Source organism: Lissotriton vulgaris, chromosome 2_1 (genome assembly GCF_964263255.1).
Source record: "Lissotriton vulgaris chromosome 2_1, aLisVul1.2, whole genome shotgun sequence".
Lineage (NCBI taxonomy): Eukaryota > Metazoa > Chordata > Amphibia > Caudata > Salamandridae > Lissotriton > Lissotriton vulgaris.
The window spans coordinates 322367493-322655850 of NC_141687.1; the positions used below are offsets into that span (position 1 = coordinate 322367493).

The 288358-nt window shown below is 44.6% G+C and overlaps 1 protein-coding gene across 2 annotated transcripts; it reads right to left on the reverse strand.

The window, feature by feature from the left end:
- Nucleotides 1-10917: 10917 nt before the first annotated feature.
- Nucleotides 10918-200742, reverse strand: LOC147730265 (transient receptor potential cation channel subfamily V member 1-like). 2 transcript variants are annotated; one of them, XM_086955034.1, is made up of 16 exons: nt 199729-200742; nt 128124-128429; nt 104125-104267; nt 82645-82797; nt 55039-55179; nt 52653-52951; nt 48274-48462; nt 41493-41651; nt 40109-40204; nt 37755-37825; nt 31111-31276; nt 29010-29076; nt 27559-27869; nt 26117-26244; nt 21632-21750; nt 10918-14703 (listed from the first exon to the last, which is right to left on the reverse strand). In XM_086955034.1, exons 2-16 carry the CDS (start codon nt 128360-128362, stop codon nt 14543-14545), a joined length of 2442 nt encoding a protein of 813 aa, XP_086811160.1. In that variant the 5' UTR covers nt 128363-128429; nt 199729-200742; the 3' UTR covers nt 10918-14542. The 2 variants fall into 2 exon arrangements, with proteins under 2 accessions (XP_086811160.1, XP_086811162.1); XM_086955036.1 differs by lacking the exon at nt 199729-200742 and adding an exon at nt 197795-197848.
- Nucleotides 200743-288358: the final 87616 nt, after the last annotated feature.

Sequence of the window (288358 nt, forward strand, 5' to 3'; positions counted from 1 at the left end):
ATAGTTTACGTTGTGAGCATAATGCTCCTACATCTTGATGTAAAAATTGCATTCTTAAATGTCAATACAGAAAATTTAAAAAAAAGGAAAAAGCACACCCGCTTGCACACTCCCACAATGGATCACTGACAGAATATCAACAGCAAAAATGAGGAGCTACCGAAATATTGACACAAAAATATCGTCTAAAATATCGAAGTCCTATCTATCTTCATTATGGTAAGTACAAAAATATTGGGGGAATAAAGATTGTTGTTAAAAAATATCGTTTTTTTTAAATGTTTGAAAAATAGTGTAAAATAATGCAAATAATACATATAATAAAAAAATAGAATTGTCAGAAAATGTTTAAAACTATGAACAATAAATATATTATAAAAATTCATTAAACATACATATAATATATATACATTATATAACTAATAAATAATTATTTTAATAAATCATAAAATGCTAGAAACATATTAAAAATTATAAATACACACACAAAAATATATATATATATATATATACATATATACGCACACATATATACATACACTGGTAACATAAAATTAAATATAACATATATATATAATAAATTAAAATATAAAAATATTTTTATGTTTTTACAAATACATTTGACACTACATTAACTGCAACAGTAGTGACAATGTTGGATAGCAAAGGGGATAAAATTACAATTCCCACTCCAGGGAGTGAAACTGTAGGAAAATTGTTGGATAGCGTAGTGCAACGGTAGGGAAAATGTGGGATAGGGGAGGGGAATAATTTACTATTCCCACTCCAGTGAGTGCAACAGCCAGGAAAGTTTTGGATAGCGTAGGGCTAAAAAATACTATTCCCACTCCTGGGAGTGCAACAGTAATGAAAGTGTTGGATAGCAGAGGGGAAAAATGTACTATTCCCAAATCAGTGAGTGCAACAGTAAGGCAAGTGTTGGATAGCGTAGGGGTAAAAATGACTATCCCCACTCCAGGGAGTGCAACAGTAGGGAAAATGTTGGATAGTGGATGGGAATAATTTACTATTCCTACTCCAGAGAGTGCAACAGTCGGGAAAGTGTTAGATAGCGTAGGGGTAAAATTTACTATGCCCACTCCAGAGAGTGCAACAGTAGGGGAAGTGTTGGACAGCGGAGGGGAATAATTTACTGTTCCCACTCCAGCGAGTGCAACAGTAGGGAAAGTGTTGGATAGTGGAGGGGAATAATTTACTGTTCCCACTCCAGGGACTACAACAGTAGGGAAAATGTTGGATAGCGTAGGGGTAAAATTTACTGTTCCCAGTCTAGAGAGTGCAACCGTCGGGAAAGTGTTGGATATCAGAGGGGAATAATCTACTATTCACACTCCACTGAGTGCATCAGTAGGCAAAGTATTGGATAGCGGAGGGGAATCATTTACTATTCCCACTCCATCAAAATATTATACATTAATTAACAAACAAATAATTATTTAAAAATAATTTACCTCCCGCCATATTCCCCTTTAAATGGCACCACCAATGTTGTAAATCATAACCCAATTAACATAAACAATTAACAATTAAAGTATTAATTAATAATTACCAAGCTATTTAAAAACTATCAATAATAAAGTAATTCATACAAATAACACTAAAAAATAACTGAAAACAATTTTTCTATAAATATATATTTTTTTAAATATTAAAATCAAGTTACTTCCCACCCTATTCCCCTATCAAACCACAACCTGCTCTAAAATAAATAACATAAATAACATAATTAATAATTCATTATTAACTATGAATAACCAATTAATAAATAATTAGGAATACATTATTTACCAAAATTAACAATATAAAATGTTAAATACATAAATATTGAATAATTAGACATATAAATGTATTAATTATTATTAAAATACTTTCCACCCTACTCCACTATAAACCCACAACCCACTCCTAAAAAAATGAAACAATTCATATATACACCAATTATTAATAATTAACTACCAATTAATACCTAATTATAAATCATTTACCATAATTAATATTATGAAATATTAAATACTTAAATATTAATTACCAAAAAATAGTATTGAATTAATTATAATGAAATTACTTCCCACCCTATTCCCCTACAAACCCACAAGCTTCTCCTAAAAAAATAACACAATTAAGATATTTAACAAATATTAATTAATAACTAACAACCAATTAATAACTAATTATTAATACATTAATTATTACAATTAATAATATTAAATATTAAATACCGACATATTAATGAATAAACATTATTCATTAATTATATTAAAATTACTTCCCACGCTATTCCCCTATAAACCCACAACCCGCTCCTAAAAAAAACATACACAATTAAAATATTTACCAAATAATAATTAACAATTCACAATCAAGTAATAACGAATTAATAATGCATTAATTAACATAATGAATATTATAAAACAATAAATACCTAAATATTATTTAATTATAATTATTTGTTAAATAATTATAATTAAATTCTTCCCACCGTATTCCCCTATAAACCGCAATGGAACAAACACACAAAGGAGTCGATTCCGATTCGGGAAACTAATCCGTGCGACGATTCGAATTTGTAGGCCTTTCCGTACGAATCATACAAATCCGTACGAATCGCGTAGTACGATTCATAGGAACAAAATACGTCCAAATCTTTGCAAACCGTACGAAAAGCAAGGGAAAATCTGTACAATACGGACCATCACGGTGAACCGTACGAATCGTAAACATGCTGTATGACCAGACAAGTACGATCCGGACCGCAGAACGAGAACGCGATTCGTACGGAAAACGTCGTATGAGCAATTCGTACGGAGATCCACACAATCACATATGCACCGTACACCTGCAATCATGGGGGTACGCACCGTACCCCTAAGCACCGTACCCCTATGCACCGTACCCCTATGCACCGTACCCCTACGCCGCAGGACCGGCTGTGCTGCTTGAGGAACCGCCGCACACGCAGCACCGGGAGGTCAGAACCACACTCCCCAGGGTGCATTGGGGCTGCGCACCTGCCTGACGTCACATCCAAGCGCCCGGAGGCGCTTAAAAGACCAGGGCGCCTCCCGCAGCGCTGGACGCGCGCGGTCGTGCCCGGGTGCTGCCTGGGGAAGCCCAGGCCAAGGGCTGGCCTTCCGCGCCCGTTGAAGCCAGGAGAATGCTGAGCTGGACCAGCCCTCTTTAAATTGACATTTTGGGTCCCTCTTTAAAAGTGGTTAGTGACTTTATGTTCTGGTGGCGTTTTTTCACTGAACTTGTGTTTTATTACTGTTCATAAATTGTTAGTTACCTCAGGCCATGAGCAAAGGCAGGGGGGTTCAATCCACCGCAGGATGTGGAGTTACGGTGGATGAGGCTGGTTTTGCATGGTCACGCCGATGGGGCACCAGGCGGGTTGCCTGCCATCGAGCCAGGCAGGGCTGTAGGATGTCCCATATTAGACACCAAGATTGCTAGGCGAAAACACCTGTGACTGATGGGATTCGCCCCGCTACTATCCAGACCACATATCCGCTTGCTACACCTTAATTATTGCCAACCCACCTGGTGCCCCATCTGCGTGACCACGCAAGACCAGCCTTATCCACCGTAACTCCACATCCTGCGGTGGATTGATTGATAATCCCAGACACAGGAACACCGCTCCCCGAACGTCTTCCCAGTCCCCGTTTCTTCTACTCTAAGACACTTGTCTTCTACTCTAATACACTTGCCCCATAGCCATCATTAGCCTTGCACATTCAGGCAATTCATTGTTAGTCCTGATGATGATCGCTTATTGTTTGTAGGATCGAAACGCCGTCGACAGGTAATGTAGTGACACAACCATTCCCATTTTGTTACTTTAATTGTGTATACTACATGAGGTCAGCTAGACAAACTTTAAACTGGTACGAGCGCCTCCCTTTCTTCCCAATTGCCTGCAAATGCCTACCCTATGTTTTGTTTCTTATGTGTTATGTGAACTGGATACAGGACTGTATCCCACTGTATAATTGTTCACTATATTTTATGTATGCTTCTACATTGACTAAATTAGTGTCCGGCTGGAAACATGCTTCCTTATAGAACAGACGTTGTCTATAATTCAATTTTGTCTTTAAGCATTGTAATATATTAAGGACCATTGTTGCTTGTTTAAACTATTACCCCAGCTCCTTGATTACCTTAAGGGTTCCCTTGTTCTTTCAAAACTGGATACTAGTATTCAGGCACGGTCCTAGCAAGTGTCCTGTGATTTGGAAAATCAAATTGTATCTAAACTTGAGGAGAAGTTAATGGAGTTTTTGAGACCTATTTCCTTAAAACTTTCTGATATAGACTCCAGGTTGGATAGAATCGAAAATCAACTATTCCCTCCTGCCCGTAATTCATTGTCTGGTGATCCTAGTGATTCCATTGCCCAGCCTGGGATTTTGGGGGTAAGATCTAATAAGACTCCTACGGTGGCAGAGGTGGGGGCTATTGCAACTATAAATGCCCCAGTGGTGAATACAGGTGGCAAGCATGCCACACTCTCTGTGGATAGACCTAGGGATGATCCCAGGAACAATTTAAATGATGTCCACAGGAGTGATATAAATGAGGTCCCAGGGTGGGGTGACTGTGCACATCAGCACAAAATACACAGGTTAAATTTGGGAAGATACTTATTTAAAGTATTCAAAATGACACGTAGGATTAAGCATGGACGAATTTTGCGAATCTGGCGTTCGCAAATTTGCGTATTTGCGAACTCGCAATCCGCAAAATCCACAAATTCTCGCGAATTTGTGGATTTTTTTGTTTTTATAGTGTTCGCAAGGGTTTCTGCCAGTTCGCGAGGATTTTGTACCAGTTCGCAATTGCGTACTTACTTGTCGGCACGCAACGGTCGCGACTATGTTGTTTCTACGTCTGGTTCATCATCACAGGTTCACAGCACCCTCTGTTTCAACACTGCCACCCTCTGTTTCACCCATGCCACCCTCTGGTACATCAATACCACCCTCTGGTTCATCATCATCACTGTAGATTATGGGGGGAAAAAGCAAGCACACCTGCCCTGCTTCAACTGACATGAATTAATTTGGGGTTGATTTAGTAATGTGCCACTGTTTTAAAATTCCAGTCTGGCACCTGCTTCCTTATCTGTAATTTGCTTTCTGTTGCAGTGCAATTTTCTTTTCCAGGACCTTTGTGGCCTACTTGTAGCTATTCTATGATCCGGCTGTGAGGGTCAGAGCAGGGTCATACAATTGTTGCAACTAGCAACTGAACTCCGGAGGGGCCCCAGTCAGGAAGCACTACAGGGAATGGTTACTAATGATGAATTTGAACTTTTGCACCTGCTGAGTGCTTTCAGTTTAGCAAAACTCGTTTTTCTGCAGAAAAGCAAATGTAATGTCCCAAACAAACTTACTTGTGAAAGTTGATTTCTAATCCAAAAGTGATCCAAAGAAAGTCAAAAGGCCTCAAATCCAAAAAAGGGCAGGCAAATGTCAACCTGAGGAGTTATTCTGATAAAAATCATCATTTTCAGAAGGTCTATGCTGCTTGCTAGTGGATTTCTTGTGCAGAATTGCAAATTTTGTAATTTCGCGAGTGCGAGATTGTTGCTGCCCGCCGCACCTACATGTTCGCAATTGCGAACTTACGCCGCACGCCGCAAAATTGTATCACCAAGAAAAAAAAATCCGCTGCGTGCGAATTTGCGGATTTTTGGTAAATTCGCGAGCGTTCGCGGATCGCGAATTTACAGAAAATCCGCAAAATCCGCGAGTGGAAAGGATTTTCCGCCCATGCTTACGTAGGATCCCCTGGGTTGGGAATTCTGTCAAAACCAGTAGAGGGGACTGTGTGATCTTGAGTTTTGCCTCACCGCAGATTGTGAAATTGATTTTGGAGAGGGCTGGATCTAGGCTTTGCTCAGAGGATGGTATTGGGGTTTTACCCTTAGGGTTTTTTTATCGAGACTCCACTGTAATGATGAATGAAAGGGTAGAACGCCTGCAATTTCCACAGGCCCGAGGTCCTCGCGACTTCTTTGTATCTACTCATAACAGATTCGAAGCACGTTCGAATTTGGAAGAGATCGACTGACTAGTGTCCCCAGGAACACCAAATAATGCTGCTCTGTTGAATGGGGTGAAGGAACCACTAGCAGCAGGTATCTCCTCTATTGAGATGGTGGGTCTTAATGAAACCATTGAGGGTACTAAAATCTTAAGCTGGAATATCGCAGGCCTAAGAAACAAATTATATGATGCCCTATGGAGAAATTCTTTATGTGGGGCAGATATCATAGGGTTACAAGAAACATGGGACACTGAGATTTTGCTATGCTTTGACGGTTATACATCCCACTTCTCCCCAGCTATTCCCTCCAGTATGGGGAGGGCGAAGGGCGGGTTAGTGACTCTGATTTCCGCATCTATTTTAGGCACTCACATTAAATTGGATACAGGTTTACCATACTGTTTGGCAGTACAAATTGCTTCCACTTATGTGGGCACTATGGCACTATTTTGATTAATAATTTCTATAACTCATTTGATAGAGTTACTGCCACAGAACACCTTGTCAGCCTGAATTGTTTCCTTGTTACATATATAGAAGATAACATATACCTTTACTCGGTTATTGTTTTAGGAGATTTTAATGTGCACGGCTGCCCTGAGAACTGTCAGGTTATGGATAGTCTAGGCCCACCAGACCAGGGGGACATCCACGTTGAGCTTTCTCCGCAAGGAGAAGGTTTGGAAACTTTGATGGCTGAAAATGGATTAAAATATCCCTGTAAATCGGAAGGGGCTGCATCTACTTTTAAAGGGAATGGGAGACCATCAACTATTGATTATATTTTCAGTTTCCGGTGGGGTGCCAAGGTATGCGATTATACTGCATTTTGGTCCACATTCAGCTACCATAATCCAGTGGCTTTGACCATGGTGGATGTGGTAAAGAAACATGCCACACGTAACAGGAAAACAGATAAATTAGACATCCGGCGCACAGATCAGGCTCGCAGAATCAGGTGGTGCCGAGTAGTTTGCGAGGATTTTAAAACCAACCTATTAATTAAGGTTGGAGATGAAATGTCCACTTGCTTGAATGAACATGCAGGGGGTAGGGAGATCTTAGAAGCTTATACCAAAATCTGTACACAGGTTGCTAGTGATCTTAAACGGCCGGGTAGGGCACAAGATATAGCCAGGGAGGGATGGTTTGATCATAACTGTTCATTAGCTCACCGGAAATTGCTGGTGGCTTTGAAGCAAAATCGGGCGGAAAAATTGATCATATCAGCCCTAAGGAAAGCCTATAAAGTGGCCCAGGAGAACAGAAGACGAGAAATCAGAGGAGATGAATGTGATGAGCTAACATCTATTGATGTTCTTAAAAATAGCTCTAAATTTTTGGCAGTAATAAATAAACCTATTTTCCAAGATTCTTGCAACAGTCAATTAGACTGTGGTATCCAGGAACAAGTTTGGTGTGCCCATTTTAAATCTGTATATGAAGGAGCAGACCCCGGTGGGGTGGCTAAATCCTTTTCCATGCATGACTCTTACACTCTATCAATTACTGAGTCAGAGGTGGCAGAGGCCATCCGCCAGATGACATGTAACAAGGCTCCCGGACCAGACGGCGTCCCAGCCGATCTTTTTAAATTAGATGTCAAGACATGGTCAAAAGTTCTGTGTAATGTTTTTAATAAGACGTGCAAATCAGGTTTGCCAGATTCTTGGTCTGAATCGGTAATAGTACCTATTTTTAAAAAGGGCAATAGAGGGGATCCTAGTTGCTACCGACCCATTTCCCTCATCGATTCTGCTGTAAAGGTGCTAGCTCGGGTGGTATTAAGCAAGCTCACAGCGTGGTTGGAAGAAACTAACACCCTTTCGGGCCTGCAATATGGTTTTAGGAAAGGTTGGGGCACAATAGATCAAAGTCTCAACCTACAATTATTAATTGTTAAGTACACAATCGCAAAAGAGGTTCCCTATACTTAGCTTTTATGGACCTTTCCTCGGCCTTTGACCGTGTGAATAGGTCCAAATTATGGGTAATGCTCCTTCACTTGGGCGTGGATAACAATATTGTGTACTTCCTTGCTGACCTGCACAGGGATTTATCTGCTACAGTGAGATACGATCGAAGGGGCAACTGCACAGGGAAGATATCCATTATTAATGGTGTGAGGCATAGGTGCATTTTGGCCCCCTCTGCTCTTTACCCTGTACATTAATGATTTTGGTTCAGTTTTGTCCGAGGTCTGTAAAGACATACCCAGGGTAGGCAAACGATTAATTCCGGCATTGTTATATGCGGATGATGCCGCCCTTTTAGCGTGCACAGCGGTAGGGTTGCAAAGCCTTTTAACTTCGTTTTCTATTTTTATGAAATCTATTTATCTTAGCATCAACTTTTCTTAATCACACATTATGATGGTTGGCGCCAAAGTGAAAGGGGTAAAAACCTTGCATTGTGATGGAAACGTGCTGTCTGGGGTATCCACCTTTCCATACCTAGGCGTTATTTTTGATGATAAGGGCACATGGTCTCTCCAATTAATAGCTAAACGAAATGTACTGGTTAGATCCATTTTAGCTGTTTTGGGCTTCGCCCGCAAATTGGGAGTTAAACCATTTCAAGCACTACTAAAGATATATGATGCTAAATGTGTTTCTCTAGCAATGTACGGGGCAGACCTTTGGGGTTTTAAGAATGTGAAGGCCATTCAAGTGGTGGAGGATAAGTTCCTGAAAACTATTTTATCTGTTCCTCAATCCACATCCGGTTTCATAGTTCACCATGAGTGTTGAGTTGGCTTCTTGGAAGATCGCATAGCCATCACCCCACTTATAAAATGGATCTCTATCTGGTTAAACCCCGAGCTAGTATTAAATCAGGAAATCCTCAGAGATTGTCTAGCACTTGATTTTGGCTACCGTATCCCCTGGCTGAGTTACGTCCATAAGTTATCTGTTAAATTGTGTCGACCAGAACTGTTTAACTCGCCTGATAAGTTGGTGAGAGGGGATATCAGGTGGGTCAAGGACACCTACAATTTAACGACCTGCTTAGCCAGAGAAGATAGAGAGTTGGGCAAACGGACGGTAAGGGCTCATCAATTGATAAAAACATCATGGGCTACAGAACCTTACCTGAACATTGTAAATAATTCCAACCACCGCTTTTTATTAACTAGATTCAGGTTGAATCAATTCCATCTCCTCCTCGCTGGGTCATCGGGGTGGAAAAGAGAGGAAGATCTGCAGATTTGCTCTTGTGATGGTTTCTCCACTAAAGACACAATGCACTTTATCTTCTTTTGTGAGCATTTTCTTCCAATTCGCAAGCGTTTTATTATCCCTCTTTTAAAAGACAAAGGTTTTATCCAAGTCAAGTCAGCCCTTCATTACTTTCAGCTACTTTCTAATGTATGGGAGATTTTTAATATTGCTAATTTCCTTAATGTGGCTGTAAGATTAAAGAAGAAAATTAAATGGGACTAGTCAAAGTGTTAAATTTGATTAAATGAATTGTGGCTGAGGATACTCTTTTTAAATCTTTATCTGGTTTTATATAATGTTTTTGTAAATGAATTGAATAGGTACTGTGTATATATATTTAGTTTTGCTCTTCTGTATTGTATTTTTATTGTCTTTTGATAATAATTTAGGTTTTGACTTAAAATGCTTAGTATACTTTTATGGTTTTGTTTTAAACCGAATAAAGTACTTTTGACTGACTGACATAGAACACATACATTTTAAATACACACTAAAATACATAACACTAAATAAATCAACATTTATAACAACAACATTTTTGCAAATTATATTACTTACTTTGATATTTTTGAACACGATATTACTTACCTTCAACTCGAATTTCTTGTCAACGATATTCTGACGGTCGATATTTTTGTATCCCGATATTTTGGACTCGATATTAAGGTCAGTCGATATTTAAAACTCAATATTTTGACTTTTCACCACCCACAACGACTCACACACCCATACAGCCAATCACACTCTCACTCACAGACCCTCAAACCGGTACCACAACCACTCACAACGCCACTCACAAGCCCATTCACACACCCACTTGAACACCCACAGAACCACTCAAACACTTACTCAAACTCCTTCACAGCCACTCACACACCCACTTTATAGCTAGATAGATAGATAGATAGATAGATAGATAGATAGATAGATAGATAGATAGATAGATAGATAGATAGATAGATAGATAGATAGATAGATAGATGTTTACAACTCACTTTGTATATATGTTTGCATATATATCTATGTAAGTATATTTTGATTTATACACACATGCAAAGTCAGATAATACAATATTAAGTAAATAACACTGCTCTGTAATGAGAAGTAATTGAACAAATTAATGTGTGCAAACTGCCATGTCTGTATTTTTTCTGCGTGGCCTCCTGGTACATTTGGCAGCTGTGGTGGTGGGGCACAAAGGGGGCAGGGGTGGCAGAACAAAATTAGCTGGGGCACGGGATCCATCTGGCCGGCCTCTAGAGGCGCTGCTGCTCCACCGTTGGCGTCATCGCCTCCAGAATTAGCTCTCCATCCCTGTGCAGAAGTCCTCTCTGTGCATGCGCCAAACCCTCTGCTCCACGCCATGCCTCTTTTAAGTGCTGCCATTCCAAGGCTGGCAGCAGCCCATTTGGTAGGCCATGCCCAGGGAAACTTCTCCGAAGTGTGGCAAAGCTCGGAAAATTTGCCAAACTAAGCTTTTTCTTTTTGGTATGCTCACAATGGTTTTGAGGAAAGGCCATACTTTGCGTCGGTACCTAAACAACACGCAAATTATTTCCAGAACAATCAACTCTCACTGTGCTCAGATTTAACTTCTTCAATTACAACAGAGAACACATTCTGACCCATAACCATAAGTCACTTTATTGGCTTATGAATGATATATTGGATTTAGGATGTGCATTGCGCTAATACAAAATTAAAATAACACATAAACTCTTTCACCGAAAAGTGTACATTCTGTTCTCTGCCGGGTGATCCGCAGCCCGAGAGCGAAAAGTGAACGCAGTTAGCATTTTCTGGTTCTCATGTAGGATAACTTGCTCCAAGTACTTCCAGTCTGTTTACACTCCAGATAGATTTTCAGGTGTCTCTAAAGTGCCGGAAGGGATGGGGGGGGGGGGGTGAGGTGAGGGGGGGTTGCTGGGTGACGCACATAATTCCTTGGGGGTAGGGCCTTGGAAGAGACAGGTACCCAGTCAGATCCACCTCTTCCAGAGAGTTTTATAAAAAAAAGTATTATAACAAAAAGAATCAAAATACCTAGGTTGTAGGTTTGGCCTACCTACAAACATAGACAACAAAAGCCACACAGCAACAAAAAAAGTTTAAGATATAGGAAAACTACAAAAGACCCCAGTTACCAAGAGCAACAGAACAGTTCCCTATATACCAATGGCAGTATACGTGCAGTATCTAAGTCACTATTTACACAATTGTACACTGCCCCTGGCTCACTTCAGTGTATGGGTACCATCACTGATATATGTGTTTGTAGGCGTCAACAGTATTGTGCAGTTCCTGGAACGTGTAGTTTGTTGGCAGATTTTCACTGACTTCATCAAGTGAAAATTCAGGGATTTGCTGAATTTGTTCCTCCATATTATGTCATGTTATGTGCATTTTTAAACCACACTATCACCTGTGAGGGTATGCTGCCACTGGCACCATAGTGCCACCTCTCGAGGCTGAACATTCAAAATATGTTACTAACTTGTAGTTTAAGATTTTCACAAAGTTCAGTTTCACAGAATGGAGGTTATTCTTAGATAGTCCAGCGTGGCTGCATCTGTAGCTACAAAGATCAATTGCCCTCAAAATCCATCGTATATGATAAATTACTTTACACTGAACTCTATCGGGTCCCCGAACCACTTTCAGGGAAGTCTTAGCTTTGGCCTCTGTGACTCTGTATGCATACAATATATATAATGTGAAACAGATGGCAAGCACAGCTTACACAAAGGTTTCAGAGACAAATGCCTGAATTAATTGACAATAGGATTAAACAGGTCAATACTTCAGATCATAATGTCCAAGTGGCTAACAGTACTTAGAAGACAACATGGGAAAGAAGGGGGGAGATAACTGAAATAAACACATTTTTTAATTAAAAAATATCGGTAGTCTCCCACCTGAGTCGGTCCATTGACATGTATGGAATACACAATAGTTGCCATGCATATGGCTGGATTATCAGCAGTCCATTTTTACTTTTCTAAATTCCAGTATTGTTGTATGCACCTGTCTGCATTCCCACAAGTCATGGTGCTCGAGTTTGATATCCCAAAGGTCATAGTGCATGTGTCAGTATTCTTGGCTCTGTAGTGTCACAGTGCATATATTAAGTAAGAAACAAAATTATCCTTTACAAGTCAGTCTGCAACAAAACTAGAAACAATGGGAAAATATACATAACATAGTTTGATAAAGTAATAACGTCTGGATAAGATACGGAGTTGGATGCAATATTTGGGAGTTTCTCGCGCCAGTGATGTGTCAGATACCTACCACCCTTAAAACCCACCGGTGTAGAGTTCTCAATAAGTATCCTATGCAGGCGTTGCCTCTAATTTGTCCAGAGACTAGAACCTTTTTAGTTGATATGCAAGATCTCATTGCAGTGAGGTGTGGCTGTATGTAACATATTACCACTGTGTACCTTGAGTGATGCCAACAAGTAGCCAGATAAGCAGCTGCCCCCGCGGGGCTAAAAGATCATTTTAGACTTCTTGCATTTCATTTTTCATAGTTTTACCCCATTTCACTTGAATTGTCCACAACAACCATTGTGGATCTGTGCATGTGGACAGGGGCAATGGTGTTGATGCGACCCCATAGTTGGCACTTCTGATGGGGTATGACTACGTACGGCCTTTAACAAGCCTGTCTATTGATTAGTACTCAACTTTGAGATGGAACTTATCAAAGTGGCCTCTCCCGATTGCTGCACTATTGACCTCAGTTTACCTCTTCCGACTCCATTACGAGCTGTAGGTCAACATGCACGTTTCCAATCCAGCCTCCACTGTTTAGTGCATTGACTGTGTACAGCCATTACGCCAACCTCTATGATAACAGCGCTCCCTTGATCTGGGGTTTATCACTCTTGTCTTTTCAGAGGTCTATATCACTGCAATCCATCTGTAAGTGCTGTAGTGTTGATATTAAAACTTGGGGTGCTTTGAAGGCGGAGGATAAATTCTACCTGTGTGCTTCTGTTCACCTGTCTGATAAATTCAACATGACAACAGCTCATTTCAGATTTGTTGGAGCATTGCTGCCGTCCATCTACACCACCAAAGACTTGGGGTAACAGTCCTTTATCCTTATTTCTGATAACTAATGCATGAATAGAGCATTTAGTGTTCCCTAAATCTGTGGAGCTGCACAGTAGCGGATGAGGCTATGATTGTAATCACCAGGGAGCGTGCGGAATACTGCCTCTGTCTAAGAGTAAGCATAGGGGAATCTTTGGCAGTGTTCTAGCTAATGCAATCATGGATGCTTTAAGTTGAGAGCTACCTTTGGCACAATACAGATCATTGCATTGTATATAGAATTAGCTCATTCTATTTTGATGGAAGCAGGTCTTTGGAATGCGTGATCTCTATCATTTGTCCCACTTAAGACCCGAAGAACGTTGATTGTAGATTCAGACACACTACTAATGTCTACTGGATTGCATGACTATGGCAGGAGTGTAGCTGTAACTAGCACAGCAGGTGCTCTGTTTCCGGGGCTTAGAGATTTAAGGGAAACACCGTACCCCATTTTAGGTTTCATTTACTGCTCAACCTTGGAAGAGTGGTAAGAGTCCATTTTGATTGTTTGCTTTAGTGTCCATGGTATCCTTGTTACGCCACTGTCTCTGTCCCTGCACCCATACCATAAGTTCCTCTTCCAATTTGGCACTATTGTTGACGTCAAGACGCAGGTCTCTGTTGAAGGGCAGGTGCTGCAGGAGATGGGCATAATAGCATATCAGTATAAGATGCCCATCGCACAGCGGGAAAAAACCTTCAGTCATATTAGTCAATCTAGAATTCTAAAGCAGTGCACTGAAAATTTGTGAAGAGCGATAGCAAAGTGTCTTATCGGACATATGGACAAGGTCTGTATGAGGCTTCAGGCAACCTCCCATCTGAGACCACAGCCAAAGCGAGAACCTTGACCACCACTGCAAGCAGTACAGTGCTGAAAAGCATGAGACCAGTGAGAGTAATGAGGAAGGAGTGACAATGACTTAGTGGCCCGAATGTCAATTTTTCGACGTTTTGGAACATTCAGTCATGTGATTGGATCATGCTTGAAACAAAGGTGGATTTGGTCTGAAAGTCAAGTCATGGGATTGGTCAAAGCCTTCAATGAAAGACGTAATTGGTCAGAAAGTCAAATCACGATATTGCATGAGGTTTTCATAGGCATGCCACATTGCTCGTATGAAAGGGGTTACTACTTCCAGCTCAAGCCATTTGAACATCTGTGAGGCTGTCCGAGGATCTCCTCCTTGCGTCACCCGTGCCGCCATCAGAAGGAGTTGCTGTTACAGAATTTAAGGGCATTTGTTCCTCCTGCTTTGCTGTTTCTGCTCTTATACGTGAAACCAGGCTTCTGAAACCATTCCCTGTAAAACAGTCAGAAAAAGACCATTAAAAAGTGAGCTGAAACATGTCCATGATAAACACATACAACAAATATTGTAAGAGATGTGTTCAAAACGTTCCAGAAATTCTATCGGAGGATGTGAGAAGCTTCCATAATTCAGAAGGTGTAAGCATATTATCAATAGAAAGTTGGCTATTTCATTAGGACACTTTTTCTCAGACTTCAACCTAGTCCTCTCCTACAGCCACACATGTCTCCCATCACGTCATCAGTGACAAAGCAGGTTGGTATCCCGGAAGTTAGAGATCTGAAACCGAATATTTCTGCAAACCTTTGTAGTTCTGTTAATCCATGTACCCTCCTCTCTCCTACTGCAAATTAAGGCTTTTCCATTATTCAAAGGGTGAACACTTTTCCGTTTTTAACCAGCCTGGCTAGTATGTTTAAGTCCAGGGCCAGTAAAAATATTGATAAAAAAGGTAAAATCAAGCATTTTCCCCTTCTAAAACATAAACCTAAAACACTAAACATAATAAATATCTTAATGAGTATTTGAGAGCTGTGCAGATCGTTTCACAAAGATTAATACAGCAAATAGAGGATTCATTGCCATGTTACAAAACATTCCTGACAAGTATTCTGGAGTTCCTGTTCAGCTGCCAGCTCTTGAATGTTTCAGCATATCAGAACATAAACTAACGACAGGTGCAATGACTCTGACTACTCGGTGGTACTACTTCCCCTAAAAGAGTCAACATGCCAATTACTGCTAATCATTTACACCAGGCACAAAGCAGCAAAATCAAACTCAGTAAAGCGGACAAAACATTTACCCTACAGCACTAAATAGTTTGTAGTAATGCAATTTAGTAGATATACCTCACAACATCCATGGATTTTTTTACAAAGTCATATCATTTGTGCAATAGGTTTTTTTGGTGGATGTACCATGTTACAACGCATACCGTTACAACTACCTACCATTACAACGCGACCATTACAACGCATACCATTACAACGCATAGCGCTTTGAGGTGCTGGATAGTGGTAAGTATAATTTACTATTCTAACTCCAGTCCCCGTGGACCCTAGGGAAGGTGTTGGATAGTAAATTATACTTATTCCCTATCCTAGAGCGCCCCCCAGCGCAATGCGTTGTAATGGTATGCGTTGTAAAAGTCGCGTTGTAATGGTAGTGCGGAGTAACGAATGCGTTGTAACAGGTGTATACCTTTTTTGGTGATCACTGAGCCTTCAAACCCTTATCTTATGTTGCATAAATCAATCAAAAGAGCCAATTTCTACATCTTTTAAAGTGTAGGGAGGAGTATAGGATATAGGTCAGCTTGGACGCTCTGTATTACAGTCATCGTGTACAAGTGGTTGTTGCACCTAAGAATTAGTGAGGAAATAGAGTGGTACCTGCAGGGACAGACACATTTAAAGACACCAATATGCAGTTGTTATGTCGCAGATCCCTCTGTGCATTCTGAGCATGTCCTCATTCGAGATGACAGCCTTGGTTTGTTTTGATGGTAGAAGCTTGAACAACTAGGTTTACCCTATAGGATCTCTACTGCAGGGTTCCGGGTATGATTGATCTACCAGTTGAAAAATTACGATAGAATCATTCTCCAGCCAGTCTTGATATAATGTTGGGTCAGGAGCCAAGAGTTTTGTCTGAGGCCTGCACTGATTACATACAGTCTAGTATGATTGCTCTACAGGTCCAAAACCATGGATTACAAGCACTCTCCAGTCTGTTCTGGCTACAGGCAGCTAGGATGAAATTATGTATTAAGAGCCAGGAGGATATGAGTGTAGTTCAAAGTCTGCACTGAATGCAGCTAGGCAAGGCTGTTCTGTCATAGTAGTTCTGTAATTGTAAGGAGCGCCCTTGTGCCGGTGTTCTGTCTGATCTCGAATGGTGCTCAAATTAGGGATGCCACTGTGGTAGCTTGATTCTAGGTCCTGGTTTCAGGAGGAATAGGGGCCAGATGTAGGAGGCCTAATACCGTCGGTAACGGCCGATTTCGGCCGTTACCGACGGGTATTTGGCTTTTGAGATGTAGGGGGCCTATTCGGTAATTTTACCGATTCGGTAAATATACCGATTCAGTAAAATACCGAATCGGTAAATCCATATGTAGCTGGCACTCCTAAGAGTGCCTGGAAAAGTTTTGGTTGGAGGGCGCACAGCAGTGTTCTGGAAATATTAGTGATGTTTTAATTAGATTTGTTTGAAGGTTGGGTGCTACATACAGGTGGCGCGTCCGTCCGGCGCGCGTTTATAAATACAGATAGATACTGTGTTCCCATCTAGCTTGGGGACATCCCTGTGTGTTGTGCACACCGTGGGTGCTTGAAAAAATAAGCTTCCAAATGGTAAATTGTTTATGTTCTTTAATCGTATTTCATCATTATTTTCATGATTTTTGATTCATTCTCTTTTTTCATACATTAAATATCCTTGAGATGGCTCCAATGCATTTCGGGTAATGAACCCTTCATCTGGGAGCTTCTGAAAACGACAAGCATGGGTTTCTGAAATCAACAATATAAGATATAGCTGTGTGCATTATCTAATGGGTAAGAAATCGTAGCATGCAGGTAGGGTTGGTGAAGTAGGTGGGCGGTTTACATAGCGTGGTGATCGGGAGGATAACATCGTGTTTACATAGCGTGGTGATCGGGAGGATAACATCGTGTTTTTTTGTGTTCAAATAGTGAGGCGTAGGCGGTTCAGTGCATTCGGATGTGCATTACAGAGGTTAAGTAGTCATAAACATTCACGTATGGTAGTCCTAAACACTCACGTATGCTGGGTGTCGTTAGGTATCTGTAAAAGAGTGATCGGGAGCGTGGGTTAATAATTAATCGGTCTCTATGTGGCGGGCGTATGAGGCACCTGCATAGGCTTCGTTGCTTGGTACTTACATGCTGTTAGAGTGCTCCGTGCTCTACGGTTTCGGCGTTCCTATTCTCCGTGAGTCAGAAAGTGGATGACTAACGCTCGGTGGTGTGCGCTAAATATAAACGACGGACTGCACTTTTCCCGCAAACTAGGAAGTGAGTAAAGGCACTCAAAGGTGTGCACTAGAGGTAAACAACGGACTGTATGGTTCCCCGTGAGTGAACTATGAGTGAGAAATAATTGGCATGCACAGCACACCACCGAGCGTTAGTCATCCACTTTCTGACTCACGGAGAATAGGAACGCCGAAACCGTAGAGCACGAAGCACTCTAACAGCATGTAAGTACCAAGCAACGAAGCCTATGCAGGTGCCTCATACGCCCGCCACATAGAGACCGATTAATTATTAACCCACGCTCCCGTTCACTCTTTTACAGATACCTAACGACACCCAGCATACGTGAGTGTTTAGGACTACCATACGTGAATGTTTATGACAACTTAACCTCTGTAATGCACATCCGAATGCACTGAACCGCCTATGCCTCACTATTTGAACACAAAAAAACACGATGTTATCCTCCCGATCACCACGCTATGTAAACACGATGTTATCCTCCCGATCACCACGCTATGTAAACCGCCCACCTACTTCACCAACCCTACCTGCATGCTACGATTTTTTACCCATTAGATAATGCACACAGCTATATCTTATATTGTTGATTTCAGAAACCCATGCTTGTCGTTTTCAGAAGCTCCCAGATGAAGGGTTCATTACCCGAAATGCATTGGAGCCATCTCAAGGATATTTAATGTATGAAAAAAGAGAATGAATCAAAAATCATGAAAATAATGATGAAATACGATTAAAGAACATAAACAATTTACCATTTGGAAGCTTATTTTTTCAAGCACCCACGGTGTGCACAACACACAGGGATGTCCCCAAGCTAGATGGGAACACAGTATCTACCTGTACTCCTAAGAGTGCCACAGGCCCTTAAGAGTCGGTATTTTACCACACAATCCTATTGTGTGGTAAAATACCGAATTCAGGTGTGCATGCACATCTGTGCATTCACACCTGTGCCATGTGACACACAGACATGCCCTTAGGGCATGTATGTGTGCCACATGTCACACAAGCCTGTACTTGGGGTGCTAGAGGGTGTCAAAGTGACACCCCCTGCACCCTTGCAGGATTCGGTATTTACCGATTCGGTAAATACCGAATCAGAATTTCCCATTGATTCCTATGGGCTTCAAGGCCCATAGGAATCAATGGGCAATACCGATTCGGTATTTACCGAATCAGTAAATACCAAATCTTACAGATTCGGTAATTGTGTTTAAAAAATTACCTACATCTGCCTCCTTCTAATTTACCGATTCATAAATACCGAATCGGTAAAATTCGGTATTTATGAATCGGTAAATTAGATTTACCTACATCTAGCCCTTGATCTTTACTTCCTACCTTCTGAAGGTCTTGTGTATTTGTTACCTTGGCTGGTAAGGGGTTCCAGCATTTTGCTGCCTGTACTGAGAATGATGTTCTACCTTTGGTCTTTAGCTTATTGAGAGGAACAGGAAGTATAGTGTTCTGTGCCATCCCCATGCATGACTCGCCTATATTTCTAAGCTTCTCCTGAAACTTTGTGGAGAAGTATAAAAATGGCACTACATATTAGAGAAAAGAATGGTTCTTCTATTCTAACTATAGTTGGATATTTATGGAAACGGTGAGCCTTGTCATATTTTTGCCAAATCTGAATAGTGAAAATACTACTAGTCAGGGCAAATGCATTTACATACTTTCACATACACACCAGAAACTGTAAGATTTTGAAAGAGAACTGTAGAACACAGACCGCCTCATTAGTATTCATAAGTGGTCTCTAGTGCTCTGTGCTTGTTATTTAGTCCTAATGTAAGCAAATAGTAGAGAAAAGGACTCAACCCTAAATGTGGTTGGGGGTATTCTATAGTACTGACATCAAACTGTTGAAAAGGCGGGAGCATTCATGATGCTGCATGGCCAAAGTGGAAGAAGTGCGCAACTTTGCCAACGTTTAGTTGTGATGCGGGCATGGCAATCATCAGGAAAGGGAAAATTATACTGTTTATTTAGAGACATCTTACAGTGACAGTTGGCATGCACATGGATAAGGAGGTAGGTCACAGCAATATATTTCTATGGTCCACCAATATTTCACAATCATACATCCATGTATCTCAGCCGTTTGTCTCACTATGCATCTAAGCAAGAACTCATCTTTCCACTTATCCATCATTCTATTTTGCTGATTCACCAAGATATTGCCCATCGGTACACTTATGCTCCAATCCCAAAGATAACTGTGCACCTATCTGCTTATTAAAATGCCATTCTATCCATACCAGTGGTGGGCAGAATGTTTTTTTAAAATAAAATATTTTTATTGGTTTTTACACTTACAACATATGACATATAACATATAATCGTCATCCCTTTGTCAATACAGGGGTGACAGCCCACGTGGCTTAGTTGCTGGTAGTACAGTTTACCCTTAATTCAAATAAGCTTGCACCCACAGAATTTGCGGAATTTAGGTCACGGCGCGTTATTCTTTAACACAGAGTTCTGGCCAAATTCCACCGCTTGGCGGAATTTTTCTCCCGCTGGGTTAAGAAAATGTGAACTTGCGTCCCATAGCACGATTTGTGAGCAGTCGTTGTCAGAGGACTGCCTCTCAAGTAGATTTGCTGCAGTTTGAATAGATTTTCTACTCGAGTGGCAGCCAAATTAACTCGGATTGCTGTGCGCTCTTAACCCTTTCTATGCTGATGACGGAACCGCTCCGTCATCAGCTGCGGAGGCGCTGTGCTGATGACGGAGCGGTTCCGTCATGGCCCTGCCGCCGCGCCTGTGCGGCGCTGATTTCACGCCTGCGCGGCGCGTTCTATTGAGCGGGCGGGGCCATGACGAAACCGCTCCGTCATGAGCACAGCCCAACCGCCGCTGATGACGGAGCGGTTCCGGCATCAGCATGCGGCCGCCGACCGGCCGCCCCGCCCACTTAGCGCTGCGGCAGAATAGCCGCCGCAGCGATGTGGTTAAACAACACATGGTGCAGTTCGTGCTGATTTTTCAACAGTGTTCGCGCTACTGAAGGTAAATGGCAGAACTCAAAGCAACAGAGTTTTTATGTTACTCTGCAGTGGGACTCCGCGAGTTCTGCCCACCCCTAATCTACACTTCCCTCAGTGACCATCCATCCATCCATGATTAATCTTTCTGTGCAATGCCCCCTAAACCAACAAACATATATTTTACCATCATCACTCATTTTATTCTTTTTTAAACCCATGGTGCCATCCATCTATTCATTCATTTGTCCTGCCATCCTTCCATACATTCATCTTGCCATCCATTCTTTTTTACATTATTATTGCCGTTATTGTCTTTACACATTCATGCATCTAGCTAGAATAAATCATACATCTATCCTGTATCTTTCTGTCCAACTATGTGACATGTGTATACTCGTCTCCCTATCACCCATCAATCCTCTAGTCTGCCTATATTTTGAACTCTTCCTCCTCCCTTTAATGGATCCACCATCCAGCCATCAATGATATAGCTACCACATAGCTGTGTTTCTATTCACATCTATCAAGGCATGCATGCCTCCACCTCTTGGTCTAGAAGTCATGTACTGAGGCATATTTTGTACATATATGAATGCAGCTTGGTTACATCAGCTGAGACTGACTGCAGATCTAGTTGGAAAGTTCTTATACAGAAGTCTTGTCGGCCCAGGCAACGTTTAGTGAGGATGGTTTCAATTATTTGTAGTAAGTATGAGTTGTCAAGGATAGAAAATGTTTTTGGTACAGGATCTAATGTGAATAAGTATGAGTGTTCTAGATTTGTCAGATCCTGACCGTTCTCGCTCGTCAGAGTCCCAGACTGTGAGAAGATGCTGGAATGACCCCAGAGTTCCCTTTTTTTGGATCCTTTCGTTATGAGAGATGTTTGTCTCTCACCTCTCTGAGGACTGCCTTCCTTCCCGGACATCTTCAGTTCCTCTTCCGTTCCATTGCCAGGTTCCTCATTCAGATGATACAGGTTTTGGTTCCAATCATTCCAGTTCACCTCTTCCACCCTGTTGAGAAAGAAAATAAGAGCGTTAGACCGTGAGCCCAACCACAAGTAACCTACCTACCTGGGCGTCCACTATGTAAGTGTAATGACAACAGCTAAAGCATCTAAGGAATGTGAGCATCCTTGGGTCTTTGGAGTACAAGAATGGAGCAAAGGATGGCAATCAACAGGCTTGTTTGCTTAGGAGAGGACATGGTCCCTCTGTTTTATAGGTGTGAACAAAGGAATATCTTCTATTACGCCTGCCTGAGAAGAATACTTTAGAAGTACTCGTTTGGGAGAAGGATTGCAGGAAGTAATCATTTCCATGAGTCTAACCTGGCTGTTGTTGTCTACCACTCTTTGTGGGTGGGGAAAAGAAAGGTTTCCTTCACTCTCTTCTTGTTGTGTCGGGGTCATTTGCGGTTAGGGATAGTGCACACAATTCTATTATGGACAGAGTAGAGTTGGATGGTTACAACTACAATCTCCATGAAAGGGAAGAACAGGAAATGCTTTCACTAGCCTAAGTTAATAATGAAGAATGAGATGTGGCCTTCAGAACGTGGATATTGCTCCCACCTTCTCTCGCTCCTGGTTGGGTAATAGTAGTCTGGATTTTGCTACTCTCCGTGCAATGCCAGTGACTGAAATGACACGGGTACTCTCACAAGGGTGTCAAAGACACAGACCATAACTGTCTGCTTTCTTGCCATAATCATATCAGAACAACCTTCACCCACTTGGGCAAGCCTAAGGCGCATGCACACTGTGAGGTGTAACTTCCATTGCGTTCGGGAAACTCATTCCTCTGCTATATACATGCAATGCAGCCCAGGAACCAGGGTCTGATTGCTAATGCTGGCACTCGGGCAATGCCCAAGGGGCCGGTGTCCAGTTCCAGCGGTGGGCTGCTTTTTTGAGGAGTCTGGGGGCCGGTTTGGGTGGTTTCTGCATTGTGCAGATACCGCCTGCGGTCAAGTGGGTGCCTAAGTGGCCTTTCTGCAAGTAGATGGGCGTCCATTACCTTCCTTTTATCAAGGGGCGGAGGGGTCACTCCCTTTCTCTTGCTGGGTCAGCCCATTAATATATGCACATTAGAGGGAAGCAGGCAGGTGGCCTGAGAAGAAGAGGCCTCACTTGTCTTCAGGTGTGTTTCACCAGTATAAACTATTCCGTGCATTTTTTTTACCCCCTTTTAAAAACAAAATCGCCGAAGCAGTGTTTTGCGGAAAGCTAATATGCAAATGTGGGCCACTTTTTTCAGAGTGCCCAGGCAATTTCTAATCCCAATCCAACCCTGCCAGCAACCCAATACTGACTTGGTGCAGTCTCTGATGCATGTCAGCAATAATGTTCCATTCTTTGAGCATAAAATATACTAACATGAACTCTAGCAAATAAAAGTACCGCAATAGAAATCCCACTAATGCAACAATGTATTAACAGAATACTCTTGGTGTCTTGGTGTGTTTTACTTAATACACAACATTGCAACAATGTTGCACACAAAAATAGAGCATCGGTTGATGCCATGTAGTGTCTTATATTACTATGGTGTAAGAGGTCTGATAAATGGCACATTTTGGGCCTTATTTATGAGGCCTTGCGTCAGTTTTGCGCTGCAGGTGCGTCACTTTTTGTTACTCAACGGTAGTGTAAAACATGACCCCTGTTGCGTTCTATTTACAAAGTGACGCATCTAAGCAGATGTGTCACTTTGTAAACCCTTGCGCTACATTATACCTGCGCCAGGTATAATGTATGCAGGGGGGTGTTCCCACGCAAGTAAGCCTCCTAGAAGTGATGCCGTGAAATCTATGAGATTTCACTGCATCACTTCTAGGACACCATTGCATCAATATCTTACGCCTGCCTCACAGCAGGCGTAAGACTGACGCAGGCCCTTTCACATGGGGCTTGCCCCATGTGAAAGGACACATTGCTTGGGTTGCGTCACTTTTGTGACACACTCCAGCAATGCGTCATTTTTGCAACTACAAATACGGCAGAAATACGGACGTATCTGTAACTCCTTGCGACAAGATGCGTCATACTGGAAATATGACGCATCCAGCATGTCGCAAGGAGGGCGCAATGAAAAGTGACGCATCTCTGTTTTCACGCAGCGATGCGTCACTTTTCATAAATGAGGCCCTTTGTGTTTTGATTCGCCGTTAATGATTGGGCATTCTGTGTAGATTAAATGGCCTTTATTAAATTTAATGATAAACAGATCTTACATTATAAATCTGTTTCCATCTGAATGTGTTTTCTTCACAATAAATGAATGTTATCTTTGTAATTTTTGAATTAGCTACCGTATATTTTACTCATTTCGAATAATCCTGTAAATTGGGATTACAACATGTGCACATTTTGCAGCTCCAGAGACTTTTTCTTGTGCATATTTCAGCAGGGACATTTTGCCAAAATGTGCACAGGGAAGGGAGCCCAGAAAGAGGGTAAACCTGTGGTATTCAGGTGTGCTTAATCCAGTACTACATATTATTCTTAATTTCAACCTCGTTAATTCAGAATGGGCAGTATTTTTGCCCTGTACAAGAACATTCCAAGCAATATTTTTACTTCTGTGGGGCAATATTGTCTGCTGGTAAATCCAACCAACTTAGAATGATCTATGAGGAAATTCGTTTTGCTATGGCTGGTTTTAACTCAGCCCATGTATCCTCAAAAAAATTATTTAGAATATCTGACAGTGCAATGTAGAATGCTGGAGTTTACCAAACAGCAGGGTGATGCAGAATTGGTTAAGTTGAAATTTCTCATTGATTAAAATTCTCGATGGCTCTGACAGCACAAAAGTTAATACTCATCTTTAGCATTTTTCTATACATGTTCACAATTTGACACAGATCACAAATAACACAGAAATATGAAGTGATTTGCCAGGATGCAGGGGAGGTGACTGTTCATAATACAGTAGATGGGGGTTTAGGGATACTTTCTTAATTTGTGGGCAGTGGAACATGCGCCATGGTATGCGTATGTCTGTGTTAGAATGTAATTACTTGTGTAATTGTGTGTGAATTACTGAGGTTAGAATAACAGTACTATAATACAAGACTGATGAGGAACTGGGTAGGTGGTGCACTGTAGATAGTGAAGAATTTCCTTCTGCACTGCTATTTCAGCTAGATTTCATGGCCTAGTGTTTCACCTGTTTGTGTCCCTAGTAGTGGACTTGGCATACTTAACCAATGCCTGCTAGTTGAGGTTTCTTCCATTACTGCTGTAAACTTGACCCATTCATAGGAGTTTGCCTTTGTATCATTGGTTGGAGAAAGTCTTTGTTGATATGGATTTCTTTGATTTGAATTGTCCCTCCGGGAAAAATGTGATGAAGACTGGTCCTTCAATTTAGATGAGTGGCTCATCAGGGAGCCTTGGTGGTCATGGGCAGTATCTGGGAAATGATTTCTGACAGGCCATTGGAAATGTTTCTGGCAGAGCAGATGCCCTGGATATTGTTGACGGTCAGTGGGAATTGATTGCAAGTTTTTGGTGATGTCAACATTTATGAGAATCTAGTGTGATCTCGATGAAGTTTGATACTTAGCTAAGCATATGTATGAGCTTAAAGAGATTTTAATGTCAAGGGCAAGTCCTTTCTCACAGGTGGGGCTATTGACTAGCTGCCTGAATCCCATGCTTTGCACAAAGGTGATAGCTGGGTCATCGATCCATACACCGAGAACCTTGATGAGCAGCATTCTTTGCCATAAGGTGCTATGGCCGTTTTGGGAAAGTGACAGACAAGGGTACAACTGTAAAAGAAAATAGGGCTAATGACACATTTTATGTTATTTTAACAGGTGTGAAATTCAATGCATTGCTCTACATTCCTGCTCAAGTATGGTAACCAGTAATTGTTAACTATGGTAACTGGAATTGCCTGTCTCCGAGTTATGACATAAAGGGGTGTATCACTGTGCCATCTTCACTCTCATATGCACTGTATAAGGCAGATTATTTTCTGGGCTGGAAGATGGCAAAGCATACTATAGCAATACCTGGTGCTCAATTCTGTTGTGAATGAAAACTCAACTGAGCTTGTTGTCCCTGTGGTTCTGTTGCAAGCATCAAAATAATATAAATTCATATTTCACTCAACTCACCCATGAAAATAAATAAATGACTATGCCTCACATACCTCTTTAAGTGCTGAACTGCCACATCATAGGTCATATTAGAAAACATGTTAAGTAAAATAATTGTTGTCTTGTCTGACATATCACTAGATATGTTTAATAAACACTGTACATTGAGCGCAAAGTACCATATTGCTTATTAAAGCTATTCCACAGAACTAGGATGGTTGAAATACATTTGCTGTTGTAATAAACGTTTGAGCTTTTGCTAGTTACCTAAAGCACCGTCGCTCATCAGTTTTGCCATCAGGAGTCTTGCCCAGTTTGATATCAATCCCGGATCTCATCTTGTCCTGCATGAAATGCGGCAAGTTCTTCTCAATGTCCAGGATGGTGATGGCTCTCTGAGAAAGAAAGTCTGGTTATGAAGGGTCAGGTTTGGGAAAGTCAGGTGTAGCTAGAATAGTTTTAGGATGCATTATATTTTTCCTGAAGCCCCCAGTAGGCCGCACGCTGCCAATTTCTACCTCCTGCATGATACTCCACAATGTGACAAACCTGAGCTTTCAGGAAAGTTTCCCCTATTCATAAGGTGTTCCAGAGTACTTAGGTGCATAAATGCCGAGTGGCTGCGTTGCCCTTATGCCACGCAATGGGGGACAACGGTAATGCATCTACTAGGTATGATTTCTAAAGCCACACAATGCCACCTTGTGTGGACCTGCGTGGCTTGATGTATCTAGAGTAACGCAATGCAACGCAAATCACTGCGCTACGTTACTCTGCCCCAGGGAGGCATTCATGGGTGGAGCATGGGTGTTCCAATGCGTCCACTCATGGATTTTGGTGAATTCCTAGATTTACCATTACTGGTAGACCTAGTACAAATGGTGGGTCTCCCCAGGTGAGGCATAACGAGGAAAAATATCTTTATTTCTGCTTGTTTTTTGCTCTTTCTATGTGAAAAGGAAAATGCATTTGAGGATTGTTTTTGTGCAGAAAGGTGCACCTTCCTACACAAAAACAATCCTGCCCACAACACATTGTGTGCTGGTGCAAGGGAAAGACAAGAATGCGCCATATAATGTTAAATACAGTGCATTTCTGCCCTTTTCCTATCATGCAGCACAGTGCAGCAAGGTGGCTTACTGCCCTGTGTGATTTTTTGATAAATGTGCCCCTCAATTTCAACTTCCTCAAAATGGTGGCATATCTTCGATTCTCTCTTTTCAAAACCAAATTTATAGTCTTCCTCCTTCTCAACATTAGATTTTAGAAAGTGAAAAGTATCCTTCCAGTTTCAGCACAAATATAATTTTCTTCGTTTTCCACAACCTGGCTGGTATTGAGTGAGGAATATTAAACTTACCCTGACCCGATTTTCTTTTCACTTTTTATGTTTATGACTCCAATTTAGGCTAAAATTGAAGACTGCAATACAAAGATACAAGTGCCGCAAAATATTTGTAGAAGAATAAATTGCGAAAGATTGAAGCTAAATGTAGCTCGAACCTAAGAGAAGGCTGCCTTTTCTCTGTGGTCAATACAAAGAAATATACTTGCGGATGGATGAGCCGCACATACATAGCAGCCATACGTGAAATGTGGTGAGGCTTTCACATAGACGTGAGACATCTTCCTACACATTAAAATCAAATAACTGCTTCCTTGTCCAGGTCCAAGCTATTGTAACCAACAACTGCTGTTGCATCACTCACCTGAAGCTTCCAGATACTCTTGCTCTCACTGGAAATTTTGTTGACTGTTTCGCTCATGAGGGCAATAAGCATGTTCAGCAGCAGGACATAGGTCAACACCACATACAGGATGAGCAAGAACATGAAGAAGTGCTTGAACTTCAGGTTCTCGTTGAACTCCAGGTCGCCCATGCCGATGGTGAACTTGAAGAGCTCCAAGGAGGCGATGTAGAGACCACCATAGGTGCCACGGCCTTCGGAGTCTTCGCTACCCTCTGCGGTGGTCACGTTTTTTGCTTCTGCAGGAGGCTCACCAGTCAACGTAACTAGAGCTGAAAAACAGAATTCATTGTTCTGGAGTCAGTAGCAAATGCACACATTGTATTCGATGCGTATGCATTGGTGTGCCTGTATGTGTAAATTTGTATGTGTGTGTTTGAGTGTATATTTGCTGTATTTTTTGTGGTTGTGTTTCTGTCTCAGACCCTTGATTTAATTTGGTTAGTCAGTTAAATTAATTTATGGTTTATTAGGCAACAAGTGTTTCTAAACAGTTAAGGCCGCCAAGTGTTGAGTCTTCAAAGTGTCACAAGCAAACAAGTAGGGGCAGATTTACAAATACTTGCGCATCCCTGCATATCAGCAGGGATGCGCCAGTACTTGTGCGCCGCAGCTCTGCCACCCTGGATGTGCCGCATTTACAATGAGGCGCACCATGGGGAAAAATCAGCACAGATGCGTCACACATCTGTGCCGTAAAAGCGGCGCATTGCTGGCCCAGGGCGCAGGGCTTTACAACGTGACGCATCTGGGAGATGCATCATGTTGTAAATACCCCGCACCATGACGCATCTTTTGCGCCGCCGCTGCATCACAAAAGTGATGCAACAGCGGCGTAAAAGAGGCGCAAGGGGCTTGTAAATCTGCCCGGTAGTTTCTGCCAAATCTGCATTTTTTCATAGCAGAATTTTGTTCTCTTCTTCTCCCTTCTGTTCATCTGTGTTTAGCCTTGATCTCTCCATCTCTCTATCTTTTTCTCTTATGGTCTCACCTTTATTTCTTAGTTTCTCCCACTCTCTCTATTTCTCTCTCTCCCTCTGTCTTCCTCTTCGCTATCCCAATCCTCTCCTTTGAGTTTACTCCTCTGTTTCTTTCTCTGCCATGTGAATTCTACCTGTTGGGAAACACTGGTAGAAGGACAGAACAGAGACAGAATAAACAGAAGCCTGTTATCATGTTCTTTTGCTCCAGTACCAGTGACCCACCGAACATCAATGCTGGAAGGTTTGGTAGTACAGTTCTGCACTGCTTCGATGGAGGTTCCAGGCTGGATGGAGATAGCGAAAACAAATGGACTGCTACCTTCACTGTTATTTAGCACTAGGAAGTGGCAATCACAAACCAGCACTTTACAAATCAAATCAATGAATAGTATTAACCAATGTCTAAAATCACATCAAGACTTTACTTACCTGCTGCAAAGCCGAAGAGAAACACAATGTACACCATCAGGAAGCGTAGGATATCTCGCAAAATGGTCTGAAAAAAGATGACTATTGCTGTAATAATTATTACATTACATTTATTACATTGCAATACACGGAAAAATGGTTCATGCTCTCTTCGGGGCACTGGATAAGCAAAAATAATCAATGGCCAAAGAAAGACACAAAATCCAAAAGAGAAAGTAATCAACCAGATGGATTGGAGACCAATGTAATCCCAATAACGTCACGTTTGTGAGCTAATTTAAGTTGGTGGCTGCACTATTTAGGAAGTAACATTGTTATCAGTGTCCAAGGGTCCAAGATATGCCGCTACGGGGCTGCTTGAGGAAGAAGTTATCACCTTTTTTTACCCCAGAATACAGATCCTCTGAGCACCTACCAGGAATACCATTGATAGAGAAGACCTTTGTCTTCCTCTAATGGCAACCTAATGACTTGGGTACCGAAGATGATCTTGATGAGTCATCAATCCGTGCTTGTTACCATGTTTACAATCATCATCAAATAAGCAATTCAGATAATCTTTGTGAAACGAAAATTAAAAGCTTTGAGCACCTATTACCTGCACTTAATTTACAAGGGTCAGTAGACATCACCTCGGAGTGCAAGTATTGCACCACAAAATTATACCAATTCTGCCACCTGCCTAGCCAGGATCCTGGTTGAGGGGCTCGTCGAGACTACAGGTGGGGTCACCAGTTAAGTGTGTCTCTGAGTTTGAGGATCCTTCACAATGAGTTAAGAACTGAAAAAGCAGTGGAGCCTGAGGGACAAAAGATAATGGTGGGCTGGAATGGCTGGCACAGTGCGCTGGGACTTTACTCCTCATACCATGAACAGGATTCTTTCTTGGGCGACGAAGTGGTAGAACGATAGGCCAATTTGAGAGATACTGGGCAGGTGGAACAGAAGTGTGTGTTCATTTTAATTTGATGGATCGCATGTGATGGTAGTTACTTCAGAGTAACTGTGAAAGTGGGTACATTTCACTGCATCTTTTTACAGGTGCTAAATCTGCATCCTATGTGTACTGAAGCATGTACACATGATTCAGGTTACAGATGTGGAGGGTCAAACAGATTCAGTAACTCAATCAGTCTCTCATCCACTCTAGGAAATCATCAAATCGCCTCCATGAAACCAGAGGCGTGATCTCACTCTCCGCTATTACTCAAGACCATTCTTCTACCTCTACTGCACATGAAACCTTGGATTACGTGGAAGAAAGTGGAGCAGAGTCATAAAAATGGATGTCATTAGTTTTTTGAATGAAAGTTCCACCCAAAATCCATTCATTGTTTTGGGATGTAATTTGAAATCGTGCATTTTTGATGCTTGTTGGACACCTTAGGAGAATATCAAGGAATATGCATTGAAACAACTTAGTGGCATAAGAGGCTATGATTCCTTTATATCACTAACCTTTTAAAAATGATAGTCTCTTTGTCATGACTGTCAACAATCCTTCCTGACCGCCCTTTCTTGTATTCTTACACCCCGGAGATGTAGAGTGGTACTCACTTTATATGTTAGCTCTGGTCTTAGTCCTTTACGCCCATGGCTGCCTCGGATTCTTGTGATCAGAGGATCTGTGATTTCTATGTTCCTTCGCTATCACGTCAGCCACAGTTCTTACCATCTATCACTTCCCTGACTTCCTGCGATCGAGTAAGGGGTGAGGTGTACTACTTGTCCGCTCCCCTCCTTAAACCCATTATACTAAGGAGCTGTGCTTTCATCTCTCTATTGTATCATGACTTACCTCAGTTTGTGCATATATAACTTCCCTTTTATAAATGCAATCCAGGGAGGGATGATTTGTACTCACATCTGTATTCTGGATGCTGTTAATGCTAACTGACCAGTCATATCCTGGATTCCTGAGGTTCTCTGAATAATGAATTGTGCTGCCAGTCTGCTTCATAACTGACCTCACTTAGTGCTTTTGATACCCTCAATATATAAATGCAATTCAGGGAGGGGTGAGGTATTCTCTCCTTCTCTGGACCAAGCATTACACCCTACCTGGATTCTTGAGATATGAGTAATTGTGAGTTGTACTGACCTTTTGTATCATGACGCTGTAGATACCCGTCTGCTGGAAGCCGCGAGTGTAGTACAGCAGGTTTATCCAGCCAAGCACCAGAGCAAAAACCAAGGGGGCGACATACTCCTCACAGCCTGCCAGGTATATGATGCCAGAGCACAGGAGTATCGCAGACTGCAGAAAGCTAGAAGGGAGACCAAAAGAACATAATCTTATTATCATCATACATTACATAAACAGTCTGTATTTTGCAATTTGATTTCAGTGTGCCGAGTAGTAACAACAGAGACTACAAACTAAGTTTGAATTTCAGAGGCATGTAACATCGTGTGCAGAATATATGTGTGATCAATCAATACATCAATCACAAAGTAAACAATTCAAGATCTAAAATAAAAGTTAGTACCGTATAGAAACTCTACGAGTACTCCATGTCAACACATTTAATATAAACCACCTCATAAGAATATAGGGGCATATTATCAAGAAACGGCGTTACAATTATCGCCGCTTAGCGGCGATAATGGGCTTGATAATATGCCCTTGTGAATACCCATAGAAGCCCATATTCTGGTGTGAACATGGGCTTCTATGGGAATTCTCAAAGGCATATTATTAAACCTGTTATCGCCGCTTTAGCGGCAGTTTCCTGCCGCTAAAGCGGCGATAATTTCAACGCCCTTCTTGATAATATGCCCCATAGTTCTTTTACCTCCTGATCTACATATGATGACTGGAAGTCATCGACATATTTGCTAACCAAAGTTGAGCAGACCATTTTTCAATGTTTTACTCTTTATGAAGAGCTGCTGCAGTATATGCAGAGTCACCAAGGGTTGTCAATATTGTCATATTGTTATAGTACAGCCTAAGCTCAGCAATTGGAATGGAGGGATAGACTGAACCTGCAAAGGGCAGTGATATGCTATGTGCCCCAGATGTGCTGGACAGATTTTGTTTATATATTTTCCTTCCAAAAATGAATTGCAAACAAGTCTAGATTCAATACTGGGTAATGGTTCTGTCATGCCAAAATATCATGTAATGGTAGCTAGGAGACAATGATATTCTTTTGAAAGATGGACAATAAAGTAAAGTAAGTGATCTGAATTTGATTTTGTTTTACTCTCTACGGGCTCTGAAAATCATAGGCACATGCACGGAAGTGGCATTTGTCCATTTGTTGATTTTTATAAATATTGCTTGCACCAATTGTTCATACAAATCTTTTAGTACTATATAGCAAAGGGTGAATATTGTAGAAATGCTGACTTTGCAATTGATTGAGCAACAGAAGGGTCACAGCATCAGAGAAAGGTACATTTGGTACTAGAAAAGTTTCAAAGAAAAATATTAAAATAAATATAGCATGTTTGTTACAAAGGGGTAATAGAAAATACTTTTAAAGGAGGAAATTTAAAAACATTCAAATTGTCGCAGTTATAAACACTGTAGGGCCATATGTATGAACAGATTTTCACATAGACACAGAATGGGGGAAAATCTTTGATACATCTGGCCCCAAACCTTTGTTTAGTGTAGAAATGTATACTTGAAGCAGTTAGTAGTTTCTCACCCTGGAAAAGAATACACAACTCTTCTCCTATAAAAGGCATGAATAAGTGCCTATTCACGGTGTGGAGAGGAATATAGAGGATTGCAAGAAAAAAAAACATATCAATGGAATAAGATGCATTGTTAGAACCATTCAAAGCACAAGAAGACGCGCCGGAAGGAGAGCAGTAAATACAAATTGTAGACCACCTACCCAGATACAGTGCCATGATGGTCTCTGACCCTTCAGCTTCACACCATCTCTAACATGACCACAATATATTATATTTTGGCCGGGATGCACTCTAGCCCCTGCGTCGGATCATACAGTAGCAATGAAGTATACAGATTGCCCTCCACTTATAAATCAACTATCAGGTGATGATGTCTAGGTGGAAGGGGGGTGGGAAGGGATTGTTTGGAATTGCAGAAAACTAATACATAGGGTACATTACACTGAACATCTTAAGATGACTGAATTGTGTGGCTTTGTGCTGAAATATGTATTGCCTAGATTCACATTAACTGTGAAATATACTTGAAATATACCTGTCTATTATCAATAAACTACAATAAGCTTTAAGGTTAAGAAAAAACAAAGTGTCTTTTCCGGATGAGAAGGGGCAGGGTTCCCACTATATTTCATGGAGACATGTTAGTATGGGCCTCTTCATTAGAAAAATGCTTTCTGTGGAGAAGAAAGTTGTTTTGCTTCTGTGTTTTTTTTCATGCATAGTCCTGTGGACTTACCAGATAACTAACTGAATTATGCACAGACATCTGAGAAGAATGTTCAAAGATTCCAAGTAAGAAATCGTAAATTGCAACTAATAACATTGCACAATTTGCAATTTCCTATTAGGATTGTACTAAAATGACTTTGGTTAAAGTGGTTGCAATTTGTGCACCGTCTTCTACAGAAGACACTGGTACTTTACAAACCGAGGTATTTACTGATAGGTCAGCTCACAAAATACAGAATCGTAGTGGGTCACTGTGAGAAATTGGATTACTAGTTGAAAGGGGGGTGAAATCTAACTCAAGTGGGAACCACAATCTTTGTCAGGAAGAGGTACAAGTAAAACCCAAATTAACCTGTGTTCATCCCTCTAGTGGACATACTTTGAATGATAACAAGTGATCTGTCCTTTGTAAATGAAGTTTTAGTGCTGTAGTGAAGCAGGTACTAAATTTCTGTTCTATATATTCATGAATATGTCATAGTAACGCATTGTTATATTCCACAGAGGATAATTATTTGATGGACGAGAAGACTGAAGTGTCCATCCACAGTGGAAGTGATTTCTCCAAGGAGAGACCACGATTTAATGGGTATTAACACTCATCTCATTTCTTCCCTTTGAATTTGATTTTCTCCTCATTTACAAAGATTAAGTGGATCTAAAGGCTGGCATCCATCCCTCTGTAAAGCCATCTGTCAGTCTGTCTGGCCATTTGTGCTAGCTATATATGTGTTGTAAGGTAAGGCAGACTGGAATATCAAAAAAGGAACAGGTACCCCCTTTGTACCTTAGTTAACTAGTTAATTTTTAGGTTTAGGATAAGGGGGAAGGAGCTCAACTCCAGTTTGCATGTTGTCCGCCACTGCTCGAGCCACCCATTATGTAGCTCTAAAACCGGCTGTCCCATATACATGTGACTAAACTCATCCAAGTAACCATAGAGAAGCCTAAAAACCTTGGAGCTCAAAACAGCATATGAGATTTAAGAGATATCAAGAGGATTAGTCACGCCCAGTGTCCTTAGGACTCGATTGGACTAATAGCATCTTGAATATTTGATTTCATTTTAACACAGTACAGAAGATTATAAGCAATTACATCATCCCCATTGGCCTACCATAATCTATTCATATTGTGTGGTCCTGAAGAAGGTGGCTTAGCAATATATCTTTACCCACCAAAACGTGTTTTGGCTGTTTTATGAGAGATCCTGGCCCACAACACAACTATGCCAGAAATTGGAGATCTTTCCCCGTTTTAACTTGTAGTGTATGTGAAGTGCGCCTGGGATGGGTATGAGTGGTATACGAGAGAGGCTGTGTTTTCTGTCAATGAACAGTGAGTGGAATGCGAGATGGGGTGAAAACAGTTACATATGTGAAATTGATCTAAATGTACCAAAGTTTTTATTGAAAATGTATTTTAAAAAATTTTGTTTTCCTTCTTGTGAAAATATGCTCTGATATTGGAGAAATGATAGATTATCATGTTGAAATAATTAAAATAATATTGTGAATATATAAATGGCATTGTATGGCAGTCTGCGTTTATCTATGCAAATAATGATTAAAAAGAAATATACAAAAAATAAAACAATATTATAAGGCAACATGCATATACGGTCTGAAATTGCTTCCGGTCAGCCCACTAAGCACTTGCTGGGATTTTGTGCTTTGTTTTGTCTTCAGGGCAGACTGGAACAGGGGTGGTTTCTCCATTAGGGCTCAGGGGCTGTGCCCCTCTGATATTCCTACTCATTTACATAAAAACATTAATTAGATCCATTTATTTAGAGATACGATCGTAACTCTGAATAAATTGATGTATTTAAGTGTAGGCTGTCTGTTTCAGGGTGCCTGCCCTGCCTGTCTCTAAAGCAGGAGACGTAAGCCAGGCAGTAAATCAACTTTCTTAACTGTCAATCATAACACAGGGCTTTCTGTATTAATTCCCTTCATTGCCATTGTGGTCTAGGGTTGTATGCACTCTGTAGGCCATTGAAGCAATAAGCGTCAAGGCGTCGGAGACGTCATCCCTGGGTGATTTTAGACGTCCGTCATTCAAAGATGTAGATCCCACCATTTCGTCTTATGTGAGAGTGGATGCAAGCATGTCTGATCCGGTGCCTTGTCTGTAATGATAAGTGTTTGTAAGCTAATGTTGTGTTATGTGTATTTTGCTGAGACCCCGCATTACGCTAACCTCCCCCATTGTGACACCCCAGGCCCTTGCTGCAAATCGTCTCTCCTTTGGACCTGTGGGCATTTGTTCCCCCTGCAAAATGGATCCAAATAAGGAACAGGGTTCTTGTTTCTTTGTGAAGTTGATCAAAATATCGGAGTCAAGCCCAAAGCAAGAGATATATGCCTACTGTGGAACATGTGCTTACAGTGGCCAGTTCTCTTATGTATGACATTAAAACTGGCCCTGTCTTCGTGCCCCTAAGTTATCCTGATGCCAAAAACATGGATTGACTTGCATTGCAAACAATGAATGTTAACAAAGTCAAAGGAATGCTTAATAGTGATTTAGGGCCATATGTAGGTGGGGTAATACCGGTCGGTAATGGTGAAATTCGCTATTTAGGGATTTGAGATGTAGGAGTCTGCAAATAAGAAATCGGTAATTTACTGATTCGATATTTTAAGGAACCTTTAAAATACTGATTCCCTATTTTAAGGAATCGGTAAATTACCAATTCCTTAATCCCACCACTTTCCAATGTCTCCAGCCGCCATTGAACTGGAAGGCCTCAAGCGTCCATGGGTGGGTGACTTGGGAGGCTGAGCAGGGTGTCTTTCCTGCAAATCTACTCACTGTGAATACAAGCTGTGTCGAACTACCTGTGAGTGGCCAGCATTTGTTTCTATATTAAACTGAAAAGGCGGAATTGCATCACCGAAGGTGTCCTGCACAACTCAAAGTTATCTTTAGAGATGTTAATAGGTGGGAATGTTAACATTAGGAAGTAAGTGAACACCTACAGTAAAGTAGTCCCAAACCAGCAAGGGGCTGAAGTCTGACGTCCTGTCCATCAATAGCTAGTCTGAGTTAATGACCAGTTCATCCCTGGTTGTCAGAACTATGGACCTCATTTATGGGGTTTTGGCATAAGCCACCTTGCTGCGCTGCCCCACGTCAAACTGAAAGGTCGGGAATGCACTGTATTTATCCAATATAGTGCATTCCTGTCCTTTCCCCCTGTGTTGGTGTAAGGGTGCCTGTGATAATGGTAGGTTTGTTTTTGTGCTGAATGATGCAGTTTTCAGCACAAAACTATCCTGACAGGCATTTTCCTCTTTCTGTGGGTGATGCAAAATGTAGCACACATCGAAAGAGGAATAAATGAGGAGAAATAAAGTTAGTTCTCCTTGTAACGTCTCACCTTGGGAAGTATAAGATTTTGGCACATCCCCAAGTTTACAAGGTCCTAAATTTGAGAAGGCCTCAAAATCAATAGGTGCTGTATGAGAACACTCACCGCAATGCCTATGAAACGCCTCCAGAGCACAGAGTACGGTAACGCAGCAATTTGCCTTGCCTTGCCTTACTCCTTATCCATCAGTCCATTCAAAGCCACACAAAGTGGCTTTTCGTGGCCTCATAGATATGATTTCAAGGTTTACTCCCCCATAGCATCAGAAAAAGTGATGCTACAGCAGCACAAGGGGGTCATTAATATGCACCTAAGTGTGAGTGTGGTGTGCATGCTGTCCGTGTGGGCATGAATGGCTGTAGGTATATGTGCATGGGTACCTGTATGTCTCCCAGTATGTGGGAGTCTGTAAAGGTATTGACATGTGTGTACATTGGCACCAGTCAGTGTGTTTTTCTGTCTGCATATGTGCATGCATGTGTGATCTTCGTCAATGTGGTGTTTGGGTGAGGTTTGTGTGCACTATACAAAATTAAAACCTGTTGTCTTTGCAAATGCTTGGTTATGAAGTATGTGATTTGGCTAAGTTTTAAAAGTGGGAAGGGGGGTGGATCGATCTCCAAAGACCCATAAATAGGAAAAAAACTGAAAAAGCAGCGTAGTAACAGAGCAATATGGGAATTTGCATGTGGCATGTGTCCTAGGGCAATGAAGGAAATGGGCCATCTGGCTGAAGTTTGAATTATAAAATACAACAATAAGCCGAGTCCAGTCGGACCCTCGGGTCTCTAGCCCTGCTGTCCCATTGGAAGCAACGCCGTTGGAGTTAGCCTCTACCCGTCTAACTCCTGTTGCTATGCGTGTTTACATCGTATATTTTCCGAAAAATAGTACCTGCCCCAACAAGATTCGTGTTGAGTTATAAAATGGACCATAAGGTACTTAAGTGTCAAAATATGTTTATATGTATAATAGCATGTATGACTTACAATAGAACTTCAAAATACCCGTCGATAATCATCATCTTCAATGAGGGACGTCTCCGCCAGAAGTACACGATCTGTAAGAGAGAGCGAAACAGCGACATCTTGTGGTAGTATGGATGAATATGATTTCTCCTAAGCATCGCTTTTAGGTAAACTAATAACAGAAATCTGATTTGAGTCTATTTGGTCAGTTAAGCATTTCTCCCAGAATGTTATAATTGAGTTCCTGGCAATGATACTTTAAATTAAAACAGCAGCATGAGTAATGGAGACCACAGCTCTCAGATCAAAGAGGGCTCACTCCAGTAGAGCCAATGTAGTGGCGTAGCAAGGTCAGGTGGTAATTTCTTGGCACCCCCTATCCATCGAGATCAGCCGCGCTTCATTGCGTTTGTTGACGGAACTATAAGGTTTCAATACGTACATATTTTTGCCATTTTGTCTCCAGCGGCGTAGGAAGGGGGGTGCAGGCCACCCTGGGTTTCATCAGTGAGGGGGGTAATAAAATGGCAAAACTATGTACGTATTGAAACTTTTTGGTTCAGTCAACAAATGTAACAAAACGCTGCTGAACTTGACGCAGGGGAGACAAGAAATGTTCTGCACCGGGTACCACCTGACCTTGCTACTCCACTGTCTATCACCCCATTCACTGATGACAGCCCGGGGCGGCCTGCACACAAGGCACACCCCTTCCTACGCTGCTGAGCCAATGAGAGCAGCTAAATTACGTTATACAGTGCTGGGAACGATGAGGTAAAAACTAAGGATCATATTTATGAAGATGTAAAGCAGCAAAGCAAGTCGCCTTCCTGTGTTGCGATATGTGACATGAAAAGGACAAGAATGAGCCAAATTTAGGATTATATGGGCATTCCTGCCTTTTCCCAGCGCTGGCACACAATGTGCTGGCCAGCACCAACATAGGCACACTTGCACCATGGTGCAAGGGCACCTGCGTCGTTCGCAGCATTGTTTTTGTGCAGGAAGTGGCCCCTTCCTGCACAAAAACAATTCCCTTAGGCATTTTCCTCTTTCTCCGTGTGCTGCACACATACAGCATACATAGAAAAAGGAAGTAACGAGGAGAAATAAACATATATCTCCTCGTAACTCCTCACCTGGGAAGGCATAGATGTTTTGGCGCATTCCCAGGTCTACCAGTAATGGTGAATCTTGGAATGCGTCAAAATCCATGGATTTTGCTTGGGAACACCCACGCACCACCTATGGAACACCTCCTTGGGGCACAGCAATGCATTGAGTTCCTTTAGATTTATCAGGCCACTCTGGGCAACCAAGGGGGACTTGTGTCACTTGATAAATCGCATCTTGAGGATTGCGTGACTTTTGCACCCCATTTCGTGGCACAAAAGGGATGCAACCCCTTATTAAATATAGCTCTAATTTCACAACAAGTGGCATCACATAACCATTTCTTTCTCATTGGTGTTGCAAGGAGGGACATTACGGAGCCGCTAACCCAGGTGAAGTCACAAGAAGTGGAGATAAATCAAGCAATAGAGGGTCGGACTGGCCGTAGCAGGCACCGGGCATTTCCCTGGTGAGCCACCAGGGTGGGGGCCGGTTTTGGGCTCCTGGGGGCCCTTTTTTTTATAGGACCGCTTTTGCAGCACAGCTGCAAAACCGGCCTCTGCAACAAAATCGGCCGAAACCGGCCCTCGCAAACAGCTCAGCCGCACCCCCTACCCCCACGGGGGCCGGCCGAGCACTTTGCCAGGGCTGGTTTTGGTTCCCAGTCCGGTCCTGAGCAATACGTATAAAACTAATAGGCGGCATCATAAGCTCTCAGAATGAGATAAAAGGCACTCATAGAACTTGGAAGTGGGAGCACAGTGCTCAGTGTACCAACCCCTCCTAATTTCTAAATGAAGCCCACAGAATAAGTTACAGTCATATAGGCTGTCAGGCAACAGTACCATGCTGATTTCAGCAGGAGGGGTAATGACAAAAAATGTCTATATTTCCATCCTGATGAGTTTAAAATACACCAGATGGCAAATTTCAAACTTGACAGGGGCGCTACATCCCTAATCTCAGCCTTGACAGGGGAGGTACTTCATCCCATGTCGATATATTATGATGTCCATGAGAATTGAATACTGAATGGAATCTTCATCTAGAAAGTGCCATTCTGAAGATCATGATTCTAGTAACTGATGATGCCCGGCCTGGAAATTGCAGTGCAAGTTCCCAGGATTGCAAAGGTGATGGGGCTCTACGAATCTGAGACTGCAACAATACTATATTATTAGCATGTATTGTGAGATACAGAAGTTGGGATTTTCCCTTGCCACCACAACAAGTAAGGGATTTCAACAGGAGAACAGACATACCTGTGAGATGAAGAGGTAGACACCGCCAAGCATTATCAGGATTTCTCCTATAAAACGGAAGACACCTTTTGCTGTTTTTTCCGGTGCGAAAGGAGGCTGAGAAATACATTAACATTGTATATTTTAGTGATTATCTGCAAGGGGCTTCAACAGCCAACAGCCAGAAATAGGGAAAATAAAATAATTAACTCCTGCTATAAATCAATCTTAGTGCATTTGTCCAATGAGAGTTTTTCTATGTATTTTGCTCAAAGAGTGTCTTTTATCACCACATCAAGACAAAATCTTCCAAAAATGCTTTTAGCGGAAAGTTTGCAGTATAATCGATTTTTCATCAAAACATATACTATTATCAGCACTCCGTATCAAAATGTATTCAATGGCACAAACTTTGAGAACATATCATGCATATGTTTTAGCAACACGTAAAGCGTTTTCATCAACCACTCTTGTTCTTAATGTAGAATATATAAAATGAATAAATGAAAACATCCACCAGGTGATTACAAGAATACAACCCTAAAAAAATCTGACATGACAATTCTGAAAAATAATAGTTATTTCTCATCTAAGATTTAGAACTAGAATCTGAAAGTATATTGTGTTTATGGTTGGGAAAGAATACAAAGAAAAATGAAAGATCCCGAAGCAGACCGTAATTTGTAATCGTGGAAACGAAACACGTGAGCTGATAGTAAAATGTTCTGACTATTAATGTTATCAGCTGGAAAGGGAAACTTTTCAGTACGTTGTTTGATTTTTTTACCCAATTCTTATATGTTTTTTACTGGCATTAACTACTCACTACATTCACTGCCTTACTGAGGGTCATGGGATGCAGAGAATGTATGGAAAACACATATGTGATAAATATGATTAATATATATAAAGTAATACAGCATCTATGTTTACATCATAAAGCTCATGAAAGTGAATTTGAGCAAAACATTTTAAAAAGGGAAATGTAACTTTAGTCGAAAAACAGCAATCCTACACTTGCATATACACAAGCTCCATTCCAGTGACATCTATGAGGCCTTGTCTTTAACGTTTCCCATTCTGCAGGGACTACACTTATCTAGAAAGCTGGCAGAGGTATGCAACTGAGCACCAGACCTGGTTCTTGCTGAGACCCCTTCCATATGCTTGACAAAGGGGGACCCTGAGCACTGATTTGTGGCACCACCCACTGAATTAAAACGTATGCAGTGGAAGCAAGATGGCTACTTATCAACCACACTTCTTTCATAAACTGTTACCAATGGTATAGTCTGTTCCCTATCAAACTCAGCATTACTTTTTTGACTACATTAAAGGCCAATCAAGGGGGGTATGGGTGTGGGCATCATCAATAATAAACAATAAGAATGAAGAAACGTTTTACCTTTCCAGTGAGAGGCCTGTTGTAGGCAACCACAGTGAAGATCAGCATGTAAAGAACGTAAAGCAAGAACTTAACGTAGAATATCGGTCGCGCAAACGTTTCCCACTTTTCTTGAAGGAGTTCATTGATTGGCTCCAAAACAATCATTTTGTGGCGATTCTGCAGAGAGGAAAATAGATATTTAGTTACGGTTGAATCACATTTTCTGCATGAAGAAGTGAGACTAATTTAAAATGTTGCGTTTTGTTTGGGAGATATTTTGCTTGGATCAATCAACCTTGGCTTGACCTGACTTGATTTGGCCTATCTCAGTTGGCCTGGCTGGGTATGACTTGGATTGCGTGGGTAGAGCTGCCTTGGCTTATCTTGGAATGGTCGGCTAGCTTGACTTGCCTTCTCTTGGCGTGACATTGCCTTGAATGGTGTGGACTCGCTTTGACTGGAATATTTTAGGTTGGTCTTTGAATACCTTGGTTTGGTAGGCGGCATATAGCATATATATATTTACTGGTCTGATTTGGCTCAATGGAACTCCCTTTGCCATAAGACTCATATAAATCTTACGAAAGGAAATTTACCATAACTTGCTCAGGAAGTCTGAAATATTTTTAATTTACATACATATGCCAGGAAATAACCCACTGGGAAACTATGGCGCTCATTTAGTTTGGCTGATGCCGGACATCTACCAAAAAGCAGCGGAGGTCCTACCCACCAAGCTTGTGGTTTCCGCTGCTATTCAGTGCATGGGGAAGAGCCATGTTTTCAATAGCATAGCCTCTAGTGACAGAAACCTTTGACTGACAGCCTGTCCGCCACTGGGCTGTTGATCAATGTACATCAGAATGTCTGCCGTACACAGGGCCGTATTCCTGATGTACAATTTACCTGTTTGGATTAACCAAGGAAAGCATGGCAGTGCCAAATAAATTACCCCCCAACGCACTTGAAGAAACCACACAGTTCATCAGGGTGAATGGTTTTTGGGGGGTTTTCAAAATTAACTCATGCTCTGGGAGTTTATTTTTGAAAAACAAAAAACTTATCTGAATGTGTGCATTCAACATGGCACCAACCTTGCAAAGCTCCCAGTAGGGATCTCTAAGAAAGCAGTGGAGCTCCTGCAGGAGCAACTCTACTGAGGGGACTGAAACTCTGAAGAAATATCCCGCAGAAAGAAGGCACTGGTATAACCAAAGTACTCTGGATTCGAGACCATTTCCCACATTAACTCCAATCTCTTTTCTTCTATCTTTATTAGAAGTTGCATTCTCTGATACAGAATGATTATGTATAGACTTCGTGTTTTTTATTTGCTCTTTTACTCCTGCCTTTTCCTTTTGCTTTTTTTCTTGCCAGAACTGGTGTTGCTTCTGCAATTGGAGCGATTTACTATTTGGACCTACAGGTGGAGGTTTGATTTCATTTTAGGTCCGTGAATCACTATTCTCATGTGACTACTTAGACGTGTGGCTTCTTTACATGTTTACACATCCAAGTACATTTCTTCACCCCCAACTGGCCTCTACTTACTGCCCTCGATACTTATTTCTCTACATGCATGTTTTCAGGCAAACTACGTCCTGCTTGAAAGAAAAGGTAATTGTGTACCTTGAGTTTGTGAGACCTAATACGGTAAATGAATAAAGTTACAACTAGGAGTATGTGAAATTTGTTTAATTTACTTTTGCTTAATTACAGGCAAAATTATGCATATTTATGGCAAATTCTTGAATTAGTACTATATTTTAGCACAAAATGCGTCCTTGCATTTAATTTTGAGGCGTGAATGCATTTTACTCTTGCAACATAATGCAAAAAACAACAGCACCGTAAACAACAGGAGCTCACATTGACAGTAAATTTTTATCAGTCAGCGCATAACTATACAAAGTGGTGTCATTGCATATTAATTTCAGGAAATTCCATGAAACCAATAAAATTATGCCAGCGTAAATTGAATTTTGCCCAGGCCTAGTTACAACAGCAATCATCTTCATTGATTTATTTTTAGTGACATTGTACCAGTTCAGAGCTCCACCACTACCTCTGTCTTGACAATAACTTCATAACTCCACTAGGGGCGAATCGCTATTGAGTTTCACAGCCACAAAGTCACCCGCAATAAAATCATTTCATACAGACCACAAGGTTCATAACTCTGACTCAATTTTGTACCATGCTCTGAAAATATTTTCCTCTTCTTTCTATATTACTTTGATCATATTTTTCGAGATACATGTTTTTAAATTATCATTAGCCTTGTATGGACAGTTGTAGTTTCGTGATTACAGCTTATGTCTCATGTTTCATTTCTAATCCTGAATATAAAATTAACATAATGTTTACTCTCCACATATGGTCTAATTTTAATATTTTTCACACACATTTAGTGTGTTAGAATAGAGATTTTTAACATAAATTTACCCTGTTAGAATCGAGATTTTTAGACTATCTCTTATTATAATAAGATAGTTCAAATGAATTTGACCTAGTTGAAACTTTGTTGTTTCATGTTCTACAAAGTAGCTCTGTGCGTGAATCAGACCTCTATTCCTCGCAATCCTGAACCTCCACCTAGATGGTATTTCCTATGACTAACGAATGCTCGATTGCCTCTGGGCTAGGCTCGCATTTTATAAAATGACACAAATAAACTGAGACATAAACAATACTGAACTAATTGGCAGGCTTGTTAAAGAGGATTTCATTTTAGGGACCTGGTAAAAATCCATCATTGCCAACTCCATTTCTGAAATTATATGTGCGCTACTAACTGTTGGATTTTTTTTTCTTCTTTTTAATGGCCATGAAGGACTCCTCTGGAAAACATTAGCTTCAGTTAGATCCTGTTCACAGTTAACCAAACTGTTACACATTTAATATTAGCAATGCTCCAACTGAAATGGTAGCAGCCTTTTTGGAGCTGCTATAATGACTTAAGTAAGCTACAGGGTATTGTGTCTAGCACAGTAGTTGAGAGATCAAAAAATGAATTGATAAACACCAGCTTATCATAAATCAGCCCTCTTTCACCATGCATCTTATGCACTAAATTTAAACCTCACCAGTGCTTAATTTGAGCCTGTGGTTTCTGGTGTTCGGCACCAGTATTTAATTGTGAACACTGGTATTATAACAGTCTGCCACATGGTGTCACTGTGTGTGTAATTCAGTGATGAGCAGAATAACAGTTGTTTATGAATTCAATATACATTAAAAACAATTAATTCCTGACACCTAAGCCATTCTTACAGCTTTGGGGGCCTGGAATACTCTGAATAATGACACTTGTAGTTGGTAGTTGCATAGGTATTGTCATTGTCAGTGCTGGCATGGCAATGGGTGGGTACATCTCCAGTGGCCTACTGGCGAGGCCCTTGCACATATTGTATTACAAATTAAGCACTGTACCTCACTAACAAAACTATCCCTATCATTATCTGGTTTGATTTGCAGCATTTCTGTAGTCATCCTATTACCTATTAACTGTATGTATCCAGAAGGTCAGTAGCTCTACTGATGCCAATTTAGATCTGTGAATGAGCCAAGGAACTGTTAACAGCAGTTTTTCAAGATGTCTCAATGCGAAGAATCAGGTGCTGTGATCTTTGTACAACCTGGAAGCAACAGACTTGACTCTTGGCAGATACACACAATTTTTACTATTTCTGCAGATGGAAACTCTTGAACCTTTCAGTTGAGGGGTTATATTAGTATCTATTATTTGAAGTACTTTAAAGCTGCAAAGCTGTGTCATTAACTGTTATATGAATAGTGCATTGTTATTGCTATGAGCTGTGGAGACTGATTATGTCTGCTGTGTACACTACATGAAGATGACCCCTGCTCCCTTATTTTGCGGGACCTCTCTGCTGCCTTTGACACAATTTACCATCCCACCCTCATACGCACCCTCAACTCGCAAACTGAATTCACCTGCAATATCCTTCATTGCTTCTCCTTCTTTGTTTTAAACTGACACCAGTTTGTTCACATGAGGTCACAAAAGATTCATATCACCTGTGGAGTCCCCCGTGGTTCCATATTGTCCTCTGTCATCTTCAAACTTTCCATGAACCACCTGGTGCTCTACTCACAGATAACAGGTTCAAGAATCCCCAATATGGTGATGATAGACAACTCTTCTTGGATGTCTCATCTGCTTGCTACATCCAACACCGCAAATACGCTTTCCATATCATCCAGACCTGGATCCAGACCTGGATGACCTGGATATTCAGCATTAACATGAAGGTCAACCCGACCAAAACAAAATTCATAATATTTGCCAAGAACAACAAACAAGATACAGTATAAATGTTAAATGATGACATATGCCTTAATAGCTTCAAAATCTAATTTTCGTAGAATGCCTAGTCACTTGCAATCACTCTGGCTACTGACCTCATCCTCAGGGGACACATTGCCAAAAAAAACAGCCTACTAGAGGCTCTCTCTTCTGAAGAAAGTCAAACCATTTCTTGCAGAAGGCAACTTCTGAACTGCTATTTAAATCCTCTAGCATGGGGAGGATGATAATACCTTACACCAAAGCCTCCCAGAGTCTACAGCTGCCCCTTTTATGTTGAAGAACGTCTCATCCAGTGCCGAATGAAATATGACATCACCTCATACTGAAGGAAGTTCTTTGGCTCCCCTTCCCGCAACACACCATATTGAAAACCGCCTTCATCACTTACAGAGCTATCCCTACTAGCAACTCAGCTTATCTTGCATACAAGCTCACCATGCCTGGTGGTGCTCGGTTCACCCACAGCCAGACACCATCAAACTTCAGACTAAGAAGTATAAAAAAGAAAAAACAAGACAGGAGCTCATTTCTATAAAAGCACCCAGGATCTAGAGGCAGGGCACAAGTTTGGGGTACACACACTAGAAGTTGGGACCCGCAGAATTATGCTGACCTTGTACCTGTGTAAGATACCGGACACATTTAGCAGCACTTGTACGTTGTCTGCTTTCAATTTCAAAGCAGCAACGTGCAGGCAGCGAGGGAGCTTTTTTTATCACCTCCAACTGGGCCGAAGTTAAGGGGCCATCAGGCCTCCTTTTGTTTTAATGTCCTGACTGGAGCCGGCCTGGAACCTCACACTTAAATGTAAATGCCACAGAGGAGAAACAAAGGCTTTTATGGCAAAATCCTCAACGCCAAATCTAATTTGTTAAATCTCATAATGCTCTTAAATGTACTCATTATATACCTGATAATCATATGTGTGAGGTCTTAATATCTAATGTCACTTCTTTTGATGTCACTTCAAGTGAGGTCACTTCCTGTGATGTCACATGCAATGTCACGTGTTGTGACATCATGCACTGTGATGGCACGTGTCATGATTTCACTTGCTTACGGCCTAAACTAGTTAGTCACCCCACTTCTTTTTTAAGGACTTGTGCCCTGTCTGAAGCAACATCCCCATATCAATCTGGACAATCCCAGTGCTGCACCAATTTAGGAAAGAGTTGAAGACTCACCTCTTTAAAGAATTCTACATCACAATGCATTACTCATCTACAACCCAGCTTCCTTTCCTATGACTTGTTGACTTTATGCTGGTCTTTGATCATGTAAAGTGTCCACTGCCTTTTGGCTAGGTTTGCGCTATAGAAATACCAAATAGATACATATATTCATATAATTATTGATCTCATTTGTGCAGGTCACCTTGACATTTTCCGATATGCAAGGCCATCATCTGGAAACTAAACCCTACTTACCTGTAACACTTGGTTTGTGGCCTTAGTTTTGTAGAACACATGCTGTGCAATCTCCTGGGATTTCATGTTGGGTTCAGGATGTAGCACAGGTTGTTTTTCTTCAAAGAAAGCTTTCATTTTCAAGGGTAGAGTGAATGACTTCAGATCAGGTCTCCGAAACCCACACAGCAAGATGTATTTATTCTGCCTTTGGCTTCGGACAGAAAGCAAAGTGCTTGCTGAATCTAAAATAATTATCTGCTGAAATAAGCTGTTTCCTTTATTACCAATGAGAAGGATTTTACAAAAAATGCCTCTGGCTATCCTTACAAGGCTGGGCATGTCATGGGAGGATTGTCATGTATGGCCAAGACTTTGTCAGCCATTGCACATTTTTATAACTACAATAGTGTGTGGGAGTGTGGGAACGCACCAAGAAAGCTAGTGATGGTGTGCATATGAATAGAGAAAATGGGTATAACCAGTTCTTTAAGTGGGATGAAAAACACAGGGCACGGGGTCTCTCAAAAGGGGCAAGGCCGATGCAATTAAGGGTGTGCCTTAAAAACTCCTAAGCTGAAAACCTATGCTTAGTAGAGTGTGCCACCCAACTAGTATTTTGCTGTATTTGACATTGTATCCAGACATATAATTATGCAAGTAGCATTATACTTAAAATCCAGGACTATTGGCTTTGTCAATGGTTGTTAGTTGCATAAGATAAATAGGCACCAACAATGGCTTCGTTGTATATTATATTTAAAATGCTTCGGGTCTGAAATGATGAGACTGTGAAAGAAATATACCGAATTTCTTTGAAGTTACATCAAAGGCAGTGAAGGGTGGTACTGATGCAGGGTTAAGATTTTTTCCACCCTGAGAGTGAGGGCAACAATGGACAGCCCGATTTGGACCCTACTCAGAGCCTGCTTTTGAGGACTGCCAGTGCTGAGCACTAGCAAGACCCGGCCCACTTAAAGCCCTGGGTAGAAACTCGGCCAACGCCGTTCGAAAACGGTTAAATTCTGTTTTTTCAACTCTCTGCGTAGTTTGCACTCACTGGGTTGTCGCTTCCGAAAGCAATGATCTCCACGACTGAGTTCTTTCCAGAGGTCTTTTCGTGGGTATCGACTGACGTCAGGTCGTACAGGGAGCCGTGCAGCGGCCCGTAGGCCCATTCGGTGAACTTCCGAGACAGGTGCTGGTGTTCGGGCTCTTTCATTTCCCGTCTCACGATGTGTTTGAAAATCTAGAGGCAGAAAAAATAATAATTCAGAATATTCATCAGGTTTGCAGTTCAGAGGTGGCAAGGCCTACACTGGGAGATCACACAACAGGCATTGAAAAGCAAATAGCACTGGCAGGGAGCTAGGCGCATGCCAGGATACTGGCAAAACCACACTGACTTGACTATGAAACTTCATGTAGTTTAGACAGTTTGATGTGCCAGAGAAAGACCACATATCAGGATGATCTGTTGATTCAGGAGAATAGTACTGTATACATTAAGCTTTCCATTAAAATCTTGGAGCCCTGTTATAATGTATAAGACTTTATGAATCAAGTTTGAAGAATGCCTTCACTGCTGATGCTCCTTATGGATGTGATGATAACGCAGGCACTGCTTGCTACAATCTGATGCGACCTACAGGCAGGGCGCGTGTCAGGGGTACATGCGGGTGGACAGCGTCCACCCACTATTTTCACAGGGTGGACACCGTCCACCCTGCCAAGAAGTTGGGCCCCATTGAAAAATATGCTGAATTCGTCCAGGTGTAATTTTCAAACACCAGGACACTTTTAGCAGCGCCTACACGTTGTTGTCTGTTTTCGATCGGCAACAATGTGCAGGCGGGAGGAGGCTTTTTTAGTTCAGACTTGGGGAGGGGGCTTTTTTAGTTCAGACTCCTTCTGAGGGGTCATCTGGCCTCCTTTTGTTCGAGTCTCCTAGCTGGGAGCAGTCAGGAGCCTCACACCTGATGCAAATGAAGCAGAATGGGGGGAAACATAGGCCCACACCTTGTTCACACTTCACACATACTTATGAGAAGCAGCTTTTCACATTCTTCAGACTTTGTTTGCATGTGCTGTAAGAATGTCAGATGTGTTGGTCTTTCCCAGCATTTACACAAAAATAAATAGCATTTATACAGTGCTTACTACCCCTGAGGAGGAGGTGTAATGATTTAAATATCACTATTTTTTCATGTAAAGCACAATCGGTGGAGGAAGTTTACGCTGACACAAGGCAACGTTGCCTTATGTATTGCTTAAAAAAATGTGAATTTTCTGCCTAAATCAGGAGGGTTCCCTGTATACTCGAAATGTGCTCAAATGTACCCATGATATACATGTTAAAGATATATGCCAGGGCTTAAGATCTGATGTCACTTCTGAAGATGCCACTTCCTGTGAGGTGGCTTGCATACTGATTAACTAGGTTAGTCCCCCCACTTATTCTTTTAGGACTTGTGCCCTGCCTACAGGACAATCCTGGCAGTGTCAACTTAACCTTCTGTCCTTCTGAGATTGGCACATTGCACACTTGGATGAAAATTATTAAGAGTATGGCAGAAGAGTATGTGCTATTTAACTCTCCCGTAGCAGCTGTACTGCAATAGTATAGCTGTCACCCTGAGCACAAGTTTGTGCTGGTCCTCCAGCAAGTTTTATCAAAATAAGTGTTCAAAAATCCTAAATTAATCCGTAAGTGTCTTTATTAGCACTTCTCCATAGTTAATATCCAAATAATAACAATTCCCAATTTATGACATCCAATGCATTTCGGCAGGGTCTCCCGCCTTCATCAGGGAAATGATTCTGAAAATCCAAAAAACTTACAATCAGTTTCAAAGCCCACTTAAATCGAATGAATAAATCAAACAAGTTAAACACATGATTAAATAAACATTGCCATCAATTTAAACATAGTGCATGCTCATTCCTGCGAGTGTTTTTAGCGGTCTGTTAATGTCCATTACTTAAATTCGAGACAATCCAGTAATTGTATGTTAAATGTAACTCGCATTATCAACCTAATTGCAGTACAGCTGCTACGCGAGAGTATTCAGTACGTTCCAGACGGGGAACGATACCCTGGTTGCACGGAAACATATAAAACTTCGGATTAAGCGGTGCACATTCCTACACCTTTAAGCTCATATGTGCTATTTAACACACTGAGGGCCTCACATATGAGGTTTTGATGTAGGGCAGTGCCGCAAGGAATCTTGCTGCGCTGCCCAGCGTCAAAACAAAAGGGCAGGAATGTGGCATCTCTATGTGATACGGCGCCAACTCAGGCACCCTTGCACCATGGTGCAAGAGTGCCTGCGTTGCGGTGCTTATTGAATTTGTTTGTGCACAAAATCAATCAATTCAGGCGATTTCCTTTTTCTATGTATGCAGCACACATAGAGAATGGAAAGCATGAGGAGAAATAAAAACATTGCTCTTCGTTGCGCCTCCCTAACACCATCACAGGGTGGAGTTAGGTTCTGACACATTCCCATGTTTACAATTTCTCGTAAATCTGGGAATGTGTCGGGTTCTATAGGTGTTGCCTGGGAACACCCACAGCAAGTGGCTTCACGTGGCCTTATAAATATGACGTAGCACCGGACCGTCAGAAAAGTGACTCTCCCGCAGTGCAAAAGTGCTGGTAAGGCCTGAGGCCCTGAGTAAATACCAGGTGTTGTAAATACCACACAGTTGGCAATTCTGACCCTGTTGGAAATACAGTCACAGCGGTTGGAAAACACTGACTCCCTCATTATCAAGGCCGTCGTTGGTAACAGTAATTTTTAGTACTTGAAAATGGCAGAAGTGCAATTTAAAGCTCAAGCTTAAAAAAGTATTTTTGTTATTAGATAATCAAGTGCTGACTCAGAATGTCACTCAAACTTGTTCTTCTCCCACATACTTAGTCCTTCACATGCTCACTGCTCTCTTCAATCATACCGGGCTGGGTGCCCAGCCATGTAGAAATCTAACCAGCCTGCCTGGGTTACCTAATAGGCTACTTTCCTCATTATGACCCACATGATCAGAGCCTCATTAACTTCCGGTGCGCACAGTAATTCCTGTGGTCACACATGCCAAATGGTGTGTTTACCTGCAGTAAGCACCAACATCTGCATATTATGCCAGATTTTCATGGGAAAACTCGGAGTGCGAGATAATTATCACATCCTATAAATTCCGAACACCTTGGTGTCAGATTTTATTGGGTGCAACTGTTGACACATGTGTCACCAGGCCATCTGTAATGAGGGCCTTAATGATGGGGAAAGCGCTGGTTTTCTAATGGGTATCCACCACTGATTTTCCCTACACAAGGGACTTGGGCGGGGAAAGCAAACAGTAGCACCACGAGCCGAGAGAAAACTCCCTGCTGGTTTGTTCCTTAGAAACAAGGCTTTTTTTTTTTTTAGATTTAGGGCCAGATGTACAACCCATTTTTGCATGCGCAAATGGGTTTGCGACCCGTTTACGCATGAAAAAACCTCATGGGCCATGTACAAAGCCTACTTAGCCAATCGCAATTTATTTGCAACTCGCTAAATAGGTTTTGCGATTCGCTATTTGGAAGGGGCATTCCCTTCCTAATAGTGACCGCAAAGCCATGTACCAATGTTTTGCTACCGCAATTGCGATCGCAAAACACTTGCAAATTACCACTCTTTTTAAGAGGGTGGTAATGGAGTCTCAAATGGGAAGGGTTCCCTTTTGTTACTGGCTCTGAAAATATTTTTTAAGGGCAGGCAGTGGTCCCAGGGACCACTACCTGCCTTTAAAAAAAGAAACAAAAACATTTAATTTTTTTTTTTAATGCATCCTGTTTTCCTTTAAGGAAAATGGGCTGCATTAACAAAAACTGCTTTGTTTATAAGCAGTCCCAGACATGGTTGTATGCTGAGCCCAGCATCCCACCAAACCTGGGAGGGCCTGCCGTTCCCAATAGTGTCGCAAATTGTGAGTGGATCATTAATATTCATGAGCCTCGCATTTTGCCTCCCCATTGTGAATCGCTAACAGTGTCTCTGACACTGTTTACATCCCAATTTTTGACTCACAAAATGCGACTTGCAATTGTGTCGCAAATTGCGAGGCGCAATTTGGGTGGTCGTACATATGGCCCTTAGTTCTGAAAACAAAATTAAATGCTGAGTGGGCCGCAACAGTATGTCAGCCCATTTAGCATTCTGTTTTGACAAAAAGTGTTTCTGCCACACTGCCACACTGATGGAAGGGCTTTAGGCAAAAGGGATCTCCATCAGGCAAGCAAAAGTATGACAGCTATACTTAAAATGCCCCCCCTTAGACTAGTCACTTTTAAGAAAAGAGGAATTGTTGTTGGGTAAATGACGCTTGTACTAATCTTTTGGGTCAACAAGAGGGTCATACATGCCAACATCAACATGAGTGTTGTGGACTCACCTCTATCTTCCCCAACTTTGCAGCAAGCATGAGGGGTGTTAGCTCCTTCCAGTTCATCAGCTCCTCTATCCTCAGATCCGGGTACATGCGTGTGCTGCTGAGCAGTATCTCATCATACATCTTGGTGACAAACTGGGTGTTCTCCTCTGTGTCATCAGCAACCATCACCAGGGCATGGAGCACTGTGTTGCCCTCCGAGTCCCGGGCAGCAATGTCAGCCTTGCGGTAGGGGTTGTCCATGAGATAATGGACCATGCTGGGTTGGTTGGTGCAGGCAGCCAAGGAGAGTGGAAGTTCACCTGGAGAAGCAAGGGAAAGTTATAAGCAAGCTATGACGTTTATCATTTGCTACTTTGACTTAAACAGAGCCCTCTGACATGCTTTTATTTTAAACCCAATGTGTTCAGCATTAAATCCATAATATGGGTATCCTGAAGCGAGGCAGTAAATCAAGAGCCTCCCTCCAGTCAACTTGCTGGAATCCCTGAGACCACATCAATGGTGTCAAAGCCGCCATTTTATATAGTCCTCGAGTGGGGAGCTCTACAAGAGCCGGATGGAGAGCCTGGGGATGTCTGTGAATCCAGATGGCATCATGTATAGCCCGGCAGGGAGTCATTAAATGCATCTTCCTCCGCAATGACGGCGAAAGTCATATTTTGTACCAAGAGACTGTAGCAGATCATGATGGTCCGAACAAGGCTCTAATGTATCTTCATTGGGCAAGTCACTCCCCCATTGACTGCGGAATTTGCTATTTGCAAGTATCGGACAGTTGTGAAGGATATCCGTGCACCCGCAGAAGGATCTGAATGCTGGAATGTAAGACTGTGCTAAACGGACACCCATGGAGCGGTACAGACAATGCCCTGTGCTTCAGGCTCTATAAGTTGCTATGCTTGCTTTAGGAGCCTACAAAGCTTTTCATGCTGGCAACATTTTGTAACACTCCAGACTTCCATCATTTCTCAATGCTGTGCAGTTTGTCAGATTAAGATGACTTCTGTTTTTCAAACCAATTAAACACAGCAATGATGAAAAAAGTATGCAGACTTTTTTGTTCAAGTTAACCTTTTGCACAGGTTTTCTATGCACGCTAACAATTGTATGCAGAATATTTCTCTACAACTTTCCTATTGCGACATGAAATGTAGCAACAGTCAAATGTTTCAGGTGAATGTGGGAACAGTGTAAATCTATGCAACTTTAGGAGATAGTGGGGCTTGCCACAAAATGTTGTGAAGGTTGCGAGGCTTGACACACCCCAAACCCATCCATTGTTGTAGATATCAGTACAGGTGTGGTCCCTCAACTTTCCCGCTCTCTTTCCGTTGTATGAGATGTTAAGAATTAGCATAGGCCAGATCCCACCCATGAGAAGTGTTGTGAGTGCTTTAAAACGAATACTACGCTACGGTGACTGCCAAAGTAGCAATGCAGGTCTCACTCCTTCACAAATTAAACTTTGTAACCCGGTCTTACTTTTCCGAGCATTAATAACATTGCAATCTTAGACCTAGGAATCATCATTGATTTTGGTAAGATGTCTACCATATACGATACCCGTGCAGAATGCCGGTGAGTTTCTCAAAGTGGTGACACAGGCCAGGACACCTAGTACTCTACCTTATCTGAACCGCACACTTTAGGCTCGCCTTACCCCCCTGCATGCCTGCTTAACCCCCTGCACTTTCTTCCAGGGTAGAGTTTGTGGCTGTTCACCTACTTTTGCAAGTTGGCACACGCACAAACACCCACAAACCCAACCCTACATTTACACTGGCAAAATCAGAAATTCTGACTTACTTGTAAGAGTAAAATTTCACCAGTCCTTATAATGTAAATCAGAATTGGGAATGTACCATGGAAATTGATTTTCTTTTTTGATTAAATTGACATTAGGTGAACAAAATGCTGTGGGAATCAGGCCCACCTTGCATGTGTGATATAAAAAGCAAATCATACATACATATATAAAAAAAAACATGAATTAATTAATTAAAGTATTGCCCCATAAACGGCATTTTCTCTCTACTAGCCGCAGATCAATTGAATAACAATAGTTATAGATGTAGGGTTTTCATTTACATCAAGATAATACCATAGCTCAGTTTTATGAATCCATTTTTATTTCTTTTTTTGCCATTCCAATTTACATGACTCAGTGCTGTCTGTCATGTTCAATCCCTAACCTAGCAGAGGGATAAGATACAGGCATTTCCCATTCACAGCTCTTTAGTCGAATTTCGGTCAAAAACGAAATTATTAACCTCTCAAAACTTCTCCTCTCTTAATTATAACAGGAAACTGTGAAGGCGTTGGAGACTCGGTGCGCTCTGCTGCGCGGTGTTCTCGCCAAAGGATACCTGAAAAAAATGCAACTCACCGAAATAAAAGCCCACGCCTCGCTCCTTCTTCCGGAAGAACTCCCCCTCTGCTTTGGCGTGCACGTCAGCTTTGTGACGCATCAGAAGCTCCACCAATGCCAAGTTCCTCTTCTCTATGGCCATGTGCAAAGCCGTATGACCTGCAAAGACAGAAGAGGTAATGAGTGAAACAGTCAGAACCGTAGTAGTCAGGTAAGTGGGGTGAAAAAACTGGGGGGCTTGGGTCTCACAGAGGGGCGTGGCCTATGCAGTTAGGGCTGTAGCTAGTGGCTTGAAAACAGCTAAGGTAAAAATGTGTGCTTAGCATAGTGTGTGCCGCCTGACTTGTAATTTGCTTTTTCTGTCATCGCATCTAGATATGATACAAAAAGTAACATCATATTTAAATGAAGTCAGGACTATTGGCTTTGGTCAGTGGATGTTACTTGCATGAGATAAAGAAGCAACAACCATGGCTTTTCTGTATATAATACTGAAAATGCTTCCATTCTGAAATGATGAGACTGTGAAAGAACTATAACACATCACTTTCACCCTGAGGCTGCGGGTAAAATAGAGAGCCCGATAGGGACCCGTCTCAACACCTGCATTTAAGGACTCTGGGTGCAGAGTACTGGCAGGACCAGCCCACTTTAAGCCCTGGTTACACCACAACGATGTTGCTGCTCCTGTGTTTCAACCAGAAAAGGAACATCCATGAAAGAAAATGACTATCTTTAAAGGATTTCTCTCCCCTACAATGACCACCTGGCATGACGTCTTGCCGTAACTTCTCCACTAGTGAGCAAAATGATCACACGCCCATCGATGTACTGTCACTGCCAGGGCCGGACTGGCCGTAGCGGCCACAGAGCAATCTCCTGGTGCGCCGCAGGGGTGAGGGGCCGTTTTGGGGCCCCTGTGGGCCGTTTTTGTTACGGGGCCGTTTTTGCAGCATAGCTGCAAAAAAACCATGTAACAAAACGGTCCGAAAACCGGCCCTGGCAAAGAGCTCGGTGTAGGGTGACCAACCGTCCGTAAATTTCACGGACAGTCCGTAATTTCGGCCGTCTGTCCGTTGTCCGATAAGAAATCTTTAACGGACGCCATTTGTCCTTCATTTTAACAGGGCACCGGTTGCTCCACCCTAAAGCCGGCACAGCTTGCACCCACCTCTTTTCTTCACTCCGATGCGGCACCAAAGCTCCTCAGATGCCCCGCAGCATTGGAGAGGCACAGCGGGATGGCTACCCTCACACCTCCAGCCCTTGATGACCTGTTAAGAGGTGCTTCGAAGGTGACTGAGAGGGAGGGGCTGCCGGTTCAGGAGCAGTGACATCTATTCACATGCAAACAGCCCTGAATGTGTCATGTCTCTGCTATTTAGAAGGGGGCTCACACATTCCATTTCTACCCAGGGCCCCAAACATCCGAGACTCGGCCAGATTACACCCCTGATTACACCGAGGCAGCACGTGGTTCTCTTCACAGAGCTTAATTACTGTCACTAAATTGTAAGCAAACCTCGGTTCTTCAAACATGCAGTCTATAATGTAAGAAAATAAAGAAATGGCACAATCGCACCCACACTGATTAACAAAGTATGGAGAACAATCAGTTCAATCAGTTCTCTTAGAGTATCTCCTGTAAGTACTGTACATCACAGTGGGGGATGGCATTTTGGACAGAGAGCCTGTCTTCTCGTTGTCATGTGCAGGAGAGGAGCCCAAGATGATACTAGAATACTGCATGCCCACCCCTGTGTTCCCTCTCCTGTGATGGCTCCTGCCCTCCCCTCAGTGATGGCACCTGTCCCCCCCATGTGGTGGCTCCAGTCCACCCCACGCCTGGGATGGCTCCTGTCCCCCCATGTTGTGGCTCCAGTCCACCCCCACCTGTGGTGGCTCTTGTCCCCCCTGTGGTGGATCCTGTCTCCTCCCTGGGTGGCTTCCGTCCCAGTCCTGGAACGGCCCATGCAGCGAGGGTGAAGTTCTTGATGGGCCTCTTCTCAAAAGGGCACAGGTCAAAATTAATATGGAAATGTCGGCGAGTAGGTAAGTAAGTGAAGGGATGGGTGAAGGGATGGGTGAATGGCTGGATGAATTAGTGAAAGGGTGAATGGATGAATGAAAGATTGAAGAAATGGCTAATGAGAGAGGATGGATGGATTTATGAGTGAGGGGAAGGATGGAGAGAAAATGTAAATAGCTGGATGTATGGGTGGAAGGGTAGCTGGATGATGGATGAGGGGAAAGATGGATGAGGGGAAGGATGATGGATGAGGAGAAGGATGGATGGATGGAGGGGAAGGATGGATGGATGGATGAGGGGAAGGATGAATGGATGGATGGATGGAGTGGATGGATGGAGGGGAAGGATGGATGGATCAGGAGATGGATGGATGGATGGATGAGGGGAAGGATAAATGGATGGGATGGATGGGTGAGGGGAAGGATGGATGATGGATGAAAGGAAGGATGGATGAGGGGAAGGATGGATGGATGAGGGGATGGATGGATGAGGGGAAGGATGGATGGATGAGGGGAAGGATGGATGGATGAGGGGAAGGATGGATGGATGAGGGGGGGATGGATGGGTAAGGGGATGGATGGATGGAAGGAAAGATGAGGGGATGCGTGAGGGGATGGATGGATGGATGAGGGATGGATGGATGGATGAGGGGATGGATAGAGGGGAAGGATGGATGGATGGGTGGGTGAAAGGATGGATGGATGGATGATGAGGGGAAGGATGGATGATGAGGGGAAGGATGGATGGATAGATGGATGATGAGGGGATGGATGGATGGATGGATGATGAGGGGGTGGGTGAAAGGATGGATGATGAGGGGAAGGGTGGATGGATGGATGATGAGGGGAAGGGTGGATGGATGGATGATGAGGGGGTGCGTGAAAGGATGGATGGATGGATGATTAGGGAATGGATGGATGATGAGGGGGTGGGTAAAAGGATGGATGGATGATGAGGGGAAGGATGGATGGATGATGAGGGGAAGGATGGATGGATGATGAGTGGATGGGTAGAAGGATGGATGGATGGATGATGAGGGAAAAGGATGGATGGATGATGAGGGAAAAGGATGGATGGATGATGAGGGGAAGGATGGATGATGAGGGGAAGGACGGATGGATGGATGATGGGTGGGTGAAAGGATGGATGGATGGAGAGTCGGTGGGTGAAAGGATGGATGGATGATGAGTGGGTGGGTGAAAGGATGGATGGATGATGAGTGGGTGAGTGAAAGGATGGATGGATGGATGAGTGGGTGGGTGGATAGTGGGTGGGGGAAAGGATGGATCAGTGGATTGGATGGTGGGTGGGTGAAAGGATGGATGAGTGGGTGGGTGGATGGTGGGTGGGTGGATTTTTGGGTGGATGATGGGTGGGTAGGTGGATGAGTGAAATGATGGATGGATTGATGGATTGATAAGTGCAAGGATGAATGAATGGATGTATGAGTGAAAGGGTGGATGTAAGGATGGATGAGTGAGTGAAAGGGAGGGTAGATGGACAAAAGGATGAATAGATGTGTGAAGGAGTGAAATGATAGATGGATGAGTGATAGGATCAATGGATGGATTCATGAGTGGATGAGTAGATGGATGGATGGATGGAAGGAAGGATGGCTAAGTGAAAGGGTCGATGGAAAGAGAAAGGGAGGATGGATGGATGACTAAAATAGTGGATGGGTGAAGGATTAGTAAGTGAAAGGATGGCTGGATTGGTGAAAGGGTAAATAGCTGAATGGATGAGTGAATGGATGGATGGGATAAAGAGTGGATGGATAAGTGTACAGATGGATAGGGTGAAATGGTGGATGGATGAATGGATGGATAATGGAGATGAGTGAAAGGATGGATGAGGGGATGGATGAAGGGATGGATGAGTGAAATGATAGATGGAAGGATACATGATGGTTAGGTTTGCAAACGGTTTAATATGTTTGGAAATAACTGGGCTTACTTATATACTATTGCGCGACCTCTGATGTGTCTGTAAAACGTACCTATTGTCCTGAAGTTTTGTCCTGAATTTTGACCTCCTGTCCTGAATTTGTGTCCTGAATTTTGACCCTTTGTCCTGAATTTTTACACTCACCATCCTGAATTTGCACCAATGCCAGTTGGTCACCCTAGCTCGGTGGCACCCACAACCTCCCGGGGGGCAGGGGAGCCGGTCAAACACTTTGCCAGGGCCGGTTTTGGTTCCCAGTCTGGCCCTGGTCACTACAGTCCGGGTAAAAACAGACCGCCTGTGCCAGGGCATAAAACTGAGCCCGATAGGGACTTGTTTCAAGGCCCCCTTTTAAAGACTGCTGCTGCTCGCTTCCGGCAGGACCCGTCCCACTTAAAACTCTGATTAGAGTACAGTAAGGTTTTGCAAGACTTCAAGAGAAACAGGGTGGACGTGAGACATTTATTTAAAGAGGAAGACATTTTAGCAGGCAAATAAAAATACCACTCAAAGGAGCAAGACCCCATTGAGAAGTTCAAAATCACACTGATAAGATCTGCTGCAAAATTAAACTGTAAACAGTTTGTGCCCCGTTCACCTATAAACTTGTACACTGTATGTTATGCATGTGCACATTATGTTCTTTAGTTAGTACTAGTTTATGCTATTTGTTATGTTTCTCGTCGCCACTCAGAGTTGTTCACTTGCACTAACTGTCACATACTAACTGCCATTAATTCCAACTATGAAAACAATGAAACTAACATCACCTATGTACAGTCATTGATGCTATGTGCAATATTTCTAAGTGAAATTCATTTTTGTTTGCAATGTAGTCACATGGGTGAGGAAAAAGATTGATGGAGACGTAGGGTCTTTTGCCCTTTTCTATTGGGCCCGCATTCTTCTAGCACTAATCAAGCGAGTCGCACAGGTCTTCTCAAACCTAAACCAGTTTATAGATTTCTCTAAGGTGGGATACGGTGAAAAAATATATATATGGTATACTACCTAAGCAGTGGTGTTCTTATAAGCTATAGCGGGGCCTGCAGAAAAAAACTTTGCAGGGATCGATTCTGGTTTATAATTCAAGGGCACCTCATAAGTTGTGATGAAAGAAAACTGTTCACTGGGGGAAGAAAAAACGCAGTATTTCACACTACCTTGTGGCATAGCCATCTTAATGGCATCATTAAGAAACAGGTCATGCCTGTTTTTTAGAACAATTAAATATATTTTGTAACAGAAGCACTTTTAGGCCGAAGCCTACCAAACAGTGAAGGTGTAGGGTTTGCTAACAAGATTTTGGGGATGTTTGCAAAGCTACCCTGGGAATGCATTCAGCACATTGTTTATCATTGACTTTATGGTTTGTAACTCACACTTGCTTGCTTTTGTATTTGCCGGCTCAATCTGTTTTAGGCTGTCCAGCTCAAGTTCATCCCTTCCCTTCCCCAAACCGCATTTAATGATTTTGTCCACAAGTCCTTGACTTCTGTAAACAGGCCTTTAAACCTTTGTTAGACCTGTCAGCCTTGGGGTGGTCTTCTCCCCAACTTTTTACCTACCTCCTCCATTTTTTTAACCTCATTTTTGCTGGCATAGAGGTCTGACTACTTTACCACTGCCAATCAGTGGTAAAGTGCATGTGCTCTATCCTCTAAACGTGGTAATATTGACTTATATCCAGTAGGCTTTTCAATTCACTTGTAAGTCCCTAGTAGAGTGGCAATACATGTGCCCAGAACGTATAAATTAAATGCTACTAGTGGGCCTGCAGTATTGATTGTGCCATCCACATATATTGACTTTAAACATATCTCAGGCCTGCCATTGCAGCCTGTGAGTGCAGTTTTACACTGCCATTTTGACCTGGGAAAATAAACCTCTTGCCAGACCCAAACCTTTCTTTTTATTAATACATATAAGTACTCCTTAGGGTAGGCCCTTTACAGCCCAGAGGACAAGGTACAATGCAAAGTACAATGTATAAAAAAAGCAGGACAAGAGCTTCTAAGTCTTACATGTCCTGGTAGTGAAAAACTCTTAATTAGTTTTTCACTGTTGCACAGCTTATATCTCCCATTGGATAACCTTGGGATTACCTTATTACATATTATAAGTGGCATTTCCAAATGGGAAGATAGGATTGATTCAAATTTGGTATCAGTGGAATCCTAAGTTAAAATCCTAACTCATGGTGAAATTGGATTTCAAATTACCGTTCTGAAAATGCCACTTTTAGAAAGTTGGCATTTTATTGCCTTAGCCCTTTGGTGCCTGCAGTCTGTCTATGAAAATTACAAAAAACAATTTGATGGACAGAATGTAGATCAATGTCTTACATTCACCCCAGTACAAGGATCTGGGCCTAAATCCATCGTTTTTTGCACTCCACACCACCCTGGGTTAGATAAAGGCTTTCTGCAAATCAGCTCTGACCCTGTGCCCCATGGGAACAGTCCAGTCCGAACTACACAGCCATATCTTTCCCAGACCGGAATCAAGCATCCGAGGACCGGACCGGTTTCGAGGTAACACCTCTCATCAGCCAGGCTAGCTTGACTCCAGTGGTGTGGAGGCTCTGGGACCCACGTCTGAGCTACCCCAGTAAACTCAGGGAGAAAATTACAAAAAACAATTTGATGGACAGAATGTAGATCAATGTCTTACATTCACCCCAGTACAAGGATATGGGCCTAAATCCATCATTTTTTGCACTCCACACCACCCTGGGTTAGATAATGGCTTTATGCAAATCAGCTCTGACCCTGTGCCCCATGGGAACAGTCCAGTCTGAACTACACAGCCATATCTTTCCCAGACCGGAATCAAACATCCGAGGACCGGACCGGTTTCGAGGTAACACCTCTCATCAGCCCGGCTAGCTTGACTCCAGTGGTGTGGAGGCTCTGGGACCCACGTCTGAGCTACCCCAGTACACTCAGGGAGAAAATTACAAAAAACAATTTGATGGACAGAATGTAGATCAATGTCTTACATTCACCCCAGTACAAGGAGCTGGGCCTAAATCCATCGTTTTTTGCACTCCACACCACCCTGGGTTAGATAATGGCTTTATGCAAATCAGCTCTGACCCTGTGCCCCATGGGAACAGTCCAGTCCGAACTACACAGCCATATCTTTCCCAGACCGGAATCAAGCATCCAAGGACCGGACCGGTTTCGAGGTAACCCCTCTCATCAGCCCGGCTAGCTTGACTCCAGTGGTGTGGAGGCTCTGGGACCCACGTCTGAGCTACCCCAGTACACTCAGGGAGAAAATTACAAAAAACAATTTGATGGACAGAATGTAGATCAATGTCTTACATTCACCCCAGTACGAGGATCTGGGCCTAAATCCATCGTTTTTTGCACTCCACACCACCCTGGGTTAGATAATGGCTTTATGCAAATCAGCTCTGACCCTGTGCCCCATGGGAACAGTCCAGTCCGAACTACACAGCCATATCTTTCCCAGACCGGAATCAAGCATCCGAGGACCGGACCGGTTTCGAAGTAACACCTCTCATCAGCCCGGCTAGCTTGACTCCAGTGGTGTGGAGGCTCTGGGACCCACGTCTGAGCTACCCCAGTACACTCAGGAAGAAAATTACAAAAAACAATTTGATGGACAGAATGTAGATCAATGTCTTACATTCACCCCAGTACAAGGATCTGGGCCTAAATCCATCGTTTTTTGCACTCCACACCACCCTGGGTTAGATAATGGCTTAATGCAAATCAGCTCTGACCCTGTGCCCCATGGGAACAGTCCAGTCCCAACTACACAGCCATATCTTTCCCAGACCGGAATCAAGCATCCGAGGACCGGACCGGTTTCGAGGTAACACCTCTCATCAGCCCGGCTAGCTTGACTCCAGTGGTGTGGAGGCTCTGGGACCCATGTCTGAGCTACTCCAGTACACTCAGGGAGAAAATTACAAAAAACAATTTGATGGACAGAATGTAGATCAATGTCTTACATTCACCCCAGTACAAGGATCTGGGCCTAAATCCATCGTTTTTTGCACTCCACACCACCCTGGGTTAGATAATGGCTTTATGCAAATCAGCTCTGACCCTGTGCCCCATGGGAACAGTCCAGTCCGAACTACACAGCCATATCTTTCCCAGACCGGAATCAAGCATCCAAGGACCGGACCGGTTTCGAGATAACACCTCTCATCAGCCCGGCTAGCTTGACTCCAGTGGTGTGGAGGCTCTGGGACCCACGTCTGAGCTACCCCAGTACACTCAGGGAGAAAATTACAAAAAACAATTTGATGGACAGAATGTAGATCAATGTCTTACATTCACCCCAGTACAAGGATCTGGGCCTAAATCCATCGTTTTTTGCACTCCACGCCACCCTGGGTTAGATAATGGCTTTTTGCAAATCAGCTCTGACCCTGTGCCCCATGGGAACAGTCCAGTCCGAACTACACAGCCATATCTTTCCCAGACCGGAATCAAGCATCCGAGGACCGGACCGGTTTCGAGGTAACACCTCTCATCAGCCCGGCTAGCTTGACTCCAGTGGTGTGGAGGCTCTGGGACCCACGTCTGAGCTACCCCAGTACACTCAGGGAGAAAATTACAAAAAACAATTTGATGGACAGAATGTAGATCAATGTCTTACATTCACCCCAGTACAAGGATCTGGGCCTAAATCCATCGTTTTTTGCACTCCACACCACCCTGGGTTAGATAATGGCTTTATGCAAATCAGCTCTGACCCTGTGCCCCATGGGAACAGTCCAGTCCGAACTACACAGCCATATCTTTCCCAGACCGGAATCAAGCATCCAAGGACCGGACCGGTTTCGAGGTAACACCTCTCATCAGCCTGGCTAGCTTGACTCCAGTGGTGTGGAGGCTCTGGGACCCACGTCTGAGCTACCCCAGTACACTCAGGGAGAAAATTACAAAAAACAATTTGATGGACAGAATGTAGATCAATGTCTTACATTCACCCCAGTACAAGGATCTGGGCCTAAATCCATCGTTTTTTGCACTCCACACCACCCTGGGTTAGATAATGGCTTTATGCAAATCAGCTCTGACCCTGTGCCCCATGGGAACAGTCCAGTCCGAACTACACAGCCATATCTTTCCCAGACCGGAATCAAGCATCCGAGGACCGGACCGGTTTCGAGGTAACACCTCTCATCAGCCCGGCTAGCTTGACTCCAGTGGTGTGGAGGCTCTGGGACCCAGTCCGAACTACACAGCCATATCTTTCCCAGACCGGAATCAAGCATCCGAGGACCGGACCGGTTTCGAGGTAACTAGCTTGACTCCAGTGGTGTGGAGGCTCTGGGACCCACGTCTGAGCTACCCCAGTACACTCAGGGAGAAAATTACAAAAAACAATTTGATGGACAGAATGTAGATCAATGTCTTACATTCACCCCAGTACAAGGATCTGGGCCTAAATCCATCGTTTTTTGCACTCCACACCACCCTGGGTTAGATAATGGCTTTATGCAAATCAGCTCTAACCCTGTGCCCCATGGGAACAGTCCAGTCCGAACTACACAGCCATATCTTTCCCAGACCGGAATCAAGCATCCGAGGACCGGACCGGTTTCGAGGTAACACCTCTCATCAGCCTGGCTAGCTTGACTCCAGTGGTGTGGAGGCTCTGGGACCCACGTCTGAGCTACCCCAGTACACTCAGGGAGAAAATTACAAAAAACAATTTGATGGACAGAATGTAGATCAATGTCTTACATTCACCCCAGTACAAGGATCTGGGCCTAAATCCATCGTTTTTTGCACTCCACACCACCCTGGGTTAGATAATGGCTTTATGCAAATCAGCTCTGACCCTGTGCCCCATGGGAACAGTCCAGTCCGAACTACACAGCCATTTCTTCTCCAGACTGGAATCAAGCATCCGAGGACCGGACCGGTTTCGAGGTAACACCTCTCATCAGCCCGGCTAGCTTGACTCCAGTGGTGTGGAGGCTCTGGGACCCACGTCTGAGCTACCCCAGTACACTCAGGGAGAAAATTACAAAAAACAATTTGATGGACAGAATGTAGATCAATGTCTTACATTCACCCCAGTACAAGGATCTGGGCCTAAATCCATCGTTTTTTGCACTCCACACCACCCTGGGTTAGATAATGGCTTTATGCAAATCAGCTCTGACCCTGTGCCCCATGGGAACAGTCCAGTCCGAACTACACAGCCATATCTTTCCCAGACCGGAATCAAGCATCCGAGGACCGGACCGGTTTCGAGGTAACACCTCTCATCAGCCCGGCTAGGTTGACTCCAGTGGTGTGGAGGCTCTGGGACCCATGTCTGAGCTACCCCAGTACACTCAGGGAGAAAATTACAAAAAACAATTTGATGGACAGAATGTAGATCAATGTCTTACATTCACCCCAGTACAAGGATCTGGGCCTAAATCCATCGTTTTTTGCACTCCACACCACCCTGGGTTAGATAATGGCTTTATGCAAATCAGCTCTGACCCTGTGCCCCATGGGAACAGTCCAGTCCGAACTACACAGCCATATCTTTCCCAGACCGGAATCAAGCATCCGAGGACCGGACCGGTTTCGAGGTAACACCTCTCATCAGCCCGGCTAGCTTGACTCCAGTGGTGTGGAGGCTCTGGGACCCACGTCTGAGCTACCCCAGTACACTCAGGGAGAAAATTACAAAAAACAATTTGATGGACAGAATGTAGATCAATGTCTTACATTCACCTCAGTACAAGGATCTGGGCCTAAATCCATCGTTTTTTGCACTCCACACCACCCTGGGTTAGATAATGGCTTTATGCAAATCAGCTCTGACCCTGTGCCCCATGGGAACAGTCCAGTCCGAACTACACAGCCATATCTTTCCCAGACCGGAATCAAGCATCCGAGGACCGGACCGGTTTCGAGGTAAGACCTCTCATCAGCCCGGCTAGCTTGACTCCAGTGGTGTGGAGGCTCTGGGACCCACGTCTGAGCTACCCCAGTACACTCAGGGAGAAAATTACAAAAAACAATTTGATGGACAGAATGTAGATCAATGTCTTACATTCACCCCAGTACAAGGATCTGGGCCTAAATCCATCGTTTTTTGCACTCCACACCACCCTGGGTTAGATAATGGCTTTATGCAAATCAGCTCTGACCCTGTGCCCCATGGGAACAGTCCAGTCCGAACTACACAGCCATATCTTTCCCAGACCGGAATCAAGCATCCGAGGACCGGACCGGTTTCGAGGTATCACCTCTCATCAGCCCGGCTAGCTTGACTCCAGTGGTGTGGAGGCTCTGGGACCCACGTCTGAGCTACCCCAGTACACTCAGGGAGAAAATTACAAAAAACAATTTGATGGACAGAATGTAGATCAATGTCTTACATTCACCCCAGTACAAGGATCTGGGCCTAAATCCATTGTTTTTTGCACTCCACACCACCCTGGGTTAGATAATGGCTTCATGCAAATCAGCTCTGACCCTGTGCCCCATGGGAACAGTCCAGTCCGAACTACACAGCCATATCTTTCCCAGACTGGAATAAAGCATCCGAGGACCGGACCGGTTTCAAGGTAACACCTCTCATCAGCCCGGCTAGCTTGACTCCAGTGGTGTGGAGGCTCTGGGACCCACGTCTGAGCTACCCCAGTACACTCAGGGAGAAAATTACAAAAAACAATTTGATGGACAGAATGTAGATCAATGTCTTACATTCACCCCAGTACAAGGATCTGGGCCTAAATCCATCGTTTTTTGCACTGCACACCACCCTGGGTTAGATAATGGCTTTATGCAAATCAGCTCTGACCCTGTGCCCCATGGGAACAGTCCAGTCCGAACTACACAGCCATATCTTTCCCAGAACGGAATCAAGCATCCGAGGACCGGACCGGTTTCGAGGTAACACCTCTCATCAGCCCGGCTAGCTTGACTCCAGTGGTGTGGAGGCTCTGGGACCCACGTCTGAGCTACCCCAGTACACTCAGGGAGAAAATTACAAAAAACAATTTGATGGACAGAATGTAGATCAATGTCTTACATTCACCCCAGTACAAGGATCTGGGCCTAAATCCATCGTTTTTTGCACTCCACACCACCCTGTCTGTCTATGGGCACATGACTAGGGGCCAGATGTAGGTAATTCATATTTACCGACTTTTAAATACCGAATTTTACCAATTCAGTATTTAAGAGTCTGTAAATATGAAGGGGGGAGATGTAGGTATTACAGATTCTGTAAATACCGAATCGTTAAGATTCGGTATTTACCGAATCTGTAAAAACCGAATCTGTATTGCCCATTGATTCCTATGGGCCTTAAAGCCCATAAGAATCAATGGGCAATACCGATTCTGTAATTACAGAATCGGTAAATACCGAATTTTGCAAGGGTGCAGGGGGTGTCACTTTGACACCCTCTGGCACCCCAAAAATAGGCATGTGCGCCATGTGGCACACAGACATGCCCTAAGGGCATGTCTGTCTGTCACATAGCTAGGTGTGCATGCACACTTGTGCATGCACACCTGAATTCGGTATTTTAACACCCAATTGGATTGGGTGGTAAAATACCAAATTTGTAGGGCCTTTGGGACTCAGAAGAGTCCCACCTACATCTGGGAATTACCGAATCGGTAAAAATACCGATTCTGTATTTTACAGATTCTGTAAATTTACCGATTCGGTAAATTTACAGAATCTGTAAAATCTGGCCCCCTACATCTCAAGATGCCAAATACCGGTCGGAAACGGCCGAATTCCGCCGTTTCCGACCGGTATTTGCCACCTACATCGGGCCCTAGGTGTATTTGGCAGGTGTGCTTTGTGTATTCCTCCTAGACAGCCACACACAAAGGCAACTTAGGTGTGACTCAGTGGACTATCACTGCCAGGATTCACTTACACCTGAATAGGCTGTGTTCTGTCCAGTCCCTGTCTTACCTTCATCGAACAAATCATGGAGATCATCTGCACCAGCCTTACCCCATACAACAACCAAATTTTCCTAGGTGACTTCAACATTCATTGGAACAACACTAAAGATCCACTAGTGAATTTCTTTAAGACTTTCCTCCACAAACTCAACCTGGCCCAAGTCTGTAACCACCCTACTCTTCTAAAGGGGCCATCTTAGACTTAATCATAGCTAAGGAAAATACCATACTATTGGATTTTAATTCACCCTGTGATTGGACGGATCATCACAGCATTACCTTCTCCATTGCTGAAAAGGAAACATCCGCTAAGGTCAGCCCGTGAAAACTAAACATTCGATCAGTAGCACCCTCAATCTCAATATAGAGTTGATATCCACCACCAGTCTTAACCTCTTGTCTCCTCCCATCGATATGGTTGATGCTCAGGACCTCACTAAGCACTAATTTAGCTCTATGTCTAACATCATGGACTCCATTGCCCCCAACTGATTAAAAAGAGTCCCGATAAGAAGAACTAATACTTGGTTCAACTGTAGCCTTAATGAGGAATGCTGTGCCCTTAGACTTGCAGAAGGAGTGTGGAGACATACCCCGTTTCTTTCAAACCTTAAACGGTTGCATAAAAAAATAAAGCACTACAATAGGTGCATCAGAAGTGCCAAATCATAATTTTTCCATCAGCAACTGGATACAGCCTTCAATCATCTAAAAAGACCTTTTTGTACTGGTGAAAAAACAAACTAATGAGAAACTAAATCCTGCTCAACTGACACTACAATCCTTCCTAATCTTCAAACATTTTCCTCCTTTTGGAGAAAACTAAGTCAATTGACAATGAGCTCTGTACTGCTGTGAATTACCTACTGTCTGAAACACAGCCACAATGTACCTTCAGCTCACAGGAAATTTGTTGTAGCAACCTTCTCTTTAAACCCAAATACAATGCCTTGTGGTCCATCTTTCAGACATGTGAGGGCTCTGACATCTCAAAACTACTGTCTTCCACTAAACTTTCATACCACTTCAATGACCCTCTCCCTCCAAATTCCTCAAGGAAATTTCATAACTCCTGATACCCCTATGGACCATAATGATCAATGCCTCTCTTATGCAAGGCACCGTGCCAGACTGTCTAAAAAGTGGATAAGTCACACCTATACTGAAAAAGCCAGACGTGGACCACTCTGATCCCAACAATCTTTTGCCCCATTTCGAGCATCCCAATTTTAACCAAGCTCCTGGAAAAATGTGTTCATTAACAACTTTGCAATCACATTGACCAGCACCAACTCCTCGACCACTGCCAATCTGATTTCAGACCAGGTCACAGTACTAAAACAGCCATCGTCCACATTGGCAATGATGCTTCACGCTTTCGCGATCATAATGAATCCTGTCTTTTAATCCTTCTTGACCTATCAGCAGCGTTTGACACAGTCAAACATGAAACCCTACTGAACCTCTCAGAACTTAGGATGGGTCTCTCTGGTACTGTCTTAAAATGGTTCTTCTCATTCCTACAAAACAGATCTCAACGAGGCCCAATCAATCATGACTTATCCAATCAGACGCTGGTCACTATCGGGTTTTCCAAGGTTCTTCACTTTTCCCCACCCTGTTTAATCATTACATGGAACCCCTGACTGAAATCCTCAAACACTCTAACATCTCCTACCATATGAGCACTGATGATACCCAATCGTACATGAATATTATCTCCCCTAACAACATCAGCACTCTCAATAACATCCTGAACAAAACTCAACACTGATTAACTCTTAGCCACCTCAAATGTAACCCCTTTGAAACCTAATTCCTATTAATCTCGCCTCCCAACCCCATTTCTAACATCAAAGACTGGCTCCCACTACTCACCGACTTGATCTGTACGCCACATATTGTTGAGTCAGAAAATCCCTAGGAATAACACTAGACAACAACCTCTCCATGCTGAATCACATCCGCTCCAAAACCAGAACGGTCAATTTCCAACTCCACGTCTTAAGGAACTAAAGCATTTCCTACCCAATGCAGATTTCAAGATGGCGGTTCAGGCTCTCCTGATACCCAAACGTGTCTATGGGAATACTACCCTCGTTGGCCTACCAAAAATAAAACTAGCACTGCTGATGGCTACCCTCAATGTGGCTGCACAGCTCATCACAGGCATAAAGAAAAATGATCACTCTCTGAACTGGCTCCCCTATGAAGCTAGGATCCACCTAAAAATAGCATGCATGACGTACAAAGCCATCCACCACAACACTCCTCGCTACCTGGCTCAGAAACTGGTTCTATCCTGAAGGAATAGACCTTCTCGTAGTACATGCTCCCTACTGCTGAAACCCCAACAATTTTACAAAAAGAAAATCTATAAGAGAACTTCCTCTGGAATTACCCCAAGAATTTGGAAAGCTCTTCCCCCAGAGATCAGGACCATCCCTTCATTCACTTTTCAAAAATGAAGTAAAATTTCGACTACTGAATAATCTCCTTCCTATCTAAGGTGAGTATCCATGTCAATTTCATTTCATTGCTGGTGTTTTCACTATGTCTCTTTGTATTATTTTTTCATGCTGTATGTTCTATATTTTGCTCCTTGTATATTTGATGCTATTTGTTAGGCTGTACAGCTCTCTGACACCAAAATGTTGGTCTTGTTCGCACTGATAAAACTTCATAAATAAAAAATAGATCAATAAATAAATAAACACAAAGGGCTGCATACTCTCTATAGTTAGTCTGGAGCCAGGTCTGGCAGGGCAGTGCATCTGTGCACTCCAAAGGCTTGCCTCTAGATGTTTCTCCCCACTTCAAAGGCATAACTGAGTATAAAAGAAGGAACTCAGACACCACTACTTTAGTACGTTTCTGGACCTGTGGAAAGTCTGCCAGGAACAAGGACTGCTGTGCTGCTGAAGTACTGGTACTCTGTTGGACTCATGCTTTGCTTTGATGCCTGCTGCCCTCTTACCTGGGTGAGAAGGACTAGACCTACATCTTTTGAACCCAGAACCCAGAGTGACTCTAAGGGCTAGTTGGCTGGCCTTCTGATCTGAAGCCTCAGGGACATAACAAGCTTCCAGCAACCTTGCACCTGCACCTGGACTCTGCCATTTGTAAGTCAACCCTGCCAAGTGGTGTCATCCCAGTCCTGGACCCTTGGAAATGGGAACTAAGGTGCTTTCAAGTAGAACTGAAGCATCTTCTCTGCTGAGCGACCCATTCTGGCACAGAAGCGACGCAGCCCATCGGCTGAACGGTGCAACCCCGAGCAGAACAGACGCATCGCCACTGCTGCATGACCTGCATCTCTCTCGCAGTCCTCAGAACCAATGTATCACCAAGGGCGCAGCGCATCTCCAACCCAAGTTCTCACATCTCTCGTCGATAGCAACTTTGGTGGCGACGGACTCCACATTGCAGCACCACAGCTCATTGGAACTGATGCATTGCCAGCTGCGCGCTGCATTCCCAAAGCCAGGACTTCGCATTTCAAGCCCTATCGATGGTATCCTTTATGCCGGTTCAACAGGACCTCACACTGCAGCTTTGCCACATCTCAATACCGACGCATTGCTTCGGCTGAGTGGCACTTTTTCCACCTGGATCCACGCTACGCTTTGATCCAAGAGTTTAGGGACTTGTTTGTAAACGGCCCGCTCTCCATCACTGTTGACCTGAACTTGTGAAGATACTACCAATGGGGATTTGGGGGGGTGGCCGACCAGCGGGAGGCTCTTCCCCCGGGGAAGTTTGGGGCACCAGGGGAAGGGGGGGAGGAAGCTTGACACCCGGGGCTCACCGTAGCTGGGGCGTTTTGGGCTGGTTGGGCTGGTTGGGCTCCTTGGGCTTGTTTTGGGCTTGCCCAGTATTTAACCAGCCATTTTGTGTCACTGCACACTGTTTGTGGTGCAGTGACACAGCAGCCAGGGGTCCGTAGGAAGTTTTGTGGTCCCTCCCACCCTGTAATTTTTCCTCTGGGTCTGGGGTGGTGGGGTTTTGTCCTGGTCTGAGGGGTTTTGTTGGTCGATGGTGCACTGGTTTAGGGTGTTTACAGTTGTGGTGTCGCTGGAACAGGTGCGGTTACTGGGGGGCGCTTTCCTAAGGAGATAGGGTGGTTTTACTGGAGGCCTGGGACTGTATGGTAGGCGGGGGTGAGGTCATTGAGGTCACTGTGGCATTCAGTCGAGGGGTAGGTTGCTGAGCGGATGTGTTGTATTTTCAGTTGCAATGTTGGGGTTAACTTTAGGGGTGGTGGTGGGGGGCTGTCAGGCAGTTGTTATTTAGTGAGCAGTAGTTTTGTTCGGCACAGGCCAGGTGGGATATTGTTGTAGGTGCACCTGATTCCAATAAAGCGGCCTTTATCACACTATTTGGTTGTCCATGTCTGTGCTTCCCTCCCCTCACCTACTGGTGTGCCCCAAAAGCAACACTACCAACATCAGAACTTCTCATGATGTCTCAAAGGTTGCTGTATGCCAAGTCCATCATAGAGAGGAGAACTAGAACTTAAATGGTGGAAATTGGTCTAGCTCTGGTTTGTGAGAACCAATAAACTGACAATTCTGTGTGTTTACTCAAAGTTTCACGACGTCCCCACACTGGGATATCCACTCCCTGCCTCTGGTACACATTCACAATGCAACACTATACCACGCTAGCATTGTGTATGTGTAAATTGCTTAATAAGTGCAAATGCATTTGTGCGTCTGCAAGCATTCCAATCCTCACTCTACATGCACCACAAAAGAACCATTCAGAAAATGTTGTTTTAAACATACAACACCGGCATGCACTTCACACTGTAACAAAACTATGTATTTGTCGAGCAATGCTACTCCAAAGGGCAGTGTCATCTGGCCTGGAAATAAACACCTGTGTACCCCAAAGTAAGAACATAAACACCAAAGTCCACGAGAATATGTACCCTTAGCGTATTGTAAATAGATTATTATTGAAGAGTACGTTGGGCTGATCACACTTTTCAGAAAGAGAGTCACTCCCTTATTTTACTCCACTTCGTATGGGGAACTCTGTACAAGCTATTGATATCTAGTTGTAGGACACGTACATTGGACCCCGGTAAGCATTGTCCTTTATCTGTCCCTCCTTGTTGTTAGAATTTCCCTGCGTGGGTTTCCACCACGGGACTTTCGGGTTACCAACGGTGAAAAATTCTCACTAGTTTGGCCCATCTCTAACCAGTAACACTGATTAATCCAGAATCAGAGCCTGCACTTCTCTGGCTAGCATATCCTTCCGTACCTTGATCATCTCCCATCAATATGGAGGATGTACCGGGCCTGAGTTTCGATGAGGATGCCATAGCCGAGGCGTTGAGAACAGCGCCACCATTGCTGACCAACCCTACTGCCTCTACATCTGGCACATCCAATGACGAATGGTCGACATTAACGGAGATGAAAAAAGAATTCATAAGAATCACGATCCATGGTATTATGATGACCGAATACCTGAGGAGCAACATAGCCCCACAGGGCCTAATCGTCAATATTGTCCCGAGACTATTTCTGGAGGACAAGCAATTTAAAGTCGACTGGTGCCAGGTATCCTGGAAATGCACTAAAGACCTACTTTTCCTGATTCCACAAACGGCGAAACGCCTTTCTGATACCTTATTAGAAAAAATCTCAGCCCTAGAAGCTACAATGAAGAGCGCCATTAACAAAAATAACAAAGCAGCCTTCACCACCAAGTTAGCTGAGATTAACCAAGAAATGGCAGACCATCACGAATTTCTCTTAAAACAAAAAACAACTAAACTCCAAAAAGACATCACTAAATTCGAGAAAGAGAAAGTCTACCCCTATCTTAAGGATGGTTTTAAAGGGAAAAGACCAATTATTCTTCTGATGATAATTCAGATAACAACAACAGGCGTGGCTCTACGAGCAGCGATTCCAGTGGAGGCTATCCTGTAAGAAACACCCGGGCCCCACAACGCACCAACTGACAGCACGGTTACCAACAAGGTCCAACATTCTATGGCCCGCCTCATATGACACCACCCTGGCAGTACCCATTCTTCCCACAAGGTCCTCCACAGTTTTACCCTTTGAATCCGCCACCTTTTCAAGGCAGAGGTTGGGGCAGAGGAAGAGGGCGAAAGCGAGGCGGGCAGAAAGGAGTACAGTGGCAAGACCAACCGACACCGCCAACCTCGATGGAAACCAGGAGCACAGCCTCCAGGGGAAGAAGAGTCTGATTGTCAATCTCTCCAAGAAAGTCCTCTCACCGACAGAGAAGAGCGTCCTGGAAAAAGGTCTCGGGTTTGTCCCGACACCCACCCCAGACAGCTTCCAGGAAATGATTGAGATAAAACAATTATTTAGGAAAGTACGCCTCCGTGCTTTCTTTGATAACAAACCTGAGCCTACCAGCCAAGACACTGGATTGAGGAAACCGTCCACTTTTACTCCCACTGATGGGATGGTCCCCCCGGAAGTCCTGACTTTCGAACGAGCAGTCCTGACGAGCCTGAAGAACAAACCATACGCCAAACAGTTCTACAACCTGACGTCTGCAGAAAGACAAGCATCCATCAACCTGGGCAAGGATGAATCTATTGTCATCAAACAGGCAGATAAGGGGGGAGCAACGGTCATCCAAGACTATGAGGACTACAACCGCGAATGTAGACGACAACTGTCTAATAATACTCACTACAGACCCCTCACTGAGGACCCTACTAAAGGGCTGACGACTACCATCATGAGCCTCATAATTGAGGGAGAGACGAACGAATGGATTACCAAGAAAGAGGCTACTTCCTTACCACCACGGAACCTGTCACGCCTTACTTTTATACTCTCCCCAAGATTCACAAGGGGATGACCCCAGTCCCCGGGAGACCTATAGTCTCCGGAATTGGGTCACTCTTGGAGCCATTATCCCAATTCTGCGATGCCTTTCTTCAGCCCTTGGTGAAGCAAATTCCTTCTTACCTCCAGGATACCAGAGACGTCCTACGTCTGATCAATGAAGTGGACGGTAGAGAAGATGTTGATCTCCTCCTAACTTTAGACGTAGAGGCGTTATACACCAACATCCCGCAACAGGCCACCTTGGAGGCTGTGGATTCCACACTGCGGCAGGAAGAATGGTCCTCTCCCACCCCTATAGCCTTCATCATGGAACTAGCCCACATAGCCCTCACTGAAAACTTTTTCAGGTACGAGTCCCAGCTCTACCACCAGATCCGCGGCACTTCGATGGGTTCTACGTTTGCACCGAGCTTGGCCTGTATTTATATGGCGACTTTTGAAAAAAACTACATTTACCCATCTGAACAGAACCCGTTCCGAGAAAATCTCACCCTTTGGCGTCGTTATATCGACGACATTCTAGTCTTCTGGAAAGGTGATCGGACCAGCTGTGAGGCCTCTTGCACGTGGATTAACCTGCAAGATCCCTTTTTGAAATTCACAGGCACGATCTCCGAGGACTCTGTACCCATTTTAGATCTGACAATCAAGTTGGATCCCACAGCAATCACTACGACCCTCTTCAAGAAAGAGACTGACAGGAACAGCCTGCTTCTGTATAACAGCCACCACACCAGAGCCTTAAGGGATAACTTGCCTTTCTGGCAATTTCTACGGCTTCGCAGGAACTGCTCCTCAGTAACAGATTACACAAAAGAAGCCAATACCCTACAACACAAGCTCCAGGATAGGGGGTACCCTACGCGACTTCTTAAGAAATCATCAAAAAGGGCTCTCAATAACAACAGAGACTCGCTCCTGGAAGTCCACACCAAGGAGAAAGATGACACGATCACATGTGTGACGTCTTACACTAGAAACTCTACGTTTATAAAGAAGACGGTGAATTCGCATTGGGGAATCCTAAATACGGCGGGCCTAGATATACCTCGGCCCCGCTTTGCATTTAAGAGGACATTCAACCTCAAGGACACCCTGATCCATACTCGCCCCAAGAAGTCGAGCACTCGCCCCCTGAATACACTCTGGGATCTGCCCCCGTCACGGGCCATTATCGATGTGGATCATGTGTGGTATGCCCTCAGACTATCCAGGGTAAAACCATAGAACTTCCGAATGACTTCACCTGGCACATTAACAAGCATACGAACTGCAGCAGCGCAAAATGCATCTACATGTTAACGTGCCCATGTAAGTTGACCTACATCGGTATGACGATGCGCACTGTCAAACTACGCATCATGGAACATAACAGCAACATCCGCTGTAAAAAGATACACACCAGGCTGTATGAACACTGCAGAGAACAGAATCACTTGGCGGAGAATATACAATGGACTGTCCTTGAATGCCACCCTTCCATTTACCAACAAGCTTTATACAGAATGGAACAGCGGTGGGTACATCGTCTCCAGACAGATGCACATGGTCTCAATGATTCTGTTCCTTGGAATATGCTAGCCTGATAAACCATGCTTAGATTGTTTCCACTCCAGTCTAAGCACCATCCATCCACATCCATTAAGGTACCCGTCGCATTCGCCTACAATTGGGGCTGCTCTATTCCAAGATGGCGCTCCACCTTGAATGCTTACCGGCTACTGACTGCCCTCTCTTTCCACACCACGCTTGGCCGCGTTACCTAGCAACGCTCCCCAAACACGCCCACTCACGGCGCCCGCGGCATTCTGCTTCTTAAGCAGCTCGGCTACACACCGATCCACCGGCTGTCCTGTGATCTCGCCGTTGTGGTAGGGGTAGGTGCTTACAAGCCTAGTGCCTCGAGCGAATAAGGTAAGATGTGGTCAACGGACACGATGTGTTTTTTTGTGGCATCAATTGGCGATCCTGTAGGTGTAATCACCTCAGGGCCCACTTGAAACCGTTCTGTTACATTAACCACGATCATAAACAGATTGTTTCCCCCCCCCCCCTATTTAGGTAACTACCTTACAGCTCAGGCCCCACAAGGACAGTCTGTGGGGACCGTCTACCAGGGATTAAGGGTAAGGACTTCTTGAGAGTGTTCCACCCTGGTGATCCCACTATTCCTTCCCCCATTGAAGTGCTCATGGTTCTGTTTCCAAATTTTAAGTTTAATTATTACACTACCCCTTGGCTGTGAAACACAGATGAGTGATTAAGCATGGAGTGTAAAGCCTGATGTATATCGAACTAATGTATCATTGATGACATATGGCACACACAGTGTAAACCCCTTCCTCGTTTATTCTCTCTCTCTCTCTTGCACCTTCACTGTGTTTTGGTATAGGCCATTGAACCATACCTACTTTTGCATTATGTTTCCACGTGCAAATTTTCCACTTGATGGGCCCAGGAATGATTGTGTCCTTCTTTCCTTCTCTCCCCACACCTAGGGCGGGAATTCACGTAGGATTCCTTCCTGCCATACCATGCAGGTTGTATACGTTATTTCTTTCTAATGGTTTGAAATTCCCTGCAAGTTGATGAGCTTACTTAGGTCCTGAAGAATTGCCCGAGAGGCATGAAACATGTTGACCGCACCATAGGCGAGGGTTGAACGAGGCCAAATTACCTTATTCTTTGTGCTTCGGTACCCCTCCCTTCACCAATTTTAACGAGGCAGTGAGCCATACCATTAAAGTTTTCTCAATGGACTCCACTGACCTCTTTTAACTCTTCACTCACGCTCACTACTGCACTCTTTAGGCCCCTCACACACATGCATCTATTGGCCAGGAATAAAAGAACTCCGCCAAAGAGTAGCACCCAGTGCTACCCGGCAGGCATTGCACCGCCAGCCTGTAGCTGGAGCAGGAGGCCAATGATGAAACGATACAATCATCGGGTAGGATGGCAACAGTCGTCCAACCTTTTAATTGTGTGAGGCATCCTTAATTCTGTCAAGGGATTACCTTATTCCCTGCTGCACGACCAACATTTTTTCAGAGAGAGAGTCACTCCCTTATTTTACTCCACTTCGTATGGGGAACTCACAAGCTATTGATATCTACCCCAAAGTAAGAACATAAACACCAAAGTCCACGAGAATATGTACCCTTAGCGTATTGTAAATAGATTATTATTGAAGAGTACGTTGGGCTGATCACACTTCATTGACCAGACACAATGACACCACACCATCGTGATTCTCTCAATGACAATCACAAAGATGTTAGAAAAGGGCTCAAGATTCTGGAAGCGCTGCAAGACCATTCAAATGGTGGAAATATGCGATTAAAGGACAAACCCCAACCGCCAAAATGGCGTCCAAAATGGCGTCTACCACCTGCACTACGTACATCTTTTAAAAAACGATCCTATGAGGTGATATTTATAAAGAATGTTATACTCACTGTACTTGAAAGCTATCTTGTTTGAGAGGAAGGTACTTTCTAAAGGTTTACCATCGGCACTGTTTTTATATTGTTCACATAAAGCAAATCCTAATTTTTGGTTTTCGTAAGCATAGTTCCCCTGATTTTACCTATCGTACTGTCTGTAATTGCGAATATTTATCTGTCTGCCGGGCTGTGCTCTGCCATGTTTACTGTAACTGGCGCTGTTGCCCCACCCGCTGTCTACTGCAAGCTATAAAACACAAAACACAGGCATAAATAGAAGACGCCCTCAGCACAATGTCTGCACCTGTCTCTGGCTCTCAGTCATCAGCCAGGCCCGTGCTGACGGCCACCTGGCACCAGACCAGACCATGTCAATAAGGCTCTTTTTAATTACTTCTGCTCACTGTCTCAGCAGGAAATGGGATCTCAAAAGCATCATCGCCTAATGGACTGTGCCTCGCGCGGGTGGCGGAATCCAGACATCACTAAGAGCCCCATCTTCAGCACAGGGATCAGGGTTGGATCCGGGCTGCGGGGCCTGCTTCAGCCTGCAGTGTGGCTCTGAGCCGGACAGGTTAATGTGGACAGCAGCGAGACCCAGTGTCACTGCCGAATATCCACATGCATTGCATACATAAGAGATGCATGGAATAGCGAACAATCCCATATTTCCTTTACTTCTACAAAACATTGTTAGATTTTATTTTATTTTTTGCCAAAGAAACTCCCAAGTTTTACCCTTTGCAAAATGTGAAAGTTTAACTTCTTCATCGTTGAAAAGTTTTTCGAGGCATTTTAAGATAATATTTTCAGCACTACCAGGTAATACTCACTGCAATCAAACCCACCCTAAGTGTAACATTTATGCAGATGTTTTCTCTGCAGGTTACTTTTAGCAGAGCCTTTCTCTGCATAATGCATTAGAAATTAGGTAATGGCTAAAGCCTTGTAGCCTTCATGGAGCTGCAAAGGACTATTTGGGCAGAGGGAGAACTAGAGAGAAGCTTCCTGGATAAGTAAGGCGAGGAGCAATGCTGGGGCTGCCATGGTCCAGCCTCCAAGTAGAGGGCCAGGTGGGGTGTGACCAATGAAGCGGGTTGGGGGATGCTTCTACTGGGTGCTGTTGGTACAATCAAATTGGCTCAGACACTGACACTGACACCAAAAAGTTCAGGGGCAGCTGTAAATTAACAAAATACACCCAAATAATGTCCCAAAATGGATGCTAAATTTGCATATCTGTAAACCACAAATGCCTGGTCTCGGGTTCAATGCTGTTTTTTAATTTTCAGCAAATATGAGCTCTTTATTGAATTGTGAGACTCATTGTTACTTCACTTATTTTAAATATTTTTCTTACTTTTACAATTCAGTAAGAGGTTGTAACACATCTTAAATCAATTTATAACATAAATCATAATGCCCATGTTTTCATAACATATAGAGAGAAGGTGACAACTGACGGTCTCCTTTCTCTTGATACAGATTCAAGGTCAGGAAACTAACTACATAGACGACTTCGCGTCTTTGAAACAATCAGGTACTTTATGCCCCACTATCATTCGAATACATATACAATAAGAGAAAGAGCAGAGACTAAAACTTGATTTTTAATCCATTAGGTACCCAGGTTTGCCCTGAGGAAAAACCCGGCCAATTACATCGGGTTTGGAAACGCGTCGGCATTTCCAAACGAGATCCACCTCTCAAACCCACTACAAGGCACTAAATAGAAAGGATGTCCCGCAGTGTAGGACTCTCGTGAACTTTTACATATAATATGCCTATAGTGTGTCTCAGTCCTAAAACTTACAAAAGGAATTAAGGGAAAGGACTGAATTCCAAAAAGTCTCTGGTGTACCTTTACATTAAGTTGGTTTATGCTATGTTTGTAATGTTTATGTAATCATTCATGTCATGATTTCTTCATGTGTAATTGATTCACGATTTATGATTTATGTTATAAATTGATTTAAGATGTGTTACAACCTCTTACTGAATTGTAAAAGTAAGAAAAATATTTAAAATAAGTGAAGTAACAATGAGTCTCACAATTCAATAAAGAGCTCATATTTGCTGAAAATTAAAAAACAGCATTGAACCCGAGACCAGGCATCTGTGGTTTACTATTATGAATTTGACCCGCCTGGTCCTGTAGGACAAAACCCCTCCTGTAAATAAAATGTGCATATCTGGCATGAATCGGATCACGTTCCTTATTTCACTTCTTCATGAAATCTAGAAGCTGATGGAAGCAAATCAGTCCTTCATTGGTTATGCGAGGACTTCTAGTCGTTTGCACACCTCTGCTTTTCACATTCTTTAATGTACCACCAAACATGTTCCATATCTGTTGCTTCCAAGTATCAGCTGATGGCACCTCCCCCATTTCTCACGGCGTAAGCATCCAAAAACTGCTTCTGTCACCTGGGAGTGCTACAAGACATGCACAGTTGTCCTCATTGCTTCATAGGGTTTCAATAGTCAATCCCTTTATCTAATGTTTAAATAACGGATGCAATGGATTCTGCCGCGGCCTCCCCAAATCTTCAATTCAGAAACTAAGGTTGATCCAAGATGTCGCAGGCAAACTTTTGTTGTGGCTTAACAAAGACATCATGTTGGCCCTGTTCCCTCCACACCGGGCTGTCGCCCCATTTCTGTCCAGACCAAGCACAGGGAGCGTCTGATGACTTCTGTGCATCGCTGAGAAGCAATTCCCAAGACCTTAACAGGGACTTAGGGGGTCTAAGAGGTTAGAAGTGAATAGACCCTCACTGAGTCTAAGGCCAAGGATGTATTTACCAAACAGGGCCAAAAATGGCAAGAAAAGAAATACAATTACCTAAGGTGGATCCTTTATGGCTAATAAGCAATCACAGACTTAAGATTAAACGATAATAGAGACCAGAAACAACAAAAATACAGCCAGAAAGATCTTGCCAGTAGAAATGTCAGTGTGCTCAAGGGAACCCAAAGAGTGAAAAGGTCGCACCAGGATGTGACTGTACTATACCACATAAATGCCAGTATGCTACTGTACAGTACAAAGGTGCGGTACCACGAAGAACGTATGATGGGTGCAAACTGGGGGTCACAAGAGCTCTTCTGTAAATGTGAGGCCCTCTCTTACTCACATAGTGCTTCCGTTTTGGGGTAAAAACATAAACGGGCACCCGGTGTATACACTTCACGAGCAGCATATCTAATCATTACATTATATAGGGTGATTCTTTCATTTTTAAACCTTACATAAGATGCTAAACAATTGATATTAGCCAGTCTTAAAACTTATTGCAAAATATGGCAACCAGAGTGAAACGGAAGTATATTTGTCTGATGAACATCTTTGAGAGATGTTCTGTTTTTTAGAAGATTACGACTCTGATATTATTTTCAATGAACATATTAAAGAAGACAACTGGGAATTCTTCAGTAAAAAGTTGAATAATTATATTAAAAAGGATAAACATTCTAGATGGTGAAATAAGAAGGATAATGTGGGAGGGGTTAATGACCATGGGAGATGTTTCTATTCTACCGCACACTGATTTGCATTACTTTTCTTTCATTTTTTGGAGGTATGATGACATTTATATTGTTTGGGTATTTCCAAAACTTCACACCTCTCAACAAACATGGCATGTACTTGTATCCTGCACACCCCTCTCATAAAATCGTTCCGCCATCAGTCCCTTGAAAGCAGCGTGTGTGCTATTGTATATGCCATTGCCAATTTCAAATCGATGTATTTAGGGGCCCTCAAAACACTTCAACACATATAAAACAAAAAATATACATGACAGCAGCATATCAATCACAAGCACAGTAGTATGGATTCAGTTCAAACAATAAGAAAACAGACTCCAATCTGTGATGAAATCCGTAAGTCCAAAATGCGAAGCTACCTGCCGAGGTAAGTGTGGGACAGAATATAGCCCCAAGCACCAAAGTAAAGGTGTCCTCCAATAGTGAATAAGACCGCTAAAACAAAATGGCCCATTCTTGCACATCAGGGCAGCTTTCCACTTGTAAAAAACACACCCACAATTGTGATTGTGGGTGTGTTTTGAGAGGAAATCAACATATAAAATCAGCCCATCTAGCTGCAAAACAGGTCCACGAACAGCCCAAAAACAGCCTACACACTGACCTCTCAGATCAGCCCGTCAAACAACGCCTAATTATTCTATAGACCTAACCACTAACAATGCTGTGAAGCCGCACTAATATTCCATAATGCCTGTTGTCCGCTAGACACTTAAGATCACAACAAAGGCAGTACATGCTTCCAGCATATTCCCTCCTTGGGCGGGAGGGAGGTTAGGTGCCCTATCAGTCCAGACGTATTGTAAGTTTGTGATCCCTGACACACAGAACCCTCATCTCCCTTTTGCATGCTGTTCATTCTAACCATACCGTTCTTACCTCTGAAGTTAGGATGGGTGTATGAGGCGTTCACCAGCTCTTCCAGGTTGTCGGTCTTCTCAGCAACCTCCAGCAGGAGTGGAATAGTGTCATTCGTCCCATCCCTCAGATTCAGCATGGCCTTCAGCAGACAGGTCTTCCCAGTCAGCGGATCTGGGAGTAGAGAAAGGAGACAGAGCTGATGTTGGTTTTACCTTGTTATGTACTAGAGTAGTGTAGTGTGTGTCCATATTCGCAAGTCATTATTGATTATCATTATTTTTTTTAACGATTTAGTAATCTGAAGATGATGTCATGAGTGATGTTATCAATGATGTCATTTGAGATATCATCAGTGATGTCATCAATTAGGTTATTTAATATGTCATAAGTGATGTAATATATGAGGTGATAATCAGTGCACTAAGGCAGTGCAACCTATAGTGAATTTCAGTGTTTTTTTGTTTTAAAGAGTAGTATATATATCATCAGGGGCGTAACTTGGTCAGTGAGATTGATGGGGGTTAAACTTCAAGTTTTTCAACAATCACACTGGCATTTAATGTTAAAATAAATTATAGAACAAGTAGGGCGCTTGAGAGGGGCTTGTAGAGAGGTGGAAAGGGAGAGGAATGTAGATTGATAGGATTGGTAAGTTAGAGAAAACACAAGATTTTTCAAAATAACCTATATTTTTTTAAGACTTTCAAAACAGAGAGTGTGTGCATTTTTGTCTGTGTATATGTAAACATTTCTGGTTACAGCTGAGAGACACCTTACCATACCCGACTGAAACCACTTGTACCCAACTACTTATCAGAAAATATATTTATTTAGAGGTGGTGTAAAACTCCAAACCCCCACCCCTGTAACATTGACCCTATATACCATTACAAGACCTAACCTAAGAGTCAATTTAACCGTAGGTTTTTTCCAGTGAATTTCTATTTTTTTTTTAACGTAAGCTAAAACCATAGTGCCTAAACTAATTATAACATTACTTTGACATTTGTTTTTTAAGGGAATTTCTGAGGTATTTTAATGTAAAGTAAGATCTTATTACCTTACCTGACTATAACTTCACATTAACCGTTGTTGTTTTAAAGAATTTCTCTGTTTTTATTCATATTCAGTGAACTCCCTCACAGATCACACCTTTTGACAATGCGCACAAAAGGGTTGGACGCAAAGTTTGTCCAATCTCTGTGTCCTGTAATGGCAGCTGCATCATCGCTTTTGATGTTTCGGTCAGCCAGTCAGATTGCTCAGTCCAGTGGGCTCAGGACTGGTCACGCTGGACCGAGATGGCCAATGGGATAAAAAGATGGGTAGACTAATTAGATCGCTCTATTTTTTTAATTTGCAGTACCGCTGGAGCTTAGCGGGACTCTCATTGGGGCAACTATCAATATATCACTAACTTCTAAACCATAATTTACATCAAATAACAAAAACAACACTTTCTGAGTAAAGATCAGGCTTTCTGCCAAATTTGGTGTCATTCTGTTCAGATATTTTTTCTACAACATTTCCTAAAATTCCCATGAGAAATTGCATTGGGGGAAATGTGTTTTTGGGCCACTTTTTGTCAGCCTCTGCTTGATGGATCACCCCAAAACTTTCCAGGAAGGTGCTGAGGTAGCGAAACTTTTTTTCGGAGGGAATATGTCATGAAGATTCGTCAAACGGTACCCATGATATTAGCAAAACAAACAAGTGTTCTTCCTAACAGCATTCTGACCTAACTATAACTACACAGTGGCAAGTGGAGTGGAGTGGAGTGGCTATGGAGTGCCCTAGATTACAATGAATACAGGACTATTGTATGACTCAAAAATACTCTGAATCATCGCAAATGTATTTATCTCACTGACGCATGTATACAGAAAGTAATTATTTCTTCAGTTTTTGGCTGCTGCAGACTGTTTTCAATGTTTTGTTCAGGACTCATATGCAGAGCGCACTTCTTGGCTTTGTCAGATCTTGCTTTTGAGAGCAGCAGCTTTTGTCTGCTTCATAGGCACTTAACTGTGGCATATGGTGATAACATAAAATGTACGTTTATTGGTAAAGAAGTACTGTATTTGCTTGTGAATCACTTGCTAACGTAAATATGAATTTAATTTCCTAGGAAATATGTTTTCTGTCTTCAAAGATTGTCTTTAAAATGTTATGTTTATAAATGTAATTTATCTGTTCTGTATAACAGTCCTTTGCTGCAGAGACGGAAACAAAATAGCCAACAGCTAATTACTTTTAGGGAGATTACTTTCAACTTCTTCCAAATGCATGTTTACACTGTTTGTCTTTGTACCTATTGTTACTTTGAAGTTGAGTCATATTTTGTGAATGTTAAATAATGCAAACACAACCAAAGACTTAGTTGCTTTGTCAATTGCTTTAGCTCCCAGACAAATAAATGATAATAAATAATGCCATAACAGTGTGTTCTTACATGCTCTAGGGAACAGTGGGATTGAAGTAGTGCATTATTCATATTTCTTCCTGTGTTGTGCAAAGCTTTTATATAAAATGAGTTTTGAAAAGAGTGAGATAGGCATGATTATCAGTGCTCCAGGGTTGTGTGGTATTTATCACCCTAATAGCTCCAAGCAGCCCCATGGGAACCCTCTCCCCCAGTGGCAGGCTCTGACGTGTTTCCTTTAAATACATTCACAGAATTTACCACATCCCCTTAAATCTTTTCTCACACAAATTGTGCTTGCACTCCTGATGTGCTAGATGTGGTGCGCCGGGGGCATATTTTCTGCACCTCGTTTGGGAATGCCCCGCTATTGCTGAATATTGTCAGGAAGCGAGCCGGGTGCTCCCAGATATGGTGACGGAGGTTGTGGAATTGAACCCCCAAGATCGGCTTACTGCGATACACTGGAGATACTGCCCTCAACCTGCCATTTCATCTTGGTGGTATTGTTGCTGGTAAAGAGACGGGTGTCCATTGTGTGGGGTGTGGATCGCAGACCTAGGGGACTGGTAGCAAGACATATCATTCTGTGATGTTACCCCTACCTAATAACCCTGGGACATTTGGAGCCCGCTGCAAACATATTTACTGAGTCAGCATATCAGCAACACCACAGCATACCCACTGGACGTCGAATGAGAGCGCAGATCGACACTGGTAGACGATGGTGCAACACCGCTGCATACAATTCAGCGGGGGACTGATGGAGGGTTGATGGTGTGGACAGATGCACCGCACCGACCTGCGAGGCAGGGCTCTGAACTACATCACAGTGGTTGTATATATATATATATATATATATATATATATATATATATATATATATATATATATATACAGCACGTGACTCCTCTGGATCTCTCGGTGTTTCAGCAACCACGCAGCACACCAGCAAACAGGAAGGAGACGGACCACATCACATCAGCAGAGTTGTTTTTTATTGAACAACAGAAAGCAGCTACGCGTTTCTGGCAAGATGTGCCCTTGTGTGTATATATATATATATATATATATATATATATATATATATATATATATATATATATATATTTATATATTCAAATTTGCAAATTGCTTCCATCTAAGGAAAAGACCAGCATCCACTAAGTTTCAGCCACTCAAATTTTATTTCAGCGGTGATGGCATATCTACGCGTTTCGGCAGCCACCTGCAGCCTTGGTCACTATAAAGAGCCATGTTTTTTCTGTTTTTTAAATACATGTCACTTTACTCGACAAGTGGCGGGTAAAGGAGAAAAAGATTACATAGAATGAGGACAATGTAAACTGAGAGATATTTGGGAAAACACTTTCAGATGCCATCTTGGAACATGTTTATTTTGCAAGTAACAGCATTTACACATTTCCGCATTGTTAATTACCGTTATACATAAGAGCTTGTTATCAAACATTACTTCTGTTTAAATAATAAACTGTAAAATGCAATATTACAATTTAAATATGACATCATAAAAACAATTTTAAAATTCTTTAAAATCTCACATTTGATAAATAGAAATGGGAAAGTTCCCCCTCACTCCAAATTAAAGTGCCTTAGTGCCTCAATTTGAAAAGCTTTCGCACATAATGTATGAATGTGTTCTATTTGATTTTACATTATTAATGATACGATGCACATTCTCTAAATTGAATATATTAGGCAAATACCGGAGTGTAAACTAGTCTGCAAATAAGACGGGAGTAGACAAACGTCAAGTACATTGCTTAATAAAGTGCATAACAATTCATGTTCCATGTGCTTCCTTTATTTATACAACCATTGTTTTAAATGGATTGCCCTCATCTTCATACCTCTCAAATATAAAGTGCTAGTGACTAATTAATGTATTATTTTCATACATAGAAACCATAAAAGTGCTAGTGCTGTGCAAAACTTATTAAAGTGCTAGTGCTAGTATTTACCTTTATTAGATATAATAAACAACTAAACGTTGGCTTTCTTGAGTGTGTAGTTTAGTACAGTTTCAGTTAATGGAGGCATGTGAACAAGTCCTCGTCCACATTGAGTCCTCTCGGCTCTTTACTGTCTAACGCTAAGATCTAATAGGTTTCCAGTTTCCTTAGTTCTTTCTCTCTATGTCCTCTTCTTTGCTTTTTGGGTACTTCGGCTATACAGCTATAACGCAGTACGCTAGGATCACTGTGGTGGTGTTACTCAAAATGTCTTTCCAAAGGGTAGCTTTGATCGTTATTACTTATTGCTCTCCTGTGTTTCTGGTGCCTTTTATGGACTGGTAACGTAGTACTGCCCACATAAGTTTTTTCACATGGGCATTTTAAAGGGTAGACTACATTACTTTACTTACATGTTAAAAATCCTCGTATTCTTATAGTTTTATGAACCCCTTCCATGCTGGGCTAATTCCCCCGCGGTGCAGGGGGAGGGCAAACGGCAGCACCACGGTACTCATTACGAGTCCAGCTCATCACCTGCCACAGTGGAGCTGTGCTCATGACGAGCTGGAGTCGTCATGACTCCGCCCATCCTTTAGAACGCCCGCACAGGCGGGGAATTCGCAGCGCGTGCGAGGCGCCGCGGCAGTATGACGAGTCCAGTTCGTCATGAGCACACGACCACCGTGCAGCATGACGAGCTGGACTCGTCATAAGCATGGAAAGGGTTAAAAACTATTTTAAAAATAGAAAGATTTTCCTCATTCTGGCAGGCTTTACATTTCAGACATTTTTTAAAACCTTCTCTTTGCCGTCGCCAAGTTTGTCTACCAGTGCTTTCTTTCCCTATATTCACTAGTCACTCTATTGTCTCTCAAGGATTTAGGGGCATATTGTCAAGAACGGCGATAAAATTATCACCACTTTAGCGGCAGGAAACTGCCCAGATTAACACGGGCTTCTATGGGAATTCACAAGGGCATATTATCAAGCCCATTATCGCCACTTTAGCAGCAGTTTCCTGCCGCTAAAGCGGTGATAATTTTATCGCTGTTCTTGATAATATGCCCCTAGATTTTCTATAGGTTATTTCTGGATACTTTTTAACTTGTGTTCCTATTACAGGATCACATTTCATAAAGTGCCAGTGCTTCTTTAAAATTAACCTCATATCCTCATGTTTCGTATTGTACGTTATAAACCTGTGCGTGTTTTCTTCCTGACTTAGTTTACTCATCTTCACAGCAGTTTTTGAGCGCCCCAGATCCTTAAGACCAAGATAGGCGCGAAACATGTTGACAACAACAATCTTTTTGAGGAGTGACCACCATTAAGTCCCTCTCTCTAGACCGGAAGCGCAGTCCCCTTACCTGTCTCCACACCTGTTTGACTACCAAGTTTCCTATCAAACCTGATGTAGCCACAACCTTCAATAGGTTGTTTTTTTCCCCTGGGAGGTTATTCCTATTAATAAAGTATTGTATTAGGAAATCTCCTTACCAGTTTTAACCTCACACACAACACCCCACTTTAGAAATAACGCCTCTCACTTGCATTCTCATTCATATGGCAACCCTGAAAAAGATCTCTGCAAAAGCCACCAGGGCCGGACTGGGAACCAAAACCGGCCCTGGCAAAGTGCCTGGTCAGACCCCCCACTCCCCTCCGGAGGCTTGGGGATGCCGCCAAGCTGTTTGTTAGGGCCGGTTCTCGGCCGATTTTGTTACAGGGCCGATAGCTGCAAAAACGGCCCTGTAACAAAAAATCGGCCCCCAGGGGCCAAAACCGACCCCCACCCGTGCGGCACACCGGGGGATTGCCCGGTGCCCGCAGCGGCCAGTCCGGCCCTGAAAGCGACCCTCCGGGGGACCCATTGGGCATTACAGTGCCACGCTAATGAGGAGCAACGCCCGATGATGAAACATGACTTCCTCTAGGGGATGTGTGAGGGCAACATGAACAGCACACTCCCGTCACCTCGGCATAGGCACACTCTATAATTGTGAGAATCCCTGCCTTTCTTATTCTTTAACTTCAATAAGGAACACGAGCCCTTTGATTATCTTTTGAATTGATTACTAGGAGCACGGGCTTCCGGAACTCCTAAACTAGCTCCCTGCCCCCCCAAACTTTTTCCTCTCTGAAAGGGTTTCTTTCTTTAAACGAGCATTAAATCAAATTACACCCATTGAGAGTTAAACAAGCATTTGCAATGCAATAGGTCTCGCATTAGGAAAGTGTGAGCTATTGGTATTGTAAATGACATTTTTTTAAAATATGTGTTGGCTTTGAAAATATATAAATTAATAGCATTGTTATTCACAAAGCCAATAGCTTACACTTTCCTAATGCGAGTAGGCATGGGCGGATTTTGCGGATTGGCAATCCGCAAATTTGCAGATTTGCGGATTTGCGAATTTGTGGATTGCGAAAATCCGCGAATTCTCGCGGATTTTGCGGATTTTTTTTTTGTGTTCGCACGGGTTTCTGCAAGTTCGCGAGGGTTTTGTACAATTTCGCAAATTGCGAAATTGTACAAAACCCTCGCGAACTTGCAGAAACCCATGCAAACACAATGCGCCCAGCCTACTTAACAGACATGCCGGCTGTGTGTGCGCCCTGGAAAGCCCACGGGTGGGGGGTGCACAGCACTTGCATCACCCTCTCTCTGCCTGCCATTGCGTAAGTAGCTGCAAAAACAGCATAGTATGAGCCAAAACATAAGAACAGGTATTACAATGGTGATGGTTAGATAGCTCTGCTTTATTGTAGTACAGTGTATGAAATAATTGTGTGCCTTTTAAATTGTGACTGAGACTAATAACATATTTCTGTGCACCTTATGGAAAAAACTAGAACTGACAATACCTCTTAGAATTGTTTTTTTATTTTGAATAGATCAACATTTTCCCTAAAAATATAAACCTCTGTAAATAACAGCTTGGGAGGAAAAGGTGCTTCTGAAATGTGGCATGTATGATGTAACTATTTTACAATGGCGCCAGCAAGCTGCCAGCGCCGTTGTAAAATAGTTACAAAGTTAGCTTGCACAGGAAGCACTTAGATAAAATAAAGCAGCACCTGCTTCGTTTTATCTAGTGGTTCCTGTGCAAGCTAACTTTGTAACTATTTTACAACGGCGCTGGCAGCTTGCTGGCGCCATTGTAAAATAGTTACATGAGTGGGGGTTCAACTTTTGAACCCGTTACGTCCGCGGATTTTTTTTGCGGATTTTGCGGGAAATCTGCAAAATTTGCGGATTGCGGATTTCCCAAAAATCCGCAAAATCCGCGGGCGTAACGGATTTCCCACTCATGCCTAAATGCGACTCATATTGGCTATGGCAATGCTTATTGGTAGCAAGCAAGGACAGTGCTGTTGTGCTGCTGAGTGATGATGTGGTTGGGCTGAGTGATGTGGTGATGTATTAGAGTGATGTGGTGGTGTATTAGAGTGATGTGGTGGTGTCCCAGAGTGATGTTGTGGTGTCCCAGAGCGATGTGGTGGTGTCCCCGAGTGATGTGGTGGTGTACCCGAGTGATGTGGTGGTGTCCCCGAGTGATGTGGTGGTGTCCCTGAGTCTTGTGGTGGTGTCCCTGAGTGATGTGGTGGTGTCCCTGAGTGATGTGGTGGTGTTCCTGAGTGAAGTGGTGGTGTTACTGAGTGATGTGGTGGTGTCTCTGAGTGATGTGGTGGTGTCCCTGAGTGGTGTGGTGGTGTCCCCAAGAGATGTGGTGGTGTCCCTGAGTGATGTGGTTGTGTCCCTGAGTGATGTGGTGGTGCCCCTGAGTGATGTGGTGGTGCCCCTGAGTGATGTGGTGGTGCCCCTGAGTGATGTGGTGGTGTCCCTGAGTGATGTGGTGGCGTGCTTGAGTGATGTGGTAGTGTCCCAGAGTGATGTGGTGGTGCCCCTGAGTGATGTGGTGGTGCCCCTGAGTGATGTGGTGGTGTCCCCAAGAGATGTGGTGGTGTCCCTGAGTGATGTGGTAGTGTCCCTGAGTGATGTGGTGGTGCCCCTGAGTGATGTGGTGGTGCCCCTGAGTGATGTGGTGGTGTCCCTGAGTGATGTGGTAGTGTCCCTGAGTGATGTGGTGGTGCCCCTGAGTGATGTGGTGGTGCCCCTGAGTGATGTGGTGGTGTCCCTGAGTGATGTGGCGGTGTCCCTGAGTAATGTGGTGGTGCCCCTGAATGATGTGGTGGTGCCCCTGAGTGATGTGGTGGTGTTCCTGAGTGAAGTGGTGGTGTCCCTGAGTGATGTGGTGGTGTTCCTGAGTGATGTGGTGGTGTCCCTGAGTGATGTGGTGGTGTCCCTGAGTGATGTGGTGGTGTCCCTGAGTGATGTTGGGGTGCCCCCGAGTGATGTGGTGGTGTCCCTGAGTGATGTGGTGGTGCCCCTGAGTGATGTGGTGGTGCCCCTGAGTGATGTGGTGATGTTCCTGAGTAATGTGGTGGTGTCCCTGAGTGATGTGGTGGTGTCCCTGAGTGGTGTGGTGGTGTCCCTGAGTGATGTGGTGGTATCCCTGAGTGATGTGGTGGTGCCCCTGAGTGATGTGGTGGTGTTTCTGAGTCATGTGGTGTGGTGCCCGTGAGTGGTGCCCCTGAGTGATGTGGTGGTGCCCCTGAGTGATGTGGTGGTGTCCCTGAGTGATGTGGTGGTGCCCCTGAGTGATGTGGTGGTGTCCCTGAGTGATGTGGTGCAGCAGCACAGAGACTGAAGCTAAGAACACGCAGGGTTGAGTGCTACAAAGCGCGTTCAATTTATCAAAGCACAGAATGATGGAGCCGGGAAAAATCAAGGGGAAACAGGAAAACACAGGGAGAGTGTCTAATGATAGAGGCAGCGAGGGCTGGGACTTGGACAGCAATCAAGTACGGAGTCGAGAAGGCACTGAATGGGAGAACACGGAAAACACCCAAGGCCAAGGAAGGAAGATTCAAGCACACGGGAGAGCAGGCGGATGGGGCTTGGACAGCAATCATTACGGGGTTGAAAATGCACTGAATGGGAGAACACGGAAAACACCCAGGGCCAAGAAAGGAAGATGCAAGCACACGGGAGAGCAGGCAGAGACAAGCTCTCGGCATTGCTGTGGCGGGTGGGCGGGGGAGTGGGAGCGCATTTCTTTGAAGTCTGATGCGGGGGCGGGGGAGCGGCACCCTTTGAAGTCTGATTGGGGGGGAGCGGCAGCCTTTGAAGTCTGATGCGAGGCACAGACAAATGGTGGGGTGTGATGTGGCTGGCGATGTGGACGCGCATAGATCACATTAACTGTGTCTAATCTGCCGTTTTGGTAAACTGTTCTTTTCCCCGTACTATAATCTCGCCAGAGCAATGTGCAAGGGCATTGGCTTAGGCGAGACCTAAAAAGGGTCATCACCGGTCGACGTTGCTGTTTTCTGCTCAAAGATATACATGTCCCGATATTTTCCAGGCTCTCAACCCTCTGCTTTATTTTAGCTGGTTTGAGCTGTTCAAATGTACCTGCGGTATAATAGCAATATAAAGTTTACCGGGTGAGGTGATTTACACATTACCTATACTTCTGATTACTGTATAAATATGGGTTTCTGTAGGAACTGGTTACAACTGGGGCACTTGTAAACAGTTCATTGGAGAAAAGTTTTATGATAGAAAGCTTGATTTAATTTCTTGCGTCTCATGTTTTCTTGGACAGCAGCAGGTGGGGATTTGTAGACTCACTTGTGAGGTGGTAAGGTAACATACCTAACAAAGTGCTTTTAATAGCGTGCGCACATATGCACTACTGCAAACAAAGCATGTTTACTAACTCCTTCTACGGTAGGCAATTTGCACAACTGTTTCTGCACAGACTGCCTGGATACATGTTTGGTTTAATTCCCTGCACGATGTGTGTTCTTGGACAGGAGTTGCTTATGAGGACTTGCACGCAAGCTTATAAAAATAGGTATGCTACATTATTATTTCATGACTGATACCACCCCAATACAATGGTACACACCTCCATCAACACCCCAGCTCCACTACCCCTTCACCACTTGCAATGTTCTTCCCCCACAGTACTAACCATCAGCACCTCACAACCATTCGACCACAGTATAACTCAGACCCCTTCAGAACCATTGTCACCAGGGCGATCAACCCCATAAATTCACAGCTACCCCACAACACCACACACCACAGCAAAATAACCACTCCAGTCCCCTATCACTCCAATACTAACACATCATAGCCCTGTGCTGTTAATCCCATTGCTGCACTGCTGTCACCGATTCACTACCACCTCACACCATACCATCATTTCACAGTCATTGCCAAAGCCAGAATCTCCTCAGCAGCAGACCCATCACAAGGGGCTAACATCGTGGGGACAAACTCTTGCATTATGACATGCTTTTAATAATAAAGCACGAGACCTAACTTGTCCCTTCTTAATGCAGCCAATACAGCAACACCACTAGATGGCATCAAATATTGTGTTTTTAATTTCTCTAGAGTACATGTCTTCTTAATTACTAGCTGTTTGTTTGTTTGACAACCTAAGAGACTCAGGGCCATATGAATAAACACATTTTCCCTTAGGCACATAATGGATAAAACCCTTTGATACATCTGGCCCTCTCTGCCTAATTTTCAGACTCCGGCTACAGCGCTTCTGTTCCACTTCAGCACTGCACTCTTGGATCTGTCTGCTCATTCTACCTTTGTTCTGTATTTAGAGGAATAATATGGTTTTCCCTGCCCCTGTACCGAGCACCTCACATGTACTGCATGATTGGGTATGCCCTTCAGTGATCACCATGTCACAGGTATTGTGTAGGTGGATCAAAACCTGCACACAACTACTTGGGCACAACTTCATGCTCGGTGTACAAAATCTGTTACTTTAAAGCTCAAATCCAGTCTGTTACTCATGCTTGCGCTCATGCAACCACCAATTGATGCACTCTTGCATTCACCTACTCATCCATTCATAATACCACACAAGCACACACAAACTCAACAATCAATGAAGAATCACTTTCAGTTATAGGCCAGGCCAAACGACTGACACTGGGTGTTTTGCCCCTGCCCGCGTCCCACGCAGGGGGACATTGGCAGGGCAGCTACCTTAGTGGCCACTAGTCGCAGCCCCCCATCCCCCTGTCCAGGGCTTCGTAGGAGGAGCGGCGAGCCTCGTCTGCCCCTCCCACGGCCAGGGGAGGGCTTACCAGTGGGCCTGTGGGGGCTGGCCAGGTACTTAAGCTCCGGCCGCCCCTAGCTCTGCCTCTTTCCTGCTTCTGTATGTGGGCTACCCCGGGACGGAATGGAATAGCAGGCGAACACCAGCTCCCTTTAGGGGGCCCCCTCCCTTGTCCTGGTTTCCCATGCATGGGGCAAGGACTAGTAACCATGGGGGGGAGGGCACTTCTGCAGGCCATGCAAAGTTATATAGCAGGCTATCAGCAATAATTGGGGCCATGCAAGCTTGTGTGGTCAGAATTGCCCAAGTAAGGAACGGCTGGGTACCAAGTCCTCAGCTGCGGTAGAGCATTCATACAAAAGGGCTCAACGTGGCGACGCAGAGGCACTAGTGCAGGCAAGAGTGGAAGGCTATTATCAAAAGATGGCGTGCACTGTCCAAAGTCAGGATGGATATGTTTCTCCTGGATATACGGATGCACGGTAAGCTGCAAGATGGAAGTAGGGAGTTCGGAGGTAGGGGGCTCTGTCATCGACGGTAGCCTCCTCCAGAGCTGTGGCGGAGTTACAGGGCGATCTGGAGGCAGACGGGTACAGTAAGGGTACCTCTGCGGCAGATTGGTACAGTAAGGGTACCTCTGCCTGGCACAGTAAGGGTGCCTGAGCCAAGGACCTGGAGCCGCAGGAGGTTCCGGGAAACCGCGACGGCACCCCGTTAATCCTTTGGGCGATCGGGGGGCCTGAACCGACCGGGATGTGCCATGCCGCTCCGCCTTGACAGGGGGGGGCGGGAGTATAAGATAAGGATCTACAAGGTGCTGCACTGTCAGAGCGTCGACTCACTGTGCTGTCTGGCTCATTAGGCAGGCGGGACAGCGGGGGGCTGCCTGCCTTGGATCGCCCGTAAGATAACCCTTCAAATGTCATACGCTTGTTGTATGAAAATAAACCTGCAGCAGTTCTCACCCAGAAACAATGTGTCCAGTGTAATCATTATATGTGTAAAATGTGTATGATGTTGGGGGTGAGCGGATGACGGTGTGGGTACTATGCCGCTGCCCGCGTCCCACGCAGGGGGACATTGGCAGGGCAGCCACCTTAGGAGCCACTAGTCGCAGCCCCTCATCCCCCTGTCCAGGGCTTCGTAGGAGGCACGTCGAGCCTTGTCTGCCCCTCCCCGGGGTCCCCATGATGCACGGCCAGGGGAGGGATTACCAGTGGGCCTGTGGGGGTGGGCCAGGTACTTTCCTGCTTCAGACTACCACGCCACATACGTTTGGAAGCGCATGTGACCTTAACTTATATACGCCTCCTACACGCACGTATTGATAAGTGTGTGAGTTGTTGGCCCTCACCCACACCTGGGGTCCTTGACCGCTAGGATCAGTAACACCTGGCATTGGCTTTAAGCTATCAGATAACCCCCTAAATTACGGTCGGTAAATCTTTGGAACAGAATGGGATTGGCATGTTGCTTGTGAACACGAGAGATCCTTCACATCGTTACAGGCACGTATTTCAGTATATTTACGCTCTGTCTTTTCCTCCACAGGTCTCTCTTTTCTTGAGCTCGCCGATTTTTGGTAGATGCTCACACTCTGAAGCAGAACATTTTTTTTTGCTTTTTCTCCCAAGAATCTAGGATTGGGTACGCCTTTTAGGGGGTGTAGACCATCCATTTTCTTGGTATTTTGGTTCTGATGAAAACCTGGCATTTTCCATCATAAGGTTGAAACATGTAGACCAGACCACTTGCAGAGATACTCTTGTCATAATTACCCTCAAAGTATCTCCACACTGTTTTTAATATTGTCCAGTTGCTCACTAATAAAATATATTTCTTGAGTTGATACCAGGACAATTTTTAACACCCATTTTTTGCACTCAAACACAAAACCAGCTCGACTGTAATTCAGGTGTTGTAGCACACCCTAGTGACATTCGGTCATCAGGGTGGACCCCGATGAGAAAGCATGTCGCCACTAGGTTGGTGAGTGAGGGGGTTTTATAGAAGGAAGAATCTTTCCTTTTTTCCAACACACATCCCATTAAGATTTCCTAAATCTTTAAGGTGATACTCCTTTTTTGTTTGCTACATACCTTTCCAGGGGAAACAGAAGTAATCCCCATTCACTTCTGGTGAAAAATTCCCTTACTCTACCTCTTTGGTTGTTACATGTCCCGGCAGCGCACAGCTGCGAGAGTTTGTATATTGCAACACTACCAGCTTCTAATACAACCACATCAACCGTGTCTGAAAACCAAGGCCTATCCTACTCGACAGAGGAAGTTGAAACAATCATGAGCAACCTCACAATGTTTGCAGATGCAAACATTTCGAACACTATCTCCCAAACCACGGATTGGGAAAAACTCTCAGAGATGAAACGCAACAGAATAAGGACAATCTTACATGGCACGATACTAAAAGAATACCTAACTAACAACATGGCACCTAAGGGACTGCTAGTCACAAATGCTCCACGTATCTTCCTGGATGATCCTGAATTTAGGAAAGACTGGGCCCTCATTGCATGGCATTGCACACATGATTGGATCCTACTTATATTAAAAACTGCACTACGCCTATCAGAGAAGATCATGGTAGAGATACAAGTCACTGAATCACAAATCAAGGCTACTATCACTGGCTATAAGAAGAAACTGGATGACCTGAACAAGGAAATCAACGAATACAGGGATAACTTAACACAGCAAAAAGTCCAGAAATTCCAAAAAGATCTCAAACGATTTTCCTTTGTGAAAGCATACCCCTATTCGGAAGCTAATTACAAAGCACCTGTTCCATCTGATCCAGACTCAGACGCCTCCAGCAATACCTCGAATAGCAGCGGAGGATCCAGTGCTAGTAGTACCAGACAGAGACAGAGAGGGGGATACAGGGGCCAGCAACAATGGATACCCTATAGCCAACCACCCTTCCAGGGTCCATTCAACCCACAACATCAATATCCTTTCTACGGGTGGCAACCACCTTTCCAACCCCACCCTTACCAACAGAATCAATTCCGACCTCCTTTTTTAGCCAGGGGCAGACGCGGAAGAGGAAGGAAAAAGCCAATGAACAACATCTAATGGGAGGAAGACGACCCAGTGGGCAGCTACACCAGGAGCAAAGCAGGCCCAAGCAATGCGAGGACCTGGTCACAAATCTGTCATCCAGACCACTTTCAGAGATTGAAACAAAGGTACTCATCAAGGGATTAGGCTTTGTCCCCACAGCTCGCCTAGACAAATTCAAACTCCATTGCGAATTATCAGCCTTCTTTCGGAAACTAAAAATAAAAGCCTTTTTCGAAAAGCAAGAAACAACCTCCACAGAGGAAGTCTCCATTGAAACTGGGCTCAGATTGAAGTCTACTTTTACACCACCTCCACATACCATCCAGGTGGAAATCAGCACCTTTGAACAAGCAGTGTACAATGATAATGAAGCCACAACAGTCACCACCCAATTCCAGAACACTAGTAGAGCAGAGAACAATGCAATACAGGAACTGAAGAAAAATGACACCATCATAATAAAACCAACAGACAAGGGCGGAGGCCTGGTAGTTATGGATAAATCTACATACGATGCAGAATGTATAAGACTTCTGGACGACAGAAGAAATTATCAACCTCTACATTCTGACCCTGCCGACGAACTCCGGGCTGAGATTCTACAACTGGTAGAGGCTGCGGAAGTTGCGGGAAAAATATCCAAACAAGAGGCCGACTACCTTTGCAAAACAGAAGGTAAAATTCCATACTTTTACATACTACCAAAAATGCACAAAGGAAAAATTCCCCCTCCTGGCAGGCCGATTGTGTCAGGGATTGGTTCCCTTCTAGAACCACTATCAAGATTTTGTGATTACTATTTGAAAACATTAGTCCACCTACCACTATTTATCTACAGGATACAAAAAGCCTATTGGTACTTCTAGGAGATATAGAAGTGGATGATGAAACCACCCTTCTAAGCCTCGATATAGAAAGCCTATATACGAGCATACCCCAGGATGCAACAATAGATGTGCTAAAGAAGACCCTCGACAATTGCACTTGGACTCACAACACTTCAAAATAGTTCATACTAGAATGTGCTACCCTTGCCCTAAAAAGAAACTATTTTGAATTTGAAGGATCACTGTACTTACAGACAGGAGGTACTTCCATGGGCAGCGTTTTTGCCCCCAGTGTGGCGGGGCTATACGTGTTCGATTTCGAACAACAATACATTTTGAGCAACCAGAACCCCTATGCCAATCACATCAAATTTTGGAAGAGGTACATAGACGATGTCTTTGCCATTTGGCAAGGACCATTGAGTCTACTGGAAGAATTTACTGTCTGGATCAACTCATGTGACCCAAACCTAAGATTCACTCACTGTATTGATAAAGAGAAAATGATCTTCCTGGACATAGAGATCAACAAAGGCAATGAACGACTTCTAACCAAAACCCACTTCAAGCCCACTGCCAAGAACAATCTCCTTAGATATGAGAGTTTCCACCCTCGTCCATTGAGAGAAAATCTCCCTTATGGCCAGTACTTGAGGCTGCGCAGAAACTGTGCGCGTGTGACCTTAACTTATATATGCCACCTACACGCATGTATTGATAAGTGTGTGAGTTGTTGGCCCTCACCCACACCTGGGGTCCTTGACCACTAGGATCAGTGACACCTAGCATTGGCTTTAAGCTATCAGATAACCCCCTAAAATTACGGTTGGTAAATCTTTGGAACAGAATGGGATTGGCATGTTGCTTGTGAACACGAGAGATCCTTCACATCGTTACAGACACGTATTTCAGTATATTTACACTCTGTCTTTTCCTCCACAGGTCTCTCTTTTCTTGAGCTCGGCGATTTTTGGTAGATGCTCACACTCTGAAGCAGAAAAAAGTTTTTTGCTTTTTCTCACAAGAATCTAGGATTGGGTACGCCTTTTAGGGGGTGTAGACCGTCCATTTTCTTGGTATTTTGGTTCTGATGAAAACCTGGCATTTTCCATCATAAGGTTGAAACATGTAGACCAGACCACTTGCAGAGATACTCTTGGTCATAATTACCCTCAAAGTATCTCCACACTGTTTTTAATATTGTCCAGTTGCTCACTAATAAAATATATTTCTTGAGTTGATACCATGAAAATTTTTAACACCCATTTTTTGCACTCAAACACAAAACCAGCTCCACTGTAGTTCAGGTGTTGTAGCACACCCTAGTGACATTCGGTCATCAGGGTGGACCCCGATGATGAAGCATGTCACCACTAGGTTGGTGAGTGAGGGTTTTTTTATAAAAGGAATAATCTTTCCTTTTTTCCAACACACATCCCATTAAGATTTCCTAAATCTTTACGGTGATACTCCTTTTTTGTTTGCTAAATACCTACCTAGGGGAACAGGAGTAATCCCCATTCACTTCTGGTGAAAAATCCCCTTAATCTCCCTCTTTGGTTGTTACACGGATATATATATAGCCATTTTTTCTTGTCTTTCACTGCCAGAAAACCCAGGCAGTGAGGGACAGTGAAATACAAATAATGTCCCCCACCGCCATGGGATATGACTCCCATAGTGAAGGTGGCATTACTTTTTTTATTTACAAAAAGGAAATTCATTTTCTGGCTTTTCTTTTTGTAAATAAAAAAAAAATACTCTTTGCTACAAGGCTGCGCCCTGCTGATGCAGTCCTGTAGCAAAGAGTACATTTCATTAACAGGAACCACCATTACAGCGGTTCCTCCAACTGCTTTTACAAATGACTGCCCGCTTGGCGGTCATTTTGGAATTAGGTGGAAGGCCCGTCATCATGGGGCGGAGGAATTTACTCCATCCCCATGGCACAACGATGGGCCATCCACCTATGTATAAATCAGGGCCTGAGCACTCAAACCAGTCTGCTGCTGGCATAGCATGAGCCTTATTTACATAGAGTGCATGCTCATGTTTTTTTTTTCAAATTTCAGAAAAATATTACATAAATTCTCATATCAATTGTTTTGTGCCTATTCATCAAAATGTACAAGGGGTCCGAAAAGTGAAATTTCTCATATTAATTCGGATAGGAACATGTCTGTAACACACAGTGGAAACATAGTTGGAACGTGCATACCCAGCATGGATAGGGCGAGGTGGTCTGGTCCATCTTGCAATAATTTTTTGGTTTCGAGAAAATCAGCCCATCATTTTTTGTAAAAAAAAAAGCTACAACTAAGGGTTGAAGGGGCTGAATAAATTTCACGCGTGTGATCATTTATAGTAAATATTTAGTTTAATTTAACTTACATTAAATATATGTTTTTTTTTAACAGGTAAATTAAGAAGCTTCTGTGAAACAATTAGAGGAGTGCTGGAACCACTTCTAAAATCACCGTCCAATTGATATTCTGCAATACCTGCTCTTTCCTCAGCTGTTTTCCACTCTGATGAGCTGTAATGAACACTGATTGCATACTATAACACATATTTAACTTCTGGATTGCAGTAATGCTGATGTTGGAGAACAAGGATAATAAATAGCTATGCAAACTATAATCACGTAATTGACCAAAAATATTGTTCTAGTGTGCAGACTGCAGGCTAGCAATTAAAGAACAAGTCCAGTGAAGCAGTCCACGTTGGCAGTATAGCACCTCCTCCCCTAGTCTGACATTGTTAGCCATGGGAGTGCCAGGGTTATAGTCATGGGTCTTTCAACAAGGGCAGCCCAGACAGGAAAGGGCACATTGCACTAGATGTACTATAGAAGGGCTATCAGTGGCACATTAACCACTATTGGAATGTCTATCAGGTATTGGCAATGCTAGACATGTTGACACTACGATAAGACGTTTTCAAGCTTGCCTAATAAACAGAACAGTTTGTGTATGGGTAGAAGTGGATGCTGCTTACTTTCCAAATGCAGTGAAGCTTGCACTGCTGCTCCCCATTCTGTACATCTGCAACATCTTAGCGAAGCTTGGTTAATAACGTGTAAGTGTAAAATATTCAAAATGTTTGGCCCTATTGGGAGAATAAATGGGCAGGGAGCAGGTGGGGACTGTGAGGTGGCCTTCGCCAGAAGCTGTAGGGGTGGGCAAACAGCTCAAGGTCAGGGGGCAAACAGCACAGGACTCAGTAAGTGGGCTGGACTGCAGAGTAGAGGGGGTGGGGAGCACAGGGCACTATGGGATAGAGAACGGGGTGGGGTTAACATGAGACCAGCAGAGGGTAAAAGAGTGAAGCAGTGCACTCTTCAAAAGGGGGAGAAGTACAGCATCAATAGAGATAGGAGGCCTCACCCAGGCCAGTCATAGGGACCAGTGAACTCTAAGGGGTTCCTTAATATGGGAGTAGTACCGGGTCCCAGGGCAATCGTACAAGTTCCAAGGGAGAGTAGTTTCCACCGGATGTATGACGTTACAACGCACACTTTTACCACACATGCCTTTACAAAGCGGTATTTACAACGAAAACCTTTACAAGGCATAGTGCTTTGGGGTGCTGGATAGTGAATAGTTTAATTTACTATTCCAACTCCAGTCCCTGTGTGGACACTAGGGAAGGTGTTGGATAGTAAATTAAATGTATTCCCTATCCTAGAGCGCCCCCAGCGCAATGCGTTGTAATGGTTGTCGTTGTAAATACCACGTTGTAAAGGCACTGCGTTGTAAAAGTTGCGTCGTAAAGGATGTTTTCAATTTCCACCCGGTGCTGTTAGGTTGCCAAAAAGGAAACTGGGTACAAGCCATGTAAATTAAACACTAACATTTTATTAATGCACCATTTCTCCATTGTCACTTGACGTATTGAGGGAAAGTATTTTGGAAAAGATTTACAAATCAAGAGAGAAAATGAGATAGGAACCAAGATCAACATACTGCAGGCAGTTAGTAGGTCTGCCAACAAAGACTGTTTACACTTTAACTTTTTTCTATATATCTGTCATCACAAATCTATGTAACCCTAAAGGGAACACTCTAATAATGGAATCTGTTTACAATGCCTCTATTGTTGAACATTAAATCCACTCAGGGCAGACTATCAAGCGCACACACTCCTCTAAGGAAACTTTAGTTACTTATCAGAACCCAGTGGCTGATATAGAGGCGTGAGCAGCATCAGCATGTCGGGGAAGGATCGTACCCCGGCTCCGTCGCCGGCATAATCGTCCAACAGCCCGCTGAAATACAGGCTGTCTGAGGTGAGGCCAAATGCAATGCAGTGCACGCAACTAAATTTGTTTTATTTATTTATATGTTTACTTACCTGTAAAGCTATGTAATCCATAGATTACAACCCCCCACCCTACCCCTCCCTCTCCCCACGTCACTGCCCTGCAGGGACACCCACTACCGACCTCGGCTGTGTAAAGCCCTGCACCACATGAAACCTGCATCAGATTTTATGTGGGCGTACTGGCGCAGGGTGGGCATTCCGGTGCAGGAACGCCTCGGAAAAGTGCCTGAGTGATCTACAACATTTTACTCAGTCACTTTTCTGACCCCGATGCGTTAAAACCTTGTGCCTGCTTGAAACAGGCATACGGTGTGACCCACCATGTGGAAGATAGGCCGGGTTGGCACAGTGCTGGAGTTGCGTTGTGCCCGCGACAAAACTCCAGCACTGCGCCAACCTTACGCCGGCAGATGCGACACGCATCTGCCTATCCTTGCACCATGGTGTGCTGTATTGTAAATACGGCGCATCCGTGGTGGTGCAATGATGGCATTGCGTGTCGCACGTTTCTTGGCGCTTCCCTGCTGATTTGCACACGGTACGGGCAAGACGGGACCTCGCAGCGACTTAGTTCCAAATGGGATTTCACCACTACCATCGATTATTGTTATACCAGCAAGAAAAACTACAGAAATCCCCCTAAGCCTTTAAGAAGGGACATTCACAGGCTGCCGATTTTTTCAGCATTTCCTACTGCGCCAATATAGCCGTCCATCTTAGCCCCTGAAAACGAATACAGACCCTACAAGCAGTAATTATCACCACCTGACAGAACCAAGTTTCACGGGAGCACCGCACACCACACTAAATTGAACGTGACGTGAACTTGAGCTATACAACTTATGTCAGACTATACCAAACAACAGATTTTAACCCTATCCAGGACCTTTTTATTACCATCATTTAGATACTGCGTATAAATACTCACAAGACGCTTAAGTATCTAATCATCAATTGAAAGTACAGAACTCCTGATGAAGGCCACTCGCCGAAACGCGTTGGATTCGGTTTTGTATTTGGCGATGAAAATCAATTGTTGACATATGTACTAGAGCATGTATCATAAACTATTGTGATTAGGTGTATATTTATGTTTAGAATTTTTATGAATTATTGTTAAAAAAAGTGTACAAACTGTAAAAAAAAGGAAAAAAACTATATAACATCTGTGAGAAAAAAAGATAATTAAAAAGAAGTTTTATAAATTCACATATCACGGTGTTAGTCAATCTATTAAGCAACAATGTGTGATAGTATTTAGGAAACATACACATAACCCGGTGTACAGGCCAGATTTTACAGATTTGCAGGGATGCGCCAGGTAACGTAAATCTGCCCCTAAAACTTTTCTATGCCAGTAGCGACTTGCACAGGTAAGAGCGGTGAGGTGGGGTGGTGGAAGTCGACAGAGGGCAGTATAAATAATATTAAATAAATGAAACCGCTTACTTTGCGCTTGTCACTGCGGACACGGCGAGTGCAAAGTAAGTGTTTTTACTGATTTATTTTGATTAAATATTACTTATCCTGTCGTTTGTCGACTACCAACACCCCCCACCGCTCTTACCTGTGTGACCCGCTACTGTCCGACCTCAAAAGTCTATATCAGGCCCCTAATCTTTTCTCACATTCAGTCACGCATTTATGCGGAAAAAATTCTCTCCTTAAAAGTAGCCACTTTTTCTTCAGTAAAAAGTATATTCCTACCTCTGAATTCTGCATTTGTGAGTTTTTTCAGGGTCTTTCGCAAGTACTGCAGCAGTCCGTCCAGGTCCTCGGCGTCCCCTTTCACCACCGCCTCGTAGATCCGCTCTCGGGTGTACACGCTGTCTGGTTTTGATGCAGATTTCCTTTTAGAAAATTACAAAATATTAATATTATTTCATGAGCTCTTTCGCTGCTTTATGCACCAAGGAACACAGCACACATACACTGAGGGACACGTAAAAAGTGTCATCATTGATATGAAGTTATTTGCCAGTCCTCCAACTGATTTTATTTAAACTAAGACTAGAGTAAAAGGGCATCTATCTCTCTGACTGATTGAAAGTCCTCCTAGTGGAACTTCATATGAAAACTATGGGGCAGATTTACAATAACTGGCGCATCCCTGCATATCAGCAGGGATGCGCCAGTTATTGTGCGTCACAGCTGCGCCACCATGGATGCGCCGCATTTACAATGCGGCGCACCATGGGACAAAAATGGACAGATGCATGACGCTTCTGCTGCCGTAAATGCGGCGCATTCCTGGAGTTGTGTCGCAAGCGCAACGCAGCTCCAGCAAGGCTCGGGGTGCCCTATCCTGAAAATTCTACGTCAATCCTTACGCCTGCTGCAAGCAGGCGCAGGGTTTTGATGCAGCATGGTCTTAAAAGTGACTGAGTGAAATCTTGTAGATTTCACTCAGCCACTTTTAGGAGGCGCTTCTGCGCCGGAACTCCCACCCCTGCGCAGGAACGCCTACATGTGGCGCAGGACTTTACAACGTGATGCATCTCCCTGATGCGTCACTTGTAAATACCCTGCAGCATGGCGCTGGCTTTACGCCGCCGCTGCGTCACAAAAGTAACGCAACGTGGCATGAAAGAGGCGCATGGGGCTTGTAAATCTGCCCCTCTGGGTCTGAAAATGACTAAAGTGGTAAATTCTGATTAGATTATCAAAATTATGTTATGAAGTAAATGTCACATGGTGGATTGACTCGGGTGTGGGATATTTACTTCGCTGTTTCCGCCTAACAGATTTCACGAGCAAAAAAACGGAAAAGATGTCTCAAGAAAAAAGTGCCGAAAAAGGCCACCCATGTGGAATTCAGTGTGATAAACACCTCGGGCAGATTTAAATGCCCCCTGCGCCACTTTTGCGTCATTTCTAACATGGGGAAAATGACGCAAAAGTGGCGCAAGGGGCTTGTAAATCTGCCCCCTCGTTTTTACTCGACCAACGCGCAATAGGAGGTATTTACAGTAACCGGTAAACGCCCCATCCCCGGAAATGGATTGCTTTAAATACCATCCCCAATTCCGACTAACATGCAGTTTAGGACTATGTTGAAGAAAATGGTTAGAAATGTTATACATCCATCAGTGTAGTAGTGACACCTAGTGGTCATTATGAGTGAAGAACTTCTTTTGTTCACTTCGGAGAGACCTAGCACGTTGGACCCAGTTTGTGAGTAGCAACTCGGCGGTTTAGTTCAGTGGCAGTTAAGCAACACATCTTGGGTTCTTAAGTCGCCCAACAAAAGCACTGGAACGTAAGAAATTAATCAAAACTGTATAGACCGAGAATAGAGCCTGAACATATTCTGCAACCTCTACGTCAAAAAGTCGATATTTCATTTTTAAAAGTATGTTTATACTTGGTACCGTGTTTAAGTTAGAAAAGCCTATATTTGCCTCCGAGTCAGTCTTTCAGACTAGTGGTACTTTTCTTGGACTGCCAATACTAATTTCGTAATTGCATTAAAAAAAACACTTTTTGAGAACACTCAAGTAAGTCTCTTTTCAGGTTTAAGAAGGTGGAATTGATAAAGAAAAGCAAGTCGTTGAAGTATCAAATTTAAACAAGCACTGGCAAAGTTTGCTTTAAGGGGGTTTTCACTCCAATACAATTATTATTAATGCCAGTGATAACGTACTCCATCAGATACTCCGATTTGCAATACATTAAAGAATTTGTCATAAGAAGTTGATCTTATGAATGATTAAAAATGATACCAATTGAAAGCAAAAGTTTGGTTGGTTCACTCAAAGAGTGTGTTTTATTTTTGAAAAGTGCTACTTTGGGGCTAAGCTCACCTAAGATTTGGCGATGTTGTTATCTGTAGTGATACAGTGCTACTAAATAACATTGAGGGGCATATTAACAAGCTGAAGTATCGCCGCTTTCTCGGCACAATTCGCCGAGAAAGCGGCGATACTTCCAGTGCCCTATTAACAAGGGCATTGCAATGCCTGGCTCAAGCCCACTTTGCATGTCAGCGAGAAACATCGCTAATGACATGCAAAGTGGGCGTTCCTACGCCCAACCACATGTACAATGTGGTTGGAGGTGGGAACACCCTATCACCAAGGCAGGCGTTGGGAGGAAAAGACCTGCAATAAACTTGTTTATCGCAGGTCTCCCAATGCCTGCTCTGACCAGGCGTTAGGCATTGTTAACATGGGGGTGTGGATCATAAAGCTGAATCCACCCCCCCATATTATCAAGGCACATATTAGCGCATGAAAACAACGCTTGTTTTCACATGCTAATGTTCAATATAACCGGCTATCGCAGGATTTACTATCGCCTACGTGTTGGGCATTGATAATATCGCGCTAACACGGCGAGAAAATCCGGCGATAGCCGGTGATAGTGAAATGTGCGATGTGCGTTTATTAACGCACATCTTGATAATATGCCCCTTAGTTTTCTAACAGCCTTTTTGAACAGGTTCACATTTGTTTTAGGTAGTTAGGCAGCCTGACAAGCTAGGGAAGCAGCAGAGGAAAGACGTTCCCCTTTTCAATCTTTAGTTGCCCTTCACTCTGTAAAATTCCAAATTGTTTTCATTTTACATCCTTCATCTTTTTTCCTTTAATACAATGTACCCAACATCTTGTTTGGTTGTATGGCTGATGTGAACACACCTCGCTATGCACATGGCCAGCAGAAAGATAAAGCAAGTGATGGGCCCTAAAATGCATCATCAAAAAATGCAGAGCATGAGCCGTACAGTCTCATCCTCTCGCCAGGTACTCTGAGATAGCCATGATACAGCAGCAGCAGCACTCTGGGAACATGGTACATGTATATTCTGAGTTAAAAGGGAAGTGGGTAGAAGGACTCGCAATGAGGGCAGCCACGGCCCTAGCAGGTAAGAGCGGTGGGGCCGGGTTGGGGGCCGAGGTTGATTTGACCGACGACCACATGGGAAAATTAAATAAATAATTTATTTTACCTCATCGTCATCTGTTGAAACCCTTCCCACCACTCTTACCTGAATGTGCCGCGTCTGAATGAGGGAGCGAAATGGGCAGAAGCATGAGAGAAAGATGTAGATGGATTGGAAATAAACTGACGGATGGTCCTCACTGCTCAGCCTCAGACGAGTCAATGAACCGATGAATGTGCAAGAACTGTTGTTTGTTTTTTTTATAGAAAAAATATATAGGAACTGTTTTGACAAAGTCGCATAAAGGCTTGGGAACGCTGTTCCCAGTAGGTCCTGCCTACTTTGGTTGCTTCATAGGAGGGTCCATTTTCTTTGCGTGCATCAGGTCCCGTCGCGCCTTGGTTCCGCTACAGTCTCTGGCTCCTACATTGATGGCACAGGAATGTGTAGGGTGTCTCCTCTACTAAGGCGAGGGAGCATCGCCCCACTGCTCTCCGTGCAGTGAAATAAGAAAAAATAACATGATAAAAATGCAATCTTCGTATCATTTTATTTTTCCAACTGCTGTGGCTTCGTTGTTTCTTGCGGGTGGGGCTGGGCTCTGTGGGGAAACAGCGTTTACAACGCTGTCATTACATCACGGTACAATTACAACACGGTAGTTACAACAATCGCGTTGTTAGAACGCGATACCTTTACATCGCAAGTCATTAGATCGACTTGCTCAAGGGGGGAGCTCTAGCCTAAGGAATAGTATAACTTACTTTTCCAACATCTTCCCTACTGTTGCGCACACTGGAATTGGAATATTAAATTATACTATGCCTAAGTCCAGCGCGCCCCCTACAGCAAGTCGATCTAATGACTTGCGATGTAAAGGTATCGCGTTCTAACAACACGGTCGTTGTAACAACCCCGTTGCAATAGAAGGCAAAGTAAAAGCATGCGTTGTAAGATGGTATATTCGCTCTGTGATGTCAGAACACTGCAGGCGAAAGGAGTGATGGCCCTCTCCAAGTGTGCATGACAGTTTGGCCGGCAATCTCAGGCCAGCAAAACAGTCATGCACACTTAGTATGTTCTCCACCCAAGCTGCATACTAGCATGGGTCGAGAACATGCACAGGCTCTGAGTACCTAGCTGAGCACTAAACCACAGCGCTCAGACCAATCACAATGCTGCATTGCAGAGTTGTGATTGGCTTAGGGGAGCCTGGGAGCCCAGGTGCCCAGGTGCTTCCTGCTGCAGACTCTAGGAAGAATATGATGAGAACGTAGGATGGGCCGTACTAAGGTAAGTGTTTTAAAATCCTTTTAAATTCACCCACACTCCCTGCCCTACCACCCCCATCCGGTAGCAGCCACTACTGCCTTTTATATTCCACTTTGGAAAAATGGGGTGGCTTTGTTGAGATTTCTTATTGGTTGACTTCTACGATTTACTACAGCATTGCAAGTAGGCTGGTGTGCTCAGTGACAGAGACAGTCCCACCATCCATTTTGACAGCAGTTTTGAACCATTTAACTACCTTCAAGGACTTAAAAAATCACAGGCCACTTTTGTTATTTGGTGATTTCACCACAACCAAGTAATTTACTTTCACTCGGGGTTCACTTACTGTTTTGCAAATATTATACCTCGTTTCCCTTTGAGACATCTCCCACAGCTCATGCTTTCCGGTCCACAAATACTTTCCTTCTTGCCACTTCGCCCACCCTTGCAAGAGGACTGTGTTAGCGCACCTCCTCTCAATAACTCAAAGAGCTCTCTTCTATGCCTAGCATGAGGCGTCCACCTAAACGCTGCCATCAGTTTCCAATTTCCTCCTGCCACTTAGCCAACTGGATGACCTCCTTCAATGTCCTGCTGCACTTTCCTACAAGACCAATTCCCATAGGATGATACAATGCACAATTCTTGTGCGAAATACCTCTTCTCCCCAAAAAATTCTTCCATGGCCTTCAAGAATAGTTGTGACCCATTATCAGTCAACTTCAAAGCAAACTCTCTCTTTTAAAAGCCACCACCTTGATTGACAGTCTGATACACTGTTGAGGCCTGATCTAGAGTTTGGCATGTGGACCACTGTACTCCATGCGAGCAGATGTAACAATCTTCCGCCAGCTGTATTTACAGATCTCTGTCTCGTAGACAGCGATCCTTGGCCTTCAGAAGAGCTGCCACCATAGTTGATCCTCCAGAGGAAATGAATGCTTGCGTAGCAACTGCGAAATCTGACGATCAGAACGAAGGCAGATGTAAAGGCCTTCACCACCCTGACTGCCTTTACTCCATCTGCCAAACTCTAAATTGGGTTCCAAGGGTCTGCCTCTGCAAGAAGAGAGTTGCATTAGCTATGAGTGGCCATGTGTGGTTTATGATTTACTCCAAGGCTGGGCTGGAGTAAATGTACTATTGTTTTGTGCCCCTTTGTGCAGTAGTAATTTTAGAAGTGTAGCTTGTGAATAGCAATGGTCTTAATCTTTTTGTCCGGGTGATTGCATTAGTATGTCCCTCCCAAAAATCATTTTTACTTTCCCCTATACCCCTACTTACTTCTCCATAAACCCCTCCCCTTTAGTAGTAAGTGAATGAATGAATGAAATGGTTTTATAAAGCGCAGCGCCTGCTCCATCCAGAGCGTCCCCGCGCTCAGTTGAAGTAAAAGAGAAGCAAGAAGACTGAAAATCCCTATCAGGACAGTGGGGCCCAAGGGAAGAACAGCGAACCAGAGTCATATCTCTTCGACGAGGTGTGTCTTCAAGAGAGCCTTGAAGGCGGACTCTGGAGAGTTACCCCGTGGTTGGGGGCTAGGAAAGAGAAGGAGTGACCACCAGCTCTTGGTCTGATAATCCTAGGCATGCACAGCAAAGGTTCTGTAGAGTCTGTACTTTTTGATCTTGTCTTGAATATTGGCAGGGTCCATCTGTTGCTCCACCCTGTGAGAGAGTGAGTAGCCCCCATTTTCCAGTCACTCCCCTTTTCCCCGATAAAAACTCACAAAGTAAAATGTACACCCACATTGATGGAGATCTCCAGGTGTGCATAGAAACTAAGCAACTAAAGGCTTATTATGACTAGGAAAATAATAACATGCACCTATCTAGCTAGTTACAAGGTCAATTCATCCTGGATGTCTTGGTACTGATGTGCCAATGTTGTCCTTTGAAGGACAGATCAAAGCACTTGTAACCTTTCTCTTCCCTCAGCATAGCAGGCAGAAGGTGGTACAATACCCTTCATACAAGGGTCATCGGTGGTCATCTGGGCCTTCTTGAAGGTCATGGTCGGACGGCTAAAACTCATCCCTCATGAAAGTTTACTGATCCATGGATCATTGGAACTGATCTTTGGGTGACTGCAAATGCTCTGAGATCCATGAAAGTCTATCTGCCTGTGAAAACCTCAAACACTACTGTGAACCACAGGGATTCATCTGTGAGCTCTCAGAAATAATGTGCAGACAATGAAAGCTCATCGGAGAGTAACTAGCACTCTTCTGTGTACCAATGAAATGTATCATTAGTATTAATCTGTTGGGTATTTATTTATTTATTTAGAAAGTTTTATAGAGCGCGAACAAGATCCTCGCGGATATCAGAGCGCTGTACAAACAGTAAATGTTACTAGTATCGAAGATAAAAGCAAATCAAGACATGTGCAAAAAGCATATAGTATGAACAGCATAAATAGGTGTAGCATCAAAAACGAAAGTGTCTTGGGGGTGGGGACGCGTGAGTGTTTCGACATCGGGTTTCAGTAGATTATAGTCATGTGAACTTGGCCATGAGGATGGCTTTAACTTCCTTTTTAAACAAGGTAGTGGAAGGGTTGAGTCTGGTTTCTGGGGGTAGGGCATTCCAAATTCTGGGTGCCATCCCAGAGAAGGATCTGTTATAGGTTTTTTTCTTATGGAATTTTTGTGGTTTCAGAAGTAGATTTGCCGCACTTCTTGAGGATCTGGACCCACACGAGATCGGCAATTTCTGTGCCAAATAGCTGGGTGACTTGTGATGCAAGGCTCTGTGTGTCATGCAGGCAATTTTCAGCTGGATTCTCGCCTCCAGTGGTAGCCAAGACAAGGATTGAAGGTCCGGGGAGATGTGGAAGGTCCATATAGATCCTGTTATGAGTCTTGCTGCTGTGTTGATTGATGCTCTGAGTGGTGCTGTTGATGTTTTGGGAAGGCCACAAAGAGAAACACATCCCTATTCAACTCTAGGGATGACCAGAGCTTGTACTGCCTGTTTGAAGTCATTGTGAGGAAGGAAGGGTTTCAGTGTTCTCAATGTGTTTATCTGGAAATTGGCTCATTTAGTAGCATTGCTGATATGTTTTTTCATGCTGAGGTTACTGTCTAGAGTGATTCCTAGTGATTTCGCAGAGTCTACAATGGTAGGTTGGACGTTAAACGCTGTGATTTGTATGATCCAACCTTGCATTTTGGGGATTTGGGCCGGAGGAGCTATTAAAAGGAATTCAGTCTTTGGGGCATTCAGTTTGAGATGGTTCTCTGCCAACCAAGCTTGTGTGTTCTTAAGCGCTGTATTAAGAAGTTTGACGTCCTCTAGGGTGTGTATCTTGAGGTATAGTTGTGTATCATCTGCGTACATATGATATTGCACGTTAGAGGCTTGTAGGATTTCAGTGAGAGGTTCTAGGAAGAGATTAAACAGTGTTGGCGATAGTGCGGATCCTTGCGGCACACCTAAAGATACTGGGACGGGTTTGGACAGGGGGTTATTGACTATGAATTGTTGTGTCCGATTTTGGAGAAATGAGGTGAACCAAGCAAGGACTGACCCAGACAGACCCATTCTGCGTTTTAGGAGGTCTAACAAGTTCTCATGTTTAACCGTATCAAAGGCTGCGGAGAGGTCCAGTAGGATGAGAAGACAGGATCTATTTTGGTCGAGTATTTGCAGCGCATCGTCAATGATATGTGTCATGGCAGATTCTGTGCTATGGCCTGCACGGAAGCCTGATTGGTGATTGTTGAGAAGATTAAAGTGCTCAATATGTTTCGTAAGCTGTAGGTGCACACATTTTTCCAACAGCTTGGCTAAGGTAGGGATATTGGAGATAGGTCGATAGTTGGTAAGGTCAGTAGGATCTGCAGTGGGCTTCTTTAGAATGGGTGAAACCTGGCCTACTTTGAGCGTATCTGGAATACATCCTTGTTGAAGTGAACTGTTAATGATCTTAGACCAGAGGGGTAGAAGCAGTGGCGTGAAAACTTTAGTTGCGCTTGCCGGAAGCGGGTCAGAAAGGTGGTTAGCTGGCTTCAGTGCCCTGAGTATTTTGCCTATGGCCTCTTCGGAGTAGGAGGTAAATGATGACCAGACTGCATTATTTTTTGAGTTGGCCTTTGATAGAGGTTGGCATGTGGCGGTTTGGGGAGCAGGAGTGATTAGTGTATCGGGTCTTGCGAATAAGGATAGATCCTTTTGGAGGTCTTTCTTGATGGAGTCCGTCTTCAAGTAGAAGAAGTTGGAGAATTCTTCACAACTTGGCTGCCGGCCTTCTAGATCTTGAGGACGATGAGATGCCTCCTTGGTTTGAGTTTTGATCAGTTCAAAGAGTTTTTTGGCCCGATTTCTTGCCTGGTCAAGTTGAAGGCTGAAAAAGTCGGCTTGGTGCGTTTGATCTTTCGGAAATATGCGTTTCTTTTTGACCTGAGTATCTTGAGGTGGTTGGCGGATGGTATAGATCTCCAAGCCCATTCCGAGGTTCTGAGCGAACGCCTGTCTTCGTTGAGTGTATCGTTGAACCAAGGTTTTGAGTCTTTCAAAGATACTCTCTTTTAGTTGCAGAGGAGCTACCTCATCTATTATCGATTTCATGGTCGATAGGTAGTGGTTGGTGAGATCGTGTACTTTGGAGGATCCTACGGGAGGCAGCAGTAGGTTGGAGCAGGAAGAGGGCAGGGTGTTGGGGTTACGTTTTTTCAGATCTCTTTTCCACACTTTCGGTCTTGTGGATTGCACTGAGTTTATTTTCTCCTTTTCATTAATGGAGAAAGTGATGATATAATGGTCTGACCAGTCGCAGGGTTGGATCGCCTCTAGTTGAATGAATTCCATTTTAGAGATTAGTAAGTCTAGAATAGCGCCTTTGTCGTGTGTAGGGATGTTGCAGAATTGCGTTAAGTCCAGGTCAATAAGGAAATTCTTGAGACTGTTTACTGCTGTATCATTAGGATCGTCCCAGTTGAGATTGAAGTCTCCTAGGAATATTTGGGTATTTTGTCGCCCCATGTTTGACGATACCATGTCCATGAAGTGTTCAATGAAGGTAAGGTTTTCGCCTGGTGGGTGATAGATGATGTGTAGAGAACAGGCAGGTTTGCCATTGCTAGTGATGTTGAGGCACATGTATTCGCAAGACTGGAAAGAAGGGGAATTGGCTCTATTTACTGAAATACTCATAAGATGTATGCAGGCTATACCTCCCTCGGACTTATCAGCTCTGTCTCTATCTAATCTGATGATGTTGTAGTTAGGTGGGACTAAAATGTCAATGATTGGTGTGGAGGATTCTTTGAGCCAGGTTTCTGTTAGGATTAGCAGGTCTGGCTCAGGTGTGAGGATGAGGTCAGCTATGTCCGCTGAATGTCTGGCGGCCGATCTACAGTTTAGTAGTATACATTTGAGTTTGGGCGTACTGGCAGATGGAGAAGGTATCTGAGTAATAGGGATTCTTCTGGGGTTGTTGTTTGTGACGCCTCTAGTTTTTGGTTTACTGGTCCTGTGGGGATTAGAGGTGATAGTAGAAATCAGCAATGATGCCAGTGAGGTGGGCTTCATGGGAGTGACAACGTATGAGTTCACCTAGGAGAGTACATCGCTCTCTGAGAGCGGGTTAGTGCTTCTGATTGGCCGAGATGAATTGTTGTAGGAGGGTACTGAGGGCCAGTTGGGAAGATAGGGATTCAAGTTTGATGTAGGAGGGATTCTGGGCCCGCTAGATTTGGGGAGTCTTGTTGCTCTAGAAGCCCAAGTTTGTTTCGAGAAGCGGTCCTTGAGTGCTTGGAGTTCTTCTTTGATTTGATTCAATGAGATTATGATCTCATCAATTCTGTCGTTTTGTACAGGCGGGCGTGAAGTAAATGGCTGTGTTGTGGGTGTGTATAAGGGTGCAAGCAGTAGATTCTGGCTTGGTGTAGGGGTTGTTGTGTGTGTGAGTGTGGATAGGAGGGGTGCAGCTGGTGGGGGTGTGAGTGATGGGGGCTGTGGGAATGGGCGCAAGTGGAGAACGGGGCTGTGTTAAGGATGTAGAAGAAGGCTCAGGGGGCCAGCCTGGGGTGTTGTTAGTGGCCATAGTATGTGGTGGCAGTAAGGGTGTTGCAGGAGAGTGTGAGTGTGTTAGGAGGGCTGTGAGGGAGGGTGGCAGGACTGCTGGGGCGGGAAGAGTAGTGGATGAGGGTGGGTGGCTAGTAGGAATGGTAGGTCGGGAAGTGGGTATGGGCGTGTAGGTAGCTTCATTAGTGTTGGGTTGAGGGTTCGGTGTGATGGGTTGATGTGTGTTGGCATTGGTGGAAGTAGGGGGAGTATCAGATATGTCACATGCAGGAAGAGGACGGGAAGGAGTAGCGTTGTTGTTGGTAGGGTTAAGGTGGGTGGTAGAGGAGGGTGTGGTATGAGTGGTCAGTAGGGGACTAGACACTTGCTCTTTAATGAGTGGGAAGATGTTGTCTAAGAGGCTTAGATTCCGATCTGTCGATTGCATGAGGATGGTTCCATTATTATAGATGGTGACCGTTGCAGTCGCTTGGAAGACTTGGGAGGGGGCGATGTTGATAACTAGACCATGTGGGATTTTTCTGGTGGTGGATGTGTGGATGTGTGGAATAGGGGTGACTCTTTATCAGGGGCCCCAGTCCTGTCCTCTGTGAGGCATCAGTTACAGCCCCATGCCTCTGCTGCTAATGAGTTAACTGTGCAGTGTTCATGAAAACACGAGTTTCTTGTTTTCATGATCATGCTGGTGAGCAGGTCAGCCCCCTTGGCCTCATCTCCAGGCACCTGATGACAGGAGGAGGAGGAGGGGAATGAGGGGGTTTACAGAGTGTTGTTTAGAAGTACAGCACTCTGTAGGTTGGATGCCTGGATGGGGTGGTTAGTTCAATTGTAATCCCCTCCAACATGCACAATCCATTTTATTAAGCAGACACTGCACATACCTCAAGCAACACAGTATATCTGCTAAAATGTGGCAAGGAGGACGCTCATCAGTACATCTCTGAGCGCAATGAGAAGACACACAGGGCAGCAGGGAAAGGATCCCCCTCACTGTCCCAGCTTCTTATACTGTTGTTTGTTTAGTTCTATGAAGAAGCTGTCAGAGGGTGTGAGGCGGGTCTTCTTTTCAAACCTGACTTTGCTGCTCTGTCTGAATTTACTTGGGAATCATAGCTTGCTGGTTCTAATGTCCAGCACATATTCCTGCTCTGCTGACCTGTAGTCTCCAAGTTGCCAGCTAAGGAAGCAAAGTAAGAAAACAGACCATTGTTTCCCTGTGCATGTGAGTGTGTGTACTTGCGAGTGTGTTTTTAAGTGATTGAAAGTGAATGAGACTTAGGGAGTGCGTGTCTGTTTGAGGTTGTCATTGAGAATCTGAGTTTGAGAGAGTGTATGAATAAGTGAAAGTGAGTGCGAGGGAGTGAGTGTAGGAGTTTGAGTGCATTAGAAGAAGCGAGTGATTGGAGATAGTTAAATGATTTGGACACAAGACAAGGGTTTAGCTATTACTAATACAGCAGGTGCAGTTAAGTGAGAGAGTGTGAGATAGAGTGAGTGGAGGAAAAGAGTGAATATAAGAGGGAGTTGGTATGAGTGAAAGTGATACAATCACAAACACATTCACTCCTATTCACTTAAAGTGTTTGTGATTGTGAGTCTCTGACCATGGAATACTCAATATATTTCTGGGCTTATGGTGGCACCCAAGGTAACATGCTGTTGCTCAGCCACTAGCATACAGGAGATAATTATTGGGATAAGGAAGGATACCCATGGCAAAATGCAGGTCCTTACATAGTAGAAGTAATTCTTGGCATGGGGCCTCTTTGGAAAAATGCTGGTGCTTCCATGCATACTGGGGGAAATTCTTGTCATGGGGGTACCAAGGGCATTGAAGGTAATTCTTGGCATAAGGAAGTGTACCCAAGAAAAAATGCAGATTCTGAACTACTGGAAGTAATATTTGACATAGGGTGACATGTATGGCAACATGTTGGTACTGGAATACAGGAGGTAATCATTTGCTTTAGAGATGATAGCCATTGCATATTGAGGCTGAGGGAAAGGATGGAGGAAGCAAACCATTATAAAAGGCTGTCTTTGAAATACTAAAGATACATTTTGACATCCCGGCCACACATGGTATATTAGGCAACATCAATGGCAAAATTCTGGTACTGGAATATTGTATATATTTCTTGGCATAAAGGGTTCCATAACAAAATGTTAACATTGGCACAATGAAGGTAATTCTTACCATATGGGGAACTCTCAAAGCAAATATTGGAAAAAATGAGGTGAACTCCAGGCAATTATTATGCCCCATCACTTGCAGAGATGCTGGAAATTATCTGAGAGCACTGGCATTACTGGGTGAACCATTAGGACTGATGTTCCATGGTGTTTTGGAATCCAGATATTGGGTATGTTAGCTTCTTTACTTTCGTTGTAGGCATGTGTATTCTCACATGTGAGCATATATTGCATAATTAGATAGTATGTCAACCTTTGGAATAGGCAGGGAGGTCTTTGGGACTCACCGAGGGCCAAGAGAATAAATACATGCCTGGCTATAACTCTTAGGTTCCCAATAGGAAACTCATGTGTGTGCCTATGAAATTCATCGGCGGACAACTATCTGATCTGCGAACTATTTGAACATATCTGTTGAATATTAGAGCTCCTTAGTGAGCCGTTGGCAACACAAATGTAGGCTACTGTAACTAAAATGGAAGCTATTGGAAATATGATTCCCGTTATATTTCATCTGTGCACTGCGGGAGAACTATCCGAGGAGAATTCCTATACCGTGCAGACAGACAGCCCATCGTCACAAATCGACCCAACCTCCAGTCTGTGATGGAAACCTCTGAACCGTGTCCAAAGTCAATTATCTAAAAAGAAGGACACCATACTAATGGCAGATTAAGATAAATACTAATCTAAACGAAATAAGCGCCAGGTACGTGAGAGAGACTGTCCCATCTCTACCAACATGCATTGCTCCAGTATCTATGGAATAACCATCCCAGAGGGTGGTTTCTTCCTTTCCTTTTTGTAAATTGCATTGAATAGCATTCGCAAATCATTTGTGTTGTTACCCGACAGAACCATTCTTTATTTAACCATCCCAGGGCTGAAGCAGCTCGCCAGCCACTCAGACCACTCCTGTGAGTCAGAGCCGCTCCCCTACGACCAGACACCACCTCCAGTTACCTCAAGCTTGAACCGCTACCCGCACTGCCAGATGAAACATTTGTTTCTCCAGACTTTGAAGTTTCCATATAAGTGTTGTTGCTACAGCCCGACATCATCTGACACCACAGAATGACACACACATCCCTCTTAGATACTTTAAACCCTAAAGTATTAAATGCTAAACCCTGCCATGCGCCAGTTGCACAATTCTGTTTCCTCATACTTGAAACACTCCTATGCAGAGACGGACCCATGAGACTAACATTCTTTGGGAAACTTCTATCAGCCTGATTCATCATTCTCCCGTTTTGCGAGCCCCTAATAGCGATTCATAGCGAATCGCTATTAAGGACTCGCAAATCGGGATTCATGTAGAAATTGCATAAAGAAATGCGATTCCTACATAATCCTTATTTGCGATTAGCAAATTGCTAATCGCAAATAAGGAATAACTCGCCATTCATTCCTATGGGCCAAAAGACCCATAGGAATGAATGGGGAGTATTTCGTTTTGCGATTAGCAATTAGCTAATCGCAAATAAGATAGCGATTTGAAGGGTGCCAGGGGTGTCCAAAAGACACCCTGTAGCACCCCTCAAATGAAATTTTACACAGGTGTTGCACACACACATGTCCAAAGGACATGTGTGTGTGTAACATGCAACTCAGAAAAATGCATTTAAAAGCATTTTTCTGAGTTTTCGCAATTTACCACGAGGTCTGACCTCGCGGTAAATTGCGGCCAGAAATTGCGAATTCGCAAAACAAAATTGGATGATGAATTGCATTTCAGGAATCTCAAATAGAGATTCCTTAAATGTAATTCCTCGCAAAATTGCGAGATCGCAATTAGCGATTTTTGCATTTGGGATGATGAATCCCAAATGCAAAAATCGCACTCGCAAAGGGCCAGATTCCCAGAATCTGGCCCTTTGCGAGCCGATTTCGGCTTCATGAATAAGGCTGAAAATCTTGATGGGGAATAGAACGGGCCCTTGCTTAGTGTGTGTTATAAATAGAAAGAGATGCTGAAACGTTATTGCGATGATCATGATATCTGGGGGCAGAAAGTAACATTTCGATTCCGTAGATGGAACAAGCTTGGCTGGATAGGTCTTTGTATGTCCTCTAATTCGACACCAGAAACAAATTGCGCAGATAATAGAAAGTAGAAGAAAGTGTACTTTATGAACCATTCTCTCAACTGCACTAACTGAGACTATGTATTGTTGCAGAGGTAAAGTCATAAATCATTTTTTGCTCACCTAATAATTATTTCATTGTGAAAAGGTGTTACCTGCTCCACACAAATGACAAATCCTGGTAAATAAAATTAAGATCTGCTCACATTTATTATCTGAACTAGAACTCTTTAATGTGGTTGATATTGTACAGCTCGAAATTCAGTACTGGGGCAGAGGTATTCTCTGAGAAGGGTAACGTTGTAAACTCATGCAACATTATAACTTGGTGTGTATTTGCAGACTCCAGATGGGCAACATCCTTTTCTTCAATCCACGGTAAGCAGATACAAAACTGTGGGCAATTCCGCCGTTTCCACTGTTTTCTCACCCGCCCCATACTGAAACGCCCTGCAGAGCAAGAATTCCTCATTCACGCATGAGAAATGCACTGAACCATTAAAATTAAACATGAATAGAGGTAGGTCTTGAAATCAATAACTTGAGTAGATTCCTGGAAAACTCCTGGAAATAAATCTACACAAATATTAGTGTGTCATTTGTGAATGTACACATTTTTCAGATGAGGCGCTACGCATTTCTCTGCATAAATGTGTCAATGCTAATAAAAATACAGCTGTGGAGCCATACTGCATAAGTCTACTAATTCAAACTATGTAACTATAAAACATCTGTGTGATTATCACGAGTGGGTGAGAGTGATACTCCTTTATACAATATTTTCTGATTACTGGTACATTCTGTCTTGGGAATGCAACTGTAATATAAAAATAACACCATTTGCCACTTGTAAGACCGTGTAACATGAGAGAGGTGACCTCACTGCATTGAATTCTCCATCCATCCATTGCTACAGTTTAAGGGCTCCACTTTTTCCCATACCTGGCCTCACACGTGGGAAGAAGGAGTCCTGTCAGCAGCGACTGCAGTAATAGATTCACCATAGGGCATTGGCCAGCACCTTGTTGTCTGCTGGACCTGGCTCCCGCTGCCCCATAGCAGAAACTGTAGACTGTCAAGCTAACACACCCTACCTACCCAACTATTCCACTGATGCTCATCCACCCGCCTACACCCACCATAGTGGTGCTGGGACCATTTTTAGAGTGGGGTGCTGCCAATAATGTTATATCACTGAAGCCACAGGGACTGAGAAAGATCCAAGAGTTGCAAATGGGTCCTGACCATTCAGCAGGAGAGTGGTATGGGTGTGTGTGTGGTATGTATCTGGAGGATCATTTTGTAGCAACTGTGAGGTAGCACATTGTAATTTAAAGACACTACTATTGAAATGGGCACTAAATGTCATAGTCATGCAGTTTTATCTGTAAAAATATACAGCATAAAAATAAATGTGTGCGGAAATCAGGTCCCAGTGAATATTTATCATTCGCACATCACCAAGTAAAGTGTCTTAATTTGGCTCAATTCTATTAAAATCTTTGTTTCAATCAGACTTCAGAATTACAAAAAGTGCTTACTTTTTGGATTCCTTTTTGCTAAAATAATTTGAAATATGCATATTAGTTCCACCACCCACCCAACAGCTCTGCTACACCTGTCACAGATGCAATACGCGCATGCAAAAGAAAGGGGTAGTCTTCAATTGAGTGAAGAATGCACAGCCCCTACCCTGCCTTCAATGTATCCCAGCTAAAGCATGAGCAGTGCACCCAGCCCGTGCTTCCATTTGCCATTGCATTGTGGGGCTTGCAGTCCTTCATTTCAAATATAAAGACAGGGCTAGTTAAACTACGTCTGTCTAACGCGTGACAACTTGAAAGAAATATAGATAGTTGCAAACATGCACTTATATGAAATAATATATCTACAACTGGACATTTAGAAGGATATTGCAAGTCACATCAGAATTCCATGACCTTTTAAAAGAACTAAGCTTGTGACCTTAGGCCTTCGGTCCCAGAACTTCTTGCTGACTTGCTATATCCTAATAATGTTCAGTTGCGGTGCGTTATCATAGATATAATCAAGCAGCAACTATAATTTGTAGCTATAATATCAACTGCATTACTAAGTGGCTGTACACGCTATTTACCTCTAATAACTGCACAACACTAAACATACTATTTAACTGTAGCTAATTTAGACTCTTAAAAACTTGAATATGGAAAACGTTGCACCCATGTCTAAAAATGGCAGATGCTGGTTCAACGAGTATATAACTGTAATTATAGTTTCAGTTTCCCAGTTGGTTTAAAGAGAAGGAATGAAGCACATGATCACAGACGTGGAAGTGATCCTACTACAAGGCCCTCCGCAGTTTTGTGGTGTTATTGTCTTGTCAGAGACAGTCACATGAGATTCCTAGGCCATTTTCAGGCGCCCTCCCCCGCCCTCCTAAAATAGGCCGAGCACATGCTAGCTCAGCTGTCCAGTGGCCTGCGGCCTCAGCTGCTTGCTTTATTCCTGCTATGTAACACCCACCCACCCTCGCCCCATATTTCTGCCCTGACGCCTGCTGCTTAGAAACTCACACTGGGTCAGTGTTTGCTTTGTTGTTGTCACTCTTTATGTAATGCAGTCACTCCACCATAGGTCTTGTCTTTAACATTGCATTTGCTCCTGGTGAAGCATCTCCCAAATTGGATTTTGTTGCAGAATGTGGTTGGTTGGTTTCTTCACATATTTTTAGTTTTTATATATTTCTGTTGTTTTGTGCAGTATGCCACATACCTCAAAAATGTTTCGTGTCCCTGCATGTTTGATTTCAGTGCACGACTGCCAAACTGACAGCCGTTCTCAAAGAATACTCACTCTCCATCCCACCCTCTCAAACCTGAGCCCCTGCACACACCCACAAGCATCATGCCATAGCCGTGAAGAGTCGATAGGATCAAGCGGGGGTACTCACTGAAAACAACTCCAAGCTATTCACAGAATGAAACTTCTGGAGACAGACATAAAGAAACAAACATGAAAAGAGCCCAGCACAACAGCACCAGTAGTGAGACTCACCCCCTCCACCCACACCTTGCACCGCACTAAAGGGTGAGGTTGATTCAGTCTCCCGCCGTTTCTATCACAGGTTAGGTGGTGACATACAAACAGGCACAAGAGTGACTTTTAGGAAACAACCCCAACCCCTGCTTCTCCGGACGTATCATAACTATTGCCCCTCAGGTGCGCGGACGTACTCTAGGGATACTCCGGCTGCTACTCTCGGCTTCTTCTTTGCTATCCTCCTTCTGTGCCCACACTACCCCTGATCACAGGCAGCAGCAGGGGCAAATGTAAATAGGTTTCAGAGATCACTGTGTGGTGTCTGTAGTTTCTATTACCTGTCCTTCCCTTGCCACCCCAGCAGCAAACAGGAGGCAGAGTGGGACAAGAGATTAATGAAAGACCATGGGTGTCAGATGTCACTGCAACTAAATCTGGCATGTTGACAAATCGATGTCCATGGCAGGGACAAGTTCCTGTGAGGACGAGGACAAGGACGAGCTCAAAGAAGAGAGAATTTGGACCACGGAGACCCATGGACTGAGTAGACCAGTAGGAAATCCAGGCACATTGGAAAAGTTAATAGCCTTGGTCTAGGGGCTCGGGTACGGGCCAAAGTGAGATTTAAACCTTTCATACTGATACGCAAGGCAATCTATGTCAGAGGTCTACGTCTCTATCTGATGTTTGTGCTCAGAGTGAAGGTGCCCCTGGAAGCATCAAGAATCAAAGGAACCCAAGTTAGTGGTCGCTATCGGATGAAAACGCCAGCAGACTGTGCAACTTTTTTCCTATTTGTGTATATGAGACTATGAACCTTCTTTGATTGAATAGGAGAATTAACATTGGCCTATTCTAGTAACCTTGGGACTCAGCGCTCTGATGCACGTTCTGGGTAAATATAAAACTGTATAAACATCATAACACTAAACCTAAATCCTAACTATAATTTCTGGACTAAGAAGTAGGTCCTTCTTGAAAAAACGACCTCCTTCAGCTTTATTAATTTCACATTCTGTTTGCCAGGATGGCCCCTTAGCTGCCATGGCCTGTGGGTTGCGATAAACATGTATTTTTGACCATACTTATGCCTGTGTGCTTACTTACTATTGGTGACGAGGACTGAGGAGGACTCACAACCCCCAGATAACCTATGTTTGTTGTTGTTTACTATTCTGAGATCGTTTATCACTTCTCACCTATGATACCTTTGCTTCTTCAGGATCAGGGATCAATGTCAACTGCTCTCCAAATCAGTCCTGAAGAGCATCTAGGGTTAAGGTTTCTTCATTTAGATAGCCTGGAGTGTATGGCAGGGTATTTGAGCCGGCATTAGCGGTTTGCGGGTGCACACTGTACACACCTGGCGGCTGTGTCATAGTCAGGCAGTGTCTTCTTGGGATGCTTACGCTGCCTCTAGTCACCAAGCACCATATTTGCATCTGGTAGGGTTCAGGTGATTGACAGTGCACTTGTCAGTCACCACTGTTACGTCACTAAACTACGTTAGCCTCATCTCATTGCTGCCCTTTTCAACACTTACCTCAGAACCTTCTACGAGGAAAGGACATTATCTTTAATCTCAGCAGAAGGCTCAAGAATGAGGTGGTACAGCACACCCAGCATTGATATTTGTTTTGGATATATGTCTGCACAATTTTAGGGTGTAAATTAACATTGTGCTGCATTTATGCCTCTCAACTGTCTCTGAGATTTTCATACTCTGTGTTCGAATTTTTGCTATACTTTCAGATACAATTAAATTGTACAACGGAATCAGTTGCGCCACTTTCTTCATTTCTTCATGCACGATAAGAGACACCTTCAGTTTGAAAATACTGGTTTGTGCCTTCATGATTGGAGACAATAGATGGTTTCGATTTTCAACCCTGAAGAAAGAGGTGCATGCCAGAGCACTATTTGAGAGAAGAGAGACAGAAAATCTTTGAACACCTCTCTGAATTTTAATCACGGCATGGCAAAGAATTAGACGAGAATAAAGAAGCAATGAAGATATTTTTTTGGGGTGGCGTGGAACTCCATAGAGTTACTTAAAAACTATGTGATATTCGGTGGAGTTCCAAAAGTGGCAGAATTCTGGTCCGCCGCACTGCTCATACGATTTTTAGCACCAGGAACTTGTCCCATACTGTAAAATCAGTGCGAAAGGCACCAGATGGCGTGCCAGATGGATCACTTCTTTCTGCTGCTCGAATAGGTTTTCTACTTGAATGGCAGCTTTCACAAAACAAATGACAACTATCTCAACAGGAGTGGTAGCAACTTACCGCGACCGCCTGCTTTGAGAAATCTCACTGGAAGGCGGTCTTGCACTTGTTTTTTCTCGCTCGCCAGCTTACCATTGGCAAGCCGCGTTCAACAAAAACTCCACCAGCAGGTCCTGGAGTTTTTGCCAAAGTCCACGTTCCTAGAGGAGTCCGAAGTGGGCAAAACTCCACGAGTTACGCCGGCGGAGCAGAGTTTACCACCCACCCAATTTTAATGTCTACAAATTCTTCTAAAGAGAACAGCATTCTGGGGCACCTATAGACTCATAGATGACAGCTTTACTGATTCTTGATGCTTTATCTGAATTTAAGAATTTCACTTAACAATTAGTAGGAGACCAGCTATTTGTAAGGTGTTGAGACAAACATATGCAGGAGAATTTATTAATTTGAAAAAAATTCAAGCTTCCCAGGCATTGTGGAAGCTGTCGATGTTAACTGGGTTAAATGAACTACCACTAAAAAGCTGCACTGGCAGTATAATGTCTGACTTCCAGCAGAAAAACAAACTCACTGCGCTCAGGCATACTTAATGCCAAAATGGAAGGGATATAAATTAGGGGTGTGCAAAAATCGTGTAATTTGCTGTTCTATAGTTACAAGAAGCTTCAGATAAATTATGCACAATTACACATAATTACACAAAATTCAAATCCATCTTTTTGTGCTATATTTTACATTTTGAAAACTACAGGGTAGACAATGTTTGAATATGCAGAATATTTGAGATAAGACTCTTTATATTCAATCTAGATACTGAGTTATTGTAGTACATAGATTTATTACAGAAGCATCTCCTATATCAGTGATACTCAAAGTGCGGCCTGGGGACCGGTTGCGCCCCTCTTGACCTTTACAGGCAGCACCCCTGGTGAGCAGCAGCACGAGCTGCTGTTTAGTTGCTGAGAACTAAACTTCAGAATTTTTTTTAAATAAACGGCAAGCATTTATTAATCTGCAAATAAATGCTTGCCTGTTTATTTAACATTTCTTTAGACCTCCTTATACAATCCCTGACCCACCCAGAACCCTTACCGCTACCCTGCTGGCCCTCGGTCACATCACAGGCTGTACGTTGTGGCCCCTGGGCAAATGTTTGCGAGTATCCATGTCCTATATCAACAAGGATGTTATGTTCAAAAGTGGAAAAAAAAGCAAGACAACTGAATGTACATCCCTTTGTCGGCATGCAAACCTGTGGTTTTCTGAAAGCAACTGGTAGCAGGCTCAGGCTTGTTGCAGGTTTTGGAGGTGAAATCTGGTTCCAGTGTTCTAGTTGGTGTAAGCCTTCCATGTGGGAGTGAAAGTTGGGTAGCCCACGGTGTCCTGTTGATGCAGGTTGTACCTTAATCAGAGTTCATATAAAGGTCACTGCTGTCTATTGAAGAATGTTGTGGTACACAAGAAGTCACCGAGGTAACAGATTAGGGGTATTTCCCACTTTTAGGGTAAAGATAAGTAAAACCAAACACTTTGCCTTTTGGGAGGTGTGGGTTTCGAGGTCGATCACCACTTGCTTTTACCCACTGATATATATTTTAGTGCAAAATGGATTCTCGCATTTCACACCAAACACCCAAATCAATTTTCCATGCTGCACCATCATCTGGTGCTTCACCCAAAGAAAACCTGCTCCATGACCACCAACCATGTAAGGAAGTTGAAGTTCAATGAGTCAGAGGTGCAGGTACTTGATTGTTCATTTATTTCTTTGTCATCTTCAACTGTGTTTACGCATGCACAGGGATTGATGTTACAGGCACTGACAGGAGGGCTAGTCATGTATTCGCACCGCTGTGGCAGCCCTGTTTGGTTCATTATCAAGTGTGCTACTGGCGATTAATGAAGGGTGACATGTGTATGTATGTATGTCAACTTCCAGCATTGACAGTGTTGCAGGGCTAGCTGCTGATCTTCTTGATAGGCATGTCCACATGTGTTACAAGTGTGGCCTTCACAATTTTTCAAATTCATGATCGACCTGACCATTGTCACATGTACAGTGGCTGCCATCACCACATTATTCAGGTATGTTTCACCCTCCTTGGCCTCCATTTGTACGTGCAGATTGACATTTGGTCTTTATTGGTGATTGCTCAGTCGGCTTGCTGTAAACTGCATGTGTGGTGCTGACTGTATATACATGCAACAGTGGCTGCCATCGCTTTCCACTTGATCCCTATGTCAATCGTGTCAATGCCAGTGTTTCACCTATGTTTTTTGCAGATTCACATTGGACAACCACAATTCACAATCAAATTCTGCACGCTGTTAATGGACATGATAATTGATTGTTTTTGACCCATGAAATTTGATAGTATTGTTGTCCTTGCAGGGTTGTTGTCCTATTTGTCAGTGTTTTCCGGTTATACATAAAAAGCAAATGTCTTTATAGTTCATGATTTGGTCATGTTCTTATGCATTTTGATTGTGACAGCTAACCAGTGGAGCCTTGAAATGGCCACTACCAGTTTTCAGCAGGAAGAGGATATCAGTGATATTTCCTTCTGTACTTCTGCTGTCGCAGCAAATTCCAATAGCAGGCAATGCGTTTTCACATGTGATATCACTGTTCTTCTTCACATGGCAAATACAACTGGATGGAATTCTCAATGCCTTAAAGTCACATGCAAAAACCTTGTAACCAGGCACAGTGCAACTAATGAATGAAACCATATGATAATTTTACTCATCCCCACTGATAATTGGAGTCCAAGTCAATTAAATCTTACCATGAGGCAGGTACACAATGCATAAAATGTATGATATTCACACATACCATGAACTCTGATCAGGCATTAGGATGTATATCTACATACATAGCTCTGATCCACAGATACAATATATAGATATAGTCGATGAACTCTGACCCTGAGATACACCCTCATGCATACAGTGTACATAATCCATCCCTGCAGCAGGCTACATGTGAATATGGTGTTAATGATGGTTGGTGAGGGGTAGCAGCAGCTACCATTTTCTTGCTCTTTGGTACCCTTGTACTTGATACCCATGGTCCCAGGAATAATGCACACTGAGCCTTTCTCCAGTTGACACTTAGGCCCAGATTTACTAAGTCTTTGAATTGTCGATGCATCATGCGCAAAGATTCAAGGACAACACAAAGGCTACAGTAATATTTACAAAGCCACACAAGGGGCAATTTGCACTGCTTGGTGTGACTTTGAAAATAAATGTAATGCAAAGCATTGGCTTGTGCTGCATTATGTTATATTTGAGCTGTGAGGCGTTTCAAAGGGAGCATTGGCGTTCCTGTGCATCCACCCATGCATTTGACACAATTCCTGGTCTACAAAGGTTTGCAAACCTGGGATTGCGTCAAATTGGTATCCCTCCCAGAGGATGTTGTAACATACGGAAATATCTCTTATTTTCCTTCCTATTTCCACCATCTATGTGTGATGCTGATGCATTCTAAATCACACATTGAAATATCAAAACGCCTCTTTGGATTGCTTTTGTGCGGGAAGGTATTCTTTCCTGCAAAAAAACGATACTGCTTGTAACACAGGCACCCTTGAACTATGGTGCAAGACTGCCTGCATTGGTGTATGGCAGTACACAGAGTGCCAGCACACGGAGAGAGCAGAAATGCTGCATTTCATTGTAAATATGGAGCATTTCCGCTCTTTCTCTCTTTCGTGCAACTGTGAGGGAAATAATAGTAAATTGGCCCCTTATTGCTCTTCCCACAGCCCCTCAACAATAAATAGAAGGCTGTTGGGGGGTATAACAGCAAGGAAAGGGCCAACCTGGTGATGTCATCAGGGGTCAAAGGTTGAGTGAGTTCACTTTTTACACCCTTGGCATTTTGGTGACTCAAGGTCCATGAACTTAGAAACAAGCATGTATCACCTGGGTATAATAATACAAACTGAAATAGTGTCTGAGTTCCACCATCTCTCTTACTCACTTGTTGGCATCTCCGAAAAAGTCCAAGTTGAAGCCAATGTCCGGGGCAAATTTGTCGCTCTCCTTTTGGAACTTGGAGTCGATGGGCACCCTGCCCTTGTCTGCATCCCCTGCCTTTCTCTTGTGCTGCTGGTTGGGCCCGCTGTCCTTGTCGTGGGCTTCCAGGCTGAAGCCGTTGGTTTTTGGGGGTGAGTGTGTCGATACATCCGAATCGGAGTCGGAGTCCGACGCGTTGCTCATCTTTGCTGCTGAGTTTCACTCAGACCTTGGAAGAAGGTGGCTTCAGATCTACCACGGTTGACGTGACCTGGAGGGGGCCAAACAAAGAGAAGTTGGAGCCTCAATGTGTCCTGCTTATTCTTTTATTTTGATGTTTTATAAATCACTTTGTCATCAAACAATTACTTTGTAGCACTGCAATGTATAAACAAATAATGGTAATTATAAAAAATACAGTCTGAAAGATAAACTAGGATTTAAATCCAGGCATATTGTAAATGTGTGTGTGTGCGTGCATTGTTTGTGTGTGTGTGTGTGTGTGTGAGCACATGCACAGTTAGCATCATTTTTGTACTGAAAGGGTACCTTTGAACTACAAAATACTATGCTTAGAAAAACTTACAAACCTTTCCCACTTTGGATGTGTGCTGTACGGTGCAACACACATGCAAATTCAGAAAAATGTGAAGATAATAAACATTTAACCTCAAAGAGGCATTATGTTTTGGTGCAAGTCGTGTCTACAAATGTTAGCAGACCGGGCTTTGCATTATAAAACCGTGCATGGTTGCATGGGAACACCTACCCAACGCAAAGGAACACAAGCAGTTAGCACTGCTTTGCATTTTTTGGGGCTACTTTATAGTGCAAATAAAGTTTTGTGCTGGAAAGTTAATCCCAAATAAACATGTTGTACCTGTTTGAGTAGCTTTTGTGATGTAAACTAGGTACACTCAGGCAGATTTATGTTAACTGGCGTATCCCGAGGTATGCGCCAGTTAACATGCGCCACAGTGCGCTACAGCTGCGCCACCCATGGTGCGCCGCATTTATAATGCGGCGCACCATGGTGCAAAAACGGCACAGATGCGTGACGCATCTGTGCCGGCAATGTGTCGCATTGCTGGAGTTGCGTCGTAAGCGCGACGCAGCTCCAGCAAGGCTCGGGGGTGCCCATTTTAACACTGCTGCGTCAAGACCTACGCCTGCTTCAAGCAGGCGCAGGCTTTTGACGCAGCATTGGCTTAAAAGTGACTGAGTGAAATCTCATAGATTTCACTCAGCCACTTTTGCGAGGCGCACTTGCCCCGGAACGCCCACCCTGCGCCGGAACACCCACAAGCGGCGCAGGGCTTTACAACGTGACGCATCTGCCTAGATGCGTCACGTTGTAAATCGTTCGTAGGGATGCGCCACGTTTACGCTGCCTTGCGTGACGCAACAGCGGCATAAACGTGGCGCATGGGTCTCATAAATCTGCCCCAAAGTGTTAGTAACTCTGCTTCAGTGACATTTAAATTTCTGGCATAAAATGTTCTGTTTCAGGCTCTTCCAGTAGGCTTTTCTATGACAATCCAGCTCACATCTCCTTAGGGGCCTGAATATCCTGCCGGGTGATTAGCGCGCTATAAACATCCTAATACCATTACATAACTCTTCGGCTTCGCTTACAATCATAAGACAGATAAATGTCTTTCTGAAAATCCCACAGCCCTAGGCTGCAGGACCATTGATTCTTCAGCCTGTTGGAATTCCTCTCAATTAAAAGTTGAGTCGTTAATACACGAGAAGATGAAGGAAAATGTCGCCATGCGCTCCATAAGAGATTAGTCACAATTTGATAATTACATTACCACAACCAGTAATTGTGATATTGACACAATATTGTTTCAACTGGGGATGATGTGTGAATCCAAGGTTGATTTAGACTTTGGAGTACGGTAATTACTCCATCAGGGGAATGTACTCCAAATGCAAAGATGCCCACCACACCAGCAGACATCTCTTACATTGGCAGGAACTGTGGTCAGGGCAATTCCTGTCAATACACTGAAAGTGTGCCGTGCGGGTCCATCAACATGATGGCGCCGTACATCACACTTTCAATATCTTTTTTTATTTTCAAAAACAAAATCCCAGAGTGGGATTTTAATTTTGAAAAAAAAAAGCATAGCCACCCACACAGTGGAAGTTTTCTCCCATGGGATGGGGTCAATAAAATGTTTTTTACTTTCACTTGCTGCCACGTTTTGGATGGTGTGTGAAATTCATGACTGGCCATTTGTTCAGCCACTCTAAATGAGATGGGAAGACAAATGGCCGAACTTCCGACGGCCCTTCCTCACTGAAACAATTCTGGCCCTTATGGCTACTTCTGCCACTATTTAACTTAGTCTTCTTCCCCTCCACCAAATGGTACATACTACACAGTTAACTGATACGTACAGTGTGTGTGTGTGTTATTAAAGAGCAGTTTGTGATTGAAACAGAGTCCTAAAACGTTTTAGAGACATTTTGTTTCCCTGCGAACATATTAAACATGCCAGAACCATGCATGGTGACATGTATTTATAGTACTGCGAGTAGTAACTTATTGAAGTCTCGGGTCAGCCTAAAGTGAGATGAGACATTCTGATTAGGTGGCATCTAACTACTGTCACTCGACAAAGAGAACGTGTTGAGTGAACAAATTAACCATTATTCAAATAGCTTAAATGAACATATTTATAACAAATGTAATTCATACCATGGACCTTTAATAATCTACCCCTTCCCAAACATACACACAGCAACTTGGGCTGTTCTCGACTGTGGGTAAAATAATTCAGAACCCACAGACACCACATGGGGTTCTATTCTGGCTCCTACCCGTGGATGGACTGGGAACCAAAAGCAGCCCTGGAAAAGGTTGTCAGGCCAGCCCCCATCCAGCATGTAGAGAGCGAGCACAACAAGCAAGCATTGCCACTACAAAAAGGGCATGGGGAGTTCGGTACCAAGAAGGTTTTGGGGAAAAAAATTCAAGTCTGTGTTTTGACACATTTCCTTCTGATAGACCAGAGGGCGCCCAAGTACTTGGCCATAGCAAACACAATATGGTCTGACAAATCAGTTTTTAAGACTCTAAAAGCGGCCAAACACTTCTTGAATCCCAGATTCCTGCATAGGGGAACAATCCAGTACCTTCGGATCTCTCGGTAAGCTGGACAGAAGAAAAGGATGTGGAGCTCACTTTCATCCGAAATTCTGCATGCTGGACAGGTACTACTTGAATCATGACCCCATTTGGTTGTGAGAGTTCTGATAGGGAGTGATCCATGTCTCCACTGGAGGTATAGTTTCCTTTAAAAGGAGGGATAAATTTTATCCAAAGTTGGTTCCATGTTGTAATTCACCTTGTGGGACAAAAAGGAAGCTGTCAAGGACCCAAGATGTTGGTGGTTGAGTATCAGGAAAAGTTTGCTTTCTCGGTATGACCTGGCTAGATCCTTTTTAGAGAGGATATGGCACGTGTTCTGGGGGTCAGACCACATTGTTGAGAGACCCAGGGCCTCCAATTCTATTTTGATAGAATTGAGCCATTTAAATTTTCCAGCACCTGGAGTGGCAAGAACCTCCCGGAGTCCTTCCCTGTAACTGGCCAATTCTGGAGTTGTCCATATTCTACGCCAGAAGGCCAGTGGGCGTAGAGCCAGATCCTCATCAAGCGGGCATAGGCCTAGGTCCATCCTGAGGGGGACAAGGGGGGTGCTCGGTGGTAGCCCAACAAGGTTACGAATGAATTTATTTTCCACCTTCAGCAGCTTTGATGTTTTCTCATGGCCCCAAAGTTCAGATCCATAGATGACAGCCCCCTTGGCCTGGGATTTGTATATCTGTAATGGGGGGCCAATCGGCCTGATTGAGGATTTGTTACTTGCCAAGAGCTTCATTATGCCTCCCAAATGCTGTGTCAGTTTGAGTGCAGCTTTCTCCAGGTGTGAGCTCCAGGTGAATTTATCATTTAGTACAATTCCCAGGTATTCGAAGGTTTTTACTCTTTCCAGCTTGATATGTGCAATGCTTGGACTAAAGTGAAATTTCTGTGGGGGGTTGAGGACCATGAATTTCGTCTTGGTGGCGTTAATTTCTAATCCATGGGCCTCACAGAAGTCCACAAAGCCATCAAGGATTCGCTGGATGCCTTTTGCCGACTTAGATAGTAGCAGTGTGTCGTCGGCAAACATAATGGCTGGGACCCTCTCAGCAGCCAATTTTGGGGCGTCAGAATTTGGTACACCCGCTAAGTGGGAGATTACCCCGTTGACATAGAGGCAGAACATGGTTGGTGCGAGCACACAACCCTGCCTTACCCCCCTGCCAACGGGGAACCTCTCAGACAATTCCCCCATCCTGCCACATCTAACCTGGGCAAAATTAGTGGTGTGGAGGCGGATTATCATGTTCAAAAGACCTTCGGGGACCCCCAGTTTGTCAAGGACCTCCCACAGCTTGTTCCTCGGGACCAGGTCGAACGCTGCCCTCAGGTCCACAAATACAGTGTAGAGGCTGCCACCCTCCAACTGCACTGTTTTCCATTGTATGAGGACAAGACGAAAGACCTGGTCCACCGTGGAGACCTTCACCCTGAAGCCTGCTTGAAAGGGGCTAAGAATGTTGAAGTCCCTGATCCACTCATGCAAGCGATTTAACAAAAGCTTGGAAAAAAGTTTCTGGGATACATCAATTAGGCTTATTGGCCTATAGTTTGCAGGGAGGAGGGGGGACCCCTTTTTGAAAATTGGCACTATTTCGGCCCCTGGCCAGGTGGAAGGGATTGGCAGACCTTTCAAAATGGAATTGAATAATACCCCAAGATAGGGAGCCCAGACTTTAGGTTCATGCTTGTAAAGATCGCCTGGAAGCCTGTCTAGACCCGGCGCCTTACCTGCAGGCAGGGAGGAAATTGCCAGGGTGACTTCCTTTATGGTGAAACTATCCATGGTAATTACACTATTTTTTATGCTGAAACTCTCCATGGCAGTTACACTATTTTTGATTTTGGGGGACACTCCTGCAAGTTCACTTCTCCCACTGTCACTGCTATGTGGATGGTATAGATTTTTAAAATGCTCCTCCCCGACAGATGGTGCTATGTTGGCCTCAACTGCTGCAAGTGGTTCGGCCGAACCATGCCTAACAATTTGCCAAAAGGTCCGTGAGTCTCGGCAAGCGAGGGCAGCTGTGATTTTTGTCCAATTCTCCTCGTCCCAATCTTTTTTTGCAGTGTGGAGGGCAGATTTGTAGGCTACTCGTCTCTCCCTTATTGTGTTTAAAGTGTCTCGTGCTTTGAGTGATTCCAAGAGTAGGATTTTTGCTTCCCTGCAAGAGGCATTGAACCAAGTCGCTCTTCTCTGTTTGGGCTTGTGAGGCCTGGCAACTGGATTCAGTACCTCTGCAAGATTAGTGCATAAGTCCGAATGGATGTTACCAAGAACAGCCAATTGTGCCTGAGTATCCAAACTATCTGTGGTTTTGGTCTCGGATTCGCTGGCTGAATGGTTCATGCAGCACTCAACTTTTTCCAGGGCGGGGGCGACTAGTGCATAGAGTCTCTCAATGTTGTTGTGGTTTTCCAGCAATTTGGCCCATTTGATTCTGCGCCTATTGCTGGATAGCACAAGGTCGGGCTGTGATGGTGCATTAGTGTCAACCTTATCTGTTTGCCGGCCAGGGATCTCGAATTTTAGTGAGAGCAGATTATGATCACTATCGCATCTAGGGATGACTTTAAAGTCTTTCACCCTCCTCCAATCCCTGGTTGGAACCATTATATAATCAATCCGTGACTCATAGCCCGGTCTATTAAAGGTATTTTTTGGCGGGATATCACCCTCAGTCCGACCATTACACGCCCTCAGCGAGTGGCTGAGAGTAAGGGACATTATCTGAATGGCAAGAGGGGAACATGCCTTAGTCACTGGATCTGTCAGGGTAGGAATGTCCCATAGGTCATCCTCCTCGCTGGATATGCCCTCTAGGTAGTCAGGAAGTGGTTCGTATTGCTGATTGAAGTCTCTACCTATGATTAGAGGGGAAGAGAAATTTTGTGTGTCGAGGAACTGTGCTAAATCTTCCACTGGACCCGAAAATAAAACATAAACAGTCTAGATGTATTTAATACAGTCACTGATTTAGTGCATCATAGAACTAAATACAATGCATCAAGTATTGGTCTACAATGGGATAAATGTGATAACCATGAAGTAGCAGAATTGCTCAGAAACCTTGCATTAATCCCGGCTCCCATTTGACCACTGTGTGTGAGCCTACGCAATTACTTTTTTCGCAGTGCCTCCTTTTACTTCATCATCCATGAGAGCACCTTGAAATACACCAGTTCAAGTGCACACTGCACATAAGCAAAAGACCCTAATGTTTATCCATTTATAGTAATGGAAGGCCCTTGAATTGGGGCCAATAGAGAGCTTCCCTCTTGCTTCACTAATAGTATCCTCCTCAGGGCAATAGTGGTGGGGGCATGATTGTTCCTAAGTCCATGATTAGAATAGGTAACTTTCTACAATGTCCTCTCAATACAATGGTGTACTTTAATTTACTAAAGGGAAATACACTACAAATGTCACTGTATAAAGAAATGCACTGTTTTGAATTTTGAGATGGCTTTATCACATATGCACTAGACTTTCTGAGCCAAGCAACAGCTGACCCAACATAATTACCCCAACCCCCACCCCCCCACCTCCCTTTCACCCCCCAGCACAGAGGACAGTGCTGCTCATACAACCCTGCAGGAGATAGGGACCACACTTTAAAACTATTTATTTTGCATTGTTTATTATTAAAGCGCTGAACAGCTGTGGGCAGGAAAAGCAGACAGCCAATTCCCAGCAAAAGAAAACGCCCCCTACCAGCAGTCAAAAACCGCGCCCAACTTGCCAACTCACATAGATAACGCCTCATGACCAGCAGGGCATGTCCAGTCCGTTACTACCAAACCCATACATCAAATTCAGCACATCAGAGAATGGATACATGATTATGACAGAAAAAAGTAGGGTTATTATATGATTCCACATCATCAAACAATGACTTTGTAGCACTGGAACGTATAAACAAAAGAGGCCAAATATAAACTATACTGCCTGAAAAATTAACTAGGATTTAAATCCATGCATAGTGCAGATATGTGTGTGCAAATAGCATAGTTTTTTTACTGGAAGGGTAACTTTTCACTACGAAATACTATTCTTATACAAACATAACGACTTTACCGCTTTGGATTTGTGCTGTACAGTGCAGCATACAGGCAAATTCAGAAAAGTTTAAAGAGATTAAAACATTTCTCCTTTTTGATGCCAGCCTCACAGAGGCATTATGTTTCGGTGCAAAGCCCTGTCTACAAATGTTAGTAACTGAAAAGGTGGAAGGAGGGACAAGGAGTGGATATAGGTCCAGTGGCTTGTGCTCCCAAAAAGTAGATAAGTCACTAAGGAGAGTCACTGTCCCTGAGATAAGAGTTGGGAAAGGGTCATTTTAGAGAAATGGAAAATCTCAGAGAGACTTCTACTTGCTGCCCTCACACACTCCGAAGGATGTCATGCTTCATCATGGGGCGGTGCTACTCGTTGGGCCAGTGCTGCAATGCCCTACGGGTCCCCTGAAGGGTCAATTTGTCAGAGATCTTTTTGTGATTTAGCCCTGTGGTGTGTGCGGGTGAGTGTGCCGTGTTATGTGAGAGGTGACAATTAAAAACAAGCATTGGAAATGCAATAGGTCTCGCAGCATTAGAGTTAGTGCTTTTAGAATTGTTTAGGGGTTTTTTTGTAAATCTTTAGCATTTTTGTTTCCTGTAGCCAATGCTAAAGAATTAAAAAAAAAAGCCATAAACATTTCTAAAAGCTCTAACTCAAATGTACATTAATTACAAAAGTGAGAAAAAGGTCACATTTCCAGGATGTGTATAAATCTTTCACAAATTAGAGGTTTGGTTGTCAAAGGTGCATGGGATATTAATCGAGGACACCTCAATAGCAATCTTTGGAGCCATGCACACAATAACAAAAATAGTAGTTCTCCGTCTCTTCTCCAGCAACATCCTTCTGACCAAGAGAGTAGCTAGTGACTCAACCACCCATAAAGCACTTTGTGTTATATTTAAATGATATGGATGTGCTATATAAATGATTTAATACAATCCAGGTGGAAAATGGATGGTCGCTATGCACTCAACGTGTGTAGCCCCTTTAATCCAGTCAACTGCAGAATTGTATCTGAATGTAGAATTACAGTTCTGTAGACTATGGTTTCAAAGATTTGCACTATTCAGATTGGCACAGCAATGCAGAATAGAGAGCCCTGGCAGATGCTAGTTAAGCTTGTCCTGCACACTGTGTCAAGAAAACACATGCTTGCCCAGAAGTTCAGGCTGTGTGGGCCGAGTCCTTGAACTGGATCTTCAAAATTGACAATTAGTCCGTGCACCATTTATGTCTGATGGGTGATGGTGCCAAGGAAATGTTTTGACAAACAGACTGTAGCCTTCAGGTTTATTAAATTTGGAGATCTTTGTAGGTCACAGAATCGACTATAACACATCTGGTGAGGTTTGACATGAATTTCAAACCTGAGAAAAAGACTCCTGTTTCCAGAACGTGCATAATTTGTTCATGAGTTTAAATTCCCATTAATTTAAGATTATTACAAGAAAGTTCACTACCTGGGGGTGCCTTATACTATAGCTGTCTCCTTAAAGGCGACGAGGGAACTCCAATCTTTGTCGTCAATGGGGATTAAGAGAGGGAACCCCTAAACCTTGTGTTGGTGGGTGACTGTGGAGGGATAATTAACCTAAAATGAGGATGTAACTGTTCTGGAGCAGGTGGCAGGCAGGAGAGCAGGGAACCTCAGGCCCTAACAGGAGAGCCAGCTTGGAAGGAGAGTGTCTCAAATACTACAGGAGGGGAGGAAGGCTTGAACTCGGGGAGGGGTCTGTCAAGCTACTAGGGAGGGAGGGGCTCGTCTATCACTGAATCGTGAATCGTGAGGCTCACCTGGCCTTGGTGATCGATGTAATAGAAATACTCCCGGATCCGGGGCTCGGGGCTCTGACACATAGGTGAGTGGCCTGGAGCCGAAGCCCGCCCGGAGCAGGCGGAGGAGCCCGGCCCGAGGAGGGAGCCTCATCTCAGCCTCCAGAGCGGTCTCACACCGGGCAGAGGCATCTGCACCGAGACTACACTACCCAGAGGAAGCAGCCAGACACAGAAGAAGGACTACGAACGACACAGAAGAAGGACACTAAACGACACGGAAGAGTCAGACCTTAGATTAGAAGAAGGACTACAAACGACAGAGTGCCAGACATAGAGGAAAGACAACACCTCGGCGCCTTATTGTTAACAAGTGACGTGAAATGCATTTTAGGCGATTCTTCGAGGTCAGAATTAATCATGTGTTTTAATAACTCGATGGTGAGCAGTTTCTAAAGCGTGCAAGTACGAGGCGGGAGGGCAGTCTAACAAGATAAAAAGAGTAACAGTTTCTCATCCGCGAGTTCACGAGGAAGAGGCGAGTTGACAGGCACCAGACTGGCCGCGTGATCGGCCCGCCCCCCTCCAGCCGCCCCTGTGAAGCGGGACCACTAGGCTCGGGGTCAGGCAGGGGGGGCCGAAAGAAAGTAATAAAAACAAGGCGACACGGCGGGAGGGGGCGGAGCGGGTAAACAAAGACGGACATGCACGCGCCCGTGACTTTTAAGGTCAATGCGCATGCGCATAAGCTTAATGCGCATGCGCATTGACCTTAAAAGTCACGGGCACTGCAAGGAATCGCCACGATTCCTTGCAGTGTGGATAAAGAGTGGATAACTCGCAATACTCTCGCCTTGCTCGATGCGCATGCGCATCGACAGGCGAGACCTAATGACTAGAGGGCGTCGCATTTGGGGATGCAGGGCACGCAACGAAATTTGTTTTATTTATTTATATGTTTACTTACCTGTAAAGATTTATATTCCATAGATTACTACCCCCCACCTTGCCCCTCCCGACTTCACCGACCGGCAGGTAGTCCCACTACTGACAGCGGCTGCTGAGTAGGCTTTGTGGACCTCCAGGGGTCCCTGGGCTGGACCACAGGTTAAGAACCACAGGTTTGCACTATTTTCAAGCAGTCCTCCTATAACCTTGTGTGCGTTGTATCTAGTAATGTGACATCTATAATCATCATCCTTAATCATATAACTGACTAGTTCTTGACTTGCTCTGGCTCCCTATTTAACGTTTCCAATAAACACGCCCTTTGGGACCAGACATTATAATTTGGGAGAACTGAAGGGCAAGCTTCCAAACTCCACCCTGAGCTCATTGTGTGTCCCTCTCAATTCGACCTTTAGCTGCCACCATGAGGTGTCATGCATCTTTGATATGCACCTTTGTGAATTTGCTACCTTCGCCCTCTAAATTTTATGGTGATGCAATCCAAAAGACTGTTTTAACGGTAAAAGCCTATTATATTTAATTTCTCTAAAAGGTATACTTCATTGATTTGAACCTATACTGGGGTCACTTTATTCTCTGCGAGAAAGTGTGGTATCATCTGCACTTATCATTTTTAAATCATATTCAGAGTTTTAAAAATAGAGGGCCTCATTTATGAGGCTGTGTGTCACTTTTACGCTGCCGTGCGTCACTTTTTGTGACGCATCAGTGGTGTAAAAAATGCGCCTTGTTGCGCCATATTTACAAAGTGACGCATCTAGGTAGATGCGTCACTTTGTAAACCCCTGCGCCACATTATACCTGCGCCAGGTATAATGTATGCAAGGGGGGGCGTTTTGACGCAAGAAAGGGTCATGGAAGTGACGCCGTGAAATCTATAAGATTTCACTGCATCACTTTTAGGACACAAATGCGTCAATTTCTTATGCCTGCCTCACAGCAGGCGTAAGACTGACGCAGGCCCTTTCACATGGGGCTTGCCCCATGTGAAACGACACATTGCTGGAGTTGTGTCACTTTTGTGACACACTCCATCAATGCGTCACTTTTGCGCCTTACAGATACGTCAGCAATACTGACGTATCTGTAACTCCTTGCGCCATGATGCGTCATACTGTAAATATGACGCATCATTGGTGTCGCAAGGAGGGCGCAGAGAAAAGTGACGCATCACTGTTTTCATGCAGCGATGCATCACTTTTCATAATTGAGGACCAGAATGTGCACAAATGCATGAAAACAGCTTCTTTAGGAAACAAGCCATGAAAAGGAGTCAAGCCTGTTCACTGAAACATGATGGGTGCACCTGGCTATTCTTCACACCAGCTCTTAGACCTTTGTCTAAAGCACAAAAACTGAAGGGGCCTTTGACTGAATGTCTCGTTCACCAGTGCTCTGGGGCCTTGTCTGGATGAGGAGACAAAGAAGATGGCTGTGGTTAAGGCGGACTGCCCAGCAGGGACACACCTTCTGTCTCCATTATAATCTGAAACCACGCAGAATATATGACCCATTGTCTCCCATGGATGAAAGAGCAGTCAAGGAGGACGGCGGCCTGGCTCATCACTTGCAAACCAGAAGTTACAAAACCGGCTCAACATTATTGGTCAAAGATAAAATGCATTATATGGAGGCGATAATACCTTTTTGTTTGACGAGCAGGCACAGTACACAGATTCTGAAAATTATTGTTAAACTGAAAAATATGTGTGAGTACATACATGAAAGGAACCTTCCGAAGATAAGAATGTACCCAATTCCTCCACATTTCTGAATCATTAGAAACTTAAACGGTTTCAATGTCAAGTTTCAAATCCAAATCTGCAGCCTCAATACGAAAAATTCTGCACTTCCCCCAACCACCCAAATAAACGGGGAACATCACTTACAACGCATTTTTTACAACGCACTACCATTACATCGCAACCATTACAACGCATACCATTACAACGCATTGCGCTGGGGGGCGCTCTAGGATAGGGAATATATTTAATTTACTATCCAACACCTTCCCTGCTATCCACGGGGACTGGAGTTGGAATAGTAAATTAAATAATTCACTATCCAGCGCCTAAAAGCATTATGCGTTGTAATAGACTGCGTGGTAAAAAACGTGTTGTAAAGGCATGCGATGTAAAAGCATGCGTTGTAGTGACACCACTCCAAATAAACCCATCCATTGCATGGTCACCTCTACACCCCCCACCCATTGTTTACTCTCCCGTCTTTATCTCAAGCACACAGGAAGGAGGAAATGGCGGGAGGAAGGTAGTGTCAACCTCGAAGCGGATGTGTGATGCCCCTCCACACAAAAAAGTCCAAGTGCCTCGAAGACTGTCGACTTTAAGAGATCGGAGGTTGTAAAATGCAGCTTCTGGTGCCATTAACAAGGTGATGTAAAGAAGGGCATCATCTTTGCAAATGGAGGGCCTGCCACGTTGAGAGCCAGATGCAGCGGGCAGGAGGCTGCTTCCAGGGTTTTAAGGCGCTCACCTCATGCAGCCTTGGATGCCGGGAGGAGGCAGACCGTTGCCTCACAGAGGCATACGCGATTTGCTGCTGCAGACACACAATGCTCCTGAGTACTGGGCCGTACCTTAAAGTATTGGGTTATTGTATTCGTTGTCTGACTTGTCTGTAAAAATAAGATCTTTCTACCCAATATATTTGGAAACAGAACTGCAGGATGAACCATTCGTCCATTTATTTACATTGCCTTTTGAGGACGCTCGCGCCCAGCCGGCCCGACTCGGCGCTGCACTTGTGCGCTCAGTGCGCTATGGAGGTAGCATTAGAACATTGCCCGGCGCTGCTCTGCTGTTACTCACAGCCCAGCCCGAGCAGGAGAGATCACTTATGTGCAATCAAGGATCGAAGAGAGCTGGCTCCGAGGTGCGTAAAAAGAGTGATGTCCGCGGACGTAGGAGTGATTAACGTGGAGGATTGGCAGCAACTGCAGTTCTGAGAGATGCGCGCATCAATAATGCAGGGCGCGGGGTAAGTGCGCCCTGCGGTTTGACCCTTGAAGTGCCATGGAAACTATCAGAGACGTCTGAAACGCATCCCACAACAACTGTGGAACCGAAGGGGCCCTTGGCAGCTCCGAAGAGTAGCAGGGTGTGACTTCAAACGAATGCAACCTAAGGAATTCTGAGAGGGCTCAAACGTGGAGACAGCTCAGTGGGTTGGTTGACCTCTTTCAGGGTCAATGAGAGGGATGTCTCGAGGGCACATGCTTCTGGTCCTATGCTTTGTTTTACGCATCACTTTCATCTTTTTCATTCGTCTACTTGCTTCAACGAGAGTAAACAAAGGCTACCACTTCGTGAATATATGTCTTTGTTAATTCAAAACCCAGGACTAGAAAAGGTGGTTCCCTAGTGACGTGGAGCTAACTCTAGACAAAGGGAACTGAGCCATAGTGAGCTCAAAGGAACACTTTTGAAAGATATTTTTTGCGTTATCCGTACATTTGTGGGCGTTCCCAAACTTTGATCCCCTTTTTTCCACCCTAGAAATTGTTGAAGATTTTCAGTAGACGCAAACAGAGTAACTTTCACCCAGGATGGAAAAGGGAAAGGCTCATCCCCAGATTTGGTGGAGGTGTAGGGGGGAACTACTTGTTCCTTGGCAAAATTGTTTTCCCTGTGGAGATAAAAACTGGATTGTTCATTTGCTCTCCGGGCTCGTTCTACTTGTACTTGAAGCCGGCGCTATGTAGAATTACGCACAGGAGGATTAGAGAATGTTTCATTTCACCTGTGGAATTAGCAGAATTTGGCGACTCCGCGTTACAAGTTGTGTTGCTCTTGGTGTTCCGTCCAAACTCCATCAAACGACACATGGCGGAATTTTTTACTGCTAAGGTCCAGAAATGGGAGTAAGATTTGGCGTCCGCTAGTGCCCTTTTCCAAAGCGGACGGTTGCAGGCAGTGGCTAGCGGTGCAGCCAGAGGGCTGCTTCTCGAATAGATGTGCTGCCGCCCAAGTAGATTTTCTACTCGAGTGGCAGCAAAATAAACTCAAATACCTGCAAGCTCTTGCGCACCGCATGGCGCGGGTCGCGCAGATCTTTCAGCACCTCTTGTCCTATTGGCACTCAGTGACAGAAAAAGCAGCGCGACATGCAGATTTTGCGCTCGTTGGTGGTGGAACTCCGCAGAATCTCACTGAGTTTTTTTGTAACTCAGCGGATTTCCGCAGAACGAAAGTCTGCAATTTCCGCCCACCCTTACTTCTGATGCCTCTCATGACACTCCCTGTATTAATCCTAGAACAATGCGTCTGGTGCAGCTTTCCAGGTGTATTATTGGGAATATATGTGATTTGCATGTTCACCCTTATCTACAGGACCCTCACAGGTGCCAATTTATGAATTTAATTTACATTTGCCCATAGTGTGTTTTGCCAAGGATCACACGATTTGGTCGAGTGCGGAAAAGAGGTCTGTAGCTCAGATCTTCCATAACTTAACCTCTGCATCACATTAATTTAAACAAAGGTCCCCTGTGACCTGCGGGGTAGAGGAGTTCCTTGTTAATTTACTGTAAACACACAGGACAGAGGTCCAACTCCCAGCAGGACCAAATATATCCTGAATCCTTCATAAGACAATGAAAAAAGTCATAAAGATATTAATAATATATATTATTCAAGAATTAATAAGTAATGCATTTCGTGGTATCTGCGAAATAAATACTCAGTAACAGTACTATTTCTATTTATGTAATCATATAGGTTGTTGATGGGACTAAAATAAAACAGAAACGAACTTGAGAAGCTGAAAACAGCTTCTGTCTACGAGAAAATGGTTAGACACCAGAGGAAATGACACAATTCAATGTCTACAGTAGCCTTGTACTCTCTTTTATTTGTATCTTTGAAGTTTGCAAATTCAGTTTTTCGCCACTTAAGCACAAACAGAGTGAACCTGCCGTGCAGTCTGCAGGCCTCACTGTACAATCTGCTAATGAGGCCCCTTCTAATTAGTGGAGTCAATTCTCTTTACTTCCAGAATGATGATGACTCTCTTTCCGCTGCTACAAATTACCAGTGCCTGTCTGGGGGCAGGGGGGCACTCCATCTCTGTGCTGCCAGCATCCCTCCCTCCCCCAGCTCAGTTACACTGGCGGCTGGCCTACTGCCAACTCCTTGACAGGTCGGTGGGATTGGGGCCATGTAAGTCATTCGTCAAGAGAAATTCACCTGCACAATTTTCAGTCCTTAAAACACGACTGTGGTGTTATGTTTTGGATTATATTTATATAGACATATTGAGGAGCATTATGTGTGAGATTCAGAGTATGTGATCAGGTATAGGATGTAAAGATGGAATGTTCCATCAACGGGGGTGCCCTGCCTCTGATGGGTGGGCCTCAGTCCCTCAGCAGAGCCTCTGTGCTGGGTCGGCTTGGGAGCAAAGGCCCTTCACGTTTCCTCTATGAGCAGTAACCGGCAGCACGGAGTAGCAGGTTAAATGGGGCATTTAGGGGGAGCCCCTGCTAAAGTGACCCCAATTGTGGTTTCCCATCATGGAGATGCCGCCAGCATGGCGGAAACCGCCTTTAGAAAAAGATATCCGTGGCAATTAAAGGTTTACCGTGGTTTACTTGGCGCACTTCCACAGATCTGCCACTCCTGGAACTGGTCACACTAACTTCCGGCGTGTCATGTCCGCTGGATTAGCCGCCCCAGTGGCGAGGGTGGTGGCTGTTCCGCCACTGGGAAGACTGTCTTCCCTGAACTGAAAATGAGTGGGAGGAAACCCAGGAAGGGGTGGGCAGAACTTCAGACGTATTTTGCTAAATATCTAGAGCAGGAGATAGCTGTCAGTATTTCCGTAGCCGTGTGCTATGTATTGTATCGTATGTTCATACCGTGACATAAATTTATGATACGTGATATAAAAAATGACATGCTAAGGTGTACCATATTTTCTGCGCGCCTTTCGTAGGTCACTCATATATAGCGAGTACGATGACACATGTCTGTTCCACAGGAGAAAAAATACAGGGCCATATTAACAAGAAAGGGCGATACATTATCGCCGCTTTTATCGGCAGGAAACTTCCGCTAAATCGGCGATAATGGGCTGGATAATATTCCCTTGTGAATTCCCATAGAAGCCCGGGTTCTGGTGTTAACCTGGGCTTCTTTGGGAATTCACAAGGGCGTATTATCAACCCCATTATGGCCGCTTTAGCTGCAGTTTCCTGATGATAAAAGCGGCGATAATGTATCGCACTTTCTTGATAATATGGCCCACAGTTTCCCGGCACTGAGCTCCATCCCTTCTAGGGAGATAATAGCAACCCTTTGAGGCACGATCATTTACCAGAGAGATGTGCTCACCTCTGCCCCCTGCAGCCACGATCATTCACCACAGGGGTGTACTCACTTCTGCCCCCTGCAGCCACGATCGTTCACCAGAGAGGTGCTCTTTTTTGCCGCACAGAGAATCCTTTCTGAGGAGTCCAAGGAAACATTTGGCGGGGCTCACTGTACATGTTATGTGAGGGAATGGGGACACACAAAGAGGTGTCCCCAGGGCTTTAAGTGGGATGAAAAAACGGGCGGGTCTCTCAAAGGGGCGTGGCCATTAATTAGGGGCGTGGCTTTTAAACACTTGCGCTAAAAAAATTTGTTTAGTATAGTGTGCCGCCCAACTTGTATTTTGCTGTTTGTCATTGCATCCAGATATGTGATAAAATAAGTAACATACCTACAACAAGTAAGGACTATTGGCTTTGTCAATGGTTATTAGTTGCATAAGATAAATAAGCTGCAACTATATCTTGTTACATATAATATTGAAAAAGCTTCCAATTAAAGCCCTGGTGCCCCTACCACAATGTTGCTGCTCTTGCGTTTCAGAAAGAGAAGGGAAATCCAGAGAGAAAATGACTCTCTCTAAAGGATTTCCCTTCTCCCACAAAGCTCACCCGGCATGCCGTTGCCGTAACTTCTCCATTAGTGAGAAGTGAGCAGTGTGGGCAGCGCACATCCATGTGCTTGTCTCGAAACGGGTCTCTATCGGGCTGTTTTGTGCCCTGGCACTTTTTTCCGGACTGCAGTGACAGTAAACTGCTGTCTCCGCAGTCTGGAAAAAAAACGGACCGCCTGCGCCAGGGCTCAAAACAGAGCCCGATAGAGACCCGTTTCGAGGCCTCTTTTAAAAAACTGCCGGTGCTCAGACCCCTTGAGACCCGGCCCACTTAAAGCCCTGGGTGTCCCCTTTAATAAAGGTCATAATAGGCTGTGCAGGGTGAGAGCTCCCTTTTCTCTGGTTTCAGCTCCGGACCAGACATTCAGCGCGTGCTGATAGACTTGTCGTGCCTTCGTAGTAGCATCAACCCAGTGCCATCTTGTTTATCGATCGTGAAAAGATAAAAGCAGGAATCGGTTCACGAAGATTCAATAAATGGCCTCTACTTTGTACGCAGATCTCTGAGCTATCTTACCAGCCAAAGCTTGGGGTCTCGTGTCCTGCTTGTTAGGTCTTTCCCTTCTGTAGTATGCTAAAAGCAAACAACATTTCCAAGGACAGACAGCTCACAGCTGATAAATAGTTCTGGTTGTGTCAGTGCAGAAAGGAGGCCCCGGTGCCAAGATTTTGTCTGGACAAGTCCGTCTGACAGGCGGCTGCAAGTCCAAGCCTAGGCCCTCAGCAAGCCTGCCCAGGCAGGCTCAGAGTGGCTGCTGTGCCTGCCTCAGCAGCTGAAGAGCAAGGCTCAAGGCTGCCGGGAAGGCAAGCATTAGCTCTGCTCATGCTGTCTAGCCATGTTATACACCAGTGTGACTGCTGTTCAGCATTGGCTCAAAGTTAGTTACATAGAGAAGAGAAGCGTAGATGGGAGTGTCATAGCGTGGAGTGGAGTGCTCTGAGTGGTGTAAGGAGGAGTGGGGCGGAGTGGATTACAGTGTCGTAGAGTGGAGGGGAGTAGAGTATAATCCAGTGGAGTGGAGTAGAGTGGTGTAGACTGGAGTGGCATAGAGTGGAGAATCATGGAGTGGCATAGCACGGAACAGAAGAGAATGGAGTGGCGCAGAGTAGAATGGAGTAGAGTATCATGAAGTGGAGGGGTGTAGAGTGGAGTAGAACAGAGTGTCGTATGGTAACATAGAGTTTCCTCGAGTGTCGTGTGGTAAAGTAGAGTGTCGCTGAGTGGAGTGCCATAGAGTAGAGTTTCCCCCAATCGCCATTTCTGTGTGTGACATTTCCTGAGATTTTTAAACATGATAGGAGGTAAGAGGAGTGTTGAAGATAAAGTGCCTTGAACGTGATGCAGGCTACTTTTTCTTATGTTTAGGAATTTTAAAAGTGGTATTAAAAACGCACGGCTTGGATTGGTATAAAGTTTACCGAAGAACATGAAATGCAACGGGCTCTGTATGGAATTTGAATTACATGAGCATGCATCCAATCTGGCTTCCCAAAATACATTTTGTGGATAAGAAACCATAAGATGAGAGGTTCCGAACCTAAACCTTATAAGATAGTATAGTTTTGCATGGCTAAAATGAAAAGAAAGGTAAGGCTCAGTATCTAGAGAACAAACCAAAAAGTGAGTGCTCAATAACCCTTTTTTCCCCATCTCCTGGATGTCTCTTTTCAAATAAGAGTACACCAGAAATTATTTCTTTAACTTAGCCCTTGTTATTTTTGCAATATTTCCTGGGTTGTCGAAACAATCTGACAATCCCACATTCTTCAGCTGGGCTTTTACATAAGCGATCCAAGGGATTTTAATTGCCCACTCAAATTTTAAACAGTCTGTGACAACGGCATGGTTCAGGGCTGTTTTTTTCTTTTACCCAGATATTATACCACAGTAATAGAGGCGCTGATTGTGTACGAAAGGACAGGGGAATCATGCCAAGTTCACTATGACAAATAGTGGCGGGGTGCTTGTTGGAACAGTCAACAAGCGTTTCAAAAACCTGTTTTCAGCTCTCTATAGGCCAAGATTATTACAAACCCTCCAGACTCCAGCACCATACAAAGTTGCAGCACGCGTACATGCCTTGTAGATTTTAATAATTACTTTTAATGGGCAAGAGCCTAGTTTTTTGGCAAATCTAAAGATGGCCTCCAGATTTTGGTTAAATCCCCTGGTCCTCCATTAACTGAAGCCAAGTACTTTTGGAATCAAAGAGAATTCCTAAATAAGAAAAGGTAGGCACGTAAAGCAGTTTCTCACTGCCTATGAAACATGTCTTTACAGTTGTTGGATGTTTGCCCACCACCATAATGTGGGATTTGGCTACATTGGTCTTGAGGCCAAGGTAATTCATAAAATTGTTAAAACTAGTTAAAAGCCGTTGTAACCCCACCCCGGTTCTCGATATTAAAACACAGTTGTCTGCATATGGTAGTGCAGGAAACGACCATCGGCCTTTCTGGGGAGCATCCACGTACCCATTTTTGATGAACGTTTCTAAATCATTTATATACAGACAGAATAAAAATGGGGAAAGTACACAGCCCTGGCGGACCCCGCTGCTCATTTTAATTGGGGCAGTGAGTTCCCCATCTGTTCCGTAGCGAACTCTCCCCGTGGCATCCTAATGCATGGCTGCTATAAAATGCACAAACGCTGGTTCTATGCCCATTGCCTGCATCTTCTACCAGAACTTTCCTCTCAGTCTCAGTCAAAGGCGGATGTCAGGTCCATAAACCCTAGATAAAGGCATCCTGGCTTTGCCAGGGTATATTTGCCTATAACTAGGTGCAGATTGAGGCATTGCTCTACCGTGCCCAGGCCTCTCCTGAAGCCATATTGGATATCAGTAAACTTACCTTTCTATGTTACCCAGGCCTCCAGCCTTTCTAAAATGACTCTGCTGATGATCTTACAAGTGCTGTCAATCAAAGATATCGGCCGATAACATTTGGGATCCGCCCCATCACCTTTTTTAAAGATGGGGACTGTTGACAATTATCTCCAGGAATCAGGGGATCCTTGAGCTACGTAACAACTTAAAATATTTGTAAGCAGCGGAGCCATAGGGATGTGTTAGCTAAAAGCAAATCCGCGGGGAAACCACCTGGGCCGGAGGCCTTATTCCTCACAGTACGGGTTAAGGCCCTCTCTACCTCCTCTAGTGTCGGGGGTGACATAGTTATTGCCCCATAATTAATATTAGTGCTAAAAAAAACAGGTCCACTACCAATTTTATAGAGACCCGAAAAAATGTTCGACCCAGGTCTCAGGCATAATTGCCACATCAATTTTGCCACTATTGGTCCCATTAAAAGAATCCTGGTTAATAGTCTGCCAAAAAAGTGTAGTCTCTGCTCTGGCAAGCTACAAGCAGTTGTTCCCTAGCTTCATGTCTAATTTCTTGCTTGCGTTTCTCAAGTGCCTGCTTATATTCAAGCTGTGACTGTTTTACCTCCATTGGATTTCGGGGTTTTATTTTCAGTGTCTTACTTAATTTGTTGTGACAAGGTGTGCAGTTGTCATTAAACCACCTTTTGTTGCTCTGTGGCCGAGACTTAGGATTTTTTTTTATTAAAGCAGCATTTATAGTATCTGTTTTTGCCTCTGAAGATGTTACAATGACTAAAGGATTTATACTATCTTCCAGGTAATCTAGGACTTCGGTCAAGTTGGTTGTTATGATTTGATAAAAAACCCGATCAGGGTTTATAGTACACCACTTTCGCAGTAGCCCTTTGTTTTTGTCATAGATTAATGGACCTGATCTAACAGATGCAGATTGATCGTCATATTCGATCGCCAACTCTAAAGAAATAGGGTAGTGATCACTATGATAAATTTTGTGAATGGTAAAAACCAGGGAATGGGGTTTAAAATACCCCGAAAAATCAATTAGAGTGCCCTATCCTCTCCCAATGTATGTTAATAAATCTGTGTCTACTAAATTGATGAGATCCACAGTAAGGAAAAGGGGAACTTTTGACAATATTGAATTAAAAATATTCCCATAGGGATTATGATTGAAAAGAGCACTACCATCCATATCCCCATCTAATAGATGGCTCACTCCCTGTTTTGAAAGGGGACATCATTTGCAGTTGAAGTCACCTCCCCACAAGACTACAAAATCCATGTGTAACTCCTCTATGTGGGTTGATAATGCATATTCCAGCTCCTGGGCAATACTTGTATTTGTAGCATTAAAGTTATTGGATCACTGACAGAATATCGAGAAACAAAATATCGACCTGCCAAAATATTGTGGAAAAAATATAGAATGCCAGAATATCGACTTCCTATCTTCAAACAGGTAAGTACAAAAATATCGACTCCAAAATATCGTTGTAAAAAATATAGATAGTCAAAATATCGAATTTTTAAAATGTCTTAAAAGTGATTTACAAGTAATATATTAATAAATATAATTAATTTAAACATACTTAAAATACTTAAATAGACTTAAAATTAAGAAATAATTAATGTAACGTAAAAAATGTTTTTTATAATTTTAATACATATATATATATATATATATATATTACCTACTGGCGGTCGCCAGTAGGTATATATAGTTAGGACCTAGTTACCATGGGAAATTCCGAACATTCTATTGGGAATAACTTTGGCGCCGATTGAGGGATCTGCCTGTAATCTTCCTTAAATTTGCCTCGCTGCGCTCCGCTCATTCCCTGAACGTTTCGGGGGGATTCGTCAAGCGGGGGCCGAGAAAAAAGGGGGGTCCCAAAACGTGTTTTCCCCATGTTAATTTCCATAGGGACATTCTGACAAGGCTACAGCTCGAACGGCTGAACGGAATTATACTAGATTTGGCAAAATGGTAGGGATTGGTATGCAGCAGTGCCTTTTGTATGTTTGGTGTAAATCCCTCCAGTAGTTCTTGAGAAAATTGAATTTGAAATCTTTCAAATGGCATTTTCTATGGGACCTTTAGACACGGCTACAGCCCGAACGGATGAACGTAATTACACCAAACTTGGCAAAATGGTAGGGACAGGTATGCAGTAGTGCCTTTTTTATATTTGGTGAAAATCCCTCCAGTAGTTGTTAAGAAAATGATTTTGAGCAAATTATATATCTATATGCGCTCAACATTCTATTGGGAATAACTTTGGCGCCGATTGAGGAATCTGTGTGTAATTTTCCTGAATTTTGGCCAGCTCCGATCCGCTCCTTCCCTGAAAGTTTCGGGGGGGCTTCGTCAAGCGGGGGCCGAAAGGGGGGTCCCAAAACATGTTTTCCCCATGTTAATTTCCATAGGGATCTTTAAACACGGCTACAGCCCGAACGCCTGAATGGAATTACACCAAACTTGGCAAAATGGAAGGGCCTGGTATGCAGATGTGCCTTTGCTATGTTTGGTGAAAATCCCTCCAGTAGTTCTTGAGAAAATTGATTTTGATCAAATTATATATCTATATGCGCTCACCGTACGCGCACTGTACGCGTACGGTACGTGTACCGTACGCGTACGTGCGCGTACCCTTACGTGCGCAAGCGAGTTTCTGATTGTCTTGCAGTCTACTGTCAACATTCCAAACTGTCCAAACCAGGAAGTGTTGGCCACCATCTTGTTTTTCAGGAGAACTGAGGCACAAGAGAGCCCAAAACAAGAGTGGAAAACACAAAAAGGGATCAGGGTAGAGACCCCCCCAACCCTCTAGCCCTTCTCAGGGGGTCCAAAAAGGACCCCCAAGGGCAAAAAAAAAATAATCACCGGGTACGCGCTCTGTATGCGTAGGGTACGCGTACCGTGCGCGTACCCCCCAATTAAAAAAAAATAAAAAAATGTTTTGCACTTGGTGGTCCTTCTGGGACCCCCTGAGAAGGGCTAGGGAGTCAGGGGGTCTCAACCATGCCCCCTTTTCGTGTTTTCCACTCTTGTGTTGTGCTCTCTTGTGCCTCACTTCTCCTGAGAAACAAGATGGCTGCTCAGGTGGTCCCAGATGGATAATTACATATATAAACGTTATCCGCTAATAAAATTGCATTTACAAAACCTTTGAAATGTATTGAAAAAAAATATAGGTTTCACGCCTGATATAGTTAGGAATTAGCATTTAAAAAACCTTGCAAATTCACTGAAAAAACCATAGGTTTCAAGCCTTATATAGTTAGGAATTAGCATTTAAAAAACCTTGCAAATTCACTTAAAAAAACATAGGTTTCAGGACTTATATAGTTAGGAATTAGCATTTAAAAAACCTTGCAAATTCACTTAAAAAACCATAGGTTTCAAGCCTTATATAGTTAGGAATTAGCATTTAAAAAACCATTGAAATTGCTCCTATATAGTTAGTTGTACTAACTATATTTTGCGCACCCGCAATCCACTGCTGATGATGTCACATATTAAATCATTCATGACATGGTCAGTGACATCACTGATGACATCAATGATGACATCTCAAATGACATCACTGATGACATCACTGATGACATCTCATTTGACATCACTGATCACATCACTGATGATATCATTAATGTGATAATACGATGCACCTCCTCACACTCTAATATAACCTTTGATACACCCAGTGTTAAATACAGACTACCATTCTTGAAACCATTGACACACCAATACCAGTTACTACATACGCACTCACTGATTCCTAGGTCTACACACACATTCACTCATTCACCCATAGAATCACTCATACATACAGTCACTCATCAATACAACACTATCATATGCACTCATACACCTATACAGACACTCACACACTGCCACTCATCCATGGAGTTACTCACACACCTAGTCAGTCATGCAAAGAATCAATCACACTTCCATTTCCTCAACTATACAGTTATACACACAAGACGTTACTTATTCAAACATATACTAACAAATACTTACTCTCTTATACAATCACTGATACAAGTACACAATGATCCATATAGCCACTCGCACATTCACTGGCTCTCATGTATAGTCATTTATATATGCCAACTCTCACATGCCCTGTGTTTTACATATGTACTTACTTGCACATGTAGCACTGAGATATCCATTCACTCACCAACACACCCATGCACACAGTCAACCGCCCATATAGCTGTTTCCACATGCACTCTTGAACTCAAACACCTAGTGAATCAACTGCTCACATATCTATGCACAGAGTCACACACCTCCCAGCCACCCACACACACACTCAGTCTCCCATTCAAATACTTGGGCAACCAATCAATAACCCATATAGCCACTCATATAGCTACTGATCAACACATGCAGCAGCTTACACAACAACAGACATACTGATGCACACATTCAGACAGTTTAGTCACTAACCCATGCATTTAGTAAGATATATTTAATCAGTCCTGCCCGTCTGCGCCCGTCAGCGTCCCGGAGGCGGCTGGGCGGCGTAGGACTCTGGTCAGACTTGGGCGAGGATGATCCATTATACTTCGGCGACGCTCCGCGCCTTGCGCACTTCATCCTGCCATTGTCGCTCAGTTTTCCCTGGTCGGTACAAGGGTAAGCGACGCTGTCCGGCCTGCGGTTGGTCGCCCACGAGGACGCTGGGCACCGCCCTTAGGGCTACCGAGGTGCATGCAAAGCATCTTTGTCTGCTGCTTAATACAAGGTCGGTAGGAAGACATGCTCTGCACATCTATGATCTTCTGGTCAGGGATAATCCTCTTTGTCTACTCCTGACCGAAACTTGGCTGGGAGAGGCGTCCAACCCGGACATATTCACTGCGATCCCTCCAACCTATAACATCTTTCGCCAAGACAGAGCTAAGGGCAGGGGGGGCGGAGTCGCGGTGGTGGTGAAGAAGAACGTTTCTTGTTCTGTTCTTCCCGTGAACTCCATTGGGGGCTCTGAATCCCTTGCTTTCATGCTAAAACTGTCTCCTGGCCAAGCGCTCAAGGGTCTGTTGGTCTACAGGCCTCCTGGCCCGGTGGGCTCCTTTTGGGAGGACCTACAGACAGCCATCTCGGAGCTGGCGCTGTCTGCACAGCATTGTTTGCTGGCAGGCGATTTTAATTTTCATCTTGATGTCACGGACGATCCAGATGGGGCAAAATTGCTGGATATTACATCTCCGCTCGGCCTGGCACCGTTTGTGTCGGGGCCTACACATGAGAAAGGGCATACCCTTGATCAAGTGTTTTCCTCTGTCCCTATTGTCGACATTGAAACGTGGCCTGTGCTCTGGTCGGATCATAGGCTGATTGGGTTCTCTGTGTTAGAGAAGGGGCGGTCTGACACCTGCGCCCCCTCGGTGCCCAGATCGGCCTCGAGAGCGTTACATAGAGTGACGCCGGCCATGCTAGAGCAGGCGCTCACGGAACATCCTTGTTCTCTCTCGGGAGATCCGGAAAGAGACACGGAGGCCCTGCAGCGATGGCTGATTGAGAGGTTGGATGACCTTGCTCCCAGGGTAAGCCCCCGGTCCTCGGCGAAACGGCAATCTGCGCCTTGGTTTACAGAGGCGCTACGCATGGCTCGTAGCCTATGTAAGGTTGCTGAGCGGGCCTGGCGCTATCAATATGATGGGGAGGCCAAACTTGTCTATAGGTCGGCGGTGAAGGCCTATCACCGTGATGTGCTTGATGCCAAGCGGGAATACCTCGCCAGGAGGATTGAGGCATCGGCGAACTCCTGTAAGGAGATCTTCACGATTGTGAAGGAGTTCACGTCTCCCACCTCTTATTTACCTCCGCCTGTTTCACCTGATGCGTGGGCGCGTGATCTTGCCACTTTTTTCACCGACAAGATTAAGGCTATTCAGGCCTCCTTCTCGGAGAGCACGGCGGAGGGTTGTTGTGATCTTGGGGCAGAACTTGGAACACCGGCCATACCCATGGCTATCCTGGAGGACTTTCCATCTGTCTCCAGTGACATGTCCCGGACTCTGTTAGCCAGTCTTAAATCTGGATCCCCACTTGACCCCTGCCCCGCCAAATTTTTGGCCGGGATGGCGGCAGTGGTGAATCCCCTGGTCAACCCGATCCTCAATGCCTCCCTGAGCGAGGGGAGTGTCCCACGCTCCTGGAAAAGGGCGATGGTGATCCCCCTCCTGAAAAAGCCTGGTCTTGATGCCGAGGTCTTGGCCAATTATAGGCCAATTTCACTTCTCCCGGCCTTGGCTAAGATTACCGAGAAACATGTTCATGGCGTCTTGTCGAACTTCCTGGAGTCTAACAATCTGCTCCATCCATCCCAATCCGGTTTCCGTCCGAACTTCAGTACGGAAACAGCGTTGGTGGAGGTCTCTGAGATCATCAGGGAGACCTTGGATGGGGGTGGCAAGGCCATGCTAGTCATGTTGGACCTGTCGGCGGCTTTCGACACCGTCCCCCATAAGGCGCTGCTCGCCAGGCTTTATGACATCGGCCTAAGGGGGACGGTGCTCAGATGGTTTACATCTTTCCTGGAGGGCCGCCGCCAGACGGTCTGGGTTTCCCAGAGCTCCGCCGAGATGCCGCCATTGGGTGTTGGGGTTCCACAGGGTTCTGTGTTGAGCCCGACATTATTCAACATCTTTATGTCCCCCCTGGCGGCTGTGGTTGAGGCTTACGGAGCCCAGATCGTGTCCTACGCCGATGACACACAACTCCTCTTCACATGTGAAAAAGACCAGACATTTGATGGGGAGAGAATCCGGGACTGTTTGGACAGGGTCTTCTGCTGGTTCCAGCTAAATTGTCTGAAGGCCAACTCCAGCAAGTCGGAGGTTTTATTCTTCGGCTGTGCCTCCGATCCCGAGTGGCGGCAGTGGTGGCCGGCCGCTATGTGTCCTCCGGCACAATCATCCTTGGTTGCCAAGAACCTGGGTGTTAAGCTTGACAACAAACTTTCTCTGAGAGCGCACATCCTTGGCCTGTCCGGCACCTGCTTTGGCATATTCAGAATGCTCCCCAAGTTTCTTCCCTTACTGTCTGCGGAGCACAGACGGATCACGGTGCAGGCGCTCATCGGATCCAGGCTTGACTATGCTAATGCCCTTTTCTTAGGCCTTCCGGACTATTTGGTTCAGCGTCTGCAGGTGGCACAGAACTCGGCAGCCCGGGCAATCTTTGGTCTGCACAGACGAGCTCGGGCTTCAGTGTTGCTGCAGACGCTCCATTGGCTTCCAATCCGGAAGCGGATTGTTTTCAAATCTATAACGCTGATGCATAAGGCTTTGTTTGGCTCAGGCGCTGGATATCTGAAGAAAAGATTAGCTTCCTATCGCCCGGCTCGCTCACTGCGTTCAGAATCCCTTTTCACTGCTGTGGTTCCACGCGTGAGGAAGGCCCGCATTGGGGGGCGCTCTTTCAGCCTTAAGGCCTCCCAGCTGTGGAACTCGCTTCCACTGGCACTTCGTAGCACCCCCAACTTGCTTCAATTTAGGAAGAATTTGAAGACGTGGCTTTTTAATCACTCTGTTTAGGTGGATTTCTTTTTCCTTCTCTGTTGGGTTCTGTTTTTACTTGTTATGTTGATTTTACACTGTAAGTTGCCTGTGGAAAGCGCCGGGACACTCTTTTAGAGTAGCCGAGCGCTATAAAAATGTACTTTAACATAACATAACATAACAATCACTCACTCATACAGTCAGTCACGCACCTACTAAATCCTTCATCCAGACACTTATACATCCACTCATTCTTCAATAGTAAAACATATTTAAACTTTACAGAAATACACAGTCACTGGATGATGTCATCAGTGATGTCAAATGAGATGTCATCAGTGATGTCATTTGAGATGTCATCAGTGATGTCACTGATGATGTAATATGTGACATCATCAGCAGTGGACTGCGGGTGCGCGAAATATAGTTAGTACAACTAACTATATAGGAGCAATTTCAATGGTTTTTTGAAGTGAATATATATATATATATATATATATATATATATATATATATATATATATATATATATATATATAAATATTATTAACAAAACATATACAATATTTTCAACGTAGTATAGCGAGAGGGTTAAATTTACTATTACCACTCCAGTGAGTGCAACAGTAGAAAAAACGTTGGATAGCATAGGGGTAAAAATTACTATTCCCACTCCAGAGAGTGCAACAGTAGGGAAAGCATTGGATAGCGTAGGGGTAAAAATAAATATTCCCACGACAGTGAGTGCAACAGTAGGGAAAGCATTGGATAGCGGGAGATTAAAAATTACTATTCCCACTCCAGTGAGTGCAACAGTAGGGAAAGCATTGGATAGTGTAGGGGTAAAAATTCCTATTCCCACTCCAATGAGTGCAACAGTACGGTAAGCGTTGGATAGCGGGAGAGTAAAAATTACTATTCCCACTCCAATGAGTGCAACAGTAGGGAAAACGTTGATAGAGTAGTGGTAAAATTTACTATTCCCAACTTCAGTGAGTGCAACAGTAGGGAAAGTTTTGGATAGCGTAGGGATAAAAATTACTATTCCAACTCCAGTGAGTGCAACAGTAGGGAAAGTTTTGGATAGCGTAGGGATAAAAATTACTATTCCCACTCCAGTGAGTGCAACAGTAGGGAAAGCGTTGGATAGCGTAGGGGTTAAAATTACTATTCCCACTCCAGGGAGTGCAACAGTAGGGAAAGCGCTGGATAGCGTAGGAGTTAAAATTACTACTCCCACTCCAGTGAGTGCAACAGTAGGGAAAGCGCTGGATAGCGTAGGGATAAAAATTACTATTCCCACTCCAATGAGTGCAACAGTAGGGAAAGCGTTGGATAGCGTAGGGGTAAAAATTACAATTCCCACTCCAGTGAGTGCAACAGTAGGGAAAGCGTTGGATAGCGTAGGGGTAAAAATTACTATTCCCACTCCAGTGAGTGCAACAGTAGGGACAGCACTGGATAGCGTAAGGGTAAAAATTACTATTCCCACTCCAGAGAGTGCAACAGTAGGGAAAGCGTTGGATAGTGTAGGGGTAAAAATTACTATTACCACTCCAGAGAGTGCAACAGTAGGGAAAGTTAATACTTCATATATGAATGAAAATTAATGAAATATTATTACCAATAAATAATTATTTAAATAATTTATAATTTTTTTAATACATTATTAATCAATTAAAAATAGAAATAAAAAATAATTTTAGAAAAATGTACCTACTAATACAAAGTATTTAACAATTAACAATATATTAATTAACAATTACAAAATATTAATAAATGAATACAACAAAAACCAATACATAAATTAAACAATGTTATTATTTATAATTAAATTACTTCCCAACCTATTCCCCTATAAACCCACAACCCACTACTGAAAAGAAATTAAAATAATTAACATCATTAACATTTAATCAATTAATTAAAATTAAATACCATTTATATTTTAATTATTTGCTAATTATAAATTATTTAACAATGATTTACCTTTTAATTAATTACCAATTAATCAAATAATTAAAATAAATTACCAATTACATTTTAATTAATTACCAATTCATAATTCTTTAAAAATTAAATCACAATAAATACCAATAAATAAATTAACATATTTAATTATTTTTATTTAAATTACTTCCCATCCTATTCCCCTATAAACTCACAACCCGCTACAGAAAATAAATTAATATGATAAACATAATTATCAATTAACCAATTAATTAAAATTAATTACCAATTTTATTTTAATTATTTACCAATTAATAATTAATCAACAATTAGTTAAAAATATATACCAATAAAAAATTAACATATTTTAATAATTATAATTAAATTACTTCTCACCCTATTCCCCTATAAACCCACAACCCGCTACAAAAAATACATTAATATAATTAACATAATTATCAATTATTCAATTAATTAAAATGAATTACCAATTAAATTTTAATTAATTACCAATTAATAAATAATTAACAATTAATTCAAAATAAATACCAATAAATAACTTAACATATTTAATTAATTATAATTAAATTACTTCCCACCCTATTCCCCTATAAACCCACAACCTGCTACTAATTTATATTACGCAAAAAAAAACCATAAAATTAATTATTTGAAATAAATTATAAATTAAATATACACTTTTCACACATATAGTAACATAAAAAACACTTTAAAAAATTGATAATAACTTACTTACCTATAATTCAATATTTTTTGTCTATATTCTGTCCATTCGATATTTTGTCCATTCTATATTTTTGAATCGATATTAATGTAAATCAATGAAAAAAACTCGATATTTTGAGTGTACACCAAAGTTATTATGATAAAAGTTTATGAAGACCAATGTCAAATTTTTCCTGAAGGAAATGTCAATAATCTGGGAATGCGTTGAGTCACACCTAATCTTTCCTAACCTGCCATTCTTTGTCATCAAAACAAGTGTCATTAAGCCTCCTTTTGCATGTCCACCCAAGGAATCATTGCTGGGGTATGGATCGCATAAAACCCTTTTACATGTCCAATATCTTGCAACCATGTTTCTTGGAGACATACTATTCTATACTTTTTAATGAAGGCAACCCATTCTGTGATTTCTAGTTTGTGCAACAAGCCTGCAATATTCCAGATGAGACTTCCACAAGTGGTTATGTTATTTGGGCTGATAGGCCCCTCCTCTACAGAGGACGGAGATGAAACAAAGCCCTCTTTGGGTCCCGTGCCCGGAGATATCACTGGAAGTTCCAGCTCTCCGCACAACATAACATTCAATGGTGATAGAGTGTTCTCTAGCCGTACATATGAGGTAGAGCTAGCTAAAGTAGACATCATAGGAAAAACAAAATTATCCAAACCACATGCATAAACATTGGGCATCTCTTCGTGAAAACTGACATTGGGAGATGCTGGAAAGTTCCCAACACAATTAACTCTGTCTATTACAGTCATATAGGGGGGTAATGACTTGACCATCCTTGACACCTGGCTATTGGTCAGTGTTTATAATAAATCGCAATTAACTCCAGACAAGCTCCAGGCCGAAGATTTCAGTCAATCAACGTAGTTTAATGGAGAAAACGGTTGAAATTTGGGATAGCAAAAGCAGATGACAAAATAGCAGCTGTGGATTCAGGGGCAGGGCCTCTATTTATTTCCAGCTTATAAAAGTACCCCAGTGGAATGGCCTCAATAGAGCTCCTCACATTGCCACTCTGGAGGAACCTATCCATGAGCCAATGGACTAGGGACCTATCCCTGAAATTAACAACAATTTCGTCATGAGTCACAGTGGAGCTGTACTCATGACGAGCTGGACTCGTCATAACGATTGCAGCCCGCCTATGAGCGATTGATTTCCCGCCTGTGCGGGAGAATGAATCAGTGGGAGGGGTTGTGATGAGCCCAGCTCATCATGAGCACAGCTCCACTGTGGCTCATGACGGCCCCCTCACCCCCTGCCCATAGGGGAATTACCCCTGCGGCGAAGGGGCTAACCAGTCCTCAGTTTTTGCCAGCCTATGAACAGTTTTATTCTTGAGCTGCTTCCAATCCTCTTCTTTGTCGGCTGGCAAGGGTGGGACATTTTTAAGAATGATAACATATGGGGTGGCATCTGGCGGGAGGTGAAGTGTTCTTTTGATGTCTTTCCGTTTACCACTTAATAGTGTGTTATGTTGACCATCTACAGAATTAAATCCTACAGTCTCCCTCTGCCTTGGTGTTATGCCTAGCCTACTATCATCCTGTGTTTGCACTTAGACTGTCCGTGGCATCTCTGATTGCAGTGCAGTCTGGGAAATGTTAATAGAAAAATCTTTGTCTAGGGGTACCAGCTGTTGGGGTATATCTTTTGGTGTGCCCTGGTTTGAATTAAAAATGGAGATGGTCGCAATGCCTGAGCCGGAGATTTGCTTGGAAGCACTGGAAACACTGGAACCAATTAATTTTTTTAGTGATGTGTCAATACTATTCAGCACTCCCATCAGTGGTTCAAGGAGCGACGTGATGGTGACCTCCAATGTGCTGGTAAGATGTGTCAGTGACACAGAATCCCGGGTGGGCTCGATGTATTTAGGGCCCAAAACAGTATCTGAAACTGTCGCCCTTTCCACTTTCCTTGTGAGGGACACCGAGATTTTCTTTCGCGTAACAGGGGGCCAAGCGTCTTTTTTTGCCTTGCCACATGCCTTGGGTTTTTTTGATGGCGCGGAACATAAAGTATCTGAAACACCCTCTTTTTGTACGACACTTGTATTGGCTGCAGTCCTATGGGTTTCCAGATCGGTTGGAGCTGTGACCCTCGTGACTTGATCAGTACTCCTCGAAATGACGTCATCTCCAGTACACTCCAACACATGGACCTGCTCAGGGACTGGCTCAGACAGTGTTCCACCATGTAATGCTCTTTGAGTGGCCCCCAGTCTCTCCTCCACGGACCCTACTTCACTTGTTATCTATAGCTGTAGTCAGAACGCTAGTTATTGATAAGGTTAGTGGGCGATCCTTTGCAGAGGGAATGACAGTTTTACTCTTCCTCATTTATCCTCACCTTGAGGTTGACTGGCTTCACCAATGCGATGTCCCTGCCCTTCTGTCTTAAAGCCAAGAATCGTGGTCCAGCCCAGCCTTGTCCAGTCGTGGACGGGAGCCCTCAGCCACTTAAAAGCGCCGCCTGGAGCAAGTGATACGCATAGGTGCCTCCTGGCACAAGGAGTGCTGGGGAATGTAGTCCCGCTGGACATCCCGGTACCGCAAAGTGACTTTGTGTGGTAAAAGTGCTCTTGTGCTGCCCAAAACTGTTGCCACCTCGAGAAAAGGCTCCCTCTCTGCGGGAGCCCTCAGCCGCTTAAAAGCACCGCCTGGCACAGGCGATACGCAGTGGTGCCTCCTGGCGCAAGGAGTGCTGGGGAATGTAGTCCTGCTCGACCTCCGGGTACCACAAAGTGACTTCGAGCAGTAAAAGTGGTCTTGTACTGCCAAAAACTGCTGCCACAGCTAGAAAAGGCTCCAGATTTTATTTGGAGGACTCGGTGCCAGGGGGCGATGCGCTACAGAGGCCCATTTTAGGGCTCAGGCTTGGATCGAGAGAACCTTTACCACACATTTGCCTTTAAAATTCATGCTTTTACAACGAAATTGCAAAGGCATGCATGGTAAAGGCATAATCATTGTAAAAATATGCGTGGTAAAGGTTATCCGTGGTAAAGGCATTTGCGTTGTAACTGCCACATTGTAATGGCATGCATTACAAAGGAAAACGTTGTTCAGTCATACATCCCTTTGCTACTACCGTAACTTATCCAATTTCCCTTTCCTTTGCCCCGTTTCCCTGCTTTCAGTGAAAAGTCTAACTACCTGTTCATTTCACAATACACTTCACCAAACCTGTCACTACAAATGACAACTGGGACAATTTGTTATTTTCCGTTTTTCCACCTATTCCATTATATTAGTGTCCGGTTAAATTGTAATGTGAACTTGTTTGCCCGTGGTTCTTTCAATGTAAAGTGCTCTCTTTTCCCAGCAAGAGTAGAGCAACGATATATAAAATAGCAAAATAAATAAAAATAAATATAATGTGCAAGAATCAACATGAAAACAATATACCCATGACCGACAAAAGCGTAACCTGTTGCTGACCATGTTGTTGCAGTGCTGTTTGAGTTAGTCCAGCTTAGTAAAAATCATTAATTTCCCTTTACAAAAGGCAAAACTAATGGCTTTGTTGATATTTGAATTACTTGATGTATCATTGCCTTCTCTGCATTCTTCCTTGTACCACTCCTATATAAGTGAAACATTTTGATTCACATCAGATCTACTTGAAAGTCCCAGACATTCTGAGGCCTCCCCTTTGTGCTCCGATTCTTAGCCCCACCTCTTCCATCAGGTACCATATAGGGCATTCGAGCCCTAGAAGCGTCTTCAATATACTACAGCATGTGCCTCCCATACCCTTCTTCCAGCTTCATCCTTAGGCAAGGAATGATGTAAGGGAGAATGGAGAAAACATAATAGGGACCACTCAAAGTAATCCAGATGTTACCTTTTCTACCAGTCTTCCATGTACAATTCCTATATAAATGAGGAAATACCCAAGGAGAAAAGCTGAAGGAGGATGGGAAGTTAAGTCAAAACGTAAGCAAGACAACACACCAGAATCAATCCACCACCCAGAGTAAATTCACTTGCAACAAAGAAAAGGAATATGAGTGATACTATAATTTCACACCAGTGGCTAGCACTGATTGTTCTTCTGGCAAATTTCTATAACCTGAAACCACCAAATGATAATGGACAAAAAACATAAAAGGGGAAGCATACACCAAAAGAGGAACACTCTCCTAATGATCTACCTTGAGCAAAAGGAGGTGGAAGTCCCCAGCGATATCATAGGCTCAAATAGTTAAGAACAGACCCATCTACTCAGTGCAGATGGTTGTTGCCATGGTCTACTGGAGCCAAAAATGATGAACAAAAAAGCGTTCATTTAAACTGCTGTAGTGCTGTCCAAGTAGGACAAAACAGCTTCTTGCAAATAAAGGCTCTTTAGATGAGTTGCATCCACATTTGCAGTGAAAATAAGAATAACCATCTTTTGATCTAAAGGGGAACGTGACAGCAGTCTAGAAAAAAAATAGGACCTGGTTTCAAAGCAATGAATCTGGAAGAGTAATGACCGAGAAACCTAGATCCCCAAAAGTCTCATAGACATAAGGGTCATCCCAAAAAATAATTTTCATAGGAAGGAGAGCCAATGACAGAGAAGACAAAGCTTGAAAAGAGAATTATTGAATTACTATTAATATGACAAACAAATGTCATTGGAATTAAAACCTTTCTAAGGGAGTGCAATTCAATGAGACTTGTCAGCAGGCATGAGGATAAGGATGTGATATCATCTAACCCACCCCATGCTTCCCTATAGATTTTAATAGCAGCCCTAGCCCTAAGGAATGCTAACCCCACTCTGAAAATATCCAAAGAGAGATACTATGACTCAGCAGAACACCAGAGATGGTCCTCTGACCAGATAGTCTTCTAATGTTGAACTGCCCCAGCTGTATCTGCAGACTAATCTACAAGTTCTAGTTCTAGACCCTCACATGCTAGACTGCCAAGCGAAGGTGTGATAACTGGGAAAAGGTTAGTGTTAGACACCTAAAGGGTATGGTACTAGAGGTAACATCCATGGGAATTCCACTGATAAATCTTTGAGAAGGGGAACTCACATAAGACCCAAAATGGAGCAAACAACAGAATGTTTTTATCTCTATTTGCACTTTTATTAGGACTGTGACTATCATAGGGGTTGGAGGAAAACCCACTGAAGTTGTCCTGAAATTGAAAACAAGACTAGGAAACCATTACATTATCCATGGTAATTAACAAAACTAGGCTCTCGCAACTACATGTGTATTAACAAAACGAGGTACAATGACCACAAGTGCAAAAAGATGCGCAGAAGCAGGTTCTTTGGTGTAAATCTTCTTGTCACAGCAAGATGTTTATTTTCTCCAGACTTGAGAATAGTAACATTCGCCGACACGTGTTTCGTCGTGTACGGTTGAGTCAACACGACTCCTCAGGGCTTCAACTCCAAATCCAATGTATGGTCGGAGTAAGTCTGGGTCTTGTAAGCACTGTTCTGGCACTAAGTGTATTGTATGACTCTGTTATAGTCGATACTGCTGAGAGAATGATCAGTAGGAAATCATGGTATGTCTCTCGTCTGTTTGGTGCTCGTTCCCCACTGATGGTGACGATTAAAGAGTATGGCGCTGAGTCTCGCTTTGGTGTAAAGCGGAAAGCCGGGAGGGGATTCTATTGATGTGCCTCAATGAGGAAACGGGTACGTCCCTCTACGGCGGTAGGCCGCTGTAGGCAATCCCTCCTCCGTCGATTCCCGGCGGTCGTCTCTCGTTCGTACACTCCGACCATACATTGGATTTGGAGTTGAAGCCCTGAGGAGTCGTGTTGACTCAACCGTACACGACGAAACACGTGTCGGCGAATGTTACTATTCTCAAGTCTGGAGAAAATAAACATCTTGCTGTGACAAGAAGATTTACACCAAAGAACCTGCTTCTGCGCATCTTTTTGCACTTGTGGTCATTGTACCTCGTTTTGTTAATACACATGTAGTTGCGAGAGCCTAGTTTTGTTAATTTGCATTGTCTTTTGACTCGTTTGGACGGTTAAGGGTGTTTGCCGTCTGCTCTTCACGCACTACACAACGATACTTCATGTGCCTTGCACACACTGTAACGTTTAAACCTAGGCAGCGCACCCCCGGAGTCCTAATTTTCTAAAAAAAAACCTTGCACAGTACTCATTATCCATGGTAGAAAGCACATCCAGACATTGAGTTCCAAATAGGTTTCAAATGTGTAGAAACACCTTTCTGGAAATGGTCCTCTGATGATGGTAACACTCAGCTTAAATGGTCTGCTCCCAGATAGGTATTCAGTCTCGACCATCTCTCCTGGGCCACCTTAGAACCCACAGTTGATGCACACCATTGGCATCACCCAGGGAACATTGGTCTCTGTTGTAAATGCCACAGAAACGTTGGACTTAAGGGTATTCCAGTGGTCACCTTCGAAGCATGAAGCCACCATTTGAGTTGAACATGAGGATAGAGAGGGACTCTCCGGTGCACGTTGTGCATCCTTGACATAGGATTGCAGTATTTCAGCAGGCAGTGTATCAATAGTTTGACATAATGACCTGCCAATTGGGCCGCAAACACTGTTGGTGACGTGTTTTCGCACTCACAACCAGAGTCCAGAGTCCCTCCTGATGTAGTGACCTCAAGAGGAGCCAACCCTTTCGTAAAGACTCACTGTACTTTTCAGGCCGTACAATGAATTAAATATCATGTTCATGCATGGATATCAGAGAAAAGTTCAACGGGTCCTGTGCATGGAGACAAGCATTCTGAAAATCTTTCGATAACAGAAAATTCCCTTGAAAAGACATTGAAAGAACTTGTTGAAGAGTCGAATTCTTTTAAGGGAAGGGTATAATTGATTGGTTCAAAAGTTGGAGGTCGATCGCCAACATGTAGCCTGCTGTTGCTTTTGGACCCAAAAATTCAACTTAATGGGATCAAGAGTCCACTCATTTTCCGGAACTGGCACAATAGCTTTCTTGTCCAGGAGATCCTGTAACCCTCTTCATTAATGAAGGCAGCTTGACTGGAATTCTAGCAAGCTGTGAATTAAACTTCTGAGCCTGAAGGAGTTTAAAGGAATTCTAAGTGATATCCTTGAATACCCACATTCTGCCCCTAATGTCCAGACACTGATGCCATCCATGTTGAGGAAAATAGATGCACATGAATGCCTACTGTAGCATCCAGTGACAGACAAGTTCTCCAATCAGAATAACGTTTTACTTTATTGGAGCTGTATTGTCCCTATCTGCAGAAGGAAGAACATATTTGAAAGACCCAGTAGATGTAAAAGCAGCATAAGAAGAAAAAACGAATTCCCAGCCTACTCTTTCTCCGCCGAACATTATTTAGAGCGAAGCTGGAATATTTCTGATTTTTGAGTGCCTTCTTCAGCATTTCATCCAATTTGCATGCAAACAGTTTCTTATCCAACAGTCTCTCACCCAAATGTTACGCCTGTCAGCTGTTAATGAATTACCTGTAAATGAAGCCAGATGGATTCAACCAAATGCACATAAGGCAAATGTTTGCCCTATTCTGCTACAGCTCAGGCCCGGTTCTAGAGGGTGGGCCAGGTGAGCCAGGCCCACCCAAACATGAGCCTGGCCCACCCAAACACGAATCTTGGCCTTTGCAGCGACGTCAAGAAGGCAACAGATAATTTGCACTATAATTTAAAACGTTCCTCTGAACGTAATTTATCATCTCCTTCTAGGAGTTGCGTGATTGGGCCTTGGCTCTCTCACAGGCACCCCCAATCACGCATCTCCTTTGTAAAGGTGAGCTGTGTCCCCGCCCACTTGTGGTAGAATAGGGACATGGGGAAGGGGACAAATCCCTTCTTTTGCGTGCTGCATGGATATTTACTTCTTTTCAGCGCTGGAAAAGGGAGTTTGTTTATCCCGATTCACCTTTCCTGACCCCCCTCAGCTGCTTATCAGATTGGGCTGTGAGACAGATTTCCAACCCAGCAGGTAAGAGAATGTGTGGCTATTCCGTTTTTTAAAAAATCTGCAAAGGCCCATCAAGATACATACTTCATGTATGCTCCTAGAATGTGTGGCTATTTGTTCATATTTTTTAAATCTGTGAGGTCCCAGCAAGACACATACCTAGGGGTCGACTCCGATCCGGTAAAATAATTTGCCGTACGATTCGTATGCGTAGCCGTCTCCGTACGACTCATACACACGCCGTACGACCCGACGAGTACGATCCGGACATGGGTATCAGGAGGCGAGTCGTACGGTCCACGTCAGGTAAGGGCGATTCGTACGGAAAAGCGCACACTCACATACACACCGTACGGCACGTACCCCCCATGATCGCAGGGGTACGCGCCGTACCCCTGCGATCATGGGGGGTACGTGCCGTACACCCAGCGTACATTAGGTACGCCGCGTACCCCATGTACGCTGGGTGTACGGCACGTACCCCATGTACGCTGGGTGTACGACATGTACCCCCCATGATCGCAGGGGTACGGCGAGTACCCCTGCGATAATGGGGGTACGCGCCGTACCCGGGGAGGGCCGTTCCGTGCCTGTTTCGGTGCGAACTCTGCTTTTATGGCAGTTTTCAGCTCCCGTAGAAAAAGGGTCGTACGGAGCGTACCCAACACGATTTGTACTTGTCGGGTCGGAAAGAGCAGCCGCGAACCGTACAGAAGTCGCGTACAGCGGGTTCCGAGGGCGATTCGTACGGGGATAAGAGTCGTACGGTGTCTTGTACGACTCGTACGGAGTACGGCTCTTGGTACGAATCGTACTTCGTCGTACGTATGGGACGTTTACGGGTACGATTCGTACGGGGAAAAACGCTCGGTACGACGATTCGGAGCGCTTTTTACCGGATCGGAATCGACCCCTTTGTGTATAAAGTGTATATTTCACTTAAATTATTTATATCCTTTTCATGACTGGCTCTGCCACAAATGCAAGACAACAGTACAAATGTCCAGATAACTGGTGATTAATGGCCCTGCTGGAGAGAAATCTTTTGTCTGTTTGTAGTTTTGGGATGCAGATAAACTGTAGTTTATGCGGATAGCTCAGTGGGTTACTGCCTTTGTCACAGAGATCCTTTTGTTACTTGCAATTCAGAAGTTACAGATGTAACATAGGACAGTGACCTATGAACTTTATTCTAAGAGCTGCATTCAAACCTGAATGGTATAATTAGAAAGCTTTTTGTGTGTTGCGATATAGTTAGAATTTCCCCACTCTTTCATTATTCTAATGTTGCTATAAAGAGTTCGTATTGGCAGATGTACATTTTTTATCAGTAAAGACAAACCATAACCACTGGGGTATGCTTTAAATCCTGAGTTTGTGCTTCTCCAGACCTATCCCTCTTAAAACATACTGGCCACCAGTATGGCTGACATGTGAATCCTACACCTGGTAATCCTTATTGTCTTATGTGACATTCCCTAAAGGCGGACTTACATATTTGTATGATTCATTGTCTCTGCATAATGTGTGAATTATATAAAGTACTGTGAAACCCTACACTATGAGTAGCGCTATACAACAAATGAAAAGCATATGAGAGTGGCTACAGAGAGATGATGGGCACTGTTGGAGGGTGGCAATGAGGGCATCCGAGGATGAAGTGAATATGGGGAGAGTCTATGTAGAGATGAGGGAACTGTTGGAGGGTAGCAGTGAACTAATCAGAGGAGAAGGTCATGGGGGGCTATGCAGTGATGAGGGGCACTGGTGGAGGGTGGTAGTGAGGGAGTCTGAGGAGGGAATCATGAGGGGGAGAGGCTACAGAGAGATGAGGGGCACTGTTGGAGGGTGGTAATGAGGACATCCGGGGAGGAGGTCAATAGGGGGGAGAGTCAATGGAGAGATGATGGCACTGTTGGAGGGTGGCAGTGAGGTAATCTGAGGAGGTGGTCATGGGGGGGCTACGTGGATACGAGGGGCGCTGGTGGAGGGTGGTAATGAGGGAGTCTGAGAAGGGGGTCATGAGGCAGAGAGGCTACGGAGAGATGAGGGGCAGTGGTGGAGGGTGGTAGTGAGGGAATAGGAGGAGGAGGTCATGGGGGAGGGGCTCTGGAGCAATATGGGACACTGGTGGAGGGTGGCAATGAGAGAATCCAAGAAGAACATCTTGCGCTGGATGGGGGCTACAGAGAGATGAGGGGCACTGTTGGAGGGTGGTAGTATGATATTCTGAGGAGGAGGTCATGAGGGAGAAAGGCTATGGAGAGATGACGGGCACTGTCGGAGGGTGGTAGTAAAGAGATCGAGAAAGAGGTCAGTGGTGGGGCACCAATAAAGACTTCCACACCAGTGCTAAAGTCTGCCCTTTCAGGGCCTTTCTGTTTTTGTTTATTTAATTAGCAGTCAGGTCATAGAACCACTGTGGAACATATTTGAAAGTGTGTGCTAATTATATTTACTGGTATATTCAATGTTTTAAGTTTGAGGGGAATTTTACTAATGCTTTTTTACCAGGAATAATGAAAAAGGATCCGGATGGTGGCCGATATGGGGCTGGGGCCCAAGGTCAGCTGTGAGATAAGGTGCACAAGAGATGGATGGTAGAAAATGGATAATCAGGGCTGGAAGGGAGTGTGCTGCAGAGTCCGTGGTCAGGTGGCATTAGTAATGAAGAGAGATTCTCTCTGAAGGCTGGCATCGAGAGAGGCGGAGTAGTGGTACTAGCCTGATACTCCCACCTAAGAAACCTCCTTTTCACATCAAAGGGACCTTAAATGGGATGCATTTTAAAAAAGAAAATGAAATGCCGGTTTCATTTTTTAAGAGCAGGCAGCAGTCCGTGGGACCACTGCTTGCTCTTAAAAAATATTTTCACATCCTTTCACAAAGGGGAAGGGGTCCCCTGGTGACCCCTTCCTCTTTCAAGTGGATTACCATCTATTTGGAGTAGGTGGTAAACTGCGAGTGTTTTGTGACTTTAATTGTGGTCGCAAAACAATGATACATACAAATGCGGCTCGCTATTAGGAAGGGACGCCCCTTCTTAATACCGTCTTGCACAATAGCGTTTGTACATGCGAGCAGGGCAGGGCCACATAGGCCCCTGGCTGGGTGGCGTACTGACAAATCACAGCGCTGCTTGCAGCATTGTGATTGGCTTAGGCAAGGGAGCCTGACTGCCTGCTTCCTGCTTTTTTTTAATGATTATTATTAAATTGAGCCACTCCCCACCAGACCTCTGCGTGCGACCCCCCGCCAACCCACCATTCCTCTCCCCACACCCCCTCCTGCAAGTCGTGACTGCCGCAGTGGCCCACCCGAATGCACTCTTGGCCCACCCAAATAAAAATTCCTGGAACTGGGCCTGCTACAGCTGACAGTTTTTCTGAACATGCAGCCTCTTTTTGCCTCAGATCATGCAGAGTAGAGAAATCTTGCCATAATGCATTTGCTACATATGGTGAATATACTCCAGCGTGCTTTAAAAGTATGGATTTATTTATTTATCTATTTAAGAGTCTTATTTAGCCCTGTCAGACCCGAAGGTGTTAGAGCGCTTCACAGCATTTATCAGGATGATAACGGACACACATTATTCCAGTAAACAGCATTGTCTGGAGCCACATGCTTTCTCAAGTCCTGAATTCACTTTTGTATCCACTGCTGCTCTTGAGGTTATATCTTTCAGTGATATAGATAGCCATCCTGCAAGATTCAGGAGCATGGCATCTACTGGAACTACATCAGCTAAACCCAGATCATTATCCCTGACTGGATTTCATTTTGACATAATTTTTAGAAATATGAATTTTTTATGGATCCCTGCAATCCTGCTGACTGACAGACCTCATGGACCAGTGAAGAGGGAGTTGACATGTGGAAGGCTGCCCATTTTTGTCAAATAAACCTACCGCAAGAGATATCACCACAGCTGTGTATTAGACCTCACATGCTCTAGCCACAACTTAACTCTGTCCATGGGCATGAAGTGGGAGGCAGGGTCATAGTTTTCTGCTCATCATTATGCCTTTTCAGAGATCTGTGCATCTTTCTTTCTGCTGCGCTGCCTCCACTACGGTAAACAGACAAAATATCGACTACAAAATATCGAATGGACATAATATCGAGTACAAAATATAGGTTGGACAAAATATTGAATGGACATAATATAGACATCAAAAATATCGTTTTGAAGGTAAGTAATGTAATATCGAATTGTAAAATATAGATAGTCAAAATATCGAAGTACATAATATAGGTTAAGAAAAATATCGAAATTTTAATAATATCGAATTTTTTATAGTGTATTTTATGTGTTAAAAGTGTTTATTTATGTTATAATGTAATTTAATTAATTAATGTAATGTTATTTAAATTTTGCGTAATTTAATTCTGTAGCAGGTTGTGGGTTTATAGGGGAATAGGGTGGAAAGTAATTTAATTATAATTAATTAAATATGTAAATTTATTAATTGGTATTTGTTTATAATTAATTGTTAATTAATTTTTATTTAGTAATTATTTACATTTTATTTGCCAATTAATTTTATTTAATTGATTAATTGATAATTATGTTAATTTAACTAATTTGATATCTGTAGAGGGTTGTGGGTTTATAGGGGAGTAGGGTGGGAAGTAATTTAATTATAATTAATTAAATATGTTAATTTATGTAGTGTAATTTAATTATAATTAATTAAATATATTAATTTATTTATGGGTATTTGTTTATAATTAATTGTAAAATTATATTTTTTTGGTAATTAATTACATTTTAAATGCAAAATAATTTTATTTAATTGATTAATTGATAATTATGTTAATTTAAGTAATTTAATTTCTGTAGCGGGCTGTGCGTTTATAGGGGAATAGGGTGGGAAGTAATTTCATTATAACTAATTACATATGTTAATTTTTTTGTGTATTTATTAGATTTTAATTGTTAAGTAACTGTTTAATTACTAATTAATTAATTGTTAATTTGTAATTAATTATTGTTAAGAGATAATTAATTGTAATGATTAAATTAAATTAGTATTTGTAATTAATTAATTATTATATTCTAATAAAGTGGTAATTACTTATAATTACATTTTTATAGATATTAATATATATATCTTTTTAAATAATTTATGAAGTATCTACTTTCTCAACTGTTGCACTCACTGGAGTGGGAATAGTAATTTTTACCCCTACGCTATCCAACGCTTTCCGTGCTGTTGCACTTTCTGGAGTGGAAATAGTAATTTTAACCTCTACGCTATCCAACCCTTTCCCTACTGTTGCACTCTCTGGAGTGGGAATAGTAATTTTTACCTCTACGCTATCCAACGCTTTCCCTACTGTTGCACTCTCTGGAGTGGGAATAGTAAGTTTTTACCCCTACGCTATCCAATGCTTTCCTTACTGTTGCACTCTCTGGAGTGGGAATAGTAATTTTTACCCCTACGCTATCCAACGCTTTCCCTACTGTTGCACTCTCTGGAGTGGGAATAGTAAGTTTTACCCCTACGCTATCCAACCCTTTCCCTACTGTTGCACTCTCTGGAGTGGGAATAGTAATTTTTACCCCTACGCTATCCAACGCTTTCACTACTGTTGCACTCTCTGGAGTGGGAATAGTAATTTTTACCCCTACGCTATCCAACGCTTTCCCTACTGTTGCACTCTCTGGAGTGGGAAAAGTAAGTTTTACCCCTACCCTATCCAACCCTTTCCCTACTGTTGCACTCTCTGGAGTGGGAATAGTAATTTTTACCCCTACGCTATCCAACGCTTTCCCTACTGTTGCACTCTCTGGAGTGGGAATAGTAATTTTTACCCCTACGCTATCCAACGCTTTCCTTACTGTTGCACTCTCTGGAGTGGGAATAGTAATTTTTACCCCTACGCTATCCAACGCTTTCCCTACTGTTGCACTCTCTGGAGTGGGAATAGTAAGTTTTACCCCTACGCTATCCAACCATTTCCCTACTGTTGCACTCTCTGGAGTGAGAATAGTAATTTTTACCCCTACGCTATCCAACGCTTTCCCTACTGTTGCACTCTCTGGAGTGGGAATAGTAAGTTTTACCCCTACGTAAGCATGGGCGAATTTTGCGAATCTGGCGTTCGCGAATTTGCGTATTTGTGAATTCGCAATCCGCAAAATCCGCGAACTCTCGCAAATTTGCGGATTTTTTTTTGTGTTCGCAAGGGTTTCTGCCAGTTCGCGAGGGTTTTGTACCAGTTCGCAATTGCGAACTCACTTGTCGGCTCGCAACGGTCGCGGCTTTGTTGTTTCTACGTCTGGTTCATCATCACAGGTACACAGCACCCTCTGTTTCACCACTGCCACCCTCTGGTTGACCCATGCCACCCTCTGGTACATCACTGCCACCCTCTGATTCATCACTGTAGATTATGGGGGGGAAAAGCAAGCACACTTGCCCTGCTTCAACTGACATGAATTAATTTCTGGTTCATCACTGTAGATTATGGGGGGGGGAGCAAGCACACCTGCCCTGCTTCAACTGACATGAATTAATTTGGGGTTGATTAATGTGTCACTGAATTTAAACTTCCTGTCTGGCACCTGCTTCCTTATCTGTAATTTGCTTTCTGTTGCAGTGCAATTTATTTTCCCAGGACCTTTGTGGCCTACTTGTAGCTATTCTATGAGCCTGCTGTGAGGGTCAGAGCAGGGTCATAGAATAGTTGCAAGTAGGCAACTGAACTCTGGAGGGGCCCCTCAGGAAGCACTACAGGGAATGGTTACTAATGAAGAGTTTGAACTTTTGCACCTGCTGAGTGCTTTCAGTTTTCAAAGCTTGTTTTTCTGTGGGGCACTTCCTTCCTCCCACCCTCCCCCCCCCAAAATGGACTCCTTGCAAAAAAAAGTGCAGGCAAATGTCAACCTGAGGAGTTATTCTGATAAAAATCATAATTTTCAGAAGGTTTATGCTGTTTGCTGGTGGATTTCTTGTGCAGAATTGCAAATTTAGTAATTTCGCGAGTGCGAGATTGTTGCTGCCAGCCGCATCTACATGTTCGCAATTGCGAACTCTCGCGATGCGTCGCCAAACTCCCGTGGGATCCCGCAGCAAGATCCAAAATGGCGCAGCACTCGTAAAATATTGAGAGAAACAACTCGGCAAACGCTGAATGATGGTAAGTGAACGCCGCACGCCGCAATATTGTATCACCAAGCAAAAAAATCCGCTGCGTGCGAATTTGCGGATTTTCGGTAAATTAACGAGAGTTCGCGGATTGCGAATTTACCGAAAATCCACAAAATCCGCGAGCGGAACGGATTTTCCGCCCATGCTTACCCCTACGCTATCCAACCCTTTCCCTACTGTTGCACTCTCTGGAGCGGGAATAGTAACTTTTACCCCTACGCTATCCAACGCTTTCCCTACTGTTGCACTCTCTGGAGTGGGAATAGTAATTTTTACCCCTATGCTATCCAAGGCTTTCCCTACTGTTGCACTCTCTGGAGTGGGAATAGTAATTTTATACTTCAGCTATCCTACGGTAATAATATTGGATATATTGTTATTATATTATGTTACTATATATATATGTTTTAACAAATATGATTGTAAATTTTTTTTTTATAACTTTCATTAATTATTTAATTATTATAAGGTAATTTAAGTATTTTTAAGTATATTTTAGTAAATAATTTTTAATTTTAATTTAATGTAACATTGTTTTTAATAAAGTTGATATTTTTACAAACTATCTTTTTGTAAATGATATTTTTTACTCGATATTTTTGTACTTACCTGTTTGTAGATACACAGTTGATATTCTGTCTGTCGATATTTTGTCGCCGATATTTTTGGTACTCGATATTATGTCCCTCGATATTATGTCAGTGATCCCTCCACTACACTTGTAACCTATCTTGGGTACGAGTGTAGTCTGGATCAATGACAGGGCACTGTCTCCTCCTTTTAGATGATAGTGATGTAGAGCAGTATCTCAAGTCAGAAGGAGAACGAGAAATAGAGTTTTACCTGTTTGCCACTAGACTTATTCCTGCTTTAGGAATATCCATCAAACAAGCAAATCAAGCTAAACACCCCACAGTAGCTCAACAAGAAATGTACTGAGATAACGCCATTAAGTCCTAATACAAGACCACTGCCGACAACCGAAGCCCATCAACACACGCCTGACTTCTGGGTGATAGCGATGGCTTCTGGTACAGAGAAAGCTGGACCTATCCCCTTTATCTTTTCTAATAATATACACTGGTTCTACCCAGCTTCAGAACCAGTACAGGGGCGGCCTTAGGCATGTGCAAGCTGTGCACCTGCACAGGGCCACCAAACCCCAGGGGCCACCACGCCAATATATATCCTTAATATAATAATCCTCTGAGGATGGATACATATTTGTGTGGTGGCCCCTGGCAGGGATTTGGCGGCCTTTGGCTCTGTTCCACTTCCAAACACCCTTATCACCCCCCCCCCCCTCCTCTTCACTGGCCTCCGCGCTCCGCCCCGCTCGGACCCCCTCTTCTGGGGCCCCCTACCTACGCTCCCTGCCCAGGGCCACCATGAGCCTAGAGCCGCCCCTGACCAGTATCTAAACCACACACTGTGACTTGAATCTAAGTTCAAACAAACAGGATTTTGCCTTGTAGTTCTGAAGACAAAAGAAAATTGAGCTACTAGGGCAGAAATGCACTCCATGCTACTTCCTAGAAGGGGAGGGGCTAGGAAGGTTAACACAAAAAAGGGCTTTCCCAAAGTCTGGGGATTTCAAATAGATCGAATGTGAGGCAAAATGCCTCATTTATATAGGAATGGTAGAGGGGAGAAGGGAGGGACATACAATGTGAGCTTCTTTTTCCATTCCCTAGGGCAAGTTTTTCTTGCAAATAGAACTATCCTTTAATCCTACAGCCAATCACAGAACTATTTCGGCATTCATCTGCCCTTTTGGCACCCAAGAGAACAGGAGCGGCTTTGGCATGATCCCGTAATAAGTATGTCTAGTCAGAGCTTCCGGCAGGATGAGCCTGTTCAAGCAAAAGGCTTGTCCTGAGTGAGGAGCGGGTCCCAGGGAGAGGCATGCCACCATTGGTGGATGGGGGTCCACTGCCTTATAAGAGGACTCCTTTGGGAGACATTTCCTTCTATTCAGCCTTATATCTAGTTGAAGTTTACAATGTTTTTGGGGGGCATGATTGGCAACCAAGTGAAAGTGACTATACATATAAGGCAGCTATTTAAGCTTCATCCATCATTTTTCGCCCCCTTGTATCCGTGTTGTCCTAAGAGGAAAATGTAGTGCTTTGCTCCACGTTTCAATCAAAGTGCTTAACTCGTTCTTGACAAGACGCTCCTAAAATACCAAAGTACTGAAGTTGCCACGCTAATAGACAGAGTATTGTCCGTCATGGCCACCCTGTGCAGGTCGAGGCTGGACCCATAGTTTTGTGGCCTGCAATGCACGGTAACACCTGCAGTCAAGAAATGTGGCCAGCCTCTACTCTAAAACGTAGGAGGGACTGCTTAGTGCAGGGTGTCGGCCTTTTCAAAGCAAGCCCTTAATTGCATTTATCATGTTTTAGCACTCTCATCCACTTTACCAACGCTTCCTGTCAGTGGTGTACATCCACCTCGTGTGCGCGCCCCCCATGGAAAACCCTTCCCGCGCGCAGAGCATTGGTGATTCCATTAGAGGCGAGATTTCCAGATAGAGGTAAGCAAGCTTGTGAAAGATAAGGCGCCTTAAACCTAGCAGCAGCCTGGATAATCTAACTGTGTACTTACCATTAACGGTTTATTAAAAAATGTATTAAAAACAAATAAAATGGCCGCGCTTGAGCCTCGTGTCCATGAAGCTGGGGCATCAGACACGGCGTGATCTGGAATTAAGCAAGGGCAGGCTACAATCACAAGAAACAAGTATTTGGTAACAGCTTTGCTGCTGCTCATCCAAACGGAAAATTAAAAACAGGATTACGGATGTCTCTCTCGGCGGAGGGTGGCGGGCCAAATATCCAGTTTGTGGCCTGGGCTCGCGCTGAAAAATTCTCTTATCACTACGTCATCGGTTTTACCACAGGTGTTGTACAAAATAACAACTCTTCGCGCCGCATAAATGCAGTGATTAAGGGAATGTGAGCTGCAGAGAGAGGAGCCGTAAGCGGAGTGCGTGCACCTGCAGGTGCGGGGGCAGCATACATGTATCCGCGCAGAGGGGTGAAGCTGAGCTGGGTTGTAGTTGATCCGACGTCACTACTACGATGTCCGCGGTCTGCGGTGGCATAAGCGTGTGTAGGAAGCAACACAGCCTACTGTGGCGTCATTGTCTTCAGAGACACGGATGTGGCAGCATCAATGTCTGCTGTGACATTGTTCATATGACAGCTTGTCCTGTAGAGACATCACTGCCTTAAGAGAAATCTCTCTACATGTTCTTTAGTATATGTGGTGACATAAGTGTTTGTCGCGACTTTATTACCTAGAGTTTTGGCACCGCGTTCTGCAGTAGCTTCAGTATGAACAGAGATATAAGTGTATGTAGCGTCATTACAATCTACTTCCGGTGTCAATGTTGCCTGCAGTGTCTGTAGCAGTATCATGAGCGTGTGTATGGACGTCTTATCTGTAGTCATCACATTACGTCTTCAGTGACTTCCGCTTACGTAGCGATGATCCTTCCTGTAGTGGATTCACTTCCTGTAGAAGCATAACTGTCTTCAGTAACGTCATCGCCTACAGTAATGTTATTGCCTGTAGTGTGCTATCACTGACGGCAATGGCACAGCTGTCTCTCACAGGGCTAATATGTTCAGAGGCACCGTTTTGTAGTGGAATCATCGGCAACAGTGGCATCACTGTCTGCTCGGACATCTCTGGTGACCATGAAATCACCGTATTGCACGAGGGCAGCCGTTCTTTGTAACGTGGCAGTGGTATCACAAGCTGTAGTGACATCATGGCCGCCAGTGTCGTCACAGCCTCCAGTAACATCAGTGTGATTGGGGTTTAGGGGAGAGATGTCACTCTCTGAAATATTATAGAATCAGCAGGTAATGACAATTCCTGCAGAGATATCACCCTCAGATGAAAAGAGTTCAAAAGCAAAGGGTGGAGGCTGGAGGCTGCAAGCAAAGGGGAGTGGGAAAAGGTGTCAGAGGAACGGAGGACCTCAGGGAGGGAGGTGTTGAAAAGTACAATTTAAAAATTCTAGAATGGGGGGTGGGGCAAACAATGAGCTGTTGCTTAAAAGTGGGGCATGACCTCCCCGACAAGTTATTTTTGCAAGAAATTTCATTTGCAGGCGATGATTGGCAAAATAAGCTTCACCATCAGAGATACGTGAAGACAATCACAATAAAGTGACAATGTATATCGAACCGATCATACTGTGTTAATTGCTAGATATTATCCCAAACAGACAAATGTAACAACAAATGTTTACAATATACGAAATGCAGTCAATTTACATGTATTGCCATGCGATATGTTACAAATTCGAAAATGTTAAAATATTTGACAAAATAAAGCTTCACCAACAGAGTTCGCAACTCATCTATCCATAGAGGGCACAATTAAGTGCCCGGAGTCAGCTATTATTAATGGGTTTGGACTCAGTACTGTATGATTGGGGATGGTTGGCGAGAGGGTAGGGACACATGTATGTCCACCTATATGGCATTAAAGTAATATTACTTCATAGTGCTACTTGACATAGGGAGATGCCAAATTACAAGGTGTCACACCTTGCCTTTTATCATTTAACAGAATGACTCGCCTTCACACCAAATACTTTCATAAAGTGATAGTAAACAGAATATACATCTTCATAAAAGATTGGACACCAACAAGAGATTTATTTGGTAAACCATGAAGTCTCATCATCCCTCAGTGCTCTCAATGCTTGAGGAGAAAGCAGTGAGTCAAAATCTCTTTTGCGCCCAGGTCTTATGCACTCCACCTTCCAACTCTTCCCACCAAGTAAATCTCACTCAATAACAATTTTAACATGTTCAATAACATTATATATCCCCCCTGACTATAACAAACGCAATCTTAGGCACCCTTCACCCTTCACCATTCCTCACTCTCACTCATCTACTTTTACATAAACTCCTTATACTCCCCTTTCCACTACTCGCCCACCTTTGGAGCTCCCATGTGTCACGTCCCTTCCCTTTCCTGCCCTCCCCTTCCCCACCTGTTCTTTCCCTTCCATTCCCTTCCCGTATTCTCGACATTCCACTCCGCTCTGTCACCCATGCTGCCTGTCCCTACGGCTCCCTGTCACAGCCTGTTCAGAGCCTAGTCCACCTGCCTTTGTCATCTGTCGCTCTTGGCCTTGACGTCATCAATAGCAAGCTGTCGTTCTCCTATACTCTTTTTGTCCCTCACACTCGCATTCTCTTTCCTTTCCTTGCTTCCGCTCTCCTAGTCTTCCACCCCTTTCCCTTGCACACACTCTGCCGCCCTGGCCTCTTCTCTGTCTTGCAGGAACCGTCTGGAGTTACGTTCAAGCATCTCCCAAAGTGACAGAAGCGACCGCAAGGTTACACGGTGGGGGCTCTCACTCCCGCAGCCTGTTTGCTAAGAGTCCACACTGGAGTGTGCCAAGAAGCATTCCATAGCTCCTTTCCTTATATGGGCATGTGCTCCACAACAACATGACATAATACTGAGCCGAAGGAAATCAAAGGACATTAGAAAAGTAGTATTTATCTTGAAAACCCCACACATGATTCACTTCAATTGCACCATTCACTGAAGCCCCCATTTCAAAACACAAATTCTCACTTCACACTCACTCTCCGCTCTACCTCAAGCAAATCCTCATCAACACATCTCATTCCACCTTTTAAGACGTGTTGACAGTGAATAACAGTGAGGTGACTTCCTCTCTGGTCCGCACCTTGACTCCATGATTTGCCCCCACTAACCACTGCCTCATGACAAAGAGGCAGGTTCACCTCCTAAAGAAGTGAAAATCGAGAATACTTAAAATAACCCGCCAGTGGTTTTTCAGTGCCCTATGACATATTGTAACCTCTTCCCCTAAACTTAACCCTGCCCTCTGCCCTCATGCCCTCCACCTGATACTCTTTAATACTCCATTCATAATGACTTCTACCGACATCTGTGCTCATCTCCATACTCCAGTTTACCCCTGCATCGCCCTGTCAGGTCCATTCCAAAGAACTTTCCTACCCACTCTTTGCCACTCTCTCCCCTCTAAAACATCTTGGAATGGTTTGAGTTCCCCTAGCTCTCCCAACTTTACTCTCCCCGTCCATCTGTTTGTACAGTTCTGCTCCTGAGCAGAAGATTGGGAACTTCAGACCGACTCCTCTTTTTAACCACCATCTTGTCTCTCAACATCCCTTCTCCTAAGAGACACTGGGACACTTGGTATTGCAGGAACTTTCCTTTTGTTTCATCTACCACAACCTGGACTCCCTCCTTACTTATTCCACCCTCTAAAATCAGTTTTCCACCACCTTCACTCCACTTAGCCTGCGTTCACGTGCGCATTTTTCTTACCTACGCCCACCATCACCACATCCTCTCTACTATCATCAGCTGAGTTATAACTCTCAACATTATTCGACCCAGTCAACCACCTTACAGTAGTATCTATCTTTCACCCCCTATGCAATCCAGTCGGGGAAAGCACTGGACTGGTGTTTGGATTGCAAAATTATACAGTACTTACTACCCCTATGTGGGGCAATGATGCCCTTGCCAACATGGGTAGCAGGTACACCATCTAGGGTGTGTGGGTGGAAGGTGTTGCCTTTGTTTTGATCCTATCTGGGAAGTGTTTCCATGTCATGCATACTGAGCACCAAGGTGGAGTTATCATTTCATGTGGTACCGAGCTTAGCAGTTTCATAGATGAAGAAGTGTGAGAGACAGTCACGCAGTTTATGGTTTTCAGTAGGCTGGGAGTGTTGCACAGCTCTGCAGGTCCCTTTATGTTATGATTACCTTACTGGGTTGTCTTTTCTGAGATATTTTGTTTAAAGGTTTTGGTGCTGAGCAGGCATAGGTAAGAGAGAGAAATGGTGGAGAGAACTGCTGAGAAGAACTTCGTTATTATCTTCACATATATAATTGTAATTGATGTTATGAAGCCGTCATAGTATGTTGCTCGTTGGGACCTTCAGTTGCAGACAAAATCAGCGTCCTCCATTTGCCAGCGAAATGTGGCAGATTTATTCGCTATTCCATGCCTCTTCAGTTGCTGATGGATTGATTTTTGTTGTAGACTGGTATGGTACTTGATGATGGACATGACCCGTAACAGATCTGATTTATGTAAGTTTAAGATAGTTAAGCGATTTTAACAAACACAAGGGAACCCAATTAGGCAGGCAAGGACCTTGGGTATCAATTTCTATAACGGACAACAGTCCTTGTGGAAGGTTAATAAATAAAAATAAGTATAGAATGGAATCAATTCTATATGATTACTATCCAGCCGGATAGTGGGATTTAATCCAATTTATTCTTAGTTATCAAAACACAAGACAATACGCAGTGGGATACAATCCTGTAGGACAAACCATTCAGGCAAAACAAAAAGCTTGTTGAAAAATTTGAAAGATGAAACAAGCGTAATAATTTACACAGCTGTGACACAGGTTTACAAATATAATTATCTTTGTAAACCTGTGTCGCGGCTGTGTTATTACGCTTGTTTCATCCTTCACATTTTTTAACAAGCTTTTTGTTTTGCCTGAATGTTTTGTCCTTTTGTTCATGTGTCACCAATTCTTAACAAACGACCTCACCTTTGTGTCTCTGGATACAGGATTGTATCCCACTGCGTATTGTCTTGTGTTTTGATAACTAAGAATACATTGGATTAAATCCCACTATCCGGCTGGATAGTGATCATATAGAATTGATTCAGTTCTATACTTATTTTTCTTTATTAACCTCTAACAAATAAGATAGTTAAGCAGCATAAGGGAATTATTACACTGCATGTGTGAGCTACAGTCGGCTGCCTGACTGCCGAGTGTTATCCTAATAGTATTTCTGCTGACCAGGAGGGCTATAGCTGAATGTACTTTACTATATAATGCCCAGGCTAGAGCTAGGTCAGTTGTTGATAACTTACCTCAACATAGACAATTGAGTACTGGTAGCACTCTGTCCATCATCTCATTGTGTTTGCTTTGTTCGCCCTAAGTTGTCAGGGAATGTCCAAATGTGGGTCCCTAGCTTACTTTGCCACTGGATTCAAAGTAGCCTGGCAGAAGAGGTGTGTTATTCCAAAACTGGTCCCAGGGTGCTTGTTTCCGGTCCCTAGAAGACCTGGCTTGGCAATTCGGGCTGGACTGTTCCCATGAGGCACAGGGTCAAGACTGATTTGCATATAGCTGGGTCTGAACTCAGGTGATGAAGTGAGCTAAAAAACTATGATGGATTCAACCCAGATCTGTGACTGGGGGTGAGTGTCTGAAAAGTTTCAGTGCTCCATTCATCATCTCCTTGTGTTTGCTTTGTTTGCTCTAATTTGACAGGATGTGCCCAGACATTGGTCTCTTGCTCACTTTGCCACTGGTTTCAAGGTAGCCTGGCTGATGAGGGGTGTTACCCTGAAACCGGTCCCAGAATGCTTCAAATGGTCCAGGTTGGACCTGGCTTGGCAGTTCGGGATGGACTGTTCCCATGAGGCACACTGTCAAGACTGATTTGCAACACTGGGTCTGAACTAGGGTGGTGAAGTGAGCTAAAGAACGATGATGAATTCTACTCAGATCTTTTTTCTATTGGTGAGTCTCTGAAAAGTTTCAGCGCTCAGTCCATCATCTCCTTGTGTTTGCTAAGCTCAAACATTGCTAGCCAGGCAACTTGTAAGTTCAAATTATGTATTTTTCCACAATGTCTTTTGGGGTATTGAGATGTGTAGCAGATGGTTCCACTCATTTGGTGTTCCAAGATTTTTCACTTTTGACTGTCTAGTTATTGGACCTTTACTGGGCAAGAGTCTCACTACATGAGTCTCACTCGCTGTATAATCACAGGAACTGGACAGTGTGTGTAAACCACCACTGTTGGCCTTTGTTAGACCTGGCCCCCTTGGCGTGGGTCTCCTTACATCCAGGACCCCGACGGTTAGCCCCGTGCAAGGCCAACCCCAGTATAAACCTATCCACTGTCCGCCCGATCCCTCCTGACCCCGGAGGAATAGTAGCAGCTGTAGAAAATTAGAAATATTGATGTACATAAGCAACGTTCATTTCCCTTTTTCCCACTCCTCTCCCTGCGCGTACCATGAATACCGTAAAGCATTGACTGCATCCCTCTGCCAGCAAAGGCCTGTACCCATGTGTACATGACAGCCATTTTAGGCACCCTGGCCGTTTGCCCGCCTAAGATTAGAATCACCGGCTTCCCTTCTGCGTGTATTTGAAACCCCCCCCCCTCTCACATGCATAAACCATGAAACCCTCTCCCTCTGCGCGACCCTGCCCTGAAAGGCAGCCCTTCTGCTTGACCCACGCAAACCCCCCCCATTCCCTCTTGAAGAGGCATCCTTCGCCTTAGCTGACATAGCCCTCCCCAGCTGCACCTGACTGCCCCCGCTCTCTCATGTACAGGTCATAAGATCTCTCTCTCTCTCTATGCGACTCTGTCCTTGTGTCCACCCTGGCTCCCCCTCCCTCCTCCTCACATGGGCAAGTCATAAACCTTCTTCTTCTGCAAGACCCTGTCCTTGGGAGTCAAGACCGCGCCTGACCAACACCTCCTTTCCTTCCATGAATGCCCCTCTGTTGACAAGCCTTCCCTCCGCGCTCGATTGTCCACGCGGAATGAATACCACTCCTTTGATGACCCCTTCCCCCGAGTCCGGCTGACCCCACATGTCCGAGGCCATCGCCTAAGCCAGGAGATACCATTTACTGCCCTTTATTGTATGAAGTCACTCCTCTTCAAAGGACCCACTGTTGATCCTGGCCACCCCATCCCCTGGGCTATGATCAGGCGCACACATCCAAACAGTTGACAGAACACTCAGCTGCGTGATTGCCCTCCCCTCTTATCAGCAGGTCAAGGGTCCCTATTGTGAACACATGTGGGGTAGGATTGACACGAGGATTATGGGGACATCTTTTCCTTGTTTCACAATATCGTGATTGTAATGCCAAGTGTTTTGTAAAGTATAAAAGACGGAGTCTCAGCTCACTTGTTAGAGCACCTCCCGAAAGACACCGTGTTTCGTGTCCGAAATGACAGGCTCTCCTCATGAGAAATAAAACTCTGTTCTTGTGATTCCAGCTTCCAGCGCCCGTCTCTTTATTTGGTAACTATTCGAAATGGGAACTAAGAGGCGGTTTGCGCCAGCAGCCCGGGCATCGCTACTAGTATGGGCTGTCCACCTTTTACAATTGGCGTCCCAACGCGGGGTCCATCAGTGACATAAGGTCCAGTAAGAGAGATCCAGACGATGAGGTGAACATCTAAATGATCGGAGTATACCTGCCTTGAGAGGGCCCTCGCCCGGCTGCCGATTGAATGAACTTCACCGATTCTGAACGGACCTCTCTTGAGCGACCTATTGTCCTGACTGGAATCCCACAGGAATGCTGCATGGAGAAAGAGAACAATCGGGCGCTGGAGGAGGAAGACGAAGAACTGTCCGTATGGTCCGGTCCGGGTAAGATTAAGTAGGGCGTTTTGCGCCTGATTGGTAGGATGGTTTTATCCATCTGATTGATTGATTGATTGTATTGGAATCGGTATTTGTATACTGATATTGTTGGTATTGGTTCATTTAGCTTTGGATGCTACTTGAAATATTGGTTCTCTTCTTGAGAACGAGACATTCTCTGTGTGCAAACAGCGGCGAATAGGAACGTTCGTCCCTCTTTGCAGATAGAGAAGGGTAGGTAATGCAGACTTTTGTCCCCGTTGTAATCCGTCATGCCTACTTTTCTCCCCACTGATTGTTTGAAATCGATTAATAATCGATTGTTGCTCTTTGAGATCTTCCCTGTCTACAAACAGAGACGAGTAGAAATATTCTGTCTTCCTTTTTGGATAGCGAAGGGCAGGTAATGCAGACGTTTGTCCCCGTTGTAATCCGTCATGCCTGTTTTTCTCCCCACTGATTGATTGGTTGCCTGGACATTGTTGTTCCAGGAATTGTTTCGTTTGAGGTATTTTCTATTTGCAAACAACGTGGAATAGAAATATTCTGTCTAGTCTTTGCAAGTAGTAAAGGGTAGGTTATGCCCCTTTGTGAATTCATCAGTCCTACCCACTCCCCACTGATTGGTTATTTGGGGGGTAGCTCGCATGGTCCGCCCAGGAGACTACCCTTATGGAGGACATATGCTCCCCACTCATGGGCCATTTAGTGGAAGTAGACCATCTGGTCCGTCCAGGAGGCTACCCTAGTAAGTGGAAGTACATCGCTTGGTCTGTCCAGGATGATACCCTAATGAAGGAATATATATTCCCCTTTTGATTGATAATCTAGTTCCACCCGGACCATTTATTGGAGGTAACTCACCTGGTCCGTCCAAGAGTACCCCTAGTGAAAGGACATATAAAAATGAAGTGATCACCGTACCCTACTAACAGAAAACTTTAGCTCGAAACACGCTAAGGAAAAGAAGGAAAAATAAAAAGAATTCGGGCTAAGTCAGTAACTCCCTGATGAGCTTTCGACTTCACTAAAAATAAGAAACATTAGAAACAGTTCGTAATAAGAAATATAGAATGGCGAAAAATCGACAGCAAGACAGCCACGAGGTAGCTAGGCTCCACTGCCTATTCCTGCTTCCAACATGTCTGCCTCATTGCCCACCACGCCCAAATAACGGTCACATGAAATAGAAACAATTCAATAGGTACCTACCCCCATTCCAGAAGCTCCCGAAGTGCAACAGTTCCGCGGTTACGCCCATCCGGAAGGCGAGGCCTCGATGCGTGCAGGGCTCGGCTGGCCGCAGTCGAAGGGGGAGGCTGTAGGGCGGACGGCCCAAGGAATCATGGAGGTCTCCCCTTTCCCTCCTCTGCTGCCCTGCAGGCCACAGGGGAGGGGGTGCTGTCTTGCCTCGGCCACCGACCACCCCCCACCCCCCTCTTTTTGCCTGATCTGGCCATCGACGAGGACCGGAGCCAAGGCGAGGTCGGACAACCCTGAGAGTTGCAGATAGTCCCGCCACATGACCACGCCTGAAAATTACAGGTAGTCCCGCCACATGTCGACGCCTGGACAATTGTAGGTAGTCCCGCCACATGTCAGCGCCTGGACAGTTGCCGGTAGTCCCGCCACATGTCAAGGGGGGGATGTCTTGCCTCAGCCACCGACCCCCCCCCCCCATCTTCATCACCTGGCACGGCCTTACCGAAACACTGGACCCGGAGAACGGCGCGGGGTCGCTGGAAGGGGGAGGTGACGCGAACGAGCCTCCCCCACCTCCCTCCAGGTGGAGGCTTCCAGCGGCACCCCAACGCTCTTTGCTTAAAGAGGGTCCACATCGAAAAGCGGTCTTTTGCCCAGGACGGGCACACGCCCCATGCCTTCTCTCCTCAACTTTGAAGATTCTATGAGAGCCGGGGGGGCACCCCGATCCCTCTGCATGGGCGCCCCCGTCCCCCTCACTGGGAACCGCGACATCGGCGCACTCCTGCCAGCGCCAGCCTCAGTTTGAAAAAGGCTAAAATACAGCCAAGGCACAGACTTGTTCAGTTCCGGAGGAACACCAGAATGACCCGGTAGGAAAAATTGTTACCGCCCTCCCCACTCTTTGACTAATGATCCATACTGTTAGACTGTTACCACATTGCGAAAAACTTTTTGAACTACCAACGGAAGGTTCTGGTCCAACCACGAGTCATTGGAGACATTCTGACTGTGCTGGAACCTGCCTGACCTCGCCCAAAATGGCGCCGACACAAAATGAGACTTTTAAATAAACCTTGTTGCACCCTGATTGCGCAGCTTTGATGCCCCGAGATATGTATGCAGTTTTTGGATAATGAAAGTAGATAAGAAGGATATTGAGTATGTGCTTGGAAAAGAAAGCGATATAAGATGGATATTGATTATGCGCTGGAACAATGAGCTGATTTAGAGTGGGTACTAATTATGTGTTGGAAGCAATGAATTGGTATGAAATAGGAACTGATTGAGCATTTGGACAATGAATTGGTAAATATTAGATCTTGAGTAATCGTTGGACAGCGAGATAAAATTATTGGAAAATTGAAAGTTCGATATGATTTTATTTCACTACTGCCCTTTACGAGATGAATGACCACCGACTTTATTCTCCGTAGCCGGCCCACTGGTTTGTAGGCCCGTATTTGTACGTCAACCTTTTTCATAAAATCTTTGAACACGCAAATATTATCGTAGCGTTTATATTTATGAATGTTGTTGAAATGTATGGCTACAGTCATCGACATAGGCAAAACACATACAGTATGATTAAGGTTGAAGATCAAAAGGGCCCGGTATTCAGCAGCTACACTATGTATCACGGGCAGCCATAAAGGTGTTTTTAGACGCCCTTGGGCGATACCACAGAAATACCACCTGATCGCCACCCTTGTACACGACCTATAAGGCCACGATCGTGTGATGCATGTAGATCCGCAGACCATCGATGATTATCTATCTGACACCGCTGGTCCCTCTGGGCTTAAATGCCGAGATGGTAGAGAATGCACCACAGGGAGATAGGTCGAGTATGTGGTAGGTAAAAACATTTTTGGATTTATGCGCGCTGATGTGTTTTGAATGCTGCCCCCACCCCCTTCTTTCTCCTCCCTTCTGCAGGTCCCGTCGGAACGCCGGCTGAAGTATGGAAAAGCGACGATCGAACGACCGACAAAAGGAGAAGAAGGGGATCTGAGCATAGTACTTATGCTAACAAGCTTTGACAAGACGTAGACGTAGATATGACTGTTCCTCCCTAAAACGTAACGACTGGGAGGATGGACTGACATAGAAACTTGACGGGTACTGTATGACAGGAAATTGACTTGACATTAGCACGCTAGATAACGCGATTGTGACGTTTAATTAGATAGGGAAGGGATTAGGAAAAGTCCTGAGGTAAGGGTACCCAGGCACCACCCGTCTGGGAAGTTAGAAATATTGTTGATGTTCGAAATGTACCACCTCCTTCTCACCCTCTTATAGATATAACCAAGCTGCCTGACTGTTCTCCTGATCAATACCCTCTGTTGCCTCAGCCTGGAGAACATCCAACCAAAGGAAGAAAATCGAAAGTGGTTTAAGATCCACCTATGGGCAATAGCCCGACCAGGTTAATTTCTGACCGGCTGACAGAGGTGTAAGTATTGGCAATTGGGAGCGCTCGCAGAAATAGTAAACGAGAAAAGAAGGAGGAAGGGTAAAAAGAACTCAGCCCATGGATAAATAGGATGTTAAAAATGCGCAGAATACGCATGAAGATTTTTGTTTGGCCAACAACTGTTTTGTGTTTTGCCGTGAACGCTTTTGTATGTAACACATGTACTGTCTTCCCTTGTCTGAGTTTGTGTATATGTAATGTACGAATTTATGTCTTCCCTCTGTCTGTGTTCGCGTGTTACCTGACCCCTGTTGTTCTGTGTTGTGAGCGCACTAAATGACCTATTACAGTACACGTCTCTATCTCTCTCTCTCTCTCTCTCTCTCTCTCTCTCTACATGTCATACGTGTACCAAATGGCTCGTTTAGATTGCGGACGACTCTCACTCTCTATGAGAGTCTCCCTATTTCCTCTTCCTTTTTATGGTAAAATTGTGCCCCACCGGCACCAGTCTGATTGGATACTTATTGAACGCGAAGGTGTTCAGCGAAATTGACCGAAACTAAAATGATCGTATCTCGCCATATTACTACCTCTCCTTTCTGCAAAACGAATGAACTCGAATTGGCTGAGAAGGAAAGGACAGGTAAGACGACAAAGGTCCCCCAATCTGGCCTTTTATAGGGGAACTGTATGTCAATGGCACCCTATTTCTCTGTTCACCAAAAATGAACACCAACGTCTAGATTGACCCCCCCCAATGACCCGATTGCCCCACCCCCTTTTGCACCCAAGCGCGAGCACCCGAAGCATCCCCGCCCCATTTTGATAGACCCCAGCTGCTGTCCCGGATATAAACATAATGACCATGAGTAACTGTCGTCCCTCGAGAAAACCCTGTTTTACCTGACTCTCGATGATGGCACCCCCGCCCTGTTCGAAAAGGTTAGCCAGCCTTGAAGGGAAATGCTCCGAAATGTTGAATACGATGAAATGCACAGTTGATGGGAATATTATTTATACTAACTTGAGTTATAAATAGGACGATGAATAAACTTGGCATGAACTCAGTAGGAATACAGACATATGCACTGCTTGGTAATAGACCTCTGACTGTGACCGATGAGCGTATCTCCCAAACGCGTAGGATTGAGGGAGGAATTCACATGCATAGATGTCTTCTTCTGCCAGTTCTCTAAAAACTTGTTTTGTACCTATTCAAAGATTCACGATCACCGGAGGAGAAGGGTCGGACGTGACGTACAGCCTGGCTGCAGATCTTGGGACACGTGTGACCTCGACCAAAGGTGGAGCTGCAGAGCCACTAGATACGGGACGAGACAGCAATTCCAAACGTGGAAGATGAAACTTGACGGGCTGCCCTGAAGCCCTCCGCCTGCTAACCCACGTGTGCCTGGAGTCTCCGTCCCCCTTCTTTGGGCCCGATTGATGGGCCTGCCTGCTTGTTATGCTTTGCTCCCTTGGTCCCTTTTGTGTGTCCCAGGAACCCTGACCCAACTCCACTCTCTCTCCTATCGACTATTTGAACCGCACACACCCTCTTTTCCACGTGACTTTTTGCCAAAAGGAAGAACTGCATTCAAATGGGAATAGGGTGTTGCCACGGAAATATAGGTGCCGAGCATAAGGCGCCGCCAAACAGATTGTTTAGGGAACAGGACTGTGGTCTAACAGCAGAGGACTGACCGCACCCTGCAACGTGTAAGAATAAATCCGAGCTGGACCTATAGCTCCACCGCCGGTGCTCAACAGCGCCAACAAAAGGACACGGACTAGAGCCTACCAGTGATGGCTCACTACTAAAAAGACACTGTGACGAAGAGATCTTGTGTATTGAACTGAATTCCGCCCTCAACTACTTGGTCAGAATGTTCATTGGTCACATTTTTAAGTCAGAAACATTTATGCTATGTAGTGCTTTGAAATGATAGGAACTCGACAAATGCAATCTCCTATGCACTACATTCTGCCAAACACATCAACTGTCCATGATTATGTGCCATATGCTAATATTGACAAATGCTAATTCTGCGACCGCGCCTGTTTATATGTACCATCATCGATTACGAAAATGAACTTTTGCTATGTAAAAAGGGGCGACTGTAGAAAATTAGAAATATTGATGTACATAAGCAACGTTCATTTCCCTTTTTCCCACTCCTCTCCCTGCGCGTACCATGAATACCGTAAAGCATTGACTGCATCCCTCTGCCAGCAAAGGCCTGTACCCATGTGTACATGACAGCCATTTTAGGGACCCTGGCCGTTTGCCCGCCTAAGATTAGAATCACCGGCTTCCCTTCTGCGTGTATTTGAACCCCCCCCCCCCCCTCTCACATGCATAAACCATGAAACCCTCTCCCTCTGCGCGACCCTGCCCTGAAAGGCAGCCCTTCTGCTTGACCCACGCAAACCCCCCCCATTCCCTCTTGAAGAGGCATCCTTCGCCTTAGCTGACATAGCCCTCCCCAGCTGCACCTGACTGCCCCCGCTCTCTCATGTACGGGTCATAAGATCTCTCTCTCTCTCTATGCGACTCTGTCCTTGTGTCCACCCTGGCTCCCCCTCCCTCCTCCTCACATGGGCAAGTCATAAACCTTCTTCTTCTGCAAGACCCTGTCCTTGGGAGTCAAGACCGCGCCTGACCAACACCTCCTTTCCTTCCATGAATGCCCCTCTGTTAACAAGCCTTCCCTCCGCGCTCGATTGTCCACGCGGAATGAATACCACTCCTTTGATGACCCCTTCCCCCGAGTCCGGCTGACCCCACATGTCCGAGGCCATCGCCTAAGCCAGGAGATACCATTTACTGCCCTTTATTGTATGAAGTCACTCCTCTTCAAAGGACCCACTGTTGATCCTGGCCACCCCATCCCCTGGGCTATGATCAGGCGCACACATCCAAACAGTTGACAGAACACTCAGCTGCGTGATTGCCCTCCCCTCTTATCAGCAGGTCAAGGGTCCCTATTGTGAACACATGTGGGGTAGGATTGACACGAGGATTATGGGGACATCTTTTCCTTGTTTCACAATATCGTGATTTTAATGCCAAGTGTTTTGTAAAGTATAAAAGACGGAGTCTCAGCTCACTTGTTAGAGCACCTCCCGAAAGACACCGTGTTTCGTGTCCGAAATGACAGGCTCTCCTCATGAGAAATAAAACTCTGTTCTTGTGATTCCAGCTTCCAGCGCCCGTCTCTTTATTTGGTAACTATTCGAAATGGGAACTAAGAGGCGGTTTGCGCCAGCAGCCCGGGCATCGCTACTAGTATGGGCTGTCCACCTTTTACACAGCCTCCGTGTAGCCCCCGATCACACCTCCTGCCAGGGATGGCCCCGCTCCCCGCGGGGCGTCTGGAAGCCCTCCAGCCAAACTTCAAAGAGGAAGAGTGCCAGATGGCCCGACACCCCGACAATCAGCCCCGGGCCCCAGGAAGGGGCTAGAACTTCAAAGGAAAAAAAGGAATATAACAGAAGCTGCTTGTGGAGTTAGTTAGTTGAATCCTGGAAGAAGTGAGCCCTGCAGACCTGGTCGCGGCTCATCCTGGGAGTGAACGAAACCTATTGTCCGACTCTGACTCCTGGAGCCCAGCTGACGTGGTCGCGGCTCCCGTACCCCCAGGGCCGGACTGGGAACCAGAACCGGCCCTGACAAAGTGCTCAGCCGGCCCCCCTCCCTCCCTCCGGGAGGAGAGGGGAGGGGGGAGAGGTGCGACCGCGCTCTGTGACAGGGCCGGTTTTTGGCCGTTTTTGTTACAGGGCCGTTTTTGCAGCATAACGGCCCTGTAACAAAAACGGCCTAGGGGCCCAAAACCAGCCCCCAACCATGCGGCCCACCGGGGAATTGCCCGGTGCCCTCAACGGCCAGTCCGGGCCTGCGTACCCCATGAGGATGCTTCGTTCCCCCACACTCGAGCCCTGCTGACCTAGTCACGGCTCGAGTCTTACAGCACACCTGGGACAGTCCGCACCGTACTTGGGAGCGCTAGAGAACCAGCCGCACTCACGGGTACGCACCGCACCTGGAACAGTCCGCACCGTACTTGGGAGCGCTAGAGGACCAGCCGCTCTCACGGATACGCACCGCACCTGGAACAGTCTGCACCGTACTGGGGAACGCTAGAGGACCAGCCGTGCTCAGAAGTACGAGACGCACCTTGTGTCCGCCGCCCCTGGGGTGCGCCCCGAACCAACAGTGCTCGAAGGTACGAGCCGTGCCCGGAACTCATTGTGAGTGGACCATAAGTGGACAAACTGCGCTCGAAGGTACGAGTTGTATGCGAGCCAGCCTCTCCGGAACAACTTTGTATCACGCGACTCGAGGATTATGAGTCGTACGCCTGATACTCCCGCATCGCAGCACCTCCGTATCCCGCGTCTCGAGGATTGAGAGCCGTACGCCGGATAAGCTGCATCTAACCCTCGTGCCAGGAGTGCTCATCCCCACGGTCCACAGAGCCCGCCCGAACTAAAGACTTTCCTCTCCTGGGAGACTGTGAGTATCTCGAACATTCCCCCGAGGACACCCGCACGCACCCTTCTCAAGTCCCGTCCAACCTCGGAGTAATCCTGGTCCCTAGTCTGATTGTGTATCGTATTATTGACCTGAAGAGAATTGCTGTATAAAGAACCTGTTATGCAACTGATCAACTAGTGTGGTGTCAATCTGAAGTGTGGCAGAGTCTCCATGTACATGACCATAAACACGTAATCCTCTCCCCAGGAGGGTCTGACTCAAGTGCTCAGTAACGTTCCTAGAGGAGGGGGTCCCGGGGTGGCCAGAAGTAACTTCCTCTGTCCCCTAGAGACCTCCCCCTTCTAACAGCCTTTTAAGATAAGGATAGGGAAAGATGCTCTAGGCTGGTTACACGTGAACATGTGTGTACTCGCGTGTGCACACGTGAAGGCTGTGTGTGTGAGACTACTGTCTTGTAAGACTCAGTATATGCACACAGGTAGCTTGTTGCAGAAGGGACTCTTCAGAGATTGGTGCTGACCGTAGGTGTTCGTCACAATGTGAGCGAGCCTTCACACTGTTGGTCTTTAGTTCTTACTCTCTGGACTCATTATAGGGGAGGTCTGCACTAAAGTACATTTTCACTGCACAACATGCTACAGGGTCCAACAGGTTACCAAACTACAGTTAAACATGCACCCTGAATATAAATGTCCAGTCCCCAACAATCTACATTTACACATTATGGGACTTTAGGATTTGTCATGATTCCCTGGCTCAGGTCAGAATCAGATTCCAGGCCTTTGTCAGCCAACACAGTGGGGGCTCGCCTTTAAAGTTTTGGTGGGAAAGGATCAGGCAGCTGTGTCATCAAGGGGTGGAGGTGAAGCTCCCAGGTGAGCTCTTTGCACAGACAACTTGAAGCCACCATTTTGGATTGTCCCAGAACTCTGTGCAGCAGTGTTGGGACAGAGCTAAAGGGATGATGTAGCTTCCTAGGATTGGCAAGATATGCCTGGCTCCTAAAATTTTCAGGTGGATACGGCTCGTCACAAGAAAAACAAAGTAAGCCAAAGATGATGAAAGTGGGTGCTATGGGGCCAGTGATATACTCATTCAAAGTGTTGACCCAAGAAGAAGAAAACAACAGAAAAACAGATGCATAACGTTCTGATGCTACTTCTTAAAATCTCTCCAGCATGGGCCAGGCCCTAAGAGGTCGACTGTGGCTTCATGATTTAATGTCATTTGGAGAGGGGTTGTGTATGGAGCCCCTTCCTGAACGCAATCTTGCTCCCAGTGGCCCTCATCTCCCAAGAGGCCACCGCAAGAGAAAAGGCTTGGAACCCCATCCTCTGGGGATTGCAACATAACCTGGTCAGAATGTTGTCCATCCCTGTCCCCATGTCTGGGAGGCAAGTCATGCCAATCTTCCAACTCCCGGCCCGCACTCTCCGGGACCAAAAGAGGACTTGCTCGACAATTGCGGAGCAGAAGGAAAGATGCCGGCTCTTGTTCTGCACAGGAGCTGCCTGCTGAGAGCTGGGGGTGGGGCTGAGACATCCCCCCTTGCCGCCTCCAATGAACCCTTACCTTAAGCTTGTGGGTTTTCAGGGTGGGACTGGACACCCAAAAAGCAAAGAAACAAAGCAAAGAAAGGTGGCATGCAGCAGCAGACTCACCCTTGACAACCCGCTCATAAAATTCACCACCGGTCCTCAGAAGCACCCCATAACGCCTTGAAGAGGCTTGGTTTTGTATGTTTCCTTTAATGTGTTGGCCCCAAATTGAGTAGTGGAACTACCAGCATGCTTAAGTGGGGGGTTTTGAAGGTGCAGCAGCCCCCACAGTATATTGACTGACAAATTAGCCCAGGTCTTCTTGTGGCTTTGTGGAGTCGTGACCCCAGGAGTGATTTATCCTCATTTTCACCACTCAAGTTCAAGTTCAAGTTCAGGCATTTGTAAAGCGCACTACTCACCCAGAGGGTCTGAAGGCGCTATGGGGAGAAGTTCATTATTTGTCGAAGAGCCAGGTTTTGAGTTCTTTTCTGAAAGAGATGTGGTTCTGAGTAAGGCGGAGGTAGGTGGGGAGTGAGTTCCAGGTCTTGGCAGCCAGGAAGGAGAAGGATCTGCCACCCATGGTGGATTTCCGGATGCGCGGGACTGCGGCGAGGGCATGATTGGACGATCTAAGTTGGCGGGTGGGTTTGTAGAAGGACAGTCGAGTGTTGAGGCATTCGGGTCCTAGATTGTGGAATGCGAGGGTTCCTTCTGGTTGGCCCTATATGTACTGTGGTTTTCTATTATTGGTAAAAAAAAATACTCTGATATGTTTTTGAAGTTAAAATGCTTTATTATCCCTACTGATACTGCCAATGCAACATATACTAATATAATGAATGCTTATGACTTGTGGCGCTGTTTCCATTTACTTAAATGTGATACAATGGTGAGTCATAACATGTGGATGCTTTATAAATGTGGTGACACCCTGTCAAAGTAAGTAGGCCAGCCTTACTTAAAATGATACTCCCGTATAATGTGATGTTGCTTCTGGAACACGTGTTGTGGGGGTATTACGATTATGGGGGTCAGGACCCACTAGGGATGTAATCTGACATAAGGTTGTCACCAAAGATACTATCAACTACCTCAATATATATTTTTGTAAGGTAATGTGTAGTACATAGCAGTGTGTGTATGTGTTTGTGTGTGTGTGTGTAATAAAATCACTTTTCCTTTTGAATAGAAAAAACACAGACCAGACAATAATTTGTGTTGTTGTTATGTACTAGCGAATTTGGATTAATAGCTCACACCACCTCCCCTGAGAAGACCTTGGACCGCTCTGCTTTGCTACCCTGAAAGAGTCAAGTTCTACAAATGGGTACTTAGTTCCCATTAAAAAGACAATTGTGGACTTATTATTTGGGAACGGCCCACATATTTTGCAACTAGTAATAACCCACATCCTTGACAACCAAAAACCCAATTTCTTAAAAGAGGGTTCTGAGGAGGCCTGGGTGAAATGTTGATTATGCTGGAGTAATCGGGGTAATTTCAGTAATTACGCATTACTCTTGTGATACAAAATTTCCAAAATGATGCGATTATACCTGCTTGAGTAATTAAGAGTCATTTGGGGCAAAACATTCTACTGCAAGAGCACAGGAACAATGAACTAAGAGAGAGCAAGCAGCTTCTGGCAGCTGTTGTTCGTTTCTTGTAGCATATAGTGCTATGTTTTAGGGCATAATGCATTCTCTGGCCCATTCCGGGCACGACAATGCATTCTGTACTACGAAAATGGAGCAAAATAGCGGATAACACTTCTTATACAATTTCACCTAATTATGAGCACTTTTGCATTAATTGCGTGTAATTGCACTAGAGAGAATTACACCAGTTATACCCACCCCTAGTTCTGACGAGGCTCTGAATTAGTGTGTTTTTATAGTGACCTTTGTCACGCCCACCTGGGCAATTTCTAGTTCGAGTTCTTTCAATTCATGATGCCAATCCTCTCATATGGATTTCTCTGCGTTTTTCTTCGGGTTGAGTTTACAGAGATTTCTGTTTCTCTGCATGGAGTTCATCCCTTCTAAATATGTTTAAGCTTCACTCTCTGCAAGACAACCTTATCTGGGTAAATCTTTGTGTGATTCAACTGGAGGGACCCAGCGTCGTGAGAAAAGGAGTCTCAAGTGCTGATTGTGGTTATTGACCTGTTAGTCTCTGGGTGGAGGTCTTCGTAATGAACCCATTTCCTTCATTGATGCTTTCTAAGACAATCTCTGCTCTTTTCTTTGCTTCTGGATGTGGGATCCAACAAGGAATGCGTTGGCCTAAGGACCTCCATGCTTGAAGCCCCCGCCAGACTCTCTCAGAGGATAGGATAGATTCCCTAACTCCCTCATAGAAACAATCTCTGGCCATCTTCCTCCTTCTAATATTGTTGTAGGATTACCCTAACATTATCTACTCTGGTAAACTTGTTGCTTTAGATCCAGTCCGAAGTATCGTCTCGTTCCACCAACATCAAACCATTACCACAGTCAACAGGTATGTCTATAATTGAACACTCAGGGTCATATATGTATAGGGGCCAGCCAGTGAAGACAGAAAAACAGTTATTTTCACCCAGGTCTGCATCTCTAACAATCAGCAACAAAAGGTATTCAAGAATTCTCTTTCATTTGCTGGTCGGTTTCAGCCGAGGTTTTGAGATTATTCTGACGTCATTTCTCCCAATGGCCCACTTATAAAAGGAGAAATGGGACTAATTTAGCGAGGACAGTAACAAGGCAGCCCCCCAAAACTGTCAGCTGTACCCTCGCCTGTTTTTCTCCGCCCAGCCTCATTTAGAGGTCGAGAATGTTGGCGCCCCGAACGCCAGTGGGCGTGCTGTTCGAACGCCCACCCTAGTGAGGGCGAACCTTTTCATGCAATGCCTGCCATTATTTTTTCATGTATATGTTTTATACTGTCCGGGGTGTCCATGCGCAAAACTGTGGCCCCAGAGAGCAAAAGTGCGTAAATGTTTCTCACACGTGGGAGAAATCTCTCAGAGCTTTTCAGGTCTATGTCTTGAAACGAGAAAAGTGTCCACTGGGCGCCATTCCACTGCGGCATGGCGAACTAGCCGATATTCGATTATTTTCGTGGTTTCTGCCACAAATTTGGGGTCCACCACTGCGAAAAATAATGGCGACCTCGAGGAAAGCTTCAGATATAGCAGGCAGCCACCATCAGCTGGGGATGGGAGGGGGGCGAAGGTACTCCCCCGCCGCCCATATCCAGGAAAGCAAAATACAGTGAAAATTAAAAGATATGGGGGTGAATTTTGGTCGGTTCGTCAAAGGGTAAACGTCTATTATCCGGTTTTTTATTTTCCTTTTCGATACTATTGAACAATATAAGACTGTTCTTTCTTCATTTACCACATCTCTCACCTGGCCTCTCTTGACCCTCCCTTCTCCTCCTCACGCACTCTTTCTGTGTCCGCCCTAATTACCATCGCCACATTCTCCTTCTGACACCTTTCTGACTCCAATACCCACTTTACACCTCCGCGTTCTCTTCACCGTTATATTCCTATGTCTCTGTTTTCTCTCCCCCCACCCCCTTCCTAATTTCGGACACTTTTAACGTCCATTTTCCACTTAACTAACTTTCCTCATCCTTCCCCCCGTCTCTCCCCGTTCCCTTTGACCCCGTCAGTGTTCTCTCCCGCGTCTGCCTTCTCGTTGCTTCCACCCTTACCCGCTCCAGTCCGGTCTTACCTTCGCATCCCCGCCTATCCGCTCTCGCCTTTTCTTTCCATAGTCCCCTTTTCTCTCATAAACCTTGTTTCCTTCTCCCACTTTCATTGACCACCCCTCATGCTCAACTATGTCACTTATTTGTAAGGGGCCATCTAACGAGGGGCTCTGACGGGGACCCTCCCTCCCCCCGCCACTTCACAAATTCCTCCCTCACACTAACCCTCTCCCTCATTGTCCCTGCCCTTGTTTCCCCCTCGCTGCTCCCACCCGCTTCCATGGCGTCACTGCCCCTCTTCCTCCCTCTAGACCATCCCTCCGCGCGTGCACCTCCTCGCATTCCATTACTTCTTTGCCCCAACCTCCCGCCCTCTGCTCTGTACCGTTCACCCCCTTTCTGACCCCTCCTTTCTCGATCCTTTTTCACTTCATGGTTACCTCCCTAGAATTCTTTCTTTCCTACCTCATCGTCGTCCTCTCTCCCATTGCAGCCCCCCACCTCTTCTTACCTCAGCCAACCACGCCCATACTCACTTCTCCTCTGCATTACCCCAATTATGTTTATTTTCCACTCCATCTTCTCTCTTTCCTCTCTAAATTTCTTCCCTTCTCTCCTCCCATCTCTACCTCCTTTTGTAGCTCCCTATCTCTTTCTTTCACATCTTTTTATCACCCTCGTTTGCTCTACCCTCTCTTGTTGCCTCTTTTTACCTGTCTCTCTGCATCTTCTTACATACACCGTCTCCTTCTCTCCGTCTCTTTCGCTCTCTACCCTCTTCAACTATTTACCTCCTCCCTCTCAATTTCCTTTGCTTTCACCCCCACCCTTGCGTAGTCACTTCGATATTTCTTTATGTCCCCCCTCTTCGAGCGCTCGCTCTTAAGCTCTCTCTCACTCGCCCTCCCCTTTCTCCCTCTCCACCTCGCTTTTATGTCTCCGTCTCAGCACTCCCTCCCCGGGTCGTTTCCCTCTTGCTCTCTCTTAAACACTCTCTCTCTCTCCCGCCCTTCCCTTTCTCTCTCTTTCTGTCACTCCTTTTCCCCACAGCCCCCCGCCTCCCATCCCCCCATCCCGGTGTATGTTGCAGTGAGGGTGTGGTGGAATCTGATTGGCTTGTCGGGTGCCTTTGGGGAGCCCCCCTTTTCTACACAGCTCGTTGTTCAGCTTCTGCCACTTGTTGTCGTGCCTAAGTGTGATTACGCAGCCGTCCTTTCGCTGTACCCAGACACAAAGAGCCCCTGCCCTGGCAACCCTCTCTCTGTACCCCGGTACAAACGGCCCCTCTGCCCTGTGCGCTGTCCAGGGCAGCCGTCTGGCTGAACCCCGGTATGAAGGGCCCCTCCACCCTGGGCGCTGTCCCGCTCTGCCCGGACACTGTCCAGGGCTGCCGTCTGGCTGTACCCCGGTATGAAGGGCCCCTCCATTCTGGGCGCTGTCCCCCTCTGCCCGGGCACTGTCCAGGGCAGCCGTCTGGCTGTACCCCGGTGTGAAGGGTCATCCACCCTGGGCGCTGTCCCCCTCCGCCCAGGCACTGTCCAGCAGCCGATGAGACTGTTCTCGGCAGCAGGGACTCCTGACTGCGCACTCTAGCGCTTGCGGTACCTGTCCCGCCCAGGGAGACCGCTAGTTAACGAGAGGGCAGGGTATGCTGGTACTACAGAAAGAAAGGGGTGCACGGGCATCAGTGGAGGGGGCGCAGAGGGTATGTCGTGACTCAATGCGTATAAAAGGTGAGACGATGCTGCGCCACGACTTAGTAAAGCACACTGCAGACACCTGTAGTTGCCTCAATAAAATGAACTTTTCTGCCACTGTTGAGTTCTCTGCACCCCTCCCTCCCGCCTCAGCGGCTCCTCGACACTATGCCCCCGGCAGGGCGGAGAGAGAAAGGGGTCCTTGTCCGGTCCTTCCTGCCCAGAGTGACCGCAGCGCCGGCCCCATCCCCCACCAGGGGCACCCGGGAGAGGCTGGGTCCAGAGTGTTACCACGACTCCCGACTGAGGACTGAGGCGACAAGCGGGCCATCTACGCAGTTACGGACCGGTCACACTGCGCGCTTCCATCTAACGGAGCGAGCGCGCTTCATGACCTGCTCACTCACTCGGTCGTGTGAGATCACATGTGTGTTGTGCACTGATCACCACAGCATGTCCAACCCCGTCTGGTACATACATCTTTTCTAGCACACACTCACACGCACTCACCCGCAAGTAAGAGCGCAGTACATTCGGCGGTGGGCCGGTTCGAGGGGCGCCGGGGGTTGACTACAGAATACCGCACCGTGTGCTACAGAAATTCTCATACGCACTCACTCGCCGGTCACACAAACACGCACCCCACACACCCTATTTCACCCACACATACATCCCCCCCACTCACTAACTCCCTCATTTGCTTACTCGCACACATAAACTCACTCGTAGTGAGTGATATTTAAAGGGATCTTCATATTCCTGTCTCTCAAAAGCCCCAGACCAGCGCGTGATTCATATAGAAGCCCCCGACGCTCCATGCATGCGACACACCCGTGACTCAGTCCGCGCACGAAAAGTGCCACGCTGACTTTACAAAAACCCAACGAATAAAGCACCTAAATGCATAATGTGTGGACACTGGATTTTTTCCAACAAAACCCTTCGCTTACCTGGGGAGTGGGAGAGGGTTCTCGAATGATTCTAAGGTGTCCTCGCAGGAAAAGTCGGGGTGCAGGAAGATGAAGAATGGGGTGTCTGAGAGGGGTAAAGGTGGTCGGTCAGAAGCCCGGCGAGGAGCAGTTCTCTCCTCGGCTGCAGAGAGTGCTGTGCTGGGGGTCGAGGCTCCTGGGTTCCAGAGGGCGTCGTCCTACTCCAGCTGCTTCAGCCCCAGTGAGTGCTGTGCTGGTCGAGGCTTCTCAGCCCCAGGGAGTGCCGCGCTGGTCGTAGCGCCTCATTCACAGGGAGTGGTACGCTGGAAGTTCCTCCCCAGTCCCAGGGGTGGTGTGCTAGTGCCTTCTCAGTCCCAGGGGTGGGGTACTGGTACCTCGGTTGTTTGAGGGGTGGTGTGCTGCTGGTTCTCAGTCCCAGGGGTGGTGTGCTGGTGCCCCCTCAGTGCCAGGGGTGGGTGGCGTGTTGGTGCCTCCTCAGTCTCAGGGGTGGTGTGCTGGTGTCTCCTCAGTCCCAGGGGTGGTGTGCTGGTGTCTCCTCAGTCCCAGGGGTGGTGTGCTGCTGGTGCCTCCTCAGTGCCAGGGGTGGTGTGCTGCTAGTGCCTCCCCAGTCCCAGGTGGTGTGCTGGTGTCTCATCAGTCTCAGGGGTGGTGTGCTGGTGGTGCCTCCTCAGTCTCAGGGGTGGTGTGCTGCTAGTGCCTCCCGAGTCCCAGAAGTGGTGTGCTGGTGCCTCCTCAGTCTCATGAGCGGTATGCTGGTGTCTTCTCAGTGCCAGGGGCGGTGTGCTGGTGGTGCCTCCTCAGTCCCAGGGGTGGTGTGCTGGTGGTGCCTCCTCAGTCTCAGGGGTGGTGTGCTGGTGCCTCCTCTGTCTCAGGGGGGTGTGCTGGTGCCTCCTCAGTCCCAGGGGTGGTGTGCTGGTGGTGCCTCCTCAGTCTCAGGGGTGGTGTGCTGCTAGTGCCTCCTCAGTCCCAGGGGTGGTGTGCTGCTAGTGCCTCCTCAGTCCCAGGGGTGGTGTGCTAGTGCCTCCTCAGTCTCAGGGGTGGTGTGCTGCTGGTGCCTCCTCAGTCCCAGGGGTGGTGTGCTGCTAGTGCCTCCTCAGTCTCAGGGGTGGTGTGCTGCTGGTGCCTCCTCAGTCTCAGGGTGGTGTGCTGGTGCCTCCCCAGTCCCAGGGGTGGTGTGCTGCTGGTGCCTCCTCAGTCTCAGGGTGGTGTGCTGGTGCCTCCTCAGTCTCAGGGGTGGTGTGCTGCTGGTGCCTCCTCAGTCTCAGGAGTGGTGTGCTGGTAGTGGTGGTGCCCTTTCAGTCCCGGCGGTGGTGCACTGGTGGTGTCTTCTCAGGCCCAGGGCGGTTTGTGCTGGTGGTTCCGCCTCAGTCCCAGGGCCTGGGGTTCACACCAGGGGGATGTGTGTGTGTGTGTGTGTGTGCAGTGGGGGTTGGAGGGGGAGTTTTGCAGAAAGACTGGGAATACAAACCTGTGGCTGTGGAAACCGCCGCCTCAGTCGCTGGGAGAGCTGTGCACCAGGGTGGAGGGGGCTCTGGGGGCAGCGCACGGGAGCAGGAACCACCCGAGCAAGTCACTGCCGCAGGGTGGCTTCGGAGCTCTGGAGTTTGCCGAGACCCTGTATCTGGCCAGCCCCTGAGGCTGTGGAGGCGGCTGAGCCCCTGTGTATGATCAGCCCCTGAGGCTGTGGAGGCGGCTGAGACCCTGTGTATGATCAGCCCCTGAGGTCGTGGATTCGGCTGACCCCCGGTTTCTGGTCAAACACTGGGGCTGTTGACTTTGCCGAGCCCCTGTGTCTGGTCAGTCCCTGAGGCTGTGAGGCGGCTGACACCCTGTGTCTTATCATTCCTGAGGCTCTGGAGTTTGACGAGCCCTTTTGTGTGACCAGCCCCTGAGGTCGTGGATTCGGCTGCCTGTGCCCCCCTGTGTCTGATCAACTACTGGGGCTGTTGAGTTTGCCGAGCCCCTGTGTCTAGTCAGTCCCTGAGGCAGTGGAGGCGGCTGAGCCCCGTGCCTAGTGGACGCCCGAGGCTGTGGGGTCTGCCTGTTGAGCCCCTGTGTCTGGTCGGTCTCTGAGCTGTGAAGTTTGCCGACCCCCTGTGGCCGGCCAGCCCCTCAGGCTGTAAGAGGCGGCTGAGCCCCTGTGTCTGGCCAGCCCCTGAGGCTGTGGAATTTGCCGGGCCCCTAAGTCTAGTCAGACCCGAAGGCTGTGGATGTGGCTGAGTCCCTTTGCCGGGCCCCTGTGCCTGGTCAGACCCTGAGAGTGTGGAGTCTCAGCCTCCTCCTGCGCCCCTTCATCTCTGGTCAGCCCCTATGAGCGCAGTTTGCGCGACCCCTCCGTGTCTGCGCGTCTCCTGATCAACGGCTGCGCAGCACTCGCAGGTCTGACCGTGGAAAGTGCACAGAGGCCTCGCGGGGCTGTCCCTTCTAGTGGTCCCGAGTGGGCTGACCCTGTCTCCCAGTCCCTGAGATTGCAGAGATCTGTACATCGGTCGACGAGAGCGCACATTCTCAGCCCCTGCGAGCAACGGGTGCCCCATGCCTCACCCGAGAGTGTAAAGTCCCCCAGTTTCAGCCCTTGAGGGTGGCAAGGTACTGACTCCGATGTCCCAGCCCCTGAGAGTGCAATGTCCGCGTATCCTGACCCCCTGAGAGTGCACGGTACGGATCTCTCTCGGTTCCCGGCTTTGCAAAGCGTCCCTCTCCCTCTGCCTCGGTCCCTGAGAGCGTCAGAGCACTGAAGCCTCCTCCCCACCCCCCTCCAGCGCCTGAGAAACTCGGGGGCTAGTGTTTCCCTGCCCCTGAAATAGCGGAGCGGCTCGTGCCTCCGTCCCTGAGGACGCACAGGTTACTGAACCTGTGTGCCTTAGTCCCTTAGGGTGCAGAGTGCCCCCGGGCCTCATTCCATGGGTTCTGACCCCTACGCCGCTGCCCCTGAGAGTGGAGGGAGTTCTTGCAGGGTCAAGCCCTACTGCCTCTGATCGACCTTGAGCGCAAGAACCACTCTGCATCCAGACACGTCCCGCGCCCCTGGGGCGCTGGACTGCCACGCAGAGCCACAGTACAAACCCGTACCCGTGCCCCCTGCGAGCCGCTGGTGGCTCCGGTCCGAAGTTCTGCCAGCTGGGATTCTCTCTCCGCCTACCTGCGCAGAGCGCATCACCCCGTCCCGGCCACTCCCCACTCTTCCGCGAGCTATCCAAGTGAATGCATCCCGGTATCTGTCTCTCTGTTCACTCCGTCCTTCATGCTCACCTTCTCTCTCTGTCTCATCTCTTTGTCTCACACCATCTCTCTCTCAGACACTGGCCCCCTCTCTCATTCTCACGCTCTCACTAAACCCCCACGGTCCATTTTTCATCCATCTCTCTCACTCCTCCAATTCTCAAGGCGAGAAGAGTTCCTGTAATTCTCAAGAAGTCTCAACCAGCTTCCACGTCTAATCTGACAGCCCTCCTGCAGGCGGGTTCCCACTTTCAGTGAGCTCTTAAGAGAGTTGCGCTAAAACACAACGCCTAACCACAAGACTCGGGCTACAGCGCAGAACCACGGATGCAAACTCCTGGGAGACGGAGCGGCGAGGGGAGTCACAGCTGGTGCTTAGCAGGACCACACCCCCTCACCCGACCACGCGCACAGCCAGGAGCGCTCTCACAGAAACACGCACACTCACACAGGAACACGCACACTCACACAGGAACACGCACAGGAACACGCACAAGAACACCTTCCAGCAAGGCAGCCCCGTCAGGGGGAACAACAAATTGGTGCAACATTATGACAGCATAGTACCATCATGGGGACACTCCCCACCCCCAAGTACCTAGCATGCAAATAAATTCACACCACACAAATTGTTATTGGGGAAAGACGTTGCAGGCCAGGCCAGAAAACCCGAAACAATGAGCCGCCTTTCACATCGGGTTCACTTTTAAATGACACATTTATTTTCATTTGTCCAGGGTTTACCGTATTTCAAACCCATTTAATATCACACCTCTCGCGGAAGACAGAGGCTGAGGGGCGGCGGCTTGTTCCCCTCAAGGCCGGCCCCGTCGAAGCACCTTTTAGCTGAAGACCCCCCGAATTAACCTTTCTGGGGTACTTTTGTCGATCAATGCCGTTCAAGATTGCGCCGCATCTCCATCTTGCGACGCTAAGAGACAGCAGTAACAGGTTAATGGCGTCAAACGTGGGCGGGGTGCATGGGTGGGTTTTCGTTTTGGCTCACAAGAGGCTGAGGCCTCCCGCTGCAGACCCTTGGACTGGCTGGCCCCTCCCTGGGTCTGCGGTGTCCCTGGCAGGGGGACGGCTTCCTGCTAAGGGCGCTTCACCCCAGACACCGTGACGTAGGCAGCTGCAGAAATGGCACACTCTGGGCAGACTTCCACCTAGGAACTCCTGGGTTATTTACATTTGACCTGTGAGCATCTGTTTAAAGAAGCTTTGGAGCTTATGTCTTCCAGCTTGGACACCTTAGTTGTGGGAACTCTCCTTACATGCTTAGCACTTAGCTGCCAGCTGTATAAATGTGTGTAATCGGAATGTCTTATGTTCACTTCTTATTTTCACTGCACGCAGCTTCCTTCAATTGCTTTTATGGCGGATTTTCTGCCGAATAAAGATGTATTGATTGATTGAATGCTTATATTTTCTGTTTCAAATTGGTGCAGCTGGGCACCACTCAAACCTCTTGCCAACCAGAATCTACTGAATACACCCATAGTCTGACCACACTGAGTTCCATCTCAGAATTAGCCCTGATCGAGACTGCACTAAATTAGAGAAAGGCATGAAATAACCCAGAACTGGCTCTCCAAACACTTTCTAAAGCTCAGTCCAGACAACACTGATTTTCTCTTAATTTCATCCAACAAATGGATACTGTCAGGGCCAGTTAAGAAGGTCACAGAGAAAGGAGGAGCTAGTGGGCCTCAGGCGTTGAAGCTGGGTTTGTTTGCCTCTGATGTTCAGGGGTACTTCCTACGAAGGGGTTGCAAACTGGGCCAAAACACCCTTGCCATCAGCACTTGAGTCTCAGCGGTAGCTTTGGTGAGCAGTCACAGGCATCTCAGAGAGGTAGTGCGGGTATGTGTAGGCTCAGAACCCAACCACCAAACAGCAGCACAAGGAATGATGGTCCAACACAGTGTTTTACTCAAAAGAGAAAAGTACTTTAATATATACACTTACAACAGTTCTTTATCACAGTCGTGAAGTCCGCCACTAGTGCAGTTCTTGCTTATGGCAGCTCGGTCGGCCACGGTTGCTCTTCTTGCACAGCGCCAAGATCAGCCACCATCCATGAATTCGATTGGGACGCAATTCTGGAGAGACTGCTTGTTCCCTGTGGACAAATGGTATATTTTTAAAGGCTTTACACTACACACATCAAGTTATTTAGCACAAAATCTGCATATCCAAGGTGAAAACAGAAATTTCAGAAACAAAATGCTAACCCCAATGTAAAGTTTGCTAACATCTGTGCTATTCAACACCTAAAAATGAATAAATATTCTGATGCCTTGAAGATTATTGAGAATCTAAGTAAATCTTTAATTGACCTCTGTGACTATGGGTCCTGTCTCTGTCTACATGTTTTAAAGCAAAACATATTTTGAGGGGCAGATATGAGATCATAAATTGACTAGATCCTTGAATATTTTCAAGGGTAAGTTGTTGACATCTGCGCTTTCTTACCCAGTCACACACAAGTTTCTGCAATCAGGCGGGATTCTGTTGCTGTAAATTTACTGCCCAGTGAAAGGCTGAGCGCTGTATGTCAAGTTGAACAACTGATGCACTTGGGAAGCAAACCTCAACATCATTAAAACATTTCTTTGCTGAATCCCTTTCAAAAAAAAGATTTGTGGCTCTTGTTTTAATCTGCAGTGTAAAAATCAACAAAATAATTGGGAGAGAAATGTATGAAGGAACCACAAGGCAAATAATTATAAAACATTTTGTTTTTTCCAACGGCTGCGGGACGCCAGCAGCCATCTTTTGCGGCTCCCGCGGGTTGATACGAACAGAACAGGAACTTCTCTATCGATATAGTATCGTTAACTTGACGTGGCGAAACAACGTTCCCACAGCTACGGGACGTCGGCATCTATCATTTGCACCGCCCATACGAAAACATTAGCGATATACATCTTTGCTCTAGTACCTCCCAGGAGGATTAGAAGTTCCGCATATATGGACTTGTGAACTATCGCAGCTCTAGGACGGCAACATTCTTCTTTGTTGCACCTCTCACTACTAACACAACATTCCGTTGTTTTATCGATCCTAAGTTGTTATGAATAACTACAATAAAGTCGGATAAAGGGATAAGGGATAGAACTTCGATTCATCTTGATGGTGTTACCTTTATGCGAACATTCAGCGATAATGCGTCACGACTGAAATCAAGGGACATAGAAATAAAAAGAGAAAGAAAAAGGAAGCACAATCCCCGGTATACCATCATCCTTAGGATCTGCAATTAGATAGAATTCTTGGCTCCTGAAGAAGGCGTTTCTTATAACGCCGAAACGCGCGTCGAACATTATTGATTGCCACTGTGAACATTATTGATTGCCTTTGTAATTTTTATATACATTCTTTTAGATATTGTATGGAAACTGTATATGTGTTGGTTCTATAATTGTTTATGTACTTATGTTGTTTTATTGATTGTTTTTAATATGAACATTTTCATATCTATTAAATGAAACAAAGTGTTTTATAATTATTTGCCTTGTGGTTCCTTCATACATTTCTCTCCCAATTATTTTGTTGATATTATGCCATGATTTTTACACTGTGTATTTTTCTGTACTAAGAATTGATATTCCGAACACGGGGTCCTTGTTATTTACATTGTCTTGTTTTAATCTGACCAGTCACTATCCATTTTATGAGGTGGGATAAGACTGGTCTGCCCGGCTGTGTAGTTGCGCCCAGCCACCAACCCGCAGGATCTCCCCGTACTGGTTTGCAGCGCTGCAGTGTCTGCTCCGTGGAGGAGACCATAACGGGATAGAGGGTACTCCATCCTCCAACAAGTAACGTGGCCAGAACACCGCCAACGCCACGCCACGCCATCTACGTGCCAGGAGGCGCTGATCCTAGGCTTGGGTCTCCCGCAGTACGGGAGACCGTAACGGCAGAGAGGGAACTCCATCCCCAAAAAGCAATGATGCTTGAGCACCGCCAATGCCACACCATGCCTTGCCATCCACGTGCCAGTATTCAAATAATGGAACCATTGACTCCTTTCTTATAAAAGCAGTGGGTGCAATTACTGCCTAGATAAGGCAGAGAGGCGAATCTCTCTGGACAAGGCAGGAGTAGTATTTATAATGCTGGGGAGACCTTGTGTCCGGCGGCTGAAACATCTTTAGATGAAGCACCGGGACAAAGAACAGGAGGGACCAAAGGTCTGGAGCCCTAGCCTAGCCAAATCAATACTGCTCCTGGGCTTAACACAAGGAATAGGGCCTCGATGGCTCCCACCCATAGTGCAGAACTGAGGGGGCCCCCTGCTCCCAAGAGACTACGGAAAGCAAACAGGAAAATAGTTCCCGTAAAGAAAGGGGAGGGCACTGCTAGCATGGACATTAAGGATACTAAGGTCTTTGAAGAACTAAGGGCTCCCATGAAACAACAAATGGTGGAAGCATTGACTGGTTTATTGAATAACCTTTCTAATGAAAGCTCTAAAGTTTTGTATGAAACCAGAGTCACACTTGGAAAAGTTGATAAAGCACTGTCTCCCCTTATTCAGGTCTCACAGACGTTAGTTTCCCACCATCAGGCTGCTCAACAAATAATATTCCCAGCAGGGGCCCAAATCTCTACCCACACCCCTTTAGTTATCCCTAGTGCACCAGAGTTTGCGGCACAGGTCTCGCACCCTAGGATCAGCCTACCCCGACCTCCTTTAACCTACAATAATGGCCCGATTCAAAGGGGTCACCAGCCATGGCTACGGGTAGCTAACTTAGATAGTATATCCGCCTCAAATAGCTCCGACCTACCAGTAATAGACCTCCCTCCAGCTAGCTGCTGCCCCTGTACTGTGGTCCTGTTAGGGGTACCAGGCCTGAATGGTTCAAAGGACGAGTCCACCGACCAGTTGATTAATAAAGCAATTCACTGATTATGTAAATATGCAAGGTTTAATGTGTCAGATCATAGGCATATATTGATGTCTTGGAGAGTTGCTTGGATCTATAGGACAAAGAAAACATTTAAAGGTGATAGCGTGATTGTCACCCTTATATATTTAAAACTGGGCCATAATATCCTGTATCATACCTCGCAACCATTCTCAGTTGATTCAGGGATTAAACCCCCACCTTAGGGGTTTCCTTACAGGGCACCTTTTAGCCCTATACAAGCACAACGTCTCATAGATCAGGAAGAGGGCCAACCCCTTTTGTGGGGGATTTCCGACATCATTTAACACCTTTATCCCCTTGAGGAGTCTTAACAATATAGATAGACAATAAGTGTGTGTGTGTGTGGGGGGGGGGGGGGGGGGGTACGGGCAAAGACATTGACATTCCTGTTTAATCCCCTGTTGAATTCTGTGTGACTGTGGATACCAATTTTGGGCTAATAAGAGGCTCCTGTTCTGAACATAGGGACTAAAGTAACACAGGGTCAGGTATCACAGGGAAGGTTTCCATTGACCCCTCTTTTAATCAGGGTGGGGTCCGGGTGATTTAAATATAGTCTCCTGCAATGTGGCAGGGTTAGCTAGTAAACTCTTGGATGAGCAGTGGATCCAATACATCAGACACTTCCATTTAATATGTATTCCGAAAACGTGGGAGCCAATAAAAAATTTTTTCTAGAGGGCAGAAAGGTCTATATCAAGTAGAGGAAGGGGGGAGGGGAGGTTTGATCATATTTATAGATCTCAGGATCCATGGCATTATGAAGACCCTGATGTGGGACTCTAATGTCATACAAGGGCTCACATTAACAATCAAATCATATCGATTTGTCCTAATCACTTTTTATAATGTGAGACAACAGGCACAGCAATCGGCTAGCCTTGATGAGTTAAGCGGACACCTGGAGAAATTCCAGGGGGAAGGCCTGTCGTAGACTCAATTAATTTTAGCAGGAGATTTTAATTGCCACTTGTGTCCCAACTCAGTAGTGACCCACCGAGACTGGTCCACTTGTACAATAAGTGAGGGATTGCACGTGGAACATACCCAGGAAGGGCAGGATTTGAATGTCCTCCTAAACACTTATGGCCTAACACACGCACTTTGGACCTGTTTGTCACCCTCCTTGACTCACCGGTGTCCCAGACCGATAAAGGCAGAGGTTGTTCAACATTTCTTGATTTCATTTTTGTGTCCTTTACACTGAGGAGGTTTATATCCTTTTTCACCAAACATCATAGCACATTCAGTAACCACAATCCTGTGATTATGTCACTTGTTGCCCCTTGGAATCAGCCTGTACCATGCAATTATTGCTATAACACAAGTAGTGGATGGTTTGTTAACAGCTCCGGCAACCTCCTCCAGCAAGGATGCCCCAAGATGGTTTGACCCCTGCTCTCGGGCCCTTAAAGATCTTAAGAGGGTCCTAAAACAGACCCCGAGATATAGTTGCTGGGTGACGGCCTGCTGCAGCAATTATAAGAAAGCCGTCAAGGGGCGGAAGCATTTACTACAAAAAAAAGCTTGGGAGGACCTCACAGAGGCATGTGAGCAAAAGGACTGTACCCGCTTTTCGAGGGTCATTAATAACCCATGTTTTAAAGATCTAAATAAACCAGGGTTAAGTCATAATATTTAACCAAAGTAATGGCAGGCTCATTTTGAGGGAGTTTCTAATCATTGCCACAGTGAGGAACCTTCATAGGAACTAAACCCTTAACATAGATCTGTACCTATTGCCTTCACCTTGGACAAGGTTAGACATCTAAGAATAAGGTGCCAAGACCAGATGGGATCCCACCTCACCGTTGCAATAGAGAGATGTTGGTCCTACTTCTTGTTAGGGTTTTGAATACGGCAGTAGCAACAGTAATGCCTGCATTATGGTCTACTGCCACCATTGTACCGATTTTCAAGAAGGGAGATAGGGACAGCCCACATTGTTATCACCCCATATCCCTTATTGATGTTACAGTGAAGGCTTTGGGTCAGGTCTTCTTGAATAGGTTGTCTGAATGGGCAGAGACTAATCAAATAATTTCAGATGTACAATATGGGTTCTGTGTTGGTAAATCCACCTTAGATCAATTCCTCAATCTATAGCTCCTAACTGCAAAATATACAATAGCCAAACCTGGGGCGCTGTTTCTGGGTTTCATGGACCTCAGTGCTGCTTTTGATAGAGTGAACCGTAGTAAACTCTGGAAACTGCTTGGAGTGCTTGGGGCTGACCTGGCAATAACTGATAGTCTAATGACAATACATTAACACCACTACAGTCATCAGATACACACAGGATGGGAAAACCGCCAATCATTTTAATTGTTCTAGTGGGGTCGAATATGGTTGTAAATTAGCTCATTTTTTGTTCACACTATATATGAATGGTCTCGATTCTGCCCTGATGGCCCTTCAGACCGATACCCCTAGGATAGGCATAAGACCGGTTTCTGCCTTGCTATATGCTGATGGCGCGGTACTCCTTGCACTCACCCTGAAGGGCTTGCAACTCTTACTTGATGGGTTTTTGTCTTTTATGGATGCGTTGGATTTGTCACCTAACCTAACCAAATCCTACATTAGGGAAATAGGCAAGCATAGCAGGAGGCTCAATGTATGCAAAGAAGTCTCACATAGTTCAGTGAAAGTCCCAGCCTTTTCTTATCTGGGTATTTTATTTGATGAGGAATTGAGTTTAAATATTTATTAGAGGACAAGGGCAATGGGAGCAATTGCAAATTATGCTCACAGACTAGGCACCTGGTCACTGGGGATAATTTTAAAGCTATACAACTCCTTTTGTAGCTCTAAAGTTTTATATTATATTGAGGTATGGGGTACATGGTGGCTAACAAATCACAAACTGCAGAAAACAAATATTTCAGGCAGATCTTGGAAGATCCTCTTAGCACCTCATGTACTCGGTACATGAGGAATTGAGTCTAAGTATATTTCTGATATAGTTGCTGTCAAACCCCTCCTTTGTTGGGTGAAGATCTGGTCCAAAGAGGAGGCACGTTTTAACAGATTGGTAATCCAGAACTGCCTTTATCTTGATCACGCAATAAAAATTCAGTGGCTAAAATATGTTAAGGATACCTTCACCATATTAGGAAGAGAAGATTTGTTTACTGCTCATGATAAGGTAAGATCCCAAGACAAGGCGATTGTCAAAGATCTGTTTTTTAAATATGTTACGGCACACCTTGAGGAAAAGGAGCTCAGGAAATCCACGGTCAGAGAACACAGTTTTAGTAAAATTGGTGCAGAGTATGGAGCCCAATTTATTACTTTTAACAAGTGCACAAGATAGATTTTTAATTACCCATTTTAGATTGGATTAGGTCCCCTTTTACTGGCTTCACCCCTTGGCTTTGCCGTGCATGTAGGCACAGAGGTCCCTGTGGCCGTGACAATAGGTCTCCACAGGACACTCTCCATTTTGTCCTTCGCTGTACATATTATTCACACCCTAGAGGAGTGTTCCTTATAGGGCTTTACAAGAGCTTAGATTTAGGCAGGCATTACAGCTCTCAACTGATGTTTATACACTTTTTTGTGTTTCAAATTTTTTAAAATCTGCTTTAAGGCTAAGAACCACAAGAGTAGATTGAAGGTCATAAGAGTATTGGCGAATTTTGCACATTGTTATCCTGCTATATACACACTGAACCGATGGCTACTTTTTTAGAATTATCTGTATAGTAATTAATGTTAACCAGGATTTTATTGATTATATTTTTTAACTTATGAAAAGGTTGCTGGGAGTGTTATGAATTTAAGAAACCAGTTGGGATAACAAAACATAATGGATTTTGCGTTCTCCAATTTTTTATATCTGCTTGTTTTACAGTCGACGCATATACCTGGGCGCAAATTTACAAGCCCCTTACGCAAGATTTGCGCCATCGTTGCATCACTTATGTGACACAGCGGCGGCGCAAAGCCAGCGCAATACTGCGGGCTATTTGCAACGTGACGCATCTAGGGTGATGCGTCACATTGTAAAGCCCTGCACCTCATGTGGGCGTTCATGCACAGGGGGGGTGCGTTCCGGCGCAGGAACGCCTCCGAAAAAGTGGCTGAGTGAAATCTACAAGATTTCACTCTGTCACTTTTCAGGCCATGCTGCGTCAAAACCCTGCACCTGCTTGAAGCAGGCGTAAGGATTGACGCAGCATGTTAGGGATAGGGACACCCCAAACCTTGCTGGAGCTGCATCAGGCTTGCGACGCAACTCCAGCAATGCGCCACCTTTCCGTGGGGGGATGCGACACACATCTGCCCATCCGTGCGCCACGGTGCGCTGCATTGTAAATGCGGCCAATCAGGGGTGGCGCACGGGTGGGCAGATGCATCGCAACTCTTCTGGCGCACCCCTGCTGATTAGCAGAGATGCACCAGAAGTAGTAAATCTGCCCCCTGATATTTTATTTTCAACTGTCTCTTTTATGGTTATATTTGTATGCCGAATAAAGATTATTATTATTATTAATATTATTGTTATAAAAAAATCTGTTCAAATCCGCATGCTCTTAGTCTGGAGAACTGATCAGAATGTGTTACAGCTTATTTATTTCATGATAAACGTTTGAGAAGGTTCTCAGAGATTTAAATCATCAGAAGTTTTTTTAACCACACTTAAGGGGCCGATTATGATGGCGGACGGACCTGAGTCCGTCCGCCACCATAAAGTAGGAGGGACCGTCCGCAGGGGCTGCGGCGGTCCCTCCGTGCAGATTAGGATGTGACCGCCAGGGTGGCGGTCACATCCTCAATCTTTAACATTGCGGCGGGTGCAGCTTCAAGCTGCACCCGCCGCAATGTTAAAAATGCATGCACGGCATTTGCGTGCACAAAGCAGCAGGCACCGCGCGGTGCCTGCCGCTTTGTCCACGCAAATGCTGGGGGGTACCACAGGTACCCCCCATGTGCACCCCCCACCACCCCTTCACCAAGGGGGCCCGCAACGGGCCCCCGAAGTCAATGTCCGTATGCTTTTCCACAGCGGAAAAGCCACCGTGGAAAAGCATATGATTTCCGCCATCCTAATATGGCTGGCAGTGTCTGATAGACACCGCCAGCCATGTTAGAGCTTTTCCGCCGCGGTCGGACGGCGACTGCGGCGGAAAAGCTGCGGGCGGATTTTGAGACCCACCGCCATCCTAATTTGCAGGTGGGTCTTTTGTGCCTCAGCAGCGGTTTTCCCGCATCCTCCGGGCCGGCGGTGGCTTCCGCCGGCCCGGAGGATGCGGGAAATCCGCAATCCTAATGAGCCCTCGTTCTAAAGAGTAGCCAATAGGAACAGGGAATGTGTTACTTCTCTATAGTATTAACACACATGGTGCTTTAACTCATGTCATGCTCGATTGTCACATATTTTTAAAGATTGGCGTAAGAATCTGGAATGGGCAGAACAATATTTTGAAAACTTGAGGAGTTGGAGAAAATTAAATTGTCTATAGATTGATTCTACCAATTCTCTATGTACTAATTGTGTAATCTCAATTTTTACCTTGTCAATAAATGCAGAGATCACTAACCAGAACGAATTCATGGATGTGTAATTTTGAAGAATCATTGGCGCAAATCACAATATCTCTATTGTGGCTGTACACATATATTTATTTTTTATTGTATGATGATTCTGGCAAACTATGCAAGAAATATATGTAAACAGTTATAAAGTGTAACCATAAAACTTTTGTTGAAGATGAGGCTGTGAGAAAGCAAGACTGTATTGAAGTCATGCTGAGCCTGCCTTTAAACTCACTTTTACAGTATTGTACAAGAGCATTAAGGAAGTTAGGACTGTTATTGGAAACTCACCTCTGTTGTGAGAGGGTAGATATGTCTAACAGTGTGTCAGGATTCTGCGTAATGGATGGCAATTCCAACCATATGCCACTGGGTAAGTCTTAATACAAGTACTTAATAGAGCAAGCACTAAATAGAAGACGTCGGGTAAAAAGATAGGGGATTTTATGGAATGCTGGAATAGCTGAACAGATTTTTTAGGACTGCTACCCTCGCTCTATAGTTGTCTACCGCCTACGGCAAGGCACACTATATCTTTATATGTGGACATCAAATTAAAGTGTAATATAAATGGTATGTGCCAAGTTAGTTGGTAGTACTCTCTATTGTAGGCTAAGTGTAAAGCATCACCTATAGAGTGATTAAACACTCCATCAGAGGATTCAGAGAAGAGGAGGTAGAACAAAGGATAAGCAGGATATTATCAGAAGGAAGCTGAAGAGAAGGTCAGGAGTGAACTGATACAAGAGCCAAGTGGAGAAACCCATCACAAAGCACAGTTACCAGGTGGCTAGACGCCGATGGAGTAGGAGGCGTGAATTCTCACTCCAGGCGGTGAGCCCTGATCCGGCACCATCCTGATCCTAATTATGGGAACCAAGTGCTGAAATACTAAAGATTGGCCCCCGAGTGCAAGGGGGGGCTCTGACTGTGAAGTCAGCACGGCCCTAGCAGAGGAAGAGAAGAAGAAATTGGCGGTCGAGAGAGTGCCGACCCATAAACAAAATGGCAGCCGGGGCCGTTGACTGCGTAACTTCCTGAACTGCCGCCAGAGACTAAAGTGAGCTGCACAACTGCCCCGGTAAACCCCCACCACCACAGAGACGTGAAAAGTGGTAGTTAATGTAATTGAGACCAGCAGTGGTGAAAGCCTGAAAGGAGCGGTGATCGCCGCAAGCAGCGTGGGAGGAGCCGCACCTGCGAGCGGCTGGTCACCGGAGCCTACAGTGAGTGTTGACGGGCCCGGGACTTGACCCTTAGAGGAACACACCGCCCCCAAATAGTGACCCAAAGTGGGAGGAGGCCCGGGAGTTTGGAAACGAGGCTGAAGCGTGGAGGAGCCCAGGAGCTGGGGCGAGCGCGTTCACTGAGGCAGCCGGCGGCTGAGGCCAATACCCCACTGGAGCCAAGTAGGAACTCGAGTTAGCGGGCAGAAGAAGTACACACTCACAGTGCTACAAACATCTAGGGGCACGAGCACCACTGCAACCACCCCTCGAAAAAAGACAGGAGAGGCAGGGACGTGCAGGAGAACTAGGAGCTTGCAGTAAGTGGACAACATGAGGTGGGAAAAGTGCTGGCACTGAGTCCGACTGACAAGTTCCACCTCTGGGCGTGGAGGAACCCCCTACCAGGGAGAAGCGCAATAGGTGCACTGACAAGAGAAGAAGAAACTCTGAGGTCCTGAAGAGGGGTAAAGAAGCCCACACAAGAGGAGCATGGGGGGACTGTCGTGAGGGTCAGATAAGAGAGAAGAGAATAAAAATGAAACAGTCCCAAGGAAATTGTGTCATACCATGGGAAAGACTACCCAGAGGAAAGCTCCGGACCCACAAGATCAGGAGCTTGACAATTGGTACATATACGAGGGGTCCCCGCAAGAGAGACGCGTTATGTCTAGCACACATAAACTGTATTTTAGAACTAACAGAACAAGGGATGCACGAAAAATCTGGGTACTGGAATTTATTATCAATACCGTGAGGTAGTTGCACATTCAAACATTATATAGCCCTAGATAAGGAAGGGAGGAAAAGGGGAGGGGAGGGGGAGAGTGCTCGAGGGAGTGTAAAGTCAAAGAAAGGGTAAACACAGTTAAGAAATCATGTGATGAGTACAAAAGCCATAACACGTCTCTCTTGCGGGGACCCCTCTTATATGTACCATATATCGCCCAGGTCCCCGCGACTGCATGGGTTCAACCCCCCTTTTTGTAATGTCCCAGGAGCTTGACAAGGCTGAAAGTTCAGGTTCGGGGGCAGAGGAGGCGTGGATCAGCTGGAGCCTCCACCGGCCCAAAGCTTCAGGATATACTCCAGGCAGATGAATCCTCCAGGATGACTCTCAAAAACAAGATAGATACTCTGAAGGAGGATTTGGGACTCCTTAGAGAGGATCATAGATGCCTGGCAGAAAAGGTCACAACAAATGAGAACGATATTAAAGACATGAGGCCGGTGATCACCGCAATGGTGGATAAACTAGCCGACATGGAGAAGAGGGTGGTACACACCTTGGTACTAAGGGCAGAGGATGCTAAAAATAAGTCACGCCGCAATAATCTGATGGTTGTGGGATTTTCCAAAAAGTCAAAGGCAATGACATGTTCGCATACTTGGAAGAATGTTGCAGCGGAAGGCCTCTCCCCTTACTTTGCTCTAGAGCACTCTCACAGGGTGACTGCAGATCCTCCCCCCACCAGGGGGGGACCTCCGCGACCTTTGGTGGCCCCCCTGTTGTTCTATCGAGACTACGTGCTCCACCAGGCCAGGCTGAAAGACCACATAGTGGTGGACAATATCACTGTTAGAATTTTCCCAGATTTTTCCAGTGAAGTACAAAAGCAGTGGGCATCCTTCCTGGCAGCGAACCAAAAACGATGCCAACTGGGGACTCAGTACTCGGTTATTCCCAGCTAAACTATGAGTGGTGACAGAAACTGGGGCACAGTTTTTTGTGATGCTACAAGGAGCATCGGATTGGATTGACCGCCAGGCACCTCCCAGGGGGGACAGGAAGCCAAGGGAGAACTTGGGGATGTCAGCGCATCGCACATTGAGAAGGGGAGGTCGGGCCGGAGGTCCCCCACAGAGACAGAGACTCAACAAGAAAGATACAGAGCGGTAGCAGCGATTGCTTCAATGAGTACACCAGAGGCTGGAGACGTGTCCTCACAGACATGAGAGGAGTCCAGAGACTCATACTCAGATCATAGCTCCGGCACGGTGGGGGGACATAGCTTAGATCTCCCAGATGTAACTCAGAGATCGGCAGATTACATTATCTGAACTGTAGCCGGCAAGCAAGAGGGGGTGCGGAGGGGAGTGAGGGTTTACTAATGGAATGCTCAATGAATGATGATTGGGAATGTCACATAATATGTATAAGCGCTATGCCAGGGAAGGGGGACTGCCCCAGCCAGCGGGGTATGTTGGTTACCACCTTCCTCCTACGTGTTTTCCACTACCATCTGCTCGTTATTCTTTTTGTTTGGTTTTAGTATTAAATCTTTTTATTGCAAAAAGAAAGGCTCTTTCACAAAGCAGAGAAGCAGAGAAGTTTTGTTGTACAAAACATGTGGCAAGCTGCCGACTTTCATAGCGATATTAATGAAACACCACTGTAGGGTACATCCACACCGTCCAATAGTCCTCGGAAGTTGCGGGGCCATCAGCTGGAGCAGACCCATTGTCCACAGAGCCGCAACAAGAAACAATCCCACCCTCATCCCGCCCCCCCACAACTGCTCCCTGACCTACCCATCCCTTTTTGTTTGGTTTTAGATGCAAAGTTTGCAGAGAGTTTGGATGGGGGAGGAACACTTACCTGCTCTGGGGTATGGGAGTTTGGGATTTAAGAAGGTGTTTATTCTGGTAACTGCAGGATCCGTAAGTCATCTGATATGTTGGTTAAAGCCTCTGTGGTTTGTGCTGTCCCCCATGAAAGAAATGGCTGCAAGTGGGGGGAGGGTTGAACTGACTAAGAGATATACAAATGAATAACACTACGAGTTATAAAATCATGTCCTGGAATGTCAGAGGAATACAGAGGATGAGCAGTCAACACAAAGTATTATCTTATTTAAATAGAAGAGGGGTCCACATAGCTCTCCTACAAGAGACGCATCTCCTGGCTCTTGAAGGGGCTGTACTGCAGTGGTGATGGTGGAGACAGGCCTATTACATTTCTTTTTTGGCATTTGCAAGGGGGTGATGAACAGGATAAGGGCAGGGGTCACATTCAAATGTACCACGTGATACATTGTGATCACTGGACGCCTAGACGGCCAGGACATGACAACTATTAACCTGTATGGACATAACGCCGACCAAAGTGGGTTCCTGACCGCTATGTCTGGTATATCAGTGCCCCACCTGTTACACTCCACAATTTTGGGGGGAGACTTTAATTGTTTGGTTGATCCAATACTAGACCGCTCACACCGCCACTTAGGGATGCCTAAACTGTCAGGGTGGCGAGAACCTTTACGGAATGGCAAACTAGATGGGGGCTGGTGGACACATGGAGGCGCACGCATCTGTCGACTAGAGACAAATCCCATTTCTCACACATACATGATTTACATGTCCGCCTAGACACTTTCCTGTGGTCCACTGACATTCACACACTTGCGTGGCGGGTGGAATATCTATCACGCACTTTATCTGATCATAACCCAGTCATGATGGTGTGGAACATGAGCCCATATTACTATCGATGCCCAGGCCGTTGGCGCAAACCGCCTCTTAGTTCCCATGTTGAATAGTTACCAAATAAAGAGACGGGCGCTGGAAGCAGGAATCAAGAACAGAGTTTAATTCTCATGAGGAGAGCCAGTCATTTCGGACACGAAACACAGTGTCTTTCGGGAGGTGCTCTAACAAGTGAGCTGAGACTCAACCTTTTATACCTTACAAAACATTTGGCATTACAGTCATAGCATTGTGAAACGAAGGAAAGATAACCCTATAATCCTCGTGTCAATCCTACCCCACATGTGTCTACAATAGGGACCCTTGACCTGCTGATAAGAGGGGAGGGCAATCACGCAGCTGAGTGTTTCATCAACAGTTTAGGATGAGCGCGCCTAATCATAGCCAGGGGGTGGGGTGGCCAGGATCAATAGTGGATCCTTTGAAGAGGAGTGACTTCATACAATAAGGGCAGTAAATGGTATCTCCTGACTCAGGCGATGGCCCCGGACATGTGTGGTCAGCCGGACTCGGGGGAAGGGGTCATCAAAGGAGTGGTATTCATGCCACGTGGACAATCGAGCGCGGAGGGAAGGTTCGTCAACAGAGGGGTATTCATGGAAGGAAAGGAGGTGTTGGTCAGGCGCGGCCGTGACTCTCAAGGACAGGGCCTTGCAGAAGAAGAAGGTTTATGACTTGCCCATGTGAGGAGAAGGGAGGGGTAGCCAGGGTGGACACAGGGACAGTGTCACACAAAGAGAGAGAGAGAGATCTGATGACCCGTACAAGAGAGAGCGCGGGCAGTCAGGTGCAGCTGGGGAGGGCTACGTCAGCTAAGGCGAAGGATGCCTCTTCAAGAAGGAATGGGGGGGGTTTTTGTGCGAGTCAAGTAGGAGAGTTGCCTTTCACAGTAGGGTCGCGCAGAGGGAGAGGGTTTCATGGTCTATGCATGAGAGAGGGTTTAAGATACGCGCAGGAGAGAAGCCGGGGATTCCAATGGGTGAAAGGCCATGGTGCCTGGAATAGCCGTACATATGCATATGGGTACGGGCTCTTACTGGCAGGGTGATACGGTCAATAATTTACAGTAGTCATGGCGCTCACAGGGAGAGGAGTGGGAGAAGAAGGGGAATGAATGCTGTCTATGTACATCAATTTCTTCAACTTTCACAGTCGCCCCTTTTTACATAACAGCAGTCATTTTTGCAATTGATGGGTTTACAGGTAGTCAGGCATCGTTGATGAATTAGCATTTTGTCGATACTAACAGTTGGCGTACAATCATAGACAGTTGAGGTGATGGGCAGAATGCAGCACATAGGAAATTGCATTTTCGTTGTGTTCCTGACAATAAAACGCACTACATAGCATAAATCTTTTCTAACTTAAAAATGTGACCAATGAACAGTTTTGACCAGGTAGTTGAGAGCGGAATTCAGTTCAATACGCAAGATCTCTTCGTCACAGTGTCTTTTTATCGGTGAGCCATCACTGGTAGGCTCTAGTCCGTGTACTTTCATTGGCGCTGTTGAGCACCGGCGGTGGAGCTATAGGTCCAGCTCTGTTCTATCCTTACGCGTTGCAGGGTGCGGTCAGTCCTCTGCTGTTAGACCACAGTCCTGTTCCCTAAGCAATCCGTTTGGCGGCGCCTTATGCTCGGCACCTACATTTTCCGTGGCAACACCCTATTCCCACTGGAATGCCGTTCTTTCCTTTGGCAAAAAGTCACGTGGAAAAGAGGGTGAGTGTGGTTCAAATAGTCGATAGGAGAGAGAGCGGAGTTGGGTCAGAGTTCCTGGGACACATAAAAGGGACCAAGGGAGCAAAGGATAACAAGCAGGCAGGCCCATCAATCGAGCCCAAAGAAGGGGGACGGAGACTCCAGGCACACGTGGGTTAGCAGACGGAGGGCTTCAAGGCGGCCCATCGTTTTTCATTATCCACGTTGAAATTGCGGTCTCGTCCCGTATCCTGTTGCTCTGCGGCTCCACCTTTGGTTGAGGTCACACGTGTCCCAAGATCTGCAGTCAGGCTGTACGTCACGTCTGACCCATCTCCTTCGGTGATCGTGAATCTTTGAATAGGTACAAGACAAGGTTTTAGAGAAATGGCAGAAGAAGATATCTACGCATGTGAATTCCTCCCTCAATTCTACGCATTTGGGAGATACGCTCATTGGTCACAGTCAGAGGTCCGTTACCAAGCAGTGCATGTGTCAGCATTCCTACTGAGTTCATGGCAGGTTTATTCATCGTCCTATTTATAACTCAAGTGAGGATAAATAATATTCCCATCAACTGTGCATTTCATCATATTCAATATTAGGAGCATTTCACTTCAGGACTGGCTAACCCTTTCAAACAGGGCGGGGGTGCCATTATCGAGAGTCAGGCAAAACAAGGTTTTCTCGAGGGTCAACAGTTACTCATGGTCATCATGTTTATATTCGGGACAGCAACTGGGGTCTATCACAAAAATGGGGCGGGGATGCTTCGGGCGCTCGCGCTTGGGTGCAAAAGGGGATGGGGCAATCTGGGCATTGGGGGTCAATCTAGACGTTGGCGTTCGTCTCTGAAGAACAGACACAAGGCGCCATTGACATACAGTTCCCCTATAACTGGCCAGATTTGGGGGACTTTAGTCGTCTTCCTGTCCTTTCCTTCTCAGCCAATTCAAGTTCATTCATTTTGCAGAAAGGAGAGGCAGTAATATGGCGAGATTCAATCATTTTAGTTTCGGTCAATTTCGCTGAACACCTTCGTGTTCAATATGTATCAAATCAGACTGGTGCCGGTGGGGCACAATTTTACCAAAAAGAAGGAGAGAAAATAGGGAGACTCTCATAGAGAGCGAGAGTCGTCCGCAATCTAAACGAGCCATTCGGTACACGTATGACATGTAGAGAGAGAGAGAGAGAGAGAGAGAGAGATAGAGAGAGAGAGACGTGTACGTAAATAGGTCATTTAGTGCGCTCACAACACAGAACAGCAAAGGTCAGGTAACACGCAGATACAGACAGAGGGAAGACATAAATCCGTACATTACACACACACAAACTCAGACAGGGAAGACGGCACATGTATTACACATATATAAGACATTCACGACAAGACAGGAAACAATTGTTAGCCAACAAGATCTGTTTTATATGTCCTACGTATCTTTACTATCCTATTTATCTACGTGCTTAGCTCTTTCTACCCTTCCCTCCTTTTTCTTCTCGCTTGTCATGTCTGCGAGCGTTCCCAATTGCCAATACTCACACCTCGGTTGGTCGATCAGAAATTAACCTGGTCGTGCTAGTTACCCATGGTTGGATCTTAAACCATTTTCAGTTCCTTCCTTTGGTGGGAAGTTCTCCAGACTGGGGCAACGGCAAGTATGGATCGGGAGAACAGTCGGGCAGCTTGGCTATATCTATAAGAGTGAGAGAAAGGGGGGGGGGCAGTGCATTTTGAACATCAGCAACATTTCTAACTTCCTAGACGGGTGGTGCCGTGGCAACCCTTACCCGTATATTTTTCTTTGTCCTTTCCCTACCTAGTCAAACGTCCAGTTACATTATTTAACACGTCATTTCTAGTCAATTTTTCGTCATTCAGTACCTGTCCAGTTTCTATGTCAGTCCATCCTCTCAGTCGCTATGTTCTAAGGAGGAACAGTCATGTTTAAGTCTACGTCTTTTTTAAAACTTATCGTTATGAGGACTATACACTTATTCCCTCTTTCCCTTTTCGTCGGTGGTTCGACCATCGCTCTCCCACACTTCAGCCGACGTTCTGACGTGACCTGCAGAAGGGAGGAAAAAGAAGGGGTGGGGGACAGTATTCAAAGTACATCAGCATGCAGTAGTCCGAAAATGCTTTTACCTACCACTTACTCGACCTATCTCCACGTACCGCCTTTCTTTACCATCTCGGCGTTTAAGCCCAAGGGGGGCCAGTAATGTCAGATAGATAATCATTGATGATCTGCGTATCTACATGAGTTACTTGGTCGCAACCCTCTTCGTCGGGTGCAAAGGTGACGGTCAGGTGGCATTTCCGTGGTGTCGTTTTAAGGGTGTCCAAAACACTTTTCTGGCTGCCTGTGACACATAATGTAGCTGCTAAATATCTGATCCCTTTTGATCTACATCTTTCATCATACTTATTCTTCGCTCACAGTAGTAAGACATCCAAAACTCATTAATGCAACTGCTACAACCATGCTTTCTTTTTCAAAATACTTTTAATAAAAAGTGTTGAGGTACAAATACAGGCCTACAACTCAGTGGGCTGGCTACAAAGCAGATTGAAACTGTACATAAGAAGAACGAAATTGGTGGCAGTTCATTGCATAAAGTGCAGCAGTGCAATAAAATCGCATTAAACTTCCCTACAGAGCAAGCATGATGCATGTCAGTAATTCATCTTTAATAAATTCATAAATTCATTATCCAAGTTCATTCGTTACCTAAATTACACCAATTCATTTTCCAAATTATAATCAGTACCCACCCTAAGTCAGTTCATTGTCCAAGCACATACTCAATATCCTTCATATCTACTTTCATTATCCAAAAACTGCATATATATCTCGGGACAAAAAGCTGCGCAATCAGGGTGCAACAAAGTTTATTCAAAACGTCTCATTTTGTGTCGGCGCCATTTTTTGGGTGGGGTCAGGCGAGTTCCAGCACAGTCAGAATGTCTCCAATGACTCGTGGTTGGACCAGAACCTTCCGTTGGTAGTTCAAAAGGTTTTGAATCATGTGGTAACAGTCTAACGACAGTCAAAGAGTGGGGAGGGCGGCAACAATTTTCCTACCGGGTCATTCTGGTGTTCCTCCGGAACTGAACAAGTCTGTGCCGTGGCTGCACCTTAGCCATTTCCAAACTGAAGCTGGCGCTGGCAGGAGTGCGTCGATGTCGCGGTTCCCAGTGAGGGGGGCGGGGGCGCCCATGTGGAGGGATCGGGGTGCCCCCCGGCTTTTATAGAATCTTCAAGATTGAGGAGAGAAGGCATGGGGCGTGTGCCCGTCCAGGGCAGAAGACCGCTTTTTGATGTTGACCCTCTTTAAGTAAGAGCATTGGGGTGTCGCTGGAAGCCTCCACCTGGAGGGAGGTGGGGGAGGCTCGTTCGCGCCGCCTCCCCCTTCCAGCGACCCCGCGCCGTTCCTCGGCTCCGTCGCTTCGACATTGGCCGTGCTGGCTATTGAAGATGGGGGGGGGGGTCGGTGGCTGCGGCAAGACATCCCCCCCTTTTCTCTTGACATGTGGCGGGACTACCTGGAACTGTCCAGGCGTCGACATGTGGCGGGACTACCTGTAACTATGCAGGCGAAGGCATGTGACGGGACCACCTGGAACTGTCAGGCGTGGTCATGTGGCGGGACTATCTGCAACTTCCAGGGTTGTCCGACCTCGCCTTGGCTCCGGTCCTCGTTGATGGCCAGATCAGGCAAGAGAGGGGGTGGGGAGTGGTCGGCGGCTGAGGCAAGACAGCTCCCTCCCCCCGTGGCCTGCAGGGCAGCAGAAGAGAAGAGATGGAGAGGTCTTTGTCATTCTTTAGACCGCCTGCCCAACATCATCTCCTACCGACCGTGGCCAGGCGAGCCCCTCGTGCCTCGAGGCCTCGCCTTCCGGATGGGCGTAACCGCGGACCTGTTGCACTTCGGGAGCTTCCGGAATGGGGGTAGGTACCTATTGAATTGTTTCTATTTCACGTGACCGTTATTTTGGGCGTGGCGGGCAATGAGGCAGACATGTTGGGAGCAGGAATAGGCAGTGAAGCCTAGCTACCTCGTGGCTATTTTTGTTGTCAAACTTTTCACCATTTTATATTTCTTATTACGAACTATTTCTAATGTTTCTTATTTTTAGTGAAGTCAAAAGCTCATCAGGGGGTTACTGACTTAGCCTGATTTCTTTTTATTTTTCTTTCTCTTCCTTAGCGTGTTTCGAGCTAAAGTTTTCTGTTAGTAGGGAACGGTGATCACTTCATATTTTTATGTGTCCTTTTCACTAGGGGGTACTTCTGGACGGACCAGACGAGTTCCCTCCAATAAATGGTCCGGGGTGGAACGAGATTATCGATCAAAAAGGGGAACATATATTCCTTCATTAGGGTATCATCCTGGACAGACCGAGCGATGTACTTCCACTTACTAGGGTAGCCTCCTGGACGGACCAGATGGTCTACTTCCATTAAATGGCCCATGAGCGGGGAGCATATGTCCTCCATAAGGGTAGTCTCCTGGGCGGACCATGCGAGCTACCCCCCAAACAGTGGGGAGTGGGTAGGACTGACGAATTCACAAAGGGGCATAACCTACCCTTTACTGCTTGCAAAGACTAGATAGAATATTTCTACTCCACGTTGTTTGCAGGCAGAAAATACCTCAAACGAAACAATTCCTGGAACAACAATGTCCAGGCAACCAACCAATCAGTGGGGAGAAAAACAGGCATGACGGATTACAACGGGGACAAACGTCTGCATTACCTGCCCTTCGCTATCCAGAAAGGAAGACAGAATATTTCTACTCGTCTCAGTTTGTAGACAGGGAAGATCTCAAAGAGCAACAATCGATTATTAATCGATTTCAAACAATCCAGTGGGGAGAAAAGTAGGCATGACGGATTACAACGGGGACAAAAGTCTGCATTACCTACCCTTCTCTATCTGCAAAGAGGGACGACGTTCCTATTCGCCGCTGTTTGCAAACAGAGAATGTCTCGTTCTCAAAAGAGAACCAATATGTCAAGTAGCATTCAAAGCTAAATGAACCAATACCAACAATATCAGTATACAAATACCGATTTCAATACAAACAATCAATCAATCAGGTGGATAGAACCACCCTACCAATCAGGCGTAAAAACACCCTACTTAATCTTACCCGGACCGGACCATACGGACAGTTCTTCATCTCCTTCCTCCAGCGCCCGATCGTTCTCTTACTCCATGTAGCATTCCTGTGGGATTCCAGTCAGGACAATAGGTCACTCAAGGGAGGTCCGTTCAGAATTGGTGAAGTTCTTTCGATCGGCAGCCGGGCGAGGGCCCTCTCAAGGCAGGCATACCCCGATCATTTAGATGTTCACTTCTTCGTCTGGATCTCTCTTACCGAACCTTATGTCACTGATGGACCCCGCGTTGGGACGCCAATTGTGGAACATGAGCCCATATTACTATCGATGCCCAGGCCGTTGGCGCAAACCGCCTCTTAGTTCCCATGTTGAATAGTTACCAAATAAAGAGATGGGCGCTGGAAGCAGGAATCAAGAACAGAGTTTAATTCTCATGAGGAGAGCCAGTCATTTCGGACACGAAACACAGTGTCTTTCGGGAGGTGCTCTAACAAGTGAGCTGAGACTCAACCTTTTATACCTTACAAAACATTTGGCATTACAGTCATAGCATTGTGAAACGAAGGAAAGATAACCCTATAATCCTCGTGTCAATCCTACCCCACATGTGTCTACAATAGGGACCCTTGACCTGCTGATAAGAGGGGAGGGCAATCACGCAGCTGAGTGTTTCATCAACAGTTTAGGATGAGCGCGCCTAATCATAGCCAGGGGGTGGGGTGGCCAGGATCAATAGTGGATCCTTTGAAGAGGAGTGACTTCATACAATAAGGGCAGTAAATGGTATCTCCTGACTCAGGCGATGGCCCCGGACATGTGTGGTCAGCCGGACTCGGGGGAAGGGGTCATCAAAGGAGTGGTATTCATGCCACGTGGACAATCGAGCGCGGAGGGAAGGTTCGTCAACAGAGGGGTATTCATGGAAGGAAAGGAGGTGTTGGTCAGGCGCGGCCGTGACTCTCAAGGACAGGGCCTTGCAGAAGAAGAAGGTTTATGACTTGCCCATGTGAGGAGAAGGGAGGGGTAGCCAGGGTGGACACAGTGACAGTGTCACACAGAGAGAGAGAGAGAGATCTGATGACCCATACAAGAGAGAGCGCGGGCAGTCAGGTGCAGCTGGGGAGGGCTACGTCAGCTAAGGCGAAGGATGCCTCTTCAAGAAGGAATGGGGGGGGTTTTTGTGCGAGTCAAGTAGGAGAGTTGCCTTTCACAGTAGGGTCGCGCAGAGGGAGAGGGTTTCATGGTCTATGCATGAGAGAGGGTTTAAGATACGCGCAGGAGAGAAGCCGGGGATTCCAATGGGTGAAAGGCCATGGTGCCTGGAATAGCCGTACATATGCATATGGGTACGGGCTCTTACTGGCAGGGTGATACGGTCAATAATTTACAGTAGTCATGGCGCTCACAGGGAGAGGAGTGGGAGAAGAAGGGGAATGAATGCTGTCTATGTACATCAATTTCTTCAACTTTCACAATGGGCTTGTGATGGGGATTGGGCTTCAGCCCATTCCAACTTGGAGACTCAAACCAGAAAGCCTGGATGATGAAATATTCCTGGAGGAAATGCAAGGTCATATAGATCACTATTTCTCCATGAACGCTGACTCCACCTAATCGAGACTGACGGAATGGGATGCCTTTAAGGCAGTTATCTGGGAGTGATGTATGGCGACCTCCATGGGAGTGCGCCACACATTGGTGACAGACATACAAAGGCAGACCAGACATTACTAAGACAGTGATCTTGGAGTGATGTATGGCGACCTCCATGGGAGTGCGCCACACATTGGTGACAGACATACAAAGGCAGACCAGACATTACGGGACCTAGAGAAACATAGACCGGAGCACCCAGAGCTTTGTGCAGATCGTCTAGATGCAAAGAAGAATTTAGTGGCACTTGAGGAGAGATTGCGCTGCTTTGATTATAAAAAATATATGGCACGAACCCATGCAGAGAGGGATAAAACGTGATCCCTGTTAGCATGGCTGGCTAACCCAACTCATGGGGTGCCCCCATAGTTGTCATCGTAGAACAGAATGGGCAGCACCTGTATAGGCAGGAGGAGATAAACACTTGGTTCCAAGACTACTGTAATTCCCTTTATAAGAGCGCAGGGAGACGGGGGAGACACCGTTGACAGATTTTCTGATGTCACTTCCCCTTGCTACCCTGATGGAAGAAAATGCCACAGACCTGGAGGTGGCAATTACCGAGCCACAAATACGGGGGCTATTAAAGATTTAGCCAGGGGTAAAGTCCTGGGAACAGGTGGTCTGCCTGCCGAATTCTACGCAACATATGTGGAGGAGTTGGTCCCGAGGCTAGTGGGCATGTATGAAGCAGTGAGAGAGAAGGGAGTGCTCCCAGTACAACAAGGGAGGCACTGGTGATTCCTTTGCTTAAACCGGGCAAATCACCTTTAGACTGTGCGGCCTAGAGACCATTATCAATGCTTAATTTAGACTTCAAAGTATTAAGCAAAATATTGGCGGTGAGACTTCTTCCCTTCATAACCACACTGGTCCACCCGGATGAGGTGGGGTTTATTCCAGGTAGAAACACGACTCTTAACATCAGATGGTTACTGTCTATATTGGAGGCAAGAAACTGTGGAGTCAGAGATGGAGCGGATATTGCCATTGATATAGAAAAGGCTTTTGATAGCCTAGAGTGGGGGTACTTATACAGGGTCTTGGAGAGATTACATCTAGGGATAGATTTTATGTGCTGGGTTCAGTTAATATATGTGGCACTACTGGTAAGAGTACAAACGGGCCGTGCAGTCTCAGGACAGTATAGGGTGGAGAAGGGGACATCTCAGGTGTGTCCGCTACCCCCACTGTTGCTCGGCTGACTATGGAGCCACTGGCTTGCCAAGCTCGAATGGGAGGTAAATACCAAGGGCTACAAATTGGAGGATGCGCACACCGCATTGCACTATACGCAGATGACCTGCTCCTCTACTTGAGGGACTTGGGAGGGGAATTGAGAGGGGCTAGAGAAATGATGGCAGGGTTTGCTGGACTGTCAGGGCTCAAAGTGAATTGACTGAAGTCCAGATTCTTCCAACGAGGGCGGAACCAGGAACCGCTGGCGGAGTTTGGAGAGTTGATGTGGGAACCCTGTTGTTTAAAGTATATATGGGGTTAAGATTTTTCACTCCCAGGCCGATCTCCAGGAAGGGAATATGGGTGGAATGCTAAGGTCCCTAAAAGAGAGCATGGCATTCTGGGGTGCCCTCCATCTATCGGTAGCTGAGTAGCATTAGTAGAAATGATAAACTTCCCATGTGGATCCTGAGGGCCTGGTTCTGAGAGCTCATATCTTGTCTGGTGATGTTTATTCGTGAAACAGGCTGACATAGAGTGGCTCTTGCAACCCTCAAATGACCAACAGAGAAAGGGGGACTGGTGGTCCCCGACTTTGAATCATACTACCTAGCAGGGCAACTGCAATGGTTTACCCAGTGGATGGTGGGGAGACTGGCACCGGAAAGAGAGTTGGGACCCTTTATACTGGTTTGAGGGTGCTCCTGCCGACCCTTTTGAGGTTTGGGGTGTCACCTCGAGCTGGTACCAATAAACTACATATTGTCTGATGTTGCTGGGATAGGTGCCTTGAAAAAACGTAAACCTTTGTGCCCTTCTCACCAGACCTTCCAATGATAATGCTGCAGGAATTTTTACATAGGAGACAGTGGAGAGGGCTGGAGGACTGGGTACAGGTGGGGGCCACTAAAATGGGGGATCTCTACGAGGAAGGAGAGCTCAGGTTGTTTGAGAACTTTAGAACAAGCTGGGACACCTCAGGGACATTTCCTGTTATATGGAGCAGATACTACAGTGATTAGGAGGCACTGGAGAATGGGTACGGTAGAACCTAAACGCCACACCACAAGTGGATATATAGGAACAGCAGGGGGTACGATTAAAGCGGTCACGTGCCTATATAGAGTGTTTGGCAGAGATTCCGTTCAACCTCTGACGGCATTAAGAAACAAGTGGGAGGCGAACTTGAGAACTCCAATGGAGGACACTGACTGGGTCAACACATTAAGTAGAATTTATAACATTTTGAGAAATGCCCGATTTAAATGAATTAACTTCTATATACTTTATAGGGCCTACCTTACCCCGGAACGTATAAATAGATATTTTTTTAGAGAGGATGCGTGCTGCCCTTGGTGCGGATATGATGGATATGTTCTGGAATTGCTCAGTGATGCCCAGAGTCTGGCAAGAGATCACGACTACAGTGGCTGCAATATTAGAGCGAGTAGTACCAGATGGACAAGCATAATGCCTTCTCAGTTCATTTCCCCGCACCGCTCAAACTAGGGTCACCAATAGGTTTCTGGAACTTGCTCTTATATCGGCCAAACGAGAAATCACAAAACACTGGAATGCACCGGGAGGACCCCATCTGGCGGGGTGGAGGCAGGTACTGGAGATGGAGAGAGTAGGGTGCTACTTAGGAATGCACGCAGAGGAATAAGAGCAATAGAATGGGCTAGAGCGTGGGAGGCATTGGTAGAGGGAATGAAAAACCCAGAACCAGACTCAGGTCGATTCTCACCCTCGACACACTCCCATCGGGGGACCCTCCCCGGCATGAACAAGAAGGGAACTTAGAAGGGGCCCAAGGACTCACCTTATCTTAAGTAGGAGACAGCTCTGGCATAGATCATAGAAGGCCAGAGGATGTGCCTAAACCGGTGGGGGGGGGGCAAAGATGGCTCTGGAGCAAGCTAAAATGAATACAAAAAGTGAACTTAACAATGTCAGGCCTGCAGTAAAGGGGACGGAGGGCATCCCCGTCAGTTAGGGATGGGTTAATAAAGGGATAGTATTAGCTAAGTTATGATGATTATGCCATATATAAAATGTATGGATCTCACATAGTACTGTTATCAAATGGCTACGATAAATGTGAATATAAATAAAGAGAAATGCTGTAAAATTATGACATCTGTTTAAAAAAAAAACAGAGTTGCCCGGAAAGGTTCTCAGCTATGCTCAGATTAATACTGTTTCTTCCCTTTTTGATCGGGAAGGACTCCCCCACCATCTTGGATTGGGATGTCTTTGTACTCTCTGATGGAAAATAGATCCCTGATGCAATGGGAAGAATGCTAACATTGCCAGCACTTCTAAAGTGGCATTATGGTCTCCACACCTTCATGTCCTTTTCTTATGTAAATGTCCGTTATTTGTAAAGCGGGTAACCTGAAGGTGTCAAGGCGCTGGGGGCCCTCGGGAACATTAAGGGAGCTATTGCCCAGAGTCACATGGTGCTGGGCAGACCCCCGCCACCGGGGATCGAACCGTGATCCCCAGTGTCCAGCGTCAGTCGCACTAGCCGCTGCACCACACCTCTTCCTCTTATGCCTGAAGAGTCTGATACGACCATGAAAAAAGTGAGACCTCCTTACAAACCTTTCAGAAAAGACGACGGCGGAAATGCCAGAAACCGGTCCCCGGTAGCTTGTCTCCTTTCTGGTGAAGAATTGGCTTGGTAGTTTAGTCTGCCCTCTTCCCATGATGCACTAGGCCAGGGACAGACTGATTTGCATATAGCCAGGTTCTGAACTGGGATGGTGTAGTGAGATAAATAACGGTGATGGATCAAGCCCTGATCTTTGGACTGGGTAAGAGTGGTCTGCTTAATTCAGACACTCTGTTCATCACCACCCCCTTTTCTAAATCGTTTTTGGCCACTATAGGTGTGGCAGGGTATACTCAGACATGAGTCCCTTTCTCACTGCACCATCAGGATTCAAGCAAGCCGGGCCGAAGACGGCTGAAATGCCAGAAACCGGTCCCCGGTAGCTTGTTTCCTTCCCAGTATAAGAATTGGCTTGGTAGTCTGGTCTGCTATGTTCCCATGATGCACTGGGCCAGGGACAGACTAATTTGCATGTAGCCGGGTTCTGAGCTGGGATGGTGCAGTGAGCTAAAAAACGGTGATGGGTCCAGTGGCGGTGCGTCCATTGGGGGCGTTGGGGCGTTGCCCCACTATCCCATGCCATGGACGACCGCACCTGCACTGCCAATCAATCTTAACTTATTTTAAAATAAATGCGCAACTGTCAGGCACCCGAGCACTGCGCGCGACCGTTCCGGTACCAGCCCGACTGATGACTGAATCGGGCATCCATAAGGTAGTGGGCCGTGGGGGGCGGGGCTGCAGCAGAAAGAGTGGCAGGCAGGCAGCGCAAAGACAAGCAGCAGGCAGTGACTGCGCAAGCTAAAACCCGGAGTCTTCAATATTTTGACTTTCCCGCGCATGCGCACAGTGTAGCCCGTCCCTCCCCCTCCCCTCTCTCTAGCACACACACACATAGCAGGACCCGGGGCCCCGGGCTCATTTAGGGCAGATAGTCTCTTGCTCGTAGGCCAATCCTGGCACAGTGGTGCTGATAGCGCTGCGCCAGGATTGGCTGCTGCAGCAGGATGGGGCCGCGCGTGGGTGTTGGCTGAGGGCCGCACAGTATGGCCAATCACATATGGCTATAATCAGCCATGTCGTTTGTGATTGGCCATTTCCCTAAACTCAGTAAACTGCAGTGATGTCACCGCGCGTGGCGCACAAGTTCTGCCACACAACAACTAGTGAAGTAGTGATAGTGAAAGTATCATTAGCACAAAGGTAAGAAGAGTGGACCATGTGACTCGTGCGTCGTCGTGACTGTCTTGTGCCTACTACGGATGGACCGCCTGGTGCTTGCTGTAATCTGCGTCGGTGGGAAGACGTCATCTTTCGAGTACACTCCGAGAGAGGTTTCATACTAGTAAGTGAAGTTCACGTTTTTACAGTGACTGAAAGGAAAGGTAGCATTAAGCAAGCCTACACAAATTCCACCAAGCACCTGACCTGCAGTCTGTAACTTTAGTATCCCCACTGCTGGTACTACCAGAAATGTATACGAACATACTCTCTCTCCTCAGATATTCAAACTTGAAAAATAAATAATCCGTCCTCGAATATCTGAGCGTATTTCTTTGCCCCGTAATGCAGGCCGAGACGGCGAGACGGTAAGTTTTATTTTCTTTAATTAAACCCCTCCCGCCTCCCCCCCATGGTCCCACGATGACCCCATTTCCACCCTACCCGTCATGCTGGCCGTGACTGTTAATTTGTCACTTGTACATAGATTAAAAAATAAATCCAGCCTGCGTGCTTAGTCTGAAAACCAGGAAGACGTGTGATATTACAATGTGCCAGTTAAATGTTGTTTTCTCTTTTGGATGGAGTCGGTTTTGTTTATCTCGAGGTCGGATCTCGGTAGCACTAGAGTGGGCACACCTCTGTTGCTCTCTGTGTACGTTTGCAGCTTCCACTTGTATCAGACGCACACTTATCTCCCCAAATGATTCATGACTGCTGCTCGCCGGTAATTATAGAATTTTAGAACCGGCATTTCATTGCCCACAATGAGAAACCATCATGATGATTTATTTAGGTAAATAAGTGTGCGCGTTAGTAAATGAGATGTGCTTCTTTTTATTGTCTTTTATGAACCTAGTTTGAACAATGTATAAGTAATGGTCATCTTTTTTTATCTTAATGGAGTGGCTTGACTGCATACCATATTAATAACTACGGAACCTTTGTGCAATACATTCATTTCTCTTTCTTTGGTTGATTTACTCGATTTTCCCCAAAATATTATCACTTGAATTCGCCTGACAGTTAGATCATTTTTTCTTAAAATAAGATTATCGGAGGAGCTGGCTACAGTGCTGAAAGTGTATAATGCAGTTTAAAAAAAAACATATGCAGACACTGGTTTTCGCATTGAAGGCGAGGTTACGTGCCTGCAGGTTTAAAGGTGATAAAGTCGACTCTGTAGACTTTTATGCCATTTTGTTCTTTGCAATTCTTTTCTTATTTTAATATTTCAAGACTTCATGTTCACAATAGATTTTCTTGCTTGCTCAAATTTGCTTTAAAATACTCCATTTACCACTCCTTTTTTCAACATTTTCTCACAGGGAAGTTCTTCAACCCCACCCCAAACCCGCCTTAAGTCAGTCTGGCTCCCTCACAATGCAACACTCATCCCCCAACTTTTACGCCCCACCACTTTCAAATGTCACCAGCCGCCACTGGATGGGTCAAGCCCTGATCTTTGGACTGGGTAAGAGTGGTCTGCTTAATTTAGACACTCTGTTCATCACCACCCCCTTTTCTGAATCATTTTGTCCACCATAAGCGTGGAAGGGTATACTCAGATGTGAGTCCCTTGCTCATTGCACCATCAGGATTCAAGCAAGCCGGGCCGAAGACGGCTGAAATGCCAGAAACCGGTCCCCGGTAGCTTGTTTCCTTCCCAGTATAAGAATTGGCTTGGTAGTCTGGTCTGCCCTGTTCCCATGATGCACTGGGCCAGGGACAGACTGATTTGCATATAGCCAGGTTCTGAGCTGGGATGGTGCAGTGAGATAAATAACGGTGATGGATCAAGCCCCGATCTTTGGACTGGGTAAGAGTGGTCTGCTTAATTCAGACACTCTGTTCATCACCACCCCCTTTTCTGAATCGTTTTTGGCCACTATAAATGTGGCAGGGTATACTCAGACATGAGTCCCTTTCTCACTGCACCATCAGGATTCAAGCAAGCCGGGCCGAAGACATGTGAAATGCCAGAAACCGGTCCCCGGTAGCTTGTTTCCTTTCTGGTGAAGAATTGGCTTGGTAGTTTAGTCTGCCCTGTTCCCATGATGCACTGGGCCAGGGACAGACTAATTTGCATGTAGCCAGGTTCTGAGCTGGGATGGTGCAGTGAGCTAAAAAACGGTGATGGATCAAGCCCTGATCTTTGGACTGGGTAAGAGTGGTCTGCTTAATTCAGACACTCTGTTCATCACCACCCCCTTTTCTGCATCCTTACAAACCTGGCACTGTGCAGAATAGTTTGAACATAAGATTTGTTTTTCACACCCAACTACAAAGCTTGAGTGTTCTTTAGCATGCTTGACGTACTTGGGATGAATATGTCTTCTCATTTGAAAATGAGCTTCTATTGTGTTTCTTTGTATGCGTAGGACAATACCTGTCAACTTTCATCTCTCATCCACATCATACTATTGATTGACTACACAGAGCTATGTAATACTAGTAGGGATACTCATCCTATCTAAACACTTGATTGGTTGTCCAAGCACCATTTCTTGTCTGTTCCTAAGTTGGTTGTCATAAATCAAATCAGAGAACCATTTTAAAAATGGTTATACAATTCAGACCTAGACATGTAGAAATAAATTACATGTAAAAACATCATGCCTAGCTAGTTTCTCCCTTTATTGCTTACTCTAACGTCACTAACAATTCCTAGTCCACCCACTGTACAGGTTTCATATTTTTATTGCTTTTTGTCTTAATTAACATTATTGCCTTTTACACATGCCTGTGCTCTGGTGTCCCCTAATGGTGATCCTTCCACAATTTATTTTTGCCATCCTCACGGAGCCCAGTCTAGAGGACATAGCCACATTTATTAGCACCCACAACCCTTTTAGAATAGTAACACATTCAGAAGGGGTACCTGGACCGAGAGAGTGGAAATATTCTCTAGTGGTGCAGATAGACCACATCTGGCATGACTTTGATCGGGGTTTGGCAGGCATGGTTTGGATACCGACTGACGCACAAGCATCATTCATCTCCACAGCTGCCTAAGAAGTTTTGTCTGACACATCCTTGAAAGTCTGTAATGTCTGAGGTGTCTTATCTATGCTAGTTTCTAATGTCTCAGCACTATGATTGAAGCAGTTGCTTTCCTAATCAACAATGCTCCATGTCATTGAGTTGAAGCCTACCAGAGAACGCAGCTGTCTGGTTTGCTAAAGACATCTTGGAGACATTCAGAAAGCTTCCCTGTGAATGCATTCCACCCGCTACTTACCATTGGCTTTGGTGCTTGTAACTTACATTTTCTGGCTTTCTATTTGCTAGCTTTATTTGTTTTAGACTGTCCAAGTTCAGTTCGTCCCTCCCAGAGAACAAAGTCTTTTCTCACTACCCCTTCTTGTATTCTTCCACAAGTGCTCCTTTCAGTAAACAAAATATACAAAAAAGTACCTGGATTCCCACTTATTATTTTTCAGAAAACCACACTATATTCTTTTAGTGGCTAGGTTATTTTATTCAACCTCTCATTTTTTAGTTTTTAATATTTTCTCTGAATAGGAAATCTCTTCTGTTCTCAGAAACGCATACAGTTTATACGATGAAAACACTTTAAATACACATATATACAAAGACTTTAAGACAAAATCAATTAGACATCATAAACACACTTATATACAACAATTGCTCCACTTTTCAATTAAAAAAAGCATGCTGCTCGAAATACTTCATCCCAACAAGCAGCATGACCAATATTTGCTTATTCATAAAGCACCATGAAAGTTTTTATTTAATTCCTTAAATCTGACGCGTTTCCTGCCACGTATGAATTCTTCACGGGCTTTCATCAGGGCTTCTTATTATGGGCAAAGATGGATAATCTATGAAGCAAGTAAAATAAAAATAAAACTGATCAGCAATAGTACTTCTATCCTTCCTCGCAGCCTGAAGGTCACATCACATACCTTCTAGACGATTCTTAAAGTGTGGATGTTTATTAGTTTCCAAAACGTGGGGAGCAGTCAAAAACGTAGTTAATCTGTAAAAAACAATAACCCAGATCACTAATCGTGTCTGCTGTACTCAGTTTTATAATCTTAACAGCGGGCACTATATCCGAGCCTACCTTGCGTATATGCCTGGTGCAAGCAGTCAATCTTTCTCAATGCGTGGTATTACAAGGGACCAGGGGTTAGGGTCAGTTCTGTGGAAAAGAGAGTATATATCGATGTGATATTCTCCCATCAACCTTCATTTCTAACATTTCATATAGCCCTTATTTCGGCATACCTGAATTTACTTATGGCGGCATTTCGGACCCGGCTATCTTCTTCTTTCAGCCGATCCTGTTACAAAAACAAGGGGTCAATGTCCACATTAATGTGAATTCTGTACCCCAACCAGCGGAAGTTTGTAAATGACTACCGCAGCGTCTCTTCACCTCTGTATTTCTAAAACACTCAAGGCGCCAGTCCCCATGTTCCTTCTTGGCTACGTTAATGTCAGCCCAAATCTTCCTCTGTCAGGAGTTTCTCCCGCACTACAAAAGACCATACCCACAGTTACTCTCAGACTCACGGTAAACATTACGGCATTTAAAAACGATTTATTGGGCCCTTTCTCACCTATTCGAATTTGTGTCCGCCGGCGAGCCAAACGTCCTCGCTGCAAACAACAGCTAGTCAATTTACCCGAAAGTGGTGCCTTGGTTTTTTTTTGTGAAAATTTCTTTATTAACATCATAAAGTCACCGGAAGTGGTGCCTTGTTAACCCATTCGATGCACCTCTCAGGATGCTGGGAACTGTAGTCCGATTACGGTCCCTGATGCTCTCGTTTCATTCAGGTTGCTAATCTATATTGTGCCTTTATTTAGGTCTTCAAAATATTCGCGTAATCTCAATACATCTGCCAATACACAAACGCCGTTGTCAGCAATAAGAACAAGATCCTGGCTGCTCCCACATTTCATACTTCCACTATGTCCATATTTTTCTAATATTTGGCTGCCCGACAGTCTAGTCAAACCATGTCTAACAGTGCACCTAAATATGGCCGGATCCAATCTTACATCCGCCCCCAGAAGAATGTTTGGACAATTAAATGACAAGCTCCTTTCAGTAAACAGGCATGTAAATCTTGCTCTTATCGTGTCACATTTGCTGTTCATTCAAAGGCTCTGTCTTCCAGAGAACTTGGTGTTTGTTTTTTTTTCTCTGACTTCAAAGTGAGAGAATTTATGTGGCAGACTTTCTGGATACTGGGGTCGAGGAATGGGGTTCTTTCTAGCACATTACAACATTTAAATGAACTCTGCAACTATTTAATTATTAGCAAATTAGCAAAGCACAAATGAAGCACATTTTTGTTAATTTTGAAGTGTGTTGGAAACAAATACTTTACAATGATCAAAACAAATCAATACACTAGGTGATGCCATATCCACACATTATTGCTTGTGCATTGTATAGTTTCATCAGTAAAATTATATTTCTGTGCAAAAGTAATGGTCATTTCAATTGAAAATGTGTTGCCTGTAATGGCAGTGTACTACCACACTAACGATGGATTAAACCCAGATCTGTGACTGAGGGTGAGTGTTTTGCCATTGTGCAACATTCAGTCCATCATCTTGTGTGTTTTACTACTACATCATGCATACTCCACTCAACACTTCTCCACTGTATGCCACTCCACTCTATAACACTCAATGTCACTGCACTCTACTTTGCACCATTTCACTTTACACCATACCACTGCACTCTGCACCACTGCACTCTACTCCACTCAGCACCACTCTACTCTATGCCACTACACGCTATGCCTCTCTACTCTACTCTGCACCACGCTACTCTATGCCAATGCACTCTATGCCACTCCACTCTACACCATTACACTCTCTGCCACTGCACTCTTCACCACTCCAGTGTAGGCCACTCCACAACACTCTGCTCTGTACAACTTCACTCTACATCGCTTCACTCTACATCACTCAACAACACTGCACCCTACTCCACTGCACTCAATGCCAATACACAATAACTCACTCTAATCTGTTCTGCACCACTGCACTCTACACCTCTGCACTCTACACTACTTTATGCCATTACCCTATGGCAGCCTACTCTACAACACTGTACCCTACCCTCCACCACTCCACTCTACTCAATTTCACTCTATTCTGAACAATCTTCTTTGTGCCACTGCACTCTATTCCACTCTGCACCACTCCACTCTATGCGACTGCACTGTATGCCACTCTACTCTAAACCACTGCACTCTATGCCAATGGACTCTACGTCTCTGCACTTTACACCACTGCACTGTACTCTGCATCACTGTAGTGTACACCACTGCTCTCTATGCCACTGCACCCTATGCCACTCTACACCACTGCACTCTATGACACTCTACTCTGCAATGCTGCACTCTATGTCACTGCGCTCTGCAGCACTCCAATCTACGACACTTTGCTTTTTACCACTATTATCTTCTCTACACCATTCTATGCCACTGAACTTTACTCTGCACCACTCTACACAACTGCACTCTTAACTCTATGTCACTGTACTCTATTCTGCACCACTGCACTCTCCGCCACTGTATGCTATTCCACTGCACTCTAAGGCACTCTACTCTGCACCACTCTACTCTCCACCACTGCACTCTATGCCACTGCACAATACTAGGAGCCACTAATCTACACTACTGCATTCTATGATGCCGCATTCCATGCACTGAATTCTGGATTCATGGCGGTTTATCCCCTTTGCAGAATGACACGAAAATAAGATTGATGGCTGCCGAGATGGCGTTTTAATTAGAGGCACCCGTTTTTGAAAAACAAAGAGCCTCCGTAGGTATGTAGAATGTGCGCCAATACAAAGAATTCTCAGCCATTTTCTGTCCTCTGTATTGGCTTGGACTCTTCCTTCTTTCAAAGGATGATGTACCTTAAAAAAACATCGTCTCTATCAGCCCAAATACAGACTTAGAAGCCGTCCACATGCGGGCCATTACATCACCTTCTAGTAAGTGTTCTATTTAGTCCACAAAAGACGGAAACATATTTCTTTCTTAAAACCTTCACTGTTCTTGGAATCTTAGGAATTAAATCCTGTTCCATGCTTTTACTTTACTCTAACAGTTGCTTTCACCACAATTTAAGGAGAGGGCATAGTCAGTGCCATTTGAAAAAAAGCTTACACAAGGTAAGCTCAAAGATAATTTATTACTTGGATTGGTAACACGTGCACTTTTTTATTTATTTTTATTTTTAGCTTCCCTCTGTTCCAGGTCCTGTGGAGAACCCCACCTTAACTATATTAGGGGTTTGAAACGCGTCTACTTTTTATATGATACCAAACAAGTTACTTCAATTTTGAGTATCCGGTCCAAGAAAAAGTTGAATGCACTTCTTGATGAAAAGATATGTTTATCTAAATTTGGTGACCTAAATATGGCACTGTTTAGTTACTATCCCTACAGGGTTTCTGTTGCTCTTAAAAATTCAGAGACTTTCTACGGTGGGCGAACTCTGGCAGAAGGGTGCAGTGGTTGACTTCACACACTTAGAAGCCCAATACGGCTTGGCGCAGGCAGAGAGGTTTAGGTATCTCCAGATCCGGCATGCGCTTCAGGCGATAATTGCACCAGGCACCATTTTGCTTGAAGCCACTCCGTTGGAGGACAGGCTCCTGACGGAACACATGACTACAAGGGCGACGTCCTTCACATACCGTAAATTAATCAACAACTTACCAGACCCGACGTCTAAATTGTGACAGAAATGGACCCAGGATGTGGGCGACTTTGACGAGTCCGAATGGCAGGAGGCATTATCATCACAAAGGGAAACGGCCATACCCTCACGGCTTAGACTGATTCAACTTAAAGTATTACACCGCACATATTACACTAGAGTAACATTACATGCAATAGGAAAAACCCAACATCAATACTGTCTACGAAACTGTGGGGAAGAGGGTAAGTTTTTGTCATACTGTTTGGGACTGCCCTCAGATTGCAGCATATTGGGCCAAGATAATGCGCACCATATCACAGACGGTGGAAATCTCACTACTTCCAGAACCTAGGCGCTGTCTATTAAATGTGTGGGAACCAAACAACCTCACTCATCAAGGGCAGGATTGGGTGATGCTGGGTATGGCTGTAGCCAAGCGTAATATTGCTATGTTGTGGGGGTCAGATACCACCTCAACACTCCGGAAATGGTGCAAGGATATGGATGAGTCAATGGTGGCTGAGAAGGCGGTATTCATACACCGTGGCTGCCCTCGTAAATGGGAAAAGGTTTGGGGAGCATGGAATAAGTTTCGAGGATATGTGTGTGATCCACCAGAACTCGCCACAGGTGATGTAACCCCATAGCAGCACCGACGTATCAGGGATTGGGGGGAGGGCTAAATGTAATGTGTGTATTTGAGTTGTTAAACTGGGTCTGTATAGTGATGCTACTCATGTTCTGATCTGTTTGCATCCACTCCTGAATGCTCCATGACTGTATCACAGCCACCTAAGAATCTCTTTGTGTGTACTTTGCGGCCGCTTGTGATTATCTTATGAATGCACTTCTTGCCCTTTCAGTAAAAAAAATATTTAAAAAAAAATAATAATTCAGATACACTTTTGTGTTGTATTTTTTCAACCCGTTCCCTGTGTCTTTTTCTATTTTTCTATTTTTCTTTTCATCTATTTCTTTTGGAACTTGAACTTGTTTATGTACTGAAATGCGTTGTCTAAACGTCATTTAGTAATGTGTTGTCATATATGTGATGTATGATCAATGTCGATTGTTTGTAATTTAATGTGGTTCAGACTACATTTTTGAGATTGTTCATTGAAGCAATAACATGAACTTACAAAAACAATTCTTTTATGAAATCGAATCTTTAGAGACAAAAAAGTAAAATAAAAATGAATCTCTTTTCAGTCACTATGAGTGTCACGTGTGACTGGAGATAATTATTTGTGGAATAAGGATCAGCCTTGGCAATTGTTTTGTTGTTATGGTACGGAATTCTATGCAGTTGAACTCTATGTCACTGTACTCTGCGACACTGTATGCCAAGGCAGGCTACACCAGTCCACTCTACTCAGCATCACTCCACATCACTTATACTTCACTCTACATTGCATCATACAATGTTACACTGTACGCTGCTACATTCTGTGTCCCTGCACTGTATGTGTATGTATAGGCATTTATATAGCGCACTACTTACCCGGAGGGTCCCAAGGCGCTTCGACCGCTGCGAAACCCTTCCTGGCTTCCCTGAGAGATGGTCCCTTAATGGGTATCTCCAGGGTGAGACCAGGCATCCCCGGCGGTCTGGTGGGGCCGTTAGTGAAGATGAGGCAAGCTAATGCCCAGAGTTGCCGAGTGTGATCGCTGATCAGAGTGGGCACCGAGGCCAGAGAATTATTGAGTCCGCTGACCCTGGTCCAGAAACCTGCCGCGCCGGGAATCGAACCCTGGTCCCGGGCCATCCTCTGCTCTCGGGTCTGCCGCCTCTAACCAGTGAGCCACACTACTTCACTAGTACGCCACTATATTACTTTTAGTAATGTTTAACTGCAGCCATGCAGGAGTACAACATGGCAAAGCCAATAGCTCTTGCATAGGTGCGACCTATTGGCTTTGGCACTGCTTATTTTTTGCTTTACACTCTTCTCTTCTAGCCCACAGTACTCAATGTTGTGTTTGCCTGCCTTAAGACTCCTTTAGCCTGGAATGCTGCTTGACTGCTTTGACTGTCGTCTTTGAAAGTCTAGAACATTCAAGGTTATGCTCGTCCAAGAAAGGCCTATTCCCTTCCTCTCCCACCCTCCTCTGGTCTTTGTAACCTCCACAATATGCAGCGTTGCAGTGTTTTTATAGATGCATAGTTCTTTATGAATCTAATATATACATACATTGCCTGTCACAGCTGCCTGAATGTAAAATGTTTCTGTATTCCATTTGTCCACCATGGGTGAAAGCACGTCTGTTCTAAGCTGGATGTCCCATGGAGTCTTTGTGTCTCGTCTTCCAAACACAGAATGTACCAAGTGGTGTTTGCTTCTGCCGAAGAGTGCCATTTGTCATGGCCTCCACAAAAGACTCCTTGTACTGTCTGTCTTCTGTGTCTTTCACAGCCTAAAATAGTCTTGTGTTATGGTCAGCGTTCTGCCTTGGATGAAGAGCCTTGCCTGTCGTAGATTTGATTGGTCTATGACTTTCTGTCCAATGTGGATGGGGCATCTTGTCTGTCCTAGTCTAGAATGATGCATCCTGTCTTCCTGTCGATGCTCTTGCCACATTCGGCTTCCCCTGCCCATTTAATCATTAACATTCTTGGTCATGTTTGTCTCTGTTGACTGATTCGTTTTGTATGATCTCACTTGTGATGTTTCCATCTCTTGTTTGTTTGCCTTGGCTTAGTTCATCTGATTCAGCCTGGAGGCTCCACATTGGGAATTTACGCTGTACCGCAGGAGTGTCCGTCGTCCTAGACTAGAATGTTCCATTGGGACAGTTTAATGCTGTGGCTGGGGAGATTCATCTGTCCTAACCCAGAATGTCCAATGCCATTTTCATAATCACTGTAATAGCAGAGGAGTCTTTCTCTCATTGCCTAGAATGATTCACCCGTAATACCTCTTTACCTCTGGTTTTTCAAGCCTACAATGTTCAAAGCCCTTTTTGTTTGCGAGATCCCAGAAGTATAATCTACCAGTGGCGGTGCGTCCATTGGGGGCGTTGGGGCGTTGCCCCACTATCCCATGCCATGGACGACCGCACCTGCACTGCCAATCAATCTTAACTTATTTTAAAATAAATGCGCAACTGTCAGGCACCCGAGCACTGCGCGCGACCGTTCCGGTACCAGCCCGACTGATGACTGAATCGGGCATCCATAAGGTAGTGGGCCGTGGGGGGCGGGGCTGCAGCAGAAAGAGTGGCAGGCAGGCAGCGCAAAGACAAGCAGCAGGCAGTGACTGCGCAAGCTAAAACCCGGAGTCTTCAATATTTTGACTTTCCCGCGCATGCGCACAGTGTAGCCCGTCCCTCCCCCTCCCCTCTCTCTAGCACACACACACATAGCAGGACCCGGGGCCCCGGGCTCATTTAGGGCAGATAGTCTCTTGCTCGTAGGCCAATCCTGGCACAGTGGTGCTGATAGCGCTGCGCCAGGATTGGCTGCTGCAGCAGGATGGGGCCGCGCGTGGGTGTTGGCTGAGGGCCGCACAGTATGGCCAATCACATATGGCTATAATCAGCCATGTCGTTTGTGATTGGCCATTTCCCTAAACTCAGTAAACTGCAGTGATGTCACCGCGCGTGGCGCACAAGTTCTGCCACACAACAACTAGTGAAGTAGTGATAGTGAAAGTATCATTAGCACAAAGGTAAGAAGAGTGGACCATGTGACTCGTGCGTCGTCGTGACTGTCTTGTGCCTACTACGGATGGACCGCCTGGTGCTTGCTGTAATCTGCGTCGGTGGGAAGACGTCATCTTTCGAGTACACTCCGAGAGAGGTTTCATACTAGTAAGTGAAGTTCACGTTTTTACAGTGACTGAAAGGAAAGGTAGCATTAAGCAAGCCTACACAAATTCCACCAAGCACCTGACCTGCAGTCTGTAACTTTAGTATCCCCACTGCTGGTACTACCAGAAATGTATACGAACATACTCTCTCTCCTCAGATATTCAAACTTGAAAAATAAATAATCCGTCCTCGAATATCTGAGCGTATTTCTTTGCCCCGTAATGCAGGCCGAGACGGCGAGACGGTAAGTTTTATTTTCTTTAATTAAACCCCTCCCGCCTCCCCCCCATGGTCCCACGATGACCCCATTTCCACCCTACCCGTCATGCTGGCCGTGACTGTTAATTTGTCACTTGTACATAGATTAAAAAATAAATCCAGCCTGCGTGCTTAGTCTGAAAACCAGGAAGACGTGTGATATTACAATGTGCCAGTTAAATGTTGTTTTCTCTTTTGGATGGAGTCGGTTTTGTTTATCTCGAGGTCGGATCTCGGTAGCACTAGAGTGGGCACACCTCTGTTGCTCTCTGTGTACGTTTGCAGCTTCCACTTGTATCAGACGCACACTTATCTCCCCAAATGATTCATGACTGCTGCTCGCCGGTAATTATAGAATTTTAGAACCGGCATTTCATTGCCCACAATGAGAAACCATCATGATGATTTATTTAGGTAAATAAGTGTGCGCGTTAGTAAATGAGATGTGCTTCTTTTTATTGTCTTTTATGAACCTAGTTTGAACAATGTATAAGTAATGGTCATCTTTTTTTATCTTAATGGAGTGGCTTGACTGCATACCATATTAATAACTACGGAACCTTTGTGCAATACATTCATTTCTCTTTCTTTGGTTGATTTACTCGATTTTCCCCAAAATATTATCACTTGAATTCGCCTGACAGTTAGATCATTTTTTCTTAAAATAAGATTATCGGAGGAGCTGGCTACAGTGCTGAAAGTGTATAATGCAGTTTAAAAAAAAACATATGCAGACACTGGTTTTCGCATTGAAGGCGAGGTTACGTGCCTGCAGGTTTAAAGGTGATAAAGTCGACTCTGTAGACTTTTATGCCATTTTGTTCTTTGCAATTCTTTTCTTATTTTAATATTTCAAGACTTCATGTTCACAATAGATTTTCTTGCTTGCTCAAATTTGCTTTAAAATACTCCATTTACCACTCCTTTTTTCAACATTTTCTCACAGGGAAGTTCTTCAACCCCACCCCAAACCCGCCTTAAGTCAGTCTGGCTCCCTCACAATGCAACACTCATCCCCCAACTTTTACGCCCCACCACTTTCAAATGTCACCAGCCGCCACTGTAATCTACTGTAGCCTTAAACGTCCCTCGTGCTTGTCTACCATTGCTGTGGAGTCTCGCTTGTTCAAGCCTAGAGTTTTCCTTGCTGCATTTGTCTCCCATCGCCCTGAACATCATCTTTCTTCTACTAGAATGTTCTACGTCCTTTTCGTCAACTTCGCGTTTCTCGAAACTTGGAATGTTCTGTTGCCTGTTTGTTACCCTTTGTAATTTACTCTGTGCTAGCATCTCAACTGCCCTGGACAAGAATGTTCCTGTCCTGTCTATTGTGTCTGAGGGGTTTTGTCAACTCTAACCTAGAATATTCAATGTAGTGTTCGCTCCCCTCCCATAGTTGAGGATCCTCCTCTGCTCGAGCCTAGAATGTTCTCTGTCAGTGGTGATAGACCACTGTTGAGGAGACTCATTTTCTACACCCACATTTTTCTGCATCATTATTATCTGCTACAGCTAAGTAGTGTCATCTGCCTCAGGCCTGTGCATTCCATGCCATGTCTCTTTGCAGTGGCTGTAATCTGGTCTGCCTTAGCCAAGAAAGTGTGCCTCTTATCTCTTTAGACCTCAAATATATTATGTCATGTTTATCAGCCGCGGCTGAGCAGTCTCATCTATTTAAAACAAAAAGCGTCCATGTTGTGTTTGCCCGACTCTAGCCTTCCAGACATAGAATGTTTCATACTATTGTCTGTTGTTCTTGTAGAGTTTCGTGTACCGGTACATAGAATGTTTCATGCATGTGTCTACCTGCCTGCCATGGTTCAGAAGTCTCACCCACGAGAACCTAGAAAGTTCCATGAAGTGTTTGCCAGTTGCACTCCTAAACTACAGATTAACTATGTGATTGATGGTTATCGGTCTTCCAGGCCAAAGCGCATGCCTCTCCGACTCTAGAATGTTCCATGGCATCTTAATCTGCACGGCCATGTCCTCTTTGACTGCTGTGGCGCTGAGGCTGTGGAGCTTTCTTTTTGTTGATCGAGCCTCTGATGTGGCTCCTTCGTGTTCACATCTCTGCCATGGCAGAAGAATTGGATATTAGTTTATTTAAGATGCTTAAACGCGACAGAAGTGCGGTATGAAGCTGATGCATAAAGCAAGTTATTATTACTGTAGAGTCAGTTCACCGTGCCCTGTTTGTCTGCCATGGGTGACAAATCTAACTCTGTTCGTGCCTAGTGTGTCTCGACGTCAGTGCTACATGTTTACAGGCGTCTGTCTCAGCTTATAATGTTCTAGTACAGTCGTCATGTTTGTTTCTGCAGCCGAGACGTCTTCACTTCCAAAGCTGGGGTTTTCCTTGTGCTTTTTATCTGCCTCGTCAGCGTCAGGTGTGATCAGCGCACAGGCGGCGCAGGGTGCCAGCTGTTCTTTAGGATGGCGGTTGCGCACAGCAGTTGTTGAGTATTTGCTTATGTTGAAAACAGCCGTTGTTTCAGGTGCCACCTGTTCTGTGCTCAGTGGCGGACACGCAATGTAAACATCAGTTGCTGGAGCTGTGACTGGCTTTGGCCAGCTGAGGCGAACATTTGTGTACATTCAAACAAGATGAAAATACATGTTCCCAAACACAAGTTTTGCATTTGTACGTTTAAGAGGCGTTGTCTGTGCTCACATTAAGCTCGGATTTTGGACGCTCTTCCTTCCTTTGTTTAGCACAGTATTTGGTGTATGGCGAAGTCATGGGAATTTGCGCCATGCAGTTTGGTGATGTTGGTTGCAGTGGTTAGGTAGGGTGTAGCTGAAGTTAGGCTCAGGTCCGTTTATTTTCGTTTGACAGGTTATTGTTACTGTGGGTTGCTGGGGTTCTATGTTCTATATAGTATGTTTGTGATGTGTACTCATGGCATATACAAGGCTCTCTGTTTTCTTTTTTTGTCTAACTCATGTTATTTTATATATCTCTTTAGCTTTTTAGGGCTGGCATTAGCCAGACCTTTTGATTTTACTAAAATTCTCTCTCTCTCTCTCTCTCTCTCTCTCTCTCTCTCTCTCTCTCTCTCTCTCTCTCTCTCTCTCTCTATATATATATATATAAATATATATATATATATATATATATATATCCGAACACCAAATTCTCCACTCCCAGGGAAAATGAAGAAGGCGGACCACACGGTATGAGGCAGAAGATATTTTATTTTGTTTTCGTTTTCACAGGTTTCAGGCACATTATAGTTAGAAATTAGCATTGAAAAAACCTTAGAAATTCACTGAAAAAACTATAGGTTTCAGGGGTGTTATAGTTAGTTGGACATTTCATTTGTACAAAACCATAGAAATTCCCCCGCTATAGCTAACTATAAGTCGTGCGCCCGCAATGCACTGCTGATGACTTCACATATTACATCACTCATGTCATGGTCAGTGACATCACTCATGACATCCCTGATGACATCTCAAATGACATCACTGATGACATCATCCTTGTGATAGAGTGGCAGACCTCCTCTCACCCTAATATAACCTTTGATACAAACACTCAAAAATAGAAATTACCATTTTTAAAACAATGGACATACCAATACTAGTTACAACAGCCTATTCAGTAATTCCAAGATCTACACATACATCCACTCATTCACCAACAGTCCTATACAGTCACTCATTCATGTACTCATACACCTATACATCCTGTTACACACCGACATTCATCCATAGAGTTACTCACACACATAGTCACACATGAAAAGTATCAAACATCCATTTACTTGCATATATCCCCTGCATATATCCCCTATACACACACCACCACACTAACTTCTACAGAAGCTTCCACATACTTACTTTCTTAAACAATGACTTATAGAAACACATACTTATTTATACAGGAACTCTTACAATCTCTCACTCTCACATACACCAATACTCACATATACTAATTTAAAACATATGTAATTACTGATAAAGACACTATTGAGACAGTCATTCACTCACTAACACATCCATACACACACTCATCCACCCATACAGTCCTGCATACATGCTATCTTCAACATATACAAACAGTGAGTCACTCATTCATGCATCTATGCACTAATACCCCCACCGAACCATACAGACACTCAGACACTCATGCTGATACTCAGAAAACCAACGCATAACCCGTATAGACACTCATGTAGCTACTCACCAACCCATGCAGCCACTTATACACAAAGTGAGAGACTGATACAGATTTTACATATTTAAACATTACTCACTAACCCGTGTATTCACTAGGATACACTTATTCAGTCAGTTGTACAATCAATTTTACAAAAAAATATCATCCATTTAGACACTCATATACCCATTTATTCTTCCATCGACCTTGAGATTTACATATATAAAACATATTTAATTTACAGAAAAAACACACATTGACTGGATGATGTCCTCAGTGATGTCATTTGAGATGTCATCAGTGATGTCATGAGTGATGTCACTGACCATGTTATGAGGGATGTAATATGTGATGTCATCAGCAGTGCATTGCGGACGCGCGAGTTATAGTTAGCTGAACTAACTATAAAAGGGCAATTTCTCTGGTTTTGTACGAGTGAATTGTCCAACTAACTATAACGCCCCTGAAACCTATGGTTTTTTCAGTGAATTTCTACGTTTTTGTAAATGCTAATTTCTAACTACAATATGCCTGAAACCTATGGTTTTTTCATGAATTTCAAAGGTTTTTTAAATGCTAATTTCTAACTATAACGTGCCTGAAACCTATGTTTTTTTAGTGAATTTCAAAGGTTTTTAAATGCTAGTTTCTAACTATTAAGTGCCTGAAACCTATGGTTTTTTAAGTGAACTTCTAAGGTTTTTTAAATGCTAGTTTCTAACTATGCCTACAGAGGTAGGACATGTGAAGAAAGAATAAAAAATGGCAACGAACAGAAAGAAGGAAAAGAAATGCATAAAGAAGAAACAGAAGTCCTCAAAGACGAAGAAAAGTTCAGGAAGAAGGAAGACGTGCTGAAAGAACAAACAGAAGAGCAGAAAGAGACATTGTTGCAAAATCATCCTGTACCCTCAACTTTTTCAGATGGGTACTGGTGGTAACTGACTCTGACTAACTAGTCTGAGAGCCAGTGCTATGCTAAAAGACACTTAGAATACAGTGAAAACACCTACATACACTACGGAAGAGTATGCGTTGGGGTACCCCTGTGATTACTATGGTCTCCTCTGTCAGACCCTAGTACATAATAGGGGAGGGGATTAAAACTACCTCCTAAGAAGCGCCACAGGGCGCCTTTACACACTGGTGAAGGGAGGGGGGGTCTGAGGTGACATGTTTGCAAACATGCCCTGTGGCCGTTTTAATTTGGGGGGTAAAGTCCCCTTAAATCCTGAGTGTCCCTTGGGTCCATCTAGCCCACCAGCTATCTCCAGTTAGCGCCACATAGCTACGTTGCAGAGAGGTGTAAAAAGGGGTATGGTCTGGACCACCTCTCATCAACACAGTGCAATGGCGCTTACTGGAAGTACCTGGTGGGCTAGTTGGCCCCCAGAGGCCCTCGGGATTGAAGGGAAAATAATTTCCCCAACTTAAAACGCGCCACAGGGACATGTTTGCACACGTCACCTCAGGCCCTGTCACCTCCTTTCCCCACTGTGTAAACACGCCCTGTAGCCGTTTTAAGTTGGGAGATTAAGTCCCCTTTAATCCTGAGGGTCCCTAGAATCAAACTAGGCCACTAGGTACCTCCAGTAGCGTTGTTGCACCGAGGTGTAAAAAGGGGCACGGCCTGGACCACCTCTCTGCAACGCAGCGCAGTGGCACTTACTGGAAATACCAGATGGGCTAGTTGGCCTCCCGGGGCCCTCAGGATTGAAGGGGAATTATTTCCCCATCTTAAAACGCGTCACAGGGCGTGTTTGCACACGTCACCTCAGGCCCCACCCCTTCCCTTCCCCACTGTGTAAACACGCCCTGGGGCCGTTTTAAGTTGAGAGATTACGTCCCCTTTAATCCTGAGGGTCCCTAGGGTCACACTAGCCCACTAGGTACCTCCAGTAAGAGTTGTTGCAGAGAGGTGTAAAAAGGGGCGCAGCCTAAACCACCTCTCTGCAACGCAGTGCAGTGGCACTTACTGGAAGCACCTGTTGGGCTAGTTGGCCCCCAGGGGTCCTCAGGATTGAAGGGGAATTATTTCCCCAACTTAAAACGCACCACAGGTCGTGTTTGCACACATCACCACAGGCCCCCCTCCCTTCCCCACTGTGTAAAAATGCCTTGTGGCATTGGGAGATTAAGTCCCCTTGAATCCTGAGGGTCCCTAGGGTCCAACTAGCCCACTAGGTACCTCCAGTAAGTGCCACAGAGCTATATTGCAGAGAGGTGTAAGAAGGGGCGTGGCCTCTGAACAACTCTCTGCAACGCAGCTCCCTGACGGATATGAGAGGTACCTGGTGGGCTAGTTGCCCCCAGGGACCCTCAGTATTGAAGGGGAATTAATTCTCCAACTTACAACTCGCAAGGGGGCATGTTTGCACAGTGGTGAAGTAAGGGGGGGACCTAAGAGTGACATGTGCAAACACACCCTGTGGCGCGTTTCAAGTTGGGGAATTAATTCTTTTTCAATTCTGTGGGTCCCTGGGGGCCAACTAGCTCACCAGGTACCTCCAGTATGCACCAGGGAGCCGCGTTGTAGAGAGGTGTTCAGAGGCCACGGCCCTTTTTACAACACTCTGCAATGCAGCTCTGTGGCACTTATTGGAGGTACCTGGTGGGCTAGTTGGCCCCCAGGGGACCTCAGGATTGAAGAGGAATGAATTCCCGAACTTAAAACGCGCCACAGGGCGTGTTTGCACACATGTCACCTCAGGCCCCGCAGACTCCTTTCACCATGGTGCAAACGCGCCCTGTGGCGCGTTTTAAGTTGGGGGATTAAGTCACCTTGAATCCTTAGGGTCCCTGGGGTGCAACTAGCTTCCAGGTACCTCTATTAAGCACCACAGAGCTGCGTTGCAGAGAGGTGTAAAAAGGGGCATGGCCTCTGAACATCTCTCTGCAATGCAGCTCCCTGGCGCGTAATGGAGGTTCCTGGTGAGCTATTTGGCCCCCAGGGACCCCCCTGTATTCAAGGGGAATTAGTTCCCATCTTACAACGCGCCAGGGAGCGCATTTGCAAAGTGCTACAGGGAGGGTGCAGGGCCTCCAGCACGATGCCGGTCTTTATTTTTAAAAAATTTTTTTGATAATGGGGGCTGTGTGGCCCCCCTTCTTTTCCTTTTTATCGGCCCTGGAGACCCAATCCCGCAAACACTGACCCTTTTTAATTAAAAAATGTAAATGGGGCCAGGTGGCCCCCCTCCCGAGGCCATAATCGTCCCGGGGACCCCATCCCCCAGGGCATGGCCATTTTTTTAAATTTAAATTAATTATTGGAGGGTGGCTGCATGGCCCCCCTCCTCAGGCCATTTATGGCCTAAGGGACCCCATCCCCGGGGCCGGCCTTGCCTTTTATTAAAATAAATTATTATAATGGAAGGGGGGCCGCGTGGCCCCCCTCTCGGGCCACGTATGGCCTGGGGACACCATCCCCCGGTGCCGGCCCTATCCGTTGGGGACTGTGGGGGTTCCCCTATCCCCCCAAAGTCCCGCAAGCTCCCTGCGTCCTGCGGGAGCCAGCATTGCTTTTACACACAGGGAGCTGCTAAAATGCACCTCCCCGTGTGGAAAAGCAATCTGCTTTGGTTTTTGGAAGAGAGAGCAGGTTTCCTGCTCTCTCTTCCAAGAACCAAAGCAGAGTTTGCTATGGCAGGGTGGGAGCCGCGAGCAAACAGCAGTGTCCCGGGGGTGGGCACCCCGGGACACTGCAGGAGCCAGCCCAGTGCCATCACAGGGCCCCAGGAGGATGCTGCGCGGCCGCCCTCCAAACATTAGCAAAGCCCCGGGGAGGTAGTGGTCCCCGGGGCGTGTGATGTGGCTCAAGCCCCGACACAGGTTACGTTCTTTTTTTTTAAAGAAGCCCCAGGGGGTGGCAGTCCCCAGGGCATGGGGGGGCCTTTGAGCCCCCCACCCATTTAATATACATGCCCCTAGGGGGTGCCAGTCCCTGGGGCTGCGGGGGCCGTGACCCTCGGCACTTATTTTAGAAAAGCCCCAGGGGGTGGTGGTTCCCGGGGCTTGGGGGGGCCTTTGAGCCCCCCAGCCATGTAATTCACAAGCCCTGGGGGGTAGATGTCCCCGGAGGTTCGTGGGGGGGCCTGAGCCCCCACAAATATTTTAGAAAAGCCCCGGGGTGGGGGTCCCCTGGGCTTGGGGTCCTTTAAGCCCCCCACCCACCATTTAATATACAAGCCCAGGGGGGTGGCGGTCCCTTGGGCTGTGGGGGCCATGAGCCCCCCGCAAATATTTTAGAAAAGCTCTTGGGGGTGGTGGTCCCAGGGACTTGGGGGCCTTCGAGCCCCCCAACCATGTAATTCACAAGCCCCAGGGAGTGGCAGTCAGCGGGCCTGCAGGGGGACCATGAACCCCCCAGAAATATTTTAGAAAAGCCCGGGGGTGGCGGTCCATGGGATTTGGGGGGCCTTTGAGCCCCCCCACCCATTTAATATACAAGCCCCGGGGTGGCGGTCCCTAGGGCTGCCGGGGGCCATTAGCCCCCCACAAATATTTTTGAAAAGCCCCGGGGGTGGCAGTCCCGGGGCAGGGGGACTCCTTTGGGCCCCCCCATTACAATATAAAGTTTGCCCCTAGGACTTGGCCCACCCGGGGGCTAACTAATAATGAAGCGCTGGAGCCCGCGCTTCATTTTTATTTTTCACGGTAGGTCCGCGGATCCTCCGTGCATCCTGCAATTGAAAAAAAAGGCTTAGGGGGTCAGGGTGTTTCTACCCTGCCCCCTTTTCATGTTTTGGTGTTTGTTTTTCTCTTTTCTTGTGCCTCAGTTCTACCAAGGCACAAGATGGCTGCCAACACTTCCTGGTTTGGAGTGTTGACAGCCAATTAGCATGCAGCTCATGATCGGGAGGGTGCACGGATCCTGCAATATCGAAAAAAAATGTATTTTGATTTTCTCAGCAACTACTGAACGGATTTACACCATTTAACAAAAAGGGATCTTTCCGAACCAAGGGCTACCTGTTTGTCAAATTTGGTGTAGTTCTGTTCAGCAGTTCGGGCTATAGCTGTGTCTAAAGTTTCCTATGGAAAATTGCATGGAGAAAACACGTTTTGGGACCCCCCTTTTTCCTCGGCCCCCGCTTGCGGAATCACCCTGAAACTTTCAAGATAGGAGCGGACTGAAGCGGGCCATAAGTTTTGAAAATTTCGTGAAGATTTGTCAAGTGTCGCCAAAGTTATTGGGAATAGAATGTTGCAATTTTCCTATGGTAACTAGGTCCTATCTATAACTACTTACTACAGTAGGTAATATATATATATATATATTCACTGAAACAAACAAAGGTTACAGGGACGTTATAGTTAGGCTCAAATTTCATTCATCCAAAACCATTGAAATTCAGGCAGTTACAGTTAGCTGAGCTAACTATAACTTACACCCCCACAATGCACTGCTTATGACCTCGCATATTACATCACTCATGACATGGTCAGTGACATCACTGATGCCATCATCCAGCGTTTGGGAGTGTTTTCTAAATGTTTAAACATTATACTATTATATTATGTTAAACAAATATACTAAGGTACTACAAAAGTTACATTTGTATACTTTGTGCACTACTGAGTGATACTATTTCTAATATATATTATGTGAGTGCTGTGTCACTGTGTGCATCTGTGTGGGAGTGGGTGTGTGAGTAGCTGGGCGTTTGAATGGTTGTGTGAGAAATTACATGGGTAAATAGGTGGGCGTGTGAGTAGTTGGATGAGTGAGTGGCTGTGTATATGGATGGGTGGATGAGTGGGTGTGTGAGTAGCTGTATGGATTTCTGAGTGGCTGTGTGAATGACTGTATGGATGAGTGACTGGGTGTGTAAGTGGCTATATGGGTGAGTGAATGGCGGTTTGAGTGGGTGTTTGGTGAACTGAGTGGTTGTGAGAATGACTGTATTGGAGAGTGATTATATGGGTGAGTGAGTAGATGTGTGAGTGCTTGTATGAATGTGTGAATGGGTATGTGATTGCTTCTGTTGAGAGGCTGTATGTGTGAGTGGATGGGTGTGTGAGTGGCTACATAGGTGAATAAATGGGAGTAGGTATTTAGGTGAATGAGTGGTTGTGTAAATGAGTGTATGAGTGACTGGGTGGCTTTGTGAATAGGTGTATGGGTGAGTGAGTGGCTGTATGAGTGGATATGTGTGTAAGTGAGTAGCTGTGTAAGAGCTTTGTAGATGAGTAAGTGGATATGTAAGTGGTTTTATGGAAAGGTCAGTTGGTGTATGGGAGATTATGTGGGAGTGTGAGTGGGCATGTGAGTGTTTTTGTGGATGATATCATTAGGGATGTCACTTGAGATATCACCAGTGATGACACTGACCATGTCATGAGTGGTGTAATATGTGAGTTCACAAGCAGTTCATTGTGGGGGCTTAAGTTTTGGCTAGCTCAGCTAACTATAACTGCTGACTTTCCCTGGCTTTGTATGAGTGAAATTTGATCCGAACTATAATGTCCCTGTAACCTTTGTTTTTTCCAGAGAATTGCAAAAAAATAAAAATTCTATTTCCTAACTATAACGTCTCTGTAACCTTGCATGGGTGTCTGAGTGGGTCTGTGAGTGTGTGTGTGTGTGTGTGTACGTGTCTGAGTGGGTGCATGAGTGTCTGAATGGGTCTGTGAGTAGCTGTATATGTCAGTGAGTGGGTGCATCTGTGTATGAGTGTGTGAGTCTGTGAGTGGGTCTGTGAGTGGGTGTATCAGTATCTGAGTGGGTCTGTCAGTGGGTGTGTGAGTGCTTGAGTGTGTGACTGTGTGTCTAAATGTCTGTGTGGGTGTGTCAGCAGCTGTGTGAGTGACTCTGCCACAAAGGAACCACACCTGCTCTTTTATACACCAAAGTCCACCGTTTTGCACAAAATATCTACCCAAGGGGTGTATTTTCTATTGGTTAATTACTATGTACTACCTCCTTGAGTAAATTTCTGGTTAATATTCTGCACTACAGCTGCATAATAGAGCACGAAGAAATGTCACCAGTGACTTTGTGTGCATTTTGGCAATGTGATATTCCTGGTGCATCTTTATCCAGAAATAGGTGATAACATGAATCCTCCACTATCAAACGATCACACAGTAGCTGTATAGCGCAGCTTATCACCTATGAGGGTATCCAGGAGCTGGGCTGCGGGTTTCTGGATGGTTGGTGAATGTTCAAGTGGTGATCAATGTATGCAGGTCTCTGGTCATGGAGGAGTTTATAGGCGTAGGTCTGTAGCTTGGACTGGCATCCCTTTTGGATGGTGAGCCAGTGGAGGTCTCTCAGGGGCTGGGTGATGTGTGTCCCTTTGGGCACAGATTGAGGATCAGTCTGGCTGCTGTGTACTCTATTGTCTGGACTCTTCTCATGAGTTCACTGGTGGTGCCTGAATAGAGAGTGTTGCTGTAGTGAAGATGGTTGCCGATGAGGACCTGTGTCACAGTTTTTCTGGTGCAGTTGGAGAGCAATTTGAAGATTATGTGAATCATGCGTAGAGTGTGTAAGCAGGCTGAGGAGATGGAGTTTACCTGTCATTTCATGGTGAGTTTGCTATCCAGGATGATGCCAAGGTACCAGGCATGGTCTTTCGGTGTGGGGATGGTCCGAGTTCCAATGGCCCTCAGGTGTCATTCCAGGGGGAGGTGTGACTGCTGAAAATCAGCACTTCGGTTTTGTCCATGTTAAGCTTTAGGCAGTAGTCCCTCATCCAGGCAGAGACGTTCTTCATGCAGTTGTGGAAGGTGAAGTTCGTGGTATTGGAGTCCACTGAGAGTGAGAGGATGAGCTATAGAGAAGAAAATGAGACTACAAAGAGATAAATCTCCACTAAACAAGAGCCTTTCCTAATAATTATAAGAAGTAAGTGCTTTTTTGTTTGGTGGAAATGTCCTCATATTCCTTGGCATCAAGAACTCCTCACCAAAATTAGGGAATTGGAAAACACACTGGCAGGTCGCTTGTTAAGCTGTCCATCATCCTGGCAAAAGGCAGGAAGACTGTTGCATACTACTAAGGTGGCAAGGGGCAAATGGGCAAAGCTTTGAAGTGATTTTTACATTTCCATGCTTGTAGTCATTTAAACAGAGAACAAGGGACTCTGCTCTCACTAGTAAAGGACAAAGAAGAACCCACTTGCCACAATCACATAAAGATCGCTCTCCAAAGGATCAATGATGCATTCACCTCCACGTAGCATTTCAGATCGTTTGTCAATATGGAATAGCAGAGAAAACACACTTACTTTGCCTTCGCCAAGCCCAAGAGTTTGGATCATTTGTCCTTTACAGAAGTGGAACTTCAGCGGGGGCTCCTGCTATGTTTATATTTATGAGTGCCTCCCGTTGAGGTTTAATTTCTATGAAATGACCACATGGGCCAAAATGACCCTAGTATCCCCTTTCCCTAGGGTCCGGCCAAGACTTAATGGGGGATGCGGGCCACACACCCCTCCACCCTGTGACACGTTTGGCCGAGGAACCCCATCCGCAGTGGGCATAGCACAGATTAATTGGGGGAGATGCGCCGTATGTCCCCTCTCCCCAGGCTGATTTCAGCCCCGGGGAACCCCATCCCCCGGGCCTGGCCAAGATTCAATAGAGAGGGGAGTTGCGTGGCCCCCTCTCCAGGCCAATTTCGGCCCCGGGGACCCCATCCCTTGGGGACCCCTTCCCTCGGGGCCCGGCCTTGACATGCCATGTGCCCTGGAGCCCACCCAGGGCACCCAGTCAACACTGCTGGGGACTGCAGGGAGATCCTGAATACCCGCGCGGTCCCTGCCAGCTCCCTGACTCCAGCAGGAGCCGACATTACTCTCACACACAAAGAGCTGCTAAACATGCAGCTACCTCTGTGTGACAGCAATAGTTTCATCTGTTTCCCTGCCCGCATGACAGTGGGCAGGGAAACAGAAGAAAACTTCACTCCCAGCAAGCATGTGTGGTTTCACAGGCCCCGCTTGCCGGGAGCTGAGATAGTGTTTGCTTTGACTTGGCAGGAGCAGTCAAAGCTCCCGCCAAGTTAAAGCAAATAGCTTATGTCCCGGGGGTGGGTACCATGGACTACTTTCTCAAAATGTGCTTTGAGAGCCACAAAAATATTTGTGCTTTTAGGTAATGTTTTATTTTTATATTGGCAAAGGCCCAGCTGCACTTCAAAAATAATGTTTTTCAAAAACAATATTAGAACAGAAAGAATCATTGAAAAATCAAAGACTGACAACCAACGCCACACTTATTGTCTTTGCCAGTGCTTGTTGTTGTAAGATGTGCCATCGGCCATTAGTAAAATCCTAGCTGCCCCATTTGGTCCTGTACCTTCTCACACAACGTGGGAGTATTCGTCCGCAAGTCTGAGTCATTTTGTGAATTGTAGTAAGCAGCAGTGTGAAAATATTTCTGTACATAGATAACAGTTTAAAACAGTCTGTTTCTCTATTCAAGTTTATTTAAAAAATAGAAAAATATAGAAATTTTCTCATGTTTTCTCAGATCTCCAGAAAGCTATTCATCAACTTAGAAGCAGAAGAACTGATTGCTTGTAGTGCATCGGATTGGTGCGGGGAAGGAGGTCTAGGCTGGATCTGGTCAAAGGTAGAGACGGGTTGAGGCGCACCAAGACATCGGGCTGCATCGGACCCTGCCTACGGCTGGAAGGAGGCTCCGGCCGGAGGCGAGGTGTGCTGAGTAAGCATGGGCGAATTTTGCGGATCTCGCGTTCGCGAATTTTGCGGATTTGCGAATTCGCAATCCGCAAAATCCGCGAATTCCCGCGAATTTGCGGATTTTTTTTTTTTGTGTTCGCCCGTGTTTCTGCCAGTTCGCGAGGGTTTTTACAATTTCGCAATTTGCGAACTTACCTGTCGGGTCGCAAGTTTTGCGAACTTGTTGTTTCTACGTGTCCAGCCTGTTTGGGACACTCTTCTTCATCACTGCCACTCTCTGTCACCACTGCCACTCTCTGACTACTCATGCCACCCTCTGGCCCACCCATGCCACCCTCTGTTTCATCACCACACCCTCTGGTTGTCCAGTGTACATTATTTTCGGCAAAGCAAAGCACACCTTCCCTGCCTCAAGTGACCTGAATTAATTTGGGGCTGATTAATGTGTCACAGAATATTTTTTTAGCTGGCACCTGCTTCCTTAGTGCGCCCTGATTAGTGATCTTTTGCACTTGCTAAGTGCTTTCATTGTTGCAAAATTAGTTACAACACCTGCCCTGCCCCAACTGACAATAATGAATTAGGGGCTGATTAATGGATTTTAACTTCCAGCCTGGCTCCTGCTTGTCTCCCTTAGCTGTAATTCAGGACCTTTGTGACATATGTGTAACTATTCTGAGGTTCAGAGCAGGGTCACATAATAGTTGCAACTGGCAACTGAACTCTGGAGGGGCCCCTCAGGAAGCACTACAGGAAATGGCTACTAATGATGAGCCTGAACTTTTGAACCTGGCAAGTAGTTTCAGTTTTGCTAAGATCGTATTTCTGCAATTTAGCACTTATTCGCGGGGCGCGAAATTGTACTGGGAAGCCGCGAACTCACGCGAACAGTGCGAGCAGTGCGAGCAAAATCCGCTGCTCGCGGATTTGCGGATTTTGCGGGAGATTCGCGAATCTCGCGGATTGCGGATTTCCCGAAAATCCGCAAAATCCGCGAGCGGAACGGATTTTCCGCCCATACCTAGTGCTGAGGACCGAACCCGCGCGGTCTGATATGAGAGCTTTTGCGAAGGGGCCTGGTTGGAGGGGAGGCATGCTGAGGCAAGGAAGAGACCCCTTGCATTCTCCTCACGGCCTAAAGCATGGGGAAATTATTTGTGAAAAGCCGCAGAAGCAACTGGCCATGATTGTGCTCCCCCAGAGCCAGTATGCGGCCTACTGGGTAGTTGGTGGCTCAGTGTCAGAGAGCGACGTCGGAGCCCAATACTCAGGGCTTTAAGTGGGCCAGGTCTCAAGGGGTCTGAGCACCGGGAGTTTTTTAAAAGAGGCCTCGAAACGGGTCTCAATCGGGCTCTGTTTTGAGCCCTGGCACAGGTGGTCCGTTTTTTTCCAGACTGCAGAGACAGCAGTTTACTGTCACTGCAGTCCGGAAAAAAGTGCCAGGGCGCATAACAGCCAGAGACCCGTTTGGAGACAAGCACATGGATGTGCGCTGCTCACACTGCTCACTGCTCACTAATGGAGAAGTTACGGCATGACGTCATGCCAGGTGAGCTTTGTGGGGGAAGGGAAATCCTTTAGAGAGAGTCATTTTCTCTCTGGATTGCCCTTCTCTTTCTGAAACGCAGAAGCAGCAACATTGTGGTAGGGTCACCAGGGCTTTAATTGGAAGCTTTTTCAATATTATATGTAACAAGATATAGTTGCAGCTTATTTATCTTATTCAACTAATAACCATTGACAAAGCCAATAGTCCTTACTTGTTGTAGGTATGATGTTGCTTATTGTAGCACATATCTGGATGCAATGACAGAAACAGCAAAATACAAGTTGGGCGGCACCCTATACTAAACAAAGATTTTTAGCGCAAGTGTTTAAAAGCCACGCCCCTAATTAGTGGCCACGCCCCTTTGAGAGACCCCCCAGTTTTTTCATCCCACTTAAAGCCCTGCCAATACTCCCAGTGTAGGGGTCGCAGTGCAGCAGGAAGAAGGCAGAGGTCAGTGCAACTTGCGACTTGCTACCAAAAGCTCCAGAAAGCCTCCGAAAAGTCTCAGAGAAATTATTTACAAGCTCCTGGTGCAAACTCCTGGTCGCCTCAGAGCCTTGGTGCTCCTTACATACTTACTATCTTATTAGCTTCCAGGCCCACCAGAATTCAGATACGGACAGTGATAGTGGAAAGGAGCCTACCTCTGTGTGGCCTCTTAGAGGTTTCAAAGAGCTCAAACCGTGTCATATCAGCAGGGGGTGGCTGGAACTCTGTTGGAAAAGCGACAAGTAGGGTGACCAGGCGTCCCCGTTTGCCAGGACGGTCCCCGTTTTTATCCAGCTGTCCCAGCAAATTTCACGAAATATAGCTCATGTCCCGGTTTTTAAAGAGGTTTGACTGAAAACGGTGGGAGGTGTTTTTTATGTTTTACAAAGCAGGGATAGTTTGCAGTTGTTTCAAGAAAGCAATTTAATTAACAAGCAAGCTACTGGGTTTAAAAATTGCATGTTATGTATGTTTTTACTGCCTGTTCTGTAATTCTCTGCTGAGGAGCGCTCTCATCGCTTGAAGTAAAATTGTAGTCCTTCTTCTATTTTTGTGAAATGTCCCGGTTTTTGGCTCTAAAATTCTGGTCACCCTAGCGACAAGTTATAAGTGACAAGTGACAAAGAGAACTATGAGATCAGGCAAGATTCGTGGGGGCATTAATCCAGATAGTAGACAAAATTGTAGGTCCTAAAATAAAAATAAAAATAAAGACAACAAGAAAGTTAATAGAAAGCGGAGCCGTGGGAGTTAGGGGCTTTAAGTGACACTTTATTACAGGAAACATTGAGTGTCGTTTTGCCCGTTGCAAAGAAAGTAAAAATTACGGACTTCATGAAGCCTGCTGCTTACATTGATGTCACCCCCTTATCCCAACCTCAAGGATTGTTATCAGAAGCAAATAAGCATTCCAGGAAGATCAATCAGCTTTCAACGGTTTGTCCCAGCCCTGCCGGAAGGAGGGTTAGTACAACACAATCCATCGTATTTTTATTTTGAAAATGTAACAACGTGTTATACCCAAGGGTGTCAAAGCGCTAGCAATGGGAAAAGAAGCTAAAGCAAAGTTGGAGTGGTGCACTACTCCGAAGATGTAATCTCAATAAGTCATGCAGGCTTATTTTGTTGTATCAAGAAATCCTTTATTTTCAAAGTTATCCGACAGTGAAAAGTTCCAGCCAACGTGTTTGGTTCGTTTGAAAATGAACTTCTTCAGGGCAATGAGTGGTGTGCGATCATTGGTGGGAGATAGTCCACAGATCCCCGTCTTCAGCCCGGCTTGCTTGAATCCAGTGGCAAAGTGAGCAAGGGACTCACGTCTGAGCCTACCCTGCCACACTCAGGGCAGCCAAAAGCGGTACAAAAGGGGGTGGTGATGGACGGAGCATCTGAATAAATCAAACACTCACACCCAGTCAAAAGATCTGGGTTTAATCCATCACCGTTCTTTATCCCACTCTGCCACCCCAGTTCAGACATGGCTATATGCAAATCAGTCTGACCCTGTGCCTCAAGGGAACAGTCCAGCCCGAACTGCCAAGCCATGCCTTCCCTGGACCGGAAACAAGCTTCCGAGGACCGGTTTCTGGCATTCCATGCGTCTTCATCCCGGCTTGCTTGAATCCAGTGGCAAAGTGAGCAAGGGACTCACGTCTGAGCATACCCTGCCACACCTATGGCGACCAAAAGCGGTACAAAAGGGGGTGGTAATGGACGGAGCATCTGAACCAATCAAACCCTCACACCCAGTCAAAAGATCTGGGTTTAATCCATCACCGTTCTTTAGCCCACTCTGCCACCCCAGTTCAGACATGGCTATATGCAAATCAGTCTGACCCTGTGCCTCATGGGAACAGTCCAGCCCGAACTGCCAAGCCATGCCTACCCTGGACCGGAAGCAAGCTTCCGAGGACCGGTTTCTGGCATTCCAGCCGTCTTCTGCCCGGCTTGCTTGAATCTAGTGGCAAAGTGAGCAAGGGACTCACGTCTGAGCATACCCTGCCACACTTATGGCGGCAAAAGCGGTACAAAAGTGGGTGGTAATGGACGGAGCATCTGAACCAATCAAACCCTTTAGGGACGGCACAAAGCAGGATGTAATCAATGTTTACAAAAATATTCCTCTAGCTAACAGAGACTGTGTGTTGGCTAGTCTGGAGCTGGACAAGGATTGTGTAGTGTTGGCTTTCCAGCTTATTCACTGCTGTCATCATTTGGATTGTGATTATTCATGATGACATATTTGAATGTTGGGGTCTTAGCTGTAGTCAGTTGGGAGCTTGGGACTGAGCTGAAAAGTGACAGCTCCTGGTGGGGTTTTATCTTATTCTTATTATCTTAATATTTATGAATTACCACCTTGTACCATCTTACTCAATAAATACCCATTATTAAAAGAACCTATGTGGACCTGATCATCATTTACTTCACTACAGATTTGGCGGCGATTCATATTATCATATTTATTACTCATGAGTTTTAAATGTTCTTTGCACTTAACGCGTTTATGTGATTTTTATGCGAGATTTTCACAGCCTTTTTAAAAGTTTCATTCAGAATTAATTATTCTTACTGGCAACTGAGGTTTTCCTCGGTTCCTGCTCCTGTTAGGTGTTAATTTTCACCTTTCTTCTTAATACCACTGGAGTTTCTAATTGTTTTCTCCTGTGGAGCACTTCCTTTGTTCTTATATAGTCTTTATGTGGGTCTACCTTTCACTTCTTCGTTTGTTGGTTCACAAGTTCTCCAGTCTGGCCAAATGGTGTATTTTGCGATACTTTCAACATTTGTGTTCGGTGTCCACCTTCGTATTATCTCTTTCTCTTTGTCCTTTAAAGAGAGGATGTGTTCTCTTTCTTATTTTCCTTTTTATCTCTACTCCTTGCTTTGCTTCCTTTTGTCTTTTGACTTATTCCTTCCTTTTATTCATCTTCCGTCATTAATTCTCTTGATTCTTCTCAGTTTAAATCTTTCTTAATTTATCACCTCTTGTGTTCAACTGTTCTTATATTTATGTTCTCCCTTCTTCATATTCTTACTTACCCTGTTTCTACTTTTCTTTCATATGTTCATTGTTATTATTTGTAATTGCTTTGTTCACATCTAAGTTTTGGTTGCGATTGCAAAATGTATAAAAGGGGAAGATGTGTAGTGTTGGCTTTCCAGCTTATTCACTGCTGTCATCATTTGGAATGTGATTATTTATGATGACATGTTAGAATGTTGGGTTCTTAGCTCTAGTCAGTTGGGAGCTTAGGACTGGGCTGAAAGGTGACAGCTCCTGGTGGGGTTTTATCTTATTCTTATTATCTTAATATTTATGAATTACCACTTTGTACCATCTTACTCAATAAATACCCATTATTACAAGAACCTACGTAGACCTGATCGCCATTTACTTCACTACAGATTCCCTTACACTAAAAGCTGGCAAAGACTTGAGCTCGGTGTGGGGGGGTGGGGGGGGGGAATTGGGGGTGAGGGGTAGATTTTAATGTCCAACTTTGCCCATGGTGCTTCGGAATAACTGCGGGCTCCTAGATGTAGACGGAAGCCAACAAACTCACTTTTCACATCATACCTTTGGAAGCAGTCTTCATTTTATCAAGACTAAATTCAACATGGGGTTTGTCAACGAATCCTCTAAAAACAATGTCCCTTTTTCAAACATGTATGTTGGTAAGGGAAAGGGCTCTCACATAGACTTTATTTTTTTATCAACCAACTTAGACTTGTGTACCAATGAATACTCTGCAAATCTGTGTTTTTTAGTGATCACTTGGCCCAAAGCTTTTTCATTATCATTTCTCAATGGCAGGCCATTTACCACTCAGATAGGTGTGCATCCAATCTCTCAACATATAAAAAGAAGAGTTCCAGGATTAAATATGAAGGTGTGAACATTGAGGCTTTGATGTCCAAGTTGGTGGGGGATAACCACACTTTGTTTAATATTTCTTTAGGTGATGAGGCAGACTCTTGTGACATCATAGAGGCTTTCTTTACCCTCTCCAAGGCCATCAAGCTAGCACTCATTAGGTCCCCCACATTATCTTCAGAGAAGTGGAGGGGTGGTTAGACAAAGAGTGCTAATGTACTCACAAAGCACTCATGTAAACTCCCCAAAACCTTTTAGGGATCCACAAGAAGTGGTACAGCGTAGGAAAGCACAGTGTATGGCTATTAGGACCAGAAAAAACACCCTAAAAATAAAAGTTTAGGAGGACCTTTAGGAAACTAGTTAAAAGAGAGACCTCAAGATATGCTGAGTTATTGTGAAAGAGCCCTTTTTAAAGACGGTCGATAAGCCCTCTATTGAAATTGCTACACCAGGGCAGGAGTGGGTCTCTTTTTTGTGCAGCCATTATGCAGCAGGGCTTAGGAAGGATGAGGTGAGCGGACTTAAAGGGAAATTATTCCCAATTGATTGATGTGTAGGTCTGAAGGGGGATTTCCTGCTTAAGTATCTCCCTACTCTCGAAGAAGGGCTGCAGGCTATAAGAATTGTCCCTCGTTGTAAAGCTCGCTGGACTCAATAGTGTCCCGCTAGACCTCGCCAAGAACCAGCATGAACTCTGGGCCCCATTGGCAAATCTTTCCTACAAACTGCGTAGTTTGTCAGAATCGATCATTATTCCCATGATTAAAAAGATGGACCGTGAGAATTGTGAGCTGTTACCGCCTAATTTTTCTCCTGGAGTCAATGGTGACAATCTTGGGTCAGATCCTATTGGCACATCTAGAGGTCTGCGTGGAGGAAACCAGAACTCTATCAGATATCCAGTATGGGTTTAGGAGGGGGCTTGTGATGGAGGATCAGTGTCTTAACCTCTCCACTCTTATGTTCAAGTACAACATTGCCAAAAAGAGTTGTTTATTCCGGGGCTTCATAGACTTGTCCAGTGCCTTTGTTCAAGTATTCTATAGCAAACTGTGGTGGACTTTAGAAGAACTCGGCGTGGATATAGCCATGATTTATCCCATCACGGAAATGTATCACAATTCCAGCACTTCAGTCAGGTTGGGCTTGAGGGGAGTCAAATGCAGGGCAGGTAGGCAAGGCTGCATACTGGCACCCTTCCTTTTTACTCTATACATCAGTCACTTTGAGAAGGAGCTGGTGTCAATGTGCAGGTGCAGGCTTCATATTGGACAGCGCCCCATGCCAGGCGAACCTATTTTCAGTAACCTGTATGCAGATGACGCTGACCATATGGGCCGAACCCCCAGGACACTACAGCTCTTACTAGACTGGTTCTAAGCCTTCATGGAAGGGTTATACCTGAAAGTCAACTGAAGCAAAACTTTATTCGTCCTGTAGTTTCAAAAACACTGTGAAGCCCAAATTATATTTGTTCTCACCTCATCCATGAAACAACAAATGTGACATTTAGCAACAAGGGGTCCTGGTTTATGCAGCAGGAGATTAGAAATAATCAATTTGTTAGGATCATTAGTGCGCTCTACTGCTTTGCAGCAAAACTTGGCAAAAGATCTGTTCACCACATGCTAACAATTTATCAGGCTAAATGACTAAGTGTGGCAGCCTATGGGGCTGGGATCTTGGGAATTAACGAAGCAACAGCGCTACAGGTTACTGAAAATAGGTTCGCCCACTGTAATAATTGGGAGTGCAACCTGGCTTCATACCCCTGTGACCAGGTGTCTGCACAAGGCAAACTGAAATCAATCTTTTTTTTACAGATTTTATTCCAAACCTGGGTCTTTCACTGTTACACCCTTTCTGAAAAAATTCTCCTTCAGACATTGCACACAGGCACTTTATTTTCTTCAGCGTCTAGCAATCTAGAAGAGCTGAAGAGCAGAAAGACCCTTGACAATTTTAGAGGGCCTATTTTAGTCCTGCGGTCATGTGATGTTGACTCCAGTTATAAATAGGAGCACATAGAGGATCCATTTATAGGAGGCCCAGACTCCACATATTTTGGCCCGGTTGGTAGGTTAATGGGCCTCCAGTTCAGGAGGGACTTGATTGCAATTTTAAATCTGCCCCTTCGAAGACCAATTTTTTCACTTCTCTATCATACTAAAGCGCTGCTGAGTCCTGGAGCTGACCAACTTTTATAGTCACCTTTAACTGCACTCATTTTTAGATCTCGCCTGAGCTAGCGCGCATGCGATGCCCTTCGAGGCTTTTTGTAAGGGCTTCCAACTGGGACCACACGCTTGTGCGTGTGTTTGTTTTTGGCTCCCACACTATTGGCCTTTGCATGCGTCTTTCTAAGAAAGACAGCACACAATTGGCCAAAGGTGGGTGCATGTCCTGCCTTCTCTCTCCCCTGGCCTAGGGAGCTCGGGAGCGAGCGCGGCTGGGTGCCAGCTGCATCCCTTCCTTATTTGATCTTGCCTCATGTTCTTAAGTAAACAAACACGCTCGAGTTGGCGGTCGCGTTTGTTTCAACTTTGTTTTTCAGCCTATTTAATGTGCGCGCACCACTCCTGGGATTCTGGATCATGTTACTTTCCCTGGGACATGTTGCTTTCACTTTTATGGCCGCGCTTGTAATGCTAATGAGGAGTTGGGGCTTGTAGATATTTACGTTTGGGTGGGAGATGCCTTTCATTCACCCACATGGTCACCGGCCGCATTGGCGGCAATTTAGCTCCTTTTACTATCAGTCCTCATTTATACCCCCTTTTTTGTGTCCGCCGGACACTGTAGCCCAGGCTCCCCGAAACGCCCTCCCCCTAGCTCGGCAGCCCGCAGCCCCCTCCGCCCACATGTTGGTTTGGCAAGGCCGCAGGGTGAATCTACCATGTAGTGTGCTTCGCTGTGGCGCACGTGTTTATCACCGGAGATTTTTTTGTTGCTGGCGGTGTGAGTGTGGTGTTTGCTGGCGGTGAGAGGATTGATGGGTAGTCTTGTTGCAGGTTGTGCGAGAGCGGTTGATGGGCGGTAGAGGCGTAGTGTCTGTTGTCGTGCATGGCGCCTCCTCCTTACTACTGCTGTGGGTATCAGTGAGGGAGATGTAAAAAGGTGCTGCGCAGTGTTGCTGGTCACACACGGCTGCCACAAGGGCTTTGTGCGGCGTGGCTGCCATGGTGCATTCTGCACTCCACGCGGGTGGGTGCCCGCCCTGTCCCCGCTTCCCTTATTTGGGACTTTAGCCACGCTGTTCCTATTATCTCTAGTACTGCAGGGATTGTGGCCGTGCAGGGTGCGCGGCCTCCTCCATGTAGGATGAACAGGAGACAGGCAGTGCTTGAGGGGGGAGGGGCAGTCCCACCAGGACCCTCTCCTAAGGCTTGCCGCTGCACGCCCCCCTCTTTGCAAGCGGTGCGCCCAGGGCTCTGTGGCCTACCGACCGCCCCGATAACAAAACTCACTCGCACTGCAGACAACCCCGCAGGTGGTCTTCCACCCGCTCCCTGCGCGTGGCCGTATGCGCTAGTGCCCGGCCAGGGAATTTCCTCCCGCTCAGCCCTAAATTCTCGCACCTGTTGCTATCGCTTGCAGGTTCTTATTTCCTCTGCATTTTCAAACCTCTTTCCACACGCTTGTTGCTTGCTTATTCCCCTAAATGACTCTCCTAGAAGTGACTTGCTTGGTTTCGTAACCGTTCGAGGAAGTGAACAATTATATAAGTGAGAACACGCACGATAACTTTCACCTCACTGTCTTGAGGTCTAGTCCCAGATTTTTATTTATTTATTACACACATTGTCCATACTATATTCATTTTGTTGTACTTGCGCAGATTCTTTCCCCCAACAAGGATCTAAGCTACATTTTTGCTCTCTAAGTTCAATTTCCTTCACGCGTAGCATTTCAAAAATATCATGATTGCCGTTGTCCGTGGTGCCTTGTTTACTCCCCCTATCCCCAATGCCCACCTCAAGTAGCCTTAGTGCGCATTTGCACTTTGCTACCAGCTCAGTAGACATTTAATACTGTTTTCCAAGTGGCCATCAAACAAGAGTCATACCAGTCCTCACTACAGCCGGGCACATAGGTAAGGAGCCCACTAGTGAGTGGTGCACTTCATCCGTACACTGCGCCCAGCGACAGCTCGGTAAGTAATAAGATACACATAATATAAATAATAATAAAAACTACAACTATTCATACGTAGCTTACTGGCTCTTCTCCTGTTACCATCTTGTCAGGAACGTAGCTTGGTCAGCGAGATTGCTATGGCTTTGCATGGAATTCTTGTGGCAAATGAAACCAGGCAAAGTTGAGGGGCAAACAGAATACTATGTTATTCCCAGCAGTTCCAATATATTTAATTTCCAACTTTTTGCAATTTACTTTTGAGTAGTTGCCATTGTGTAGAATTTGTACAGGAAGGTGTACCTCGAGTACAAATTCAAAGCAAAATATAACGGGTTTACTTTGTACCAAAGCTCAATGCTTCGTATTGTGCAAACATTTTTTTAGCACAGCTCCTTACATTTTTGTAAATATGGCACTGCTCTGTTTTTCCATATGCACAATATTGTACCATATATACTACCATATATCCTATATCACCTTAGTACCGCTCTTCATGAAGTTTAGTCAATCTGAGCCAGCAATGATGATGCAGTGAGCAGATGATGAGGTATCTATCAGGTTGGAAGGGTAAAAGGTCAGAAGATTTCTGAAGTCTTGAGGTCTGTCTAACTATCCATGTATTTGGGTACCTGTATGTGACACAAAACCCAGCTATCTTCCCACCAATTTCAAAGCAGAGATGGGTATAGGTGCGAAGGTAGTGGCATACATGCTTCCAAAAATGCCCCAGTCATCTGCCCACCAACCCCCAAACAAGTAAGAATTGAGTGGTGGTATTCTCCACACATTTTTACATGGCTTGGAGGGAAGCTGGTGCTCAGGTCTGCCTCCCCAAAGCTCATGGTAGTTTCAAATTTGTCAATTCAAGGTGTCCCCTTTAGAATTGCCCCAGACTGCTGCACATGGTGGGATCTCCATGGATTCCCTGAGAACTAAGGCTTTCACACTCCAGGGAGGGTAGCCCTTAGGACTGCAAAGGTTCCATGGAAACAGTGCATAGAGAAATCCTGGGAATATCCCATGGCCCAAAGGGCCAGGATATTATTGCAAGGTATTTTATTTTAACAAAATCTCACACAGCCATGCTGATGTCTACTGCTCCTGCCATACTCCCCTCCCAGTATACATGCACCTGTAATGAAGGAGAGTTACATCTATGAGCTATGGCAAGCTATTGGTGGTGTGGTGGCATGGTTTAAAGCAGGGCAGAATGGAGAAGGTACCTCTGCCCAGTGCTACATTAAGAAGGTCTTTGCGGTTACACTTTCCAATACCAATAAGATATGTCAGCAAAATGGAAAATATGTGTGTGTGTGTGTGTTTATTTTTCTGTCAGTAAGGGCCTCTCACACTTAGGATGAGCCACATACTGCTGCATTGAGGGCATGTCATCTGGGTGAAAGGTGCATGTGGGCTGGTTGAAAGCAGAGATACAAAAACACAATGGGCCTTATTCTCAAAGTTATTTATTCACTCAAGTCAGACTTACACACTGACATATCCCTAATTATGAGTGAAAAAATACTACTGCTATTTTGTTTTTAATTCAGAACAGTTAGGTTTGCACATGTATATCGTTTTATTTGCTTAAAGAGTTTTGTGTCAGCTAATCTGTGAGGGCATGAGAATGTGTGTTACAGGGCAGAAGTGTCCTGTGAGTTACTAAACAATCACAAAAGTGCATGTTTGTTACTGTTCACAAACTCCTCTTCAACACCCTTCACACCTGGAAAAAGTTGGAGATTTACTCCTGTCAATGGCAAGACTAAGCTCCTTTTCATTGTGGGAGGTGTTAAGGGAACATCCACAAACTGGTGGGGATTTAAGGAGAGTGTTTCTCCACAACCCAGCACTGCAACACAGTTTGTCTACATTTCTCTTCCAGTTGTGAACTTATTTTGGTCCCTATGATGAAAATTTGACATCAAGGTCCACCTGCCTCATTACCCTCATGGAGCTCTAAATAGGATGCTACTTAAGAAATGAGATCATATGGATCAAATTGGTCGGTATGAATGGCGTGTATGGGTATGGTAAATGGAAGGATCATAATTGAATTCACACAAAGAGGACACTAATGAGATCCATGTGAGGTCCTGAGGAAAGCCAACTAGCCCGATGAGGCATTGGTGTGATGGCTGAAACATATTGGTCCAGGGAGACAAAGGATACTAATTACCTTAGTACAGCCCCACCTGTTTTTACCTCCATCAGGGTGCACTTTGAAAATAAAATGAGCCCTCAGTACACCCCAGAATATTTTAAATCTACTTTCTCACCCAATAACCAAAGAGCTCCCTTGGCTAACAAGGTTTAGCGCGTCCAGATACACTAAGTATGCCACTTGGAATTCCAGGGAGTGAGAGTCCTTTTAATATCATAGGGTGTCCTGTGAGCGCAGGAAGCTTTTTAACCTCACTCTCCTACTGGGCCCATGGAGTAGGATTAGCACTCAGACTCAGTATCTCTGTATCTCATCTCAGAGGTGATGGTCCTTCGATGGACCTTTCTCTGTCGTAGTGAGGGGTGAGGAGACAGGCTGTCCAACTGTCAGCTACTCAATCTAGACCACTAATTGGTAAACAACTCACAAATTGCAAGCCAGGCTCAGGTAAATCACTCTCAAAGTCATGCTATAGAAATAAAGGATAGCAATTGGTAAACCGAACCTCCTGAAGAAGTTTGGTCTTACAAAAATCATTCAAACTAATAGCTCTGCTGTGGCCAAACAGAACAAGAGCAAAAGAGCGTGATGTTCTGAAAATAATCTATGGCTATCACTGTTATGCATTTAAAGTTTAGAACATTTTCTGTAAAATAACGTTAGACACAATAAGACTCAGACAACTTTATAGTATTTAGGTATTGTAATACAGATCCCAATCAATACATATAAGTAACATTTTAAGAAGCTCAGTCATACATCTAACAATTTGGAATATAAAGTCACACATTTAGTTCAGGTAAATCTAACCCTAAATAACAGACTCCATAAGTGAGTGGTTTCCATACAATCATTTAATATAATCTCTACCAACAACAAAGCAAGAAGTTGGTCCTCCGAGATTCTCTAAGAATGTGCTAAAAGGGGTTCAAGTAAAAGTCCACTAGGGGCAAAGTCCATAGATAAACAAAAGAATGAAGCATACATCAGGAAAGTACAAGCCTGGTATCTCACCAAACTACTCCAAATCGTCCAATAAGGTCAAATAGCAAAAGGAATAATAGAAATGGTTCAGAAGGCAGGAAGGAGGCAAGGAAAAATGCCAAAGGGCAGCCTGAGCTTAGACGTAAACTCTCCTCAAATGGCAAAAAAGGCAATGAATTAGAAATCATCAGCGCACTTCTCCTGTGTACCGTGGTTCAATAGTTCAAATTTGTCATAAATGACATCAAAGGCGGGTCCGCCATGGTCTGATCATCACATGATCAATTCTTCCCTCTCTCCAGGTTAAAATTGCTACACCAGCATCATTTCCCACATAAGTCATAAGAAATGAATGTCCTTGCATCCTCACAGGTTAGTTGTCACATAGCTTATTGAGTTGCAAGTGTTTATAGATGGAGGTTAAAGGTCTCTTTCCCACCATTCATACACAAAGGAAAAAGAAACCTGTCTTTGTTTTTAAAGAAAGATTTCATGTGAATCAAGAACCAAAAATGCAATATTTGAGAACGTATCAAGTCTATGCACAAGGCTGTGAAATAATGCAGTTTAAAGAGTAAAACATCTTAATGTGTTTAAATTCAACATCTCATCTTTTGTAGTATACATCCTGAAATCTAGAAACAGAATAAGTCACATTATTATTCACAAGCATTCTGGAATGTTTGTCAGTAAAGCTTGAATGAAAATGCTCATCATTAGGATATGAGCCTACTTATGACCTACTTCTACAACCTAAAAAGTAGCAACATGTAAATTAATTCTAAACATCATATCAAATTTCTTTCTAGACACAAACATTGTACGCCATATCAAGTACTTATACTAAAAATGTCAAACTTCTACTACTGCAAATGGAGTAAACATTGCTCCAGCTCACTTGTAAACTTCTACCATTTACCATTTAAGGTTTGCACCAAAAGTGAGTTTTTAGGACACTCTTCAATGAAGTCAAATAGCAGTGCCAAGTTATCATTAAAGTATTTGGTTACTTAAACGTCTTAAATCCACTAATTGATTAATCCTGTGGTTTCTACCTATGTCAAGCATGCTGTTAAGGTACTGACTTATCACTTTTCTAAATTTTTGTGTTATTTTTCTAAACATGTGCAAGATGGACATTCATTAGCTTTGTCGAGATTGGATTTTAAGTGTTGTGCAAAGCAAGACCAGCTTTTACACTTCCGCAGGTGATCGCCTTGAACTGGTATGGATAGATAGGCTAAGCACAGTGGGGTTTCTTCCTATTTTTTATGTATAGTTTTATGGTTGTATGGTTTATGTATGGCAAAAAACGAGTCTTTCATGTAACTTCTGTCCGGCACTCACGATGATTTTTGCTGGAGAATCGAAGAGGACCTCAGGCTGAGCTTGAGTTAGACATGTGGTTTGGGGGGGCGTGGCTAACGCGCCGGTGAGCACGGACGGAATCCCCGTGAGCTCTGAGGTGCCGAGACCCGCGGATGACCTGAATACCGGGTTAGCGACTCTGCTGAACGGACTGCCTGTCACCGAAGCTGGCGGAAGGTGCGAGGATCATGTTTTGACTGTCGGCGGCTGATTTACTATCTTTTCACGAGCGGTATCTTTCTGCATCGGAAGACTCGGGTGGCCGCCATTTTGAGCCGCCTCTCCCGTGTCTCGCAATCCACCTGAGGTAAGCTTTACCGCTTTGGAATTCTATCGCAATTTCTCCAGAGAGGGTCAGCGCTGCTGTATTTTCCTCATATATCACTGCCAACGTTGTTTTTTCTTCATTTCATGCTGAGGTTCGTTTTTCAGATGCTCTCACCTCATACTTATGAAATGTTATGGCCGCCATTTTAGGTATGCTTTACCTATCTAGTCTTCCTGCCTTACCAGTGCCCTTACTTCATACTGCAGCTTCATGTGGATGTTATTACCGAATTCTGCTTATAAATAGTGTTGGCCCATGAAGAAGACTCCGTTGCAGGTTCTGTTCTTTATGCTGTGACGCATTAACCAGCTCTTCATGCTGTGACGCTTCAACCAATTATTTCACGCCAGTGTTCTTATTCATATTCAAGTGCTTTGCCTACAGTTCTATCACTATCTCTCTCTACTGCCTGTGCTGGGTTGTCGTGCCCCTATGACTGCCTTTGCTTCTTGGTGACTGTGTGGATTACCCTAGCAGAATACGCTCTGGTGGCCGTTGTGCTGTGTCCACCTCAGAGTATTTCCCTTTTTTGAACTTTTTTGTGGCACAACATCTGTATAGTATAATGGCAAATGACCCACCTACACCAAAAGTATCCCAGACTGGAACTAAACTGAAGAGACCCAAAAATGATCATCCGTCCCCCATCCAGTCTTCTTCTAACCCTGTCTTGGACTCCATTTTGGAAGAGGTTTGTGGTCTACAACCATTCATGTCTGCCACCAATGAAAAACTTAGGCAGATAGAGGAGCGCTGGGTTGTTATTGAGGGCAAAGTGTTGAACTTAGAGCAGCGTATCAGTGATATCCAGGATGTTTATACCAAAATCCCTCAGTTGGAACAAGAGATCCACAAACTGAAACTACACACTGAGGACCTTGAAAATCGCAATCGTAGGAACAATCTACGCGTTTATGGTGTTATGGAGAACGTGGAGGGTCCAGACATGGTGTCTTTCATACGTAAATTCTTACAGGAACTTTTGGATCTTCAGCCTTCTTCTCACCCCCTAAACATACAAAGAGCACACCGTTTAGGTCATCTGAATTCCAACTCTTCCAAGCCTCATGGCATTATCATACTTTTCCTCAAATTTACTGAACTAATGTCTGTTTTGAAGGCAGCGAGGCTTAAACGTAGTCTCCAATGGTCTGGTCATAACATTTTTATCTCACAAGATCTTTCATCTGCCACAAATGCCCAACGCAAGGCATTCTTAAATCTTCATCCTCTGATGAGACAATTGAACATTCAATATGGAATCCTGCATTCTTGCTGCTGCAAAATAACACATAATGGCTGTACCCGCTCCTTTGACGATCCACAAAAGCTTCATTCATTTCTACAGAGTGTCTCATCCTCCAACATGGACACTGCTTCTTAATATCTTCCTTCTTATGGCCTTCATTGTTATGTTTCTTGTCTTCTCACTTGCTTCTGTTGAATTTTTCTTCTAGTTATTGCTATCTTTCCTGTCGTTCAGCCTTTATATCCTTTATGTCTTTCTTCTTATATATGTCCTTGCATTGGTAGCCCGCGGGGCTTTGTCCCTTCTCTGGTGTACCCTCGCCCCTGTTGTCTTGGTTGCTCTTTTCTCTTCGCATCAGGCCCTTTTGCCTTTATCTGTGTACTCTTTTCTTTTTCTTCTTTATCTGTCTTCCTTTCTTTTCTCCTCTCTTCTATTCTCTCTCTCTATAGCTTGTTTACCTAGTCATTTGTATCTCCTGTTTCTATAGTCATGAATGGACTTTCTTTCTTTTTTTGTTCTGGGTGTTGTTATCCTTTTTGTTTCTAGTTGCATTGTACTTCAGTGTTGTGGGTTTGTTGGGAGTTTTATCCTCATTTTAATGATTGTTTGCTGTTTCCCTTTTTTAGTTACCTCCTTGCAGTGTGTCTACTCCATTTGTCACCCATCCTCCCCGTCTACCATCGTGTGTAACTTTGTGTCGTGGAACGTACGAGGTCTCGGTCATCCTTTCAAGCATCAAAAGGTACTGTCTCACCTGTCTAAACTTAATTCGCAGGTTGTTTTTCTCCAGGAAATGCATTGTTCTGATGTTGAATCTCTTAAGTTGAAGCGGCAGTGGGTGGGGCAAGTAGTATTCTCTCCTGCTGTTAGTAAAAAAGGGGGGGTTGCTATTTTATTTCACAAAGCGTTAAATGTTCAAATTGTTTCCTCCTAAAATGATGATGAAGGACGTTGGGCATTGGCGAAGGTTTTAATCCAAAATAAAACATTGGTTTTACTAAACATTTATGGCCCAACTCGACCGGATCCCAAATTTTGGAAAGATATTAAAGTCCTCATATCGTCCATTGATTGTCCAGACTTTGTAATGGCGGGTGATTTTAACCAATGGCTAGACCCTTTTTCAGATAGATTATCCTCCAGTAAGTTTCAACCTGATAAATCCCATAAGAGTTTTCAATCTGCCATTGCCTTTCGTCCTTTATTTGACTCATGGAAAATGTGTAATCCTGATTTACTAGAATATACTTTTTTTTCTAATGTACACCATAGCCGCTCCAGAATTGATTACATTATGGTCAGTAAATCTCTACTTCCCTCTATTCAGAAATCTGTGATTGGTTCCATATTTATATCCGACCACGCTCCTGTTTATACTTCCCTAGACCTCTCCCTCATTTCGTCTAAATTTAGTCGCTGGAAGTTTAATTCATTTCTTTTATCTGATACTGTCTTTATGAAAGAAATTGAAGGGTTGTTTACTGAATTTTTTGAAATAAATGACCCTTTAGACACCTCTATCCATAATAATTGGGATGCTTTTAAAGCTGCACTCAGGGCCTTTACTATATCTTATGTATCTAAGAAAAAGAGGCTTAACAGGAGGAAATATGAGGACCAACTTCTGAAAATTAAAGAGCTGGAGCATTCTTACTTCACTTCCAAATCCCAGTCTGCAATTCAGGAATTAATCAACGCTAAAACTGACCTAAATAAAATTATCACTAACGAAGCCTGTAATACCCTTATTAAAATCAAGTACAAATTCCATGGTGATCAAAATAAAGCGGGGAAAATGTTGGCAAATTATTTAAAAATTAAGTCAGAACGTAAAAGTATAGGCCCTATCTATAATGATTTGATCAATAAACTGGTTTCATCAGACGAAGACATCGCTGATGTGTTTCATCAATATTACCAATCTCTATATACCGATGATACACACCTTTCTGAGATTAACTTATCCTCCTTTTTTGACAACCTTTCCTCACCCCCTTCCCTTCCTGATGAATTTGCGCTACTTGAGAGGGAGATTACTATCCAGGAAGTTACTCGGACCATCGCTTCACTTAAAAGATCAAAAGCGCCAGGTCCTGATGGACTCCCTGTTGAATTTTACTCTGCCTTTCACGCCTTTTTTGCTCCAAAACTTTTGCAATTGTTTAATTCCTTTATTGCAGATGCTAAGGCTTCTGGCTCTTTTCTCGATGCCCTCATCATCATAATACCTAAACCTGAAAAAGACCATTCACAATGCAAAAATTTCCGCCCTATTTCATTAATTAATTATGACTGCAAAATATTTGCTAAAATTCTTGCTACACGCCTCGATTCCGTTATTCCCTGTCTAATCAAAACAGACCAGGTTGGGTTTGTGAAGGGTAGACTTGCTGCTGACAATGCCCGTATGTTTTCCAATGTCATTGCTCATAGTAAAACTCTTAAAACCCCAATAGCAGCTCTGTCCTTAGACGCGGAAAAAGCGTTTGACCGCATTAATTGGCAATTCATGTTCCACACCCTCAAATGGTTTGGCTTTGGTCCCTCTTTCATTTCCCTGGTTAAACTTCTATATTCATCTCCCCGGACCAGCATTTTTGTTAATAATCAATTTTCTAAGTTCTTCTCTCTATCTAGGGGTACTCGGCCAGGCTGCCCTCTTTCCCCTTTATTATTTATTTTATGTCTGGAACCCTTTTTAGAACGTATTTGTTGCAATCCCAATATTGTTGGCTTTAAATCACCTTCTACGGAGATTAAATTGTCTGCATATGCGGATGATGTACTGGTGTATATGGCTGACCCTACTTCATCCCTTCCACACTTTTTGGATGAAGTGCGTTTGTATTCCTCCATATCGGGCTATAAGCTCAATTTATCCAAAACGGAAGTCTTGCCTCTGAATGCAGCCTGCTATCAGTACATGTTTAGTGACACTGAAGTTGCATGGTGTCTCTCCAAAATTAAGTACCTTGGTATATGGTTCTCATCATCTTTAGTTGATACACTTAAATTTACCTTTGATTCCCTGCTAAAGAAACTCTAATCTCTCCTTCAAATTTTGTCCCCCTTATTCCTTTCTTGGTGGGGTAGGCTGGTAACGATTAAAATGATGATTACTCCCCATGTTCTTTATACTGTCTCTATGCTCCCTTTCAAAATCCCCAATTCATATTTTTTCTGCACTAACTCGATATGTACAAAATATTTGTGGAATGACAAGCATCCTCGTATTGCTTTACATAAACTAACCCGCCCTAAAAACGAGGGTATGGTACGTTTCCCCAATTTTAAATCATATCATTCTGCCTTCTTGATTAAACAGTCCTTTTCCTTAGCTTATGATTTCGTGGATAATCCCGTGCCTAAATGGGTTCTCTTAGAGCGTTCCCTTTTAAAAGGTTTTTCATTCCAGCATATTGTATTTATGACAAACTGCTCTTTTCTAACTAAATTCCCTATTTTAAAATACTCACAAACACTGCTTTATAGTGCATTCTCCTTTAACCTCTCTCCTCTCCAACGCTTTTTATCATCCCTTGTGTGCTATAACAAATTCCATAAATACAAAGGTAAATCGTTTTACTTTAAATATTGGAAAGAGAAGGATATTTTGTTTGTCCATCAATTCTTTGATGGTAATGCTATTATTCCTTTTCATGTACTGCAAAATGTGTATCACCTTTCTTCTTCGTCTGTTAATGAATACTCTATTATAACATCTGCCATTCAATCATACTTAGCTTCTCTTTCGCTTCCTGATACCTTTCCCATTTCAACACCCACCACTCAACTGTCCCCATTATTTTCAACTCAACAGCCTAAGGCTGCTCTTGTTTATACCTTTTTGTTATCAAATGTTACGGAACGACTGAAATCAAAAGTAGAGATTGCTTGGGAACATGATCTTACCATCTCCCTTCCTGTCTCGTTGTGGGATCGTTTATGGTCCAAGTTATTTAAAGTATCAATTTCTGCTCGTATTACCCAATCTTTGTTCTTCATTTATAATAGAGTTATTATTACTCCTGTTAGTATTAATAAGTTCTCCCCTACCTCCTCTCCGTTATGTTGGTCATGCTCTAAAGAGTTAGGTTGACTTAAACATCAGTTATATGAATGCCTCCCAGTTATGTCATTTTGGAATGATGTTTGGAATATTTGCATGCCAATGTTTCGCTGTTCTGCCTCATTATCACTATTGAATGTTTTTTTAGGTTCCTTATCAGATGATGTTGATATTGTATCTTCTTCTACTAGACTGTTGGACCTGTTTATTGCTCTCGCATTTAAAGTTATTTTGTCGTGTTGGAAGGATAACTCCAAACTATCTGTACATACATAGTGGAATTTCATTTGTGATGAACATAGGATCGCTATTGCTTCCTCCTCTTCTATTCCCCTAAAAATCAAATCTGATCTTCTCTGGCTCCCCTTTACTACGTATCTTTCTTCCAACTCTCCTATATGATTGATCCACCTTTAATCCCACATTTGTTCTACTCCTACGGCTTCTCACTTTTCCTTTTCTTCCTTCTTTTCTCCTTTCTTCTGCCCTTTTCTTTCTTCTTTTCCCCTTCTGTCTTTTCTCTCTTCTCTATCTCCTTTTCCTTACCTACCTCTCTATTATACATATGTTTTAGACTCAATGTTCATCTGTGTTTCATACCATTCTGTATGACATATGTATAATTTTCTCTTTAAAAATTACCAATAAAAATTTCTTAAACAAAACAAAATACATGTGGTTTGAGCCTTGAGTGGCTGTCCCACATCTAGGGTACCAGAATACTTGTAATGTATGTGAAATCCTGTATTTTACTTGGCATGACAGTTCTGCATCTGCTGAAAGATAATTTAGAAGCAGATTAGAAAGCTATAACGCTTTGAGGTGCTTTATTAAGGCCTTTGCTGCTTTTATCTTGAATCTCACAGTGGGTATATATCAAGTCTCTCTGCTTCATACCAACCTTAACATAAAAATACCAGTCATGTGAGTGAACAATTGCCAGGTGGCAGCCCCACTGTAAATACATTATTTCAAATGTATGTTTGTACACATATTTATGTTCTGCATATTAATGTGCCACTGCATTTACCTTTCAATGCAAAACAGAGATTATGTGAAACAATACTTTTGACAGCGGCATACACATTTGATCATCCCTGCCATACAACGAAAAACAAAGTAAGGAATGCAAATGTATTTCTCCTTTGCACGAGGAGCTCTTCAAGCTAGTATCAGTGATGCACTGTACAATGTCTGCCAGGGGACAGGAGTGCTGTTCAACACGCAGAGATCTCAAAGATGTGTTCTTAGGTTGTGTTTTTTATGTGCTCCGAAGCAGGCTCCTGACTGTGTGAATGTTAAAGAAGATACAACAAACATTTGGGCTTTATTACAATGTTGCAAACTTCCATTTTACAATGTGAGCTTGTGCGGCGGTCTGAAACCGCCCGCAGCACAAGCTCCCATTGTGCATAAAATCTTTTGCATATGGTGCCTACCACAGGGTGCAGGGATGTGAAGGAGGCACCATAGGTGCCCCCCAGGGCCACAAATGGAGGGCCAGCACAGAAGGGGTCCCTGCTAGGGCCCCCCAAAGTGACTTTCCGACAACCTTTCCATGTTGGAAAGGCTGACATGGAAATGCTGTCGGAAACCAACATCATAATCCTGACGGCGGAAACGCTGTCCTTACGAAATCATGACCTCTTTCTGACTGAACAGAGTCGGTTTTCCCCGGCCAGTTTACACTCCGACGGTCGGACTGTAAACTTTCCATTTCGGTCAGAAAGCCTCCAACCAGCAGTCGGAGGATTCTGACCGACATCGAAATGAGGCCCTCAATATTCCCTACCAGGTGTAAGGGCCTGACCCAATGCTGTTTTTTCACTTTCAATCTGATATTATTTTTACTATTTACTATTAGCAAAGCTGAGCTACATGTACAAAATACAAGATAAAAAACGATGGGCTCGATATAATAAGAAACAGGACGCAAAACGTGGTCACAAATCGTGCACAAATGTTTTGTGACCTTTCCCTGATTTTATGATATAACCTATGTACTATTATTGAAAAATCCCCCTACAAGGAGGGCCAACAGGATTCCCAAATAGGAAGTGTCCCAAAGAGATAAATTTCCTTTTGCAAATCTGTTACCACCTCCTTTGAGGTAGTTCACTATTTCATAAACCATTGATACATACTATTGCGACCCATAAGTAAGAAGGGGTGCCCCTTTTATGTCCGCTTCTAGCTCAAGGTGTGTTCGGAGCTGTGAGTGGCAACGCATGGACTGGTGATTTTGCAGAGCTCCCCTGGCTGATGCGTTGAGTGCCCACTGAATCAAGCACCTCCCAGCCTGCCCTGTCCTCATCCAGGTACTGCATCGCCGCACTTACCAATGGACCAGTCACCTGTGAGCACAAGTCCCACCCTTCACTGTATCTGTCTCCTACCGAACACCATCCCGGCTACTGGAATGTGGCCCCACCAGTTTTATCTATGTCCCCTTTTGTTCCCCCCTAAAAATCACTTCTAGAAACGGCACTATTGAGTCTACAATTCCACAGACAAGCTGCTGTGCTGGCATCACATACCTCGTATGTAAAAGAGAGTGGCATGGTAGGGGCTCTCTCCTCCTGGTTCTTTTATCCTCCTTCCTGCTTTGGAATGCAGAACCATATAGTTTTTGAGATAAGTGGTGAGCAAAGTAGCAGTTGGAAAGGCCTAGCTAATCAGGTGTACCGCCATTTTTGCATTTTTTGGATGCCCTCCAAACCTGGGGTTTGATTCCCAGAATAATCACTTCATACACATCTTTTACAGCTCTTCTGGTGTTCCTGAAACTGGTTCAGACTGACTTACAGTGCTCCAGACTTAGCGACTATTCAACAGGAACTGCTGGTCAGAATCAGTAGGAGTGTATGAGGGTCTCTCCCTGGGAAGGAGGATGACTGTTAATACAGAGTGCTTCCCACCCCGGGGAGGCTACATTGCAAAGCTTCCAAAGACAGGCAGGCTACCTCCTCCAACCCACCATGTCTCCCTGAGTATGGAGAGGGAAGGTAGGAGAGATGCCTGTAGGTTGGTTTGTCCAGCTCGGTATACGTCAGGCACACATAGGGTTCCTTAGATTCCAACACCCCCAATTGACCCTACGAAATATTGCAACACACTCTCTCGTCAGGTTGCACAGCACCTAGTTACAAGAGATGGACAGGGGCAGCCAATATGATGCCAACTCCATCTGACCAGGCGTAGCATGGGTTGGAGGGGCAGCAATCACATTCATACAGAGGGGTGAATGTTGGGGTGCTGCTTCGACATCAGATCTCAGCTAATAGTCAGTTTAAAGAGAGAACAATCAGTGACCTTGTATGATGTTGAGCGTGCTTATGAAATATGGTCCACCCATAAATAAAGCATGTTTACCAAGAGATGGCGGTATTTATTTACCTTCAGCATCTTCAAAATGGCATCTACCAACATGTTCCAATCTAAGGACGATCTCGAGGCTCCAGCCAGAGCCTGACCTCGGGTCAATAATGCTAGAAAGTGGTGTTGTGTTGGCCCCAAATTGATCTCGTGAAAGAAAAGCCCCCATTCTTCCAGCAACAAAAATGGCAGACAAGTCTTAAGTCAATCATTAGACTGACTTTTGGAATCCCATAAACTGCGAAGTCTCACCAGATCCATATTTTCAACTTGGAATAACAAATTAAAATACCACCCCCCAAATGCTAAAATGTTAATGTCTGTACATGTCAACTCCACTGTTTTCTTGGTCTTTAATGTGTGCACCACCAGTAGGATCCTTGCATCGCTACAGTGGCCTTCCAGCTACCAAATAATCCTTCCAAGAACTCCTCAATAAACTGAGCTCAAATATCCACGAAAATCTAAATAAAGAAACATGTCTCCTCACACTAAGCACAAGGAATTTGCTGATAAACTCAGGGCTCTTCAAACCTCTAACAAAACTTCACAAAAGGGTTCTTGCTATCCGCCTTTTTGACTTGCACATCCTTTAGAGATCGCAAAGGAGTAAATTACTCATGACTGTTTCCTTTCTTCAGGTCAGTGTCCTGCCACCAAGACAGAATTATCTCAACATCTCTGCCATCCTTGCCATATTCATGCGATTGCCCCACTCTTAAAATCCCTATTCGAAGCCTTACTGTGTAGGACATTTCTCTACCAATTTCTTTGCGAGAGACTCATGGATTGGTTTTGGAGTGTTCCTCTGCCTTTGCACCAAAGAATAGAACCTTCACCAATGTGATTAAGATAAGGTCCTAATAATGTTGCCTTTTAAGTGTCTAAACGTTGTGTAGTAAAGACAATGTTGAACATCATTAACACAGAGATACCAAAAGAATCAAAAAACATCAAAACTTGCTCCAGGTGGCTGTTGAACGGATCTATGACATAATATCGACAGACAGAATCTAGACATACAAAAATATCGAAGCAAAAATATCGACATAAAAAATATCGAAGTTCTATCTACATAAAGGTAAGTACAAAAATATCGGAAAAAAAATATCGTTTTTTTATGTATTAATAATAATGTAAAAATAATTAAAAAATACATATAATTTGACAAATTATAGATATAAACATTAAAACATATTTAAAAAATAATAACTAATAGATATACATTTAAAATAAATTAAAAACTCTACATATAAATTAATATATATACTTACTCCACATATTGCACCAGTAGGGAAAGCGCTGGATAGCGTAAGGGTATAAATTACTATTCCCACTCCAGAGGGTGCAACAGTAGGGAAAGCGCTGGATAGCGCATGGGTAAAAATTACTATTCCCACTCCAGAGGGTGAAACAGTAGGGAAAGCGTTGGATAGCGTAGGGGAAAAAATTACTATTCCCATTCCAAAGGGTGCAGCAGTACGGAAAGCGTTGGATAGCGTAGGGGTAAAAATTACTATTCCCACTCCAGAGGGTGCAACAGTAGGGAAAGCGTTGGATAGCGTAGGGGAAGAAATTACCATTCCCACTCCAAAGAGTGCAACAGTAGGGAAAGCGTTGGATAGCGTAGGGGTAAAAATTACTATTCCCACTCCAAAGGGTGCAACAGTAGGGAAAGCGTTGGATAGCGTAGGAGTAAAAATTACTATTCCCACTCCAAAGGGTGCAACAGTAGGGAATGCGTTGGATAGCGTGGGGGTAAAAATTGCTATTCCCACTCCAGAGAGTGCAACAGTAGGGAAAGCGCTGGATAGCGTAAGGGTAAAAATTACTATTCACACTCCAGAGGGTGCAACAGTAGGGAAAGCGTTGGATAGCGTACGGGTAAAAATTACTATTCCCACTCCAAAGGGTGCAACAGTAGGGAAAGTGTTGGATAGCGTGGGGGTAAAAATTACTATTCCCACTCCAGAGGGTGCAATAGAAGCAAAAGCGCAGGATAGCGTAGGCGTTATATTAACATACTTATCAATTACATATGTTTTTAAACAAAAAAAGACGTAATATTGTATTTACAAAAATATATTACTAAATACCAAATATTTATAATTATTATTTACTTAAATAACAAAAAATCACTTCCCACGCTACTCCCCCTTAAACACACAACACACTACACATACAAAAAAACACAATTAATATAAATATCAATTAATCAATTAATAACAATTAATATTATTAAATTGATGTAATTATAAATTAACTACTTGACAAATATTAATTACCAATTAATATTTAACGATTAATTACCAAGAAATGCACAAGAATAAACAATATCTATAAATAAATTATTTATAATGAATATTATAAAAGAATTTAAAAAAACGAATTACCAATTAATTAATTACCAATTAATTAATAATAAATACCAATAAAAAAATACAATCTCTTTAATTAATTTAATTTAATTATTTCACACCCTATTCCCCTATAAACACACAACCCACTACATAAATCACATAAAAAATGTAATTATCATTTAATCACTTAATAATAATTAATTACCAATTAATTATTAATTAACAATAACAAAACATAAAAAATATTACTATATTAACTCCAATTAATTTAATTAACTAATTAATAATAATTAATTAGCAATTAATTATTAATTAGCAATTAATTATTAATCAAAAATATTTAAAAACATATTAATAAATTCATTATAATTAAATTACTTCCCACCCTATTCCCCTATAAACCAACAACCCGCTCTGATACTAAAACGCAAAATGTACACAAAATTACTAATTTCTAAACATACATTAAAAAACATGTTTAACAACCATATAAAATACATAATAAAATACATAACACTAAACTAAATTTCGATATTAGTAACAAAGATACCTTAAAATCGATATTCTGTCCATCGATATTATTGCACATCGATATTCTATACCATCGAAATTAAAACATCGATATTATTGTATATCGATATTTTAATTTCAATATTTTGGCTACCTACCGTTTAAATTATGTGTCCTCTTTCCTTTTTTTTCTCTTCTTCTTTTTTTTCTTCATCTTGTATTTCATTCTCTTCCTTTTTTCTTATTCCTAGTACATATTTTGTTTTGTATGACAATATGCCTCTCTGTTTTTGGACTGATTTGTGGTAGTTATTGACTGCTTTTGTACTTTTGACAACATTTTAATAAAGCAATGTGAACAAAAAATGAATTATTAAATACAATTATGTGCACCAGTAGGAAAGATCCCAAAAACTGATGTTTTCACCCCTATCCTCCACCACCATCCTTCCCCGGATGCTCTCACTGCCTCACAAAAAGAACAGCTCAACCGGTCAATTGGCTGACTCACCAGTCCTCCCTAAGGAGTGGACCTTGTGTAACCTTAGGAATGTTTTTATATGTGCAAAGGTGTCTGCAGATTGGGCAAGAGTCAGCATGAGTGAACAAGACATTCATCCATGTCTGGCCCTTTGAAGTTTCCAGTTCCCATGGGTGCCAGCATTGGTCTCCTGTATCACTGGCAGGAAAAGTGAGTGCAATACATTGTGAGCCAGTCCATCCAACGACAGCCCAGATTTAACACAGATCTAAAACTGAAACACCCGAATGATGTCATCAAGCAGGTAACCCGAGACTTGGAGGATTGGAAGGGTTTGTGTACACTAGGGTGTCGATTCCGAATCGGGAAAAAAAACGTCCGTACGATTTGTATCCGAGCCCTCTCCGTACGAATCGTACCCATCCGTACGAGTTGCGTAGTACGATCCGTATTCCGTGAATCCGTCCGAATCGTCGCGATCCGTACGTATTGCAAGGCTGAAACCATGAACCGTACGACTCGTACACATGCCGTACGACTCGTGCACATGCCGTACGACCCGACGAGTACGATCTGGACCGGGGTATGAGGACGCGATTCGTACGGTCCACATCAGGTAAGGGCGAGTCATACAGAATAGCACACAAACACATACACACCGTATGGTCCGTACACCCCACAGTGCGTACCCCTACGATCATGGGGTGTACGAGCCGTACCCCATGTATGATGGGTATGCACTGTACCCGGGGGGGGGGGGTGTTCCGTACCTGTTTCGGCGCGAACTCTGCTTTTACGGCTGTTTTCAGCTCTCGTAGAAAAAAAGTTGTACGGTGCGTACCCGACACGTATCGTACTTGCTGGGTCGTAAAAACCAGCCGCGAACCATATAGATGTCGCGTACAGCGGGTTCCGAGGGAGAATCGTACGGAGATTAGAGTTGTACGGTCTCTGTACGACTCGTATGGAGTATGGCTCCTGGTACGAATCGTACTTCGACGTACGTACGGGGACGTTGCAGGGTACGATTCGTACGGGAAAAACGCTCCGAACGGCTATTCGGAGTGGTTTTTCCCGAATCGGAATCGGCCCCTAGATGTGAGCTGTGGTCGGGTTCACAAGAATTATTCTTCTACACAGTGAATTGAAAGAGTGAGTATACCAGGCCCCGGCCTATGTTGCTCCTTAAATCCCGTGCAGACTTTTCATTTTTTTCTTTATAAGAGCCCGGTAGCTGCCATTTGCTGTTGGGTTGCTACTTTGTGCAAAAATTGCTATTGTGCCTCTAAATTGACATATGTTTTGTTTGACCTATTCAAATAGCATCTGGCACCTTGGATCAGTTGTAGAACACAAATAAAATGTGCGCTCATCATTCCCTAAGCACGCATATATGTGCACTCATTCATGAACATAAGGTATCAGGCTTGTACGCCCCTGTGGAATGAAGCGGGCACAGCAGCCACGTCATTGTTTTTGTGTTTATTTTTTTGCTGATGCCGCACTGCATTGGTAAGAAAAATAGCATTTTTCTTTTTACCGATGCTGAACAGCGTTGGAAAATAAAACACATTCTAACCTAAAAAGAAGAACGCGGAAACAGTATCAACAGAATGATTTACAAATGAAAAACACCTGAAAGCATCTTGAAGCCTTTAAAAAAATCAAATGTATGACGTTTTGGAATTCTACATGGAGAGTATCGCCTGAGAAGGTGATCATGCGGTTAAGAACATTATAAAAAATATTAGTTTTTTCACAATTTCTTATATTAGTTATTTTTAATAGACCCTGTCACCTACCCACCGTTTTTGGCATTAGAAGATAAGTACAGCAGCCAGTAAAGAGAAAACTAGCGTTACGAAAATTTGACTCAATTGAAAAGATTTCAACATTTATTCCAAATGGAGAAAATGGTAGCAGTGTGACACAGAGAGAGTAGCAAAGTCATTCAAAAGATAGGGACCAATATGGAAAGGGTGCTTCCCTCTTTTTTAGGTCAAATCCCACCAGATAGCGCAGCAGTCTAGTTTGCTAACAACATCCTGGGTACATTTGGAAAGCTTCTCTGGGAATGCATTATGCCTAATGCTTACGATTGGCTTTGTGGTTCTTACCTCACATTTGCTTGCTTTTTATTTTCTGTCTCTAATTGTTTTAGGCTTTCTAGATTTAGATCATCCCTTCCGTTGCCTAAAGCCTATTCTCTGTATTCTTCCACCAGTTCTCGATTTCTAGAACAGGCCTTTAAATCTTGGGGCATATTACCAACAACTAGCGATATTTTTTGTCTCTAACTTGTTTAGAGACAAAAATTATCGCCGCACATCGGCGATTTTTATCGCAGATAAACCTTGCTATTAACAAGGTTTATCGCAAATGCGATAAAAAACGGCCGAAATGCATGAATATCGCTGAAAAGTCAGCGATATTCATGCATTATCGAGCAAATGCTCTTAGCCATGTTATCCACCTCCCATTGGATAACATGGCTAAGAACTGCTCAGGGCAGGTGTTAGCTTTTGGAGATATTCCCGCTTAGCGCGAATATCTCCAAAAGTTGGTAATAGGAGATAGCGATGTTAGCGACTGTTTTCAGTCTCTAACATCTTGGCACGCCCACTTTGCATCTCATTAGTGATAAATATAACTGACATACAAAGTGGGGCCCAAGATGGTCGCTATCTCCTACTAGCTGTCGCTAACTGGTGTTAGCGACAGCTTGGTAATAGGGAGATAATTTTATCTCCGCTTTCTTGGCTTTTAAAGCCAAAAAAGCGGAGATAAACCCCCTTGATAATATGCCCCCTTGTTCTTATTTTTGTTACGTCCTGTGCTTTGAAAGAGAGAGGTCAAATGTCAGACTCTGTCTCCCAAGGAGTTTGGTGTTTACTTTTCTTTCTCAGACTTCAATAGTTAGAGGATCTGTGTGACAGTTATGTTGGCTTTTAGGGGTGTGCTTGATGAAGGCAGTACCATGTTGTTTTTTTCTAGCACACAACAAAATGTAAATGTCTGTAAATGAACTAGGCAGATACTTCAGAATATATCAGAATTAGAAAAACACAAATAAAGATTTTTTTTGTAGTTCTGAAGTGTGATGGAAACAAATATTTTAATATGATCAAAACAAGTCTCTACCCTGATTGATGACATTTTCACACATTATCGTTGCGCGCTGTATACTTTTAGCTATAAAACTGTCTGTGCAAATTTAATGGTCTTTTCAATTGAAAATGTGTTGTCTGAATTGGCAGTACTCTACCACACCATGCATACTTCATGTTACCCATTCCACTTTACACCTCTCCACACTACGCCACTCCATGCCACTCCACACTGCGTCACTACACTCTGCTCTGCACCACATCACTCTACACCACTTCACTCTACACCACTGTACTCTATGCCAACGCACTCTACCCCACACTACTCTACTATGCACCAGTGCAATCTACACCACTCCCCTTTGCGTCACTCCACTCTATGCCACTCTACTCTGCATCACTCCACTCTATGCCACTCTACTATGCAACACTGCACTCTGTGCCCCTGCACTCTACGCCAATACGCTGTACTCTGTACCACTCCACTTAACACCAGTGCACTCTTTGTCAATATGTGACTCAAATCTACTCTGCACTCTAAGCCACTCTACTCTACCATGCAGCACTCAACTCTGAAACAATTTACTCTATGCCACCACACTCAGTGCCACTACACTAAGCACCACTGCACTCAGCGCCATTCCACTCTATTCCACTGCACTGTACTCTGCATCACTGCACTCTAGGCCACACTGTACACCATTACACTCTATGCTACTCTACTATGCATTGCCTAACTCTACACCACTGCAGTCTATGCCACTTCCCTAAAAAACACTGTAATCTACTCTACACCACTGCACTCTATGACACTGCACTATATTCTGAAACAATGTACTCCAAGGCACTAAGGGAGAGGTGTGGCGCCGCGGCCAGGGCGACTGACGCGGGAATCAGGGGATCACGGTTTGATTTACGTGTGCCGGCGGCAGATTAGCCCAGCGCCATGTGACTCCGGGCAATAGCTTGCTTAATCATCCCGACGGCCCCCAGCACCTGGAGACCCTTACGGGTGATTGTTTGCGCTTTACAAATGTGGATTTTTATTCCACTCTGCACCACACCA

Bases quoted from the DNA above. Each gene is read 5' to 3' on its own strand.
- LOC147730265 (XM_086955034.1), bottom strand. From the start codon at position 128,362: ATGAGCAACGCGTCGGACTCCGACTCCGATTCGGATGTATCGACACAC. The intron at 40,205-41,492 runs GTAAAACGTTTC...TGTATTTCTCAG, and splicing joins ACAGGCCTCTCACTGGAAAG to CCTCCTTTCGCACCGGAAAA. The intron at 26,245-27,558 runs GTGAGTGATGCA...TTTCTTTCTCAG, and splicing joins AGAGTATCTGGAAGCTTCAG to AGAGCCATCACCATCCTGGA.